This window comes from Hippocampus guttulatus, chromosome 12 (assembly GCF_054856545.1).
Source record: "Hippocampus guttulatus isolate MCC_2025c chromosome 12, RoL_Hgut_1.0, whole genome shotgun sequence".
NCBI lineage: Eukaryota > Metazoa > Chordata > Actinopteri > Syngnathiformes > Syngnathidae > Hippocampus > Hippocampus guttulatus.
In genome coordinates, this window is record NC_141272.1 from 10,852,780 (window position 1) to 11,092,804 (window position 240,025).

The 240,025-nt window shown below is 41.7% G+C and overlaps 15 protein-coding genes, 4 long non-coding RNA genes and 11 other non-coding genes across 50 annotated transcripts; 13 read left to right on the forward strand and 17 right to left on the reverse strand.

Moving 5' to 3' along the window:
• The first annotated feature begins 3,628 nt into the window (after nt 1–3,628).
• Nucleotides 3,629–7,760, forward strand: ap2s1 (adaptor related protein complex 2 subunit sigma 1). Its single transcript, XM_086125627.1, has 5 exons — nt 3,629–3,791; nt 4,151–4,300; nt 5,113–5,226; nt 5,933–5,992; nt 6,796–7,760. Exons 1-5 carry the CDS (start codon nt 3,789–3,791, stop codon nt 6,895–6,897), a joined length of 429 nt encoding a protein of 142 aa, XP_085981753.1. The 5' UTR covers nt 3,629–3,788; the 3' UTR covers nt 6,898–7,760.
• Nucleotides 7,761–8,680: 920 nt separating this feature from the next.
• On the reverse strand, nt 8,681–17,671 carry rab4b (RAB4B, member RAS oncogene family). 2 transcript variants are annotated; one of them, XM_086125626.1, is made up of 9 exons: nt 17,567–17,671; nt 17,255–17,468; nt 14,021–14,101; nt 13,772–13,886; nt 13,624–13,686; nt 12,848–13,002; nt 12,686–12,781; nt 11,792–11,952; nt 8,681–11,706 (listed from the first exon to the last, which is right to left on the reverse strand). In XM_086125626.1, the coding sequence occupies exons 2-8, from the start codon at nt 17,268–17,270 to the stop codon at nt 11,837–11,839; spliced, it is 642 nt and encodes a 213-aa protein (XP_085981752.1). In that variant the 5' UTR covers nt 17,271–17,468; nt 17,567–17,671; the 3' UTR covers nt 8,681–11,706; nt 11,792–11,836. The 2 variants fall into 2 exon arrangements, with proteins under 2 accessions (XP_085981752.1, XP_085981751.1); XM_086125625.1 differs by having other exon boundaries at nt 8,681–11,952.
• Nucleotides 17,672–22,569: 4,898 nt separating this feature from the next.
• On the reverse strand, nt 22,570–22,651 carry trnas-gcu (transfer RNA serine (anticodon GCU)). The gene has a single exon. It is a non-coding gene; the product is annotated as a tRNA-Ser (tRNA).
• A 188-nt stretch (nt 22,652–22,839) lies between these two features.
• Nucleotides 22,840–22,921, reverse strand: trnas-gcu (transfer RNA serine (anticodon GCU)). Its single transcript has one exon. It is a non-coding gene; the product is annotated as a tRNA-Ser (tRNA).
• Nucleotides 22,922–23,105: 184 nt separating this feature from the next.
• On the reverse strand, nt 23,106–23,187 carry trnas-gcu (transfer RNA serine (anticodon GCU)). The gene has a single exon. It is a non-coding gene; the product is annotated as a tRNA-Ser (tRNA).
• A 447-nt stretch (nt 23,188–23,634) lies between these two features.
• Nucleotides 23,635–23,716, reverse strand: trnas-gcu (transfer RNA serine (anticodon GCU)). The gene has a single exon. It is a non-coding gene; the product is annotated as a tRNA-Ser (tRNA).
• A 188-nt stretch (nt 23,717–23,904) lies between these two features.
• On the reverse strand, nt 23,905–23,986 carry trnas-gcu (transfer RNA serine (anticodon GCU)). The gene has a single exon. It is a non-coding gene; the product is annotated as a tRNA-Ser (tRNA).
• A 179-nt stretch (nt 23,987–24,165) lies between these two features.
• trnas-gcu (transfer RNA serine (anticodon GCU)) lies at nt 24,166–24,248 on the reverse strand. Its single transcript has one exon. It is a non-coding gene; the product is annotated as a tRNA-Ser (tRNA).
• A 185-nt stretch (nt 24,249–24,433) lies between these two features.
• Nucleotides 24,434–24,515, reverse strand: trnas-gcu (transfer RNA serine (anticodon GCU)). The gene has a single exon. It is a non-coding gene; the product is annotated as a tRNA-Ser (tRNA).
• A 19,879-nt stretch (nt 24,516–44,394) lies between these two features.
• On the reverse strand, nt 44,395–44,466 carry trnag-ucc (transfer RNA glycine (anticodon UCC)). The gene has a single exon. It is a non-coding gene; the product is annotated as a tRNA-Gly (tRNA).
• Nucleotides 44,467–45,396: 930 nt separating this feature from the next.
• trnar-ucu (transfer RNA arginine (anticodon UCU)) lies at nt 45,397–45,489 on the forward strand. The gene is made up of 2 exons: nt 45,397–45,433; nt 45,454–45,489. It is a non-coding gene; the product is annotated as a tRNA-Arg (tRNA).
• Nucleotides 45,490–46,239: 750 nt separating this feature from the next.
• trnar-ucu (transfer RNA arginine (anticodon UCU)) lies at nt 46,240–46,332 on the forward strand. The gene is made up of 2 exons: nt 46,240–46,276; nt 46,297–46,332. It is a non-coding gene; the product is annotated as a tRNA-Arg (tRNA).
• Nucleotides 46,333–59,090: 12,758 nt separating this feature from the next.
• rhoub (ras homolog family member Ub) lies at nt 59,091–70,703 on the reverse strand. Its single transcript, XM_086124980.1, has 3 exons — nt 70,321–70,703; nt 64,430–64,488; nt 59,091–61,452 (listed from the first exon to the last, which is right to left on the reverse strand). The coding sequence occupies exons 1-3, from the start codon at nt 70,538–70,540 to the stop codon at nt 60,997–60,999; spliced, it is 735 nt and encodes a 244-aa protein (XP_085981106.1). The 5' UTR covers nt 70,541–70,703; the 3' UTR covers nt 59,091–60,996.
• On the forward strand, nt 68,189–68,976 carry LOC147197365 (uncharacterized). The gene is made up of 3 exons (XR_015102420.1): nt 68,189–68,405; nt 68,478–68,573; nt 68,649–68,976. It is a non-coding gene; the product is annotated as an uncharacterized LOC147197365 (long non-coding RNA).
• A 1,550-nt stretch (nt 70,704–72,253) lies between the features above and the next one.
• Nucleotides 72,254–83,280, reverse strand: rtn2a (reticulon 2a). Of its 12 annotated transcripts, none has more exons than XR_015102457.1 (10): nt 83,054–83,278; nt 82,615–82,668; nt 81,379–81,885; nt 80,439–80,633; nt 76,204–76,411; nt 75,187–75,325; nt 73,525–73,594; nt 73,387–73,433; nt 73,203–73,317; nt 72,254–73,136 (listed from the first exon to the last, which is right to left on the reverse strand). XR_015102457.1 is itself a non-coding variant. In XM_086125429.1 (10 exons), exons 1-10 carry the CDS (start codon nt 83,082–83,084, stop codon nt 73,061–73,063), a joined length of 1,383 nt encoding a protein of 460 aa, XP_085981555.1. In that variant the 5' UTR covers nt 83,085–83,278; the 3' UTR covers nt 72,254–73,060. The 12 variants fall into 12 exon arrangements, 10 of the variants coding, with proteins under 10 accessions (XP_085981555.1, XP_085981554.1, XP_085981550.1 ...); XM_086125429.1 differs by having other exon boundaries at nt 73,259–73,317; nt 80,439–80,630; XM_086125428.1 differs by having other exon boundaries at nt 73,259–73,317.
• Nucleotides 83,281–83,310: 30 nt separating this feature from the next.
• LOC147197367 (uncharacterized) lies at nt 83,311–86,069 on the reverse strand. Its single transcript, XR_015102458.1, has 3 exons — nt 86,005–86,069; nt 85,701–85,890; nt 83,311–83,450 (listed from the first exon to the last, which is right to left on the reverse strand). It is a non-coding gene; the product is annotated as an uncharacterized LOC147197367 (long non-coding RNA).
• ppm1na (protein phosphatase, Mg2+/Mn2+ dependent, 1Na (putative)) lies at nt 85,616–90,340 on the forward strand. Its single transcript, XM_086125433.1, has 6 exons — nt 85,616–86,242; nt 86,998–87,569; nt 89,295–89,412; nt 89,499–89,613; nt 89,705–89,765; nt 90,028–90,340. Exons 1-6 carry the CDS (start codon nt 85,837–85,839, stop codon nt 90,058–90,060), a joined length of 1,305 nt encoding a protein of 434 aa, XP_085981559.1. The 5' UTR covers nt 85,616–85,836; the 3' UTR covers nt 90,061–90,340.
• LOC147197369 (uncharacterized) lies at nt 89,539–93,921 on the reverse strand. The gene is made up of 3 exons (XR_015102459.1): nt 93,869–93,921; nt 93,644–93,751; nt 89,539–89,620 (listed from the first exon to the last, which is right to left on the reverse strand). It is a non-coding gene; the product is annotated as an uncharacterized LOC147197369 (long non-coding RNA).
• LOC147197370 (amino acid transporter heavy chain SLC3A2) lies at nt 90,427–99,188 on the forward strand. Of its 2 annotated transcripts, none has more exons than XM_086125431.1 (10): nt 90,427–92,268; nt 93,650–94,046; nt 95,800–95,952; nt 96,170–96,258; nt 96,334–96,411; nt 96,485–96,540; nt 97,316–97,526; nt 98,111–98,215; nt 98,303–98,335; nt 98,736–99,188. In XM_086125431.1, the coding sequence occupies exons 2-10, from the start codon at nt 93,659–93,661 to the stop codon at nt 99,120–99,122; spliced, it is 1,500 nt and encodes a 499-aa protein (XP_085981557.1). In that variant the 5' UTR covers nt 90,427–92,268; nt 93,650–93,658; the 3' UTR covers nt 99,123–99,188. The 2 variants fall into 2 exon arrangements, with proteins under 2 accessions (XP_085981557.1, XP_085981558.1); XM_086125432.1 differs by having other exon boundaries at nt 97,316–97,511.
• A 1,026-nt stretch (nt 99,189–100,214) lies between these two features.
• On the reverse strand, nt 100,215–125,026 carry ptgir (prostaglandin I2 receptor). The gene is made up of 3 exons (XM_086126092.1): nt 124,465–125,026; nt 121,793–122,749; nt 100,215–101,259 (listed from the first exon to the last, which is right to left on the reverse strand). Exons 2-3 carry the CDS (start codon nt 122,624–122,626, stop codon nt 100,957–100,959), a joined length of 1,137 nt encoding a protein of 378 aa, XP_085982218.1. The 5' UTR covers nt 122,627–122,749; nt 124,465–125,026; the 3' UTR covers nt 100,215–100,956.
• A 6,324-nt stretch (nt 125,027–131,350) lies between these two features.
• On the reverse strand, nt 131,351–141,989 carry calm3a (calmodulin 3a (phosphorylase kinase, delta)). The gene is made up of 6 exons (XM_086125235.1): nt 141,762–141,989; nt 136,225–136,255; nt 135,689–135,832; nt 134,765–134,871; nt 133,628–133,763; nt 131,351–133,001 (listed from the first exon to the last, which is right to left on the reverse strand). The coding sequence occupies exons 1-6, from the start codon at nt 141,762–141,764 to the stop codon at nt 132,973–132,975; spliced, it is 450 nt and encodes a 149-aa protein (XP_085981361.1). The 5' UTR covers nt 141,765–141,989; the 3' UTR covers nt 131,351–132,972.
• A 924-nt stretch (nt 141,990–142,913) lies between these two features.
• On the reverse strand, nt 142,914–143,765 carry kcnk20 (potassium channel, subfamily K, member 20; the record flags this gene model as incomplete). The annotated part of the gene is given in 2 exon segments (XM_086126378.1): nt 142,914–143,469; nt 143,472–143,765. Coding segments are annotated over 2 exon segments (738 nt in total), but the record flags the coding sequence as incomplete, so codon positions are not given.
• Nucleotides 143,766–144,513: 748 nt separating this feature from the next.
• On the forward strand, nt 144,514–145,704 carry gemin7 (gem (nuclear organelle) associated protein 7). Its single transcript, XM_086126377.1, has 2 exons — nt 144,514–144,640; nt 144,831–145,704. Exon 2 carries the CDS (start codon nt 144,845–144,847, stop codon nt 145,229–145,231), a length of 387 nt encoding a protein of 128 aa, XP_085982503.1. The 5' UTR covers nt 144,514–144,640; nt 144,831–144,844; the 3' UTR covers nt 145,232–145,704.
• Nucleotides 145,705–159,036: 13,332 nt separating this feature from the next.
• bmp16 (bone morphogenetic protein 16) lies at nt 159,037–172,462 on the forward strand. Its single transcript, XM_086126017.1, has 3 exons — nt 159,037–159,370; nt 166,667–167,040; nt 167,722–172,462. The coding sequence occupies exons 2-3, from the start codon at nt 166,674–166,676 to the stop codon at nt 168,672–168,674; spliced, it is 1,320 nt and encodes a 439-aa protein (XP_085982143.1). The 5' UTR covers nt 159,037–159,370; nt 166,667–166,673; the 3' UTR covers nt 168,675–172,462.
• A 14,189-nt stretch (nt 172,463–186,651) lies between these two features.
• LOC147197376 (histone H2A-like) lies at nt 186,652–187,068 on the forward strand. The gene has a single exon (XM_086125287.1). The coding sequence runs from the start codon at nt 186,652–186,654 to the stop codon at nt 187,066–187,068; it is 417 nt and encodes a 138-aa protein (XP_085981413.1).
• A 1,708-nt stretch (nt 187,069–188,776) lies between these two features.
• ppp1r37 (protein phosphatase 1, regulatory subunit 37) lies at nt 188,777–217,819 on the forward strand. Of its 7 annotated transcripts, none has more exons than XM_086125349.1 (13): nt 188,777–190,315; nt 203,063–203,160; nt 205,484–205,529; nt 206,581–206,681; nt 209,140–209,259; nt 209,858–210,008; nt 210,087–210,242; nt 211,182–211,294; nt 212,854–212,995; nt 213,086–213,252; nt 214,180–215,443; nt 215,529–215,619; nt 216,635–217,819. In XM_086125349.1, the coding sequence occupies exons 1-12, from the start codon at nt 189,658–189,660 to the stop codon at nt 215,603–215,605; spliced, it is 3,093 nt and encodes a 1,030-aa protein (XP_085981475.1). In that variant the 5' UTR covers nt 188,777–189,657; the 3' UTR covers nt 215,606–215,619; nt 216,635–217,819. The 7 variants fall into 7 exon arrangements, 6 of the variants coding, with proteins under 6 accessions (XP_085981475.1, XP_085981476.1, XP_085981477.1 ...); XM_086125350.1 differs by having other exon boundaries at nt 216,913–217,819; XM_086125351.1 differs by having other exon boundaries at nt 215,529–215,610; nt 216,913–217,819.
• A 2,093-nt stretch (nt 217,820–219,912) lies between these two features.
• LOC147197378 (proton-coupled zinc antiporter SLC30A1) lies at nt 219,913–225,052 on the forward strand. The gene is made up of 5 exons (XM_086126272.1): nt 219,913–220,317; nt 221,950–222,450; nt 222,803–223,215; nt 223,695–223,882; nt 224,177–225,052. Exons 2-5 carry the CDS (start codon nt 221,952–221,954, stop codon nt 224,418–224,420), a joined length of 1,344 nt encoding a protein of 447 aa, XP_085982398.1. The 5' UTR covers nt 219,913–220,317; nt 221,950–221,951; the 3' UTR covers nt 224,421–225,052.
• LOC147197379 (uncharacterized) lies at nt 223,571–224,310 on the reverse strand. The gene is made up of 2 exons (XR_015102549.1): nt 224,169–224,310; nt 223,571–223,935 (listed from the first exon to the last, which is right to left on the reverse strand). It is a non-coding gene; the product is annotated as an uncharacterized LOC147197379 (long non-coding RNA).
• Nucleotides 225,053–225,439: 387 nt separating the features above from the next.
• Nucleotides 225,440–225,526, forward strand: trnastop-uca (transfer RNA opal suppressor (anticodon UCA)). Its single transcript has one exon. It is a non-coding gene; the product is annotated as a tRNA-Sec (tRNA).
• A 773-nt stretch (nt 225,527–226,299) lies between these two features.
• mrpl28 (mitochondrial ribosomal protein L28) lies at nt 226,300–228,891 on the forward strand. 2 transcript variants are annotated; one of them, XM_086126371.1, is made up of 7 exons: nt 226,306–226,402; nt 226,486–226,515; nt 226,856–227,147; nt 227,218–227,370; nt 228,178–228,312; nt 228,394–228,480; nt 228,610–228,891. In XM_086126371.1, the coding sequence occupies exons 1-7, from the start codon at nt 226,359–226,361 to the stop codon at nt 228,703–228,705; spliced, it is 837 nt and encodes a 278-aa protein (XP_085982497.1). In that variant the 5' UTR covers nt 226,306–226,358; the 3' UTR covers nt 228,706–228,891. The 2 variants fall into 2 exon arrangements, with proteins under 2 accessions (XP_085982498.1, XP_085982497.1); XM_086126372.1 differs by lacking the exon at nt 226,486–226,515 and having other exon boundaries at nt 226,300–226,402.
• Nucleotides 228,892–240,025: the final 11,134 nt, after the last annotated feature.

Genomic DNA, 240,025 nt, shown 5'->3' on the forward strand with positions numbered 1-240,025 from the left:
TGCATGTTCTGCGTGGGTTTTCTCCGGGTACTCCGGTTTCCTCCCACGTTCCAAAAACATGCATGGCAGGCTGATTGAACACGCTAAATTGTCCCTAGGTGTGAGTGTGAGTGCGCATGGTTGTTCGTCTCTGTGTGCCCTGCGATTGGCTGGCAACCGGTTCAGGGTGTCCCCCGCCTACTGCCCGAAGACGGCTGGGATAGGCTCCAGCACCCCCCGCGACCCTAGTGAGGATCAAGCGGTTCGGAAAATGGATGGATGTGTGTGTGTATGTATATATATATATATATATATATATATATACACACACACAGTATATGGAACTGAATTTCTTACAAATATTACAGTGTATAAAAATACAATAACTGTCATCATCATCATTATTACTATTATTATTATTTATTTATTATTTACCACAACGTGCTTCAAAACAGGAACAGATAGATTCATAGTTACCGGTAACCGATTTTTATTATAGATAATAATGAAAGACAAATTGGGAGACAGAAATAAAATGTAAAATGAAAGAACAAAAATAACAATTATGATGTGAAAATAATCATATAATTATATTAAAAAGAAGAAAAGAGGAATAATAGTTGAATAAAGCCAATGAAATAATATTAATAAAAACAATAGTCATACTACAGTAAGAGAATAAAATAACAATAATAATAATAATAATAACAGTAAAAATAAAACAATATTATAATATAAATGACAAATTTAATGTAACTCACTGTACAGATTAAACTGCAGAAAAACAATATTAATAAAATATCATATAACAGGCATTTTATATATATATATATATATATATATATATATATATATACACACACACACACACACACACACACACACACACACACACACACACACACACACACACACTGTATATATATGGCACACATAGACAAACACAATCACACCTAGGGACAATTTAGAGCAGGGATGCCCATTAGGTAGATCCTGATCTACCGGTAGATCTAAGACAGGTCCCAAGTAGATCCGAGGAGTGTCGAGAAGAAAAAAAACAAACAACCATTTGTGTGTCTTTGTACATGTTAGTAATATATTTTTTGTGTTAATATACACTGCACCCTAATCATCTTATCAGTCTCATTTTCACTAAAAAAAATATTTAAAAAATAAAATAAAGCAGGTAAATCTTGTGTGTGCGCGCGCGTGTGTGTGTGTGCGCATGCGCGCGCCGGTAAGGGTAGATCCCGGGAGGTTAGTTGATCGAAAAGTAGATCTTCGATCCAAAAAGTTTGGGCACCCCTGATTTAGAGTGTTCCATTAACCTGCCACGCATTCATTCATTCATTTTCCGTACCGCTTGATCCTCACGAGGGTCGCGGGGAGTGCTGGAGCCTATCCCAGCTGTCTTCGGGCAGTAGGCGGGGGACACCCTGAATCGGATGCCAGCCAATCGCAGGGCACACAGAGACGAACAACCATCCGCGCTCACACTCACACTGAGGGACAATTTAGAGTGTTCAAACAGCCTGCCACGCATGTTTTCGGAATGTGGGAGGAAACCGGAGCACCCGGGGAAAACCCACGCAGGCCCGGGGAGAACATGTACACTCCACACAGGAAGGACGGAGCCGGAATCTCACCCTGCTCCTCCGCACTGTGCGGTCGATGCGCTAACCAGTCGAACAGATCAACTCAATCAAGAGAGAGAAGTGTATTTTTTCTGTCCATCTTATTCAGTGTCATGATCGTAGATGAGGTGCTTCCTAAATGAGTGACAGCAAAAGTCGCAACACACCCTGAACACATCACCTGTCAATCAACCTGACACTATTGAATCCAAGTCTTCAGTGCATTTAACATACTCCTTGTTTTTTGAAAGTTGGAGGAATCCAATGTAGGAGCTCAATAGTTTACTATGTACTCATTTTTGTTATCTATAAACAGCCAGTTTGTGTTCAAAGTGCACTGACCTTTGCTTGAATAAACACACAAGCTCATGTCCAATCACATTGGACACCGTGTCACTCTCTAGCAATATTTGCACGACCCCAGTCACAAGAAGCAAGATTAACAGGGGTCGAAGTTTCTGCAAAAATAATCTGCTGCTGTTTTGAATCCATTTTGTTTTTCTTTTTGCCTTGGCCTAAACACTGGTCAACTAAGAGTTTGAATTAGAAAAGCAAATGCTATTTCAACAAAGACGCTCTAAAAACCTTAGTTAGAAAGTTAGCTTTCCTTGGCCTTGCATTTTTTTTCTTATCCATTTCACCCCATCCCTTTCTCTGGACTTGCAGCTGAAATAGTTTTTGGTCTCTAGGGCCAACACATTCCTCCATTCAAACGTTGTGCAATCTCTGACAGTCCCAAGTTCCTCCACCCCATTTAATTCCCACAAATGCTCAGGCCGGAGACACCACCTCTCGCCCAACTGAGATAGGGTCAAACTCACCCATGACCCAAATAAGAACAAGCACTATTGAAAAAGGATCTGATGATTGACTTAAAGTGAGTAGTGCCTTTACCACTTACAGTTATGGCTCATTCCTGGCTATTTGTGGCTTTTCCATCCCAATGAAGACTGTTTACATTTTATCAAAAATTAATACATTAATAATTATAATACCATTTGATCATAGATTGTGGTCTTCCTTCTGTCATTAACACAAAATAAGGCCTATAAAAAGGAGAAAAGTGAGTGAACATAAACTGTTTGTCTGCCCTTTTTTTGTGTGTGTAAGTTTTCGAATCTTCCCCTTTTTTTTGCCATACTTCAGTTTGAAATGTGATTTTTAATTTTTTTCATGTATTTTTTTATTTCCATGTATTGTTCATCCATGTCTGTGTTTATTTTCTTTGTTACATTGTAATAAACACTTGATAAACTGTTTTTGCTCTATAAATACACCTGGATTGGACTGGTACTGTACGTTCTACTCTTAAATTTCTACCATGCAGGCTAAATTATGATGAAAGTAAACTAAAATAATTTTTTTCTACAAATCACAAACCTATTTGTTCTTCATAATTAGTTTTTTCCCCTTTTTATAACAGATAAGTTGCTAAAATTAATTTACTCATAGCCGTGGCTAATTTGAATGAAATGAAGTGGAGTGTGGAGCAATCCAACCTACCTGTTCGGTCCTCGGTTACGTTTTGTTATTTTATCGGTTTTTGGGGTGCTTGTGCCCTATCAATTCATGTTCCTGAAGGTTTAACATGTCATCTGTCTGATAAAATATTAAAAATCTTCAGATGTACTATTTTTTCCAATAAATGTATTCCTCTGAAAAACCAAGGAAACACACACCCTGTACACTGTAAATTTTACAGCTTTCCTATTTATGGGTCTGCTTGTAAAATTGGTGCTCAGCAGTTTACATAGTGCTCTGTCGAGCTAATCAGTTCATCTAGATATTACTCATCTTTATTGAGTATTTTTTTAATGTTTTTGTTTTTGGTAAAATCATTATATTTGTGGATGAATGCACCACGCACCGTTTAAATAAGATTTAAAAAACTGACTGGTTTTGAATCATGTGATCTCGGCACAAGAAAAGTCATTACTAAAGGATGCGGGTTCTTGGAGTTTTAAATCACTCGCCGATAGCGCCAAACGCGTTTATGAAAACTACTCCCCCCAGCATGCAATGCAACATTACTATTTCCCCTACTTCTGGTTAGCTTGGAAGAGATAGCGGTCGAGCGGTCTGAAGAATTACTTATGAATTGGAATAAACGCGCTGCATAGTATTCCACGAACGTGCCTTGCTGGAGTTTAGAAGGTCGTAAATTAGGAAACGAACATGGTAAATACGTCGCTGATTAATATAACAAAATGTTTATAGTTTTGTTGCCGATCACCGCTAGCGTGCTTAACATTTAGCAACGCAGGTCACTTGGCTGAAGCGCTAAAGGCACATAATATACTATTCAAACAAGGCAATGTAACTATTATCTTAGAAGCAATGTGATATCAACTTGTGAAAATAAGTGCCCCGGTTCGTTTCGTCATCGCTTCCACTTTGCTCTTGCAAACAGAAAGTGTACCTTAAAATGAAATCGGTCTTCTATGCTCCACTTGACGTCACAGCAGTGATGTTTGATGGCATTGCACTGTGATATACTGCTGTATTTCCCCCGTCTGATATAATTTTGTCCATTTTAGATCCGCTTCATTCTGATCCAGAACCGAGCCGGCAAGACACGACTCGCCAAATGGTACATGCAATTTGACGACGACGAGAAGCAGAAGTTGATCGAGGAGGTGCACGCAGTGGTGACTGTCAGAGATGCCAAGCACACCAACTTTGTGGAGGCGAGTTCATTCCTGATCGGGACTGGAATCATCATGCGGGCAGCGATTTAAAGTCTCAATCCCTTTACCCAGTGACAAAATTTCGAAAACAACAAATACACACGTTCTTCCGTGTGACAATCTTAGAGAAATGGGTTGCCTTCTTATTTTTGCCCACCAGTTATCTTACTTTCCTTATTTTATTACGTTTTGGAGTCGGTGACTCATAGCTATTCACATTTTAAAATACAACTCTTTATAGTTGGACATTTTCTGTACCTCTTATTGAGCAACTAGCTTCCATCACTACCAATAGGGATCACAAACTTTCTCTGCGTCGTCTTGAGGAGTTTACCAACCTCCCTGTTGGACCTGTGCTGGAATCTTATGTCAGATGGCTGTTAGGTGTCAAGGCGGTCGGCCATCAGCTGGTGGCCAACGCTAGCTACTCCTCAGCCCTCTGCAAACTGCCAATCACAAACTCACCCACATAAACGTTTCCAAAGAATATATTTTAAAAAAATTTGCTGAGCAAAACAGACGTATTGGCACCCGTTTTTTCTTCATTCAACGAAACTCCCAAAGATGTGGAGAAACTAATTATTGTCATATGGACGAGTCTTAGCCAAGTTGGAGGGAATTATGAAAATTTCCAAATAACAACCAGTGTTGTCACAGTAATATATCTTTTTTTTATGCTGTTACTAGTCCTGAGACTAAATGGCATTTGAAAGGGTGTAGACTTTTTTATCTACTGTATTCTTGTCAACTTGCAGTTCCTTAAAAGCACTTTATGGCCAAATAATTAAGGCTGACAAGTATTGTTTCCACAGTTCCGAAACTTCAAAATCATCTACCGACGCTATGCTGGACTCTACTTCTGCATTTGTGTCGACGTGACTGATAATAACCTGGCATATCTCGAGGGAATCCACAACTTTGTAGAGGTAAGAAACATATGCACTCAGCGTGATGTTAGCTACACTAGAGCTGCTCAGTAAGTCAACTTTGATGATTTAGTTCTTATGCTCTGATTGTGTTCTGGAATGTTTGTTAATGATCATCCTTACTGTTCTCTTGCTTCCTGCACCTCATCACATTTTTGTGGGGAGTACCTTGTTGATAGGTGCTTACGAAATTCCTCAATATAATTAGGTATTATTTTCCTCGTAAAGAGGTCACTAAAGTGAATCAATGTTGGTTATAAATATCAAATTCACAGAATACAGAAGGAGCAAGTGAACATTTAAAGCAAAGAGCTTATGTTTCCATTTAAAATGCCTTAAGGCGGAAGATAAACAATGCAATCCTGTGTGTCTTTGTCTATTTCGTGGAGTCCAGCCGTCTCCTCTCCTGCTATCCATCACTCAGAAGACATGTGATAAATGTCATCATTCATTCTCTTGAGTTATCCTGTGCTGATTTTTATTTTTTTTAACATACAGTCGTCTTTGATCCAAGTGATAAACATCTAATGACTTGTTTGTCGGTGACTGGGTGAAACATTGTAATTTAGACAGTCCTGGGAGTCACGGGGCATAACACTAGGGATCCGTGTGACTTTGAATATTTGGTCACTACACTATGGAAGGATATTTCATAATCATTTGAGTGTGAACTCATAAGACTTGAATGTATGTCTCTCCCCCCAAGGTGCTCAATGAGTACTTTCACAACGTGTGTGAACTGGACCTCGTCTTCAACTTCTACAAGGTAAGTGCCTTGACAGAATGGCGACCCAAACACAAAAGACAATGAGCCTCCTCTTTGTAATTAACACCTATGCGGTAGTTGTTACTTGCAAGGTCAAGGCGAGAATGCTTAGCAACAAATAACTCCCCAGTCGCTCTTGCCGGCCTTTCTAATTACTTAAGGCTTAAAATTATCTTGCGGACACATATTAAACATAACGCTTGCTTTTTTTTTTTTTTTTAACCCAAGTGCATAAGTGTCCAGAAGACAATTAGTTTTTTTTTTCTTTTGTTCATACACCACCACAAGAAAATGATGTCCGGCCATGGGCTCCAGACTTCAGGCAGTTATTGAGGATTTTCATTCAGATTTGTTTATCTCAGTTAATATACTTTTTTGAGACCACTGCATATTGACTTCCAGTATCTCCAGATAGCGGGTATTAATTATATCGTTTTGTAAAACTTCTTTTGATGAATGTCTACACTTGGAGCTCAAGTTTTACTTCAACTTGACTGTGCTGCCGCACAGCGAAGAAATCATAAAGGCTGTCACTATCCAAATATTTGAGGCCTTAAAGTCTGTGTTTGGTCATTTGATGCTTATTTTAAAATATGAGGACTTGACAAGTTGTCATTTGGTGAGGCAACATTCCAGGAACTTCGTCTTTATACGAGTAAGGCAGGAGATAATGTCATGTCTACTTTCACTCCGTGGTTTGTGGTCATCATTGAGTATTTTTATCCTGCAGTTCCCCTCGCTGCTGATCAACTGTATGTCGGAACGCCATCTGCCTTACTTAACCAAGCCGTGTCTCTCTCCAGGTGTACACGGTGGTGGATGAGATGTTCCTCGCCGGCGAGATCAGGGAGACCAGTCAGACTAAGGTCCTCAAGCAGCTCCTCATGCTCCAGTCACTGGAATAGACAACAAACATGTTCCTGGCGTCCCTCCTGTTGATAAAGGGGAGTTCCTAAACCTTTGAAATTGTTAAGTGATATTTTGGCTGTGTCGCACTGCTCAATATGAAAGTTACATTTGGGAAGTCAAGTGAGTTGTCACTTGGCAACAGTGTGTTCACATCCAGCCCCTCCAATTAACCCTCATCTCAGAGCACTACTGTCATGAACAAGCACCATCATAATCAGTGCATCCGGCACTTAGGTGATTTTTAAAACCTGCCACTGATGTCAAAAACTCATCATGGGCATTTTACATGTGGCTCACCATTAAGTTTAATTCGGAGGCCCTTCAGAGCGGCTTGAATAAGCGTACTGCGGGCAAGTGTGCGATGACAACCTGTTGTATCACAAGATGGCCGCCTCATTGCAATGGCATTTCAAATGTAGTCTAATACTCTTCATGACGCGGTGCTTGTTTGACACACTTTATAAAGCAGTACTGTGACATGTGCTTATATGGTTCGTGCATATTGTATACTTGTATCCTAAAATAATTATATCGACTATAAAATGAAAAAAAAATCATTCCAGAGCACGCTACATGTGCGCCTCAAATAGTATGTAGTCGTTTCATAAATGTGAGTCACATATTGGCTTCATGAAACCAACAACAAAAGCTAATTTTCTTGTGAAACCACCTCCCATAGCCCTAACATTGACCATATTCCATGGTGGTTTCCTATGTTTTGTATTTTTTTTCCCCAATCGTTTTAGTGTGTACTGCTTCCCTTTAGTTTCCACCCAAGCGTGTTGATGGAAGTCTTTATTTGCAGTATTGTCTCCCAGTTCAAATACATTCTGTGTAAATAAAATGATGTATGAGAACATTTTTGGACTCCAATTATCTCGTTTCCTATGACGTAGCATTTTTAAAAATCTATAAACTGTTGACAACATAAATTTCAAAGCATCAGAAAATCGACCCCCCCCCACCCACACACAAAAAACTCCGGTTTTCATTTGATCTATTACCCCCCAAAGTTGTACTGCATTACCACAGAACAATGTTCCTTTACCATGCATTGTAATTTATAGCGATGTTTCAGAAAAAAATGCAACCGTTACTGAAACTATCCTTGATTCATAAATACTACTAAATATATTATATTATGAAAACCTGACATGCTCGAGAAAAACGAGGCCAGATTTGGAATCGGCACAAAAAATTGCTTAAGGTTTGTTTAAATCTTAAATTCAAATATTGATTAAACTTTTGTGGACCAGTGTAATATACTTGACATCAACTGATAGCGTTGATGCAAAATGTCCAGGTCCAAATAAAGTGTGGAAATGTTGGATTTGTCCACAGTGCTGACCAAAGGATTATTAATTACTTCATCTAGTAAGAAACCTGGTGACGTAACACCACCTAGTGGCAGACTGTCAGTATCACAATTTCCTCGTGCAATAGAATTATGAGATCACCCCAACAGCATGGCCAAGATCAATAAATCCGTCGATACATCCACTCAGGCTACATAAAACCGCTCAGGTTGTAACTGAACCAAACCTGGGGCATAAATCAACACGATTGGGGCACCGTGGCAGCCATTTACTGTTCATCACGTGAGCCTAGTGATATCATAACCTCGCTCCGTTGCTTCGTAAACACTAAGTGCTCCACAGTGGAAGGTGATGTGAAGCCATTGTTACATTTCACGGCGTTCCGAAGCCAACTGAAATTTATTTGAGGGATTTTACGAAGGAAACTCAGAATGTGATAGGAGACATTGAATGACAAAGGTGCTGGCTTTTCACTGGAAAAAGACAAGCATATTTACTGGGGATTGCATAATCCTTACAATCAATGAGCGACACTCGCCCTCTAAAGACAATTCTTATGTACAATGAACATCTACAGTCCTATTTTAGACAATGTAGCATTTGTTACCAAGCAGCAACTGAGTGCATCAACGTAGACTGGATGACATCAGAAAATACCGGCTGCACGTTGAACACAAACTCTTCCTAGAAAAAAACAAATTATCACACGCAGTTGCTCCTTTGTAAGAAATGCCGACACCTCCAGTTAAAACATTTATGACAGTTTCAAGTCAAACGAAAATGTACAATTCCATAGTTACAGCATATAAACAAGAAAAGTAAAAGTGCACTTATAGAAGGAAAGAGTTGAGGCCACACTGAAAAGAAAGAGTACTGACAGTGGGAGAAAAGAGTAGAACTTTATGGGGGCGGGGGGTAATTTTATGAGAATTAAGTGCATTGGACCCCCACATACTCATGGTTCAGCACCCGCGGATTCCCATATTTGCAATCCCCCCCAAAATCCTTTCAATATTTTGCAAGGTTATTTTTCTTTTTGGTTAACCTCTCACCCTTTTTACGCATACAAAATCTTTAGCAGTGTTTCTTGAAGAACGTTTTGGGTTCCATTTCAGCCCCCAGTGCATTTCGGCAGGTGCTACGATTGTGGATTTTCGATTTCGATTTTCAATTTGCATGATGGCCCAGTTCCAACACAGACTCACAGGAAACACAGTGGCGCCTTCAGATAGGAGTGACCAGGCGTAAAAGTTAGTCGAGGAATGAATCGGGGGGTGGGGGTTGTTTTTTTGCTTTGACTTGCCAGGAAAAAATCTGAGCGCCGTACAGTGGCAGTGTACGCAACTCAACATAAAACAAGAATTATACATTGTGATTTAAAACAACCACACAACCTTTGCATTGCCTAATTGTGTTGATGTTCTTTTAGTGGTCCCCGCCACCTTCTAACCACCGCCGGTAATGCATCAAAAGTATTTGTCAACCCTCCAAAAGAAAGTTGAAGACGAAATGGAGGAAGAACAAAAACAACAAGTCATGGCAACAAATGTGTGACGCATCATGATTTCAGCATACTGCTCCCTTACACAGACAAAGAGGATTTACAGCAGTAAACGGCGCAACAACTGATCAGAATTCTACCTTTGGCCACATTTGCGATGCAACATTCATGTTTAAGTAAGCCACTTTAAGAAGAAAACAAAACGTTTTGTGTAGTTCAAAGCAGAAATCTTATCCAACTGGAACTCATTTTCCGCCATCAACAACACAGGACGCTTTCCGAAATTCACTCTGAGGCCCTAACGCCACTCGGAGCATGTGTGTATTCGGAGAGGCAAAGTGCGCTCCTCTCCCAAGTAATCAGCAATCTCTGCTTGACCGGTTTCCATCTGCATTGCCCAACGCACTGGGCTCCGGCACTCCTTTTTTGGGGGCACTCTGAATAACCCAACAGAACAATGTGAACAACGCTAAAAGTTTCCGAACGCTCCCATGATTAGGGAAGAGGGCTTTTCAGGGAGAGTCCGAGCTTTACTGTTCTTTGTCTCGTTTTGTGTAGAATAAATTTTCCTCAAAAAATTTAATTCCTGAGCAACTTATGTTTATGGGGGTTTTTTTTGTTTTGTTTTGTTTTTGGTGCACCTGATGCTTTGAAGCAACTTATCGTCGGAAACATATAATTCTTTATATTCTACTTAATGATGTTATTAATTTATTTATTTTACGAATGACAATATTGATAGAATGCTATTGTCCTCATTAAAAACTACATTTGATGCATCTTTGAGGAGGTTGGAAAGCAGCACTGTCGTACCATCCATCCACTTTCTGTTGCTGGAGCAAATCGCAGCTGAATTCTCAGTCACATTTTTTTCACATAACATTATCACTGCAATCTAAGAATTTGTTTTTCTTTTCAGTGTGACCCTAATACTCCTTCATACGGAAGAAAACGATCACAGAAAAAATGAAGACAATTTCTTGATATACTGTACATTTAAAGATGTATAGATAGATATATTATCTCCCATTTGCATGATTCACGTTTTCTTTGCTCCAAGTGTGCTTACGTGCTCACTTGAGATGATAAAGTGTGTATGTGTGAGAACACACACATAAGAGATGACATTAAAAACGTATCTTGTTAGTTTTGGGTCACTCTAACCTTGAGTGGCGGCTTTTTCTTTTCTCATCCTCGCGGCCTCCGCAGCCCCACAAAGTTCGCTGGCTGCGGTGCGGAGAAGCAAATTCCCCGTTGCTCTCTCAATAACATGTGGGAGAGCCCCGAGCTGCTCATGTGCTTGGCGAGGGAAAGTGAAAAACTACTCCGGAGGTTCAAAACACGCTTGCTCACATATGACCGCTCTGAGGGAACTGTGGCTTCCTGTGACGTCTGTCGACGGCATGTGTGACTTGGGAGGTCCGCTAGTACAACTTCAACTTGGTCCAGCTGGAGCATGAGCTCTGCCTTTGTGCTTTTTCAGCAAATAATGGGCAACATATAGATTCCAAACAACACTAAACTAATCTGGACGGAAACGAGGACAATACTCCCATGTAATAAAAGTGCAATTTGATGCCAACATTTTTCAGCTTTTAAATTGTGGATAAGCTTCGCAATGGCGTCGTAAATCTCTCCTATTTAAATACAGTAGTTCCATTTACAAAAACAGTCAACGAATGTTCAAGTGCTGAAGAGAGTACACCCAGCAATTCGTCGATCAACGATAATTTATAAACCAAAGATGTGCAAATTTTGGTTGTGTGTGTGTGTGTGAAACAGAATGAGGAAAAATAAATAAAAATACAATAGTCCGTACAAACAACCCTTGACTTGTCCATATCTGGTAAGGACTGAAGACCATCAGAGCATGTCTTCACGCATAAATAGGCCTTACCAGAGGCCAAGGCTCAGGAGTTGCAGTGGTCGCCGCGAGCACTCATCCAGGTGCCATGAGGCGTGTGTGAGACACCCCAAAACACCTGGAGCTGACACACACACACACACAGACGAGAAGGAGACTTAAAAACATATCCACTGGCTCCAACACAAGCGTTAGAAGCCGTCACGGACCTGTACGAGACGTTCTGTGCACTGGATGAGGAGGAGTGCAGAGACCTAGCAACTACACTGCTGCTTGTTCTGCGAGGTGCTGCCTCGCGGCTGTCGCAGCTGCCTCAGCGAAGCGTCTCCGTACTGGATGCCCGAGCCCATCCTCTCTGGATCCAGCTCGCCTGGGGAGCGAAATGCAAACAGTGACCAGCACTGACAGATCAACAAAAGGGGAGGCGGGGGGTGGGTGTTATTATTTCCCCCCCTGAGTTTGTAAAAGTACTCACTTGTAAAGAAATTGGATAACATATAAGGTGGTGATGAATGAAGGCACCACCTGCCACCAAGCCTATTCTTGAACACTGTTTTGCTTTTGGTCACGTAAAAAAATTACCTTGTAAGTATGTGAAATTCAAGCCTCTTGCATTTTCATTCTTTATTCTGAAGCATTACCCATACCTCTATCATGTTTATTTGATGCTCTTATTCTCACAAGTTTTAGCACTTACTGTGCTAACCTGGGATATCTATGACTGTGAAGCCAGTCTCCAAGAGCAAACACACATCTCAGTGATCAGCCCGTAGAGGTCTGTTTGCAGTTCCTTACAAACGTACTTTGAGCGTAGTACTTAAGCAAATCAGTGTCCTCTTCCGTCATGTCGAGGAATATCAGTGCGCCTCTCGCATGTGCCATTTAAAGGGAATGAGAGGAGCCGCTTCGATTGGCAGCGAAACAAGTCGCTGCAACAGCTCGCACGGGTCTTCCAAAAATACCGAAATAAATTTTGGTATACCTGCCCACCCCGAAGAAGATTTACACCGCACCTTGCACCAGATGTCCACTGGGCACAAAAAATTGGGCCCTGAGCGAGCAAACTAAGATTCAGCAGAGAATGGAATACAACTGCTGAGTACCTGAGTCGATCTTGTTGAGGATGGTGCGAGCGCACTTAAGGAAGCCCTCTTCCACGTTCTCTCCTGTCAGAGCACTGGTCTCCAAGAACATCAGTTCTGTGCAAACCGAGCCGGAAGCAAGATGAAGGAGGTGGTAAAACAGAACAAGAGTGTTTGAATTACCGTTCTCCTGAGCGAAGCGCGACGCCTCCAGGAAGGTGACCTCTCGCTCGGCCTCAAGGTCTTTCTTGTTGCCGCACAGGATGATGACAATGTTGGGGCTCGCTAGTGTGCGTGCATCTGTCAGCCAGTTGGTCAGAGCGTTGTATGTCTCTCGGCTGGAGGACAGGACACAGGGACAAATGGATAACAGAAATAGCTGCCACTGACACCACGCCCCACTGGAGTTGTGATGAGGATTGTAGTTGTTGTTTTTAATCAAACATACTTTGGAATTATGTCCAAATGTTGACAATATTAGATTTCCCTACATGTCTTTGGGATCGGCTGCTATGGTCTGGCTTGTTTATTTATTTTTTAATCACAAAACCTGGCAACATTAAAGACTACGTTGACTTTTTGTATACACCCAGCCAATCATCAATCATTATTTGTACATTTGTTTCTGATTGCAGACAAACATACATAACAGACAAGTCAATATTTATCATCAGGAATCCATTTGTTATCAACATCCCTGAGTGCTATACAATTATGTTCACTTGACTAATAGGAACATGGCTGCCAAGATAACCAGAGTGAGTGTTTGAGGCTATTTTTAACAGCTGTATTCAATGCCGCGCCCTGACTGAAATCTGTACTGAAGTCGAAACGCGCGTAGTCTGTCACGAACCTACCCTCATAATTTAAGTAAATATTTGTATGAAAAACAGAAACTACAAAAGTAATTTGCTGTGCCTTCTTGGGCCCTGTGACCCTCAAAAGCAAAAGCATTTTACCTGGTAATATCATAGACAAGAAGTGCTCCGGCTGCTCCTCGATAATAACTGCGTGTCACAGAACTGTGAAAGCCAGATAGCAACATTCAATTCTCAAATGTTCTTCAACTGCAAAAACAGTTTCAAAATTGAATCTGTGACAAGTTACCGGAAGCGCTCCTGGCCGGCTGTGTCCCATATCTGCAGTTTGACCGTCTTCCCAGCAACATTGACCACTCTGGAACCAAACTCTACACCGATGGTGTGGTTGGAGTCCTGTTTGACTGCAATTGCACAGGTATTAATTTAACACAATGCTTGAAAATGATGGCTGTTTCAGATCTTTTTTTTTGTCTGAAGTCACCGAATCACCTTTAATAACACAATGTGGAATTGTGCATTAAAAACAAAAAATTACATTTGTTCTCAATGAACTGATGGAGGAGACAGGATTTCCCCGTCCCGGCGCTGCCAATCACCAAGAACTTAAAGAGGAAGTCTGAAAGCAGAGAAGAGCGGAGATCAATGCTAAACAAATGTCAGGAGACAACGCGAACCGGCTGCATTTGGCACTTGCAGCCTCAGAGACAAGCCTTTTAATCTCATCAAGCTCCTACTCTCACAGCTCCTGGCAGGCCCTAATTTCACCTCATAGTCACTGAGTGCACACAAAACACGGTCCGTGTGCACTCGCCGCGTGGCTAAGTGAAGCAGCACAACTTTACATATTTGGCATGAGAGCTGTTAAACATGGCTTTGGGTGACTGCGCCATAGCCATTACCAGCTGCTTGTACAGATGTTGTTGTTGCGGAGGAGGACAAGCCGGATGGATGGCTCTGACGACACAAGGCTTGCCCAGGATGCATGCTGATGACATTCAAGAAGCTCTTGTGTGCTGTGACTCTTGAACAGACTGAAATATCCAATTATTTATTTATTTTTAAATGACACGTTTAAAAGTAGAAAAAAAAAAACATGGAAGTTGAACCGTTACCATGCGTGATCTCAGCATGTCATGTCGGAGTGCAAAGATTAATCGAATAACTCGGGGCTCCAGACTTGTTTAGCCCCTAACCTGAAATTTTAGATGTGCTGGTGAATCAGATACGGGCTCACACTCTACTTTCTACCTATTCTACTTTCTAGGGGTGTGTGTGTACCTGGCTGGAAAAGAATAACCTGTAATCACTGTGAACTCCACATCTGTTAATATTCAAGCCTTCCGTGGTGAAGCTTCTTGCTTGAGTCTGGAATTGAAAGCAGTGTCACATGCTAACTGAATCCAGCCACCGATTTTCTATTGCAATTGTTTTAATCAGGGTCGCGGGGAACTGGAGCTTATACCAGCTGACCTTGATCAAGAGGTGGGGTGCAATCTGAACTGGTTGTCGGACAACCACTGGGCACATTCACACACACATACACACACATTCATACCAATGACCTATGGACAATTGAAGAGTATTTATTGTGTGGACAAAACGTATTATTATCATGGGAAGAACAATGAAATTCCCCACTTCCAACTCGGATTCAATCCCAGATCTCTTTTTAATATGGCGGACATGCTAACTACAAATCCACAGTGTGTCCTACCAAGCCAATGGTCAACAGTGATTATGCAATAGATGAGACGGTCTACTGGAGCGTAAAACTTTCCCATAAGCCACCTTATTTGGCAAACACATGCCAAAAGGTGCAGAGGGGTATTCCTGCAAGCAGGTTCTGTGAATACTTTGAGGTAGTTTACCCTGAGATGAGGGAAAACTAAATTCATTGCAAAGGGCAGGATAAAGTTCAACTCAGTCATTTAAAATGGGAGAGTTATTGTTTTAGTCGAGAAAAAACGTTTCACATTTATTCATTTAAAAAATGTTTTGATTCATTCAGCTGTTTAAGTCAATTATTTTTGTCAATAAAATAAAACATGTCAAAAAAGAAATTAATAGTTTTATCCTCAGGATGATTTTTTGATACACATGAATTATTATGACATGATTTACAAATAACCTGGTCCATCTGTCCTTTAAATAATGTTAGCCCTTGAGCTGAAAAGTGTTGACTCAGTAAAATTCAAATGTTCATCTTTTATATGATTTTTTTTTTCAGTTTTCAAGTTCACAGGAAGTCAATTCAGAACTCGAAAAATTAAGAGTACCTTTAACCTACTTGCTCGAACACTACGCAGGTGTTGTTTTGTTTCTAGGATAGACTAGCGGCAGACTGCAGCAGAATGAAGGCACAGACGTGCATTCACTTTGTTTTTCTTCTGCCATGACAACACAGCTGACAGAATCAAAACGCTTTTGTTTCTAAAATCTTGCCTCAGCTTTTTAGTGTTTTCCCATAAGTCCCCGTAGTCCCTTGTATGACAATCAGGCTGTCAGTGTGGGAAAAAAACCCCCATCAATGCTACCATTTTAACAGCAGCCCACCAGGAAGTTGTGGGTGTTGGATCACAAAATGACATTAACGGCAGTGCGAAACAAGGGAGAAGTTGACTAATATGACTTGAATTAATCTAACAAAGCACAATAAATGAAATCAATATGTTACGCTGACCGTATTTTAACTAGTTATGAGAATAATGCACAATGGCTTCTTCTTACAGGGTACATTAGGTATCCTTGCATCACCTTCAACGGTGCAATGGATTTTTTTCCTCTATATGTGAACAATTCTGTGCTTTAAATGTGCTGCCACAACATGCAGCAGCAATTCATATTTTGAACTGCCCCAAAAAACAGTGACTCAGCACTTATGAAATGTGACACATTACAAGTGTGAATTGTGCAGGATTGTACAGTTCAGTTGACCCTGACCCCATCACTCGGCGCGTCTGTTGTAATGGAAAAGCAATACAAGCTGTGTGGTCATGTTTGGGGCGAATAGAAATTGAGGTACCACTGTACATAGTTGGATATACCCGAAAGTATTTTACTACACAAGGAGGAGCCACCTAATCAATTGAACTAATGCATGAATTCATGATGCACAAACTGTTTAGTTCTTTGCATTGCATTTAAAAATGTTATCAACGTGTTTTTTCATATGTAACAACTGTGAAGTAATATTTTTATTTGAAAAATGATTTTTTAGGTGGCTGACAGGAATTAATGGCATTTCCATTCATTTCAGTGGGTAAACATAATTTGAAGCTGTAAGTAAAGGCACCACTATCAGGCATTGCTGCGCAGGTCGAAGAAAAAAAAACGAAGCAGCTGGCGAACTGGATGCAGGAAGTCGTGTGGCCACTAAGGTTAGCTTCAAGTGATCAACAATTATACTGCTGTGAGTGAGCGCATTTCTAGTCAAATTGCATTCTTTTTAAGGAGCTCTGTGTCTGTCCACTCATCATTCATGTAGGGACATGTCAGCGCGCCTCAAGTTTGACAAACTTTCACCCGCCAAATGCAGCGCCACCAGTGATACGGAAGCTGGGTGTGTAGGTGGGTGGAAGGATAGAAACACCAACAAAGGGGTCTTTAAATAAAAGCTCAGTGGCGTCCAGACGTGTGTGAGCGCCAGCTAATGTGTAAGCTAGCTAGTCAACCGCGTAGCTAAGCGCCTGTCACATCACAGCTGAGCTATATAACGTTAATATTCGCGACTTCCGCAACCAATTAACAAACAAAAGCCGAATGGACATACCGTACGTCTCGGACATGTTGGGCCGCCTCGAGTCACTCGGACCGTTTTCACAGTTGACTCAGAAAGTCAGTCGGGTTTTTTTGTTTGTTTGTTTTTTAAAAATGCTGTCTGATTCTGTCTGAGCTGCTTCGCTTCGGCCACCGCCAACAGAGCCAAGCCAGACCTCGGAGCTACGTGATGACGTCACTGGTCGCCTAAACTGTTGACTTCAAGTCTGTAGGAATTCAAAATATTTCAATGTACCTTCATTGATAGATATTACCTGGAAGTAAATCAACTTTTATGAGCAAATGATCATCTCTTTGCTTTTACCTGCTTCCCTCCGGAGCACCCAACGGACTAAGTAACCGAACTGTCAAATTCTTGTTGAGGTGAAACACGGGCAGTATAATGCAGAAGAACAAAGTAGCTGCATATTTATGGGACGACCAGGGATGGCGCTTCTTCCGAGCAATTGTGGAAGGGGGCGGGCAATCCTTTTTGAAATTCGGTATACAGTCGTCCCTCTTAAAATCCTCCAGCATTTTATTTTATATATCTCAAACATAGATCGCGATACAAATTACAACATCCAGCAATATGAATTAACATTAGTTTCTTGCAGCGGAAAGACAAAATTAATGGATGGCAGTGATACACCATTTTAGGGACACTTGATTGTATGTTAAATGATGTCAGCACTAAAATTATACACAATACTACCACTACTACTACTACTAATAAACTCAGTAGTAATTTAATGCGTTTGAATGACTACTTTTGTCACATCCTAAAGACGCCCATTTTTTTCTGGACGTGGCCTGCTTTTGTTCCTCTCAGCCTAGTACGTCAGCGAAGAAAGGAGGCAAACGTTGTAAAAAAAAAAAAAAAAAAGTGCCAGTACTGTGCTTAGTTGGTGCTTAACCAACCGAGGCATATTTTTCAGAATAGGATTGCTGACTTTACATTTAATAGCATTTCTGCATGTACAACAAAAAGCCACAAGGTGGCAGGCAAAGATAGCGTTATAAGTGGACGTTATTCTATTGTCACTGAAAAACTACGTGTACGACTCAGTGCATCAGTAAACGCTGCTTCATGGCGAAGGTTCAGCCGCAACTCGGGTGGTTGCACGTGAAGACATAGCCCGTCGTGAAAGGATCGCAAGTGACTCTGCAGGTTGAAGGTGGTGATGAAGGAGCGGTCGCAGTTGTCGCGCGGGTACCGGAATACCAGCCGTGTGTCGGCATGCTCCAGGAACCAGGAGTTCCTAAAAGCCTTGCCGCATTCCTAATATAACACATGGTTTGGTGCAACTCCTTGCGCTGCCTCACGAACTCGGTCCAGGTGGAACGGCTAAAGATGCAGCCGGAGTGGTTGCAGGGGGTAGCCTTGGTGAACCTTGAGGTGTCGCTTGAGGTGGCTCAGGAAGTGGAAGTGCATGCTTTCTTCACATCTTTGGGCAATGAAAATGATAGTGCATGCTTTTTGGGTAAATATAAATATAAGAGTTGACTCTTTCCCCTTTTCCCACCTTTAATGCGTGTTATCGCTTGTTCTTTGCATATCTACTAATAAAGACATACTTGCACAAAGCCCAGGGGTGAGAGGTATACGTAAGGCCGCCCAAAGGTAACAGGTGATAAAAGAGCCTTCCTCTACTAATATCCCTTGAAGTTCCTCCCACCTTTTGTTGCACTTTGGCAGGTCCCTTCATCGTTAAAAGCTCTTTTCACTGAGATTAAAGCTGGGGAGGAAACAAGGCTGAGCGTCGTGTGAGGCAAGGATGTTTTCCTAAGGTGGGCTATACAAGAAAGGGTGGGCTCAAAGGTGTGCAGCTGGCTGGGGGGAAAAAAAGACCGTGCTTCTGTTAGTCACTTGCTTACCTTTGTGGGGGTTTGATCACTCCTTGTCTCCCCTCTCTCTTTCCTGTTCTGTTGGGCCGATGCAGGTTTCATCATCATGATGGATGTCTGTGCCGCAGGCCAAACATGTGCTTCTGTGTGTTGGCGTCGACCTTGGACGTTTCAACATGACCAGCTCAGATGGACGGTTTCATGTGTACCTCTAGATGTAGGCACGTGAGGAGGGCAATTGCAATGAATGCAAGCAGGAGGGAATTTACGCTAAAAATCAATAACAAACGTGTTCACAGTGATTATAGAGGGGAAACCCCCCGTTTAATGCCAGCCAACCCTAAGCAATGTTTACTACAAACAATGACTCATTTTCACAGGGTACATGGAATGAGCCACTTCCAATGGAGAAGAGTGGTTACCTGGAATCTACCGAAACCTATTTGTGGAAAGTTAGTACATGTTTGTCATCATTAAAAGCGGACATACTATGGGAAATTGACTTTATAATTGCTTGAAAATATACTGGAATAAAAAACTATAAATGCAACACAGTTTTTGCTGCTATCTTTCATGGGGTAGTGTATATATTTAATAATAATAATAATAATACATTTTATTTATAAGCGCCTTTCAAGACACCCAAGGACACTTTACAATCAGGAACAAAAACAATAAAACACAGGACGGGTTGAGCAGCGGCAGCCAGACACGCCAGCGTTCACTCAACCTCGAAAATCGGAAGAAACCACAGGGGAGGGAGAGGGAGAGAAAAAAAACCCCACGCTCGAACTATCCTCATTTTGAGGATAGTTTGAGTTAGGCAAAAAAACTCCTGCACAAGCATATGACAATTACAACAGGTCACAAGACATGAACAATGAAGGCGGTGATACAAGGGAGCGTAAGCGTGTGTGATCGTCTACATGTGGTCTGGATAGTGGTGTCTTGAGATAATTCTTTAATTCAGTCTGTGACTATGCGCAGAACTCAAATCATCTTTTGCCATTGAAATGCCTGGAAACGCCATTAATACATTCATGCCTCCCACTAAAAATCCAATAAAAAATTGCCAGGACCTATCGATAATATAATCTTGCACTTTGTAAAAACATACAACCACATAATTAGATATAATGTAGTTATAAAAACATTAAATATTTTTGCCCATTAAAAGCGAAAATGTTGTTACTCAGATTAAAAATCAGCTGCGTAGTACTTCAAATGCAACAACAGATGAGTGTGAGTCATGTACCCACCCCACCAGCCAACCAACAACACCATGTCAGAGATGTGCATTTTAGCAAACAACTAGTGTGTACATGAACCAATGATAATAGTGCACATCTATTTTGGGAACACAGTGTACACCTATGCTCAGTCCTAGGAAAGTTATAGTACAAGGTTTCAACAACACATTTACCTTTGACTTTTGCACCTATTGTACTTTGTACTATGATGAGAACAATCACATCAAACTAAAGAGAGATGTCAATCAGGTCAAGGATCAATGTAAACAAAGCAAATTAACAATGTTTGTATTAAATCACCTTGATATTACTGCAGGATAGATTAATGCTTTTGAATATCTATTAGAGAACAGTGTTTGCTAATACATGCATTTAGTATTGACTGCAAAATTTTGACTTCTTCAAAATTTTCCTCGAAATCTCACACACACACACACACACACACACACACACACACACACACACACACACACACACACACACACACACACACACACAATGCTAAAATCTAACAGAAATACAATTAAAATAGTAAAATATCATCATCAATATGATGCCGAATTTCCTCAAATAGTGCCGCAGCATTCTGGCTGAGTGCATGGTCCACTAGAAGTCCCTGTAAAATGAATTCAGAGATTTGTTTCTGACCACATTATACGTGTTTGAAGTTAATTACTGAAAACATGCAAGTACTTATATATTATATACTGTACTTATATATTCCACCTCAATTCTTTATTTCTCTGCTTTTCCTCCCAAAATAGTCCACTTTTTTAAGCTCCACTTTCACATGAGATAAATTGTTACACACTGGTAATACCATTTAATGATGCAAACCAAAGATTCAATTAAATTTCCAAAACTGTGACCACAAACCTGCACTCATCTGTCTTATCTCACCTGAACTGAAAGAATCAATCATATATTTGCATCACATATTGACACGGAAAATCCTCAGCGTTTCCTGAGCTGCCGGATGCAACTTGTTGAGGAATCGCTCCATGATGTCACCCAGAATGATTGGAATTGATAGTAGGTAGTTAATGTTGAGAAGATCAAATTGCAGGGTAAAGCGGTGCCACATCCCCTCTCGCCACCCGTCTTTTGTCGTGTGTCCACCCCCCCATCTCCGCCCAACCAGCCACAGCAAATAAAGCACGTTAAGATTTCCTCACATGGGGGAGTGTTCCATCAGTGTGACTGACAGTTCATCTTTCAACACTCACTTAAATGAAAAGATCCCTCTGGAGAACATCAAGTCTTTGAGGACACATGCCAGACTGCACGTACACAAAGACTTGTTGACAACAGAAAACTAATTCCTCTACATTGCACATACAGAGAAACAAATACGTCAATGCTAAATTTGTATTTTGCCGAACAAAAGAATCAGACTTTATATTTGTTCTTTTGGAAGACACTCCCATCTCTGAGTTCATCTCTCAGCTTCCCAAAGTCACAGCAGGCTTATTTACCTTCCCTCCAGGTACAAATAAATTCCCCAGACCTCTCTTAATTTCTTTTCTCTCTCACCTGTCACAAACCCTCAGCATTGATCCTCAGGAAGATAATCCAGAAGTCCTTCAATATCCCACACTCTAATGAGGAAGGAAAGATTTCACCATCAAATTCTCTCAATTTCTTCTGTTGTCAAAGTGGGTCCCTTGAACTGAATGTTACCTCTGGATCGAGCATATCGGATAGGGTGTGTCGACTTTGATGTTACTGAGTTCAAATGGAAAAGGTTCAAATGGAAAATAACCAATCCGAAATTGTAGTGTTTTGTAAGTTCAGAGAGGTTGAATGAGTGTAAACTTGATTTTGTTGGACAAGGACTATGTTTAGATAACCGATTTCGCAATTCAAACATTGATTCAAAACAGAGCACACTTTAGAATATCGCTCCACATCCCTGTAGGAGAATGGTCGAAAGTGTTACCCAGTGAATAACACCATTAAAGGTTTACAGAAATGATGAGCTTCAAACCCATGCATGTAGAACACAACTGATTAGAAGTCCATCACCTGAATCACTCGGCCACCTCATCTGCTCTTCACTGAGGCTCCAGTGGACTCAAAACTGCCACTGGATCTGGTTAGGAGTACCATAAATGATCGACAAGGTAAAAGGTCTATTTTGTGGGGGAAGAGTTTTTCCCGGTCCACATGCCTGTGGGAGACTGGTCAAGACCGTTACTCAGTGAATCTCATCATTAAAAGTCCACGGAAACAATGAGGATGGGATTTGAACCCATGCGTGTAGAATACAATGGATTAGCAGTCCATTGCCTTAACCACTCGAACACCTCATTTGCTTCTCATGGATCAAGGAGGCTACAGCACACTCAAATCTGCCACTGGATCCAGTTGGAAGGACCATAAATGATGGGCGAGGTGAAAGTTCTAATTTGTGGGGAAGAGTTTTTCCCAGTCCACAAGCCTGTGGGAGACTGGTCGAAAGTGTTACCCAGTGTGTGACAGCATTAAAAGTTCACAGAAACGATGAGGATGGGATTCGAACCCATGCATGTAGAACACAATGGATTAGCAGTCCATCGCCTTAACCACTCGGCCACCTCATCTACTTTTCACTGTTCAAAGAGGCTCTAGTGGCCTCAAAACTGCCACTGAATCTGCGAGTACCATAAATGACAGACAAGGTGAAAGGTCTATTTTGTGGGGAAGAGTTTTTCCCAGTCCAGATGCCTGTGGGAGACGAGTCGAGACTGTTACCCAGGGAATATCATCATTAAAAGTCCACAGAAACGATGAGGATGGGATTCGAAACCATGCGTGCAGAACACAATGGATTAGCAGTACATCGTCTTAACCACTCGGCCACCTCATCTGCTTCTCACTAATCAAGGAGGCTCCAGCACACTTAAAACTGCCACTGGATCCAGGGGAGGACCATAAATGATGGACGAGGTGAAAGGTCTACTTTGTGGGGAAGAGTTTTTCCCAGTGCACATGCCTGTGGGAGACTGGTCGAAAATGTTACCCAGTGTATGACAGGATTAAAAGTTTACAGAAACGATGGGATTCGAACCCATGCATGCAGAACACAATGGATTAGCAGCCCTTTGCCTTAACCAGTCGGCCACCTCATCTGCTGTTCACTGTTCAAAGAGGCTCCAGTGGAATCGAAACTGCCACTGAATCGAGGCGTACCATAAATGATCGACGAGGTGAAAGGTCTATTTTGTGGGTCAAGAATTTTTCCCGGTCCACATGCGTGTGGGAGACGAGTCAAGACTGTTACCCAGTGAATATCATCATTAAAAGTCCACAGAAACGATGAGGATGGGATTCGAACCCATGCGTGCAGAACACAATGGATTAGCAGTCCATCGCCTTAACCACTCGGCCACCTCATCTGCTTCTCACTAATCAAGGAGGCTCCAGCACACTTAAAACTGCTACTGGATCCAGTTGGGAGGGCCATAAATGATGGACGGGATGAAAGGTCTACTTTGTGGGGAAGAGTTTTTCCCAGTCCACATGCCTGTGGGAGACTGGTCGAAAATGTTACCCAGTGTATGACAGGATTAAAAGTTTACAGAAACGATGAGGATGGGATTCGAACCCATGCATGTAGAACACAATGGATTAGCAGTCCATCGCCTTAACCACTCGAACACCTCATCTGCTTTTCACTGTTCAAAGAGGCTCCAGTGGACTCAAAACTGCCACTGAATCGGGGAGTACCATAAATGATCGACGAGGTGAAAGGTCTATTTTGTGGGGGAAGAGTTTTTCCCAGTCCACATGCCTGTGGGAGACGAGTCGAAAATGTTACCCAGTGTGTGACAGCATTAAAACTTCACAGAAACGATGAGATTCGAACCCATGCGTGTAGAACACAATGGATCAGCAGTCCATCGCCTTAACCACTCGGCCACCTCATCTGCTTCTCACTGATCAAGGAGGCTCCAGCACACTTAAAACTGCCACTGGATCCAGTTGGGAGGAGCAATGATGGACAAGGTGAAAGATCTACTTTGTGGGTCAATAATTTTTCCCGGTCCACATGCCTGTGGGAGACGAGTCAAGACTGTTACCCAGTGAATATCATCATTAAAAGTCCACAGAAAAGATGAGTATGGGATTCGAACCGATGCGTGCAGAACACAATGGATTAGCAGTCCATCGCCTTAACCACTCGGCCACCTCATCTGCTTCTCACTAATCAAGGAGGCTACAGCACACTTAAAATTGCTACTGGATCCAGTTGGGTGGGCCATAAATGATGGACGAGGTGAAAGGTCTACTTTGTGGGGAAGAGTTTTTCCCAGTCCACATGCCTGTGGGAGACTGGTCGAAATGTTACCAGTGTATGACAGGATTAAAAGTTTACAGAAAAGATGAGATTCGAACCAATGCATGTAGAACACAATGGATTAGCAGTCCATCGCCTTAACCACTCGGCCACCTCATCTGCTTTTCACTGTTCAAAGAGGCTCCAGTGGACTCAAAACTGCCACTGAATCGGGGAGTACCATAAATGATCGACGAGTCGAAAGGTCTATTTTGTGGGGGAGGAGTTTTTCCCGGTCCACATGCCGATGAGAGACTGGGCGAAAGTGTTACCCAGTGTATAACAGCATTAAAAGTCCACAGAAACTATGAGGACGGGATTTGAACCCATGCATGGAGAACACAATAGATTAGCAGTCCATCCCCTTAACCACTTGGTCACTGCATCACAGCCAATTGTAGTGCACACAGACAAACATGATTCACGCTCACAATCCCACCCTGGAACAATTTAGTGTGTTCCATTCATAGCCTGCCATGCATGTTTTTGGAACGCAGGAGTAAAGTGGAGTACCAGCACGGGGAGAACATGCAAATTCTACACAGGAAGGTAGGAGCTAGAATTGAACGGAAATAATAATAATAATAATAATAATAATAATAATGATAATTTAAAATAAAAGAGAGAAAGAAACAGCCGATGTCATTGTAACTAAATTGATAAAATGAAAGATGGTTACCATGTGTCCCATGTCACATTAAGTTAAAGTAACTGAACGTATGTCCAGCATACCTATAATAAATGCCAAAATGATCAATTTGACTAAAGTAGGTGTAACTCGTAAAGAAATCCAAATGGGTGCTTTCCTCCAAGGCCTTTGCGAGTTGTGTCCTGTCCTCAGCTGCCCGTGTGCTACGACGTGTCAGTGAGATAAGACAGTCGGCCCTCAAGGATGATGTCAGCACCGATTAATGGCAGTCGCGACCTCCACACCAGACAGACGCAATTCAATCGTCACATCCTTGCTGTCTCAGTCAATTAGCACTCTATTAATATTTTTCATTACCGTCATTTCCAGACTATAAACCGCTATGTCACACGCTTTCAACCGTGTGGCTTATTTTATGAGGTGTTCTGTGTCAAGATTTTTTCCAACAGCCGCCAGGGAGCGCTCGAGCAGAAAAGTTAGCAGTGAGAAGCTATCGTGTCACAGTGAAAACAAAAATCGACAACAGTAGTGGCTTGTGAGCACTTTTCAGCATGTTGTATGTGCCCGAAACACGTGGAAAACAACTAATCTCCCCTGCTTCACGGCTGTTGACACGACCCACCATGCGACACCGTTCAAACTCCCAAACGACGAGATTTTACTCTTAATATCCGGCGGGTTACAATTCCGATTGCAGATCCATCAGGTCTGAATAAGCACAGCTCAGCGTTATTCTCACTTCACTTCCTGGTCCAAGTCTCACGAGATTTCCCACAAGATTATCCAACGCTCCTTTTAAAGTGACAGTGCTCCATTTATTAAACGAGGGAGCATTCACTACCACAGTCATAGTATTGTTCACCTGGTTACATATGCCAAAAGAAAACCTCCCGAAAGACATTGTCGAGAAAGTTTACACGAAAGCGTGGATGGTAGTATGTATGCACTTTTCGTTTTTCTGTAATTTTGTTTCAAAAAATTCTGGATTTTATCTGTATATTTGGGTCACATTTTTGCTTCATGTGTTTGCATTTTTTAACCAATATTCTTTACTTTATTTTTCACATTATATTTCGCTGTTTCTCGAACATCTATCCATCATCTCTGAATCTGCAAGTATATTAATTCCGCTTCTTTAAATGTGTGTGTGTGTGTGTGTGCGTGTGTGTGAGGGGAGAGGGTCGTTGACCCCCCCCACCCTCAGTTAGGTGGGTGAATTTGAGGCTAAAGGTGACATGCAAAAGACCAGGTGTGCAACACCTGTGCTCAGCCCCATGCAGGTGAACGTGACTCATCGTGTTGCCTGTCTCCCCTTCCTAACCCTTCTTTGAGCAGCTCTAATTGTGATCTCATCCTTTCGAAAAGCCCCCCCAAAAGTTCTTCACGTTCTTACCCTCACTTATCTTACGCTGGAATGTCTTGCTGTTAAATGACATCGCCACGAGAGGACTTATTGCCGAGTTTCTTGAATCTAGTGGCTAAAAACTACACTCCACCGTCGGATCAACAGTATAGTAGGCCTTAGTGTTAATCCAAAAACAAGGCATTTATTTAAAACTTAATCTTAATATCATAGAATGCCACTTTGCCCTTATGGTTAATTTGAACAATTAACACGGTGCAGTTCTTATAGATTACATGCAAATGTATTGTACTTAAAAGTTAAAGACAACTGAACTGAAATTGCTCAGTGATTGTTTCGTGTACCACTCGAGGGAGCCCGCTTCAACAATTGGTACCACACTATGAGAATCACTGACCTTACTGTGGATAATGTGTATGATGTCTGGAACACAGTCGTCGTACATCAGAGACACTGCACTGAAATGATAAGAACAAATACATTCATTGATTTTGTATGAAGGATTTAAAAAAAACTATTAAAAATTGTAAAATAAACAAACATATGTACATTTAAAACCAATTTTCTTTTCATTTATTCATTCCTCAAATGTGTATTTTTAACACATTCAGTGCCACCCATTTTCAAAGCAGACTTCCACATACTGCACACTCTTTTAAAGTATTGATCTTTCAAGACCCACAAATTTATTGCGGTCTGACGCAATATAAGCACTCAATAAACCGAAAGTAGACTCTCTCTTTGCACCAGAAAATAATGTTTGTTCCTTGTTCTGTTCTTTACTAATCAATCTGCAGCACACCCTCGTGAGGATAAGCGGCTTGGATAATGGAGGGATAATAGAACATGGTTGGTTTCACCAAAAACACTGGATTCTGAACAAAAAGCAGAGCGCGTTCTGTGGGGGATAAAAAGTGTCAATCAGCAAATTGACTTTGATGCTAATATTTGTTTTGCTTTTTATGACCCAAGAAAGGGATTTTATTCCTATATATATATACAGTATATATATATATATATATATATATATATATATATATATATACATACACACGCACACACACACACACACACACGCACGCACGCACGCACGCACGCACACACACACACACACACACACACACACACACACACACACACACACACACACACACACACACACACACACACACACACACACACCATGTACAAACCATCTACCGCCATGGATCCAGACGTTTCAGTCCCATCAAAACATGTTATTGTGGTGATGACCCGTTTAAAGTGTTTGAACTGGCATGAGTCCATCCTTGACCTAACATCCTCTCACTTGCATCCAATAAGAGAGCACGCGCAAACAACAGTGTGCGTCATGGCTGGAGTGCGCCTCTCTTGTGTTATCTGACCCTTTCACGCTCCCTCTGAAAGCACACCGAAGGCAAACTTTTTCCAAACTGAGATGATTTCATAAGGACCTTAGTCAAGGCTGACTCGTCCACCTCAAATGAGGCAGCGGTTAATAAAGTTCAAGCCTGGCTCATTGGTAGGTCCTTACAATCCTAGCTTTTACATGACGTTCCCAGCGTCTCGCCCGCGGGGGCCTGAACGCTGGAGTGTGCGGGACACAATGGGGAGGCCGGATTAGCCTTTGTGGGAAGTGACAAGTTGTGGGAAGATCAGGAGGGTTTTACTTTGGGGCTCACCTGGGGAAAGTAGCAATTTAGCCAAACCCTGCTTTTGTTTCCATGGCGACATTGCCTCACACCTTTTGTCTGTGTGCAAACGAGCCTGAACATGTTATAAGCCACTCAATCCTGATGACTTCACTGCCACTGTAATTGTTATCATGTCTAAGAATTCACAGAGAGTTTTTGTGTGCAGGAGATAAGTCACAATTTTTACGCATTTCTATTTTTAACCTCCAAAGACGACGTCACGTAGTGGAAAGTACCGATACGTGGTTTAAAATGGAGGTAAAATGTTGTCAGAAAAATAAACACAAAAGTAAAGTAATTATACTTAAAGGGGAAGTCAAGTCAAAAATGCTCTTAACAATATGTTCTCTGCACTCAACACTAGTCTAAGCATTCTGATTATTACTGCCTGAGTGAGAATGCAAGTGAGGAGATGAGTATCCAATACAGCCTATCTGTAGTTCTGTCTTACACTGACCCCATTTGGCCAAGGTGTGCACACTAGATTCATATGGACCACTTCATTTTGTGATGACATGACATCTTACTTTTTTTTTTTTTTTTTGACTGAAGTACATGAGTTTACACAAGGATTTGACCTTCCACTTTTGCTCCCTTTGCCCAGTGGCGGTTCTTCTTGCAAGGCAGGTGTTGATGACAGAGCCTTTTGTTCATTCTTACTGTTCAGGGTTCATATGGACGACATGTGGCAACATCGGCTCGTAAGGTGGTTCACATGGAAGCTTTCAACGTGAGGCCCGCTGGCTTTGTTGTGTAAATACGGTCTTGAGTTGATGCCAGCACAAGCGTTGTCCTCCTGATACCGCGACTGAAAACCCCCCCGAGCTTTGATCAACACGTGTATACGACACACAAGTAGGGTTATGATTTGTTTTTCATTCATTTACGTTTAAATTTCAAAAAATTGCTATATATGGGGGGAAAAAGAGCCGATACTCCCCTAATTCGAGCGTTGCCATGGATGGATTCCTGAGACGAATTACAAAAGGAGTAAAAATCATGAAATAGTCGGCAAAAAGTTTCGAAAAAGAGTATTAGGAAACACTGCAAAATGTTGCTCAAATATTTGACAAATATTTTACATAAAAATTTTGGTAGATTTTTTAGAATGTACTACAAATTGTTTGACAAAAAATAATCCATGAATACAAAATATTTGACAAAAATATTAGAAGTCGGCGCAAGTCAAGTCAGCTTTATTGTCAAATATGTTCTATGTGCAACATACAACACAAATTCCTCCCTATCAAAATCAGTGCTGGCACATGCGTGCTGCCGAGAAGGTGCAACCAACAAGCACAGATTCTTTTCATTCGACGAATGTCATGGCCAAACGTTGAAAACAGTCCAGATCGGGTCTACGCAAAAGACAACAAAACAAAAAGACAAAAAAAAAAAAAAAGCAGAGTTATTTAAGAGTTCTTTCAGACGGCTGCCACCTAAGGCACCATTTTTTTGGGGGGGGGGGGGCACAATTACAATACATTACTGCATGATCTAGAATCTTCATATAAACATACACCATACTGATGAAGTCAATAAGATGAGATGCACTGTGCTAATTGTTCGAGACGGGGGGGATGTGACGCTTGATTTGCGGCCATCTGGTGTGGAGGTCACTAATGCCATTCATCAGTCCTGACTTCATCCTCGAGGGCCGATTGTCTTATTTCACTGACATGTCATCGCACGGAGGTGAGGACAGGACACAACTCGCAAAGGCCTTGGAGGGAAGTTGCCCCTTTGGATTTCTTTACGAGTTACACCCACATTAGTCAAATGTGTCATTTCGCCATTCAATATAGGCCTAATGGACATACCTTCAGTTACTGTAGCTGAGATTTATTTTTGTGAAGGTTACATAAGACACTGTAACCATCATGCATTTCATCATTTTACTTATAACTAGCGGTACTGATGGATACTTATAACTACTGTAGAGCTGTGGACACAGGCTGTTTCTCTCTTGTATTTTTATTATCCATCCATTTTCTGATCCACTTATCCTCACACGGGGCGCGCTGGAGCTAATCCCAGCTGTCTTCGGGCAGTAGGTTGCCAGCCAATCCTGAACCGGTTGCCAGCCAATCGCAGGGCACACATAGACAAACAACCATCCGCGCTCACACTCACATCTAGGGACAATTTAGAGTGCTCCGTAAACCTGCCACGCATGTTTATGGAATGTGGGAAACTGGAGTACCCGGAGAAAACCCACGCAGCCACGGGAAGCACATGTAAACTCCACGCAGGAAGGCCGGAGCAGGAATCGAACCCTGCACCTCTGCACTGTGAGGCCGACGTGCTAACCAGTCGACCACTGGGCCGCCCTATTATTATTATTATTATTATTATTATCATTATTATCATCATTCTTATTCTTATCATCATTCTTATTCTTATTATTATTATTGTTGTTTACAAATGACATATATGATGAGTCTTTGACGACAAAGTTTTCTCAAAGCATTTGCCTATAGTCAAAACCCTTGATTTAAGGCCCAAATGCCAAACTCCAGTCCTTGGGGGACACTGTCCTGCATGTTTTCTTGATAACGATCTCGAGCATTTGAACCAGGTGTCTTGGAAGAGGGAACCAAAATCTGAATATTGACCAGTGAATGTTTAATCTCCTGATGAATAGTTTGTCTCATCAACATTCAGTGGATCTGGAGACACTCTGATTGAAAATGATAAACCTGGGCCAGACATTCCAGGAAAGCTCGGACTTTAATTGTGGATGACTCAATGAAATAAATGCCTGAGAAGGATACAGCTCACTGGAAGTCTGGATGTTTGAGTGGTTGAGTGAATGGAAGTGGACGAGGCTGTTTGCCTATAGGCAAGCTCTTTGCGTTACTGGTCAGGACCAGCAACCCCAATGACCTAACTGCCTTCACCTTACACACACACTCACTCTCACACACACACACACACACACACACACACACACACACACACACACACACACACACGCACGCACACACATGCACGCACACACACACTCACACACACACACACGCACACACACACACGCGCACACACACACACACACACACACACACGCACACAATGGAAATTTGCGTCAAGCTCTTTCATTTCCCTGCTAATAATCTCTTAATCATGAAAGCCACCTGGGGGCTGCCGCCTGTTTGCCCAAAAATTACATTTCCATGAGGTCACTTCGCCCGTCTATGAACTTTCCTGACAAAGTCTGACCACTTGCTAAAGCCAACAATGACGATAGGGAAACACATGATAGTGTTTGTGTGAGTCTCACGTAACGCTGCACACAGAGCAATGCAAACAAAGCCACTGGCAAAAGAAAAATTCCAAAATAAAAAAAGATTTTGTTTGAAGATTTTTTTATGTACAGATGGATGACCATTTCATCCACTGATTCTTGAATCACAGAATTTAGAAATCCGACTATTTACACAGACTATTTACCAGAAACCTGTGCAAAACTTGAACAACAGTATATATAAAAAAATACTTTCAACTTTTTCCAATAGAACAATACTAAAAATTTTGTGCAGTTTTTTAAAAAAAAATAAAAAAGACATAGCACACTATAATACTGTACTTTATCAAGTCATACGGTAATTAAGTAATTAAAATGAATATAGAAAAATAAAACACTTCATCAAATTTTTTGCTTTATTCATGAACATTGTGCTACTCTTTCTGATGTGCATGCCTTGGCCATCTGGGGGCAGTATAACAGACATAATGATCAATTGTACTGGAGACTTAGCTCATCTCTGTCATTCTCTGCAGAGGATAAAGAATATATGCTTAAAATTACTTTTTATTGTATTTTATTGCATTGTTTGTCTACATGCAGTAAGTTTAAGGTTAAATGTTGAAAATGTGCTATGTTCCAATATAGATAGATAGATGGATAGATGGATAGATGGATAGATAGATAGATATAGATAGACATCAACATCTTTTCTACTTTTTGCAATGTAAATATTTTGGTCAATTCATCAAAACGTTCAATCTTTTATGTATATTATGTCTAGATGAAAAATCTCATTTCATCTTTGATTTATTGACATCATCGTTAATCATGAAACCACCAAAAACAAAACATGTCCCTGCAACAAACGAAGACTGTCTAATGAGAAACACCCCATTAAACATAATGGCACTGCCATCTCTGTATCCTACAGAGTGTTTCATGTTGACAGCTGTTTTGCTTTACCAGTTCACCTCCTTCTTTGGCCTGGTATCAAAAACCTGGATAATTTTATGTTTTGGAAAACGATGAGACTATTTGGAGATGTAGCATCACAAAGCCTTGTTGTTAACGCAATGTGTTTGTAGTCACTCACATGCTGGGAACGGAGGCGTGACCATGATGTGACACACAAATCTCTCAGCACATAGGCGGCATTGTGAATGAGGGCATGTTTAGTCATAACAGCAAGTATGTTTACTGCAGACTTTCATGTGTGTAATTGTATGCGCACTGTGAACTGTGCATGCTAACGCTGGGATGCTTCTTAAACTCAGAGCAGCTGCTTATCTTTTCATATTTGCTCAAGTTGATTTTTTTATTCTTTTTTAAGCCTCTCAAAAAGAGTCGGAATGAATTAATAGATTAAAAGTTAAAGACAGAGCTGCGTAAGGCTTTAATTTTAATCAGAACAATATGTTCCAGTGTTTTTCACCTCGTAACTGTCATTGACAAAAAAAATGACGTTGAGAATGCTGCCTGTGACGTTCATTCAACCACAAACGATGGTTTTGAGTCAACTCGTCAATATCGCCCCGGGGACAATTAGAACACAGTGTGCTGCAAATTGATTTTTGGTTTTATGGTGGGTATGTTAAAAGAAAAATTCTGTTTCCACTTCAAAAAATAAATATCTGTGCTGTGAGGAGAACATTTTAAAAATAACAAATATTCGACAAAGGGTGGTGGTGGGTTACCACATTACAGTACAGAGTTTCAGTTACAGTTCGTTTCTGGGCTGCGGTCTTCCTTTGTGTAGTTAACATGTTTCTCCAAGGCCTATGTGGGTTTTCTCCGGGTACTCTGATTTTGTCACACATTTTGACTCCCATGCCGCCCTGTGAACAATTGTTTCAAAATGAGAACCAATCATATGTTCAACTACACAAGCTTCACTTCACGTATTTCCAAACAGAACACTCATTCAGGCATCTCTGCTGGTTCCCCTCAGTTAAGTCAGCGTATCGCACCTCTGCGTCATCCAAACAAAGGCCCATTTGGAGAAGAAATTGGGCCAATAAATCAAAAGTCCAAGCGACACCGTGCAGCAACACGCCTGTGTTTTTCTGTCCTGTTGACCCTGCAGCCCCTCTAAGGAGCTGCGGCGCTGCACTGACTAGGAAGCGACGCAGCGCTCTCCCCACCCCCAAGCTTCTTCCTTCTACTCCTTTGCTCCGCGCACTGCACTGCACCTTTCCCACACACTGCCGGGGGTTCACATCTGACTCCTGACCCTAATGAAGGAGGGGAAGGGTAGTTTGCAAGGAAGAGGGGTGGGGACCACCCAGCCAGGCTCTTATGCCCCCCACCCCCACTCTTGAGGAGAAGACGGGAGAGGGATGTGGTGCTACATAGGTCTTGAGGGAATAGCATTTGGTCAGGTTGGGGAAGGGGAAAAAGATCAAAGCGGGGAGTGAAATGGAAAGAGGGGTTGTTCGGGGTCATTTTGGGCTAAAGCAGGGATTTCAAACTCAAGGTGCGGAGCTGTATCTGGCCTGCCTTATCATGTTATGTGGCCCACGAAAACATATTAACTGTGTCTCCTTGGTTTCGTGCTAAATGCGTTTTCAGTTTGAAAAATGGTGAACTTCAAAAAGAGGCTTCAAACGGTTTACTGCCAAATCAAATATAAAACAAAGAGAATTACACGTTAGCATTTTAAAACAAACATTGATTTGCCTTTGAAAAGTTTGTTTAGCTCAATGCTAACACACAAACATCACAGAGAGGCTCCGAAATAGCATCAGCTTTGCGGTGTTTTTGCACTTTAGGCAAAAGGTCCCTTGAACAAAAATGGTGCAGCAACTCACATAAACAGACACTAACAACAATCAGAGGCATATTTTATTTTCTGCGAAAAATTACGACAGCAGCTTGTCCAATGTCCCAAGTCACAACAAGTCACAACCGGCGGCTGAGGGTAACCATAACTACCATGTGGCTCCTGACAAAAATACATTTGACACTCTTGGGCGCAATAAATAATAGTGAGACAAAACAATCTAATGTACATTTTTATTTGTCTTACCCCCTTGCTGAAACATGAAGACACTGTCGTTGAGCTTTGCTGGGGGGGCTTAGCGATAGCATGAGAGGGGAGTGACAGATTCTCTCCCTCGGTTGTAAATCTCTTTCTTTATCACCTCCTCCCTTTATTCGGCAGGCAGGAAGCCTGCAAGCTCAAATAAAGCTGCAAGAGTGAACTGACACTTTTATGAGTGACTGTGGCACTTGCTGTCTACTTATCCCCCCCCCCCCCCCCCCCCCCCCCACTGAACCTCCCGCTTGGACACCATCGCCTGTCTGAGATTTGAGAGCCACTAAAACTTTAAAGACTTGGCTTCACTTTTGTGTGACCAATCATTCTCAAATGCAGTGTCTCAAAAGTGTGTGTCACTGACTGGACTCCAATAATATTATGGAGTCAACATTGCTGCATATTGAAAAGTGATTACTGGAATTTGGCTGATTGAGTTACAGATGAGTGTAAAATAGATTTTCATGCCTCCAGCAGTATGAATGGAAGCGTTTAACGACTAATAAAGCTGTCTTGTGTGTCTGTGACATGTGGTTCAGTTCCTAGATGCACAAAGTGGGCAACGTGCATCACATGAGAGGTAATTACGTCACTGGGGGCCCCTCCTATTTTGCAGCCCACCGAATTCTGAATTTGCATCGAAAACTAAATCATGTTTTCTTCTGCCTGTATTTTCGCTGTTGTCATGAATAAACAAACGACAGTTTAACCTACCTTTAGACTTCAAATTAGAGCTATCTACAAAAGCCGTGTTACGTGCCCTGAGTGGGGGTCAGGCTGAGGTGCGGAGTGCGCAAGTTAACAGATAACACGTCGGTAGGGGAAAGAGCAACAAGATAACATAAAGAGCGACACAATGGAAAGAGTGCCACAAAAGAAGCGCTAACACAAAGACATTTTGACATGGCTGGGCAGGAATGTGCCGGCAGGTATTGCACAGGGGCCCAGGAAGCAACAATACAATAGCGGCGTGTGTGTGCGCGCGTGCGCTCACAGGGAATGGGGGGTGTATTGGTTTACCTGCTATCGCTTACCTGCTCAGCACGACACTCATGCTGGGAGGCGGCCTCCAAGAGAGCCACATCAATGGCGGCCATTCACAAAACGCACTGGTATGTGTGCGTGTGTCTACGTGTATGTCTGTGTACACGTGTATATGTGCATGTGTGTGTGCATGTGTGTGTGTGTGTGTGTGTGTGTGTGTGTGTGTGTGTGTGTGTGTGTGTGTGCATGTGGGTGTGTGTGTGTGTGTGTGTGTGTGTGTGTGTGTGTGTGTGTGTGTGTGTCCATGATCAATTGCTATGACATTTTCTTTCTTTCATTTTCTTATACTTTGGACATTTCTCAAACTTTTTTTGAGATGGTACTATTTTGAGTACCACCTCAAAAAATACTTAGCTCTCCAAGTATATCCACATGACCAATATTAAAAGGCAGTAGTGTCTTTTTCAGGCTATTGCAAGCCAACATCACACTGCGATAAAATACAGCAGTGCCTTTTTGCCTATTGAACCGGTAAGGGACGTGGTTACTTCCGTACTTTCCTAATTGTCCAATGTGTCTGTTTCACACAACCGTGAACAGTGAATTCAACAATAATGAACAAAATAAAAGACAGGAAAAATTAAAGGCAGGACTTTTGCGCTGCCGCTGCCTGTCGTAATCGTTGCCTAGGACTGCGCTCAATGGTTTTAAAAATATCGACTAAATGTGGACTCTCCACTTTGAGCAGTCTTGTTCAGAGTTTCACAGCACTGCTTTGAAAGACAAAGAGCCACTACTCAGTGCTGTCAGGGGTCAGTGCTGTTGGAAGAAGTAGCACAGTAAGGAAGAGAGGGAAAGCCGTAGCATCATGGCAGATGTTTGAGTGTAACCAAACACGAGTCTCGCAAGTGACATAAGTCGGGGGTCACTGGGACCAAACCATGTGGCCCTGCACTGGAGTTGGGGGGCATGTCGTGTGTGTGCATGTGTGTGAGCGAGTGTGATTTTTTTTGGTACATTGTGTGCGTGTATTGCCAGCATGTGTCACTTGATAGCGGAGTGGACATATTTGGGGGCACAGAGATAACGCTTGTGAGATGATTCCCACGCTGAATGATGCAAGGTGATATGATGAGGGAGCTCTCGTATCAGATGCCATCTTTTCATCTTGTAAATCATCACACACCAGCAGTTGTTGGCACTTAGCATGAGGATAAGTCACTTTAAACCATGCGATTTAGACACAGAGCCGCACTTCAACTGACGCGCATCGCTTGCGTGTCTTCTATCATGGAATTAGATATAGCCTAGAATTTGATACCCAAGTATTTGGACAATGACAATGATTTTTACTTTATACACAACCACATTGGATCTGAAAACAAAACAAAACAAAAAAATCAACACGTGATCGAAGTACATTTTCAGGTTTTATTCAGGATAGTAGTCATAGTAGTCATATTTTGCTACTGGACAAAAGGCAAGTGTACATTTTAAAGACAAAGTTAACATTGCAGAACAGTTTTTTAAAAATATAATAAAAGTCACAATATTCTTTGAAAAAGCCATAACGGAATGAAAATCATTGGCTGACACACACACACGCTGACTTTGTATATACAGTGTATATATATATATATACATACATATATATACTGTGTATATATATATATATATATATATATATACATACATATATATACTGTGTATATATATATATATATATATATATATATATATATACACTGTATATGTATAAAGTCAATATTACCAATACCAAAGTCATATTTTTAAAATGAACAACTTCATAAAGTCACAAAAATAAGAAAAAAAAGTTAGTTGACAGGCATAAAACTGAGACGATACTGTAATCCAAACGATACAGGAATAAAGTAGAGAAGTTACTGGAGACGCCTCCCACACGAATATCTCCTAGTCAGTGGCTTATCTCGAGCACGGCATCACTAAAACACGCTTGTGTGCACTGACATTGATCACACACAAACACACACACAGTCAAAGTGCACTCGCATCACACTTTGCATCACAACACAACACAGCTGTGGTCACTCGGCTGTGTTGTGTTGTGCGAGTGGGTTTAAAGTCTGCTTTCATTAGCTCTTATCTGTGTGTGTGTGTGTGTGTGTGTGTGTGTGTGTGTGTGTGTGTGTGTGTGTGTGTGTGTGTGTGTGTGTGTTCCTGTAAAAACCCCTGCTTTCTTGATAAACTGAGGCCAAACTAATCCCTTTAAATCTCTTTCGAAAACGTACCATGATTACTTATGAGTGACTCATGCACTGAACTCAAGTCTATTTTATTAGAAATAGATCACACATTACTGCAGCCAGGTGGCACTTGGGATAAATGTATGACTTTTTCCACTATTTTTTTTTTTTACCATATCAGTTTATTTTGCCTCATCTGACCTGCTTTCCTCCTACCATTTTCTCCCTTCTCATCTGTCATGGAAAGTTACAAGAGTTCCAACAAAAGTTGTAGTGTAAGAGAAAGAGAAAGCATTCCTATTTTAGAATGATTAAGTCATCATTTGACAATAAAGTTAAAAAAAATTATAAGCGGGAATATTCATGTCACTTTTTTCATGTAAAAATAAATCACAATTTTAACAAATCCTCTCCAAATGTGCTGAGAAGCAGTTTTGAGGTATCCAGAAGAAGAAGAAAAGGAAATCTGGTTTGTTTTAGATTGGATTCAGCAGCAATTAGATGTCGGGGATAGTTTGTATTGCCTCTCGTGAATGTATGATGTCATATCAATTTATTTTGCTTCCTCCAGCCTGCTTTCCTCTCCCCCATATTCTCCACTATCTCATCTCTTTTAACGCTCTGTCCTGTCTTTCCCTCCTCCAAGATAGGAGTGCCAGTTATGTTCCTCCACTACACGCCTCCTCACTATCCTCTTTATGTCACTCTCTCTGTCTGCAGGCCCTCTGGGGGGCTCCCACCGATCAGAGGGTCATAAAACAGCACTCATAGTTTCCATCAGCTCATCGTCACACAACTTGTTACGATATGGTTTGACTGGTGTCCTTGTAGGGCACCTTCTCTTTTCGTCTTGCTCTTAACTCTGCTGCATCTCTTCCATTAGTGCTGCCTGAGTGTTGTTGCGGCACAACGTGGTAGTACACTGAAGGTGTGCAACTCGAACTTCGGATTTGCCTGTACACCAGGGTTGGGCATACTTTTGTGCTCAGGAGCCATAATTGTTAACATTAACGGACAAGCCTGATCTTCCAGAATCCGAATCCAAATCATCTTTTTTGGCCAAGTATAAGATAAGATAAGATAAGAAAACCTTTATTAGTCTCGCAATGGAGAAATTCCCGATTCACAGCAGCAAAGTTATGAAAGGAAGAAGTAGAACAACAAAATACAGGAGCTGCTGGAAAGGCAGCCACTCACGCGGCGCCATTTTGAAGTCAAAATAACAAACATAACACAACACAACACATAGGACACAGACAGTCGTGCAATCTTCACCACTTTTCTGCATACACTTTGTTCTCTGAAGCAGTTATAGATGAAAGAGGAGAGGATCCAAGTGTCCTTTCACCAGTGGATCAGAGACGTCATGCTGAAAATGTGCACACGTCTGCTACAAGCTAAGTTTTGAAAGCAAACACGAAGCTGTAGCGTCCATTGACGAAAAGAGATTGGCTCACATCTCCTGTCCCATGTAAATCCACTTCAATTCCAAGCCGCGACTCCCAGTTCCACATCCGCATCGGCGCTCCGCGCTAACGCTCCTTTCTTCTCATCGTCGGCTCCTTAAGCCTTACATCCATCCAGCCGCAGACCGTTCAACAGCACCGATCTCTCCGCTGAACAAAGTGGGGCTGTGAAAAATGCTGCCCATTACAGGCGCAAGACACAAGCGCCCCGGGACTGTCCAGCAACGACAGTCAAATGGCGCCGACATTCCTCCCAGGCAAAAACAGTGCTGGTATACCCATGCTGCCGAGAAGGCGCAACCACCAAGCACAGAGTTTCCTCCTTGATGAATGTCGTGGCCAAAAAATGCTGAAAAAAGTCCACATCAGGTCCACACGACGTAACAACAAACACAAAGTGACAAAACAAACCAAAAAAACAACAAAAAAGCAAGGCTCATGAGAGCACTTGCCGACGGCTGCCTACTCGGGCGCCATCTTGACTTCAAAGCAAGTATGTAGAACACACAAGGAATTTGTCTCTGGTAGTAGACACTGCACTAGTATCATCATAAACAGATACGAGGCCGAAGGAAAATGCGTTTGTGAAATAGTTTACTTAAGCATACAATTTATGCACACGAACAATGAACCGCAAAATAGTAGGGGGAGCAGTTTATAAATAACACAGCTGCTCAGGTACTGTGTTTATACCTTTATTCGAGTGTAGTCTGATCCACTCTGCATATGTTCAAGTGGCGGTGGCCTGTTCAATGCATCAAGACTATAAAATTGTCACCTTTGCTCTAAATGATGTTGCCGTCGTGTTAATTGCATGAAGGGCAAATTCTGTCATACAGTGCTTGACTTGACTGGAGGGGGTGGGTGGGATCGTGTGTGTGTGTGTGTGTGTGTGTGTGTGTGTGTGTGTGTGTGTGTGTGTGTGTGCGTGCGTGTGTGTTTTTGGAGAAATTATGTAACTGATGGAAGAACCGAGTCATACAAAAGTGCTGGCAAGTGAACAATAAAAAAAAGTGCCTCTTTCATGCTCAGACTTGCCGACACACAGGAAAGCCGCCTCGTTTTCATCTGCATTGGAAGCATTAAAGACACAGCGGCTCACATGACCCAAATCAAATCAACATATGTTTAAAAACCTGCAACACATATTTGATATTTTAATAACAAACCATATTTTCCCCATAGAATAGACTAGAAATAGAAACATTTTCATTCCAGGGAAATGCATCACAGTTGCAGCGTGCAGTAAACGAGCTAGCTATGTCTATGCCCTGAAAATACATCTCCCCTTCAGATAGGGGCCGTTTTAGAGCAATGACAAATGTTATTCAAATGTAAACACATTTCTATGTATGAAAAAATAAGCCACACTGATAGAAATAAAGCAACATGTCTCCAAGCCACAGCCAGTCAGAGTTAAATTCCATCATGTTACAAAAGAGTTGGGTGTTTAAAAAAGAAGGGGGCAGGGGGTTGCATTGTTTCCTGTGCAGACCCTTGAGTGTCAGACTGAAACTGTGATGACAACACTTCTTCAACACATCACTTTTCTTTCACTCACACGAGCCTCATTTGACTTCGACTCAGCCACCGGAACAGCAAGACCATGCTATCAACAACATTCCACTCTCAATTAAATATGACAGCATCTATTCCAAATATTAGAATGCAGACTATCAAGTGACATTCTGCCAAGCTGACGGTGTACGCGTATCTTGCCTGCGTAATCTCAGATGGATGGAGCTGTGTTCAGCATGGAGTTTGGTGTATCAACAGGTTGGGCCACTTCAGTCCAAGTTCTAATCCAAGCACAAAATACAGGATCATGCTCTTGTGTAAATTATAGTTGTCCTGAGATAAAAATCTAAGTGTAGCTAATGTAAAAGTGATTCAAAAAACAGAATGAGTCCTGCCAGAAGTGTACCATTAGGAACTTTCTGCTAAATTCAATAGTTGTACAGGTCATCCATCCATCCATTTTCTACAGCTTATCTATCGGGTCGCGGGAGCAGCTGCTTTAGCAGGGAAACTCAGACTTCCCTCTCCCCAGCCACTTCTTCCAGCTCTTCCCGGGGGATCCCGAGGCGTTCCCAGGCCAGCTGGGTGAGATAGTCTTTCCAGCGTGTCCTGGGTCGTCCCCGGAGCCCCTTACCAGGGAGGCGTTCAGGGGGCATCCTAAGCAGATGCCCGAGCCACCTCATCTGGCTCCTCTCGACGTGGAGGAGAAGCGGCTCGACTCTGAGCGCCTCCCGGATGACCGAGCTTCTCGCCTCATCTCTAAGGGAGAGCCCGGACACCCTGCAGAGTATACAGGTCAGTCTTGTTTTTTCTTCCACATCCAATGTCTTTGTTCATCTATCTATGCCAGTGACATAAAGTGACACGGAAAACAAATAAGTGCTCTTCAACTATATGGTACAAGGTTCCATTGCATGATCCAAGTTTTGGTTGGCACCTTTAGTCCACCCGGCTGCTTTTATATACTCAACATTAAGCCCAAAGTGCAATCTTTTGAATGAGAATAAATTTAACAGACACATAAATGCGTTGGCCAAGAATCCAACCCGGGTCATCTGCTTGGAAGGCAGCTATGCGAACCACTCCACCACCAACGCTCAAAGATACCAATTGGCGGTTGTAGTACTTCACAGCTTGTGTGTTCAAATTGCACCAGCGCAGTCAATCATCTTTATAGGATATATATGACACTTGAGAACTGTAATATAAATTCTCAACAAACACGCTTCGGGTACCAGTTCTCTTCCACCATCTAACTCAAATTTCACTCACAAGTCGAAGCATAATATTGGCTGAGCAGACAATAACTCAAGCAAATCTGTGGCTTCGTCACTTCAACCCTTTCACCCTGTAACCTGATAACAAGATAAGCTGTCCACTGTAGTAACCGCTGTCCCTGAAAGGGTTAACTTTTGTGGACTGCACGTTGGCACTGAACTGATAGGAACACACTATACACAAATAAATAAAATATACATGCAGTATATTCAATAGCTACAGGATATCAATTTAAATGTGATTAATTGTTCATTCCTGAACTACATTCTATGATTTGATGTATTTCAGAGATGATGTCTACAAAGGAATGACACAGTCAGTCACTGTTGTGGACAGTTTGGAAGATGAAGTAGCCTGAGGGTCTTTCCTGCACTCTTGCAAATAGCACGTAAACAGCAACACTGTCACAGCTGCTGAGTGTAACCTTGTGCTGATATCTGATTGGTGCACAGAGGAGAGAGGAGTCATGCAATTGAATACTAACACTAAGCACTCATGTGTGGAGTGTTACACTAAATGGATGGGCCCGTGTTTATCTGTAAAAATGATTGATAGGCCCTACTGCTGCTTGTCTAATCCGGTCTTCAGTCCCTCACCGAACGTTGACATAGATCCGATGCGTGGTGCGGCAGACAGACGTCAGCGGGATCACCGCTAACTCCCCCAAACGGAGGCGTGTCGATACACAATCGCACCAATGGGCCCGCCGCACATGGCTCGTTGACGCGCATACGAAAAACACACTCGTCCGCACAGAGAGACGGCTTGTTCGTCGAGCGCCAACCCCAAGACGCCGTGCTTCTACATTTCAAAGGCCAAGGTCAGACGGGTGCGCATTGACCAGGAAGTTACGCAGTAATGAGGCCAATTAGGAGGCTGCGGCAAAGAGGGTATTCCGTTTCTCTCATTCTTCGCCTACTTTGTGAGGATAAAGCCTTACTTTGTCCTCGTAAAACCATCCACAAAAATGTTAAGAGCAATAAACAGGCATTCTCTTTGGATTTTTTTTTGTTGCTGAAACCGTCGTACTCACCACATGTGGGAAAGGTCTGTTTAGACCAGAGGTGGGCAAACTACGGCCCGTTGGTCTTTTTAATCCGGCCCGCCGAAGGTTGGTCCACAATTAAGGTTCGATGTGAATGATTGCATTCATTTCAATTGGACTTGTAATGACAGGCATTTCACCGCCAGGTGGCGCATTGACTTGAAGTTGCAGAACGGGGGGGGGGGGGGGGGGGGTCTTTTCGACCACCGAGGACCTCTGTATCGCTCTACTTCTACTCGTCTGATCACAACCCATCTGCAGCAATGCACAGGCTAAAATAGGTCATCAACAACACTGTTGTCATTTTTAAAAAGTATATTAATACCGTACTTTCATGCTTTTGTTCTTTTGGTGTTTGATATGGACTGTCAACAAATGCAGTTGTTTTTTTTTAATGTACCATAGCTCGTGCTGACCTGGCCCTTCTGTCAAATTTTAAAAGTCAATGCGGCCCCCGAGCCAAAAAGTTTGCCCACCCCTGGTTTAGACCAATGGGGTGCAATGCATATGGTACCAGGTATTTTTTTGGATATACATGTGCCAAAATAAAGCTGTCAAAACCAACCCATCACATCAACATTACAGAAAATGTCCATTTAGTACAAGTGTGTCACATACATGAAATGGAAACCATCCATCCATCCATTTTCTAATCCGCATATCCTCATGAGGCTCGCGGATGTGCTGGAGCCCCTTCCAGTTGTTTTCAGGCACACCCTGAACTGGTTGCCAGCCAATTGCAGAGCACACATAGAAGAACAACCATTCGCGTTGACAATCGCACCTAAGGACAATTTAGAGTGTTCCATTAACCTGCCATAGATGTTTTTAGAATGTGGGAGGAAACCGGAGTACCCGGAGAAAACACACACAGGCACGGACGGGGGGAACATGCAAACTCCACACAGGAAGACTGGAACCAGAATTGAACCCTGCACCTCTGCCGACTAGTGTTGTCAAAAAGTGGACTTTACAACCAGACTTTCATTGCATTGCATTCTTCTAAATGAGACCCTCCATTTGTCTCTCCATAAATCTCAAACTGACATCAAAACATTTGACCCAAAAGCAAAAGAAAACAATGCTGCTTTCTTCTGTTAATTGAGGGTTACATAAGTACAGTCACATACATGGCTTTGAAGGGAAGAGTAAAATGATCAGAAAGCATACGAGCACTTCTCCCAGCAGCAAAGCAAATTGAAATGTATGAGTTACACCAGTCCCACAAAAACACTGCATTGGCTGGGAATCGAACCCAGGTCAACTGCTTGGAAGGCAGCTATGCTAACCACTATACCACCAACGCTATGTTCCCAAAAGAATCAGAATCACAGGAGGCGACTGATGATGAAGCCCTAGTTACTGCTGACTGGATGAACCCCTCAACGTCATCAACTAATAGTTTCTTTTGAAAGTGCACAGCAGGGTTATTATAATTTTGGAGTTTTCATTGTAGTTAGTTTTTATTACGTTGGGAGTTTTTTTTCTTTTTTATGGACTTAGTGTTGAAGTGTTTTCAGAGTGAGTCTGTTCATTTTTATCCATTTTAGTTTTCTTGAAAATGTGTCGTTTTAATATTAGTTTTCATGTTAAAAAATGTGTATTACTTTTGTGTGAGATGAAAAAACACCATGGTAAGTTTGTGTAGAAAAGCTCAACAAAATCTTCAAAAAAACAACAAAAAAAACATCCACTCACAAATCAAATACAGATATTTTACAACAGTCAACAGACTTTGCATAACCCTGCTTCTCAACTAGACATCTCACAACCCTGGTGAAATAAAAGTAGAATGCCTTGTTTGTCAAGTTGCCAACTTCTCAAGTGGATTTTCCGCTTGAATACATTTTTTAAAATTACATTACATTTTACATTTTTCCGCAATATTTGCAAGGCACTTTTTCAAGTTGCAACAGATTCATCATATTGACGAAAGACATCTGTTGAACAAAGGTTAATGGACTATGGAGCGGTTTTCAATTAGAGAGCCCACAAGATGCATCAAAGCACTGCAATGCCTGGGAACCCAAACTAGGTCAACTGCTTGCGACTTGCACTTATGCTAACCACTTGGGCCAACAGTGTGAGGCCACGCCAAGGTAACAAAGTCGTTCAAAAGGAACTACTAGTTATACCGTAAGATTTCTCACGAATGTGAAATTTTGTTTGCCAAATCAGCAGAACGTTATCCTAATGTAACTCTGTTATGAGATCTGATGAGCACCCTTGCACACGTGACTCTGTGGCGCAATGGACAGCGCGTTGGACTTCTAGAGACAGTTCAGGTGAAGTAATTCAAAGGTTGTGGGTTCGAGTCCCACCAGAGTTGTCTTATATTTATGTGTTCGACGAAATGTAACAAAAATTATATGAAAAACAAGAAACGTTAAAGCAATTGATTGGCTGAACATTGGATGCAGTAAAGTAATAAACATTGTAATTCCTTGCAGCAGAGTGTTCAATCAGGCTGCCATGCATGTTTTTGAAATGTGTGAGGAAACTGAAGTACCCGAAGAAAACCCACACAGGTACTGGGAGAACATGCAAACTCCACACTGCGAGGCCGGAGCTGGAATCAAACCCGGTACCTCAGCACTGTGAGGTCAACGCGCTTACCACTCGATCACCAGGCCGCCAACTTCCAAGTTGTATTGCATCAAATCGCAGATGTTTTCGTGGAGTGATTTCAGAGTGCTAACAGCAATAGACTAACGAGCGGGAAAAGTATCCATGTGAGTTCCTGCTAGGCAGTGAAGGAGAAATTTTCCAAATATGATGAAGATTTCACTGGAGTGCCAACAGTGAACATCAAGTAAACAAAGTGCAGTGTAAGAAGGTGCTGATAAAATTGCAGTTAAGAGAGCCCAGGAAGAAGCAATGCATTGGCCGGGAATCGAACCCAGGTCAACTGCAGTTATGCTAACCACTTGGGCCAACAGTGTGAGGCTACACCAAGGTAACAAACTCATTCAAAAGTAACTAATAGTTATGCAATGAGATTTCCAACCTGAAATTTAGTATGCCCTTCACAGTGACCTAATGCACCTCTATGATATCCGATGAGCAACCTTGATTGTGCGGCTCTGTGGCGCAACGGATAGCGCGTTGGACTTCTAGAATGGGCTCAGTTGAAGTAATTCAAAGGTTGTGGGTTCGAGTCCCACCAGAGTCATCTTATGTTCATGTGTCTGACAAAATGTAAGCGATATTATACGAAGAACAAGAAAGATTAAAGCAAATGATTGGCTGAACGATGGATTCAGTAACGTGACAAAGATTGCAGTTCCTTGGACTAGCGTCAAATTATTGTGAACTTATCAATCAGAATTTTTTTATTCCGAATGAGCTTTGATTTCATTTCACTGTTCATGGTTCTGACAACATGATGTGGTCAAATTTTTGAGGAGCATCTTTGAGGAGCACTTATACAAAGTCAAAGAAATGTCTAATCACGTTCTTGCAGGTGAAATGTGATTTGTAGCGCTTCTCCTAGAGTTTTTGGTACAACCGTACGTCACACAATGTGGCATTTTTGTCATGGAGAAAGAAAATAACGTGTAAACGCTGCGGAGAAATCAATGTACAGGTATTCAAGTTGGGCGCGCTTAGCGAGTGTCAATGCGAGATGGCCACCAGTGGCTTCATTTCTTGCTAGAGCGAGTGAGCAGCATTCAATAATAAAATTGAAGTGAATAAAAGATTGCCTCTTTGCCATGCCTTGAGTTAAATCAAAATGAGTTTCTTAGCAGCATTTCGTCCAACTTCTTCGACATACGATGAAAATGGTAGGGCCCAAAAATTGAACCTGTGAATGTCTCCCACTGTTTCGATGAGTCAAACACTCCATCCATAGCGTGCACCATTGAGCCAGAACACTCTTTCTGCAAATAATATGATGACTGGTGGGATTCCAGCCAACAACCTTTGGAGCACTTGAGTTGTTTTACTTCACTACAAAACCATTGCCCTACGCATTGCGCCACACCTCCTCATGTAGAAAGGTTTTCTTGGTACCGTCTTCTGCATTGAATGTGATTATAATTGTGCAAGTACAAATGTAATCGTTACATAACACTCTCGGCCCCAGCAGTTTAAAAGGTTTCTGGCAGTAAGTACATTAAGTACATTTGTGTGGACAATAGATGCATGTCAGCTCTATTGCCATCAGAGTGCTAACATCTATTGTTTTGGTTTGTTCTGGCGTTATGGCAACGAGATAATCACACAGTGACCAGCATGTGTCTGTGAATAAACACTCATGGAAGGATGAAAACTTCCATTCCAACAAGAGCGGCTATAATGCTGGAATAACAGAAAGTAATTAAGCGTTCCATTGTTTGGGCTTGTTGAACACTAACACGTATTTAATGAGGACATTTTATGCCGCGAACATCGTAATGCTGTTTTTGTTTTGTTGCTGATGACAAAAACACAAATTGTGTGGTTTAATTAGGTATTAAAAGTTTGTGCAACAGCTCTTTGTTCTCATTCTAGCAGAGGTGAAAAGCAGCTTTGGAACTGACTCATAGCAGACGTCATGACCTCGTTCTCAACGTGTCCCACCCACCTGGCGTTCTTTTTTTTGCATTCTTCACAACACGGCTTTGTGGACGTTCTGTTGGCGGATGTCCTGACGATTCTTTACAACACAGCTTTGCTGACTGTCTCTTGGTGGATATCCTGAAAACCCGCAAAAGAAAGAGGCGTTAACAGTGAAAGCTCATCAAAAGCACCAAAGACATTTTGGGAACCCCACCAGAGAATACTGGTAACAGCAAATGAAAGACATTTGCTTGTAAACTTCACTGGGAGTGACTGCACACATTCAGAATGTCAAAACAAAGACTGTGGGATGAGAACAAGTGAAAAGCAATGTTCATTATTGTGGTTGCAGTTTGCAGCAGTGTAGAACTTCTCTGCATCATAGCATGACCTAATGTTGCATGATAAGGCGGGCAAACGACAGAGACATATAACCGAGACCCTTAGAACAAGACTGGCATAACTCATTTTTAACTAAGTGCAGACATGAATACAGAAACCGGCACATCTTCCAGATGAATATTGCTCTAAATCAAAACGAACAGGAAGGCGGGACTTAAACAGACACCCAAGTCACAGAGAGGTGGAGTAAAACATGTCAACTCAATGCCTGGAATTGCCGATGATTCCAAAATGCTAGCAGGATACATTTTATTGGTCAGAAAAAAATGGACATCCGTAGGAAAGCTAATGTCTGGAAAGTGGAAACCCAAATCACAGAGAGAGGAGTAGTACAAGACGTGCCGAGTGAGTGCACTGAGTTGCCAAAGATTCAAAGATGCCATTGTGAAGCATTTTCGAGGTAGCAAAAGGTGTGCACATCCAAAGAAATGACTCCCATCACTGTGTGAAACCCCCACCGCTGTTTTTGATTGAGAATATCTGACTGTTTTGAACTGAGTCCTCATACATCTCGTTATCAGGTCTTGATGTCAGCCCGGCAGGCCTCGGTGGGTCCAGACACGTAGTCTGGACAGTGTCTGGGGTCAAGGCCCTCCTACAGAGCACTCCTCGTAGGTCACATCCTGTCCGAAACGGGGGAAGAAACAAGGACGGGGTGGGCTTCTTCTTGCCATGAGAGGTGGGAGGCAGAATGCCAAAGGTCAGAACTGCTTTCTCAGGTTTCAAAGCTTGCTCATGAGGGGGTTGAGGTGATGAGGTCACTGTGAATAGTTTAGCTCTAGTTAGGGCCACTCTGTTGCTGCACATCATGGTAATGGCTTCCGCAATTAAACACTAAAAATGGAAGCAGTTATATCCTCTGGTTAATAGCGGAGGGTTGGGCTGCGGGGGATGATGGAGACCCCCTTTAGGCCTCTTACCTGCTGTGCACTGCGGCCATTGCTCAAAGGGAGATTGTAGTCGGTGTTGCTGTCTTTCTGTGGGATTAGTCTGCAATCAAGCATTGAGGGCGGCTCAGCTTTTTCGGCCTGAGTGGACAAACACAACCCCAGTGTGAGCTCGGTTAGCAATAAAAGATCTGTGGCTCCAGTGGACTCGGGCGTTAGAGTGTGTGGAAGTGCAACTGTCTGTGCAAGATGGATTGGAGAGTGCAAAAGGCATTTGGACTTTAGAAGCACCTCACAGGAGACTATCGGGAATTGTGCATTTACAGTACATTGAAGGGACAATTCCATATTAGATGGATTTACATCGCAAGTGACACCATTTTGATTTGGGGTGTGTGTCATGGCAAAGTGAAAAGAAAAAAACGTATGCGTGGAATTGGATATCTTCAGATTTGAATCATGCCTCTTCCAAATGAGGCTAAAAGTACGTGTCTGACTATGTGCCAATGCGAATGTTGGGTAAACACACAATCAAGCATCACATCAATGTGAGGTCACGGTCATTGAAATACTATTATTGGACACAATCAAACTTTTTATGTGAGCATCAATTACTAATAAGTTATTTCAGTTTTAGTTTTTAGGTTTGACATATAAGGACTTGTCCAGTCACACTTTGTTTAGCTTGAGTGCTATTGAATCTGCAGATAAGGAATGCAATAGATCATCTTTCATGAAATATTTATAAATAGATATCCTGCTGTATTGATTGCAATTTCACCCTTAGTGATGCATGAAAGTCACTAGCTTTTTTTTTTCCACTGGCATTTTTTTTCTCCTCCCATTTACCAGCTTGCTGTCCTGTGTGTGTAAAGTACCAACGCAGAAGGGTGGCGGTTGGAATTGGGTTGGGGAGGGAGGAGGTGCTTGGGGCCGTTGAAGTCAATCTTGCAAGTTAGAAAGAGAGAGAGGGAGAGGGAGAGGGAGAGGGAGAGGGAGAGTAGAATACAAGCAGAAATAGATACTGGAGCAGAAAGAGAAGAAGCGAGATGTCATTCTTCTGGCTCTGGGCCGGAAGAATAAGTCATTGTTTTGGTGGGGTCTCAATGAGAAAGTGAATGCACATATTCAGACGGGGGAGAAAGGGTAGTAGGGGAGAGCGAGAAGAAAGGGTGTTTTGCGTGAGTGTGCGCCACACAAAAGGGGAGAAGAGGAGACTGCCAAGAGTGAAGAAACACAAGTTACAGAACATCCTGTAGAGAATTAAGTAGAACAGCCACTGCAGAGTGGTAATGGTGACATGTTTACTTGTCATATAGTACAATGTGTATATACGATCGATAGATAGATAGATAGATAGATAGATAGATAGATAGATAGATAGATAGATAGATAGATAGATAGATAGATAGATAGATAGATAGATAGATAGATAGATAGATAGATAGATAGATAGATAGACAGGGAAAAACAAAAGAAAAAACAAATTATACTAAAAATATTGAACATTTTTTAAGTAGTAATTTTGTTTCAACAAATCCACCAACTGCAACTGTGAGTATGCAAAGATCCACTGCCACTGTAAAAACAATTTAAGCATAGCACAAAAAGTTATAACAATTTTGTTTGGTAGATTCTTTCTGTATTTTATCAACACTTCGAGGCAATAAATCTTAGACTGTTGGAAAGCCTGTTTCTGACTGTTTTAAATGGTAATATATTTGTATGGAATGTGCATTTGTGGGATGAGCAGCAAGGCTTGGTATGTGGGTTGCGGTCATGAAAGATTTTCTCTGTAATAATCTAAAAACCAAATACAAATTTCCTTCCTTTTTGTGATATGTTATAATTGCCTGGCAGATCATAACCTACACCGATGAGTTTTAGAGTGTTAAATTCATGGTGAAAAATACCCCTTCCATTTTTCTGTTTGCGCCCATTTGGAAAAAAAGAGTTTGGACAACCCTGAATGAGAAAGATCCAACTTGTTGTTTTGAGAAGCAGTTGAGCAGGTGTGATCTCACATTAGCGATAAAGAACTTTGCGCACAGCATGGCGTGACGCAAGGGAAGGAGACCGACTGGTTCGGGCTTACATAAGTGTCTCCAAACACACACATACACACACACACACACACACACACACACACGCACACGCACACGCACACAGAGCGTGGGGTACGGCTCCAGATGTCGCGTGTCTGACGGTGAACTCTTGACAGACACACACGGACATGACCACCTCTGTTTCCCATTCCCGTGAATCCACTCAACATGTGTTCTGGTCAGTGGCCAACAACTCAAGCTGATCCACTTAGTCAGAGCAAACAGTCGGAATCAAACAAGCCGTGATGGAATTGAACACTTCAGACCGCAGCCGCTCATTAACATTCATCAGCTTGAGTCTTGAATGCGTCATCGTGAGATAAAGGGTCAAAGATGTGAAAACAGGCAATTTAGTAGCAAATCATTTTTTTTTTAAATTATCTGTACTATCAGTCAGTGGGTGGTGTGGGTGTGGGTGGGGGTGGGGTGGGGGGGTAATGATCTAAATACAAATCACCCAAAAGTCCAAATAAACATGTTGAATCAGGCAAGCATGAAAACAGGCAATGTAGTAGCAAATTATTATAAAAAATTAAAAAATCAGTCAGTGGTCATCAGTCGTCTTTCTTCCGCACAGAAACACATTTACTCTCTAAATGAACACAGATGTTTGTTGACAACGCCTCTTGACGAGGGGAGTCCCTCACACTATCTGACGTGTCCAAAGATGGAACAACGTGGAGTACTCTGAGGTGTCTGAGGTGTGTGCCAGAGTACAAACACACATGTAGAAAGCCTCCTTTGTCAGGCTTATCTACACCGTATGAGAGATGAAAGCATTGCAGGCTGCCTGCAATCACACAGAACGAGGGGACAAAAATGAACTGATAAAAATGAGAAAGGAAGAAAGAAAAAGCAGAGGAAGAAATAAGGCAAATATGTCCCAGATTGAAAAGATTGGATTTCAGCGCAGGCAAATGACACATGATATACTTCAAACTAGCTGAAGAAAGCAGACCAAAAAAAATTTGGGAAAAAAAGGAATTCTTATATAATATTATTAGAAATAGGAATTGGTTAATGTAACACAGCACATCACAACAGTGTCCCAGAGGCCGCTTTTTATGAGAACTTTAATTTTGAAAATATATGAATTTGAATAGAAAAAAAATAGGACTTTTATCTTGAAAACGACTTTTCCTTTAAAAAAAACATTGGTCTTTTTATCTTACAAATTACTTTTTCTTCTTCAAACTTTATGGTCATAAAATTTGAGGTCTTGAAAGTATGTAATGTTTCCTCATATAAATACACAATCTTTTATCTTGAAAAAGAGCAATTCTCACAGGGATGAAAATATGCAACCCCGCCGCACACCCCCACCAAAAAACCAAGAATATGCATTTTTATTTTCGCAAAGATATAGGAATTTGTTCTCTTATAAATACTTTGAGCTCGCTAGTATACTGTATATCTTTTTTTTTCATTGGAAACTATTCTTTTAAAATGTTTTGTCAAAGCCAAGTTGAGTCTTTCATATGTTTTGGCCAGTCAAATCGCAGTGTTGGCAACTCGAGTCTGACTCCAGTCAAGGCGTGTGATTCAACTCCCTAACCCCCAAATCAAAGCCATATTATCAGACATTTACTAAATATTGTGATGTCAAACAGAGCCACACTTTACATTTTGAAGAAAATTAGTTCTAAATAAAAAATTGGGATCCAATATTTTCCCATTAATCTTTTTTTTTTTTCATGTTCCTGAACAGAGTTTGGCTCATAAGACCGAAACCAATTAACATACAGTCAGGGACAATGTGAGCTTTGCAAACTTTCCTTATCAAAAAGTGCAGCGCATGTGGTTAATGTCCACCAGGACCTTCAAAACGACAAGGCCCGATTGTGACATAAGTCAAGTTATGCATTAACACCGACCTCAATGGACAAGCGTTCCGACAATACGTCATAGCTGGAGATAAGATCTTCGAAAAGAGCTTCAAGAATGGAAATGACACAGGCCTCCACTGTGCTAGGATGAGGTACAAGTGAAAACATGTGACATGAATGGCGCAATAAAAGCTGTGAAGGTGTTTTGGAAACTCCTTCAAGTCACCGCTGATACCAGTCAACGGCATAACTATGGAAATATTTTCTTATCGGTTTCCTCAAGAATAAACCTCTTCGTATCAGGCAACACATTTATAAATAGAAATTACTGCAGTTCATTGTCAAATAACCTTTTCTTCCACAATAAACATTTATAACGCACATCAGGTCACGTTCTATTTTAAGCGAACAACGGATGAAATAAAACAATCTTGATCTTGCGTGATCAAGATTGTTCAGACGTTCTGAACGCATTGTTCTGCTTGAAGTCATACAGTGTCAACAATTCGAGTTAAATCGTAATACCAGTAACGTTTCCTCCATCTAAAGTTAGACATGTGGTCATAATGTGTTTGTTATTAATTTAAAGCAATCACAAAATATTAAAATCGAATGAAGTTCAGCTAACGATGTTGCTAATTAGCACCGAACAGTCACTTTGGCAAACAATTAGCTTAACTTTTACCCCGCCATAAAATGGCATGTAAAGTTTCACGTGATTTTTCTAATTAATAATTATGATATGATGATTAATGAATCAGAAAATGTGTGAATGGGAAAATAAGGCAACATTGCTTTGAACGGATACAGAAGTCACACGGGCGGTACAGACGGTTAAATTGTATCTTGTCACGGATACAACCTCCTACCTTTCATAACATCCATGTTTCTTTCCTTTCGTCCCTTCCTTCCAGATCACCATACATCGTTAAAATCCATCCTTACCTTTCAAACGTCCTCCTTCCTTCACAGCCTCCTTCATTTCGTACCTACCTTTCTCCTCCCTTGTTTCGATCCTTTCGTATGTCCTTGTTGCTTTCCTTTCCTTCCTTTCTTTCATACTTCCACCCTTACTCCTGTCCACCCTTTCTTCATTCCTTCCTTAAAAAAGTCAGTTTAAAATGTGTACACTGTGCCTACTTCTGGCTCACCCTGCACTAAATAATCAAGCTAAGCTAATTAGCACTGACTAGCATAATTTATCACAATTATTTGAAAGTTTAAATGTCTTTGAAAATATTACCATATTGGATCAAGATACCAATCATATACTAAGGAAACGGACGCCTATGAAGAATGCACAACTGATAAGGCATAGAAAAGATTTGGACAGATGTGATGTTGTCTAGGGGTAAAAAAAAAAAAAAAAAAGCTCAAAGAGGCCCAGCTGACTTGATTTCCCCTCCCCATAATGAGACTGCACTGTGGGGGTGTTTGCATGAGCTTATTCCAACATAATCCTGCTAGCTGCACCATAAAGTAGCTTGACCACATGTTTGCCCCCCCCCCCCCCCCCCCAGATAGGAAGACAGTAAATGTGATATGTACAAGTTTTACCAATAATAACTACCAACTATTTTTGGAAAAGAGACTTTCCATAGATTGAGGAACTAGCTAGTTAGCAAGACCAAGGGCTAATCATTGTACTCAGTTTATTAGATTAATGGTTGAAAGATATTTTAATCAGGTACAAGTGTCAATTGTTCACGCGCTACATTTCTTTCCCACCATCTCACGCATCTTTGAGCACCAACTGAGTTGCTCTGGTCAAATCACATTGTTGCTCCGCTCAAAACTCTTCTGCCTATCTAACGCTGCTCTCTCACTTCTATGATCAGGTCACTATTGTTGCTTTTGCCTCCGGATTACAGTAAATGCTATGGTCTTTCCTCAAATGCTCTGCTAGCAATCGCCTTTCTCCTCGTGTTGTCCTTCTCCTCTTTCCTTAGTCTATTTAAATCCTGAGAACACATTATAGGAGCTTCCCCTACTTCCTATACTTTGTCTTGAGAGTGTTGCAAAATTGCCTTTATTCATTTATTTTTAATTTGGTTTACTTCAAGAATAAGAAATTCACAGCATAAACCTCGGTGTAGGTGTCTCTTAATCATGGCCCAGACATATTGCATCGCATTACAAGGGCTTGAGTAACAGTTAATCTCAAAGACAATGCACAAAGTGGAGCACAGGCTATGTGTCGAATCCCTTCCCACCCAATGGAGCTGACTAGCATCGTTAATGTCCCTCTGAAATCCCAACCAGCAAGCAGCGCCGCAATCATCATGCTGGCAATTATCCGAGGGGGAGTTGCAGGAATCGCTCAGCGACTCTTAATCGTCGAAACTGATTACGAGGCCGCTCCATCGCTACATCAAGGAACCGTCATCCTTGAAACAGTTCTCCGAAGTTACGTAAAGACATGAGCATGGGGGGTGGGGCAAAGGAATTCAACAACATTTTGGAGAATTACAGTGAAAAGAGGTTACAGCGGACTTATGCCGTTTTATTAAGGAAAAAAACATTCTACAATCCACAAGTAATAGCTAGCCACCTTTGACGATTATGAGGTCAATCTCTGTAAACTGAAAATAAATGTCCTCTAAATTTGATATACCACAGAAAAGACTTCACCATTGTTCACCATCTGGCAAGTAGGCCTATATAATTTGTAGTTTTAAAATGGTGGAAAATCAAGTGGTTCCCTTGTCTCTCGAATGCTGGAATTGTGTCCATTGAATCCACTTAACCCCTGAACTTTCTTATGCCTACACATACTGTACCTACATGTTTGAGCTGCCAAAAAAAAAAAAAAATGGCCGCTTCAAATTTTCAGTATAAAAAAGGCTTCTCGATCTTTGTGTGTTTTCATGAATTATCTTCAAACGTGTAATGTATTTGAAAACAAATGAATTTGAATTCAGTCTATAGGGTATTTAATATTTGATTGCTTTGGGGAGTTACTTGGTTCAGTTTCTTCTTTATCAGATAAAATGCATGTCATACAGGGTTAAAGTCTGTAGAAGGACTTGGCCAGTTAAAAAAAATCCACTTCTTTCCGCTGATTAACTCTTTTTTTTTTTTGGAGTTGGCAGTGTGTAGGATCATTATCTCCTTTTTCTCCATTATCTCGCTTTTGTGCTTCAGCAAAAATAAAGGACTTAACCTTACTGTTCCAATAAAATTGGAGAGGTTGTGCATTTTGGCTACAGTTGAGAGTAAAAAAAAATAACAACAATACATTGAGTTACCAAAGCAGTTTTACTAAATGCTGACGACAAATTATACTAACCAATGACTGCCAAAGCATGAACCTCAAACACCGGTTTAGCCCATTATCTTGTCATAAAATGGCAACCAAATGTTTTATAGGGAATATGCTCACCATTTTTGGAGGGTTGGTGGATTAAGTTTGAAATGTTTTGCTGGGAGTCGATTTGCACACCGTATATCCAAGCGAATTTGACAAGGTTGAGCAGTTTGAAGGAAGATGAAGACAATGAGGGACAACAATGTTTTGTTCCTGAAATATTGTTGGAAAATGGAGCCTAGCTGACTGTACGGATTAGGCCACTTAACACCCCCACCCCCACTACCACCCCACCCCACCACACACACACACACACACACACACACACACACACACACACACACACACACACACACACTGAGGCTGGACAACATAATCGTTGTATCATCTGTCAGACAGCAGGCACTGTCTTTCAGCTACATCCCCAATCATTGTGTCAACAAGGACAAGACACTATTTTCTCTGGGTCTATTGTTATAAATATTGGCCACAGCTATGAATAGCAAAACAAAATGTCTTTTGTAAGCCATTAATCATCTGATCGTGCATAACTACAAGTCTTGGTGCCAGCAGAACCTCTGCGGTCAAATCTTTGAATGCTGCGTTAACTGTTTCACTGCTTTCACTCTGTGGGTATGGCTCATTCATTTCACAGTCAAAAGTCCATTTTTGACCCCCTAAGTACTAATCTGCACTTAATTAATGGATTCCAATGTGTGGTAGTTTGTACCTTTTCCATGACCAAACCTGAGTTACCCTTCTGTAAAAGCGCCGCACCGCAGTCCCTTCAAGTTTCAAAACCCGAGAAGTACTCATTAAATTTTCTGATTAAACTCCCAAATGGTTTAATCTTTTTTTTTTGCATGAAATCTTTTCAGGAAGGTATGGTTTTGACTCCAGTAAGAGAAGGTCAACTTGTCTCAAAACTAATTTGTATTCTTTGGCATTTGACTCAGCATGACTCAGACTTGGTCTTAGTTTTACTGTTTTGTGCTTTCTACTGTCTTCATTATTAATGTATTGTTTTGTTGTTGTGTATATAATATTTGCTCCATGCACAGCACTTTGTATACAGCTGTATTAAAGCTCTCTATAAATACAGTTGAGTTGAAAGTGGAGTCATAATAGTTGGAAACGATCGATAGTCATGTATCAGCGGTCCGCAACCTTTTTTGCCCCACGGACCGGTTAAATGTCAGAAAATATTTTCAGGGACCGGCCTTTAAGGCCGAATAAAACATAACAACATAATACGAGATGACCTGCATGAAAACTGTGGTATTTTCTAAACATAATAAACACGAATCATGACACGAGGGACTTCCTATCGGGACGCGACACTCTCTGGTCGCTTTGATAACGTTTAAACGTGCCTTCTAAATAATATATACAGATAAATACAAAACAAGATATAATAATATGTACAAATATTACATATTTCACAGTGCATGAAAAATACGACTCACCATCGCCGCATATTATGCTGAGTGGGTTTGGTGCGTGGGGATCGCCCGTTGCGATAAAATCGTATTTTAAGTAGGATTCCTGATACTGTCTATTAAATCTAGCCTTCTTTTTCTTGGAAGTCGTAGGCTCCTCTTCTGTCTGCTGACTGGGCCTTTCCCCCTTCCCAAAGAAACTTAATAAAGACGTTTGTTGTTGTTTTTTACTCATTTTGCTAGCTACTGGGTTTCATTTTAGCGGTAACCTAGCACCTGGCCGATACGCGCGCCTTGACCTGCGTAAGCAGTGAAACACTGTCGACGGGTCTAACAGAGAATTCGGTAATCTTTCAAAATAAAACATCTGTCAGTTTCCAAAATGAATAAAACGGAAGTAATGTTAAGTTATTTTTTCTTTCTGTGGGCCCGGTACCAAATGACCCATGGAACGGTACCGGTCGGCTGTTCGGGTGTTGGGGACCACTGATATACCACAGTATAGCAGTACTGCTAGAGATATTCAACAACATTCTGCCTCTGTAATTTAATCCAAGAAATGTAGTGTGCAACATTAATAATTTTGAAAGCGCCTTAGCATGATAGATAGGTAGGAGTGCAACAGACACGTAACTAATGCATTGGCCAGGAATTGAACCCAGGTCAACTGCTTGGAAGGCAGCTACTAAACTGGAAGATACTAAACACTATCCCACCAACACTGAACAAAAGTGAACGGTGAATATGCGTTGAAGTGATTCAGAAGTTAAAAGCAAGTTTTAAAAAAAAACGAGTGCATTTGTGCAAATTCGACTTTCTTTTGGAGTGGCAGAAACTGACCCAGGCTTTGAAACCAGAGTGTGAGTATTTCAATTACAACCGGTTGTCGGTGACACGATTTGAGCCAGGCGTTCTTCCCTGGAATTCATTCGGTTCAACAGATACAACAAGACATTATTTGGCTCTTGGGTTTGCAGTTTAATGTATCTATTACAATGATTCTGACAATGTTGTTTTTTTTTTTTTGTGAAGAGCCAAAACCAGAACTTTACTTTGGGATGGCAAAAACAGATTCTGGGTTTGAAACTTGAGGGCCACAGTTCAAGTTGCAAGTAGTTGTGGTCTGCTTCCTGATCGCTTAATGGCACACTTCCATGGAATTCATTTGATTGCAGTTGTGTAACCTTCAATTGTCTTCATCCTCGTTGGAGTTTTTGGTCCAATGTTTTGTTGAACCATTATAAGGATTGTGATTATCAATTTAAACTTTGGTCTGTAGAAATACCAAATCGTAATCTTACTGTATGTGTATTTGTTTTAAATCTTGTGTTCATACTGAAGCATTGAAACCTAGAGTTAGTTGGAAACTATTATTCATACGATATAGGTGAATAATAATTTAGAATGAAGTGTCAACAGTGATGGATTCAAATGTTTCACATTTTATTTTATTCCATTCAAACAGCAAAATCGCTCCGTTCTGTACCGCTTGACATTATGGTGACATTACAAACATCAAAATCAAAGGACATATTTATAGACTATGTAACATACATAAAAGAATATGGCACGTTCATGCATCTGCTTTGTTCATGATCGGTTGGAGGCCCAGAGGGAGCAGATACGAAGAAACAGACAGAGCGTAAATGAATGAATGTCAGGCAGGCTTCTGAAAAATAAGAAGCAAACAGTAAAATTCTAGAATGAGTCTCTTTGGTGGTCAATAGAGGAGTGAAAATGTCCTAGAAGACAGCTGAGGATCTTTACTGGGCCATTGGCACTTCACATATGACTGTTTGCGGCACCCTCTCGAGTTGGAAGTAAGCAGTCATTGTATAACTGACACTTGAGTCTTAACACCATTTGGTCCAAAATCTGCACGGCACGCTGTCATTTACTTAAGTCACAGTTGGAACTGCGTGTGGTGAGGTAATTGACAGTGGCGCCACCCAACTTTAGTTAGCCATTAAAAGGATAAGGCAGGCTTTCGCCAACAGTATACAGTCTAAGCAATTGATCATCAGTTTAGATGAACACATTAAAGGGTGAGTTTGCAAATCCTCCCGACAAAAAAAAAAAAAAAAAAGAAAGAAAGACAAACATTTTCATTTGTGTGAAAACTGTCAGCAGAAAAATGACAGTAGTCCAATTAGTAAAATGAGCCGTGAAGAAAAAACAAATCAATCAGCCCTCTCTGGCCCCATTTACCTGTAATTAGATTTTTATATTTGTTAGCCCAACAAGTGAAAATACAGCATTGTCATTGTTTTGGTTAAAATGTAGGATGCTTATAACTTTTTTAAAACGATAAAACCTTTTTTCCGCACTCTTATTTTTTACCCATTTGAAACGAACACAAATTTAAAAAATGTGATTAAAGAGTTCGATTCCCATGCAATTAAACATTTTTGGAGAAAAAAAAATCTGTGAAAGGCCTATTTGGGGAAACAAATGTGCAAAATTTAAAAAAAGCCCCACAAAGTTTGTATGTATTTTTACATGTGAGATCAAATAGCATAAAAGCAAAATATCACAACGTTTGGGAGAACACTTTTCGTGATTTTTTTTTTGGGGGGGGGGCACTTAAAGGGAGTGTCAATTGTTCGCGGATTTATGTTAGTGACGGTGGGGCTCGGTCCCGATCTCTTGTGATCAGTGGGGGTCCGTTGTACTGGACTGTACTGAAAACTGTTTCAAACATTTGATCTGAAAAAGACACATCAGTTGGTGGGGATGACTGAAAATAACTAAAGGTGCAGGCAGTACCGGCTTTCATGTACAGTACACGACCAAGAAGCTCATTTGGATATTCATGAGTGAAGAACTGTGAAAGTAGTAAAGCATTTAGGATGGTTGAACAAATCATTAGTCTAAAAGCACAATTGCCAAAGTCACTTTGAACTAAGGGTCACAATAACAATTAAAAAACCAAAATAAAACCACAAAAAAATTCTTATCCCTCTTTGTCGAGGTACTCAAGAAAGACTGACTCAAGGCCACTGGACTTTTCTCATTTGCCGATTTAGGCAATTATGCTGGTAGGCTAACAAAATCCATCTTCATCTTGTCAACGCAAAATGAAACAAAGTTGAATTAACGTGTGCAGCCCATAGAGATGACATGACATAGTTTGCATATTCAGTCATTGTTCTCAGTTCATATGCTGACCATCTGACTCAAGTTCACATTTGCATATGCAGTCAATGTGCGCTGAAAGCTGCGTCGAGCGGGCGGTTGAGTTGGGCGCTGCTCTCAAGTCACGCGGTTGGCCTTTCAGCCCCAAGTCACCGGGCTGCGCTCCACCGAGTGACTCCAAGTGTTCCGTGTTCTACTGGACGCACACGTACTTCTTCCACCACGACTTTGAGAGCATCTTCATCTTATCGGCCGTGCTGCGCACCTTCCTCTCCCGCCGCAGCCTCCGCTCGCAATTGCGCAGCCCCACGGCGATGGCGACGTCAAACACCTCCTTCAGGTTCTTTTGCGTGAGCGCCGAGCACTCCACGTAGGTAACGGCGCCGATCTTGTCGGCCAGCGCGCGGGCGTCCTCCTCGGCCACGGGCCTCTCCTTCCGCCGGGCCAGCTCGATGAGCACCTTGACGTCCTGCCGCAGGTCACATTGGGTGCCCACCAGGATGACGGGCGTGAGGGGGCAGCGCCGGCCGATCTCCGGGACCCATTTCTCCCAGACGTTCTGGAAGGACGCCGGGCTGACCACACTGAAGCACAGCAGCAAGGCGTCGGTGCGACTGTAGCAGAAGTGACGCAGCTTGTCGAACTCGTCCTGGCGGAGACGCAAACGTGTTAGGATCTTAAGAAGTCGGATGATGACAGAGTGGCAAGGTTCAGTCAAAAGCACTCGCGATGATGTTTATTACATTTGGAGTGGTTTGTAACAACGCAAGACTGTCGAACAGAGGTGTCAAACTCATGTTTGTCGCATGCCACATTGTAATTATGGTTTCCCTTGGAGGGCCGTAATGAATTTTGGGAAATCATATAAATGTTCAATCCCCTCCACATATTGCATACACAGTGGACATACACAATGAATAACTATTTTTAAAATAAGAAGGCAAGAATAATGACTGCTATTGTGGATTACATATGACAATTTGAAATTTTGGTTCAGACTTTATCGAGCATTATGCAAGTTGATTTGCTTTCGCGGGCCACATAAAATTATGTGGCGGGCCAGATATGGCCCCCGGGCCTTGACTTTGACATCAGTGCTGTAGAATAATCACAAAGCATCAACACCATGCATCTAGCACGTACACGCATTGATGTCAGAAGCCGCATCCAAAAAAAGTTGGGGTGGTAGAGTGACTTCAAGAGCGCGAATAGCAAAAAAGGTGCGGGAAAAGCCTCCCTGCTACTTCCTGGTTAGCTGCTATGCCAACACTTACAAATAGCTTGCCCTGGAACGCCGCCGTCCTTGCAGTGCAATGTGAAAAGGCAGACGCAGTCACATGTTAAAAACAATTCGAAAAGGCAGCAAAAACCTAAACTTCCTTGATGAACTTCAAAAGTTTCTCTGACTCAACGAGCGCCTCACACCCCCTTAAACACATTCAAGTTGTCAGAAATTTAACACAAACCAATCCTCCTCCTCATCTCTTTTCCAGAGCCGGGTGACTGATGGCGCTTTTCCTAAATCTATCCATCCCGTGTCTTTGCCGCGCCTTAACGACTCGCTCGCATGGTGTCAGTCAGTCCATCAGCAGAGCGCACAGACACCCACAACCATTTCTGGCACGCGGAATTACATAAGCGTCAGCTTTAATCTGCTCATATTTGCCCTTACACGCCAACGTGTGTGTGAGTCGTCGCTGCAGCTCACGACAAGTTGTGAGCTCGGTATTCGGAGAGGCTCAATAAAAGAGCTGGCAATGGCCGGCAGGCTTTATGCATATCAAATGTGCTGCTCCCAGAGTTCATCAGAGTGTGCTTATGAAACAGCAAGGCTTCATTGGCTCCACATGACGTAACAACGCTCCGTTTCACAACGGCAGCTATTATGCCGACTTTTTAGCCCCGCGAGTTTGAAGAAATGTGGAATTCATTTAGAGGTGTCTAAACGTATTGATTAATCCAAAACGAACTCATTATCCCATTAATTGACAACTAACAAACAAATCATCGAGGAATCATTCAGAGCCCTGGCTTCACTTAAAATCGTCCAAATCCTCTGAATGGTTTTGTAATACACTTTAAGGTCAAATAAAATTGACAATGGATTATTCAATCGTGACAGCCCTAAATTCATTCATGGAGTCAACAGGGGCAAAAGAGTGAGTGCACCGCCATCCGAGCAGAAATCATTTAATGCTGTAGGGCGACAATTCATGTACTGTATTTCATATACGCAAGTAGAACAACACATCACAAGGTGGATGGACATCGTGATTTGTTTGTATTCCTTTTGTACAATGCACTTTGAAACAAAAAGTGATCATTTATACATTTGTTCACTATTTTTTACAAATGGTCCACCAAATCACACAAATATTTTTTGGAATCAAGTGGTCTGCCCACTACCTCGTCGATGAATCAAGTAATCAAAAATGCATAATTAAAATGGATTTTGCTGGCGATTATGAGCCAATTGGGAGTGCCATTCACAAGTTCGACTGGAATTTTTGTGACAGAGTGGATATGGCTTTAAAAGGCGGGACCTGAACTGGTGAGTGACGTGGGCGACAGCTAATGAGAATGCCTCAGTCTGAGTTTTGAGTGGCCTTTTCAGTCAAGTTGTCCTGATCTGAACCACTGCTGCGGTCGACTTGCAGCCAAATAAAATGGTATTGTGTTGGGATACTGTTGTCCAAATTTTTAAAAAGTCCGACAATTGACAGTTTGAACGTGTATTCTTTCCTCTTAATGCGCATGTGTCAAACTCAAGGCCCAGGGGCCAGATCCGGCCCGCCACGTCATTTTATGTGGCCCACGGAAGCAAATCAAGCCTGTCAACTTGCATGATGCTTGCTAAAATCTTGACCAAAATTTAAAATTCTCATATGTAATAAATAACAGACATGTTGTAAGCAATTTCTTGTAACCAAACCCCTCATTACAGTAACTTAAACAATAGTGAATAAACCATTATTGACTTTTTAAATTTGGTTTCTGTCATAACGGCCCTCCAAGGGAAATGCTAACTAAAATGTGACCCATGACAAAAATGAGAGTGACACCATTGTCTTAATGCATTGTCGAGGTATCAAATCAGGTATCTGCAAATAGTCAACATCAAGTGACTCCGTCTCAAACTTGGGTGCCCTTCTTTTTAGTGACATATGTAGTCCACCATAAAAAAGAAATCCCTATATATGTCTAACAAACGGAAAAATATAACCTTTTACTCACATATGTCTATATATAGATAGGTACATAGCAAGATAGATCACTAATTATATAGTTTTCCCGACTATTTATGTTCATTTCTTAATTGATTCCATAATTGTGATCGGACTTTTAACATGGAATTTCTTTTGTGTATGAAATGGGCTATGAATCATGCACTGCACTGATGATACATGACACCATCATGCACCAAGAATCCTCATATGTCATAACTCGACCAGTCGGGGCAAATGGCCACCCCTCCCAGCTTCTTCCCGAAATGAAACTAGACCTGCTTCTTTTCAAAAGAGATTCCTTTTATTTAGCATCAAAGCACTACGCCCAGTCACTTTTAAGCAGGTCGAAAAGCACCTGTTGGGTCATGGGATGTATGCAAATTTGTGTTTTGAACTCACCTGTCCTGCCGTGTCGCACAACTGCAGTCGAACTGGGCTTCCGTCCACTTGAACCACAGCTGTGGGAATACAAAAAACAGATCAATTGGATTCAGAGACGCAAACATATGCGCCATCGGGACAGTTTGTCCTCATCGGCTGTGTTTTTGACACAATCCCAAGAGTGCGAGCAGATTTTGTTTGTTCAATGTGACTCTTCCACTGGGCCTCATTTTTGAAAAGCGTGTGAGTCATCCGCGTTTCAATGACGGGGGTCATTCGTTTTTACAATACAAAGCAATGGGCACATGGAAACATTTACAACATGCCCAATAGGGGTTTATGTGTGTGCGTGCGTGTGTGTGCGCGTGTGTGTGTGAATGTGTATGAGCGCGCAGACGCGTGTGGTCGCTTGTGTCCACCTGATCAAAGGCTTGGCTGAAATCCGCCTACTTCATCATCCAAAAAGTACAAAAACAAAACATTATATTGAACACTAGGTGGGTATATATTAGGGCCCGACAAATTAATTTTTAGCTTTTTTTGTTTCTTTGTTGTTTTTTTTTAAATATATTAACACATTATAACATAAGACAAAGATATTAACATTCGAGCATACCCCCCACCCACCCCATAGTCTGTCGTAGTTCTGTATTTCAGTTGTAATCATTTATTTCATTGTGTTACCATCGGACATATGATACTTCTGAGCTAATCTGCTACAAACTTCTCCTTATTATCCCCATTGCGCTCTTCAACACAACACTCCCCCAGTCACCTGCAACGTTGTGTAATCTCTCTCTCTCTCTCTCTCTCTCATATTGAAGGGGGGGGGGACTGAAAGAAATGACATCATCCCCGAGCGATGACCACCCCCCCCCCCCCCCCCGAACCCCTCTTCCTTGCTTCCAGCACACACACCAAGTGCACAATCATTCAATGTCAAGACAATCTGTGCCTGTGAGCCTCTGTGACAGATGTGGAGGAGAGCGCCCAAAGGTCAAGGCTGGGCACGACAACAACGGGTCCACTTGTGCAATCCAAAACCTGACAGTGAGCCCCTCAGTGGGTCTTTGTGATTTCTCTTCCCACACATGAGTGTTTTTTAATGAGGTTTTGTGGCATGCCATGTTGGGTTTGAAACCTCACTTAGTGCAGAGGCCGAAATGTACAGCTGCAGTTATCGACCACCTAGCCCAACCACTAACTTAATACTGTAATCGGATACAGTTAATTTTGCACTATTAAAAAACACTATTATCTAACTTGAGATGGTAGGCTACACTGATGTGTTTGCAATTGTTGGACTGGTGTGCTACATTTATCTTTTTTTTCCTTGTAAGTACACAATGAACCCAAACTGAGGACATTCTGTCTTTTACTGATCCTTTCCACTTGGCTCACACCTATCATTCCAATTTCTTTCTTTCAGTATGTATGACTGGTGGGAAGAAACAATCGCCTTAATTAGTCGAGTCACTTGATAAATCGCTGGCACCCTCATTTTCCTTTGTTTTTGTGGCAGAGGATACAAGTTAATTCTGGGCTGAAAAATAGTGTTGCAAAACTTGCGTGGTATCAGGATAAATTTATTTTTATGCTCAAATGATATGTAACAATGTTCAAATGTTACTTTAAAACATGCCTGCCCTGTACTGTTGGTTTGATGGTAAAGACAGTTTGACTCAAGAAGGCATTATTTTTATTTCCATCATTTCCTATGGAAATAATTGCTTTCGAATCCAAACAAACTTGAAAAAGCCAAGCCGGAGGACACGCCGGCTGGATGTAATTATGACTGAAAATCACTTTAATGCACGGGTCAACTCTCATTGGGTTGCTAATGTTTCAGCCAACAAAAGCTTGCAGGCACACGTTTGGGAAAAGTGGCAACATGGCACCTACATCAAGGAGATGTCAAACAACGAGATGAAACACACACATGCCAGAAAAGTTAAAACAAACACACCTTATTATCCATCCATCCATTTTCCGATCTGCTTATAAGATAAGATAAGAAAACCTTTATTAGTCTCGCAATGGAGAAATTCCCAATTCACAGCAGCAAAGTTATGAAAGGAAGAAGTAGAACAACAAAATATAGGAGCTGATAGAAAGGCAGCCACTCTCGCGGCGCCATTTTGAAGTCAAAATAACAAAAATAACACAACACAACAGATAGGACACAGACAGTCGTGCAATCTTCACCACTTTTCTGCATACACTTTGTTGTCTGAAGCAGTTATAGATGAAAGAGGAGAGGATCAAAGTGTCCTTTCACCAGTGGATCAGAGACGTCATGCTGAAAAATGTGCACACGTCTGCTACAAGCTAAGTTTTGAAAGCAAACAACAAAGCTGTAGCGTCCATTGACGAAAAGAGATTAGTTCACTTCTCCTGTCCCACGTAATCCGCTTCAAACTCCAAGCCGCGACTCCCATTTCCAAATCCGCATCGGCGCTCCGCGCTAACGCTCCTTTCTTCTCATCGTCGGCTCCTCAAGACTTACATCCATCCAGTCGCAGACTGTTCAACAGCACCGATCTCTCCGCTGAACAAAGCGAGGCTGTGAAAAATGCTGCCCATTACAGGCGCAAGACACAAGCGCCGCGGGACTGTCCAGCAACGACAGTCAAATGGCGCCGACATTCCTCCCAGTCAAAAACAGTGCTGGTATACCCATGCTGCCGAGATGGCGCACCGAGTCTCCTCCTTGATGAATGTCGTGGCCAAAAAATGCTGAAAAAAGTCCACATCAGGTCCACAAGACATAACAACGAACACAGTGACAAAGTGACAAAACAAACACAAAAAAAAAAAAATCCTCACAAGGGTCGAAGGGGGTGCTGGAGCCTATCCCAGCTGTCTTCAGGGAGTAGGCAAGGGACACCCTGAACTGGTTGCCAGCCAATCGCAGGGCACACAGAGATGAACAACCATCCACGCTCACACTCACACCTAGGGACAATTTAGAGTGTTCAATCAGCCTGCCATGCAAGTTTTTGGAATGTGGGAGGAAACCGGAGTACCCGGAGAAAACCCACACAGGCCCGGGGAGAACATGCAAACACAGGGAGGCCGGAGTTGGAATTGAACCCAGTACCTCTGCACTGTGAGGTCGACGCACTAACTACTGGAACACCGGGCGAACACCGGGCCACCCTCTCCTTATTATTATTATTATTAATAATAATAATATGGGACATGGAACAACTTTGGGTGGGTGCTGCTCTCATTCGCATCAGACAGGTAAGATGGTAATATATTACCATCTTAAATCTCATTAAAAAATGCTTGTGTAACATTTAGGGGTACAACATCATGTCACAGGGGTGGTCACCCTTAAGCAGGGGTGGGCAACATATGGCTCATGGACCATAGAGTAAAGCCCTGTGAGATTGCCAAGCACAAATTCCACTCCTACATAACAGTGGCAGTTCACTCAGACGTTTTCAGAAATGGGCAGATAAAAGATATTGTTTTTTAGGTTCTCTAAATTCAACGGACTCACTTTTTTTTTACAGGAAGCGTTCCAATAAGAATAGGACTATTATCATGTTCAAGCATTCGTTTATTAAAACTTGCATCGGAGAATGATGGACTCATAGCTTGTGTGGTGGGGCCTGGAGACACAGGTTATTTTGAAGCAGCCTTTAAGTGCTCTGTGGTCCACGTCCACCTGTTCTGCAATAGCACACTCCAGCGTCCTCCAGTAAAAATAAATCAATACAGTAAGTATTCCCATCCACGGAATTCTATGGAATGAAATATCCTTCACCCGGAATAAAAACCTATGCATTAACATTTTGACTACGATATTACATGTTACCGGACGTTGCGTAAGCGGAAATTCCACTACCCGTAACCCGGATGGAGGTGTAATGCCGCGGGAGCTTAAATACACGCAACGCCCACCCGATGCGACGGAAAAGACAACGCTGAAACAAGTTTTCACTTCGCGTTTTTCGATCATCAGATTCTAAACGACGACGTGCAAGTGAGTTTTTATTGCCGTGCGTTTTACTGTAGTTGTGAATGATTTTAACTTTATTCACTTACGTCCTTGTAGAACGCGGCACTAGCTTAAAAGCAGCACCCACTCGACACGACCGAAGAAACGTGTTCGCTTCGCCGTTTTCATTCATCAGATTCGAAACGAAGACGTGTAAGCGACTTTTTATTGGCGTGCGTTTTACTGTAAGTGCAAAAGATTTTAACTTTATTCGCTTACGTCGTGTAGATCATCGCATCGAAACGTAGAAGAACTGTAACGACTGGAGCGGCGCGAGTGAAATGCATCCGTTTGAGCGAGGCTGGACACAAAGTTAAAAAGATCCAGCAGACACTTGGAGTCGGAAAGACGCAAATCTACGAAACTTTAAACAACAAGGCATCGATTTAACTCCTGATGACAAGCCACCATCCAGCAAGGAAGCAATGCAAATGGCAACAAAAATCCTTCAGTATGCGCAAGAATTACCAGACATCGGTGATCAACGGGACAGTTACTTGCAACTAGCAAGAAAACTGTATGACACGCAGGCAAACATTGTCATTGTCAACCAAAGAATGCATCCAACAAAACAATCCAAAATACATATTTTTTTTCCAAGACAGAAAAAAAAATATTAAAATACTGTACGTATTTTACTGTTGTGATTTTTTTTTTGGATACACCTGTATTGCAGTTTTTGTTATATAAACAGTTTTTGGACAGTATATTTTTGTATTTTATTGATTGTGTTGTTACACGTGCATTTTGTCAACATACTTGCAGGTTCATAAAGGACATGTACCATGCCCATTTCCCAAATGAGGAATTTCTGTTATCAGGACAAATTGGACAGCGCAAACACAAGTCCGTACTAGAGAATATTTACTGTAATTTAATGAATGAATACATGTTTCTTAAACTATCTATCCAAACTATATTATTTTAGTTTTTGCAACTTTATTAGTCGAGTGTTTTGAGGCACTTGCATCTTTAACATACTACTCCTCTACTGCTGCTTTGTGAATGCCCATCACCTCATGTCTTCTTAATGTGTCCAGCCTGTTGTTGGTTGATGGCTGCCTCACAAGGGAGGTAGCAATTGCCTGCTGTGTTGGGTCACGGTGCTTTTGGCATAAATAACAGCGCATGTTTTTAAGACAATATAGAAAGAGGAATAAAAAATAAATCACGTACAGGTTGACTTTGCATTGCTAAGCTCCTCATTGGAAATTGATTGATGTAGCCTCGCCAACTCGTCCTGCATTCCGACCTTCGCTATCATCAGTGTTTCAGACCAAATTTCCACATGAATTATTACATTTTAATTGCCTGTTGTGTTAAATTCTCTGCTCCGTTTCACCTGGACTCGTGGTCGCTTACATATATTTTGATTTTTTTTTCCATTAAAAATATTAAATAAATATACTTTTAAAAGGCAGATTTTTTTTTCTGTCATATCTTCAACACTGACACGAAGAAAACTTATCAAACTTATATAAACGAATAAACACAACACACTTGGATGCGGAAAAAACAGGCAATATTTACCTGTTTGTACCATTCAAAAAATTAGGACGCAGACAGCACAGCAGAGTGGGGCAAAAAAACTGAATTCAATAAGTTTCTTTTTTGGTAGTTGCTTCAGGATTTTCCTGTGCACTGCTGTTGATATAGCGCCTCTAGAGTGGCGAAATACTGCAACTGCAGTTAATATGAAGCTGCCGCAGCGGGACATCAATCCCTCAATCAGCATAGCTGTAGCTTTACGATTTGTGGAGTGATATCAATCGGTCTGGCTGGGGGCGGCAGAGGGAAACCCTGCATCCATCCATTAATGCCCAGTCGACTTTGAGGGTGGCTGGCGGGCGATAGGTAGGTAGGTAGGTAGGTAGATAGATTGATAGATAGATAGACTTACCGGAAAAGTTGTCAAAGGCGGTGGGCACATATTTGGTGGGGTATCCGTTGGTAGTGTAGCTAACCACCAGGCTGGTCTTGCCTACCGCTCCGTCACCGAGCAGGACGCACTTGAGCAGCCGCTCGTGAGGCTGCCCCGGCCGGCCACATTGGACTTTGTGCGGCGGCACCGGCGGAGCCATGGTCGGAGGATATTCCATGGAGGTAGAATGAGGGCACATTCAACGAATTCAGTCGGCGGGTTTCCACATGAGGATCGTGGAGTTCCACGTTTATAAGAAAAAGATAAGCGAGTCGTTTCAATGAAAAAAAAACCCCGTCGTATTTCAAGGGACTTCGGTCATTGTCACGACGAATTGTCGGGGTGGACGAACGCTCACCCAATTCGCATTACAATGAGCTGCTGCTTGCGAACCTTGGCCTTTGTATACTCGGTGTATTTGCATAACTCCGCCCACTTCACGTGGCGCGCGTCACGTTTTGAACCTTGCTGAGGCTCATTTGTCGTCAACTCCCACAAGGGAATAAGTGAAAGAACTTTTAGTGGGAGTAAAAGTATCGTTTATGACTTTTGACATCAGCTTCTGTGCCAATGAAATATCAAATTGACATGCAGGCCTTGTTGAACATCTCAAATGTCAATTTTAATTAGATTTTTTACAGCTACTCTTATACCCACTGACCTACTTTAATAGCTGACTTTATATAGAACATTTACACTGGTACATTCACAGCACTAATGCATTCTATACTTAATACTATAACATCAAACTTTGTACAAGTACCACCTTGTAAAACTACTTGCTGTTCAAGTGCCAGCATATTTACCAATAATAAGGTTGCATAGTAATGTTCATCAAAAACAAGAGAAAGGTTAACAACTATAAAGTACATTTAATATTATTACTGTGAACCTCTGTAACTTTATGCAGTTTGAACATACTACACTTATTGAGTGGGTGAGGGGGTTACTTAAATAATCCAATTAAAATATTGTTTTGTGTTTTTTGTTATTGTAAAGTGTCCTTGGGTGTCTTGAAAGGCGCTTATAAATAAAATCTATTATTATTATTATTATTATTAAAATGTATTGCGCACAAAGGTGAAATACCACTTGTACCTAAAAGTTTTAAAATAAAATAAAAAATTTCTTAACATATTCTTGTGTTAACAACTATAAAGTACATTTAATATTATTACTGTGAACCTCTGTAACTTTATGCAGTTTGAACATACTACACTTATTGAGTGGGTGAGGGGGTTACTTAAATAATCCAATTAAAATGTATTGCGCACAAAGGTGAAATACAACTTGTACCTAAAAGTTTTAAAATAAAATAAAAATTGTCTTAACATATTCTTCATTTAATCTGTAAACCGTTGCAAATTTAAACATGTTTATCCAATTGTCCAGTGGCTTGTTGTTGTATTTATGGCGCAAACTCGTGAGGCATGTTGAGCCCTGGACTTTTGTCACCCTCTTGTGGCTAAGAATAATAGCAGCAAGTAAATGACAACATCAACATTGAAGGTGAAATCAACCCCCAAATTTTCTTTAAAAATATGTTCTATGAAACAGTAAAATCCACTTATTTTTGTCCATCTCAGAGGGTGGCAATTTTGCTGTCAACTGAAAATGACAACACAGCTGCTCACGGTTCAGGTAACAACCAACCATGTCTCAGCTTCAGAAAACAGGTGTGCCATGATTGGTCGTTACCTGAGCAACCATGATGTCATTTTCAATCGACAGAATGAGGCAAAATGGCTGCCTCCTCAGATGGGTAATAACGTGTAGATTACACTGCTTAACCCATATTCCACAAACGCAAGATTAATCAGAATGTCGTGTTTGGACTAGTGGAGGTGCAGAGAACATATTAAGACAAATTTGAGGGTTGACTTCCCCTTTAAAGGATTTCAAGCCAAGAGACTGTAAATGTTGGAGATCATCCTAACCAATTTTATTTTTTCTAAAAGTGATTTTACTTACCACAAAGGCATCATACAGGTACAAAAGTTCATCCTTTGTAGGGCAAGATGCAGGTAAACAAGGGATGTGATTGTTTGTGTGGAGAAGCAAAAAATAATTCCTGACTAAACTTGATCCTGCAGTTAGAAAGGCACCTACACTTCCGCATCCTTTCCATCACAGCGATGCCCCACCCAATAGTGAACTTGGCCGACAATTGACAGTCAAACTGCAATAATGCACAATGTGATGAGCCGATTTTGAGGAAAGGCTGAAGGCAGGAGGGGAAAAAAGGAAATGTTAGGTCTGAAAAAGGACAAAAAGTGACTTTAATTGCTTGTTTGAGTGACTTCCTTACTCACAGGCACACAGGTATGCACATTCACACATGAAACAGTCGTTCCAATGCATTTGCATTCACAAAATATCATGCACACAAACTGTCAATGAGATGCTGCTGCGAATGATGATGTCAGGTCAATATTAAGTTTCCATAAGGGGTGCCAGGAGCCTCATTTGGACGACAGCTTTCAACAGACACTTATGGGGAAAAAAACCCAAACAAACAAAAACACAGTTTCTTTTTTCAACCATCCTGATTAAGAATTACCCCTTAAAAACCCAATAACTTAGACACAGTTCCAATAGTAAACGTCCCATCTTCCTTCCGGAATGCAGCAGCTCAGTCATGTGGAGCTGAGACTGCTTGCTGGGTAAGAAATCGGCGTGACGGCCCGCAGATCCTAGTGATCCTGTCATCCATCAGTCTTTATTGAAATTTAGGTTTGGCACCACCCGGGGTCAGGTCAGGCGGGAGGGCACCGCCGTGGGCCAGTCTTCGGAAGCTGTGCGAGAGATACATGATGGTGGATTTGAAATGTGGAGAAAAAAAAGGGTCTCGTTTGACCCACCTATTCAGGTATCTAGACATATATCCATCATTGCCACAAGGTGGCAATGTACTCACAAGTCCTTCACATTGCCAATGAGGGCCTGGATCTTTGCAATGAAAGCATCCACTTGCTCCTGAGACACATGAACAAACGTGTTCTGGTCAAATATGCAAATGATGGGAAGGGACATGACAGGGTTTACCTGACGCCGTCGGTAGAAAAGCGGCAAAGAAAAGAGAGCGATCACGCCTGCGCAGAGGGAGAGAAAAAAGCCACAAAAGAAGTGCATAAAAAAGGCAAAGCAAGAGTTTGGTAAATATTTCCAGAAGTGACGTGATACCGATGATGAGGAGCGTGAGGCCATTGCACAGATCTCCCAGATAAGTAAGAAGATATATCAGGACCAGCAACTACAAAGCAAGGTGAAAAAACACATCATTGCGCCAAAAAGTTATCCCTTTGAAAGTGATTTTACTCGCAGTAATATATGCTCCACAAGTGTCTAAGGGGGGGAATTCAACGTTTACTGCCAAAAAGACTTATGGGAAAAAAATTGTGGCCTTCATTCGTAGAAATAGTTCTGAATAATAACTTTTTTTGTTATATTGTTTCATTTTTTTGGTTTTCCTATTCAATACGGCCCTTATAGCTTACACCTTTTATGGGGAGTTTCTCACTGATGGGTGTACTCACTTGTGTTGCCGGTGGTTTAGACATTAATGGCTGTGTATTTTGAGGGGACTGTTCCAAGTTTCGAGCCACCATATCATCAGTTGAACCATGAAGAAAAGAAAATGTTACCGTTTGTTTTGTTTTTTCAGGAATGTGCCCGATCAATAAAAATCTATCAGAGGGTCCAGTCTACCTCAAAAAGAGTAGCGGCATCAATAGTGTCAGTGTTTCCCAATATGGGACATGATGGTCTTGGACGGGGGAGGGCCTCCATCTTATCCCGCACCATCTAATATTAAGAATAATTAAATGATGTGGAAAACAACTGTAAATAGCACTGCGATTTATCCATTTTGTATTTCTATTGCACTTAATTGAACGGTGTTTGTTTGTTTTTTCTTCTTCTTTCTGCCTACATTCTTGCTGCTGGAGGCTGTAAATTTCCCCAGTGTGGGACAAATAAAGGATATCTTATCTTATCTACGTATACTGTACCCTCCTCCTCCAGCTGCTACGTGTAATGTCACATTCCAGCCAGGTCAGGGTTGACATTGGAAGGTCCCCAGGTTAGGGCTCGCTTAGCTCACACTCTGTCAACATGTACTGCTAATGTCCTGCAGCCTTCTCTATGTATAAATGTACGCTGTTAATAGCCCAAGTGGTCAGTATTTAAAAAAAAAAAGAAAAAAAGAAGAAGCAGCAGATGAGTTAACGGGAGATTCACTACTTAGAACTGGAAATACATGGCCGCAAATAAAAGTGTTTGCAGGATCCAGGGAAGTGTCACGAGATGGCAGCACACTTATTTATTGTGAGAAGAAAAATTTAAAACGGAGGTTTAGGACATCTTAGTTTTTCTTGAAAATGATTGAATGTTGACACCCAGCTTTAGGAAAGATTGTTTTGACTCATAAAATTTGTACGATTCATTTGGACTTAATATAGTAGCCGTATTACGTCACACAAAGCCTTGACGTTATAATCTATATTTTAAAATATTTTTGCTTTAAATCCTAAAATAGAGACCACCAAGACAAATATACTGGTGCCACATGATTACTGCCAATATGTAGATGTGGCATGACAGTCGCCGGCAGTGGCATTGGCCAAATTTGGCAGCTTGACACCAGGCCTGGAGCGAGCATAATGAGAACGCCACTGCTGTTACAACCAGGGATGTGGAGGGAGTTAGGATGGATGGCATTCAAAGTGAGAGAATGAAAGAGACACAGTAAAAATGAATGATAGGGAGGAGAGGTCTTGGAAGGACAAGGACATCAAACAGGGACATACGGAATGGCTGGCCATTCGATCGGCCGTCCTTTCTCACCTTAAGGGATTCAAAGAGGTTGCCGACAAAGAAGAGTCTTTTCAGACAGTCCACAGCACACAGAGTCATGACAATGACTTTCTGCATGTGCAACTCAGTCTCCTCTCCACTAAAACTGATGTCCATGTCCAAGTATGACCTGTCACACGCATTCAAAAGATAACAGATATTACAAACTGACATCTTTCCCCAAAACAGTTGGGTCAAAAATAACCCCAATTATGGGTCAAAAAGGGACCAACCCCACTTGGGTGAATTTGACCCAACTTTTTGGGTTATTCATTGAACATAAAAAGTTGGGTCAAATTGACCCAAGTGGGTTCAGTCCCTTCAACCCAACTATTTTTCAGAGTACATTTTCTATTTAATGATTTGCACAGGCTAAAAAATGCCACTAATCGCTGTTCAATAACTGTTTTACGATGGCATAAATTTGAGTGTGAGTAAATTGATTCTCTTTACATTATTTCCTTTCGTTGGGAATTTTACAGAACACAAAATGTTTAAAAAATACATTGGTGCCTCAACCTATTAGTCTAATTTCTTCTGTGACCACGTTCACAACTGAAAACATCTTTCCCATTGAAGTGAATGGAAATGCCATCAATTTGCTCTCGCCCCACAACACACAAATAAAAAAATGATATTTTTCGATAAGAAAAACAGCACAGTGTAGTTTTGTACTTTATATTAACATACTGTAATAACATAATTAAATAAATTGTCATGGATTAAAGAGTTTGTGCATCGATATTTCATGCTTCAATCGACATTGACATTGTGCACCGTTTATGTTCAAATAGCTCTTGCTTAAAGGGGTATAGTGAGAGTAAGTTACATATCTGCAAGTCACCAGTTGCAACCGTTGTCACTTAGATACCAAGTCACAAGTCAAGTCATTCCCAAATTTTTGGCAAGCAAGTCCTAAAAATAACAACTCGACCAAACACATTTTTCGCATACGGTATTTATCGCCCATCCCAATGAGTAACACAACACTGAAAGAAAAGCACTTACTTGAACGGATGTTCTCCATCGCCCCAGTTGAGGGCATGGAGGATTTTGTAGTAGATGCGCACTGACATGGTGACGCACACGATGGCGAGAGACACCGTGGAGACCACAGTGATGATGCTGAGCTGGAACAGGCATAGGAGACCCACCACGATGCCCGTCAGGACCAATCCCGTTCGCTCCGTGTCCTTCCAGTAGATCAGGTCCATGACTGGAAGATACGGTGGACAGAGGAGTCAGAATAGAAACTAGAGAAAACAATGCCTGTTCATGCTGTGAAAATTAAGAGGGAGATAGTAAAGTTTTGCATATGGCGAGTAGGGCTGTAACGTCACGATACAATCACGAATCTCATGATATGATAATTATCATCGATATATTGGGGAGGTTGACACTGTATAAACACTCACATAATTGTAAAAAAAAAAAGTTTGAATATTCAAAAAAATGCCACGGATAGCCCGGTGGGCCAGTGGTTAGTGCATCAACCTCACAGTGCAGAGTTCAATTCCTTTGTGCAGTTCAATTCCAGCTCTGGCCTCCCTGTGTGGAGTTTGCATGTTCTCCCCGGGCCTGTGTGGGTTTTCTCCGGGTACTCCAGATTTCCTTCCACATTCCAAAAACATGCATGGCAGGCTGATTGAACACTCTAAATTGTCCCTAGGTGTGAGTGTGAGCGTGGGTGGTTGTTCGTCTCTGTGTGCCCTGCGATTGGCTGGCAACCGGTTCCGGGTGTCCCCAGCCTACTGCCCGAAGACAGCTGGGATAGGCTCCAGACCCCCGCGACCCTTGTGAGGATAAGCAGATCAGAAAATGAATGAATGAATGAATGAAAAAAAATGCCAGCAGTACGCGGCCACCCTCTAGTGGTACATGAAAGAATTGTACTTCACTTAAATTACAATTGCATTTAATCTGTTAGAATTTGTTCCTTTTAAACATTAAGGTAAAAGGTTAAAAAAAACGTCTTAGTATTTATATACCTAACTATCTACCTACACTTCCTAGAAATAAAACATCTGTGTCAATTTTGATGAGGCCTACGAGACTATTGCATTTTAATGTTGGTCCTGATGGCGCTATGAGGAGAGCTCACATTTTTGTAGGCGGCATTTGGTGTAAAAACCACTGGGGTATCAGAAGTACTTTAAATTTTGAGCATGGCAAAAGATCAATGTGTTCCAAGATGCCGAGGAGGGGCATGAAGGCTACAGTAAAAGTAGGGGGGGTGGGGTGACCCAAGGATGAAGAGTGCGTTCCAGCCGCCAACATGAGACACCAGAGCGGCGAATAGGACACATACGGATTCAGCTTGGGCTAAATTTACCCCTCAGATGACAGAGGAAAGCAAGCGGTTGAGGGGAATTTGAATCGGGCCTTTCGCGGCACCTGCTGCCAGGCGTCAGCACCATTTTCTACAACCACTTGGTTTCCCCTCGCTTGGTCAACCAGCAACAGCTGAGACTGAACCGGGTGGAGTCATAGAATTATGAAATACACTATGTAATTCTGTCAACCTCATTTTTTATCTTCCCAATATCTTTATTCAACCCTCACCATCCACATCATTTCACAAGGATCGTGGATGCTTTTATTCAAAATTTTTGGTACGAAATTTTAGAAGAGACTTGATTAAGGGATAATATTCAAATACAGAACAAGAGCCAGCAAAGTAGTGATTTTGGAAGGATTCCGCCCGACAGCGACGATATATAAATGTCTATAGAATGCTTATGCTTATCCGTCAATCCGGAAACTGACACTTTACACTGGAACAAATACATACTTCCTGGTATTAGGTTATCAGCAGTGAAAGGAAAAAAAAAGCACACTCTGCATAGGATTCGTATGTGTGTGTGTGTGTGTGTGTGTCTGTCTGTTGTGTCAGCATTCAGTTTGCAGCAAGTGACAACCACTGGGAACAGAATAAAAAACACTGATGGCATTGAAGATTTTTACAGTGAAGTGACGTTGAAAAGTGTAGTGTGAAGGCTCGAGTAAACCTCTGGTTCTACTCTCCACTCTCACTGTGGTTCCAGAGTTGTCATGACTACCTGGCAACTAGAATACATGACTGGTTAAGTGTGCCAATGAATTACATCATCAAGTTATAAAAGGGCATAGAGAACCACAATGTTACTTGGAAACGGTAAATTACACAAAAGCCAAAAAACAAAAGTGCCTGTGCTTTACACGTAATGGAAATGATGAAATTGAAAGCGGAACTCTGTTTCTCTTCAATTGCTTCAAGACAAGACAATTCAGGAAAAACTACCACCTACTTCAAGTTCAGTCGAAACACAAATTTTCCTGGTCGTGTTGACATTTTAAAAATCAATCACAATACTAACAAGTGGTGTGTGAGTACCTCGTCCATCAATTCCTTTTCTACATTGCTTATCATTTTTCAGGATCATGCAGAGCGCTGGAGCCTTTCCCAGCTGACCCAAGCGAAGAGCAAGGCAGCTTTATTTAGATGCTGCAGCACATTTCATACACAAGGAAACACAATGTGCTTCGCATAATTAAAATTACAATATTTGCTTCAGATAATAAATACCACAACATAATGGTGCATTCTATTTCCATGACATTTGCATCGCAATTCCCAAATATTTCTCAGGTTGAGGAACCAGCTAACTTCTGGGTTATGCTCACAGAATTCTTCGCACATTCATTTCCCCAACTGGATAGCCACTCAATCAAACTCTACAATGAGAAGCAGTTTACCATACTAAAAGAAGCTGGGGACCGGTCCTACTTCTGCAATAACCACATGGCTAGAAAACATCAATACATTGTAAAGATACAATTAGTTGACAACTCCCTCCACTTTTTTCCCCCAATTTTCAGCCAAGTTCTCTCACCTTTGCTGGCCATTTTGGCTGCTGTTCCGCCTCGCTAGCCTCTCTGTCCCGCCGTGTTCCCCTCGACCCCCCTGAGCTGTTTTTGGCTGGGCCCTGCTCACTCAGCAGCCCAAAATAATCTTTCCTGCTGCACCGCCCACCCCCTCTACTGAAATGATTATTTTATTTTTTTATTTTTTAACTCAGAAAGACTTCAGTCATGACCAGTACGACAAATTGTTTGTACAAACGCACAGCTGCTACTTCAAATCTAGACTACGTACATTAAAAAATATTTCAAGTGGGTCATAAAGCATAGAGCCATTTGGCAGCTGCAACAAGAGAATCAGGTCTAATTGGGTGATTAGCTGACCAATGCTAACTCATTTCTTGAGTGAATCACAACAAAAAACAAACAAAAAAGAAAAACCACAGTTAGCCACATAACAAAAGAAACAAGCAAAAGGAAATAAGCAAGGTTGGGAGTTTTAGTGAGATAAAATGAATAGTTTTGAGAAGCTAAAGAGAAGGTGAAACAAAAAGGATTAAGGATTACCAGTACAATGCTATACCTACCACAGGTTTGAAGCAGAATATTTCTTAACATCCCTTTGGCTCATGGTTGTAAAGAGTGGAGAGAGCCTTTCGACAAATGAAAAAAGAGAAGAGGGTAGTTTGTTGATGTGGCGCTTGTGGTAAAGCTATCGCTAGCTCTTGGCTTAAAACCAAGGCAACAAAGACACGTTTAGAGTTAGAAAATGATGGCACTTAATAACCCACAAACATTTGATAAGCAAAATGCCAAACGTTTTGAGTGTGATTAGCCTGTTACGAAACTGAAGCTAACCGAAGAACAGTCTTGGGAATAATACAGTGTATGGTCAATTTAGCCAATTCTACTGTCGGCAGTATAAAACCTATCGTTGGTTTGATGTGCAGTAACAGACCCAAGCGTCAGAAACGCAAAGCTCCAAAAGATTAATGTGTGCTATTTATTCGTGACACTCTAAACTCTGTCAGCAGCTTTACTGCACATTCATTCAAAGTCCCATGGTTCACTGCTACCCCCAACACAGAGACACCCACACCACTAAAATAAGCCAAGCTCTGTTTCGAGTGACAGTCCACTTCAAATGCCACTGAGCAGGAAGAAAGGATGTTATCTCACACCGCAAAAAGCCAACACAAAGCTGCAAATACTAAAACCAAATCATTCCTGAATTCCAGAGAGATGGTTGCCGTGGAGACACAGGGAAGAGGGAGGACTTCTCAAGGGTGAGAGCATCTTAGCTTACTCTTGAACGATCAATGTGAAATCTGATCTGTGGAAGTGCCTCTCCCATTAAAGACAGGGGGACATTTAGGATGTGGCAAAATGATAAGGACATGTACCTGCTATATGTGGGCACACTGTGGCGCTGTCTAAGGGGTTAAGGGCTGAGTACCACCGCTGGTTCAGCAGCTTTTCCTGAGTATCTGGAGCAATGGAATCCGGTGACATGGAGTTGGGCTCAGTCAGTTGCAGGGGCTCCTCTAAAATGACGGGTGACTCAGGCTCTGGGGTCGGTGACGATGCTGCTGCTGCTGCTGGAAAAAAGGGGATGACATCACACATGATATCACATCATTACATGACCATCACCATTGCATCCTTGTGAGCACTTGCATTTACCCGCTGGATGAATCAGTTTATACAATTGGCTTCACGAATAGAGTAAGCCCCCACTGTTCATGGCACTGAGCCGTAACAGCAAACAATCTCAGTTGAAGTTCAGTCGTAAAGATAAAATCGGAAACGCTATGATCCCAAAAAAGCCTAATATAATTTCAATTTCATTTTACATTACTCGAAAAAAAAAAAAAAAAAAGACTTACAGGTGATTTGATTATGAAAAAAAAATGTATCTGAAGTACGCATGTACAAGCAGCAAACGCTCTCTGTAAAGGCCATAAACAACCCAGACTAAATTTAGCTAATCCATCCAGAGATCATTGTCTCTGATTTGAAATGTAGCACGTTACTTCCTAGACCATAAATGCAGTTTCCTCATATCACTTGAAAGGGGTTAGGGCCCAAGCACTGCCAGGAGAAGCGACAATCCATGATTTAGTATTGAAATGTTTTTTTTTTTAAAAGCTACCCATCATGTTACCAAATGTCAGCAAAAAAAACAAAAACATTTTGTCCCTCAACTCACTTTGATACCAATACTTTGAAAGCTTTGGGATGAGCACAAAAACAAAGCAAAACGCTTCCCTGCCAAACATTGATTACAATTTTCATATGAATTGTTCCAAAACGTTCTGTCTGATTGTGTGGAATTGATCATACCAGGAAGTATTGGTGGTTGAGAAAAAGTTTGGATAAAGCTGCTCTCCTCACTTATGATCACCGCATCGCCTTCCTGAGTCTCAATGTCCGCAGTTTGGGCCGATGGCTGCCTTGTTACAGTCTCATTTTGCCTGCTCCTTCTTGGGCTTGTGGTCCTCACGTCCACTTGGCCCTCTTCCTCATCGGCCCGACTCAGGAAGCCTTGCGGGCCCCAGTCGACGTCGGGCGAGTCCAGCGGCGTCTCTGGGGTGTCCGTACGCACCAGGGAGGTGCGACTTCCCCTCGAGCCACCCCTGCGCCTCTCCCGGTGGGTGCGTGAAGCCCCCACGGCCTCGGGCTCGGCAATGGCGATGTAGGAGAAGGTCAGCTCGAGGGAGTTCTGACGCGGCGTGCCCCAGATTGACGGGGAGGAGGCCAGTGTGTCGTCATCATCATAGACAACCTCTTCATCTTCGGAGCAGTCCCTCGCTGTTTGCAGCTCGTACAGCTCCGACTCTTCATTACCACCTGGAAGAAATAGAATGATTAGATTATTTTAAAAAACAAAAACAAAAAAACCCCAAAAAAGATGATATTCCACTCCAAATGTTGAATATTTTTTGTAGTGGTGTCAAAATCCATTTTAACACACAATCGTTTTGAGCCATTAGTTAACTTCAAATTGTCCCAATCCTCTGAAATCACCGTCTCAGTAATTATTCTCTGATTTCATGAAAGCAGACTGATTATCTTTTGTGTTTAATCAAAATAAGGCATTTGCAAACATATACTTTTGAAAACAATTAAACAAAATATGCATGCATTGTTGCTTTAATTTCTTTTTTTTTTTTGGGTAAGTGCATTATTCAAGTTTTTCAATTCATCGTTCCAGTCAAGCCCACACAATCTCACACTGCAAATGTGGGCTATTGTGGGTACAATATCTATTCTGTGGGGGAGCTGTAAAGGGACACAAACTCCATATTGTCATCCGTTTCTACTTCCTGCAGTTGTAATATCCACGTGCCTCAATCTCAGTGTGTCTCTCTTGTTCCAACAAAAAACTCCTCAGCAGTGTCTTAGGTTTGATGTCCAAAAACAGAGCTAAAAGCGTCTTTGAGTTGGAAGCATGCAATCACTTGTGGCTCTTAAGTTAAGATATTTTGAAGAGAGGAAGCTGGTTGGCACTCTTACTTTCCCAAAAAGAAGAAACTCCAATGAGTCATATGTCAGAGTGTCAATGTGTTGCATTCATACCGTCGGTGCACGGGGGTGTCGAATCAGGAGTGGAGGCCACTGAGCCATATTCCTCTGCAAGAAAACAAAGGATAGGAACAACTCATTTAGATTACCTCATATTTTTTCAAATCAAAAGCTATGTTCTGATTCAAATCTTTTTTTTTTTTTACACCCCCCAGCAACTAGCCACGGTCACAAAAAATAAATAAAGATTAAGCAGTTTAATAGGTTTCCTCTATCCAATGTATGAGAACATGCAAGTAGAACTAAGTGCAAGCACAACATTGCTCCGTTCAGCCATGTGTTTACCAAAGAGCAGGGATGAAGACGAGGCTAGATGAAGAGGAGGGCCAACATACGATATCATTGGCGATAGAAAGATGCTGAGCTACGGCGATGAGAAGCAGGAAAATGCTCTCGCATCAGTCCGAAAGCTAGCAAAGAAGAGCAGACTTACGGCAGTGGGAGAATCCTAAAACCTGGCCCATACTCCATCAAGGCATCGCTGAGCCTTCCCAGCCTGGAAGACACCCCCCCACCCGGGCCCCCTTCCACTCTCATGTATTGCCAGGGAATCGTGCGGGAAAACCCTCAGGTCCTTCTCTCCAGGCTGCCTCTGTAGTCCTCTGTGATGTGCGTGAGCAGCTTCCTGCCTCAGACACTTAGCTGCCCCGCCCTGCCTCACACCAGCATCCCCCTCATACACCCTCCTCCTCCTCTTCCTCCTCCACTCTCTGCCTGCTCTCACATCAGCGCCACTCCTGCAGCTCGCAGCAGTGCAGCTACAGTAAGCAGCGAGGCACATGAGAAAATGGTATGGATGTCTGGTCGTCACGGACAAGTCATATGAGCATCTAATGGGGGGAAGAGAGGAGACGTCAATAATGAATAAGATGAGAGCATGTAGCACGTGGACTCAAAAGACCATGTATAATTGGGAGGGGGGGCAGTGTAATTCACAAAAAATATATCACATTCTGTAGTTACCGAACTGTGATTATGTGGAGGTCAACTCTATACTACCTCAGAGGTGTCCAAACTACGGCCTGGGGGCATTTGCCGTCTGTTAGCAATTTTTTATTTGTTTCTCTGTGTTGCAGTGATTGTGAATTATCGATCTGGGCCAACAAGTGGTGCTCCAATTGATCGGTCACTGATCGTGATGGGGTGATTTCTGTGAAAAATTATGTGATTGGCAGATGTCGATCAATGCCTTTCATTGCTGATCACAAATGAACAATCACCCACAGCTCATACTTTGCAGCCCGCAACCAACTAAAGACCAGCCTGTGGGCAGTTTAGCGTGCCCTCCCTCTTTCCTTCACACTGCACACGCAACACAGCAGACCAACCAAACGTGGTGCCATGTGAAGGTTTTATGTGATTTGAGTGTGCAGCTAATACATGTGATATTTAATGTTACAGGCAAACTGGAGTCAAAACAAAAATTTCATATTCTTATTTACTCAGCGATCATGTCAAATGTACAGGTACACAAAAACATCAGTGTACGGTTAAAGTGCTACTAGTGGGTAGGATTGAGAATAGTACATGCGGTCACTAGACACCTGTTGTATATAACTGAATGAGATTCAATGCAAGAGTTATTTTCAAAACGGTTCCTTTATACAGATGATAAAAAAAATTCATTATATTTTACTATATTGTGTTCCCTTATTAGGCTGCTTTCGGAAGGAAAGGTATCATTTACACAATAATTCAAATAAATATATTGTTTCATTAATATTGTAATGGCAGCCCGGTAGTCCAGTGATTAGCACGTAGACTTCACAGTTCAGAGGTACCGGGTTCAATTCCAGCTCCAGCCTCCCTGTGTGGAGTTTGAATGTTCTCCCCAGGCCTGCGTGGGTTTTCTCCGGGTGCTCCGGTTTCCTCCCACATTCCAAAAACATGCTTGGCAGGCCGATTGAACACTCTGAATTGTCCCTAGGTGTGAGTGTGGGCGTGGATGGTTGTTTGTCTCTGTGTGCCCTGCGATTGGCTGGCGACTGATTCAGGGTGTACCCCGCCTACTGCCCGAAGACGGCTGCAACCCTAGTGAGGATGAAGCGGTTCGGAAGATGAATGAATGAATAATATTGTAATTGGGCCTTATTCTTGTCGAGATTCTTGTCTTGGATTTCATTCAAATGCATACGAAATGAGTCCAGAGATTACAGATAATGCTGTTATTGGATCAAACAATTAAGAACGTCAAATGGATCCAGTTTGCCGTTCTGGACTGTGGGTAAAAAGGCAAACAGCCATGCTTAAATTAACTTGTCACACCGCCAGTGGCCAACGGTCATTAAAGGTTTACCGGTACTTCTGTTTATAGACGCATAGGAACGAAGAATCAAATGCGTAGTTCAATTGTTGTTTTTCGAAGTACACTGAGTCACGAACCCATTTGTTTTAAAAAGGAAGTGAAGAAAATGTTGACCACAAACAAGAAGACGAGGCCCAGAGGGGGGAGTGAAATGAGGCAACCTTCAAATCTTGCTAGCCGCTTCAAGACAGCAAATTCTGCCTTTAAGTACACTGTGTGAGTCTTCTAAAAATAAAAAAATAAAAAAGTACATCAAGGGTAATTTTCCCAGAGTAAATCTTTTGAGTTTTGTTCACCACCAATAGCCACCGTTGACACTTATATACTGGAGATCGACTAACTCAATCGTCATTGTAAAGAATTTGGCTTAATTCTATTAAGTCACACACAATAAAACAACAACACATGTAAAATGCCTTCATGCACTTTGAGTAAATGACAAAATGGAAAACAAAAGTCACGGCTGTGAGGGTTCTACATCTCCCTGCGCATTCGATCTAATGACCGCATGTGAACAGGCAAGTCATCTAAGTGATTAACCCGGCAGGATTCCACAGACGGTGGGAGGGAGGAAGGTGAAAGGGAAGCGGGATAATGACGTTGAAATAAGACAGGCCAATAGAGAAAAAGAGCCAAAGAAGGGAGGGGTAAAGTCCACACAGACGCAAAGCGTTGTGGTCAAATTCACGGAGTGACACAATACAACACCTTGGTGAAGGATGCAAGAGCCCGTATGACCTCAGTGTTTTATATTAAGTGGATCTTTTTGACTTACATTTGGGTTGACCTGCTCATCAGTTGCCCTGGACCTGCTGAGGAAGTCCCGCTGCCGGCGCAGGGTCAACAGCAGGAGGAGGAGACGCGCGGCGGTCAGGTCGGGCAAGAAACTCGAGAAGCATCTCAGAAGCGTGATGAGGACGGCGCGCAGGGCCAGCAATGTGGAGGTGCCTTCCTTCCTCCGCCAGCTGGTTAAAGAAACAGAGAAGATGGTAACCTTCTTTTTCAAAGGCGGCTCAAGAGAAAAGGGGCCCGAGGAGCAGGAGAACTTCGACGAAGATGATGACATGCCCAGCCCGTACCTGGAGAGGCCTATTCTGGAAAAACACGTGTCCGAGGGGGGGTCTCAATTGGGGGTAAATTACGCGGTGGCGAGCATGCAGGGCTGGAGGGCTCAGATGGAGGACGCGCACACTTGCATGCCTCACATGAGAGGGGAGCTGAGCGAGTGGGCCTACTTCGCCGTGTTTGATGGCCATGCAGGGAACACCGTGGCCCAGTACTGCTCCAGGAACCTGCTGGACCACATCCTCGCCACAGGTACTGGAACATAAAATGAGACAGATTTATTTTGGGCTCTAAAGGATATTAGATGTGTCAATAGCACAACAATATGTCACAGTGCGGGTATGATGGACAATTCTCTCTAAAGCACCTTTTTTTAGAAAGGAAAAGTGACAGGAAGTGGATCAATTAATACAACTGTGTGGATAAACATGCATCACAATTCATTTTTTGTTGCTCCTTCTGGTGTGTGTGACGTGGCCACCAGGGAGCAGTACGATACAGTCACGAAGACAAAAAAGACTTGGTTTAAGTGACTCGGTAAACTACAGTAATTTGTGCCAGTTTTTGCAGAGGACAAAGAATATATGCATGTGACTGTTGCATCATCTGTCTACATGTGTTTCAATATCCGTTGCTTTAGGTGCTATAACAGCGCGTGAGATGCGATTTGTAAGCCCGTGTTCGGCATTGTGAGTTAGCATTCAGCTAGCGGAAGGCAAAGTTGTGTGGTTGTTGTAAATACAAACTTCTGCTCCACACTTCAGACCATTTATCAATAATGTAGTGAAAATGAGTCGGATGAATATTGACTTTGCAAGTCAATTTATAGTGCGTGCCCCAAAATATTTTACTTGCACACCTAATATTTCAGGTTAGGGGCGACTGCACTACGAACAAAGTTAGGCCGGAGTTGTGTTTGAAGTAAACTCCAATTCTCAGACAATTGTTTGACCTTTGTCATTTTGGACGGCCATATAGTAATGTCGAAATAAATACATTTGACACAGGTGGGGTAAAAGCAAGCGAAGACCCAGAGCAGGTGAAGGAGGGCATCCGTGAGGGATTCCTTGAAATTGATCGACACATGCACAAACTGGCCCACGAGGACAACTGGGACCGCAGCGGCACCACGGCGGCGGCAGTCATGATCTCCCCGCAATACGTGTACTTCATCAACTGCGGGGATTCGCGCACTCTCCTCTGTAAGGACGGCCAGCTGGTCTTCTACACCGAGGACCACAAGCCTTTCAACCCCAGGGAGAAGGAGCGTATACAGAACGCTGGCGGCTCTGTCACGCTACAGCGCATCAACGGCTCTCTGGCCGTATCCAGAGCCTTGGGCGACTTCGATTTCAAGGAAGTGGACTGGAGGCCGCAGACGGAGCAGCTGGTGTCGCCCGAGCCTGAAGTGTATGAAGTGGAGCGGGCGGCCCGGGACGAGTTCATCGTGCTGGCGTGCGACGGCGTTTGGGACGCCATCGGCAACGAGGAACTCTGCGCTTTCGTGCACAGCCGCCTGCAGGTGTGCAACGACCTGCGAGAGATTTGCACACAAGTCATCGACCTCTGCCTCTATAAGGTGAGACGATATGAAAATATGTTAAGTGGGCCGGGCCAATACGGCCTTGAAATTTGATCTCGCAGTGTGTGTGTGTGTGTGCGCGTGTGTTTGTGTGTATGTGTATGAAGTGCCTGAACAAACTGTCCATTTACAAACCTGAAAAACTGAGTAAATGTCCATTTCCCTTTCATCAAGTAATAAAGTGATCTGTTAAATAAAACAACTATTCTTCGATCCCTATACCGCTTTAATATGCCTTACAACTATACAAAAATCTGACTTTCATTCGAGAAAATGTTGTCTTGCAATTAAAAAAAAAAGTCAAATACCCAAAAAGGGAGCATATCGAGAAAACCTAATGAGATGTTTGGTTTCTACATTTGAAACTGCACTAGAAAATTTTGTTGGCTACTTTTTTTTAAACAGTAATGTAATAAACAATAGCAGATTAATTGTACAAAGGTAAATGTTTTGGTTTTATCGGTTAAGATTATTATAAAGTAAAGCCAAATGAACCATGATTAATTCAAACAACTCTTCATTTATCTACTTCAATTGGAGCTGTTGACTTGCTCAACACTTTCACTTGCAGTCAATACAACAACTTCACAAAACTACCAAACGTCAGTCAGTAAATCATGAATCAGATTACAACAAGAATGCAAACACATTTTTGGCTTTATCACTTCAACTTTTCATGCTTCATGAAACAATATTTAAACTAGACACAGACACAATATAAAAAAAACACACACACAAAAAATAAAGCTGACTGGCCGACCAAAAATATTTTTTTTTATTGCATTCTACTAGAATGCGGTGTTGATTTGAATTTGATTAATTTTTCAGCCTTAATTCGCACTTTTTCATGTAGGTAAATGTGGCAACCAAACATCTCTATTAGAAACAGCGCTCAGTTTTCACCACTGCACACGACAAGCACAACAATAAAACACATATATATGTTTGTGACAGGACTATGTAAGGCGGATTTTTGTTGTCATACACATATACACACAAAAACATTCCAGGTGTCCCAAAAGTGATGAAAGTAAAGTGCGGTAATAGTGAAAACTTCTATGGTTACTTAACACAGGTACACAGGTGTTTTGATGAATGGAGCGCTTTGCATTGAAGGGAGATGTGGGCATGACAAAGAGGTATTACACTGACGTCGATTTGTAAGTAGATTTGTCCTCCCTCCCGCTCAAGAGCATCAACCTGACGCTATAAATAGGCATGTGCGGTATTATTGCACGTTGGAAGACAGCACGACACATGGCTGGGATTAGCAGTGAATGTGACGTAGCACTATTGCTCAATATATACCAGCTAAGGGGCATTATCCAACCCTTACATGGCTTTCTATTTATGATACCTGAAAAGCTTAAAGTCTACCAACACTCATTCATGAGCTTTGCTCCTCCTCGGTTGTTTGATGACATCATCGAGGATGTGTATGATGTCAGCAGCATCAAAGTGCCTCAGAATATCCTGGACAAGCAGTACAAAAAGAGAATTATAATAAATATAAAGTAAATAAATATAAAGTGCCCTACAGGGCTACTTTGCTTTGGCAATGTCTTCAAAATTATATATTATCTTCATGGCATGTTACTTCAGTACTAATTTATTATAATTCCTTTTTAATAGACACTCTTCGCTTTCTTTCTTTCTGAAAAGACTTCGTAGCAGTCATCAAACTTCATAACTTTGTTTTTTGCTTTCTTCCGCCCCCGACAGGGCAGTTTGGATAACATCAGCATCATCATAGTGTGCCTCCCGGGCGCCCCCCAGGTGTCTCAAGAGGCACTGCAACGGGAGGCGGCGCTGGAGCAACACATTGACATGAAAGTAGAAGGTGCTTCTCGAACCTCTCAAAAACACAACTTTGGGTTTTGTTGTTTATTTTCTAGTTTTCTCTTTCGAATCTATTTTCATTTTCAGAAATCATCAAGATGATGCGGTCCAAAGATGAGGATCCTGACCTTTTGGATGTGATCAAGTTCCTGAGGGAGGAGGAAATACCGGGACTTCCTCCAGGGGGCGGCATCACCAGCAAGTAAGCACTATCATGAAACACACACAAGGACTCACAATGAGGATGCAACACTTGGAAAAATGTTGTCCATTTGACATTTGTCACCATGCAGGCGAGATTGCATCATCGCTTCATATCAGAAACACATCGCAGTTCTCAGGACCGAGCCAATGGTAAAATCGAACACAAACACACTAGATCGTTTAATTTGATCTTTTATTGTTCTCATTTTTATTGTGGCAAATGACTTGGGATGCATGATACACAGTCAAAATTTCCCTCTTTGAGCCATCTGATAACTAGGACTTTGCTGACTTTGATTTGAAAGGGAGAAAACATGCCCAATAAGGCCTTACTGTCAGCATGCGTTTACATAAATAGGTTCATTTTTTTACAACATACAGAACATAATGCGGCTGTTTTATGACCTTTTAGGATATGGGCGGATCAGAAGAGGACTCCAACTAAAAGCATCAGCATGGAAACACTGTGATCAGCATCCTTCCCAAAGCCCTTCCACATTTCAGAGGAGCTCACAGACTTTTTACATGACATATTTATTTATTTAAGCCAAGTTGTGGGCAGTTTTGAAAATTTTAAATTATTTAACCCGATCAATATGCATCATGTGCTGGAAAGCTTCTGTATAAGGCGGGTGAACATTTCCAGTAAAATACAGCACAAGTTCTTCATGTTTGTTTAAAAAAAAACTATATCACTTAAATACTACAAATATACTGTAAATGTGTGTGTTTGTAAGTGTTATGGAATTTCTAATAATGTGGTTTATTTACTTAAGTGAAATTGTAAATATCTGATCAAATAATATTACTATTTAATAAGATAAGATAAGATATCCTTTATTAGTCCCACACTGGGGAAATTTACAGCCTCCAGCAGCAAGAATGTAGGCAGAAAGAAGAAGAAAAAACAAACAAATAGGTAATGGTATGAATCATAATAGGTATGAATCTAAAGTATTTTAACAAAATAAAACTAAAACAATCTCAGTATGAAATTACACACCGTTGCATAAAAACCACACAATCAAAATAGAGCATTATTATCACTGTAAATGCCAAATTTTGGATAGAGCGCTTGTCATGAAATTGGCCCATGTGCGTATATTACGGACACTATACTGTATTGTACACACGACAAGAAACACTGTGCTCGCTGCACGTGCCGCATGTTATCGTGAAGACATACAGCAGAGAAATGACTCTTAAAGAAGTTGACATGATGCTGCTATGGTTCAAAAGGTGAACAGGAACCCAAGACAGCATAAAAGAATGCACAAGCAAACGAGAGAGAGAGAGAGAGAGAGAGAGAGAGAGAGAGAGAGAGAGATACACCGAATTAGCACAAATGACTGACAGGAACATTGAGAGACTGTGTGAGGAGTGACGTCACACCTTATGTAACCGTTTTTCACGGCATACAAATGACATGCAAGATGAGCTGAGCCCTGCCGCGATTAACGAAAAACTAAAATTTGATGCCACCCAAAAAAGGATTTGTAATTGCTCTAGATGTCTCCAAAAAGGCACATAAAATACTGTGAGGATCATGAGGCACCAACACTATGTATCTAGCATGTACAGGATCATAAACCCACGTTACATACAACACTGCCCTGCTGCAAATAATGATGATCATTTTTCATAAATTGGAACCAAATAATTGGATGAAAATTTCCACTCTTTTTAAATCGGTAGTGCACAAACATTAATTATGATTCAATCACTTGATGAGGCTGAAATTCTGAGCATTTGGAAATGTCAAATTCAAAAGATAGCTAAATGATTTATCAATGATCAAAAATTTGCAATAAGATAATCAATTATGTGTCGATTAATTGTTGAACCGCTACAAGGCTGTATTCAGTCGTTAAATTAAAAAGCCATCTTCACACGAGGCTCGTTCAAAGCTAGGACACTAGCCTAAAAAGCATGCTCGCACAAACTGAAAGTGTCACTCCACATGGCTAAAAATGCACACTTGTATTTTATACATATGGTTAAGGGTCATTAAACTCCCTCTTTCACATTAATCATTTGCCACTCCAATTTGAAGTTTACTGCAAAACTAAACAAGACAAAGACAATTATATGTTGGCTATTCAATCACATTTGCCTCATGAAATGTTGCTAGTTTAATGCTAACACTGTAGCGCAAATTCCCATGAATTATCAAGATGGAAAAACTCTGAATCTTTCTTTCCACTTAATCATGTTATTAGATGTCTTTTTAAAGGTAGAATACCAAAGAATGTTTTTTTTTTTAAATACAATCATTTATATTTTTGGGGATTTTTTTGTGGCAGAGGAACAAATTAATAGCATTTGGTATTTCCATTCAATTCAATGAGGAAAGAAAACAAATAGTCTCCATTTCAATCACTCTTTTGAATCATAAAAGCTCCATCCAAATACTTCTGTGTCTGACAGACATACAAATGAGAGGTTGAAAGCACACACGAAGGTCTTTGTCATGTGTCTTCGGAATGTGTTGTAAGGGTGCGTGGTGAGGATCGGCACCTGTGTATTAAGTGACTCAGCAGAACCTTTATTGGACAGAAGTTCCTTCTCATGTCCTCACTCCACAAAAGTCAAGACGGGAGACCTCACGCACACAAAAATTCTACGACAGGACGACCGAAAGAACAGAGAAAAGGTGAGTAGTAATTCAATATGTTGGGTTGGTTGTAAATTCAGATTAGGTAGAGCATGTGCTTGGGAGGGCCTGAATTTTAAAGAAACTAATTAGGTCTACAGATTTTATTGGCCACGTTGGTGTTTGAATCATGTCTAAATTGACAAGACGTTCAAACTAGAACAAAACAAATCCATTCAAAAGTGCAAAGGAATTATGTAAATGTGATGTACTGTATATGTAAATCAACATGTAGCGACTGTAAGAGGAGAAATAATTCACTGTTCATTGAATTATTCAAATATTCTACAGGGTGTCCCATAAGGTTCCATTTTTTTCTTTTTGTAACTTATTTTTAAAAAATGTGATTGTAATGTATTTCATATGCACAAAGAATACATTGCTGGATGCCGGCGAGTGCATCACAAATGACTGACACTTCCTCAGTTATGTCATAGGTCGTGATTTTTTGGGGGGAGGGGGGGGGGTTCTTGGTTGTGTTTTCTCAAAACTCAAATTAGAGGCACAAGAATGGGCCAAAGAGGGCCCATTAAAAAAAAAAAAAGATTATTTAAGTAACGAACTACAACCAGGTCAGACTGACAGTATTAATAAACATGATGGCAAGGTGTCAACTGAAAAAGACATCACAGTTGCTCAGGGATCAGGAAACGACCCATCATGGCTCAGCTTGCACATGTCACATGACTAAACCCAGAAAACTATCAAGCTATGATTGGTCGTTACCTGAGAAACTGTTAGCAGACAGCAAGCGGCAAAATGGTCACCCCTTGGGATGGAGAAAAACGTGGATTTTGCTGCTTAATTCATATTCCACAAACACAATATTTAATCGGAATGTCATGTTTAGATGAATGGGACACATTGAACATATTATTATAAAGATAGTTTTTGACTTGACTTCCCCTTTTAGTACATGTTATTGCCCCCCTATATTTAAAAATAGTGTTAAAAGTTAAAACTGTGCATGTTATAGGGCCGTAAAACACTTTTTAGGAATGAAACCTCAGTCTAATTTTTGAATGATTGGGCCTACTACTCTATGATATTTTAAAGTTATTGGTGATAATGGACAGCAACATTTTAAGTTAACCAGTTCAGGGTGTGCCGAAGTCAGGTGGGATAGGCTCCAGCACACCCACGACCCTCATTAGGATCTGGGTTTTAATTCAATACAGTATGCCAAATTGTTGCTGTTTAGCGTGAAGGTAAATGAATTGCCAAACGTATTAGGAGCTTCCACAAGTTGAATTGGGTCTCATCATAAAACACGTGTCATGAGGGACATGAAATGTTAGTAACGAGGCATCGAACTGGGTAAAGAGACACGTTTCCACCAGGAAGTGCGAGCCGGTCCACGAGTGTCCCCTCTCACCTGCAGCCCAGCGCCATGCCCCTGAACGTCGGAGACACCGGCTACGGCAGTGTGGCCGACCCGGGCCTCTCGGCCAGCGGGGCCGCCGGCTCCTCGGAGACGGCCGCTCTGCTCGTCCCAGAGTTCGGAGAGGAGGGACAGCAGGAGCAGGAGTGGCGGCCTATGAGCAAGGAGGAGCTGGAGGAGTCGGCGGGCGGGCCCGGCTGGAGGAGAGTCCGCTGCTACCTGGTGGTGCTCTTCTGGCTGGCGTGGCTGGCCATGCTGGCTATCTCCGTGGCCATCATCGTCACCAGCCCGCGGCCCGTCGCGACCCCGCTAACTTGGTGGCAGAAGTCGGTCTTTTTACACCTGCAGTCCGACCTCTTCACTGGGACGCCTTCCGAGAGCTCAGGGGCCGTCGAGGGTGAGACAATTAATTTAAGCGAAATGTATCAATATTTAATTTGTATTTTGCTATTTTTTGAAGCGAATTACCAACTGCCAGTGTGGGGTACACGTTTTTAAAGGGCTTCGTCCTTTGAACGAGTGGCAAAATACTGAAAACATTTCCTACCGCGGGAGATTCACATACGCATGCGCAATTGTGCATTACAGAAACTTGGATATGGACCGGACGAAGCTCACCGCCAGTCTAAATTAAGCACATATTGTATATAGAAAATGCTATATATTGATCTTTTTCTGCACCATTAACTTGTTACCGTCAAGAGTTAAGGCAATGTTTTTTCCGTCTATATTTTGGCTTTATCACCCTTCCATGCAATACCCCGTACAGTTTACCAACACGGTCGAACGACATTCCTACTCATTCGTTAGAACGACATAGCCCAGTCCAAAATGTTTACCCCGTCTCATAAATTAGAACAGTCATATGGTGGCCGGTGATTTGAGCGAATGAGATGGCTGATATACTGCTTCTATGGAAAGCAGAATTATTTTTCGGTTTTTTTGGGTTGTTTTACTGCTATCTAAAGTTACAGATAGGAATGACACACTAATCCAGATCTTGTGTCACTTAATGTTAAGAACGATACAAGTAAAATAATGCATTTATTACACACAGTATAATGTTAATAAGGATTTTTAAAGACATTTAATTTACTAAATGTATTTAACAAAATTATTACATTGAAAATTAGACTAATTAAAGTGAGGACAGTTTGATTGACACTGTCCTACTTTCATTAGTTATTTAATGATGTTTATTTTTCTCATATCGTAGCAAGCAGTGATGGACAACTGCACAGCATGATGTTGGAAAGTTATGAACTGATAATTTGAATATATAAATACAGTAAACAATAAGAGGAAACAATCATGATATTTAAATAACTAAACAATGCAATTATTATAAAGGATTTTACTTAATTTATGTGTGTGTACGCACCAATACAGTGAGAAACTTTCATTCTCAATTGCAGAACGCACCGAAAACGCACTACAATCTTTACAGATGAACTTAAGTGTGTTGCTCAGTTCATGGATCAAAAACCTGTTAAAAAAGTGGAGATTTGTTTTGCCCTGCGATTGGCTGGCCACAAGTCCAGGGTGAGCTAGCATGGGAATAAACCGACTGAAAATGAATCGATACCATGTTGAAACCCACACTGAATGCAAAGAGTTTACTGTTGACTTGGGGAAAAAACACGAGCACCCACTCTCAACCACATTAGATGCAGCAAGGGCCTCCATGCCTTGAGAGGCAATGCAAAATGTTAGATGTTTTCTTTGCTTAAGTAATGATGCTCAGTAATCAATATGTTTTATGTTGAGAGGGAAGAAATTTCATCTGTGCTGTATGTTACATGTTACATAGACAGTACATTTGACAATAAAGTTTTATCCAATCCAATATAGCCGCAAAAACAAACATGCTGTTAAAGAGAAGGAATCCAAATTCAGCATTACTCTATTGTCCAGATAAAAACCTGACAGCTTTATCTTTATCTTTATTTTATTAGCAGGTGTACCTAATGTTTTGGCTGGTTAATGCACAGCACGGATAATTCGATACAGTATACGTACATTCTTTAAAGCGCAAACCCAAACCGTAGTTTAAAAGCCTACATTGAAACATCAGCCCTCTTTTAAAACGCTGCTTTGAAACCCTAAACCCAAGTTTAAAATTCTATTTTTTTCTTCTTCTTTTAATAAAGTCCTGTGCGATCAGCTTCCCTACCTCAAGTCTTTGGGAATCAGTGCTCTCATCCTGAAGGGGTTGTTTGACTCGTCAAACGTCACTGAGAGCGGGGAGCGCTCGGGAACGTTGCCGCAGGTTCAGCGTCTGCTTGGCGCGAGTGAAAATGCAGGTGAGTAAGCCATAGGTTTTAGACTAGGGCTGAACGATTTAGAAAAATACGCTAATTGAGATTTCTTACTGAATTCCACCAAAAAGTGTGGCATTAAAATAAATTGGTAAATCACACATCAGATTACAACAAAAATTAAAACCAATCTGGCTTTATCATGTCAGATTTTCGTGTTTGAAGATTTGATGCTTGCGTTTGCTTATGGATCGACTCGCAGGCCTCAAAGTGGGACTGGACGTATGCGATGTCCAGCTTTTTGGGGCTCGTGAAGACTTGGAGAGTCAAGAAGCTTGGAATGCCACGCAGGTCTGACATGATCCCATCGAAAAACTTTGGTTTAGCAATGCTGCATTTGCTGAAATGCGAATGACATTTCCATAGCGTGCGCTTCGTTTCTGGTTGGGTCGAGGTGTGGTGGGATTCTTCATGTGTGACACAGATGCATCGTATACAGAAAAGGTAAATACTTTCAGAGCTTTTAAGAAAATATATATTATCAACGTTTTATAAAAAAGAGATATTGATATTGCAGTCTCTGATGCTGTGGAAAGGTGTCTTGGAGGAGTTCAGTGAAAAAGATGAAGAAAGGTATTGTCAATTGTTTATTGGTGTATAGATTTTAGACATGATGGTGTGAAGTTGACATTTCCCTAATGACTCAGCGTAATTATTTCTGTATCTAAATTGGTGCCTTTATTCATTCGCTCCATGACCAGGGTTGTAACTAAAAGTAATCTTATTTTAAATTATGTTTCCAAATTAAAATGAATAAAAATCACATTAATCTGTTCCAACCCTCGTGCTCACTAAGCTGCAGTACAATTTGTCATTTTTTCCCCCAGAGGTTAAAGAATGTATACCTGTGAGTAGTGTTACACTGTCTTGTGTGTCTAAATCCGCACCACTTGTGTTTACATTAAATGGGTTTTTAATACCGTAAACTCTATGCTAATTGTTAGCCTGTAAATGGCGTACTGCATTGTGTGTTAGCATTAAGCTAGCAGACGTCCCTTAGGCAAAAGCCGCAAAACACAATGTGTAATTCTCTTTGTTTGATGTTTCATTTGATGGCAGACTTCAACTGGAAATGTTCATAAACAGCTTGAATATTCTTTTTTGAAGAATTTTTACTTATTATTACAAACGATCGCTTGTCGTGAGTGAGTTAGTTGTGTTTGTTCCCACCACCTAGCGCTAAAATCACTTGGGCCACTTGTAAATCATGGAACCACTTTGCTACATTGAAATATTCATAAAATAACTTCCCTTGGCTAAATGTTGTTGTTGGGGTTTTTTTTGCATTTTGTTTTATATACATTCAAACAGAGTATGTGTGTGGGTTTTTTTTGGGGGGGGGGGGCAGAATTGTTGTGGTCAGCCAGACACAAGAGCACCTTCCATTCCTGGTAGTCTCCGGCCAGCAGCTCAACGTCTCCTTGGTGGATGTGGTCCTGAGGTCCGTGCTACCCGACTCGCCCCGCCTGCTGTCGGCCCGCCAGGTGGCTGATGCCATCGAGAATCACCTGCAGACGCCTAAAGACACGTGGCTCGGTTGGATGGTGAGAACATCAAACGTGTGTGACATGTTAATCAGTTTGAGTCGGCGCATTATTATGTTGACGCATGCATTATGATATTGACTCTATATTCCCTGAGAACAGTGCTGCTACCTTGTGTTTCCCTATGACTTTTTTTTTGATTTACCGCTAGATTCACCAAAGAAGCACCAAAACTAGAGACTTTCAGTTCAAGGTTGTTGCTGTAGCGCTGTAAATTGAGTGTGAAGGTTTTCTCCCTCTCTCTGTCTCCTCTTTTGAGTGACAGAGAGCTGTCGTCGGCATGCCATCTCTTTTAACGGTGTGCTCTGAGATGAAATACATGTCTGGTTTTTGAGATGCAGCAAACATGAATAGTGGTAATAGTGCTTTTTGTACATCTATTGACGTTGCTTCACGGTTTGTGTTCAAATGTCCATCGCTGAAAGGGTTTCAAAACGACAGCACCACTGCTATTCGTCAGCCTGTCTATGGCATTTCTTATTTTGTGTTAGCATTAAGGTAGCTGACTTAAACCACTTTAACTTTTTGATTTCACACTTCTAAATACGGCAAATGAAAATGTACATATGGCATCATGGTCTGAACTCGTCTCTTGTTAGGTTGGAGGCAAAGCACCTTATGATTTGAGGAGACTGCTGTTGGTGTTGCTCATGACGCTGCCAGGAACACCTGTGGTCCAGTATGACCAATTGTACCCCTCACAGGTTAAGTTTAAGATCCGCATTTAAACATTATTTGGAAAGTACTCAATTAAATTCAAATTCAATTTTTTGTGTTCCTCCACAATGCAGGGAGAAAATGGCAGCGAATCCTCAGACTTCACCGTGAGTAATATCTGTATTTTTCACAAAGCTATTGTGCTGATACTCTTGACTCTTTTATCGCGTTTTTTTTTTTTTGGTCTCGGAACGTACAGTATAATTCACTGAGTCCAAAGATTAGTTCAAATGTGGAGGTATAGCATTCGTGTTTTCCTAAAGGTATATGTAACACGTATGTACTGTAATATTATGGACAGTTCGAACATCAACACGTTGCATAAATGTACGAAAATAAAAAGCTGTACTTAATAATGGTACGATTAAAGGTAAAAATAATTTACCGGTCAATACAACTGAACTAACTGTACAGTACTTAACGATTTATGCAGTTTGGACATTTAATTCAGTCATTTACATACCACAAGAGGGAGCTCTTATACCACACTTTCTTCTTCTTCTTTAGGATAAGTCCAAGTTGAGGCATTCCACTGTGGCCCTGTTCAGCTCGCTGAGTCACATCCGAGCTCGAGAAGAAGCTCTCCTCTTTGGAAGCTTCACTTTCCTCCCGTTCAATGCTTCCTCTAATGCCACTCTGTCTTCTCACTCCTCCTCGCCGCCTCTCCTGGCCTTCCTGCGCTCGTGGGGCTGTGTCCACTTCCTGGTCCTACTCAACGTTGGGTCCGAGCCCCTCGGCCTGGATCCCACCTGGGCTCCAAGCCTGCCTGAGGCCGGCGTTTTCGTAGCCAGCACGGCATTGGCCCGCCTGGGCGCGGTCAACCTCGACACGCTGGTGCTGCAGCCCTGTGAAGCCGTGGTGGTCAAACTGTTTGAACCTGGAAGCTACTCATAATACACATGTGAATTTAATTTAAAAAAAATGTTTTTGTCAATGTGATGGGTGCTATTGAGTCTGTAAAATAAAAGGATCACATCTTTAGGCGGCTTGTTTTTCTATCCTAAAATTGTTGCAATCAAGTGGTTGGTCTTAGTAGAAGTAGAACCTGCTACGGCGATTGCAATTGTTCATACAACCAACCACAAACCTCAATTGTCTGGGTTTTATTTTCCTCCACTGAGCCCTATTGACAGTCAAACATTATCCTAGATGGCCATAGATGTAAAAAATGGCTACTTACAGTCGTCCTCAAATACTTCACACAAAGTACCACCTCAATTTCACTTATTTGTATATTTATGTGATTTCCACATTCATCAAAAAGAAGCATAACACTTTTTGGGAAAAGTCTGTGACTAAATCATCTCATCTGAAAAACGTTATTGAAATGTTGAGCCACAGCAAAAGAGGACTGGATTGGATTTACAAAAGACATTTCTTTGGGAAGAATACTCATTTTGGTACAGTAGCAGCTCTACATTCAAATCAAATTGTATTTGTTTTTCTTAAGTAAACTATCCCCTATAGAGAATACTAAAACAAAACAAAAAATGACCTTGGACTTATTTTGCAGCACTTTAATATGAAATGTGGGGCACGGTGTTCGACTGCTTAGCACATCTGCCTCAAAGTGCAGAAGAGCAGGGTTCGATTCCGGTTCTTGTTTGTGGAAAATGTTTCTCAATGGAGTTTGCATGTTCTCCCCGTGCCTACGTGGGTTTTCTCCAGGTGCTCCGGTTTCCTCCCACATTCCAAAAACATGCGTGGCAGTATAATAGAACACCCTAAATTGTCCTTTGGTATGAGTGTGAGCACAAATGGTTGTTTGTCAATGTGTAATCTGCGATTGGCTGGCAACCAGGGTGTACGACATGCCGACTGCCGCAAGGCATGTGGCATAGGCTCCAGCACGCCCGCGACCCTCGTGAAGATGAGCAGATCATGGATGAATGGATGGCTTTACAATACATGTAGCAAAAAGGGCATCAATCATCATGAATCAAAAATCTTTCGCCAGTTTGTTGCCTCTTTTCGAGGTACAACATACACAGTCAACAAATAAAACTTTATTTGGACGATAGGTTATTGGGGAATAGTACATAAAACAGTTTTTCATTTCATTGTGCTTCCAAATGCACTTATACACTGGTTCTACATCCATACTTACAAATGTACACATTCACATCAAAATCTGTAGCAATTACACATATAATGTGTACTTGCATTGCAATACTCGTTTTGTGTTTTTTATTATTATATATTTTTTGGTAACATTTAGAGTTCTACTGAATGTACTGTCCATTACCATTTACAACTCAAATCTTACATTCATTCTCAATACAGGTCGTAACAGGTACTTGGCTGGTGGGGCGTTGTGCACGGATGAACCTCAAAAGTGGAAGCGATTGTGCAAACCACACAACACAGGGAAAACAGCAGAGGCATGAATACGCATTTGAAAGCCTCACTCACAACAAACCACAATGTGTAGCTGCAGAAGTTACAGAGGGAGGACTACAGAACCTTTTTCGATCCACATGCCCATGTAGTGATAAAGACATAATTGCAGACTTTACATCTCAACAGTGTACCCATTTCACCACTTAAAAATTCTTTCCCAATCATTCATACAGAAGTGTGTACTGTCACATCAATGGTCATGTTGAGACTCAATCAGAATAAAAGTCTCACTCACACACACACACACACACACACACACACACACACACACACACACACACACACACACGCAGACACACACACACGCAGACACGCAAAATCGAGTCCATCACGTACTGGGTGACGAGGGTACACCTGAATAGAAGCTGCACTGCATCATGTCCGGAGGTTTGCGTTGGATCACGTGGTCCTCCCGGGGCAAGGGTATGGCGGGGCAGTGGGCCTGGGTCTTGACGCCAGCCCCCCAGCCAAAGCGGCAGCTCAGCAACGAACGCAGGTGCCGGAGGACCGACTTGCGGCAGATGATGAACACCCAAGGGTCCGCGATGGGGTTGAAGGCGTAGAAGCGGAAGGCGGTCAGGTTCTCGTGGTCGCCGCAAAAAGGGTGGATGGCGTTGATGAAGCCGGCGATCTGAAAAGACGGGAGTAATTGAGAGCCAGTTATTTTTTTGGGTTCATCAGTGGAGGGGGGGGGGGGTTATAGGGCTGAATAATTTATCGAATTTTAGATGTGTGTTTCTTTCATTGATTTATTTGTCCATTTACTAGATAAGTTCCATGCTTAAGATGTGCGACATGTCGACATGTTTATATGTTAGTTGAATGGAAAATGAAAAGATGAAGTGATTTGTTTGCATTTTTGTTGTATTCTGACTTATGATTGATCTACTTAGAATTACGCCTCACTTGTTAGGTAGAATTGTGTGAAGTTGGCTTCGTGAATGCTTAAAAGACGACTGGTCAAAGTGCTTATTTTGTAAGTTAACAACACGCACTGATAAACTGTAAAATGTTGACCTCTGTTTTGTACTGCCTTGTACAAGTTTTTGTGGTATACCTAGTACTTAAAGTGCAGGCTGATGGACAAAACCACAAACTTTGGTCAAGCAGAAGCCATGCAGCCAGACAGCTGCAGCTGGAATTTCAAAAGCCCACAACAGCTGGCCCCTGAAGAAGTTTCCCACCTCATTCTTCTGCTTCATCAACAAATCCCCATAACCTTTGCAGAAAAAAATAAGTAACCTGCAGTCTTCAATGATAATTTTTTTTTCCTAGTACTGGCGTAAATGTTAGCTGTTGCTAGGGCCTCACTGCACCATGAATTAGTCGATGACAGAGAAGAGACAGAGGGAGCCAGTCCAGCCCTGAGTCCACATCTAGACTCACACGGATGTGGTCACCCTTGACGAGCGGGGGGCGTTGGGTGGGAACATCGCTATTGAAGCTCTGTGTACACAAGTGGAGAAACCATGGAAGAGAGTTGTCATCTTCTATGTGTCACACAGCAAAAAAAAAATGGAAGCAAAACAACGCCGATGTGTGTTTAATGTTTTAAGGAAGTTGTTGTGTTGACTTGAGGTTGTGTTGAACTTCTGGAGTTTCTCAAGCAACAGCGATCCGCTGTCACAATAGTGTTGCAAATTGCTGCTTTGGTCCACGAGTATACAGCCAGAGTTGGCCAAAGTACTCAGAGCCTGGGTTACAAATACACAATTTTTAAAATATTTTGCACTGTAAACTAATGTACTGCGTAAAAACACACAGAAAAATTAACTACCATTTTTTTAATGAGTTCTGGTTGGATTCAAAACTTGCACTTTTAACTAATGCAAAGGTTTTTCTTTTTAGTTTAAAATGGCTTACCTGAATTAGAATTCCACATCGCATTGTGGCCAAAGGTAGAATGCTGGTCAGTTATTGCGCCTTTTGGTGCTACAAATAGTAAACATTTATTGTGGCGTATGCTAAAGAAGGTCATGATAATGCTAATGGACCAAAAGTATTTGCCAACTTCCAAAAGAAAGTAGAAAGTGGAAGTAGTCATGGCAACTCATGTGTGACGTACGCTAAGTTTTCATTTGCTAAATTAACAAGGATTGACTATTTAGAGCACTAAAAGGCGCAATAACCGACCCGGATTCTACCATACTACAATGGAGGGGGATTTTGGGTGCCAGTCCGGGTTTTAATTTTAATTTCTACAAGTCACACTTCAGTATAAGTCGCCGAACCAGCCAAACCGAATAAAAGCGTGACTTAATAGAAAAATAGCGCAGCCTTGACTAAAGGCACATTTCATTCATGTTTTTCGATAATTTCAATCTTTAGCTCAGTCATCGACTTCTTTTGTCAGCATTCACTCTCTTCAGGATGCATTTTGAGAACAATTTAACGCAATTTTGCAAAATACTGTCACCCAAAAAACCCTGAAAATGTGACACAAAGAACAACAGACTGTGATTTCACTGCGAGGAAATAATATGATGGCATGGTGACCAGATGTGAAGTTTGTTGCGCTATCTAATGCCGAAGAGTTTGAAATAAGGGATAGGACGGATTAGTCGTGACACATCAAGTTAAATGTGACTAATCATTGGATTTGTTTACTGTAAACCGCCGTTATACTGTGTGTACACATTTTTGTGGTATTCCAGTGCCTTGAGCTACTGTATGTATTGAAATGTATTTGCGTGATTGTGAACATGCGTTGAAAGACCTTCAAAAAAAGTATGGAAAATACTATACAATCATGCATAAAGAGTATTTCAACAGGGTTTTTTCCAATATCATGGATCTCACTTATTACACGGGTGGTCTGGAACGTAAGGCGCACCGATGACTGTATAGTTGAATGCTTAGCTGCCACCACTGCCAAGAGCAATTTGTTTTCTTAAAAATGCGTGTCATCGTCCATCATGAAGTGTTGCCAGAAAGCTCCTCATGAGCTGTGCCACCTTAAACTTTTGCCTCTGCACATTCAGGCCACCCGGCCTCTTATGGTCCTCTAGGCGGTGCAGGGTAGGACACAAATCTCAGCTGCCCAAGGCGTTGGGGTGTCACATGGTCTTTAAACACCGGAAAATGAATGTGTTAGGCCTGAGGCTTAAGTTTACGAGGCAGACATCATCTGGACAGACATACTGGAGAGCATACCAATTGGAAAGTACTTTGTTTGTTTTGGGCACACACGCATGCTCATTTATCATCCTGACATACACCGCATCCACAAACTATTACTGCATGTCCGACATGTTTTCACTTATACTCCCTCAATCAAGCAGCCAATTTAAGCCTGACTTGTTCTGATGGGATAGCATTCCAAAAACATTGGGGCTCTTGCTTTGACATACTGCCTACAGGATGGGTAAAAGTTAAAAAAAAAAAAAAAGAAGTAAAACAATGAAATAAGAATAATGAGTAAGGAAAATACTGATAGAGTTCAAAAACAGTAAGTCAACAGAAAGGTTCACTACATCCATCCATTTTCCAATCCGCTTTATCCTCACAAGGGTCGCTGGGGGTGCTGGAGCCTATCCCAGCCGTCTTCGGGCAGTGGGCGGGGGACACCCCGAACCTGTTGCCAGGTAAACGCGGGGCACACACAGACCAACAACCATTCACGCTCACACTCACACCTAGGTACAATTTCGAGTGTTCAATCAGCCTGCCATGCATATATTTTGGAAATGTGGGAGGAAACCGGAGTACCCAGAGAAAACCCACGCAGGCCCGGGGAGAACATGCAAACTCCACACAGGGAGGCCGGAGCCAGGATCGAACCCACGACCTCTGCACTGTGAGGTCGACGCGCAAACCACTGGACCACCAGGCCACCTCAGCTTCACTACAACTACACTTAAAAATAAATACCGGTAATAAAAATGTAAAACTATTTGAAGTTAATACATAAACGGCAAGCTATCTAAGCCAAAGAGAAAAATAATACTTAAAATGTGTTAAAACTAAAGTAAGTTAAAAAAAAAAAAAGGTTAGACAATGGCTAAATTGAAGACATTAAATTGTGAATGTGAAAATTAAAAAATTCAAAGCTCTTGTGAAAATACACAAAGATAAAGCAAAAGAATCATACATTACTTTGTGAAAAAGCTGTCCAAATTATGAGCGTAACTAAAGATAGAAAGGGTAAAGTGGAAATAAGATAAATCACTTAATAAATTACTAAAAGTTGGCCACGAGTGTTGACAAAAACAGTTGAAGCCTATCGAATCAAATCGTAACCCAACTGATTGAAACCAACTCCAATGTATATGGTATTATGTACCGAAATACGGACCAAATCGCCTTTTATTGGTGCGATGCGCACCCTTAATAAATATGTTCTAAAGAGGAAATCTTTTAAAAATTCATATTCTAAATGGAAAAAAACAACAACTACGAATCAATCTGTCGGCTAAAAAAAACATTCGTAATTAAACAGAAAATGGGAGCTAATGTTCTTCCCCTCTCATGCAGGTGATTAGTGTACCTAATGAAGCGCCCTGTGAGTGTATCTTAACTCATTTACACCCTTCAATTTGCGCATAGCCGTTCCCTCCCAATGACGTATTAATACGTCAATCACGTGTTTTCATGGGGGAGGGTGCAAGAGAGTCCGATGCAACTTCTCACCACAGGATTAGGCTTGACGGCAATGTTAAATAGCAAAAAAATGGCCATCGGGTGGCAGTGGTGCAAAAATCAACCAGGATCACGCAGCAGAAGTAGTAGAAAGGGCGTACAGTGAAGGAGGGGCATATGTGGATAGTGGATTGGAACATTAGCAACTAGCAACGATGGAGAAAAGGAAATAACTAACTAAAAATGATTTTTTTTCGGTATAAAAGCGTCCTCGAAACAAAACAACAAAGGAGATGGTGTTTGTGTGGAAGAGAAAATGACGCTTCGGTCACTAATCGAAAGCGGCACCCGTCAAACGAACGTCGGCCTGCACAAACATGGCGTGCTACACGCAGCCCGCATAGCTCACGCCGAGTTTCGAGTTCATCTGATGAAGATGAACTTGCTCCACGTCAGCGATCATCGCTTGGCAGAGCATTTTGTGAGAGGCTGCATTGCTTAGCATGGCCGACGCCGGGCACACGTCAGCGATTCGTTGGAATCGTCTCGTAAAGACGACGGCGAAAACGATGAATTGGAGAGCGATTTGGATCCCGATGTCGGACGAATATGTGCCTTCGGACATAACGGAAAGACGCTGAGAGTCCTCGTCAGAGCCGCTGGAACGAGGAGGTAACTGCTGACTAGCTTGCAAGTTCCCATTCAAAACTTCATCACTTCTTATGCCTCCTCAGTCACTTTTATGCACCGCTACATTCCCGCTATACTATGAAGTTGCCAGTAACACTCATCATTTATGTACGGTTGATGCGTCTCGTAGATGCGGATGAAAATATGCGCCGTAAATGCGCTGACTTGCATGTCGCCATAGGTTTTCAAAAAACAAACAAACAAAAAAAACAGGACACATTTGGTCCGCTCAGCTCTGCTAAAACCACTAGTGTTAAATTCATATTGCATTTCATTTCAAATTGGATGCTGAGCAACGTGGAATGAATGGTGTAAATAGCAGTGTGCGAGCATGTATGTGTGTGTGTGAGAGATGCTGAAATGTAAGTGGAAAGCAACAATAAAAAAAAATAGAAAAATAAAAGTGTGGTAATTGTACATACTTCTATACATTACAGATTGTCCACCCAGAAGCCAAAAGATGACGACTCCTCGCTTTGGTGGTGGAAAGAAAGGTAAATAAAATGATTGTACCTCACTCTGCAGCAAGATATATTTGCAACTTTTTATGTTTCTATAATTTATAGGTCGTGCATCTGGACGTGGTGGGATGAATCGATGTGGTGACAAACTGGATGGAAGCCAAAAACCATCTTCTCCACAGCTGCACTTTTGTTCATAGTTCAATAGTTTTGTTGTGTGCAAATAAATTATTTTGTGACGAAAACATTATTTGTAATGTTCTTTTGTAGGAGGAACACATTATTGAGGTATTTTAGCTACCACAAAAGCAAAAAATAGTGTAAAACTTGAAATGATGCTTGAAATGCATGCTTTTACAAAAAGCTCATTTTCTCTAGATTTCTGCACAAAATCGGCATTTTCCATCAAACTTAGCAGTTTTCTAATGCTGATTGCCAACGAACGGAGAAAGCTAGAAACAAACTTTTTTTTCCTGCTGAAAGAAGAGAGTCTCACCTTTCTTTTGACAGGTTGCTGTATATATAGCCATAGGACAGAAAATTCTGTGGGCCTTGCAAATCAGTCGAAATTCAGTAAAATGTGAGGGATTGAGGGGGTTGCTCCAGTGAAAAGGGGTGGTATTCAATGAGTTAATGTCATTGTACACAGCAACCGCGCAGTACACTGTGACGCTGTCCAATTTGCAAACACGTTAATCAATGTTTTCGTCTAACTGCTTCTGCCGTGAGTCATCACAGTCATTGCTTTGATTGTACTCACACCTCAAACAACATCTGTGCACACTTCATGTTCGGCAAGTTTGTTGTGTTCCTGCGCGTGCATGTCATGCAAGCTGGTGAGGATGGCCGAAGCTTCCAAGAAATGGAGCACGCTAATGGACGTCTGCAACATCTGAACTTGATTTGGGTTGTTTTAATTTTACACCGCCAATTCTATGAGGGTGTGCACACTTACGCAATGTAATTCTCTGAGTTGGTTGGTTTAAGGTTCTTTATCCTGGTAATTTTTTTCACAAAAAAATTGTATTTGACCAATGGTGTGTAGACTTTTTATAGCATCTGTACCGATTGTATCATATCGTCTGTTTGCCAAAACATGTCTAAAAAGTCTACTAGAACATCAGAACTTTATTTGGGTTCAATCAGAGACACCTGTCTATCTGTTAAAACAGATGTCATACACATTTAGTGTATTTTGTAGTGCTCGGAACATGGTGAAAGGCAACCCAGATGAAGGAGATCAATTTTCCATTGCATTGACAGCTATTTGCTTTCTTCTCATATTTTTGTTTTCTTTCCCCCAAAATATTTTTACAGTCTTAAAAAAAAACTCAAAATATTATAAATTTTTCCCAATGTTTCTTAAATTTTCCAGATTTTTTCCCACAAATAATGTATTAAACATAAAACATAATATTTTGAGCATATTGCTTTCATTAAAATGTCATGAAAAAGCTACTAAAGCCGTTTATTTGGGTTTAATCAGTGGCACTTGAAACGGTGGCAGTGGCCAATTTAATTTGTACATTTTTTCCATTGTCCTATAATCATGTGTAGTTACAAGGTTGACTTTCAAATAATGTTTAGACACAAGCGCATTTCAATAAATGCTAAGTGTCAGTGCTAGTGAATCATTATGTCGTAAGTACATCGTTTCTGGCTATTTATTGATCAGTGGCGTTTACATTGAGTTTGCTCACTTGGCGTTGAAAGCCGCATCAATCAAATCATGTGTGCGTGTGTGCGTGTGCTCAGACGCTGCCATCGTAAGTGTGTCTGAGCATCCATTAGTGGCTTTTTCCTTCTTTGCACAGCTGCAGTTAAGTACCTAGACTCATCATTCTTCGGCCAAAATGGCAAAGAGACACTCATTTAATTTTTTTCTTTTTTTTTTAAAATTGTGATTAAGATGGCCTGTGATCCTTGAGAGGATAAGCGGATGAGAAAATGGATGGATGGATCGATGTGAAAAATAAGAATAAGAGAAATTCACATCTGAACGCATACACACACTCAGAAACGCAGAAAACAGGAAGTGAAAGGACAGCATGGAGAGTGAAAACGCCCCTAGTGCTGAAACTGGGTTAAGTGAAAGGAGAAGGGGGAAGCGAGGTTTGACTGTGTCTGGAAAAGAAAAAATGTGTGCATTATGTACCGGTAATCAACAGCAAACTTTTCCTTTGACCAGAAGTTGCACTATTTGGCCTCCATTGTATAACGCAATACCGTAGTTCCATTGAGACATGTGGACATATAATGTTAACGTTCAAGGGGGCCGATATGGTCTTCTTTTTTTTAAAAGTCATTTTCCCTTTTGTTTATACTGTATGTCTATATATGTTTTATGCCAAGTCGAGTAAAAATCTAGACAACCAAAAAAAGATTCAATTCTCGCCTTGCAAGAAACACATTTTTTTTATAATTTATTTCTGATCAAGTGAATGTGATTTTGTTACCAGATGTGGCAACGCTACTGCAAATTGCCAACCTCTTTCCATACGCAGATTGGCATGGCTTTTTTAAAGTTCTGATTGGGCTGGTATCATAATATTTAATCTTTTTTTTTTGTCTTTTTTTGCATTAAGCAGAATCAACATGCCCTTCAATCCCAAGAGTCTGTTTGTATCCAGGGAATTTGTGTATTTAACTATGCAGGTAGTTCGGTCTAAATGAGCGACCTCGAATTGCCATGACAAGTCATGCGAGGAGAATTCAAAAGACTATGAAAGCAGCTTTCTGAGGCAGCGTAACTGTTTTTTTGATAACTTGTCTGTAATCTGAACCTGTTGTGAATGTTCTGTCTTGGCCTGTTGGAATGTTATTTACTCGTGTTGTTAATCTTTTTTTTTTTTTTAAGAATTGTTCATTATGTGCCAAACTGCTGTTTGTCGTGAAATGAGTTGACTTCACTGCTAGCATACAGTGCTCGCAAGTCAAAGAACAAAAAAATAAAATAAAATAGCAGAGCAACAACAAACTCTTAAATGGGGTGACTCGTATTTCAATTGCCACCGATATTATCATTCACCCATAGCCAGGCTTGGGCAGCAACGGAATAAATGTAACTTTGTTACATAGTCAAGATCCAAAACAAAATGTAACAGTATTCCATTAGAGTTAGAGAAAAAAAACACGTAATTAGATTACTGGCACATTTATGAAAAATGTGGATTTTTTTTCTTCTCTCAGATTACATTCTTAATGCGGGCAGAGAGATGGTGCAGTCGAGTCCTCGATTACATGCTCTTAACTTGTTGGCCAATATCTATCTACCTATCTATCTATCTATCTATCTATCTATCTATTCATCTATCCATGTGAAGTGTTGCCTTCAGGGACAGTTCGAAAATAGCCTTTTTTTCAGGCGTTAAAAGTCATTTCTACCATTCATGTTCTTGTAGCTGGTAAACATTAGCTTTGGTTTACTGAGCCTATAATCTCAAAACCACAAAACATTCCACAGTGCCTGGTTGTAATTATCCGAGTTTTTGTTTTTACTTCTTTATTGTCTGAATGACTAAATTGACCTTTTCAGGGGGGTGACACGGTGGTGAACTGGTTTAGCATGTCCGCCTCACAGTACAGCGGTCATTGGTTTGGATTCCAAGCCTGTGTGGATTTTCCATGTTCTCCCCCTGCCTGTGTGGGTTTTCTCTGGGTATTCCAGTTTCCTCCCACATTCCAAAAACATGCGTGGTAGGTTGATTGAACGCTCTAAATTGTCTCTTGCTGTGATTGTGACCGCAAATGGTTGTTTGTTGTATGTTTATGTGTGCTGTGAAATTAGCTGGCAACCAGTTCAGGGTGTCCCGAAGACAGCTGTTGTAAACTCCAGTATGCCTTTGACTCTCATGAGAAAAAAGCCACTCATATGATGGAAGGACTTTTTTTCGGGCAAAAACAAAAGTAATGCAAAACAGACTTAATCATACTGACACTCCCCTCATTTAATTGTTGGAGCACTGAGAACAATTCCCTTTTTAATGTAGACATCAAAAGACTGGGAATTATGAGACAATTAGATCAATAGTTCCACTTTTACAAAAACAATTCCAATGCAGTTGGGACATTGCGTAAAACATAACAAAAACAGAATACAATGATTTGCAAATCATGTTCAACATATATTTAATTGAATATCGAGCAAGCAAAAATTCCAGCGTTGTATGGTCGCAGAGCAAAAAATAATTCACTCGGTTTAAGGTCAGTGATCCATCCATCCATTCATTTTCTAATCCGCCTATCCTCACGAAGGAATTTTTAAGGAAAGAGGAATTTATGACAAGACTTTTAAAAAGGAACAAACAACAAGGTTCTCTGAAAGTTCTAATATGAAGAACAGTTCTGCATCCAACTTATATTTGCACTGAAATGACAATGACAAAGTATTATTTTCAAATGTCACTTGCACTGGAGTAAACATGAGTGCACCTCAGGCAACTGCATATGTGCCACACCAACAACACATGATGGACATTTTTATGCTTCTCATATGTTTTTATTTGACATGAGGGTGTTGTATTTCAGCGTGATATGTCGCTGCCAGCTTTTTATTGGCTCAATTTCATACAACTAATAATACAGGCCCGATGGACACAAAACTGTTCTTGCTCTCATTACAAAATCCAATTGCTAAGAATTGTCCTCTGGGTTTCAATTTTAATCAACAGAAAAATAACAGGAAATGCTATCAGCGGGAAAAACAACAAAGGTGTTCTTTTTTTAATTGCTTCCAGCTTAGTCATGTTGCTTTTCTTTTTTGTGTTCCATGGAAAATTGACCAAATGGTTGAGCGCTATGATTCATCAAATTAATTATTTGCTTACCTGCACTCTACTGATTGGTGGAGGAGGTAGTTAAAGCGTTAACTAAACTGCTATGTTTACTACTGACGTGATAACCACGGACACTCGGTAGCCCCCAAGGACCACACGGGGTAGCCCCTCCCAGCCTCAGACGCTCACAACCATAAAGCCTGGGTTCTGTTTGAAAATAGGTGACCGCTGGTGAGACATTGTGATTTCTTAGGAAGATGTATACTTTCCACTATGTATCTAAAGTCCACCTTAAGTCCAATGGGATTTTGTCAGCGTCATTTGACTCAAGATGACTCTGGCTTCATCTCCTGCAGAGGCCCCAAAACCAACACATTCAATGATGTTTAATTTGTTGGGCAATGTAATTCAATTCTATTTGCAGATGAGGTGGGGATAAATCTTTTAAATAGAGGCATAGAAGTTGACTATTTACCTTTTTGTCAGGCATGAATCAAGTCACAGACAAAGTGGGATTGAAGTGAATATAAGGACCTTATAAAACAAAAAGTCAAGTAGTTTAATTTTAAAATAAACAATGACATATTTAGGAATAGTGAATGCTTCCTTTTGGGGGGCAGGGGTGGGGGGTATCCTTTGACATTGACATATCGCAATCATTTCATCAGAAAGCAACACCCAGATCGTGTGGAGATAAACGGCCTACATCCTGTCCATGTTGGGCTTGAAATTTAAAAGAAAAATGACTCAACTTCTGTTGACTCATTTTGAATGCAGAAATGTCAAGTCGGAGTCAAAATAGTTTCTGACCCACATTATATTTTAAGGCATTTATTACATACAGTACCTGCCTTGGAATATGTGAATGGCATGCAAAGCTGGATTCACTCAAACAAACTCGTACAAGAAGCATGCGAACTGGACATTGAATCCAAATGAATGTCGATATTCTTGTGTGCAACTATTACAAGTTTGACGTGCAGGGTTGACACAGGGAGACTTCAGTGGGGGAAGAAGGCAAGCAAGAGCATGAGCCACATTGAAAAATGATGTCAACGATAAGGATCTGAATAGACTGAACATAAAACACACTGTTGAGGCACAGCTGGGTAACACACATTGTGCCAACAAAATGACTGGCAGCAGAGGGAAAATGGACGCTTCATATCAAAGAACACAAGATAATTTGAAGTTTTGCATGATGCCAGTAAATAGTGAGCTCATGTGGCCCTTTCAACACAGACTTTGATTGACGTCGCTGACGTAATTGGGAGTCTTTCCAGTCACACATTGTGTGTTTAACTTTTTTTATTTGGTGGCAGTTATTTTAGTTATTTAGCTCTCAGTAGGTTGCCGAACAAGTCAAGTCAAGTCAACTGTATTTACAGAGCACTTTCAAACAGCCATCGCTGCATACAAAGTGCCGTACATGGAGCAATTTAACATATACAATAAACAGTAAAACAAATCGGTGATAAAGACGGTAGAAAGCACCAAACAGTAAAACCAAGAACAAATCTAAGTCATGCTGAGTCGAATGCCAAAGAATACAAGTGAGTTTTGAGAAGGGTTTTGAAGATGGGCAGCGAGGAGGCTTGCCGAATGTTCAGTGGGAGGTCATTCCAGAGAGAGGGACCAGCAACAGAAAAGGCACGATCCCCTCTGAGCCTCCGCTGGGTACCCCTAATAGTGTCTGGTCCACAGACCTGAGGCGCCGGGCAGGTGTGTAGGGGCGGATGAGCTCAGAGAGGTAAGGTGGCGCGAGATTATTTAGAGATTTGAAAACAAATAAGAGGATCTTGAAAATAACTCTAAAATGTATCGGGAGCCAGTGAAGGGATGCCAGAGTAGGAGTTATGTGCTCCCTCTTACGAGTACCAGTCAAGAGGTGAGCAGCGGCATTCTGGACCAGCTGAAGGCGCTTAATGGAGAACTGTCTGACTCCAAAGTAATTATTTTGGCCAGCTGTCTAAGGTGAAGTCATGGACAATCCAGAGCATCCACTGCACAGCACCAGGGGAGAGGAGCAGCTGTCTGTCCGTCTATATAGATCGAGCTACTGTATCTATCGATCTAGCAAGCGAGCTAGTTTGTTAGCTAGCTAGCAAGCTAATTGAGCAAAAAGCACAAACAGTGTAACATTTAGCTCTAGTTTACACTTTCTTATATTCTATTCTTCTACTACTATTCAATAATGAAAACATGCATATTGTTGTGGTCTACAGTGGTGTGCAATCCCCCTGCCTTATAATGAGAGATAATGACCCTGCACATTATCTCTCCACAAAGTCTATTGATACTTTTCTATCCATCCATCCATACATACATTCATACATACTGCAAATCCTGCCTCACCCCACTGGCATTTGGGGCTGTTTAACTGCTGAGCCTGGAACGGATTAAATCCTATCCATCTATTACTATGGGGAAAGATGAATTGTACTGGTATATTTTCATCTCAAGGCACCACTGTAGTAAGTGACCCAGGTCACCAATGGCAACAACAAAGATTCAACTGAATTTACCACAAGCGAGTTTACCAGGCACATTGTTTAAAAGATGGTTTCTGGAGGTCACATTTGCTTCAACAAAGCAAAACCACAGCACACACGCTCAGTGTGCTTTCTAGATTGCCGTCTTTGCTCTTCACTCATCATCAAAAATGTCCTGCACAGCCTTTCATCACCATTTAATGGAAGCCCGGGTGCCTCCTAACCTCATTAAACTAACCATTTGTTCTTGAAGTGAATACGGTAAATGGACAAATTGTAGGTAAGCGTATCTGCAGGTCAATGTTTGCAGCCATCTTCATGCTCTTGGCAAACATGAGATGTGTGCATGTTGAATGGAAGCTTAAATGTCTTTCCACAAAGAAGAGGCATTCCTAATCGTTTAGAACACGTTAGGAGAATCAGCTTTTCTACCATGGAAGCCTTTGTGTTTTGTGTGTGTGTGTGTGTGTGTGCGTGTTAAATAGGTAGGCAGCAGCTGCAGGACAACAAAAGTGTGGGAAACAAAGGTAACCTTTTATAGCATAACCTAAGTCATGCCCAAGCCCTTGCAAATGCCATAAATCTATTTCGCCCCCCCCCCCCCCAATAAAACAACAAAAATGTTGAATTGAATTGAATTGATGAGAAAAATAACACAATATTATATTTACAAATAGTCAACACTTCTTGTGAAAACCACCAGAAAAAGGTTTACTGTTGTACTTTAAAGCCACACTTCGGCTCCAAGGATGCATTGCGGCATGCAAAGCTGAACTTTTTCCATCATAAGGGAGCTGATCAATATCGTCTACGTGTGTTTATGTTACCCGTAGTTTGTTGAATACGGGTCTGTCTTCATTAGTAGTCATGTTAAATTTAAGTTGCATGTTGTCAACATGAAACTATGGCTGTTACTTGTGTGAAACAAACAGGAACATCCCGGTGACTCATTCGTCTCTTGGTGAAAGAGTTTCCATTAACTCGAAAAAATGCACACAATCAATCATGGCTGACACCATCTCTATTCTTGAATGAAGAATAAATGAACGAATTCTTTATTTCAAATGTATGCGAATGACTTTGTCTCTAATGGAGATGAATTGGTGGAATTAATAATCCTGAGATTGGGTGGCACCCAGTATAGGGTGTATATTCCGCCTACTGATTGAAGACAGCTGGGATAGGCTCCAGCGCACCCGTGACCCTCATGAAGGTAAGCGGTCCGGATGACGGATGGATGGGTAGTACTAGTAATCTAGACCAGGGATGGCACCTTGATGCACTTCAAACGAACTGTCAATGGTTCTTGTGAAAACAAAACAAATCACTGTCGTTTGTGCTTTCTTTGCCTTTTCGGCCTTTCTTCAGTTCCCAGGATGCATTGCGGCATGGAATGCTGAACGTTTGAAATCATGATCTCAGTTTATTTATGTTACCCGTAGTTTGTTGAATGTGTGTCTCAACTGTCACATTAATTTGAAATTGATTATGTCAACATGAAACTGGGACTGGTACCTGCGATTCCACACAGTCCGTTATGGCTGACAACATTTTCGTGTGGGAGAGATAATTTGAGGGCCCCTCAAACCACAGAGGGATGCCTTTTTTTTTTTTAAATATTTGTTCTTCCAACCAATTTTTTTCTTTGCAGTATGCACACATGCTTCTGTTTATGTACGTCGTCTTCGTGCTTAGCCTGTCAAGTCGTTCGTATTTATGAGGTGCAACTGTCTCGAAGAAGCCTCCTCTTGCACAATCGCATCATGCCAAGAGCTCTTCAGCCCACGCAAGTATCATTTCCCCATATTCGTCACAAAAAAAGTTCTTCTTTTTCGTGTTGTTTATATTCTGAAATGATTTGGCAACTGAGCAAAAAGAAGGATGATGTATATCGTGCAGGTAGGTTGTGTTGCCTTTGGTGTAACAGGAGAACCAGCAGCAACCACTATGTAAATACGACATTATTTAATTTGGACTTGCTAAACAAATGACTGAATTGTGGATTATACTCTTTCTGGTATGAAGAAGAGGAGCAGTGAGAGTCATTTCCCCTCATTTGTTCAGTACATTTTGTTCCCTGATATTTCACATAAAAAAAAAAAAATTAAAACGTGGAAAGCATACTCGCGGTAATTTAGAATATATTTACAGACACACTGACGTAATTTGTGAGATTCCACTCACTCACTGTAAAGTTAGTGGTTTTCTTGGCTTTTGTCTTATTAAATTACTTTGACAGCACAGCGTACAACTGGAGCGGGTCTCAAAGTGGAGTATGCGGTAACCCTCTTGTCAGATTGGGGGAAATGCTACAGTTGCTTACACGTTTTGTTTAGTTTTTTTTTTTAATCCAGTGCAGTGTGTTTGTTGTGTACAGTTCAGCTCTATTTAACTTTGGAGTAGAATACTTCGGCGGTTATGATTTTAGATTTTTTTTCCCTCTTTACTCATTTGGGTACAATTTTTTTTATGTACATTACATAAAGTATAGCATCCCCATATTTTAGTGTGTTGCTGTTTAAATTATACATATTGTTAAGGCAGCTTGCTTTTTTTTTTTTTTTTTTTAAATCCACCGCAGTTCATCTGGAAGTCTACTGGTCGCCGATGGTGTAGTGGCACACGTTAAAACGTGAAACTTATCACATTATAGAGTGAAGTTTACGGCATAAAACCATTCAATTTATCACATTTTATCGTTATGATGCATTTTAGCATAATATGCAATACAATATGAAATTCAGCACGTTAAAATGTGAACTTTATCATGTTATTATCAGTTGAGTATCACGTTACAATGTGAAATTGATCACATTACGGCATGATGATGAATGTCCTTTTTTCCGGTGTAGCAGCAATGCGCTTCTGTTGTTGAGTCGAGTTCAGTTGTATTTAACTTTTAAGACAAGATATTTGCATTGAATCAGATTTATTTGACATTTATATGGAATACATTTGCTATGTAGCACTATTTGTTCTTTTTTCACCTCAACCGTCTTTCCATAAGAGCCCAATTCATCTTGAATGGCTACTATTTATGTGACACTTTCACTTCAACCCCGCGCAGGACAATTTTGTTTCATCCCACTCTAATGAAGTCAATATTGGCATGCTGACTAAGACACCCACAGAGCAGCAGCACTAATGAAAACCTTTCAGGGTGACACAAAAAAAAACAAACACTGAGTGACTTTCCATTCCATCTTAATGATTCACAATAGCTCAAAGTGTGACTCGTGAGGCTTTTCCTCAAGCAAATCTTGAATAAAGATGGGTGAGGCGTTATAAATATAATTGGATCCAGACGCTTCAAATAACACTTTATTGAGCTGAATATTGACGGGGGGTTGTCATGGGAGCAATACTGATGGTGCGAGTCGGTGCTGGGTGCTTAATTAGTCTGTACCTGTCCCCAACATAATGACTGTGGTGAGGGGGAAAACACATTCAAGATAAATGGCACAGAGTAATCATCACCAATATGCCAGAGAGAGCTATTTGGTTTCATTATTGTTTTATCTGTTGATTGTTATTCTAGTTCTTAAAAGCTGACGCGAGTCCCTTCTGGTTAGTTTTGAAAGCCCATAAATACACAATTACATCAACGAGGAGGATTCATGATGAGGCGTGTGAACAAAATATTTCATTCGGCAATTAACTGCTATTATTAGCTTCGGATTCGTATCTATTGAGTCCACTGGGCGCACCTCAGTTTGATTGTGAAAAGTTGTCAGTGGAACACTACAAAGTTTTATTCCCTGTAACCTGATCGCCATCACAGGTTTTAAAAGGCTTCCAAAGCCACAATTGAAGGCACGGAATATAAAACGTTGCGCGTGAACGACACTCCTGTTTCGCAAACAATTCAAATCTTCTCTCATAGGCCATTGGCAACGATAACGTTAAGCAGCCATTGGTCAAAGCTGTCTTATCTCTTAAATGCTGTCTAATGTAATCACACTGCGAGTGTCATTAGTTTCGACTGCAAGAAATCGGGCGTGGGTGATATTTTACATTCCAGCTGTTAACATGACAAGCCTGAGAAAAATAAGAGTCCCAAAAGGAGAACTCCTGGAATAGACATCACAAGAAAGCATCGCTTCCCCAACTCTGCTCCCACGCTGGGTGGAAGGCAGATGGAACCGCACAGAACATCAGCACAACATCATAAACTGTGGTGCCTGGAGATTAGGCCTGAGCAATTCTGGAGAAAAAAATAATAATCAGAAGAAATATGATGATCGTGATTAATAAAGTTCTTTTCTGAAATATTTATTTTGTGCAATGAAGCACTTTGGGGGGCAGGGGGACCAATTTTGCTGGTGTAAACTGCAAATTTCCCCAGTGTGGGACAAATAAAGGTTATCTTATCTTAATATTGAAATCACAAAAATATTAATCATTGATTAATTGACACTTGTTTACACTTAGTAAACAAGTGTCAAACTCAAGGCCCAGATTCGGCCCGCCACAGCATTGTATGTGGCCCGCGGAAGCAAATCAAGCATGTCAACTTGCATGGTGCTTGCTAAAATCTCGACCAAAATTCTCATTTGTAATACCATAATTTCCGAACTATAAGACACTACTTTTGTCACACACTTTAATGATGCGGCCTGTTTAAAGATTGTTAAACCAGCCGTGTGTGTGCTGCTTTACTACCATCTTGCTGCCTCGTGACATGCAAAGAAAAGTTAAGGTATGTTATTAAACGTTGAAACCTCTTTCTGTGTACCATCTTTCTTTGCAAATATCTCATGTTACAATATGGGGACCTGCGGCTTATAGACAGCTGCGGCTTGTGTGTGTACAAAATGTTTTTTTTCCTTGAAAAATGTAGTCCGTGTGGCTTATCATCAGGTGTGCTCTATAGTCTGGAAATTACGGTAAATAAGAGACATATCGTAAGTATTTTTTCATAGTTCAGAATCAGCTGTTTGCAAAGTCGAACCAAAAATTGCCTGCCGTGCTGAGATTGAGGAAACCGGTATGTCATGCCGGGACAGAGCTTCGAGCAAGGACAAAATGATGCTGAACTGTCCACACAGAGAATGTTGATGTATCCAAGTTAAAAATGTATTATATAGTTTTTTTTAAACACCTCAGCATTCGCCCTGCAGTCACATCATCAGTAAATGCAAGAGAACCAGTTCCGCTGTTAAAAAAAAAAAAAAGAAATCCTGTGGTCATGCGCTCACTTGTGCTTTTGTTTTTATTGGTGCAGGTCGACCAAACTTTCTGGACAGCTCTTGCGTATTTCTGTAACACATCCAATGCGCTCTCATGGGATGCAAAATATCGTGGATTTCATCCCGAAAATAACATTACTCATTTCTGGCAGGAAACTATTTGAGTAATGTGCTCCAGTTCAGATACATGAAAAACCATTGCGGTCCCTGCTTGCAGAATCATGCATCAAGTGCAATCAGCCGTTTTCTCACACATCTGTTTGCAATAGTGTGAACCTATTTAGTGTTGGTTATGAGGTTGCAGCTGGCGTTGACACGCTTCCTCGCCGCCATCTACGTGAGTAGTACAGTGTACAAAACAAGTCTCGGAAGTCAGGATCAGGCTCATGCCGTGAAGCAAGTCAGGCAAACGGAATCACTTTGGAACATCACAGGCCCATGTCCACGGTGATGTCACAAAGTTTCCCTCAAATTGGCCTCTCAGTGACTTGATATATATGATCTCATGCTCGGTAGTCGGCCTCAGTCTTTACCACAAGCAGAACATGAGACTTTGGGCGAGCAACGAGGAGCAAGTTTGAGCACTTGTAACGATTCCCGTATAAGACCTGACGATAAACCTCAGCAATCACAGCCTTGAATGACATTTGGCTTAACCAAATGGACTTTTCCTGTGCTAGTTATGTGCTGGCTTGCGTTTTGCGGCAAGGACGAGATGGTGATAAACCTGATTGACTTGTCCTCCCTGGGTTTACTTTTTAATGGCACTCTCTCATCAAATGGATACACACACACACACACACACACACACACACACACACACACACACACACACACACACACACATATATATATATAACGTGCCAGTGTGGTGAACGCGGCAACATTCTTCAGGCACGCCTTTTTGCCCTTCTTTGTCAAACTGTGCAACTCCAACCACCTACAACTAAACACCACCAAGACCAGGGAAATCGTGGTGGAACTCACGAGGCCCAGACCTCACCCTGAACCCGATGGCATAAATGTTGTCAGTGTGGAGATTGCACAGATTGACCTGGGTTTGCATCTGGATGAAAGGCTGGACTGGGACTACCAACACTGACGTCCTTTGCAGGAAAAGACAGAGTTACTTGTATTTCCCCGGACAACTGGCTTTTTTTTTTTTTTAACATTTGCAAAAAGATGCTCTATCAGTCGATGTTGGCGAGTGCCCTTGTGGATGCAGTTGTGTGCCATGGCGACCGCTCTGTCTTGAGCACAGATTTGGACACCTGAGCGTGTTGTTGTCCACGATGGCCAATTCAGAGCTTCGGCTGCACCGCACCGCCTCCAGGCAGAGGAGCGGCATTTGACAGGCTGAGGTCACTGCTTTGCTCTACTGACAGACTGAGGTTATCTGTCATGCCTTACAGCCTTTCAATTCCACCCTCATCTTACAGGGTGCATGAAAGAGTTAATATTAGTAATTTGGCACAACTGCTTTGCCTTGGGTTGTTTGAGTTGCAGAGGGAATTAATCTGTCTATCTGAGCAAAAGCACTCCCATTGTAAAGTCCCGCAGTAATTCTCACTTTCTACCCTCAGCAGACACAAAATGTATTGAAGTACTGTATTTATTTAACAATGTGTATTATTCGATATAACACTTGAGAGCTGTTTCGAATGTACAGCCACAAAGCCCATTTACAGTACATTGTTAAAAAATTTTTTTGAAAAAGCTATTGATGAGCAGCCGTCAATCGGATTTGTTCTAGGTGTGGTGATCGGCGTTGTAATCTCATGGTATTTGTGTATTGCAGGTACCCTGTTGGTGAAGAGGGTTCTGGTAAAATCATCCCCGAAAAGATTCTTCTCAAGAAATGCACAATAAGTTCTTCTACTACTCATCATCTCTTGGCTGGTGTCACTGAAAACGGAGCCTTTTCAGCTATCAAAGGAGACGGTTATAAGGTGGAAAAACCGGGCTTTCACATGGCAGCAGTGACATGGAGGAACGTGAACGCGGGATCACGTTGACGATGATGCAACAGACGCAGAGACGCAAGATTCCCAGTGAATGAGTCATTTGTCGAAACACCAGCAGCTACTGGCATTTACAAAAAATGTACAACTAAATTTGACGAGGCATATACAGGTAAGGTCAATTTTTTTCCCATCCATTTTTTTTTCAAGAAGTGTATGTAATTGACAGTAAAATTCATATTCTGTACTATTTACCCGAGTCCATTTCAAGCTGTACAGGTTTTATTGGGTGGTGTAAAAGCTGTGCCAAACAAATGAGAGGAGTGACTGATTGTAGCTAACCCACCAAAAGTCACGACAACTTAGTGTTTGTATCTTTTTATCCATCCATCCATTTCCTGATCCGCTTTATTCTCACAAGGGGGGTGCTGCAGCTTATCCCAGCTGTCTTCGGGCAGTAGACGGGGGACACCCTGAACCGGTTGCCAGCCAATGGCAGGGCACACAAAGACCAACAACCATCCGCGCTCACACTCAAACCTCGGGACAATTTTGAGTGTTCAGTCAGCCTGCCATGCATGTTTTTGGAATGTGGGAGCAAACCGGAGTACCTGGAGGAAACCCACACAGGCATGGGGAGAACATGCAAACTCCACACAGGAAGTCCGGAGCTGGAATCGAACCCTGCACCTCTGCACTGTGAGGTCGACGCGCTCACCACTCAAACACCGGGCCGCCCTCCACCTTTTTACTTTTGACTGAAATAAAGGAGTTGGACCCAAGTCTTTTTGACATTTTTTTTCCACTGAACCTGTACTTCTACTTTCTGTGTTTTCAACTGGTGTTGACACAAAGCAGCACATTCATCGAAAACCTCTTTCTTGAATTCCCTTTGACCAATTTAAACCAACTCTTGCTTTCTGTTGAAAATGTGGTCAACACTCACGCACTGGCAAGTGCCCGCACACGCGCGCACACACACACTTACACGCACATAGAAAATAGATTATGTACTCACTGTGAGCGGCAGCGAGCAGATGGCGAAGATGACCGTGATGAGTGCCAGTAGCACCAGGTGATCCATCTCCTCCTCGCCCCATCCGAACAAGGCCAGGCTCAGCTTCCTCTTCCTGCCCGTGGAGCCGGCCGAGCCTCGCCGCATCAACTGGCTGCGGTGCATCTGGCAGAGGCTGGCGATCACCGAGCCGTTGCACGCGAACACGGCCAGGATGATCAGCGCCATGAGAGAGGAGTACGTCAGCGAGAAGGCCTGCACCCTCTCGCCGTTGGCGTCCCCCGTTGCATCCATGTCGATGAAGCACCACGTCCCCGGGCAGTACTGCCTAAACTTGCCGATGCCGCCGAATGGCAGGAGGCAGAAGGCCAGGGAAAAGAGATAAATGACGACGAGCGCCACCTTGGCGAAGCTTCGATGGATGTGCCCCGAGTAAAAGTATGGGTGGCTGATAGCCAGGCAGCGCTCCACGGCCATGGTGCACAGGATGAGGGTGGGCGCCAGGCCGAAGAAGCTCATGGCAAAGCCGAAGAGCTGGCACAGGCTCTCGTCGCCCAGTCCGACGAGAGACACGTTGCGTGCGTAGCAGATGAAGACGGGGGGGCTGAGGAGACAGGTGCCCAGCAGGTCAGTGAGGACGAGCCCGGTCACCAGGATGGAGAAGACGGACGACGTGGAGCGGTGCTCCTTGCGGTGTACGCCCAAAATGAAGAGCGCCAGGAGGTTTCCCCCCACGCCAGCCATGAACATGATGATGCTCGTCGCCGGCTTGCTGTCGCCCTCCACTGTGAGGCTCCCGCTGCATGTGATGTTGGGACACAGCCCATCACATGCCATGCTTGTTCGTGGATGAGTCACTGGGGAGAATCTAAACGGCTCCCAGATGTTCAAAGAGGCAACAGTGCAGTCTTGGTTTCATTTGGAAGCGAGGGGTGGTCAGAATGTTCTCACCACAGCATTCTGGAGGCGGGAGCAACAAAATTTCCTTATCACACATATTTACTACTCACAAAGACGACAAGACGTTCGGATTTCGGACGACATTTCAAGACGGACGTCAAATGCACTATAAGCTTTACAGGTGAATTGAATTTGACAACATTTTTAAATGCAAGTCCGAGTGGTCAATGTCTTTCTTCTGTTCTCTAACAAGAAGCTGAACGGCAGAATTCAAAACAGGTGACTCTCCACTTCTGTGACCTTCAGTCATTTCTGTAGTCGATGACACCCTGAGACACTCTAACCTCAGTGCCGACTTCCCCCCTGAGAACTTCCTGTCTGACACCTTGCAATGGCAAGGTATCGTTAGGCGTCATATGTCATGATTCAAAATAGAAGCGGCATGATGAAGAAGACCATTTAAATACCACTTCAAATTGATCCAGCAAATGTATTGGCCGAACCATCCTGAAATTTCATCGGAAAAATTCCTTACTTTCTCTGAACAGTGCTCAAACGCTTGCACACTTCAATCTTAAATAATTTGGCGTTGATTGCAACTGTGACAGATGTGCGGCGGGAAATTATCCAAGTTCCTGCAACATGAACAGAGACCGTATAATAATACATACATGGATTTGACAGTGTTGCCCTCCTTCAACACACATTGGACAGATTGTAAAGTAATCTAGACACAGAGAAACAAATATTGTAGCTATTGTATCTGCAAGAACAATAAAAATCATCACTATATGTCGCAGAGTAACGGGGCCGCAGTAGGAGACCTATCTTTGTTCATCTATTTATGTCAGCGACCTATAGTGACAAACAGAACGATTAAATGACCGTAAACTTGGTGGAAGGTATACTCAGCCATTCCTACAACGGCAATAGCTTTGCGTACAATTAAACAGGCCCGGATGTCATACTGAGTGAGTACATTGGTGAGTAGACAAGATCGTCATTATTTCTGTAGGCATACGTTTTGTGACGCTTTGTGAGATTTTTCTCATGTTAAACGTGGCACAATGAAGGCTGACAAAGACTGCTCTAAAGCACATCGCTCGAGTTATAGTACATCCGTGTTGACCACTGACTGCGATGGCAGAACTGCTCAGGTCAGCATTATGCTGTTCAAAACAGGGCATGGAAAAAGGAGTTCAGCACATTATTCTGAAAGCAAATCCTCCATCAAGAATGATGAAAAATGTTACTCACAGTAGAACAAAGAATTGTAATCAAATGCCCATCCATATCCGGAAAACTACAATCCTCTCAATTATTGTATTCTATACTTTAACATATATCATGCATATTTTTAATGAATTTGTAATTACAACTTTTTTCTACAAAAGACATACGTATTACATAAATTGCACAAACACCACGAACAAATGCAGAACCATAAATGTTAATAAAAATATCTTACTCTTGCCTCTTGTTACGAGACCGAGTTCACGAGGTTCAGTCATAATTCTGCCCGTAGTTCCTTTTTTTATGTTTTTATTTTTTTCAACAAACACACACTTGGCTTTTTGAATGCCAAGCTTGGAGCTGACAGCGCGAACGTAAGCCTATTGTAAGGACATTTCTTTGTGCACTTGACACTCTGCTCTGTATCGAGTGTAAAACCCATGTTAGAAAGACAAGAGAGGAAATGGCACGATTCCTATTAATAATGCAGAAACTAACTCTTAGAATTCAATGGGGAAAAAAAGAGAAAAATGAAAACTTACCTCCCCATGATCATGTTCTCCGGTGGTCCACATGTGAGCCACATTGAAAGGAAGATTGAAGTTTGAAAGCAGCGCTCAGCAACACCACTGTTGGACTGCTCTCTCTCTCTCTCACCCTCTCCCTCACTTACATGCTCTCTCACCCCGCCTGCTCTCAGAACACCACACCTACTATTTGCAACACTGTTGCACCAAAGGAGAAATAAAACAGATCACAACCATGAACAGGAAGAGAAGCGTGTGAAATGCAAGCGTAAAAATAGTTTGATTTCATCGGATTGCCTTGGCTAAATCTTTCTGATTTTATAAGGCAGGAGGGAAATGTTTCCAAAGCGCCCTTCAAAATTCTCAATCATCACGACCATGTGCATTCCTAAATGCCATCGGAATGAAACTGGCTATCCTCCAAAGGAAAAAAAATGAAAAGGACTTGAAGAACAAAGACATATCTTGGCAGGATAAAAAGTTGACATCTTACAACAATAAAGTGTAAATGCTTTTAAATCCAGATTAAAAACTGCTCCCTCCTACCCCAAACCGATGATTAAGGTTTTTAAAAGCACTTTTAAATTCAAATTTTCCAAAATCTTGTTCTTGCGCTGTACATTATTTTTTGCAATTTTAGTAAGCTACTATTCATTTTTTTACTTTGAGGTTACCGGTAAATGTCTTACTCTTTTGTTTGTAACCAAACATTCAATTATGTGAAGCACATCGAGTTACCTCATGTATGCACTTTACAAATAAAGCTGCTTTGCCTTCCCTTATGTTTAAAATACATGTATATATATATATATATATATATATATATATTCGTGCACTGATGTCAGATTCATGCGATGATACATCACAATCATATCAGAGCTTTTAATTGGCCTGAAACTACAATAGGAAGGAGTGAGGGGGATTTTTTCAATGCCAAGGGAGAATTTATTGCGAATAACCCCCAAGGGAAATTCAGTTTAAGATTCGCTGTTCTAGCTTACCGTGACAAGGAAGCATCCAAACTTTTTTGTTTCCAGAAGCTAACTCGCTAGCAATTAGCTTGTGATTGGTACACACACAAAAAACGAAACCAAAAAAAAAAGAATAATCCTTGAAGGTTTGACTGAAACCAGCCCACATGGAAAACCTCTCTTTAACTCATTGTTTGTCATACCATCCAGAGTCCGGGTTTCCAGAAATGGAGTGCACTCATATCCAGAACCTTAATTTACTACATCATGCCATTTTATTTGCCGTTGATCGGTTCGGTTTGCTGTCAGTACTATAAATGGTGGCCACGGGTTTTTTGTTGTTTTTTTTGATAAGGAAGATAACACATGGTAATAACATAATTAAATAGAATGTAAAGAATTAAACAGCGTGTGCATCATGATCACTTAATTTCAACTCCAGCTGGTGTGTGACTTGGCCACAGGGGGACGTATTAGAAAAGACAAAAGAAGAGACTTTTGACAACTACTCTAAGTGGCTCAGTAAACTGCAGTCATAGTCATTTTTCATAGCGAATTAATAATATATGCATGCATTGTTGTATTGTCTGTCTACATTTGTTGCTCCACATTTGTGCTCCAATATCCACGACCAAGTGTTGTAATGCCGCAAAATAGGTATTTGTTAGCCTGCCTATGGCATTTTACTTCATGTATTAACACAAAGCGACAATACTTCAATGCAAAATTGTACAATTGTTTTCAATAATCACTGTTTAATTGGCTTTGGAAATTTCAATCATTTTGGTTGCAAATGAAAGCGAAAAAAAATTCCTCCAGTTTACGACTCATGAATAACGGGTCATTCGTATCTGAAGGTACTGTGTTTTAATTCATCATAAAAAGAAATGACAGGGTGTAAATTCAACACGTGGCATTTATTTAGAATGTAAAGCAAAAGATTGCATTCCTATGAAGCTTGTCCATTCACGTGCTCCCTTTATTGTTTGCTTTTTACGACAAGCAAATACAAGCGCAGGGGGAGAGAGAACTCGTCAGGAAAAAAATAAAATAAATAAAACATATGAATAGAAATGATTGGAACTAATCGCATTTTGCCTCATTTCCCGTTGCCGTCTGTGTTTGCGTAATTGGCCAAAAACACAATTAGAACAGGACAGTGCCAATGTTTGCTTAATCAGGATCAGGTTACTTCCTAAACTGCAGACGCCGCATGAACATTCAAGTCTTGCAGTACAACGAGGATATTGGTGGGATGTGTGGGTTGAAAAATGTTCGTATTACCATGTGGATTTTCCCAGGTTGTGGATGAGAGGCTGGCTCAGTCTGTACACGCATGTCGAGACACATTCTCAAAACACATACGACATCTTTGCATCTAAAGTGGGTCTAAGTTCCCATTCCTGTCTTACAATGGCAGATGGTAAACTTTATACACACAAGCAGACACTAAAAGGATGCGGTTAAGAGGTAAAGTGTCCACTTTCACCGACAGGAAACGGATTTAACAAATCTAATGCCTTGGCCTAAATGGCATATTTGAAAGACCGATCGAACAGAAGCCGGTGCAGTAAATCCCGAGGAGAGAGGGAAAGTGTGTCTCGACGGACTTCGAACCAGGAAGTCAACGACTTTTGAACCCCCTCGTATGAATTTTACTGGAAGGCCAGTGTTGTTTACCACAGAACAAAATCTAAGCAAGTGGCAGCCGGGAATTGCGGCTCCTTGTCATTGCCCCAGGACAGCGTGCGGGCTTTGTTACGACATAAAAACATCAGCTTCTAATCACAGGCTGAAACATAAAAGATAAGTATTGTTCGCGTTTTTATTTTATTATAAAAACAACAACATATCATTTCATGGGGAGAAGTCATAAAAGGGGGAAACCAATTAACATTGGTCAGGGGATTGAAAGCAGTGCTTGCAAAGAGTTATAAATCAAATAAAAGAATTCTTTTTAAGTAGTCTTGAAAATTGCGCCACTGTCGTATTGTCCCGCTCGACATTTTGCATCCCCATGGAAACCTCCAGCTGCTGGTCATTGAGAAACTTGAATTTGCTTTTGAACTTTCTTAGTTCATGGAAATTCATATTTTGGGTTCACCGATGACTGCCTGAAATTCCGAACACTGGCAAAATCCTTTGCTCAACTAGAACATATCACTTTGCGGTATTTGTGTTAGGCTTATGGTAAAAGTTCGACAAGTACTGATCTTTGCACTACAGTTGGCAGTTTCTTAGTACACTTGATTTTTATATTTGCAAGCACGGTGGTAAGCATATTCGCAGTTCTTAGATTCACGAATCTCAAGTCTGGCCTTCCGGCGTGGAATTTTCATGTTCTGTTCCATGGTAACAATCATTTTAGATTGTTTATTATATTTACCATTAATTTAGTTTTGACTTTTTTCTTCGGATAGTTTTAATTATTTTTGGGGAGCAAACTGTTTGACCTCTTGACCTTCTTTCCTCCGTAGCTGTGGATGCACGGCAGGACCAAAATAAATACATTGAAAAAGAACCCGAGAGCTCATGTATGAAATCAATTAAGGATATTTTCACAGCGATTGTAGTTAGTTTTATAAACTTAAGATGCAGTTTCAGTGAGTTTTATTATTATTCTCAATTTTTTTGAGAATTTTCATTTTTATTCCATTCTGTTTACATGCTCGTGTGTGTTTTCTCTAGGTGCTCCTGCCTCTGACCACATTCTGACATGTTGAATAATAGGCCCGCGGCACATCGACCCTGTGGCCAATCGAACTGTTAACCCTTTCATACACCCTGTAACCTGATAACATGGGTAGCTGTCCACTGGAGTAAACGCTGTCCCTGAAAGGGTTAATCAGCGTGCAGGGTCCTGCATCTAGTTTTCGTGGTTGACCACATGTCAACATCCGAATCGCAAGTGAGTGGCGTCGCAGCGTTGCAGATGTGAAGGCAAATCAAGAGTGCTATGTTGTATCATGTGAGTTTTCAAAAGGAAAAAAAAAATACATTTTCATCAATAAAGCAAGATACAATCGACCGCCACCGAGCCATAGATGCAGTACATATAATGTATTTCACAAAATTCGCAGTGGCCACCCTTGACAGGGGAAAGTTGCCATGTGAGAATGTTGGCTTTATTTTTAACCACAGCAATACTGATAATCTGGTAACCCATTCCTTTTGTAGCTTTAACTCATCAGAATGGGTCAAAATCTTGGCCCAGTGTGCTGAGTCAAATCATCAACCCAATGCACTGGATAGAATAACCCAGCATTGGTTTTGTCCCTATTGGACCCAACGATGAGTTCGCCATTTCACCCAATTGGGTTACTTTTAACCCAGTAGTGTTAAAAGTGTCAAGTATGTTGAGCTTGCACTTTATTGTTATTGTATATTGTTAAACAACAAATTGAATTTGAAATCAGAAGAAAAAACTTGACAATTCAATGTAAATATTGTTCAGTTTGTTATAATAATAATAATAATAATAATAGATTTTATTTATAAGCGCCTTTCAAGACACCCAAGGACACTTTACAATAACAAAAAACACAAAACAATACGGGTTGAGCAGCGGCAGCCAAAACACGCCAGCGTTCACTCAACCCGAAAGTCAGAAAGAAACAAGGGAGGGAGAGGGGGAGAAAAAAAAACCACGCTCGAACTACCCTCATTTGAGGATAATGGGCTTTGGTGGGGGGGGGGGGGGGGACAGAACGCTTGTAATAACAGTAAAAAAATTGAAGAAAATGTTGAATCTTGGTACAGAGTTTCCGCCACATTAAAAAAACTAACAAAAAAACAAAACGGTGTAGCAAGAGGCATGAAGTACACAAAATTCATTTGCTTTAGCGGGCCACATAAAACAATGCAGCTGGCCACAAAAGCAGTGTAGAAAATTGGCGGATGGAAAATTTGACAATGGCATTTTGTTTTAGTGTTCAAAGATCTTGGATCAGTGTTGACTGACATATGACCTCAACATGGTTGGCGTGGAAAATGTTTTGATGAGCACAACCCACACACTGCCAGAGTGGTAGTGTGGAAATTACCCAGAGACAGCCAGGACTTCCCCCTTGCTGCAGACAATTTACGGACTAAAACTATACAAATGGAATTAACCAGTGCTGATTCCATTTGAAGTTATTCAACCCTAATGGAATCTGAAGATGCGCTTGGCTGAAAAGGGTCCATATTACTGACACAACTCCTTAAAGGAGGATAAATTGTGCCAAAAAGGACCGATTTTTATTAACCCCTAAAGTGGTACAATTTAGTTTAATAGGAAAATGTGCATTTAAAAAAGAATCACCATTTGGGAGAAGGTGTGTGATTCTTCTTTTCTTTCCGTTCATTTCAAACAAAGTGAACTGAGAGTTGGGGAAATGTGTGTTTTTTGTGTTTCTCGAAGGTGTCTTGTTTCATTCTGATTGACTGCACTCATGCCAGAATGTGGTCAGCGTAGGCGATCAACCTTCATGTGACAGTGGATTAATTAAAGTGCATTCTTCATGAATCATGAAGATCAGTCGTGTGTTGAGAAACAGGAACAGTTTGGCAAAGACAAAAAAAACATGAGTATACCATCGGACCTAATAGAAACCTAATCTTATCGGGACCTCTGTAAACATTAAATAAGCCACACTGCCATATACTGAACTAAATGTTCAATACATTTACATTAGTGAGACAAATTCACTTGTTAGGTTAGTCTTGAAAGGTGGGTGCTATTAGGAGTCAAAGTTTTAACTGCTAAATGTATGTGTGTGTGAGTGTATATATGTAAATGTTTGTGTGTGTGTGTGTGTGTGTGTGTGTGTGTGTGTGTGAGAAAATCAATATCCAAAGCAAGAGATACTGTAGTGTGTGCATCTGTATGCATAGTTAACATTTATGGACGGCATATAAGCGGTTCAATTGAAAAATTGAAATTGCATATTGTAAAATAAACACTACACGTTGTAAAATATTTCATGAGGTTTTTTTTTCTTTTATAATTGCATAACTTGCAGCGAAGGAATCCTGTCAGGGGAAACAGCTATTATGTTGCACTGTAAACTTGACTTGCTAGTCCCCCCCCCCCCCCCCCCCGCATTGTTTCGAGAAGCAAAATCGAGCAGGCCAGTTGATGTTAACGACGCCCCCTAGTGTAGAAGCTAAGATGCAATCACTGGTATGACGGTGTTTGACCTGCTAGTTCCCCGTTCCTCCAGAAATTGCATATATTCTTCAAACGTGTTCATTTAAGATATGTAGTTGTCATGTGGACAACCAGAGGAAAATCATCCCACCTGTGACGTTGCATTTATTTTCCTGCTGAGCATGCACCTCATCTCTCTGCTGAACGACAATGGACACAAATAGCATTGGGGCACACATCCAATCACTTCTACTCACCTCTGAGGTTGCCTCGTCCCACTGGCTCTGGATCCCACCAGTCAGAGGGAGGCCGTAGGGGTCGTGCACTCTCTCTGTCGCATCTGAAGCTCGTCGGGGGCCAGGGGTCGTGAGCCTGGGATGACCTGGATTCACACACATGGCTCCGACAGCAAGCTCATGAGCCACGAAATATAATGCCAGGCTGCATGAGCGCTTTCTCCAGTCAAGGGCTTGGGTGACTCACCCTGACCCGGTTTGTGGTGGACCGACCCTCAACAGAAAATGTTATCAACTGGCAGGGAAGGGATAGTTAGAAAAGTAAATCAGAGACAAAGCAACTGAGAACACATCACTGTGGACTAACAATGAGTACCGGTACTCACATATGGACAATCGGGACAAATGTGAGCATTTTGCCTCCTTTGAGATCAACGTCAGGAAAAGGCAGATTAGCGGGTATCGGGAAGATGGCTCCAAGTGATTATCCTGTGGGGTGGGGTGTGTTATAAGTGAAGAAAAAAAAAAGTCCGCCCCCAAACACAACATGGGGGAAAATCAGGTGAAGTAAAGCTCATTCAGTTTATTGATTTTTGTAAAATATATCACATCTTTACATCTTTTGAGACACCATCAAAAGCTAACAGTCCATTACCGTTTACTTCCTCAAATCAAAATCAAACATCGATGACTGAAATGCCTCGGAGTGGGATCAAGTTTCAATCCCCTCCAAGGATGAGTCACCGCAACTCTTATAAACGCTGAAACCAGTCCAATTAATTGCTACAACTCCTTCTCATGTTTTATTAGAACAAGCCGACTACATTAGGTATTTGTATACAGTACAGTATATGTATTATGTTGAGTAAAACAAGCAAGCAGGTTGGAGGTGAAATCACTGGACTACAAACTCAAGAAGGAAGCGCCCACAATGGTGAGAAAGGAGGGAAATACGAGTTGTCATCGCACCAGTCAAATTTCATTTTCCTTTTGCAATATCTACGTGATTAATACCAAGTGCAAACGGTTCTGTCTTCTTGTGTCAGATTTCCATAGACGTCTATGATTTTCTCAAAATCTTGCGAGGCATTTGAGAAGCATTATGGCACATTTGAAAACCAAAGAGGGCCATTTACTACAACACCAACAACAACAACAGGCAATGCAAACTTTACGACACACCAATATACCGTATATATAGATTGAAATTTTGTGACCAAAGTTTGTCATCAATACATCATATTTGAGAACACATGTAGAAAGCATTACATCAATATTGTTTTGTCTGTATATCCGTTTGCATAACAAATGAATTAACAGCAGTCCTCCGGAGCGCCTTCACAACTATCAGCCTCAAGCAACACGTCACACTAGCGTCGCCGCTCGGTTGCCACAGCAACATATAAAGCCATCCGCTTCAAACAACAAAGAATACCCCGCTGGGGATCAAATAGTCTCTTGTTCTTAGCCAAACTTTTGAAATGCTCATTTCCAACCAAGCACCAATGAACACCACAGACTGCAACTAGTTGCTCTTGAAATAACCAATAGTGACACATATTTTTTTAGACAGATATATAGCTATATATGAAAGTATATACCTCCACTGTGTACAATATCTGACCACTACCTCTGACGGGATCAGAACCACCTTGTCGAGACAGGAGACCACCACAGAATGGCTGCATGCAAGAAGAGTTGTCAAATCGGTTTTGAGGGAATCACCACGGGTGCTAGTAGATAGGCGAGGTTCTTTGCAGAAGCGGAAAGATTTTAAATAACCGACTCCTCTAAAGTGATCGTGGCATTGGTTCCTATCCCACCCTCCACCCCCCACTTGCAGTGGCAGCGCTGCTCTTTCGTCTAAATTATTCATGAGCTGGGTGACTCGGCAGAAATCTTGGTCGGAAGTAAAAGGCCGTTGGCCCTTTTAAAGCTTGGTCCATTAACTTCTTCAGGGATTAGTCTGTAGGCGTATGCTTAACAGATACCTCCAAAGTACTGGGATGTATTAAGCAGAAATGGCCAAATTCTACATGAAATGCCTGGTTTTGTTTTGTTAAGAGGAGGTAAAAAGGGGAGGGGGTGGGGGGTCATCAGCTGATAATTGTAATTGTTCCTTTTTGTTCTTAAAGACATTGATCTTCAGAGGACAAGCAACGTTAAAAGAGAACACTCATCCTCTTCACTTGGCAGTCATCATCTGCACAAATTCTGAAAGACACAAACACACAACAGTTAAAAGTGTCAAGTGAATTCATTACTCATGTTTGACGAGAATTGCTGAAAATGTACAAACACAGAACTATGTGATCCTCAATTGTGGAGATAAAGCCGGAAACTGTTTTTCACTATCCCTGTTATTTTGGCCATGGTTGAAATGGTGCCTTTTTAAAAAAAATGTTTGGCCCCAAACACGAGTTCCCTTTCACCCACTGTGTAAGAACGCAGGCACCTTCATTCGTGTGACGTGCATTTACCCAGCTACACCAACACACTGAAAATACACCATTGATGGCCATGAGTGTGTGTACATGTCACAAAGAGAAACACGAACGAGCGAGCAGGGGGGGAAATGATTTTTAAAAAATTCAGTTTTAGACTGGGGCTTCAAACTGGTTGCTTTCGAAATGGTTGCTTTAGAGCGCCTTGTTGCGGTATAGAAAAGCCCAAATGACGACCCGTTGAGTAGGGTTGTTAATAACACTATTATCTGTGGTGTGACATTTATTTTCAAAATAATATAAATATCAGACCATTATGACAGGTCTATGCACAATACAAAAAGCCTGCTGTTTTGATTAGGGTATCATTGCCATCACAAAAATGTAACTGCTTACCCTCGTAGTTGACCTGACCATCGCCGTCAATGTCAGCCTCGCGGATCATTTCGTCCACCTCCTCATCAGTGAGCTTCTCCCCCAAGTTGGTCATGACGTGCCGTAGCTCTGCTGCACTAATGTAGCCATTGCCATCCTGCAGAGGCAACATGCAAACACCACTGTCATTGCATCTCAAATTGTGGCGCCGCAAAATTCCAGGAACAAAAATATCTTGTTCTCTTCCCCGCATCACTTTCCCCCCACAAACACCCACTCCTTGCAATGCTCACCAGAATAAACCATTAGTTCTGCAAAGTCCGGTCACATGTGAGGAATAAAAATGCGTGAGATTGGTCTGTGTATTTCCTGTGTATAAACTGACTCCTAGAAAGACCAGAAAGGCTGCCAGATAAGATGCGCTGGTTATATTACACAAGTTTCTCAAAATATCCCAATAGGACTGGATCCATATAAGTAGGCGTCTTGGCACAAAACTGGATCAGAATCCGCCTATTGACGGCATGTGCTTCGGACATTTTACGAAGAGAGCAGTTTAAAATTAGTAGTATTAAATGATTTAAACAGGGATGAAAATGACAGATGAGAAAAAATTTGGAAAAACATACTCGGGGGGGGGGGGGGGGGGGTGTATCCGGCAACCCCCTTGAACCAAAACGTACTCGCCAATGGAGTTGACTAGTTCTAAACCTTTAACTCATTCACTCCCAAAGACGTTTTTTAAACGTCTTTTCAGACTTGGTCCAGAATTGCCTGGTCCTGAATGAGTTAAACAACTAATATTTAGATATATTTATTTGAAATATTTGAAAATATGAAGACAGGTAATACAGCAATAGTCACAGGCATGTATTATTGATGCGCTGCAAAAAAATGACTATTATTGCTACTGAGTTGACACCGTCGGTGTTAATTGAAATCTACATACAATATGTATTATACCGCCCCCTGCTGGTCAATGATTGCATACAAAAAGGAGCAGCACTATTCAAATTGGTAAGAAAGCAAAAAAGGGTTTCATTCTTTACATTGTGTAAAATTATGTTATTCTGAAGTACAATACCAGAGAGTGCCATTTTCATGATTATAAACACATTTTTAAAAAGGTCATAGCTGCTGTTTTACAGTGTTACAGACCTTGTCAAAGACTCGGAATGCTTCTCTGATCTCCTCCTCGCTGTCTGTGTCCTTCATCTTCCTCGCCATCATCGTCAGAAACTCCGGGAAATCAATTGTACCGTTACCTAATGAGCCACACAAAGCAATTGAAATGAAAAAAGGATACTGTACTTTAAACAAGGCAAACGTTTAATCTACAATTGCGTGCCTTGCAATGGCCTTCATCTTTTGGAACTGCTCTTTTTTATCTCACCAGGTAACAAGACAACTGAAAACTAATTCTCATTTATAGTTAATCAAAAAATGCTCTTTTAATCGTTGGAGTCAAGCAGGATCCTCACACTTCCAAAACCAGTATTACTCAGCAGAAAATGAAAAAAAAAATCCCTCTTTACTTAAACCAACACCACATCATTACATTTGTATGATACTTTAGTGCACCAACATCAACACCTCTACATAATCGTGTTCAATCGATAAGAGTAATTCTAAAAAAGAAATGTACAAAGGTGCCATTAGTTATTACAAACAACTAAAATATATATAACCTAGCAATTTCCACTTGTTTTTGTGTTTAAAAAAAAAAAAAAAAAACATCCACCTTTATGGATGTTTCCTGCCAAAGGATGAACTACTGGCTGTTAGGAAACTGCAGTTGTTTGTTTGGTAAAAAAAAAAGTTTAGTCTTATTCCTATATTTATTTATGTTCAATCTTCAATGTAGCACTTTGTGGTTGTGTTGTATTAAATGCTCTGCAAATAAAGGTGATTATAAAACTTTGAGACTTTCAATCCTGAGGCAACAACACGACTAGGCTGCTTAGATGTCAAGCAGAGGTTTAGTTGAACGAAACTTCTCAGACAATTGACAAGTCCGAGGGGGTTATATATAAGCTAGCGTGTCCAGTACATCAAGTCCAAATGTGTTGTTTTCCTTCTCACCGTCCGCATCGACCTCATTGATCATGTCCTGAAGCTCAGCCTCAGTGGGGTTCTGGCCAAGGGAGCGCATGACAGTGCCGAGCTCCTTGGTGGTGATGGTTCCGTCGCCGTCCTTATCAAACAGCGAGAAGGCCTCCTTGAACTCTGCACAGTGACACAATTAAACCGCATGCGACCGAGATATCTTGCAGTAGTAAGGACCCATAAGTTAAGCGGTAAGCATCGTTTGTGTGTGTCTGTGTGTTTATGACTCATTCGGCCCCTTCAAATGCTTGAATTAAATGGATGCCGGAAGGACGCCTGAGTAAAAGCTCTGGTGAATTTATAGCGTCGATTCCAAAATAAATACGTGAGGTTTTTTGCAGAGGAGACTGACTCACAGCCCCGCTGATTTCCGCTTTGGCTAAATGATGTCAAGCGGCTTGTCGAAGAATACCAAGTGATAACCGCAGGCTAAGTGTTTATCCTCCGCAGTCGATCATGTCTGTCACTTCAGAGCTGCCAAAGCTAAAAGCATCGCTGTGCTATGTACTCACCTGCGATCTGTTCCTCGGTCAGCTGGTCTGCCTGTTGACAGAAGAGGACATTGATAAATCACTAGCGGCTCACTTTCACTGAAAAAGGCCTGCTATACGACTGATTCAAATGTCACCTCTACGCTACTATGAGACAAAATTAAGTTTAACAGATTCAAGTTCAAGTTCAAGTCAACTTTATTGTCAAATGTGTTCTATGTGCAACATACAGCACGGATGACATTACTTTCCTCTCAACTACAGGAGAGAGAGAGGAGCCGCTGCGGGTGCCCGCGCCGCCATCAACAGAACAGTTAACATAAAATGACAAAATAATACAACACAACATATGCCTGTGGAAAAATTGTTAGTATTTTACCCTGAAGAAGTAATGTGTTGATTGCATCTGCAAAGTTGTGAAGAGGAACAATATTTGACTTTAATTTACTTGAAACATGAAGCATAAAGTGGACATTGCTGGTGGCGGTAATAATTGAGCCACGCTGACAGTTTATTAAAAGTGCGGCAATAACATGACATCATCCTTAGAATGAGAAGACTGAGAAGCATAGTCTCATTTCCACAAAATATTTCTACCTCACTCCCACCTTGCTCCTCTTGAGCCCCTACACGTGCGGCCTTATTTAGTTCCGGAAACACGGTGCAACATGACGCCGTGTTTTGTGCGCATGCGTGTCACTTTACGGACGGATGTGTTCACATTAGAAGTCACATTTGTTTTCGTAAGGCAAACGATGACACGAAAAGATTTAACATAACGTCCGAAGAGGGCATCAAGCCCTCCAGTGTGAACTGAAATAACACATGCCTAAGGGGGTTATATTTTCTGTCGACACTGTTTATGTTCAGATATCCATTGTTTAAAGCTTTATCGCACCATGACACTTGTTTTTCATCCGACCATCTTTGCCATTTTGTCATTTGTTAGAATAAGTGGACATTTGTTGGGCAAAGATGCGAGGTTGTTTTAAATACAAATGTGTAATTCTTTGTTTAATGTTTAGTTACACAGTAAACCTCAACTGAGAGTCACAATGAACAGCTTGAAGGCTCTTTTTTATGAAAAACTGTTCACTATCTGCCAAATTGCTTGTTATGAAATGAGTTATGGTGACTGCCACCATACAACTTGTATGGCAATTTTTTTTTCACAAGGGAAAATAAATTGTCCGAACGATGACTCATACATTGAAAAATTATAACCACATGATAGAAAAAAAATCATCAAATACAAATCTTCACATCCTTTGAAAATCCCAGACAGACACATAAATGAGGGCGTAGTAAGAAGCTTGCAAAGTGGCATTTCATCGGTATTGCTGGAATTAATAAACACGTGGGGAATTAACAAGTGTTCTCTACGTCAGTATTAGGTCGGTAAAATGTAGCGTTGTCCCGATCGGATCACGCGATCGGTTGTAACTCTCAAGCTCAACAAATATTCAAAGCAAGTCTAGTGCAATAACACACTTAATTCATTTTTAACTTCACCTGACATGTCACGCTGGCACCCGTGTGAGGTATTTAGTAGGCCTTTCCAAGTCAGTCAGCGTGTCCAGTTAAAGCCGCGAAAGTGTTATGAGGGCCGGGTATAAATACACCACGGCCCGATATACACACACGTCTACTATAATTAGTGAGACACGAATAGGGTCGGCTATGTAGCACACCGAAGATCACCGCCACTAAGCACCTTTTTTTAAAATCTTTAATTGAAATCCTGTCGGGTTCACGTTATCAATGTGTAGCCCACCTGTAACCTGTCTCAAGCTCCAGTTTCAATGTCATAACATAACTAAGACATTGTGTAATGTAATGCTCAGTCTTGTACTATAGATGAAGTGTTTTCCGATTGTTCAGCAATAGAGAGGTAGTTAGGATTTGGAAACGGACGAAAGGAGATTGAAACGCATCATGCGACATCTTTGCGAGCACTGTAAGGATGAAATGTATGTTTCATGTGATGCTACCCATCAGTCCTTGCTGCTCAATATAATATGGCTGGAGCAACGTCGCTGACAGAAGAACAGAATGTATATCGTTTTAATGTGAAGAAACTCACCTCCCAGACACATGTTGTTAATCCTACCTCATGTCCCAACCACCCCCAAGACAGCGGTTTACTGTTTGCACATGAAAGACAGTCAAGAGTATGGCTCGGTTTTCAGCACATCCCTGCTGATGTTCACTGCTTCCACTAACAAAACGGCCATAAACAGAGAAGCAAATGTAGTCTGTGTTGCAGTTTGCGAGTTTGGCTGCAACTTTTAGCAAATTTTGCAACCCTCTCGAGCGACTTTCAAAATAGGTGACTCTTACCTGCTTCAGTTATTTTGCGCTAAGACACAAACATTTTCCCATTGTGTTTGTTCAGCATGGTGACAGCTATGTTGGAGGGAATCAGGCTGGCCATTGCCAAAGGCATGGTACCCATTAATAGGTTACAAAAGCAAGGATTTGGCATACCTGAGGTATGTGCTTCACAGCTACAACTATTTTGTTGAGGATGAAGTGCGTCACCCATACAACTCTACATGAGAAAAGGGCCTGAGAGCGCCGATGGGAGTGTGGTGTTACTCTTCACAGACATATGTACACACTTTTCCTCAAATTGAACAGCTTAATAACTATTAAGGACAATGTTTGTACTGTATACATAATTTGACATAAGGAATATTTTCAACACATTACTCTGGCTTCCTCCTGCCTTCCAAAAGCATCTTTCTGAGTTCCATGTTAAGGGTAATTGAAAACTCTAAATTGTCCGTAGGTGTGAACGGTTATTTGTATTTACATGTCCTGTAATTAGCTAGCAACCAGTCCAGGGTGCAGCCTACCTCTTGCCCTAAGAGATAACCACTTGTCCTCCCTGAGAGTGCAGTGTGCAGTTTGGCAGACAGATTTCTTCAGTCAATGTATATTTGGTTCAAACTGTTTGACATTCCCAGTTGAACTTTACAATCAAACACAAAACACGAGAGAATTATTGAGTGTGTGGGTGCTTGAGAGACTACTGACAATCATCTGTGAAGTTACAAAGTTGTTTAGAGTAAAAGTGTTCCTTTTAATTTAATCCCACCTGAAATATGAAGTATAAATTTGACGTTGATGGACAGTAGTAATTCATCCACGCAGGCAGTTCATTTGTTGCATGCGTCAATGCTGTGATGCCATCTCTAGTAGATGTCTCCATTAAATGTTTTGCATTCTCATTTCCCCAAAACATTTCTACCTCCTCCGGCCTTTTTCACTCTGACATGAGCCACTACACATGTGATCATACTTCCGTAAACACTGTGCCATGTGATGTGATTTTTTTGGGCGGGTCACTCGACATCGTGCTTTGTGCACATGCGTGTTCCGTCACATTAAAAGTCACATTTGTTTTTGTAATGTGAACGAGTAAATAAAAAATGGCATTTAACTCATTCACTCCCAAAATGGCATTTTCAGACCCTTTTCAAGTACCGTCAATATAAAATGAGGAGCTGGGATTAAATGTATGGCGTCTGAAAAGACATCTAAATACCTCTTTGGGAGTGAATGAGTTAACAAAGAAAATTCAAACTGGGCATCATGCCCTGCAGAGTGAATGAAGTTTAACCATGTTTGTTTTAAACATTTGATTGTGTGTCTCTGAAATCTTATATTTGAGTCAAGCATGTTATGTTCAAAAAATGTGTTTTGACTAGAGCTGCAACTAATGATTATTTTAATGACTGCTTAATCTAGCAATTGTTCTTTCAATTCATCCATGAACTGTATTAAAAACATTTTAATTTAAATACCATCAATTCACATTTACAGTGCAGAAAATTATGATTCAGCTACTGCTTTGTTGAGCAATATGTCAGAAGTTGACAAAAATGTTCGATTGTTTTTCCAAAGTAAAAGCCGATTTTATGTTTTCAAACGTTTAATTTTGATTGAACAGAGATCATCCCACTGCCTTCATGGAGGACAACAGAAATCTGAGAAAATGTAACGTTTAGCGGCTTACACTCAGAGCATTTGAACAATTTTAAGATAAACAAGGTCTCTAAACAATTGATTATCAAAATAGTTGCTGATTAACTTGATAATTGATTGGTTCTCAATTAATAGACTATCACACCCCGAGTGTTGACCAATATTTTATTCCCATAAACATATTTTCATCAAAATTGCATGCTATAGTGGCATTATCAAGCATTTGTAGCCCTGGTACTGTGCAGTACTCACTCGTATTTCATCTGAAAAAAGTGACATCAAGTGACTCCCTACTCAAAGTGGGTGCAATGCTATCGATTATTCAAGTCAACGTAACCACGGCGTCTGGACAGAGGGTGGTGGGGTTTACTAAGAATGATGCAAGACAATGCAAATGAGGTACTTTCTTTGAAAATTTCAATGAGCTGATCAATTGTAAAGAATTAAGAAGTTGGCTTTATCAGAGCTTAGTTGCGGTAGGGGCTTCGAATGAATTTCTTCCCATTGTGAAGGGTGCACTGCAGATGATGACAGCTTACTGCGCCAAGCATGGCTTGGTTGGAAGCAGGAGGGGAGGAGGTGGGGTGGGATGGGTGGCACAACAGGAGGAAAGGGGTTGGGGGGTGGCATGGAGGCTCATTCAGCAGGATCAGAATGCGGTTCAATGGCATGGCGCAGGAAGCACGCCGTCTTTACGTACATCTAAAGCACACATATAAAAACATCACACGCGTGTAACGACTACCTGTGGGCAGTGCTCTTATGTAATGCAAATTGAGGTGACGAATAAGCTTTTTTAACGCTTGTTGCGCATGCCAAAGTAGATCCACAACCCCCTGTTGATGCGCACCAGCAAGAGCCGCTGGCCACGGCTGCAGGCGGCTTATTGTGCAAGCATTTACTAAGGCGTTAGCGATCATTTTATGCATCGGCCTCCTCGCGAAAGGTTAGAAGCACGAGATGAGTTTCAAGATAACACCGGGGCTGGGGTGGGCTATTCTTAGCAGCCCCTTTTTTCACCACCACGCCCACTCCTCTTTGGTCACATTTAGCTCTGAGGGGGCTGAAAGAAAAAAAAATCACACATACACACACAAAAAAAAAACCGCCTGTGCAGCAAAGGATTAAACTAAACGCCTTTGTAAATCATCGAAATGACATGCGTGCTATTACGCCGCAACGCCATGGATGCTGCGTCCATTTAGTTACACAGCACAACATAGAAGGTGCGCAGTAAAGGCTTCTGCAACACAAATAAAATGTATTCGAATAAAAGGATTGGGTATATTGGAAAATACAATCCGAAATTGATTACACGCAATCCTAAAGGTCCGTTATGTAGCCTACATCGGAATGGCCCGTTATAGTTTGCTAAGCTCTTTTAAATATTTTTTATGAAGCCCCAAAACTGGACTAAACCTTAATTCACACGACCAACTTTAATAGCATTTTCTTAATATTAAAGGAATTTCATCGAAGCAGTCTGAATAGCATTGACTACAAGACCGACTGCCATATCCACGTTCATGTCAGAGCTAGCTAACCACGTCGTTGGCCTTGGTACTCACCATTTTGACTTTTCAAGCTCCGCGAAGATGAAGAAGGGGAAAAACCCGTCAAGTTGTAGCTTTGAGACGTAAGATACCTCAATGACGCGCACTCTCCCGGGAGTACTCGAGTCAAATTCAAGCTTTATTCGCCTATACAGCTTTGAATCCGTTGAGACAGTGCGTCGTTTGCGATAGAGTTGCCCGGAAACCTCAACCTAGAGACGCCGGCCTGTCATGCCCTATTCGGTAGAATGTATCCCTCCGCCCGAACGTTGTTTGACCTCCACGTAATTTGAAAAAACGTCCCACAATTCTCCTCATTATTAATGTGAAGAATTTTTAATTTATTAATAATGACTTGCTCTTCAGTGCAGATGAATTTTAGCTCGTTTTATATCGCCAACAAAGAGGATCTGTGTTGCACTATTAACACCGATATGCGCAACGATACCACCCCAGCACGCCATAAAGAGGATGGAGGTGCATGGAGGATTAAAACTGACAATACTATTAACTGGTAAACACAATCAAGCCACAGAGTCTGTTAACATTTCATTATGTATTTAGATATTTCACACTATACAATAAGAAGGAAAAATATACATAAGCTGACAAAAAAAATATCAAAAGAGGTGTAGAGTTTGTTCCAGGAACACGTGCAAGGTTGACAATGATTATATGAAGCGATAAAATAATACAGTATTTTTTTTTCAATCAACGTTTACGAGACGAGAGCTATACTCGATATAAAATGCATATAAAAAAATATGTTTACAGTGACAACTTTATAGAAAAAAATATGCAATGTTAAGCCATCCATTTTTCGATACTATGCTTGTCTGCCTTTGGTCATTCTTTTTTTCACTTGAGTTGTGTATGTTATGGTTCAGGGTTTTGAAATGATACATTTTTACATCACAATTTGGCTGTAGTTCTTGATGATATTCCATGCTCTGTATATCTACAGTCCATACATTTTCTTAGATTAAATATACACATTTTATTAACTTTAAGCTTGAAATAAACAATTGAATTGAATTACCATCCTTGATGAGTAGCCGGTGGGGTCCAGTTTGAAATGTTATGGTTCTTAGCCGTACAGAGGCCTACGCAATCAAAGCAAGCACGGATATTTAAAAATCATATAAAATAAGTGGCATATGAATCCACTTGTGAGCTAGGCAGATGTAAATAATATAGATTAATTTCAAGATTTCAAATGACTACAGTCGGAAGTGATTTCTTACTTTTGCCTGAATCCTCCTTGCTTTCACAATTTTTGTCAGAGTTTTCTGTGGTAAACTCTTTCCACTTTAGCCTCATCACAACAGCATGCATTACTTGCATGTGGACAGCCTATACAATTAAATGGACAGCTGAGATCCAGAAACCATCTGGAAGCCCTGGCCAGTGTCCTCATTATGCAGCTGAGTCCTTGTGTGATTATCATGGAGACGGTGTTTAAGAGGGAGTATGTGCAGCACACTCCGAGAAGCATCATGATGCAGTTTGCCACCTGCTATGCTCGGATCTCCTCGTGTTGCTTCCTCTGGCCACTCACAAAGTCCCCGAAGCCCACCGTGCTGAAGGCCATGAAGCAGAAGACGAGAGACTCCAAGTAAGTCCAGCCCTCCATGGCCAAGTAAAGCGCGGCCGCACTGCAAGCGACGACCATGACGGCAATGAAAAGCAACAGGGTCACTTGGTAAGTGGGCGGCTTCCACTCGTTTCTGTCACCACCTGGCCGGCTTCGGGACTGAGTCTGCTGTGTCGGATTCTCTTGGAGTGCCACCAGAATAAGATGAAGCTCAACAGCGTGATGACTTTCTCCAGGAAGAGGTTAAAGAAGAGCATGGCGTCCGAACAGCCAAACAAGCTGTAGAACAGGCTGCATGTGGCCCACACTCTCAGCAGCCCCTCAATTAATCCCCCGCCCAAAAATCTTTCCTCTACTAATGTACAGCTGTTGACCCCTGTACACTCACAGCTTTTGGCACCTGTGCAGTCAACTATTTGCACATTTCACCATTTTTTTCTCCAAAATTGCTTTCAGTGGGTTTTTTTTCTTTCTTTGTCTTTGGGGATATTATTTTGTTTAGTTCTTCTTTAGGAGATCCCGTTTTTTTAAAAAATGGAAAACGCATACTAGAGGTATATCAGTGTTTTGGGGAGAATTTGGTGGGTATACAATTTTTTTTTCTCCACGATTTTTCCCCGTGCATTTCAATTTGTGTCAATTATATGCAGATTTTTGCTATTCACGGGTCAGCATGTATTTTGTCCATATTTAAATGTATTTTTTTTGGTCAGATCTGTTTAGGAAGTGCGTGGTCCTATGGTAGCACTGTTGAAAAATTGTGGCCACCGCCATCATTTAAGTTGCCCATCCCTAAGAACCCTATTGACCATCTGTAGAATGGGATGAAACATGCAGTCTGGATATGGCACTCTTAAAACTTAAGACAGCTGGTGCCGTTTTTTTTTGTTTGTGGTAGGGGGTGCGGGGGGTAATCACGGTTCCACTCAAAATGTGTGCAGTGGCCCATCCCGTCCTTTGAGACATGAATGATCTGGCAAAAGACAATTGGGAATCAAATGCAGCCAGAACTCCAGAATTACATCAGCAAGGAAAATAATGACATGGTCCTCCGTTTAGTCACAAGTCATATTTCCTGGGGAGAAAAGCCAATACAGTACTTTCACAACTTTTCCCCGTAATCAAGAACACGACGGTACTTCAGGACGTGTCACGGAGCTGTAGTTTTTTTTCCATCCATAGGGCGGCGATGGTTTACTTCCTCCTCAGCCTACCGCAAATTAAGTAGAAGAGAAGAAGACCAAAGACCGTTGGGGTTGTGTGTTCTGTTTTGTTAACAGATTGCAGTAGGGTAGAGTTGGTAAGTACGAAGCTCACCTTTATGAATTCTGTAATACATTAAATGCTAAATTGTTGCTGAGACTAGGAACTGTATTACGGGTATGTCAACACGTGCCTCCAAAACGTGGCTTTTACTTTGAGTAGTCCGACGGCAGCACATGACTGTTATGGAACCTTAACACGCCCTTATTTTGTGTTTACAAATCAAGTCTCAATTTGAAGAATGGCAACCCCGGTGCCCGTGCTTCGTCTGCCGAAAGGTCCCGACCCTCACAGCCGCGGCTTCGACCCTACATCTCCTCGCTACATCGCTCTGTGCAGCACGTCCATCACTTCTTCATCGTCGTCACACACAGACCCGGAAGAGCTGAAGCGAGAGCAGCGCGCGCGCTCACAATTGCGAGAGCGCTTCCTCAGGTGTCTGATGGCCACGCGCAACAAGAAGGTGAGCTTACGCATGCACGGCGACGTGACCGTGGACGCCACGTTCGGCTGCTGCGACATCGACGTGCTCAACTTGCAGGTGTCCGACCTACACACTCCCATCGGTGTGCAGAAAGAGGCGCTCATCAGATGCCAGGACGTCGTGTCCTACACCTTTCAGTTGTGAAGACTTTTGCCCCCCCCCCCCCCACACACACACACACATCAGACGGACTTGTTCACATCAAGATCAACCTCCGTTTTGTGAGAAGTACACTTCAGCAGGCTAAAAGCACAACCTCCTTTCGGACACAAGATGGCGCCATAGCCTCATGTTTTATCTATAGACGTGAAGCATTTAGATGGCAGAAAGCATTACTTTTTGTCAGTTGAATTCTTGCATAGAGCTTTTGCATTGTACATGTACCTAAACAGGATTTACCCAATCTACACACGTCAGTGTTTGACAGCCATTTTTGAGCCAAGGCACAATACATGAGGATAACTCATGGCACACCGCGAACCAACAATTCCAGAAAAAGTGCCTACATCGATTATTTATGTACCCTCTAATTGACTTGTTCTATGTCACTGTAAATGGCCAGCAATTGAACACAGATCCTGTACGTTATGTGTGTAAATAAATCAATTTCAACAGGATTTTTATTTTCTCTCCTAGAGTTTGAAGGGAGGTAGTTGACCGATATGTGGAGGAGCTGACAAAACAATCGATTTTCATCACTTCACAAGCGTTTTTTTTTCCTCGAATAAAAGCATAATCAATACGCAGCATATTCAACACGTAAGGCGTTGAACTGAATTTGTTCGAAGAATCTAAAGGAAAAAAACAAAATGCATGAAAACTGACGACAGGACAATGGCCTCTCTGAAACAAAAAAAAACACGATACAGGTGCTGCACAAGTAGGTGTTGGATTTGAATGGAATGGCTACTTGTGAATGTCTTTATTATAAATTAATAGTAAATGTTCTAAAATGTTAAATAAAATGCTGTAGGGGCCTTACTGGGGTTACACAGTTGTCTGAAGGGTCTATAGCCCCTCGACCCGGGTATTGGCAGCGCTTTGCCTGATTTTCAGACTATTCGTCCATCCATTACCCCAGCCACTTTTCCTCACAAGGGATAAAATGAAATTTTGAAGAAAAAAAATGCTAGATTTTTTTCCTCCTCACTATCCCGATTGCGATTTAATATGTGATTATTTTTTCCAAGATCATCTTCCCTTTATTTATTTTTTGTATGTGTGTTACATTTTGTTTTGTTTTATTTACAACCAAAAGCAATAAATTGATCTGGGTTGTACAGCCCGGCCAAGAATTTAATTTAAAAACTTCGTTTTGTGTATCTCTTCAAATGGGAACTTTAAACATTTTGTTCATACTATATGGATGTGTCATTCCAATATTTATATCGGTATAATAACTGTACAATATTTAACAAGATAATAGATTTTACACTTTAAGAATTTAGTGTGTCCATTTGTACAGACTAACCTCCTTTTAAATCCACACCAGGTGACCCTTAAACACAAAGAGAATCATGTTTTCCTGTCATGCAGACAAATCAAACATTGACCACATGGGACGGCAACACACATCTTTCATATCTTTACGAGCTGCAAGTTTCTTCATTGTTGTGCCAGTCTGATGAGCAGGGGACATCAATACTATTTCATCTCCCTAAAAGGTGTATTTTGCGAATTCCAATAAGTCATTTTATTTGAGTGCCATTAGGCGGCCGTGCTCCGCCTGCATGCGACTTTTTTTTTGACCACTCAATGGAGACAGTCATCAATGAGGGAGTGACTCATCCCTCCTCTTCGCCCTCCCTAATCTGAAATATGACTTAAATGACGTCATCGGCGCTTGTGTGATTCAATCAGGAAGCCCTCAAGGACGAGGAAGGTTAATTTTATTTACGCAGACATACTTGTGTGGGCAGCAGGCTGAGACACTGTCATTTCTCACCTCTGTGATGAGCGCTCGTCCACCGCGTGATGACTGTCCATTATTATTGCATACCAAGTAGTGCTCTGCACGAGTGATCACACATGATGAATGCGTGATTTCCTTTTGCGTTGCTTTGCATGTTCATCTTTTAGATAGATCGGGGGCGTCCAAACTTTGTTCAAAGAGACACTTAGCTATCCTTCATTTTTATTTTATTTTTTCAATTATACAAACTACCGTTATGTAGTATGTAGTTTCAATATAGATACAAATCTATATATACAGTATATATACATATATAGAGAGAGAGAGAGATGGTCGATTCTGGGCCCAGCCTTCCTGTGTGGAGTTTGCATGTTTTTGGGGGTTTTTTTGCGGGTACTCTGGTTTCTTTCCACATATCAAAAACATGCACGGTAGGTTAATTGATCACTATAAATTGTCCCAAGGCGTGTTTTGAGTGTGAATGGTTGTTGTCTTTCTCTGCGTACCCTACGATTGGCTGGCAACCAGTTCGGGGTGTACCCTCCCTACTGCCCAAAGATGGCTGCGATTGGCTCCAGCACGCTCATGATGCATATGTGTGTGTGTGTGTGTGTGTGTGTGTGTGTGTGTGTGTAGGTTTACATGCTTTGTGCCAGTGACGTACAGGAAATGTGTGTGCTGCCCTGAGTGGACCCCCCAGTTAAATGCTGTGAAGTAGGTAATGCGTGCGAATACCAGTCCGATAAAGTTACCATAATCCATTCAGTGGAAGGAAAATTAATCAATCACACTTATAAAGATTGTACTTTGGTTTAATTTCAGAGGTACATTTCACATGCCAATGTGGTGATCAATGACAAGAGTGAGCTGAATTATAATGGCAGCTTCTATTTGTAACCGTGCAGGGAGACACTGTCCCAATGTTATCTCCTCACACTTTCCTGTCAGTCCCCACTTTCGGGGGCAAAACATCTCTGCCTCGGCACGTGTATGTGTGTGTTGGCATACAGTTGGTCAGCCGTGATGGTCCAAAGAATCTGACCCGTACACGCAGCCGGTCGACAGGAAGCACATTCCGAACTCTTTCCTGTTTGTGGCCCTCTCTCTCATACTTCATGGCTAATGTCTGATAACTTTTAGAATCACTTCATCATCCTTTGCCCAAACCTGGACTGAAATGACTGGGCTGTGACCTCATGCTTAATTTATTTTTAGTATGTGTGTTTTTAACATTTAGCAGACCACAAGACCACTGTTTATCTGATAGAGCCTACCGAAATGGATCAAACAATATACAGTAGATAAATAATAAGCTTCTCCATAAACACAGATGCAATAATACTTTGTAGGAAATATGCTTGGTTCCATTTCCAAAACCCCAATTTGAAAAATCACAAATGTTTCTACACTGCTGAAGGTGAGGCCTAGTTACTATTTGTCGCAAGCTAAGATAACAAGTTAGCCCGCTATTCTTGGTTTCTACAGGCCCATGTTTAACTTTGAATGATTGTAATAGTTAATACAGAACTACTGTAATAAGCTTTATATGAGCAGTGATGCTCCAAAGAAATTGTCCTTGTTCCACCCCAATCCTGTAGGTGTGACTAAATAGTTGGCTGTCTCTGTATGTGCCCTGGGTTCGACAAGCCCATGTTGTGGTCTACCTTTCGCCCTAAATCAGCCTCATGGATGGACGCAGGGGTTTTATTTGATCAGTGTGGTCTTAAAACGTTCCTATATGTCTAAAATGAACAGTATAGTGATTTCTGAAGTTGCTTGTTTAAAAACAGTGACGTGGTTGCCCATTGGATGATGTTTTCAAGGCAGCCAGCCCGGGGGTCACCACAATAGGAATGGCTGAGTCACTGTTAGTCCTCACACTTGTCTGAGTGGCTATCAGCCGGGAATGTTGGAGGAGCTCCAGTGATTGTGAGGGCCAGGAGCTGTGTGGCAGCCTCACTTCCTGACTCCAGCAAGCCCGGGGAGATAAAGAAGTAGCATGGCCACACTGGAACAGTGGCCTTATGTTTATGCACAACCGCAATTTGTAAGTATGGAACTTTTGTTTCAGGGTAGACTGTTTGCACGATTGTGCCAAAGAATTCAAAGTACAGTGTGTCCTCAGTTTACAACGGCACTAACAGAATGGAACGCAATAAACTCCTACTGCACAGCGATATAAGTATGCATGGTCACATGGCAGCCTGTTGATTATTTTAGATTTATGGAGTCTTTGTCACACAAATATTTACTGTTATTATGACATTGCGGCTGCATGCCGTGCACCGGCTTCTGCCTCCGGCCGGTGGTTTTGCTGCAATTCAAAATTTGAATCAACAATCAGCCAATGAAAAATGCGTGAGTTCTCACGCAAAAAATACGTTTCCCAGCGGGGCAGTGGAGGTGCCAAGCAATACCAAGGCCGCATATACAGTATATTTCTATATTTTCTTTTCAGACAACTGAACTGTATTTACAACTTCACAAGTACAAGCAAATCATAGAAAGTCTGTTGCCAAATGCGCGCCAAGAGTAAAAAAATGTGGAGCCGAAAACCCCATACAGGCGCGTGGATATAACATGGTGGTTCAAGCACAACATTCTGCATGAACTCTTGAGAAATAATTACTGGCCTACTTAATTTTTGTGTGTGTGTGGTGCGCAGTGAAGAGGAGTGTCGCATGCGTGTCCGGCTTCATTCTACAGGAAGTCACATAAAGATGAGGGAGGAGAAAGGAAGTGCAAATTAGATGATGATTAAAGTTATCTTAATTTGTCTGTAAGACCCCATCATGGCCCACTCCCTGTCCCACTGGGGTAAACACAGGAAGATGCTGCTAACGAGTGTCCGTGATGCAGTCAAGCTGCTGACGTCCTACCGCCACTTGGGCGATTATGTATGGACCCTGAGAAATATTACTTCCAAGCCGCCGAAGCAGGTTGACTTTGGGATGGAACAGTCATGGTCTGAGAGAATTTTATGGAAAGAGTAACATCATTAAATAAAGCTACACAATGGAATGAAAGTCAGTACAAGAGCTGTATTAAAATTGTGACCCCTACCTCTACAATTATGCCCAGTCATTTAACGATTCCATCGATTCCGAATGGGTCCAAGGATGCCAATATTGTTCTTATACTTTACATATGAGTAGAACTGTGTTACGCATCCTTACCGAGAGCCATTTGTAATACTTTACTTTCAAACACAATCCGTTCCCGTGACACTGGTCGACTCCAAGTCGTTCTTACAGAAACAATGTTTCCCATTGGATAACATGTCAAATGGATTCAATGGCTTATCTCATCCACAACCATTTTATTTTTGTACTCCCAGAAGCATGCGGACTTATGACAAGTCTGTCACCTGCTCGATCGAGCCTTATAGTTCAGCAATGGTCGCAGATGGGCGAGTCGAAAGTCCACTGTAAATTGGCAAATTGCAAGATGGGTTGCCAAAAACACACGAGTAGTTGATTTCCGGCTTTAAACTTGGATGTGGAGTGTTAAAGTCGATTAGTCAACTAAATACTTTCAGTTCCTAATTTTGAATATTTTGACATTCTTAATTGCCATATCCAGCATAAATACTGTATAATTTGACCTCTGTATCATAGAGCTAAAATGAAGTTAAACTATTCACAAATTAAAAATAGCAATAACAAAAGGAGAAACTGGAAGGTGTTTGAAAAGTGGACCTGCCACTCAGCTGTTATAGTTAGTGCTGGAATTCATTTTAGGTGTGTGTGTTGTGCATCGCCATTCAACTTGAGAATGTTTCTTTGTTTTTGCGATTGCATCATTAATAAGTGTATGTTTATTTCAGCACCTGCTTGATAAAATGAATTGTTTTTGTGTGTGTCCTCATTAGGGCCACGGGTGAGCTGGAGTCTATCCCAGCTGACTTTGGGCAAGAGGAAAGACCCTGGACAGGTGACCAGCCCACCACAAGGCACACACTGTATCGACAACCGGTCACACTCATATTCACACCTCATTTTAGTGTCCTTAATGAACCGATATGCAGAACGTTGCAAACTTACACAGATTCCGTACGCAGATTCAAACCCTGATCCTCAGAACTGTGAGGCTGAATGGCCTTACCACTACTTCACCGTGCTGCTCCCAAAAACACCCACGGTACTTGTGGAGTTCATCTTTTCGATACTCAGTTTTCAGCTCAAAGCATAACCATTTTTGGTCCATTTTACTGCATTTTTAGTTACTTTTAGCACCCAAGATAAGCACAAAAACTCACAGCTCACATATGATGTAGTGAAATGTTAACTCCAAGGCAAACTTCTACAAACACAGTTACGTAATTGCCCCTAACAATGATTTGATTGTAACCATTGAAGCAGGTTGCTGCCGTTCAATTAGAGAGAAGTAAAAAGAGGATCAGTGATGTTGGACAAGTGCTTTCCCAGTGGCAGTGGGATCGTATTCTCATTATCAACAGCAACTTTTAACTGCCACCTACAACATGTCTTGAGAGTACTTTTCCATTGTTCCTCCTATTCCATCTTGTGGAGCTCTCACCTGTTTTCCCCGCTGCTCCGCCCACACGCCCCTCACACATCTTAAATCACTTAATCTGCATCCCTTCGCTCCCCTCCCATCTTCGCATCATCAAAACAGCTACGTCGGCTCCGAGTGCCGAGGCTGAATTAATTGCTTCTTATTCCACTTAGACACGCGCTCACGTCCCGAGCCCACGCTTTTTTCTCACCAGACAGCAATCTCTCCATCTTTTATTCTTCTCCCCAAGAGACGTGATTTACTTTTGTCAAGGACAAGGACATCCACCTATTAGGAAGTGCCTCTGACGTAGGCACCCGCGTCCCCTCCTCCTTCTTACCCCCCCCCCCCCCATTTTTTCCTATCTTCCTTCTTCTCCCGCTTCTCCTCCTCCTTGCCTTACTCAAATTGGGGTCGCCAACCTTTTATTGTGCAGACTGGTGAATCATCAGTGAGACTTACGCCACACAGCGAAGCTCGGAGGGACGCTCCCCATACCGCCCGCCCACCAACCTACCCACCCAGGATGCTTCCGTCCTCCTTCCCATATCAGCAGGGTAACCCGACATTGTCTGCTCTCTACTGTCACATCACTCTATCATGCAGAGAGGACAAAGACATGGACGCAATGATGAGACGTCAATGGGAATGGGGGGTGAGGCTTGGGGGGGGGGGGGCTACATTACAATGCTTACATGCTAATAGAAAAGTCTTTAAACAGTCCGAAAACATCTAAGTTCTTTTGGGAAGCCATGAAAAGTCCACTTAACCGCTACCTCAGATTGTCCCCGATGATGAGCCAGATCTTTGAACAAGGTAGATGCTGTAATGAGGTTTCATTCCCAATAGCAAGTTGTTCAAATATTTCAAGTGAAAATAGTGTCGTAGCTCAGTCTGTAATATATTTTGACATACTATATCTTGGAGATATTGGCAGTTGGACCAGAGGGTTCCCGGTCTAGAGACTTAACGAGACTTTTTCCGCCGAGATTTCTTTTATAGGCACTAGTAGGAGCATAGCTTAATCGGAAAGGACTTGGCTTTAGGACTAGAAATTAGAATTTCAAAGACCCCTACTATACTAAATAAAACTCTTTTTTGGAGTTAGCAGAGAGCCTGTTGTTTTCCTGAGTGATGCAATAGTCCTGTTGCGCAAAGGCCTGAATTCCAATTTCTCATTTCTCTTATCCTGCAGTTGGGGCATTGCTCAGTCGGTCATCACATGAAGTATCGCGGTGATGGAAATGTAGACCGGTTAAGTCAAATTTTTCTTCTGGAGTTCTGAAGTTCAAAACACACCTTTGGAGTGAAACCTTTGGAAATCGGGACCGGCTCCTGCACTTGGGGAAAACTTGAGCACCTCTGTGGTGCTCTTAGGAAAGGCACTAAATCCTTGATCCTGTTTCTAACCACCGCTTTTGAAGTTTTAGGAAAATTGAATGGAGGTAGAAGGTTCGAGACCCCTATGGCTCAATAAATATGGACATTTTGACTAGTTACGAGAGACAGTTCTGTCCTGTAGCTCAGACAGGGACAACTCCCCAACGTCTTGGGGCGCAGCTCCATTTTGTGCATCAACTTCACTCTATTCACTTAACATGCTCTTTTTGATATCAAGACCTTGTAATTCCCACCAGCCGTACCAATTCCGAGTGTTTACGACTGGACCAGATGTGGAAAGCAGTGTCTTGACTTAATGCAGCCAGAGATTATTTGCTGATGTTATCTGGTTGATAGTTTCTGCATAAACAGAGATGCAACAAAGCAAGTGGAGCATGTCTCAGCTTTTAAACTGCTTGCAATGCATAAACAACCCCACCGTTCTTACTTTTGGTTGCATTTCTATACAGCACATGAAATGCACAACCAACCAATATTTCGCTCTTTTGGGACTCCTATGTCAATCTTTTTTCACACTCACTATCCTGAGCGCCTATTTTGTTCTTGTGAGCCTTCAAGATACTGTACCTCCTCTCCCTGCTGCAGATATCGATGAGAACAGATGTACAGACAGTTACACCCTGACACACACACACACAAAAACCAGAAATAGAATGCATAGACTCATATGATGACGACCAATGCAGCGTATTAAAATTTACTATTTGCCTCAAGATATGTTGTACCGAGAATGCATTTTCACAGGAACCCACCAAGATGATGGATCACACCACACAGCTGGACCATGGAAGCCTACCTTGTTCTGGGCCGGGGACATCTGCAGCTATAAGACAGACAAGGAGACCTATAAATAAAGAGTACGTTTTGCCGGAAGATGCTCAGAGTAAACACCAGACCTTGAGTTACCTTTGAAGGTGCACCAGGAGTCAGCTGCTCGTGTCCTGCGTGGGTCGTAGCCTGGCGTACTTGTTTAGTTCAAATGACAAATTGGCCGACTAAGATTGTGTCAACATGAAAGGTCAGTTTCCTGTTGTTACTCACAGTACCACTCACACACACAGACACACACACACGCATTTGCGAAGTTGTAATTTACAGGAAAAGGAACATGCAAACACTGATAGAGACAGCGAAGGAAATAAGATGAACAGGCTTAGAATAGAATTTTACATCACAATAAGTAAAAAGGTAACACGTGGTCAGAACAAACAACGTGAATTATACTGTCGTGATACCACTGTAACCATAGCTGAGGATTTCACATGTTCAGTGACGCTGATGATGCCAGAAATTGTCTACTCTGAATGCATCATGGTGCTTAATTTTTAGCATAGTGTGCTAATTGTTAGAATATCTGCCTCACGATTGTGAGGTTCTGGCTTTGAATCTCGGCGATACCTTTGCGTGGGCTTTCTCCAGGTGCTCCAACTACCTCCCACATTCCCACATCATGCATGTTAAGTTCACTGATAATGTCCATAGGTGTGAATATGAGAATGAATGGTTGTTTGTTCCTATATGCATCCTGCGATTGGCTGGTGACCAGTCTAGGTGTACGGAGCTTTTGACTCAAACTCTGCTGGGAAAGGTTCCGGCTCACCCTCAACCCAAATGAGGACAATTAGTAATGAAACTGGATTAATGGATAAATATTGACTCATCAGTCACTTCCGCACATACGCATGCGGCATGTTTGTTTCAGCAAATATACTTATTTGTATCAGTCAGACCTTTCCAGGAGTTTGGCTTCCTAAACAAACAATGAGTCAAGTTGCTATTAAAAACTCTGCTGAGCGAATGATGCATGTGGGCATGATGCATGTTTGCTATTAGCCATTCAGAGATGGGATTGTGTGGCCAGTAGAGATCAATTGCATGTGTGTGTGTGGGAGGGGGGGTACATTTGTAGAATGAATAAATTGCTCTCTTTAATCAGCACATCCGCTATTTGTGAGAGTGATTGTGAGAAGCATTCCTCCTTGTTAAAATGTCCTTGAACATTTTAAGGTATACTGATCACACACACACACACACGCGCACACACACACACACACACACACAAAGACATGCTTACACCAAGATGGGCCTTCATACCATCCTGGAGCAACCGCCTGTTCTGTTCCAGCACCCACCCACTAACTGTGGTCCTTGTTACTGTTCCTTATCCTCTTCCACAAACATTGAGCTCAGGATAATGGAATCACATCTTATCAGTGCAAAAATTCACTCTGGAATTTGTCATTGGTGAATGAAAAAATATCAGCCGTTGTTTGTGTGTGTGTGTGTGTGTGTGTGTGTTTGTACATAATTCTACTGGAGCACATCTCTGTTTGTGAGCATTAATACAATTTTGTCTTTGTCTCCTTCTCTACTTTCAGACATCCATTTGTCCTTCCCGGCCAAAACCCTCACAAATCATCCACTTCAATTATTATTATTATTTTCATTTTGTTTACAAAGTCATTCCAATGCTCTCGGCTTTGATATAATGTCTAAAAGTAGTGGAGAACCACTACGTAATGACGGGAAGTAGCAAAAACACAATAACAACAACAAAAACCCAAAACAAAACAACAACATAAAAAAACCACCCTTCCTCATAGGTGTCAAACACAAAGTCCAGGGGCCAGATCCGGCCCGCAACGTCATATTATGACACCCGCGAAAGCAAATCACAGATGAATTAACTTCCATGCTCCTTGATAAAATCTGTTCCAAAAGTTCACATTGTCATGTATCATAAATAATAATGCTGAGATTTTGCTAGTTGTTTTTGTTCCCCTTCGTGCAGTAGCTAGCACAATACTATTGATTATCCTTGATTTCTGATTTCAGAACTAGCAATCCATCAATTTGTTGTGCATATTTAATTAATAATATGATGAAACAATTAAACATTTCACATTATAACGGCCTCCGGAGTGAAGCCATCACAACAAAGTGTCGCATAACAAAAATTAGTTTGACACCTCTGCCTGACCTCATCATGTCTTCGACATAAAGTTTAGGACTCTCCACTGGCATTGACAACTTTTTGGTGTTGAGGAATCGAGTGCCTCTGTTTGTGTTCTTTGATAAGAAACACTGAGTAAGACTTTAGACTTCTATGTTAGCTTCTCGCGCTACCTGCTTACTAGCTGCTGACGTCCTCGTCACTTAGCACGTAAACAGTAGGCTACAGTGTTTCTTTATTAAAACACTGCATGTTATGTTAATAAATGGAAAAACAAAATTTACAACATCAAATGTCAAAATAATTACACTAAACTGGTCCATCGCCTCTGAATGTACATGTACCTAATAAAGTGTCTGGTGGGTGTTTCGTATCAACTCCACTGAGGTTGATCATGATTTATTTATGCATTTTACACATTTGTGACATAGTCATCCAAAAAGTTCATTTGAGAAAGTATGGCTCGGAGGCACATCACGTTCTTCTCTGAGGAATTAATCATCTTAAGTGTTGCATCATCAATCATTGCTCGTTTTGTGGCTATTGGGATACGTGGCTTTCATGACTCACCCTGCTTTGTGATGCAGTCCTCTGTGGACAATTGGATTTTGGCGAAACACGACAAACGAGCCCGCCGTTAATCTCCAGTGTATCCGTAAATTACGCAAAGGACGGTTTGCATTAAGTCTACATGCATTAGCGTCATGTCTCAGACCTTACTTAGCCAACAAAGTCATGCGCGGGGAGTGAGATGAATTTGAAGTTTTAGAAACAGTCTGTCGGGGACAATGTCTTGGTGGGTGCAGGCTAGCTAAATTGGCTCAGGAAGAGAAAGAAGCTGTGTGTTGCGCAGCAGGAAGAGCAAGGTGCAATGACGACGACCGCTTTAACCTTGCTTTGTGCATATGTCACCAAGCAGTATGTCTTTGTTCACTGATGGCACATGCTCAGTGCAGTGTTTGCAACCGTTTCTCTTCCAAGACAATTACATGTTGTATGTCTAAAACAATAAAAACAACATTGCCTTAAGAACAGCTCACTATCTTAATGCTAGCATATAGTTGAAAATAACATTGACATGCAAACAGTTAGCATTTGTCGTCATGGTTTCACAACCCTTTCAACCAGGGCTCTCCAACCTTTTTTCCGCCATGGACCCGTTAATGGTATACCTGATATTTCATGGACCAGCAACTATCCGTCGATGGGGTACAAGGGGTGCTGAATATTACTGGCCAGGTGATAATGACATTTCAGTTTGGGCCATATATTGTATGTTTAACGACAACCATTACATTGGTCATTACATTGGCAAACATCCGGTGACGTGGGACCTGGGTACATGAAGTGCTGAAGAATATTCCCACCTAGAATCTAATGTACTTTGGTGGCTGTTTGTTTTATTATATCTGTACGAACCAGTTTGTTTACTCGAAGAATGCTTGGGCTTTTGTCACCTGGAAGTATGTGTGACACCACGGTGAAAAGGTCAATTAAAGGTTTTATTTTCCAAAATATGTCCTCTTTAATATTTGATTTGTGATTGATTTTAATTTTCTCCTCTGTTCTACGATGCAGCAACGATGGATGACTTGCAAAAAGGGTGCTGAAAAGTTTCTCTCCACCCCCGTCAGCGGAAGTCAGCGGGACAGTGCAGCAGACGTCTTTTCCAGAGGATGGGAAACCTGGAGGCTGGAATCGCCTCTCATTTGGAAGGAGGAGGAGGCAGCGGTCAGTAATGCCGCAGAGCACATGTGAAAAAATGTCAAGTAGCTATTAATGCCTTTATACATTTGACCCGCATTTTTCAGCTTGTCGCACACTTTGACCATGATCACAATATGGGCCCTATTTTGGTAGGCTGGCGCCTGTGAGCTCAATGTGAAAATGCACGTAACTTCATTTTCATGCCAGGATAATGGTTTGGTTCAGCTTGTTTGTAAATTTGGTAGATGCACTCCACCTCACCGGGCATTCCTGCCACGCCTACCAGCGCATCTGCAAATTGGGTTATAATAAGTAGACTGAATTTTAAATGCACACAAAGCAGGTTTAAATCGAAGCGCAGGTGGTGTAATGTGATTTTGGTGTATTTGATCAAGGCGCAGGCAGACAAATTCAGCACTCTGCGGATGTGTGTGGCGGAGATCATGTCATTCCATTTATAAATATGACATTAGCATGGGACAATAACTGGGTGGGGTGGTCACATGGATGCAAGATCAGGGGTGCAAGGGGGTCTCCAATTGCCCATATCACATGCATGGCCGACCACATGATCGGCAAAAGAAAAAGCTGGCAGTGGCACAGTCACAGTAGTTGAATGTGTGTCAACTGTCACATTTATGTTGCACACTGTTTTTTTTTTGTCGGGGGTGGGGGGGTGGGTGCTGTTAAACAAACTATGACTTTAATGAGAATCTTGTTCAATGTCTGCAACTGCTCCAGATAGTCAGAGTGCATGAAAGGAAGCAAAGCCAGTCAATTAATGGGTTGGGCCCAATTGTGTGTGTGTGTGTGTATGCTGTGATGAATGAAGATGTTTTCGCATGGGTGTGTGAGTGGTAAGATGTGAGACGATGTATCGTAAAGAGACATTTGCTCATGGGCCAACTCCATGAATACAAATTCCAGAAAGGACGGGTACACCTTGCGTCTCCTGCCTAATAGTGAACAAGCGCTGCCCACTTTTTCTTTTTTTTCCTTCTTCCATCCAATCACAAATGCAAACTGCGCTGACTTCATGGGCACTGACTCATCCATTCATACATTTGATTTTATTATTTATTATAAACGAATGCCATTCAGAGTTATGGGGGCCACATATTTATAATGAGGGAGCCATTGTCCCACAGCAATGGCGCTACTGAAACGCAGCAGGTGAGTTTGTCATGGGAGGAAGAGAAAAAAGCTAAATTGTTACTTTGTGTAATGTCATGTGCTGGTTTAGTTGGTTCATCCCCATGTGACATCATCATAGGGGTATAAGTGGCTGGAAAAAAGTTTAACTGATGGTCACTTTTGAAGCAGCAAAGAGAGCAAGTGTATGTGTGTGTGTGTGTGTGTGTGTGTCTGTGTGTGTGAGTGGAAAAGAGAGAGAAAGAGAGAGAGAGAGAAAGGGGGAGGAGACAGCAAAGGAAGGGAGCAGGACAATATAGTAAAAGGGTTGAGGTCCAACAGGGAGTTGATTCATTCACTCACACTCGTGCAGCTTCTTTGCATGCACACACATTAGCACCTGCACAGTGTTTTAAGCAACACGCGCAGGTAGAAAGTGTACATTTGGATACAACATGGAGGGAGTATTACACAACATAGTTGAAGAGTATTTACATGACAGACTTATACTTGCTCTAGTTCAGAAAAGCTAGACAAGAGTCCACACAAGACTTGACACAATCCAATCTGTCCAAAGGAGCAGAAGGGAGAACCAAGGGATCGGAACACTGGAGCTCAAGGATAAGCCATGGACACTGTGTACATCCCAATCCACCTGGAGGTGAGTACAACACACACAGGCATGCATACACGCATTTCAGGGGCAAATATAGAATTTTAACGTCAAGCATTGTCATACAGCACTGCAAAAAGTGGCAGCGATCAGTTTGGTCCCGAAATACAGTTTCATTAATTTGTTGAAATCAGTGAAATTTTATTTTATTTACCGTACTTTTTTTTTTTTTTTTTTAAAGAAAATGAATACTGACATAAAGTAAATTAAATCAAAATAACCTTTATTGGGCAAGTATGTTAAAAACACAAGACATTTCTTTCCAGCAGTTGAAGCCATTCTAATACTACACCAAACATGTTACAAAAAATATATTTATTAAATCAACACATACAATAAATACAGTTTAGCAAATGTGAAATGATGTATCCTTTCATCAAACAACTTTATTCGTCAATTGCACCTCAATACATGACAACAGCCATTGTCAAACATTTTCCACCAAGTACCACCCCGAAAAAAAGTACTCAGGGCTCCAAGCACCACCATAATGACCAACATTAAAATACAGTAGCGTAGTAGGCCTCAATGTTCATAAAAATAATCACTGTATTAAACTTTTGTGAAAAGGCTTATTGTCATAAGTTCAGTTCAAATAGTGAAACTTTTATATTGTAGAAATTCATTAAACACATGGGAAAATACTCTTCAGAGGGCCCATTTCACATAATTTTGCTCGTTCCTCAAGCACTGCTTACTTACGTGAAATACTTCACCGTGTTGCGTGACTGTACACGAGTTTCAATTTTTGAATTGAATAATAGTGCAGAGGTGTAAAAAGTATACATATGTATTGTCTTGTCTAAAAAGCAACTGCATGCTTAACTTTCCAACTAACTTGTACCATTTACAGAACAAATTACCACATTTTTATGTCTACATGAATGACTGCAGCTACGTGACAACACACCAGCCAATGCAGTGCATTGTGGGACCTGGAGTATCAACGCCACAGTTTAGGCATGACACAAACAATCATCCATTTTCTATACTGCTTAAATTGTGATCCAAATATGCAGTAAAAAGATTAATACATTACATTTTAAGGACTACTGTCACCAGTGGTATTTTTAGGTGTTCTTAGATGACATTTAGGGCTGTTCGAGCACTCAAAATATGCCCATTGGTCTGGAAGTGTGCTGCTGAAGACATTAGTCACACTGGGGAAAACACACACACACACACACACACACACATAAGCATACAAACAGCAGTTGCTCAATCCAAACTCAAGTGCTCTTAAAGCTAGCTGAATAGTTTTCCCATTATGAGTTCAAAGAGCAGCAGGTAAATGAGCCAGCGCGTTGTGAAGCTGCCACCACCGCCGCCGCCGAGAGCGTTATTAATGCGAAAAGCAGGCAGTCTTGCGTTTTTTTTGTTGTTTTTTTTTACATAGTGCCGAGCTGTCAGACGTGGTGTGACGCTAGCAGCCACCAGCGAAATATGTCAGTATTTCCACCTAAGCTTGTCGTAAGGGCGGGCTCTCTTCAGTTCACCACAATATAGCATTATATTGTACGTCAGTGGTTTGTAAACTTTATACACAAAGTACCACCTCAAAAAATGCTTATCTATCCAAGTACCACCATCATGACTAATGTCAAAGTACCATAATTGGTCATCAAAAACTTGACAGAGGCCAATGTAACAATCGGTGAAAAAAAAAAAAACATCCAGTGGACAAATAAGTACCACTGAAAATATGTAGTCGTGTAACCACTTTTCAGGTAGTGCAAAGAATTAAAATAAATATGACGCAGTATTTCAAGTAACATTCAAGTATGTCCAGTATTTTTACAGTAAAAGTGAGAATAAATGAACCGGGACGGCAGAACTGAACCAATCTCCGTATTCATCAATGGATGCTACAGCTTATTGTTTACTTTCAAACTTAGCTTGTAGCAGACGTGTGTGACGTCATGCACGCTATGATCATAACGTGTCTGACGCACTGGCGAAAGGAGACTTTGATTCTCTCCTCTTTCGTGTATGACCATTTCTAACAACAAGGCGTATGTAGGAATACCGGTAGTTGTTATGATTGTCGTATTGTATTCTTTTGTATTTATGGTATTTCATGTTAAATGTTGTGTAAAGTAAGACGCTGATGGAGTAGTGGTGCACTCGCCTGACTTGTGTGCAGGCAGCGTGGGATAGGTTACCACTCAGTGACATTGTGGATGTGGGTGTGAATGGATGTTTGTCGCTATATGTGCCCTGTGACTGACTGGTGAGCAGTATTAAAAAAGTAACTTCATAAATGTTCGAAAAACCAAAAGCGAGCAACTTCCTCATGCTTAAAAGTTACACACAACTGAACTCTGCTCAACTGTAAAAGTAATATAGTGGATTGAAAGAAAAAGTTTAAGCCACTGCTGTGCGCATAAAATACTCTGAGGTCTCCTGAGACCAAACCACACAAGCGCAGCATTTCCATCAACCATCACGCTGAGACGTATGTTGTATATTTTGCCCTTCTTGAAAAGTCCCCAAAATACTGCAAACATCTTTCAGGATGATGCAGTGCATTTCTACAATAATTCAAACAACGATCATAACAATTTTTAAAAAAGTCCTTTCCTGGACCTGGAACCAAATTTGGTTCCCAGAAAAGGTTGATTTATGAGCCCACCATGGAAAATGGCATGAAATTGAGCCATCGAGAACTAGAGTGGGGTAAGTGCAATTTGGTTATTTCGCAAGAAAGTAATTTAAAATGTTGTGGCTGCTCTAAAATCTGGGAGATTTATATGAGAATGATGATTGCTTCTTATGGAAATATGTTTGAACAGATATTGTGGTTTTCCTCAGATTTTGGCCTTTCACCAAACATAATAGCTTTGGAATGAGCTCATTTTGAATATTCGTTCTGGATCATATTACTTGCACTTTTATTCACTGCAGAGGTACTGTGATAGGAGAAAGAAGTTTACAGCAATAGTGATCTAAGTCCAAATATAGCCGTCAAATCTATCAATATTTTGTGAAAGATTTACATTCACAACATTCACTGATTAAAGCACATCTTACTTTCCGATCCTGGCTTCATATGCACAGCCATCTTGGAGGTGGGAGTTGGTCCAGTGTTGCACTGAAGAATGAGGAAATGGGCTGAGTACAATAAAGGGCTGTCCTCTAAATATCAAAGTTCAAACTAAATCTAGATCAATGGTCACCTAAAAAAAAAAAAAAAAAGACCAAATTGGAGTTAGCCCACTTTAGTTCTTCGTGGCTCAATTTTAAGCGAGTGGAACTTTTAGCTGTTACGCAGCATGTTCCAAAGCACAACAGCGAGCAAGCTGTAGAGGGGGACTGAGGAGTTGGAAGGAGTGAGAGAGCGAGAGAGAGAAAGAAGATAGAGAGAGAGAGAGAGACATACAGACAGACAGACAGACAGAGAGAGAGACCAAGAGAGAGAAAAGGAGGAATTTGGGAAAAGAAACACGGGAAGAGCAACAGGAAGGGAAAGTTGAGGACCAGGCGTAACATGAAGACAGCGGCGGCGGATAAATCAGCCAGCTGCAGTGACACTCGGGGCCGTCCATGTGCCGCACTCTTCCGCAAAAACACCATTCATATAAGGCTTTGGAAAAATAGAATCTAATGGGGCGGGTGGAGTAGAGGGTGAAATAGAAGCCACTGAGGTAAAATGAGTGAAAGTTTTATGTCATATAAATGCAATATTGGATTATTGATTACTGAATTGTGTCATATGGCCTTATTAGTTGATGTGTGTTTTTCATTTTATATTCTATTGCGATGTTGTGGAAGAGCCCAACTGGTGGGACTGGAGTTGACGTGATATGCATTACCCAAAAAAAAAAAAAAAAAAAAAAAGTTTGGGAAAACTTTTTTTTTTTTTGCCAAACTGCAAATAAACATAAACTGTAGATTTAAGTTGTAATATCACCAATCACCACTAAAAGTCTGAGTTGTTCTTGCACAAGGTCTTATACTGCCCTATACTTCAACATGAGTAGGCGTTGTATTTTTTTCCGGATTTGGAATAATATGCAGGACAAACCTCAATATTAACATTTTGAGTGAATTGATTTCTGTGAAAAATAAATAAAAACACACAAAATTACGTTCAATATAGTTTCAATATTTTGTGCAATAAAAATCAAATTCATTTGAATACTCCTGACACATCTTAACCAGGGGTGCCAATATTTATCCAGGGCATCGTATGTTTGAATGTGTTGTCCCTGTCAAAAAACAAACAAACAAAAAAAAATTTTTTAAAACCTAAAAAAGACAAGCTTGAAGTGAAAGCGGAAAGGGAAAAGGCATGTTGAAATAAACAGATAAAAAGAGAGGATGGGAGTTTATCGCCACACTGTCTGCTGCTAAGTGAGGTCAGGTCACATGCAATGTGTCTTATGGCAGACACAACCTTAAAACCTTCATTTTGCCTGAGCCAGAGAACATTTATCATCTCTCTCTCTCTCTCTCTCTCTCTCTCACACACACTCTTTTTTTTTATCCCAAGGGAATGCTAGCTACAAAAACAAATATCATCTCTGTGCCAAATTTCTTTGCCTGTGCCTCAATCAAATACATCAGAATGGCGTTAGACCACCGGCGCTGCATAATAAATATCCTTTTAGCCCATCTAAAATGTTGTCAACTTTTTGGAACCAAATTTGCAGATGTGCTGGGGTCGAGGCAAACACACCCAGTGAGGCGAAGCGTATCTATCAAATTCACAAACATGCTGAACTCCACCATTGCCTAGGCATAAAAATGACGATGCACTCATTTCTACACAGAGCGCAAACTACTTTCTGTGACAAAATTGTCGGATTATTTACGTCATATTATTTTCTCAGAAAAAAGGATCTACGTTATTTTAAGTTATTTAATTTAGATTTATGTCTCGTAATATCATGACTTCTATTCTTGTAAGTTACAACATTCCAACTTTGTCAGTATTTTTGCCTGTACCTCTCTGTGTGTGCCTTGACTAAGCTGTAAGTACCCTGCCCCTGCCGTGTGAACCTTTGAACCTCTCAGTGTCTTTTAGTAGGTGAGGCAAGTATAGGAGAGATGTCTTCTACTTGTCCTCAATGCGCTTTTAGCCACCACTGACAGGCATCTCCTCTGTAATTGTCCTGTGCTGCCTTTGCCTCAGGTGAAAGGCTTCCTGCTGGGTGGGGCCGACTGTCACACTGTAATGAACAGGCCGCGAAAATCACACGCTGCTTTTCTCGTGCCCTTTGAACTCGTGCCGGCCGGCCCGGTGTACGCAATCCCGTATGCATAAAAGCATAAAGAGATACTGTCAAACCCATAGCCTTTTTCTGACAGTGTGGCCAGATTAGCGGGCCATTACGGCGTCATTATGTGTTTGCTCGGGCCCTAAACAATGCGCTTATCTTGGCGTTAATCAATTCGATGCCTTGTAAAGAGATAAAGGAGGGCAGACCAGGGTTATAAGAGTTTGAGATTTTTCTTTATTGTGAGTTTTTTGGTTTTTAAATACAGTTAGATTCAAGTTGTTTTTTTAAGCAGGTTTGTTAGTTTGTATTATTTTTTATTTTTTTTTAAGTGCTTCGTTTTAGTTCCGTTTTATTAGTTTTATATATATATTAACATACAGAGTTTTTGTCAGGTCACAACGCATGGTGTAATAGTAAGTAAATTCTCATACAACCGTTTGACCTTCCTTCCTGTGTCCGGACATACAGCAATACCAAAATTTCAAATGAACTCTGTAAGCTCATGTATGATATTAATTGACAAAGATGAAAATGAAGGATATTTTCACAATCATTAGTTAGTTTTAGTTATCTTTATAAGCGGAAGATTTCACTTCAGTTAATTTTAGTGTTCTTAAAACCTTTTTTTTTTTTTTCAATTTTAGATTTCTTTTTTTTTTTTGGTTCAATTTTTGTTTACTACATTAACCTTGGCACATACAAGAAAACATATATTTAAGAAATAGCACCTTTTTTTTACCTGTGCATTTGCTCCATCTGATCTGGTCTGACTTCTTTCATTATTATTGCCGGTATTTTTTTATTTTATTATTATTATTTTTTAATAAGCCTCACCTCAATTTTCACCTCAGGAGGGCCATTAGCTCTTTAATGACCGGTTGACTTATTAACATCTGTGTCATGATGCTATGCTGTTAACTGTGGTCGTAATTGTGCGACCTCCCAGTTTGTGGTTACGTTCCCGCGCCGACACACACCCAAAAAATGTTTGAGGAATGGGAGGGGAGAGAAGACCTCATATTGTGTCACCTCTCATTGCAGATCATGAAAGCAATGCTCTTTTATGGCTTGATGCTAATTAGAAGGGAGAGAAGATAATCAATGCCAGAGATAGGCAGACTCCCAATCATTGTCGTTAAAAGCAGTAACAATATGTACTCCTTTTTTTTTTTTTGTCGGACGATGGGTTTAACCTCTAATTGGAACTTTGGTTCACGCACAAATCAGTTTACAAAACTTTTTTTTTTTCCAGACAAAAATTACATAGCTTCACAAGCTATGCTATGACATCCAAGCTTAATGCTCAGTCATGTTTACTTGTGCTTTCTCTTACACTGCACAAACGTCAGTCGGTCCGTGCATCAGGTATTTTAGGGATCGCAGTTTTTTTTTTCTGTTTGAAATCAGTCCTGACTATTGCTCCAAGAAAGAGCCACACGCGGTTGTGCTATTAAGAAGCTCTGGAAAGTATGCATGGCGTACGTTGAGCTGTCACTGGATCAAGGTTATTTTAGATCATGAAAATAAACAAAATAACAAGAAACTATATTTGAAAAAAAACGTTTTCATCAATGAAATGAAATAAAAATGAGTGCTTTATGAAAACGATAACTGAAACTACATCTTATGTTTATGAACATAACATCTAAAAGTAACTGTAATGATAGCAAAAATGTCACTCATTTTCATATTTATCATTTTTTTACATGAGCTTTCAGGGATGATTTTAAGTGTATTTTGTATTCTGTATTACTGTAGAAAAAAAAGCACATTTCAACAGTCATTGCAGGGATTTTACCTTACTTTACTTGATTACAATATTTTTGCCCCTTTTTTTTGTCATGCACTAGACAAATACTCCAGATACAAAAAAAACCAACACTGAAACTAATACAAATGAAACAGAAAAAAAATGAAAAAACTAAAAACCTGCTCTAAAAACAAATTGATATGATATCTATCTATCTATCCATCTATCCATCTATCTATCTTTATCCAAATGTCATTTTGAACAAAATAAAGTATTTTTTTGACTTCAGCACTGTCTCGTTTCCCACGTTAGGTCCACCATGCTCCTTGCTAACCTCCTGCTCCTCATGGTCCTGCCGCTACCTCAAGCCTCGTCCGGTGGCCAGGGTGACACCGGCGAGGTCGACAATGGCAGGCTAGCCGGCGCGTCGCCGGCCACCTCGAATCCCCTGCCGATTGGGTCCCGCCCAGAGCCGGGCCTGGCTCAGACCATCCAGAGTCTCTTGCTGAGCCGCCTGGGCCTGCAGTCACAGCCCAACCCTCGGCCCGGCGCGCCGATCCCTCAGTACCTCATGGATCTGTACCGCTTCCACCAGCAGCAGTACCACCTGCTGGAGGACCCAACATTCAGCTTCCCCAGCCAGCATGTGCAGCAGGCCAACACCATACGCAGCTTTCACCACACCGGTAAGACCATTGCTATGCCGTGACCACACACCATTGTCAAAATGAGAACCAGCAAAGGACCTTTAACTCGCACCATGGAAGCTGTTTGTATGTTGTCTTTTATCAGTGCATGGTGACGTACAGTATAAATCAACTTTATGACAGGTTCAGATATCTTTGACAAGTCTCATTTAACAATCAAAACGTCATATGGCTCAAGCACGCTCACGATAGATTAGATGGGTTGCTGTAGTACATGTATACACACACGTGTTTATGTCTACAGTGAGGGACAAAAAACAGAGGGTTGAAAATAAAAATGATAAACATTGAAAAAAATTGAAAAGAATCTGCAGGTGCTGGCCCATGTGTGTACATGTGTGTGTGGGAATGCGTGTGTGTGTGTGTGCGTGTGTTTTGCTGGCCAATAGCGGTAATGTACTTACAGTATTTACCAACCTCCAAAATACTGTGAGCCCAATTGGGGAATGACGATTTTGGATCCCAGTCTGACCTCTAATTTTAACATGCAAGTCGCAGCTGAGTGTAAGTAGCAGGACCAGCCCAAGTATGAAAAAAAGTGACTCATGGTCTGACAAATATGGTACCTCCCCTGGATAAATAAAGGTTAAATAAATCGTAAACTACAAATCGTAAGTATTTTTAAATAAAAGTTTGTTGTTGTTGTTGTTGTTCACCTAGAGCCCCTCACAGCGGAGGACCACAAAGGGGCCTATATCTCCTTCAACATCTCCTCCATCCCCTTGGATGAGAAGGTGCTCTCGGTTGAGCTGCGCCTACGTACCGCCAGGACCACTTCCCTGGGCCCCGGACCTCACAGACTAAACCTGTACCTCTCTGGGCACCGACAGGACCCTCAACCCACCCTGCTCGAGACCAGACTCCTCACCGCTGAGCCTCAAAGTCATCCAGCCGGCCGCCTTTGGGAAGCCTTCAACCTGAAGGCAGAGCTCTTTGATTTGGCCCTGAACGGAGCCGACCACCTAGGCTTCCTCCTGGAGGTGGTATCAGAGAACAGCACCGGTCGGGGAGATGGGGAACAACATCAGGGGGGCCACCTGAGGGTGTGCAGGTCTGTGGAGCAGGATGAGCACAGCTGGGCCCAGGAGAGGCCCCTCTTGGTGACATATAGTCACGACGGGCGTGGAGAGCCTTTGGTCAAGCACGGCAGGAGGAACGTCAGCGCGGTGCCCAGGAAAAGCTGGAATAAAGACCAAAAGTGGAGCCGGTATAAAACGTACAAAACACCGAGCTGGGGGGGCCAACCTGGAAGAGTGAAACGAAACGGCGGTCGCGCGGCCAAACTCAAGCGCCTCTCCCGCAACCGCTGCCGCCGCCATCCCCTCTACGTGGATTTTAACGACGTGGGCTGGCACAAGTGGATCATCGCGCCCAGCGGCTACGACGCGTTCTTCTGCCTGGGCGAGTGCCGCTTCCCCCTGGCCGACCACATGAATTCCTCCAGCCACGCCATGGTGCAGACACTGGTCAACTCGGTCAACGGCGCCGTGCCACGGGCCTGCTGCGTACCCACATCACTCAGCCCCATTGCCCTGCTCTACCTGGACCCCCAGGACCGTGTGGTGTTGAAGAACTACCAGGACATGGTGGTGGAGGGCTGCGGATGCCGGTAGCGTGCTGAACAGAAACCGTCCTGGGAGGAAGACGATGGTGGGATGACATATAAATGCTCTCCAGTGAGGGAAATCTCAGCCTAAGCATAAACGTCAGAAAAAGTTGTGCTGCTTTTCCATTGCACAGGTACGACAAGTCAGACAACTTTTAACTGAGGGGTCTACAGCAGCCAAAATGGAGGGAGCGAAACAGCTAAAGCAGGGTACACACATATAGTTAATTGGATCATATTTGAACAGTTTGACCCCCGCGGTCAGCAAAAGGCCGATTATCAGATGCCTGTGAAAGATCACCCTGAGCGATTGTCCTGTGGCGAGGGGTGTGTTCAGAGTGATTTTTTTTTTCCGATTAATCGACTACTCAACAAATCAACTTTACCTCTCCACAATGACGTTTGGACTGTGACGTCCACTAGTTGCTAGTAAGGGTCTAACCGATGAGACAACTAGTTGACGTGTCACAAGCTGCTAATAGGGATTGAGTGGATTTGTTGACAAATCGACGATACTGTTTCACACTGACTTTAAATGCCTGAAGTCAACTAATTACTAATCATTCGATTTTGTCATCCCAAACAAATTTGAGCATTTTTACACTCTTACAATTAATGTCAGCAAAGGCCTGGTTATCGGACCCGCTTTGAAAGATTACCCTGAGTCATTATCATTTGGTGAGGGGCATGTTGAGTGTTTTTTTTTTCCTGATTAATGGACTACTCAACAATTTGACTTGACCATTCCACAATGACGTTTAGTGCGCAATGTCAACTAGTCGCTAATAAACATTTCTTACCGATTAGTTGACTTGTAGATTTCACTCCTCCACAAGAATGTTCAAAGCATTACATTGACAAGTCAGAAATTGTTAATAGGGGTTGAATAGATTAGTCGACGAGTTGACTACTACGCGTTGACGTTTAAAGCTTGAAGTCGACTCATCACTAATCATATGAGTTACAGAAATTGATCAGGTGGCTGGGAATTATTCGGAGCGATTATCCTTACGATTGTAAAGGTTAAATCTGTTAACTATTTACAGTGACAATTTCTTCTGTGTGTGTTCAACATTGAATTCATACATCTTGAGTATACTACACACATTGGAAGCAATTAAAAACACATTAGTGATTTTTTTTCCTTATCATTTGCGGAGTATCTCACATTTAAAACATGGGTTAAGCTGTTAAAAAAAATCGGTATGTGTGTACCTTGCTTAAGCGTCTTAAATAGTGTCTGACTAGGACTTGTTCACTAATAAAAGCATCAATCATAAGGAAGTACCGTGCAGTGGGAAAACAGAACTACACTACTCATTTATCTGACATTATTTTGCAACAGCAGTCAACCGCAGCAATCAAAGCATCGTTACGAAAAACTACCAAGAGGAAGGCTGAGGTTGTCCTTGAAAGCACCTACGTGTCACCAGCTATTTAAATACAAAACACATCAACGACGCTGACAAAGAAAATACAATGCTATTGTTCTGAATGTACTCTGTTATTATTTAAAAGAAAACTTTTCTTTGCAGACGTAAAGATGATCGGACACGATTCCATGTAGATGTCCATTCTCTAACTTAAAATGTATTTAAAGGCTGCAGTCTTATGGTGTATTTAATCTTGGTGATAAGCTGCACACTCACATGAAGTAAGTTATGACTTTACCTGTTTGACCGTTATGTTAACTGAGCAACATTCACAATTTAAGTCTTGTGCACTAACAAAGCCGTGTGTATGAATGTGTGTGGGCGTTTGTGACTTAGGGTTTGCATCGACTAGTTGACTTGTCGACTTTACCACTCCACAATGACTTGACGTTGAATAGTCACAGGGAGTTGAATTGATTAGCTGAATGGTTTTCATCTTTACTTTCCCACAATAATTCGAGCATGTCAACTAGTCGTTTATAAGGGCTGAACCGATTAACTGACTAGTTGATGAGTCTACTATGCCAATCAACAGTAATATTCAGAAGAGGACGTTGACTAGTTACTAATGGGGTCTATAGCCATTTTGTTGACTTGTTGACTGCTCCACGAAACGTGTAGAGTGTGAGATGGGTCTGAAAAGTCACTAATAGGGGTTTAAACAATTAGTTGAATAGTCAACAAGTTGTCCTAACTACTCTGCATCAACATTTAAAATTTGAAGTTGACTAATCACTATGTGTTTTTGCCATCTGGCCAATTTGTGTGTCGGTGTGCGTGTTTTTAATATTATATACTTTTCTGTTAGGATGCTTAGGGTGCAGTGTACACTATCAGTTTCACTTTCACCAAAAAAGTATTTAAAAAATAAAATACAATTTTAAAAAGCAGGTGACCTTTAACCGTGGCAAGTGACCTCCATCTCCGGAAGTCGTAGTCAGCAGTCTGCAATTGCATCTTGCGATCAGAGCTCTTGCGATATATATCTTTTTTTTTTTGTTATTATTATACTCATTCAGTTTGTTTTGTCTGCAATTCACCAATGGCGTTGGCAAAGAATGAGAATGTAAAGCGCGAGGAGAAGCATTTTAAAACGGTACACGTGAGCTATGATAGAGATATCCGTGCATTTAACACTGCAAAAGTGCATCCCATGCCTGCGCATCAGGTCTCCCACTAAGATAGGCAGTGATTTCCTTTTCACAGACTCATAAACTGTTTTATCTACTTTATTCTTCGTTAATGTTAGGGGCCATTATGGCTGTTGCTCATCATGGCATGCGTGTGTGCCTGCGTGCACGCATATACACGTGCATGCGCGCATATGTGCGGGAACAGTCGATCGCGGAAGGTTGGTTTGCTTGAAAAGTAGATCTTTGGGCAAAAAGGGTCAGGCACCCCTGATCTCAAGTGTTTCATTAACCCGCTTTTTGGAATGTAGGAGCAAAGCGGAGTACCCGGAGAAAACCCACACCGGCACGGGGAGAACATGCAAACCCCACGCAGGAAGGCTGGAGCCAGAATCAAACCGAGCACCTCTGCAATGTGAGGCGAACATGCAAACCGGTCTCCCCGTGCCACCCTTGTATTTAATATATTTGTTTTTATTTGATTGTTTGCCAGTCCGCCAGAAATATGTCTGAATGAAACGTCATGTACTATGCTGAAAAAAAACATCAATGATTTCAATTTGACTTGGATCACATTGTAGTTCTCTACAAAAAGTATTCAGCGTTCAAACCACTAATCGCTAGTCATGTGATTTTGGCTTGAAGGGGAGGCAGAGCCACTTGTTGCTACGAGTGAGTCCATCACAACGCATAACATTTGATAGTTTTTGTAATCTATTTTTGGGGCCTGGTACAAAAAGGCCAGCGGACCACTGGTTGGGCACCTATGTTAGAACGTACAGTATATGTTCTGTATAATTTTGGGATTCATCACTTGTCAGTGAATATAGATGATTGCAAAGAATTCCTTCTTCTGTAAGTTGTTAAAACCGATATTTTTTGTACCAGTGACATTATCAGCGACAAGTCGACGTCCACTAGACTTATATCACATTAGTGTAGACTAAAAAAAAAGTGAAGTCATGCAATCCCTAGTGCTAGTGTGTGTTTGTGTGTGTGTGTGTGTGTGTGTGTCGTCGTTGCTGCCGAAGTGAAGTCTTGTTCGCTGTGTCTGCATGTACCAACAGCAAAGAAAATCCATGATGACACATTTGTGTGCCTTTCAAATCGTGTTCTCTGCTTATTGTTTTTCCAGTGTCGCATTCTCTTCCCACTGTGTGCAAACATGGACGCAGCAGAAGCAGCTTGTAAAATGTTCAGAATATGACTCCCAATAAAGAAAACAAACAGCTCTTCTCTTTGCTTGTGAGATTTTTTTAGTTCTGTGCACTTCTACGTGTTCTACAGCCTGCAGTTGGAATTCTTATTACATAGACACAGAAGTGAGGCCGCCAGACCCACGTGTTAAAATGAAATGATATATTTAATGCAATAAAGATCCATCCATCCATTTTCTGATCCGCTTAACCTCACAAGGGTTGCGGGGGGTGCTGGAGCCTATCCCAGCTATCTTCGGGCAGTAGGCGGGGACGCCCTTAATCGGTTGCCAGCCAGTCGCAGGGTACGCAGAGACGAACAACCATCCTCGCTCACACTCACACCTAGGGACAATTTAGAGTATTCCATCAACCTGCCAAACATGTTTTTGGAATGTGGGAGGAAACTGGAGTACCTGGAGAAAACCCACGCCGGTACAGGGAGAACATGCAAACTCCACACGGGAAGGCCGAAGCCGGAATCGAACCCTGCACCTCTGCACTGTGAAGCCGACGTGCTAACCAATGCATCACCGCGCCGCCCAACATTATAAGAGAAAAAGTCAAATATTATTGTAAAAGCAAATATATCAACTATGCATTCATGAGATACATGATAATGTACAAAGGTAATTAAAACACAACACTGATTGAAAATAAACTCAATAGCAATATAAATTGCCAACCAAACATAAAACATGTAAATGCAATAGACAATGAAATTAAAACTGCACATCGACAAATGGTGCATTGGTGGCAACTGGCAACGTACAGAACGTTTTCCACGGAATGGCAACTGAGTTCTGTACAATGCGCAATACATCGTGGATGACTGCCAGTACAATTCATGTCATTGGCTGTTACACATCATGGCTCACTTACTGGACCCTTGATGATCTCTGGCCTCCCTCCTCCATTATCTAATCCCCCCACTATCCAAAAACTGTCACACACTTCCTCCTCTTCTAACGACCCAACCCTTGCTCTCTCTCTCTCTCTCTCATCTTGCTTCGATCTCATCCATCAGTAACACCTTACGTAATTATCCATGAACCAGGAAGGAGCATGCTGATTTTTTCCTTTTGCCAACCTGGCACCCCTATGAGCTGGACGTGCGAAGCAGTCGACCACCGTGCCGCTATATGATACAATGACTTGTTTGCTGTCATTTTTAAGGTGGTGAGTTTAAGATCCATTGCAATATCACATGTCAAAACTTTTCTTTCATATGTTGTGGCTTTTGCTAAGCGACAGTGACAACATTCATTGACATGGCTTAGCGCTGGTGGCTAAAGCTTCCCTCTTGGACACTAGACATTGTAACTGTCCCCTGAAGTACACTATATTGCAGTTTGATACGTATGTGTGTCACACCATAAAATGAGAGGGTCCCAGATCGCTGCGGCAGATGTCAATGACTCCACCGGTTGCGTGCTGCCGTCGAGCCCAGTCACATAAAACAAACAGCGACCCATTCTGAAAGCGAACAAGAACAAGCAGACTGAGGCAGGTGTAGCGAGTCAGACCGTCAATCAGGCCCCGGCGTGAGCCCAAAAGCTTCTTTGACGATCCAAGAAACAGGCCATGATTGACTGCGGCACTGAGCTGGACATGAACGCGAGTAGCAGACAAAGATCACGACCAACATTCCTAAAGAAAGCAGCTTTTCCTATCCAGCTTCGCTTCATCCTATTCTTGTAAAAGTTCATGGATGAAAAATGATGTTTTTGCAGGTGTCTCTCAATTTGGTGCATTCCACTTTTTGCTTGCCTGAACAGCTGTATTTTGAGGAGGAAGCTGAGAAGAGAATCTCTGGATGTTGATTCAGTTCTTTTTAGCTGTTGAAAGGTTCATATCAACATTTTGAGGACAACCTGGACTAGAAGAATGAATCAAAATCAATTCCACATTGCAGTGTGGTAGAATGCAATTTTTAAATCGCAAAGGCTGCCATTTGAGAAGCAAAACTGTTTCATTTTACTTAGTCTATTTATTGATATAATGTCTACAGAACTTGAATGCTTAAGAACTGCAGTTCCCAAGTTTACATATCATTTTTTCACAAAACATGAAAAGTTGAAGTGATGGAGCCATAGATTTGTTTGCTTTGTTGTTGTCATCTGATTTATGACTTACTGACTTTTGTTTACGCTACACTTTTGGTTTTGTAGAATTTTGTGAAATTGTTATAGTGAACGTTTACAAGACGGCAAGTCAAAGTGATTTTAGTGAGTTAACAACTCTTACTACATAAATTGTCGAACTGTTTCTCATGTGAATTCATGGTTCATTTGGATTTATTACTTGCGTAAGCCGAATTTACAAGACTAAAACATTTATGAAAAATAATAGTCAGGGGTTTTTCTGGCTCAAATTGAGGCAGAGGTGGTACCATCCTGACCATTCGCCACAACGTACACGCGTTCTGTAAATTCAACGGCCTTACTTTCTTTCACAGGAAACACACTTTAAGTTAAGAGTCCCAAGACGAATATGCCTATTATCATGTTAAAGCCGCCGTTTATTAAAAGTTCCAAATAATGTGCTGTAAATGCTGTAAAAAATTCAGAGGGTGATCTGGAATGTAACCCAATGAGGCCAAAGCAGTGGAGCAGGATTACTGTAATGGAATTTCCATCCAAGTTGTTTTGAGAAATATTTAAGTGAATTAATTTGTTGTTTATATTCTTCTTTTTCAACAAATGTTGAAAAATTGATTGGGCAATTGTACTATTTGGCGAACAAAATGTGCCTTGGCTCAGTAAAGGTTGGACCACGTCATCCCAAAAGGGTGGGATACCTTGGTTCCTCCTTCTACTGGTCAATGGAATTAACTGTTCAAAGCTGTGCGATAGCATCTGTTTTCAGGCTCCCCCAAAATGTCAAACCACGCCCATGTTTGAGGTCGACAATTATAGCAGGGCCCACCCTGTTGGTGGCAACTTCCAGAGTGCTCGGTTGCATAAGGTAATACGTGCTTGGAGACAAATGTTCCGACGTCTTTTCAACATCTGGCAAAAGTTCCGATTGGATTTCAGGGCTCACCTGAGACTTGTTTCTTCCATTTGTAGCTAAAGTAGTCGAGGTGTTGCCATTGATGAGCACAACTTTCCATATTAGGCAATGTTTTTGTCCAAATGTGCGTTTCCGCTCTAAATTCTACAGGCTGTCCATCAGTGGTAGTTGTTAAGTCAATAAGCGAGAAAAAAAACGCAGTGAATGGAACAAAATGACTTCTTCTCCAGATGTTTACCACCATGAGAGTTGGACTCTGCTAAATTAACGGTTTGCAAGCAGTACACAGGTCTCTTCTCATAGGACAGCTTCCATTGGAGAATTTATAGCCGCAGTGTCACATCTAATCAGACAAGAAAGCAAAGTGGCAAAACGAAAAGGAGAAGTTTGACGCGATCGCGACAATTTACAGCTGGAACGTCACTTCTTCCTTGGTCCATGCACTACATCTCCAAAAGGTTTAATCGGAGGACTACTGCTTGCGTAGTACTAGGGTAAGTTCATCGAAGAAATGACTGGGCAAACACCACAGGTACTGCTACAGCAAAGTGGAGACTGTGGAACGAACACACAGAAGGTAAAGTTCTTAAATGGGTGATATCTGATGAAATGAATTACTTTTTGACTTGTGACTGTTAGTGAAGCAACAAACTTTATTCAAAATGAGACTGAGGACAGCAAGCAAATTGGCATGGTGAAGCAAAGTTGAGACTGTGGAGCCCACTCACAGATAAGTTAAACTGGTGGTGTGTGATTAAAAATAAAGAAATAAATGTTAGTGAATTGCACTTCTCCGCATCTGGCTGTTCATAAGGCAACAGTCAGTAAACCGGGACACTGCAGCCAAGTGGAGACTATTGCTCCAGCACACAGATATTGAACATATATTATTTTTAAACAGATGATGTATGGTGAAATGAGTTATTTTCTGGTTGTTGGAAAGATGACACATTGTATTTGGGGTAAGAATGAGGGCAGCAAAACAAAAATGAGACGCTGCAGCAAAGTGGAGACTGCGGCTCCTAACTGCTGCACATACACATACATACAGAATGTATACATATAAATAGGGCCAGAACACCTGCGCAAGTCGCCCATGAGATATATAGACATCTTTCAGCATTTCAAAAACCAAAGGGGAAATAAATATACAAAAAAAGTGGAGGGGTGCGGGGGGAGGGGGGGAGCAACAAGACGAGGGAGAAGGCCTGGCATAAAGATTAGATTTGCACTTGAAACATCTGCAAAGTCGTCCCAGCCCAAGCTAGCGCTTCCCTACAGGTTTGTGTGTCTGAGCTCACTGTTTCCCTTCTTTTTCACCTCTCACTCCCCCTTTTTGCGCTCCATTTCCTCTCTTTTCAACATCAACATTGGAGTGTTGCATCCACAAGAATCTAAGATGACATTTTATCCTGATTTAACCCCTACAAAAATTTCAGCTTTTCTAGAGGGCTTTTGTGGACATTTTTATTGGTCCTTCTAGTAAAAGCCTGAAGGTTTTGTGCTAACACTGACCCCTACTTGGAACTGTTCACAATTCCCTAAATCCCAGATGAATCACTGTCAAACAGCGTAAAATCATGATGCTGCTGCCACCATGTTTCACTGCAGCAAGGTTTGAAGGTTTTTATCGCACTTTTCGAAGGCAAAATAGCATTTCGTGGCTCATTAAAACACACTGAAGAGCAAAACTGAGGTTGCCATCAAAAGACAGAGACTGTTTACAGCTGCTGCTGTCTCTTCATAGATAGATACAATTACAATTGACTAGAACAGGTGAAACACGTGTGGCAATGTGGCCTCCATGTTGGCAGGGGCTACTTTCCCATCAGAACAATTGCCGTTTCTCAATTTGACTTCTTGTCTCTTCTTACATCCTTCTGATCCCGTGAAAAATCAGTGGCACAAAGACTGCATTGTTGAGTTAGCGAGACTGAGACTGTACTCTGTGTTCTTAATATTGAGAAATGGCGAATGGATGAGCAAGGGAGCGAATATAATTGGAGCACAGACATTAGCTTAGCGTCTGCCGTTAGCATGCAGCTAGCTCAAAAGGAGCATGGCATATTGACCTATTTATATCTATGATTTTTGTTTTCAATGGAGCAAGTAGTGTACATGTCTCTAGGCCACGCTATACTTAGTATATTTTATTTTATTTATTTCTTTATTTATTTACAAAGCCCTTATGTATGCTATATGCAGTAATCGTAATTGATGGATTATTCCATCAATGAATCGAACAAAAATATATTTTGCATGATTAAATATATATATTTAATTATCTCAAAATTGCAGTTGTTGTTTTTTTGTCCACATGGCGGTTGCCATCCGTGTCTGTGAGTGTGTATGGCTTTAATAGATGGGGCCTGGCCTGGTGAGTGACGTGGGTGTCAGTAAACGAGAGTGTTGAGTCAAGTGGCGACAGGCTAACCCATTAGCCAGTCTGCATGATGAGTGACTTGGCGTGAGTTGCGGAGCTCAGCTGCTCGTGTATGAATGTGCTTATCATGTGTTTGTTTTCTTACAATTTTGTTTATTTTTTCTCGATGAAGCGCTGAAATATGTGTGCAGTAGCAATTTCTGGTTTGCTGCGCAGGGTGGCATTTGTAACATGAAATGGTTTCTGAATAGTATCATTTTGTATGTAAATCATTTGTTTGTTTAGGGAGTTCGCGTCCACTTGTGGAGTCTCATCATAAACATGGAAAGGAAAGGTCCAAAACCATCAGGTGCAGTTAAAAAAAAAAGACTAGGGGGGGAAACAAGCAAAGGATGACTATGGTATGTTTTATTTTATTTGGGGGAGGTGAGTTCCAAATGTGTGTGTGTGTGTGGGGGGGGGGGGGGGGGTTCTTTTCCACCGGTGTGTATGTGTGTGTCACCATTACCCATTAATGTGCATGTGCGTATTCCCTGCAGCACTATGAAAAATAGACATATAAAATGACTTGTCCTGTCTGAGAATCAACTGATAAGCCGATACTCTTGAGAGATCAAATGCATGCCAATATAATTACCGGTAAACTATAATTCATCACAACTACATCCACCTCCAATATAAAAACAATTTTTTAAAAAAGACACACATGCTTTCGCCATTTCCCCAAATTTGCTCTGAGTCAACATCAGGTGTGCGCGTTTGTGTGTGTAGACTGTAGAGTGCACACACAGATAGGCCTACATGCACGCTAACGACGAAGAGCCCATCTGGGTGCTGACGGCACACAGTCAAACGCTGTTGCGGAAAAAAATGAGCACCTGAGCAGGTGTCCCTTCCAGACTTGTTTTGAAGATGCCTGCTCATAGAACAACAAAATGGAAGCAATGATAGGATGCTTAAATGAACCGGTATTGTGCTTTATTGGGCGAAAAAGACACATGTGGATTGTGTTTCTGGGCAGAAGCACGGGGACAAAAAACAGGTTGTATAAACATTCCGTGCATTTGACTTGCTTGCTTGACTCTCTCAGCATGTTTTCGTGCGTTAGCAATCATATTTCCCGAGACTTTTAAGCAACTGAAAATCAATATTTTATGCAGATTTTGTGCAATGATTCCTCCTCAAAAATGTGAGACTCATTGATTATTTTCTTCTTTTCATTCTGTGAAACTCAGCCAGTTGCAGGGTACATAGAGACAACCACCCATCGGCTGTCACATCCACTTCACTGGGTAATGTATAAAGTCTTCAATGGAGCTAGCATGCGTGTATGTAGATGAAGTTGTACGCTGGAAATGACAGACCTAAGTCCCCTCTCGGGCTGTCCACTGTCGAAGTGTCTTTAGGCAAGACACCAAACCCCAAGTAGCCTCCAGGTTGGAATTGCGCCTGGTTAAACAAAGAATACATAAATAATGCGGTGGGAGAATCTGCGCAGCCCCCCCCCCCCCAAAAAAAAGCGCATGAGACAATAGCCCTAAATGTATAACCCAAAATTAAATTAACTGGAATTCAAAAGTTACATCCGCCTTCCATGTACCAGATGATCCACTGAAAACTGTAGTGGAATACTCTCACTCTCTCCATTTTTGAAGGAGAGTGATTTAAAATGTTATGGCAGCGATAAGACTTTAGGGGGGGTTATGTCTTTTATATGGGAAACATTCCATCCATCTTCTACTTGTTTTACTACAATTTCTCTTAAAACACAATAGCCAGTATCAAGATTTTGAGCAGTTATAATGTCCCTTTTATCCAAAACTGAGATACTATCATCATCAGTTTCGTAAGTTGAAACCCGACCAGTATCAACTTGCTTGACTGAACAAAAAAGGAACAAAATAGAATTAGCGGAGGAAAAGTCTAACTCCAAACATCTGTAAATGTTTCCAATATTTCATGAAAATGATATCTGCTCACTTTTTAAGGCTTGGTACAGCGATGAATTAGTAAAAATGCAGCGTGCAATAATAGGCCTTTTATATGTCAAAATCCATTTCAAAATACAAACGGCTAAAATGACATTGGCTCACTTTGAACAATTTTGAAAATCCTAATCATTGCAATGGGTCGACAATACGACTGTGATTTAATATATGATTTTTTCAAGGTCTTCTTCCAATGTATGTTTTTGAAACAAACAAAAGCAATACGTTAATCTGTATTACAATATGATCAGATTTTTTCTACATGAATGATTTGGTTTTATAGGCTCATGCTAAAAAAAAAGGCAAATGAACTGGAAACTCATATGGAAGATGGTTTATCTACTTCAGTTGGAGTTAACTTGCGAAACACAAAATTCTATCCAACAGGTGTGGCGTCAGCACAAGTCAATAAATCGTAAATCAGACTACATACAATAATCTATGATTTTGTCACGTCAACTCTTCCTGTTGCATGAAACGATGGTTGAAGCACTGAAGTCACCTGGACAGTATAAAACGCAATATGCGGCCATTGCGGTTTGAAAATTGCATTTTACGACCCGATTTGAATTCATTGAATCGTTCAGCCCGACAGATCTCCGTGACTCAAATGCAAATATGTGTTCTCTAAACTATGACATCCAATATCACTTGTCGAGACTGCCGTCGTAGTCCCGTCATCACCTCCTTCTACTCTGGTGTACAAACTTCCCCAACTTCTTGAACCCCTTTCATCCCATAAATGTAGCTAAATGAAGTATTCATTTGGCATAAAGGAATGTTGTTGTTTTTTATGTGTGTCATACGGAACACACGGATCCAACTCACGGATATCATGTCATAACATCCTGAGTGACGGCTCGGGAATTCCTCCTGTTAAAAGACTAGAGATGTCCAGCTGTGAAATCGAGTAATATACGGTGTTTATTAGTGAGCAGGGCGGCTGGGCTTGTGTTACGAGGAGAGCAGGGACTGGAAAACAACAATTCATGAAACATAGTTCAGAATCCAGCTGTCTTTATTATTATTATTTTTTTCTACATGGAGACCCACCTCTGAGGGCGGAGTCCACTTGGGAAGAGACCCATGCCAGGACTGCCACTTCCTCTACATGGCTGTTCTCAAGGAAGCAGGAGGGCTGGGAACGGGAAACTCCCTCAAACACATCACAGACATGTGGGAATTCATACAAAGAGTGTACTGCAGCTATATCACGGTATGATGTGTGCTCATTAAAGACACTGTAAAGTGAATTCAGAGGTTTGTTTCAAGGTACAATGTAGATGTTTGAAATTGCGGAAAACATGTGCAAAGACTAAGAACAATGCCGTACTGAATTTCAGAGAGTTAACAATAAACTGTTTTTTTTGGGCCATGGCTAAAATGGGCTCCAGAGATTCTCTTGGGGTCTGCATGGCCCTCATGAAATCAGAACTTGAGCGCCTTTGTTCACATCAGTAGCTATCCAGCACATTTGCGACATGCTGGCTAGCTAGTATCCCTGTATGCCGAAAATGTACATTGCCTTCAGTCTCCTGGTGTGGTTTCTTTAAAGCGCCTTGTTGTCAGCCATGAGTACATGCATGTCATTGAATGATGCTTTAGAATTTCTCGTTGGTCTGGCTGCTTTTGAGCGCCTCGTTGTTCAAGCACGACAAAGACCCGTTGCAACGTGGGGGGGAGTGTATTCGATAAGTTTCAGATGTGTTGGTAGGCTTTCCCTGGCATTACTTTTGCTCCTTGGTGAAATCCCGATGGTTTTGTGATAACACAAACGACTATTATTCCTTCCCCCTTGTCCAGCTGAACGAAAATAGCCCCTAACCCCTAACCATTGTCAATGATTACGTTTCAGCAGGTGAGGACCTCACCCCATCGCCAACTTCATTTCGGCACACGACGACCCGTTGACAGCAACATTGATTGTGTTGCACCACCTGTGCCACAACTTAGACCTGCTTTTAATTGGTCTAATATCTAGTGTACTTTCTGTCAGTAGGAAATACCCTTGGTCTGTCAAAATGTGTATATATATATATATATACATATATACTTGTCCTGGCAAAAAAAAAAGAAAATTTGCCAGTTTTTATGCCAAGCGCGCATGCACCTGTCGACAAAAATAAAGCCCCAGGTCTTGTTTTTTTTTGTAATGAGCACCAAACATACCTTGGCATTCATTTCACTGGACAAAAACACATGTTCCCATCTTTGTTTTGAAGATTTTGTTGATGTTTCTGGCCACCACGTATCTTCAAATGCTGAGTAGTTTTACGTTGTTCTCGTTTAATTTTGCGAAACCAGTCAAAAATGGACATGATATTAATTCACTTTGCGTTATTTCCTGTGGGGGAACATTTTGAAATTAGAGGTTAATCTAGAGGATTGTTTCCCACTTTTGAGATTCCGCGCTAATGGCTTAAAACCAAGAATGGGAGCAAAGAGGAAGTGGAGAAAAACAGATGGTTTGGCGGCTGGGAGGGGCGGTAGTAGCGTACAGGTGGGATAGAAGGCGGAATGATGGAAAATGTCTTTGTCCTTCATCCTTCTAATGAGGTGATGATGTCCTTCCTCTGGTCAAACCCCACACGCTGATGCTTGGTGCCAAATGCAGTCCCTGCCTTCTACGCCTCCCAAGGTCCATGCTAGTGTTGAAAAGGGGGTACCACCATATGGTAGCCATCACACCAGCGAGGAGGATAAAGGTTTGTAGGCAGAGTGACTACGCTTAAGTGGAAAAAATCTGTCAAACATTTCTTCTATTCTTGACTCATCCGCCATCCAGAATGTCCAGAAATAGTAAGAGCGGGAAGTACTACTTCCGGAAGCAGACGTTTTTTATGACTTTACCTGAGCTGGGGAAGAAAATAATTCCCAAGAATGCGTTAGGTGTTGTCAAGTTAAGGCTTGATGGATATGCCTGAAATAAAATGCTGATCTGAACAAAGCCACTTTTTATTTTATTTATTTATTTTTATATTTTGGAGGGAGGCATTCAGTTGTCTGTTAACATGTAGCCTGTCAGGACATTTTTGAATCAGCACCCAATTCTCTCAAACTTTCATCCGTCCAGTCTGCCACATCGCGATACATGTCCATAAAGCCGAGAACAGACTACAAGTAGCAACACAATCCTCGTAAAAGCTGCCGCTTTTAGATTTATTATCCCTGGGAGGGAAGGCCGAAAGAAGCTTGACGTGTCCACCTTGTGAGACGTACAGACAGAGACCAAATGGCTTCTGGCTTACAAGACCTTTTTTTCTGGAGACTTTGGCATCTGCTTTCACCTTCTGTTTTGAGCTGGACCACATATGATGGGATCGCTAGACAGATCTCATCCGCTGTCCTCGTCATCTCACCTCGTCAGTCAGCAGCGGCAACATTCAGTGTTCATAGCTACTGTTGCTAATAAACACAGAGGACTTTTCTTTACCCTTTAGGTTCAATTATTTTTTTTACACTAAAACACTGTTTTGGTTTCAAATACTGTAAATGTAATTTTCACCTTTTCATCTCATCTTCTCTCATTGAACTGAATGAAATACAAATAATCTGTCCCAGCACTTCCCCAACCCTGTCAAAAAAACATTTTTTGCAATTAGTTTTTAATAGAAGACACGGCACTCTATAATATTGCACGTAAACAAACATACATTCATTTCATAAGTAAATAGAATGTAAACAGTGAAACTGGGTTTTTTTACTCATTTTTTGGCTTCAACTCAATGCTCGTTGTGTTGCTCCTTGTTACCATTTCTTTTATTTTACAATTGTTATCCACATTATAGCTTTCATTGTATTAATAGGAATTACTTTTATACATTTATGTAATACGGTACTTGCCATCCACATGAGGTTCTTAATATTAGTGAACACTAAATATAATTAGAAGAAAATGTTATATCGGCACCAATATTAACCAATATTAGTCTTTGATGCTATGACGTTAAGTGCGAGGTGTGTTAAGCTCTTAAGTAGCATTTTTAACTCAACTCAACTAGTTTGTATTGATGTTTTATTTAAATAACCTATATATCCGTGTTTAAAAAGGAACTATAGAAATAAAAAGGAACCATAGAAATACAATTATTATTAGTACAAATTCAAATTCTGTAAAGTTTACAAGTTGCAAATTATAAAAGCTTAGTTTGTTGCACAATAATAATCATCATCATCGTCATCGTCAAAAAATACATCCAGAAATATATTAACAAAGACGAATTTGAAGGAAAAGTTACACTGATCATATATATATATTTTTTTTACCTCACAAGAAAGACTCACAATCAAGTTGAGCATCTTCCTTCCTCCTGCTACAAAGTAACAATCTGGGTCTGCCATTGCCAATACTGAAGTGAGCCCTCCCTTTGCCCTCCGCCCACTGAGCACGACAATGAGACATGGAGAACACACCGAGACATTTGGACTGCGTGTATCAATTTAAAAAGATGGCAAAGGGCCAATCACAGAGTAGCCAGAAGACAAATTAAGCGAGGACCTTCCCAAGTAGAACGTCCTTGGACAGATTAGATGCAAGAAAGCAAGGATGAGCCACAGAAACTGTCACAACACTCCTCTATTCTTTGGCGTCTTTCAATATTTCACTTTTATTTCATTACACAAAAATGCGAATCAGAATTCCGTGTTTAACCCTTGTGCTGTAGGTCGACAACTTATGGAACATATTAATATAAAGACATTTTTTTCTTTGACTTTCCCTTTAAGAAATACATTTTGAGGGTGGGGAAAAAAACCCTAATTGTCAAAATCAACAATTGCTTGTGTTAATCCGACCCAAAAACGTACACAGAACAGGTTATGCTGAATGTATCATGACGCTACTTTACTGTGAATTGCATTTATTTTTATCTGATGTTGTTATTTATACCTATTTACTTATTATTATTATTATTATTATTATTACTTATTTTTACTTTTTATTTTCATTACTTATTATTATTACGGGCGGCCCGGTAGTCCAGTGGTTAGCACGTCGGCTTCACAGTGCAGAGGTACCGGGTTCAATTCCAGCTCCGGCCTCCCTGTGTGGAGTTTGCATGTTCTCCCCGGGCCTGCGTGGGTTTTCTCCGGGTGCTCCGGTTTCCTCCCACATTCCAAAAACATGCATGGCAGGCTGATTGGACGCTCTAAATTGTCCCTAGGTGTGAGTGTGGGCGTGAATGGTTGTTCGTCTCTGTGTGCCCTGCGATTGGCTGGCAACTGATTCAGGGTGTCCCCGCCTACTGCCCGAAGACGGCTGGGATAGGCTACAGCACCCCCCGCGACCCTAGTGAGGATCAAGCGGTTCGGAAAATGGATGGATGGATGGATGGATATTATTATTACTTACTGTATATCAGTTTTGTTCTTCTATTTCTCCCTTTCATGATGTTTGCTGCTGTGAATTGGGAATTTGTCCGTTGTGAGACGAATAATGGTTTTCTTATCTTTTCTTATCTTGATAGACATGCATTTACATTGCCGCACATTTTAAAAGTGTACGTTTATCCACCTGCTGCTTTCACTCATTAAACACAAACAAGTGCTGTATCAAGTACGGTATCTATCTTCAATCACTACATCACACCGCCACATTACAAAATGTAACCCACTACCAAACACACATTCTCAATTTCAATGAAAATAAAAATGAAAAATCAAGCGCGTTTTGGCATATGAAAATACATAAACATATACTTGTTTGGATGAAATTTTTAACTCATAGAAGAAATGCAAATGAGTTCCGAGGCGGTCGTCTTGAGTGACAATGAGCAAGAGCCAGGTGTCATCAATCAACACCTGACTGATGCGCTGGAATAAAAGCAGCTTGCTGAAACCCCACTTCAGGTGCCCCCCTCCCCCCAGCTTGAGCCTCCTGGCAAGGTATGTAGCACTGCAACCTGGACAAGCAATTGTGATGACTTAAGGTTTGTGTGTGTTATTTGGTGACTTTAGTTTGTGGACTATTTGCGTTAGGGTTTTTTTTAAACCCCACTGCACCCCCCTCCCCAAGAGGCCCAAGTAATGGAAGAATAAAAAATATATTTTACATTTAATGTTGTGGGTGAAATGGTCCCAGTTCCTTCAAATGATTCTTTTAAGTCTGATGTGTCAAACTTGAAGGCCTTGTGTCATTTTATGGCTGAAAGCGGGCTACTCCCCCCCCCCCCCAAAAAAAATGTACAATGTACCCCACACTGAACATTTTAGGAATGGAACCTCATGCACAGACACTGTGCAGCTCAGCTTCTTGCTAAGAAAAAAAGTGTAAATGCAACTTCCAGAATGACCTGCCCTGGGCTCTTACAATGCCAAATGCTATTTGGTTTTTATAATATTCACCCAGTTGTAGCTGTTGCCCAAGTAAAATAAAAGTGAACTTTGACTATCTTGAAACTTGTTAATGCCCCAACTGTGCAGTGTTTCAATAATTTTTGCAAAATATGCAATTTATGCCTTTCTGTGACTCTTCCAGTATCTGTTGCAACCTGCTAATTACCCTTGACGATCAGTTGATGCTTCTCTCTGAAAACTTGCATTGGTACTGGCTCAGCTATTGTAAGGTGTGGTCATTGGCTGATATTAAAATGTGTATCTGACCATTTTTATCTATCCTAATTGAAGCAGGAAATGTATTTGATTCCTGATCGCTTGTGGAAGAACAGAAAGTGCTGCAACACTGCACCGTTGGGCAGTTTTAAAGTTTACCTGTCAAGGCTGTATTAAGTTCTTTCAAAAGGCAAATATTCCCAGGTTTTGTGAGGAGTATATGGTCTTCAAACCCCTCCAAGAAGTAATTTCACTCTGCATTTTGGACAGAAACACCACAGTGCCTGAAGATGTCTGGCCGTGGAAAGAAGGCTGCTGCAAAGCCCAAATCTGCGGTTTCCGGATCTGTGCGGGCCGGCCTCACCTTCCCAGTCGGTCGCATCCACAGGTTGCTAAAGACGGGCAACTACGCTGAGCGTGTGGGCAACGGTGCGGCGGTCTACCTCGCCGCCATCTTGGAGTACCTATGCGCCGAGATCCTGGAGCTGGCGGGCAATGCCTGTCGCGACAACAAGAAGCAGCGCATCGCCCCTCGTCATATTCTGCTGGCGGTGAAGGGCGATGAGGAACTCAACAAGATGTTTGCCGGTGTAACCATTTCAGATGGCGGTGTGGTCCCCAATATCCATGCGGCGCTCATTCCCAAAAGGTCCAAGCCCATCAGAGAGGAGATTACTGCTCAAGATACTCAGTCACAAGACTTTTAATTGATATTTGCAAAGATTATTTTTAATACTGTACAATAAATATGTATTTTTTCCAAATAACTCCTTCTACAATGCTTGAGTTTCTCAACCAAATATAAACCATACAAAATGTTCTGAATGCAAATTGATTGCTGTACTTCACACTGTGAATATTGCAGGGATATTCACTGCAAACTGTTAAAGGTGAGCATCAGAACACTGTCGAAGGATAAAAAAAAAAAGTAACAAAACTGAAGTCTGTACTACCACCTGCTGGTTGTGGGGGTTTTTTTCTCAACAGCGGCAGAAACACAGGCTAGTAGAGTTAATATTTTTACGTGCTAATTCAGAGTACCTTCTAAATGCTTTTGGTAGTTTCAGCGAATCTCCTGAAGCCCCAGGGTAACGGGTCTGTCTAAGGCTAGAAGGTTGTGCCGGCTACATATGTGACCTTGAGTGCACAAGAAATCACTGATGCCTCATTGCAGCCTCTCTTTCTGACATGGTTGCCCCCTGACATTGCGGTTTCTTGCAAATCAAATTCGAGGCATACAAGGTTATAATTAACAAAAACTAGCTAACACTAAAAACAAAAACTTTCCATTAATGATATAGGAGCCATTAAAAGGCTGTATTTAGAGAATAGCCCTTATTTTTGACTACTCGGTGGCGGGCTTAAAAGCACAACATTGGGTGCATTTATGGGTGACAAACTACAATATTTCTGGTATGTTCAAAGTACAATTCTGCTCAACAATCCAAACAAATTGTTCAATAAATGCATTCACCTAAACTGAAATCATGATTGGACCTGCATTATTGTGGGAGGAAACTGTTACGCGGGATCACTCGAGGCCCGTAAAGGAACGAGCCAAGGAAATTGGAAAAGTGGAAATTATCCATCATGAAAATGCTTTCATAAAAGCTTACTGTTTATTGTGCATGTTAAATTGCTCCATGTACAGCACTTTGTATGCAGCAATGGCTGTTTGAAAGTGCTCTATAAATACTGTTGACTTGATAAAAGTAATTGAAATTCCATCTTCCATTTATAAAACGAGATCCAGTATATTTATAGCATAATGGCCTTCATTTTTGTTTTTTCAATATGTATGAGCTTTCAGGGTCGATTCTAAATGTAATTGGTATTGCTGTAGATTTGTATTTACAAAAGAACCAACCCCATATTAAAAAAAAATAACGAAACGTTTCAAAAGATTTTTTCTCTAAAACCTAATTAAAACTATTTAAAAAATAAAGGTCAAAACGAAATAAAAACGAACATTTCGAGTAGAATGAAAACTCCAGAATTAGAATCTGCCACAAGATGAAGCCAGAGGACACATTTTCCCCACAGCTCACAAGTCAAATCACATTGACAGTTCAAATAATGACAATGTTTTGTTTTTAATAGTAGACTGTGAGCTTTACCAAACCTTTTTTGTTATTGGCTGTTTTTAACAGCATCCCATGCACTTAATTCATTGTATGAAGCGCAATGGAAAATCTCAGAAGTCACCCTGTATTGATATATACTGTATTTGGGAGTAAAAAAAACTAGATCAATAAAAATAAAAACGAAAGTTTTAACTTTGACAAGAGTGGTGAGCGTGAGTACTTCAGACACATGCCTCTACATGCTTCTGTGGAGCTCGTTTGATATTTTTTTTTGCAACACTTTTAGCAACAGTGATGCTGTTGAATGCAGCCCGTGTGGTACGACACGCTGACGTCAGATGTGTGAACAACAAACGCTTGTTGGACTTTACGAGCTAGCCTGCCGCCTACCTGCGAATGATCGCGTTAGACAAAAACACGTCCAACTTACTGTACTTTCCGCGGACTTGTCCGCCTACTGGATACATAGCTCTTAAAAAAAAAACGAATGCTAGTCCGGACCGATAGTAGGTGTCTGCTCTCGAGCCCCTCGGAGACATGCTGAAGAGGTCTCGGTCGGTGTATGTCGGTGTGACGCCTGTTTGTTTTCCAGCCGCCAGTGCTGTTCGACGAGCTGGGATGTGAGCCGATTGTTGCGGCGCGACACCCGAAGTGAGACGACCACGACGATTACTTTCAATGCGTCCTAAATAATGCACTTCGAGGTCCTACGTGACACGGCAGGTATGCGAGGATGCCTGGGCCTAGGTGTCATTGCGGGGCATCGACTGTAGCACGCTAGCTAACAGCAGGTCAACACGCCTAGTTCCAAATGAATAAGTCACTGTAAAAAAAAGAAAAAGATCACCCTGCTAATGTACCGGAGACGCCCAGACTGACTGGCTGGCTGGTAGTCCTTTATTAACTGCTGTCAACCTCCATCCATTGTCATTTAGTGGCATAAAGTTGCCTCCGAACTGCGATTGCAATTTCGCATGTCACACAGGCATCTTCTGGTGTGTTATTGATGATCTCTACACTCGCACTCTAATTCAAAAAACAGTCATCAAAGTGTCCACTTGAGAATTTTGCAGCCTGTTAACTATATCCCTGTCAATTTGCCGGTCGAGGCTGTTTGCTAAGAGTGAAAGACTTTTGCGTTGGACTGGACATGAAAACGTGAATATCAGAGAGCAGCGTCTCGATCTGTGCAATATCAAGACCAAAACGAGCATGGACGATGGTCATCGTAACACTAGCTTCTGCACGGACGGAGTCTGCATCTCTGAGCTGATCGGTGATACCGATAGGCAAACAGTGCTCCCCGTTGAAACCATGCCTCAGCTCACTGACAACCTTCTGGTGGCCAAGGGGGACAACCACCAGGTTAAGGACACACTGGAAATTGATGAGGTCAATGGGAATAGACAGAGCAGTGGCCACACTCGGTCACCGAACCCGACTGACTCATTCTTCCCAAGCAATGGGGACCACAAAGACAACGGTGCCATTGATAAAATGAAGGACCCAAAGGACGCCGAACCCCTTAATTTAAATGACCCGGTAGAAGAAGACGATGGCGGGGAGATGGACATGGGTGTGGACCTGAGCTTGGACGAGAGCGGCGTGCTGGAAGCCGAGACAACTGTCCCGTTGCAGTCAGGTGGTATTTCAGACCCCTCGAGGCAAGTTGTCCTGGCTGACAGCGAGGCAGATAGCCAGTCAAACGCACGCCATACAGGCGAGCCAACTGGCACGGACCATGCTGTGCTGTATCCCACAGTGGAGGAAGAGGATGATAAACACAAGCTAAGTGGCAAGAGGGTGACGTTTCCTTCAGATGACGACATTGTTTCTGGAGCAGTGGAACCGAAGGACCCCTGGAGACATGGTAATACACTCCCAGTGTGTGTACGTGCCTGTGTGTGTTTGTCTTTCTATTAATGTGTGAAGCTTCTTGTTATCATTTATTGAACCTGTTCAGTGTGCCTGCACGAACATGCCTCTGAGCACACCTGCATATTTGTCTCAACGGTGTTTGTCGGTCACACGTGAAATGGATTGAATCTCAACATACTCCACTTTTGGCCCCTTAGTACTCCTTGTATAGTACTCCTTGTACTTAGGAGTATTAGGGCCACACTTAAAATACAAACGAAAGTAAAATCATGTGGTAAAAAAAATGGTCAAAAGCTACAATGCTGGCTAAAGGTTTCACAACTCAAATCACCATTTATGCCCACGCTAAAAGTCCCCCTGATACGTTTTGTTTGCTTAATGATCATTTATCATATGTGCCTCTGTGTTTGCTGTATGCCACAGTGTGTCCTCGCTACGGAATAATATCTGGAAACACAAATATGCCGAGTCCTCGCCCCTTTTACAAACGCCAGTTGGAGTCTTTCATGAAAATACAAACAACTGCGCGACAAAACGGTTTCTCTTTACTTCCAAAGCCGCAAAGTACACTCTTATGCCTAAAAAGACTAATTCGGTGTGTAACCTGCACGTATTTTCTGAAGCTTTACATCAGTCATCCCGGCAGCGTAGTGACATTCAATACAAGTAAGGCTTGGTGAAATGAACATGTATCAATTGATTGATGCAGAGAAACTGAAAGGTGGTAAAAGAGATAAACATGGTTAGTGTATTGTGGGTAGATTCCACTGTCGTAAATTGTATTTACACTTGTCCAGGAAGTTGATGCCGGACATGGCACTGCCTTAATTGCGCTGCATGTCTGCTGGCTCACAGCTGTTTATCCCATTGAGGTGTGTTTAGCACTTCAGCAGCTCTGTCAAGCAAAATGTTAAAAAACAAATTCATTTTTGTCTTACACCGCGTTAGGGCATGACCAGTTGTTGTTTTTTTTAAACCATAGCGCCACCAAATCAAAGTATGATTTCGATACAAATTGTTCACTGGTTCTGAATCAGTCTGCATCACTGATCATTAGTTCCAAACATTTAGCCAAAATTTTACTGTTCTTTTACTTACCCACCCAGAACATTCATTCATTCTATTCATGTTAGCATTGCTTTGGTCCAACATTGCGCTGAGCAGGCAGACCCTTTTGTTTGTCATCGTAAGTTACATTATCTAATGGCTCTAACCATAATTCTGATGCGTGCCATTAGAGTTTGCATTCCCACAAACCTTTTGTCACTGCAGGGTTTGTTAATGCATTCAGTATCCATTTGTTTCGTCTACTAGTCTGGCAAGTTCTCTCATTTTACTTTCTCCTCTTTAAAGAAAAAAAAAACGAATTGGGCCTGAGATCAAAATGCCAGGAGCTTTTTTCCCCCTCATCGACAAAATGAGTCACAGTTCAGAACAGAGCTGAATAAATGGCGACTGTAAATGTTCATGGAGCAACTCTAGATTGCTGTGGCAATGAATGAATGGAAGGTAACATGACTTGCTGCCTGAACCTTGAGTCAGGAGGAACAATAGTCAGCCTGCTAGGATGGTGTTTCCGTTTCGCCCTTGGGGCTCTTCTATTGGCAGGTGTGAGGCTCCAATTTGCTGCAAAATAGTCGCTCGGTGGTGAAATATCATCCTCCACAAATTCAAAGGAATGGACCGAAATGCGATCACATAACACACATTCCTGCACAGCGTACGCTCTGGTTGGCCACAATTTGGTCCGCTGGTCCGCTTTAAAAATGAAAATTCCGATTGGGATCAATTACATTTGAAATCATGTTTTTTTTTTTCTGGATTCAAACTGTATAGGCATTGTTTTAAATCACATTTTAACCGAATTAGCAAAATCAGCCTTTCCGGTAAGACAGTCTCACAAATGAGCAGGGTAAAAATAACATGCTACCTTAACTGTTGCAAGAATATAAAATGAAATTAACCACTGATGTAATATAAGATGTTAAAACAACAAGCACAACACTTTTAATCAGAAATGATATGCTATGATATATATATATATATATATATATATGGAAGCTAGCCAGTTGGCAGCTAATACCACGAATGTAAACATTTAAACTTCTTGTCAAACGGCACAAATAGATGGACACAACTACACCACACCGGTCATAGATGATCCGAATCCAAGTCCTTGACTTAAATAAGGTACCCGGTACTCAACAGAGTCTTCCACCTGTGAGTCCAAACCAGTTGATTGTGTTTAGAGACTCGTACCCTAAATCCCGAGTCGCTATTTGTGTTGACATTAACGAATGACTTCCGAATGGACTTGAATTGGTCATTCATAGTTCTGCAAACATTAGGTTGAGTGCACTTCATCTACACCATACAGTGCCCAAAGCCCTTTATAAAGCCTCACTCTCACTTATTTGAAAATTATTTGTTGACCTGGAGAGTACACTGGCGCGTTGTGGCAGCCCCTTCTACCGCCAGAATGTTTTTTTTCTCTTTAGTTTAAAATGGCCGACTATAACTATCGTTAAACAAATCCTAGAAAAGGATCCTATAGGATCTCTCGAAGAATTCAGGTTGAATTTTGCAACTGTCATTGCTGGAAATCTATCCTTGTTACCTCGTCGGACCAGGTCCATCTTAGCTGTAGCTAAGCTAGCTGAAGAAATGTCTCTTTGGGACCCGAGTTGGCAAACTCCCTTTCTTGCTATGACTGAGTGCGAGCCGAGATGGGCTTTATTGACTGAATTCCTAACAGTTCAATTTAATGATCACTAGCTGGCTAACTATGCCCACACATGTACACACACTTCCAATTGTCTCGCTCAAAGAAGCCCTGCCTGCCTCCGCACAGTGCATACGCACTCCCCACTGTGATGTCGACGCGCTAACCACTGGACCACCGGGCCGCTTCTGACTGACATATACACAACAAAATCCAAAGATTCGTTCTGATTTGTGTCCAAAAATTCTGATTTGCTCATCGCTTTTCCACACCCGCCCTAAAGCCAATGTGAGTCCCCACCGATTCGTACACAGCCTTAATGGTAATTGAGGAGCGGGGGAATAGAAATAATACCCTACAACCAAGATTAAACTAGTAACAGCCCTAAAAATCTGCAAATATTGAACTGGGGAAAATGGATTTTACTTGTTTGTTGAAGATTCTCGACCTTTAATCCCAAAAGCTTCTTCAGGGTGTGGCGTCTCCCTATGCACTGTATGCTTCTTGTGACTCTCACACCTAAACTTTAGAAATGAAGAAGCTTTTCGGATTAAAGGTCTTCAACAAACAAGAGAAGCTCAGTTGCCTCAATTCACCCTTTGTGGATTAGCATGACGTGAGTGACTGAAAATCTACGCTGATGGATCTAACAGTTGTTTAACAGAGGCGACACTTGTGCTCTGCAATCCACATGATTACACGGGGTGGGATGATACGGATAACATTTTTGGGTCACAGTTCATTGTATTTTCAGTTGGTGTTTTGTGTATAAAGATGGGACTTGGACATTTGTACTGGCGTGGTCGGGCATAAGGACATATTGTCTCGTGCGGAGCGTACCTCAAATCGAGTCCCGTCGCTTTAAAGTCTCAAGATACGTCTGTACTTGGGAACAAATTTGCAATACCTCACTTCTCGCTCTGTGTGTGGCAGATTCAGCACGACTACATCAATGAATCGTGTACTTAATGAGAGCGCAGGATCGCATCGCAGATGTGTGTTGTCATTTGTCAATCAGAGGTTTCCGTCACCATAAGTGTTATTGAACCACAAGGGACTTATTTGCTACGTCATGAAGTAGACTTTCCCAGCGTGATTACTCGTCTACTTCAGTGTGAGGTACACTATTACGTTTACGAACATGAAACAATGCAACGCTGTGGCCTCCGTTCAGCTCCTCGTCGTGTCTTCGAAACTTCTTGGCACCGAGTTATTAGCGACTGGCGACATGTTATTTGTCCTTGTTGGCAACCGAGTGAGTCACTGTTACTGGTCTACAGGTTGTTGCAGCTCATTCTGCAACGAGCGTGTTTTTATTGTGACCAACCGCGCTTAAAACAATGTGCTTTCATGTGCTTTTGAGTGTTCCATTGGCCTAGTTTGTGTGATCAAAGAAACTGAGAATTATTCTTCAAAACACTTTTCCCCTAGAAACAAATTCCCTAAAGGATTGTGTGATAGAGCACGCAAAAGTAGGAGCAAAAAGAAATATTTGTATATATTTTTTAAAGGGTGTAGCAGTGATTTTATTTTATTTTTTTCCTTTTGGTCCATACTCATGTCTGTGTAGGCCTTTCTGCTCGCTCGTCAAACAGGAATTCCTTGCGCTCCCACTGATGGGTACGCCGACAAACACTTCACACTTGCGCGCTGTGAATCGGCCACTAAATACCCCCTTCATTTAAAAATAGAACCCTTGTACCCTCCATTGTACCATCTGTACCCACTCAGTACTTGTGTGAGAGATTTTGTGTGTTTGTTTTGTTTGTTTTTTGAGGACTGATAATGTGAAATCTTTTGTGGATTTTGTGGGGTGCCAGGTGGTACTTATTTGTAGATTTGTTCATTTGAATGTGATAAATGAGGATAAGCATTTGGATAAATTTTGTTCATTATCTATGGGGGAAAATGAATAGTTTTAAGTTGTTGGTTTTTAAAAATGTTTTGGGGAATGAAATCGAGGATTCTCTCTGGATGTTCTGATCTCCTGTTTCCACACAGAATGTTGCTTGCTGAGGGGTGTTGCCATCGTGGGTATTGTTCTTGTTTCGCCCGCAAACTCAATGAGCGCGCCATTTAGCCTCAGCGACTTTAAGACATGATTAATCAGCAAATAATTTCGCGCAAATGCTGGAATTCCAAAGTGCAAAGTGTCAGTTATCACGCCACGCGTGTAGAAATAATCTGTTTTGCATTGATTTGGGTTCTCAGTGGTATCCATATATGTTGTGCTAGCTTTAGAATCCCACTCTTTTTGGGATGTGCCCCTATATTCATTTTAACACCTCACTTTCATCAGCGTTTTGTCCAGGCAAGATTTGAGTTCCCAGCATTAGAGCCACAGTCCTTCTCCTCCCGCTTACCTCTGTGGAACCAGCCAGCTGTCAAGTGTGAATGACGTTGCTCTGGTGTCCCGGGAGCGGTGGTGCTGACTGGGAGCGGGGCGTCTATTTTGAAAACTGGCACGGGCATGTTGAGCCGGAGCTGATTTCAGTCGTCTCTTCACGGCAGTTTTCAACTTTGAGCTGCTGTATTTCAAAGGTGCATAAATGGTTGTTCTTGCTCGCTGAAGTTATCTGTGCCTGTTTGCTTTGTATCGGAAAGATATTCCTGTGATGCTGTTCCTACAATTTGATGTCATCGCTAGCGTTAAATGTTCAGTGACCTTTTAAGGCTGATTGGCCTAACAACGGTGTTTGACAAAGGCTCAGCTTTCCCCCGTACACACAAAATGTCAGCTGGGTCTTCACACATAAAAAAAAAAGTGTTTGTTTAGCGCATCATCCAACAGTTACACAAAAGACTGTCATAAATTCACCAGGCACCTTGTCAAAAATTCATAGATACTACTCAGTTTGGATGGATCAAAAAAAGTTTAATGAAAGTACTTTTCAGATGGTAGTGATTACATGTGAAGTCCGTGGGTCAGTACATAAATGATAAGCTAAGATATCCTTTATTTGCCCCACACTGGGGAAATGTACAGTCTACAGCAGCAAAATTGGGGGGTAGAAGAAGAAAAACAAAGTGTTTACATGCACAAAAATAAATGATTTAGAGAGAGCTGTACACAGTTCAATTAAGTGCAATATAAATATGGATATAGATAAGGTGGCTGTGCTATTTACCATTGTTACTGGTTTTTCACGTATTTTATTTTTTATTCAGCAGCCTGACAGCAGTCGGTAGGAACGGGTGGCGCTATCTCTCCTTGCAGCGCAGGTGTAACAGTCTCTGGCTGAAGGAGCTACCCAGTGCTGTCAGGGTGGGCTGGAGGGGGTGGTAGGGACTGTCCATCATAGCTTTTATCTTAGCTAGCATCCTCCTGTTGCCCACCTCCTCCAGAGTGTCCAGGGAGCAGACCAGGACATGAGCACCAGGCAACAATCTCTGGCCCTCATTTGATAACCAATCCAAAATTCTATGTGCACCCCTGGTTACTGTGGCAAACTGAACTAAGACGTACCACTCAGTGGAATTGGGGCCTAACGTTATAGCCAGTCAGTTTGCATCTGTGACAAAGTGGATTATTATAAGCTGGTTACGTGCCGGTATCTGTAAGTGTTCCGTTTGCAATCTCTTCCATTGAACGACAAACTGTTTACTGGTTATTGAGTTGTGTATCAGAGAGACTTGAGAACTAATTCATGTTTGATGACTACTTCTTGGAAATTACCTAATTCTTTCCATTGCAGAGAACTAGTTCAAGAGGATTGTTTGATAATTGTGTATTACCCACTGCGGAACCAGAGCCGGGGGAGAGGGGGGGGGGGTCTACAGTGGCTTGACTAATCTATTCTCTAATCAAGAAAATTGACAACATAGTATGCATCCTATGTTGGTAATGAAAATCTTAAATCCACTTAACAGTCCCAGTCGAGCTGGAACATTGGGAGTCTGATGCTGACACACACGCCCACAAATGAGTTAAATGAAGGTACATGATATTGTTTTCATAGGTTGCATGGTCACTTCCCATTACGCTGTCTTGATTGGCAGTTACACTGATGTGTGGCAGCATATGTTCGCGGCATTACTTTTTTTTGAAAGCTCAAAAATCTTGCTGATTTCCAGATGTAAACCAGACCTGCAGCATTTGATCACATGCTTTGGACAAGGATGTCCTTGAGTGGGGGGGCAAGGGTGTCAATTGGTTGGCACATCAACCGCGACCTGCTCTGCTGTGTGAAGGGTTTTATTGTACCTTTTAAAAGTGCAAAGGTCCAAGTACTCTACAAACAGATTAGAAATTTATACTTGATGGTGCGATATTAAAATTCAAACCCAATGTTGAAGTGTGGGGGTGCAGAAGGGGATTTAGCTGAATAATAACTAATAATCATGAATTGCCTTAATGTAAAAAAAAAAAAGAAAAAAGAAAAGAAAAGCTTTATTAGTCTCGCAATGGAGAAATTCCCAATTCACAGCAGCAAAGTTATGAAAGGAAGAAGTAGAACAACAAAATATAGGAGCTGCTGGAAAGGCAGCCACTCTCGCGGCGCCATTTTGAAGTCAAAATAACAAAAATAACACAACACAACACATAGGACACAGACAGTCGTGCAATCTTCACCACTTTTCTGCATACATTTTGTCGTCTGAAGCAGTTATAGATGAAAGAGGAGAGGATCAAAGTGTCCTTTCACCAGTGGCTCAGAGACGTCATGCTGAAAATGTGCACACGTCTGCTACAAGCTAGGTTTTGAAAGCAAACACGAAGCTGCAGCGTCCATTGACGAAAAGAGATTCGTTCACTTCTCCTGTCCCACGTAATCCGCTTCAAACCCCAAGCCGCGACTCCCAGTTCCAAATCCGCATCGACGCTCCGCGCTAACGCTCCTTTCTTCTCATCGTCGGCTCCTCAAGACTTACATCCATCCAGACGCAGACCGTTCAACAGCACCGATCTCTCCGCTGAACAAAGCGGGACTGTGAAAAATGCTGCCCATTCCAGGCGCAAGACACAAGCGCCTCGGGACTGTCCAGCAACGACAGTCAAATGGCGCCAGCATTCCTCCCAGTCAAAAACAGTGCTGGTGTACCCATGCCGCCGAGAAGGCGCAACCTGTATGTAATGTAAACCTGATTGTAGTTTTTTGATGAGATTAGCTATACAACAGAGAAATGCCTAAACCAGGACTACCAGCTCCTCGGTTGTAGCAATAGATTTGTAATTTATGGCAGTTCGAGTTCCCTTGTCGCCAAAAGTTTTTTTATTCACAGTTGTTGACACCAGTCTGGAAATTGTACTGTAGCTCGCATGCAATGGTGGCACTGCTGCAACTGTCTGGAAATGATTTAACTTTCACTCATTCACTCCCAAAGACGTTCTTAAACGTCTTTTCAGACTTGGTCCAGAATTGGCTGGTATTGAATGAGTTTTAATAGCTTTATGTTTAAACACCTTAAGATCCAAACAAAACCTGAGGTGGGAAGTGTCCCAGTGTTTAACAAAATCCAGAGACTTGATAGATCAGTTTGTTGAATCAGGTAGCCTGTGAATGAAAAAAAAAAATCAATCGATGCTGCCTTCCTTTCAGTAGATTTTTCTTTACAGATCTGCGTTGACCTGATCTTAAGCCTCTTAAACTGGGATTGTAGTTTGTCTCGGTTGACACTGTCATCATCTTGACCTTTTTTACACGTCGTGTTTGTGTTTGCCGTCGCCTCTCTGCTTCCTCCCAGCATGGTTTTTCAAAGATGTTTGGATCAGCCGTTTCCCCCTCCTCCCAGTCACCACTCCCTCTCGGCATGTACCAGCAGCACAGAAGGAAGTGATGAAAAACAAAAGAGAAATAACAGCACATAGCTGGCATATGAAAGATCCTTCCAGGCTGCTGCACCTCTCTGCCCGGTTATCACCAAATATTTAACTGTTACGAGCTGATTCAGTGCTACGATCTGGCCTCTAAAAAAAGGTGTCCCAGTACCTGACCCATTCGTAAGGCTTGAACACTCACGAGTTCTCTCTCCCAGTTTACCCGTTACTCTCTTCTGCAATCAATGAGTTGTATGTGTGGAAATGCTGTGTGGTAAGCAAGAGACCACCAGCCGGCAAACCCCACCTTTCCCGCTGGAAGTGTTTGCACACACTTGCGCCACCTCCATTCGGCACAATAACTCTCTTCCACGGGCTGAGTGTTCGCTGGAAGGGACACCTTGTACCATTCAAGCTTGCAAGGCTGCACACTTGAAATACTGTGAGCAAATGCGGTGTGGAATTTGACTTGATTGCATTCTCTATTGAGTGGGCTAACTCCCAATTTAAAAAAAAAAAAAAGTAAAATACTGGCACACTTATGAGATCTTTTTTTTTTTTTTAAATCAAGCCACCAAAATATAACATTTGGCTATCATGATAGGACGTACAACAATAGTATCAATAACCCATACCATAAAAGGACAAAGTCAAAAGCCTGCTGTTTTGACAAAGAGGTTCTAGGGCAGTGGTTCTTAACCTTGTTAGAGGGACCAAACCCAACCGGTCCATATGCAGATTCGTGGAACCCTTCGTGAAAAATAAAAATATGATTTGAGAAGTGTTCCTTCAGTTTTGCCGGCGCGAGACGGGAGTTGCTCAACTTGGCACGACAAATCATGCAGACTGGACAATGAGTCCCATCATGTCCCATGATGCATGTGAATCCATGTTGTACATATTCGTCTGACCACTTTGTTTTGTTTTGTTTTGCCTGGCATAGCGTGTATTATTATATATTTTTTAATCACATGGCGTACAATCACGACAGTCACATGTTGACTACTGAGCAAACTCAGTTTCCTGCAACACTGATTGGACAAGCAATGTCATCTGCAGCCAGTCATTGCCAAGCAGGCTCCGTCGAACCCCTGAGACTGATTCACCGAACCCCTGGGGTTCGGTCAAAAGCAGGTTAAGAACCACTGTTCTAGGGTCATTTTCGCAATTCCCAGTGGTCCTTGAACCCACTATACTCTAAACCCACCTCGATTAACGCAGGGGATAAATTTCAAACTCACCCATGTTAGATGAAAATCTGAGTTTATAGAGAGCTCATACAATACACACTTAAAACTTGTTGTAACAGCTTTGAAAGTCTTCTCCAAGGCCCGTTCTCACACTCATGTTTGCAAAGTTATCCAAATAAGAGGCAAAGTGATTGCTTCAAGCTTTTCCGCACTCCCATTTAAATGTTATTCTCAAACTGGCACATAAAACAACAAGAATTACACGTTGACTATTTCAACACCGAACTATTTAATCAAATGGCAAATAGCGTAGATGTTCCGGTAATTATAAGACTTCAAATAAAATCTACTTGAACACGCACGCAGCAGCAACTACACCCACAGCATACAATACTACTCATGCAAAAATTCTCTCTGCTCCGTAGGCACAACAAATACTAAAATGGGAAAACGTGGCACTGCATTACACTGAAGGGGCGTCCTTTTTCTTCTTGCTTTGAATCTCACTGCAGCATCTTCCAGCAGATTTCAGTGCGACATGTTGCGGCACAATGCGGAGCTACACTGAAAGCACGCAACTTCACCGAATAACACGAAACTAAAAAAAAAGGATATATTCTTCAGCAAAAATGGACGAGTCGTCATAAAACATGAGTCCTTTTGAGTGTGTGCTTGATGAAACTCTCCACAAACTGTGTCCTCTTGAATTGGCCGCTCCATTCATCATTGACTGCAGCTTTAATCGTGTTTGTTATAAGCCTCCTAGGCTTTGCGGTTACATGTTCCCGCTGAAAGTGGTTGAACCTCAGAATGAGTAGAGTGACAGATTGCACTGTCAGGAAACAGTGGAAAGGAGATGGAGCAGACTGATAAGGTGACGCGGACGGTCTCAACTCTGGCGAGACGGTTTAGATTGCCGAGTGCATTTAACTGGCACACAGACAGCAGGCATCTCAACCCCCTAACCTCAGTCAAATAGTACCTTCGCAGTTTTTTAGATTGCAGGACACCTTTCCTACATTTTCGTCTTCTGTTCTTCAGATCAGAATTTTACGCACAGAACTACTGAGCACGAAAAGAAAAGAGGTCGCAAACGGGATGATTTGACAGCATGAGCCGGAGAGCTGTAACATGATGACTACATCTCTGAAGCGATGCATTTAAACTCTTGTCGCTGCCGCCGCCCCTCCATTCCGGTGCGAACATTCATGCCTCAACAGAGCCATACTGACACTCCTCTCAACTATATTTATCAAAATACTCTTATCCATGCTGAGACAGAGTCGGCGGAGGAAAGCTATGAAACACTGTGACACCGAATAAGTTACTAGTCAGTGCTCACTGGACGGCAGATTTATAATGAGATTCAGACGGAGACATCAAAACTTTGTAAAGATAAGAATGCACAGAAGAACCGTTAAATAATTCGATCACGCAAAAAAATAAAATAAATATGAAGGATCATTTTTCCACATGAACTAATGTCACTTCCGTCCCATGCACCGGACCATGTTGCAAGATGTTGACGCAACTCAACACGCTTCCAGCCTGTCAACTACACTCTGGCACCCATGTCACCCACCAAGCCAAGCCCTGCTTTTTAAAGGCATGCAGACTCCCAAGACACAAATACAACAGTACAACGGGAGGATGGCAACACCAAGTGGATGGAAATAATGCCTGCACCTCATATGCAGAGTTATGCCGTTTAAAAATGAACAATCACATTTCAACTGATTAATTGCTGGGATGATCGGTAGACTACTCAGCTGCAGCCCTAGGAAGTGAATTTTTGCTCTTTTCCCCTTGTTTTAGTTCGCTGTGGTGTAGAACTGCCGATGTTTATAATCCGATGATGAAACGGTTACACTTTACCCCTGTAGTGTCGCAGCTTTGTAATGCTCCCAACTACAGCCACAATGATAACTAAAAAGTTAGTTGATGATGACTATGTAATTGTTGGCAGCAAGTGCCTTTAGTCATTTAAAACAGCGGTCCCCAACCTTTTTTGCTCCACGGACCGGTTTAATGTCAGACAATATTTTCAAGGACCGGCCTTTAAGGCGTGACGGATAAATACAGCAAAATAATATGATATGACCCGCATGAAACTTTTCGAAACATAATAAACACAAATCATGATATGAGGAACATCCTATCTGGCCGCAACACTCTCTGGTCGCTATGGTCACATTTAACCATGCCTTCAAAATAAGATACGCCATAAATTCTAAGTGCTTGAAAATTACAACTCACCATCGCCGCATATTATGCTGAGTGGGCTTGCTGCGTGGGAATCTACCGTTGAGATAAATCCGTATTTTATGTAGGACTCCTGATACAGTCGATTAAATTTCACCTTCTTTTTCTTGAACATTGTAGGCTTGTCTTCTGTCTCCTCGCTAGGCTTTTTCCCCTTAGCAAAGAAACTTTCCAAAGACTAATTTTGCGAGCTCCTGGGTTTCGTTTTAGCGGGAACCGATCACGTGACCAAGAAGCGCTTCTTGACCTGTGTCAAGAGTAACACACTCTCAACGGATGTTACAGAGAATCCGTTAACTTTTCAAAATAAAATATCTTTCCGATTTCGAAATAAATAAAACGGAACGTAATGTAAGTCCTTCATTCTTTTGTGCCTCCGACACCAAATGCCCCACAGACCGGTACCGGTCCGCGGCCCAGGGGTTGAGGACCCCTGATTTAAAACAAATGTGAATGAAGCCGCTTTTAGGATGAACTAACTTCGAGATATGCAAAACATATTTATACATGTCTTCAAATAGTTCTTAATGTCTGTAATATTTCCCCAATTACCCATTTTAGGATTAGTCGTGCAGCTTTTGTCTTCAGATAGCATCCTGACCTTTTACGCTATGTGTTTGTGTTTGTTGTTGGACATGTGAAAACAAGATTCAAGGCAAATGTGTGTCTGCAAAAACGGCCCATTGTATATTTGACCATCCTGCGTGTGTATGGAAGAGTGGTTTGGCGTATGTGAAACTACACTTGACACTGCAATGTCAACTAAACGTAAACCGTATTGGTTTTTCTTTTTGTGTGCTTTTCCAGCTCAGAATGTGACAGTGGACGACATCCTGTCTTCGTATAAACAGGCCTGTCACAAGCTCAACTGTAAGCCCATTCCTAAAGTGCTCAAACAGATTCAGGTGAGGCCCATCGATTCCCAACATACACGCGCACACACAAACGCACACACATTCTGTGGATAAAACACATTGCGAAACCACACCGATGAATAGCGACTGGGATTCATGTCACATGCCTCATTAAATGTAATCACACCCCCGGCCGGCTGAACTCCCGCTTTTTTTTTTTTTTTTTTTTTTTGTCCCTCCATGATGCCATTTGCTCTGTAATTTAGTGTACTCAACTGCAATTTACTGCAGTCTATGCTCCCGCTGACTCTGCCGTCCTGAAGCTAGCAACTGCTACTGCTGCTTATCGGTGTGGGCGCGAACACGTTTTAGCTCTGACAGCTCCGGTCTATGTGCAAATGCCTCGATCAGCCATAGGAACCAACCACATAACTGGGCAAAGTTGACCCGATCCCTCCCTCTACCAGAACCATGACAGCATGTTTGGCTTTGAGGCATTTGTAAGGATTCACCATAAAATTTAAAAAAAAACGTTTGTGATTTTAGATAAACTACTAATATCCCCAGCAGAAAGACTAGTGTTTCTAGTTTCTTGTTTTCTTTTGCAGCCTTGTCTTGTGGGTTAGCCAGCAGTCATGTGTCCCATAATCCCTCTGTAGGAGCAGTTCCTCAAATCCAGTGTGGTGAGGATTGCCTGTGTATGTGAATTAGCACATGTGATCGCTGTGTATTTGAATCAATTTTTGCCCTAGTTACACCCCCCCCCCCCCCCCCCCCAATGAAGAAGAGCTCTAAATGGTTACCGGTAGGTCGAGACACTCAACAAAGGAATCCCCCTCACGCCCGGTCAACCGAGAGTTAACGTCACAGTTACTTGAGGAAAAACACATCACACTGCGAAGCTGATGCTCAGGCCTTCACTTTATGATCTGGGTACATTTCCACTGGCCCAGTATCTCGGCCAGAATCACCAGCCCCTCTTCCCTTCTTCCCAGTCATATTCTGAGAAATCATTTCTTCAGTTGGTACCTCTTTGTTTTTTGTTTTTTAACTAAACACCCATCTTTTTTGTTATTTATCATATTTGTGATGCTTAGCACTTCTCCCAACAGCTTTTTTTTTTTTTAATTTATGCTGAGTCATCATTTCAGGAAGCAACCATGTAAACAAGACTGTCAGACAAGAACTGTTGGCCCCTTTTAGGGATTTTGTGAGAAGAGTTCAGTCACCATTCAGACCGTGCCTCTTTCTGTGAATGTGTATTCTGTGTTTGTCATGCATGCGGCCGCTTGCCAAGGGCCTGACATGATATGTGCATTTCAGGCCGGTTGTTTGTGTCGCTCGATGTGTATAAATATGATTGTTTAGCAGCTGCGTGGTGAATATCTTTGCTACTGCAACTGCCACCCGCATCTTCGGACATTGTTACAAAGAACCCCAGGGTTTTGTCCTCGGGCAGCATACCGTATGTATGCTGGACTGTGGAGCTTTTGAGGTTGAACGCAATCCTTCCTGGGATGCTGGTCCACCTCCAGTTTGTACATAGAAAGCAATTCCGTGCAGTGTCAAACTGCCACCTTTTATAGAACCTTAGTAAACTGTATGAGCTGTGTTTTAAATCGCATTTGAAGTTGGAATGGGCATATCAAGACAGTCACTTCCACTGTGCTGGCCTACGTTCACCTATGTTGCCATGTAAACACAGACATCTTGTTTGTTAATTTAATGATTGAGGTGGTACTGTAATATATAAATGACCAAACCCTAACTTTCTGTATTTTATCTTTATTACCCTCTCTTATATATCACAGGATATATGTTTCGTAATGTCAAATGAGCTTATTAAGACCTGTTGAGTCACGCGGGGGCTGGGGGGTGTCAGCACGTCCAGCCGGGCTCAGATAATTACCAGCAGTGTGGCACGGGGGCAGAGGTAATGGAGTTCATGCTGAATGGGATGGAGAGCCAACTATTTGCTGGCACATAGTTTCGAGGGCAGCACTCCCAGTGTTTGCATGGGTGAGTGTATCACCAGGGCAAGAGGCAAAAAATAGTTTTGTTTAAAGTGTGATGCGCTGCCCGACAGCCTTAACTGTCACAGAGTTCATACCGACTGCTAATTAGCGGAATCCGTCACGTTCGCAGTGACATGCGCATCGACACAGAAACACAGAGAACAGGAAAGCACCAGATTTACCAAGCAAAATGTTTATCTCGGATTACGTAAAGGGAAGTTTGTTTAGATTTTTTTTTTCTCTCTCAGTGGTTTGTGTGGTATGGAGATGTTTCAAAATGTGCAGCGCAAGATGTGATTTCACAAGAAAGCGCTTTGTTTCTCACTTGTGCTGTTGTTGTATTTGAATTATTATTACAGGAACTTAAAGACCTGACCCAGCGAAATGAATGCTTGGATCTAAAAGGTAAGCATCAACAACTGCAAATTGGCACAAGTTTATCTGATGAAGTGCTTACATTTGATGACAACCTACACAGTACGGTATAGCGAAGCCTCCAAAGTTGAACCCAAGCCATTCTATGGCACTACTTTCAACAAGTACCGTATTGGCCCGAATATAAGATGGTGTTTTTTGCGTTGAAATAAGACTGAAAAAGTGGCGGTCGTCTTATATTCGGGGTCTAGACATTATACCCATTCACGACACTAGATGGCGCCAGATATCATTGAAGCGAATGCTGAACTTGACTCCCCAGGCCAAAGTGAACCCGTCACGAAGAAGGAAAATAAAAAATAGCGGTAAGAAAGAAAAGAGAAGAAAATAATAGAAGAGATAACAGAAAATGGAGAAACGTAGCGACAATGTGGAGAAAAGTGGGTAGAAGATTGGCCAGGTTAACTGGCAGCTGAGGAGAAGTTTTGATGTAATTTACATTTCAAAAACCAGAGGCCATTCATTTACGACTGTGATTGCACTTTAGTTTACATATTTAAATGTTAAGATATTGAGATTTGAATGAGGCAAAATAACATGCTTTTTCTCTCAAATATATTGTTATAATCATTTGTTTCAGATGTATTGTAATTATTTTCAGTATAAAAATGAATTTGGTGTTCAAAAAGTTTTTTTTCAAACTTGAGTCTTGAAAAAGAGGGGGTCGTCTTATAATCAGGGCCGTCTTATATTCGGGCTAATACGGTAATGTTCAAAATATGTTCTTGACTGTACCTAGGGCTGAAAGAATTAATCCAATAACTGATCATTAAATCCCCCCCAAAAAGTCAGAGCAAAATTTCCGCTTTACGGGTATCAGTTTTCGATACGCACCAGTCGATTGTGATCGACTGGTTGGGCACCCTTGTTCTCCATGATTTGCTGGTTTGAACTCCCCAAATTTATTTGACTTAGTTGTTTAAAATCTACGACTTTTGAACGTGTTTCACGTTGGAGGTCGCACTGTAAATTATTTTGTCCTGCAAATCATAACACACGGGCTGTGTCTGTTTGTGCACAGGTGAAAAATTGGACTACAAGGCTTGCGAGTCCCTGGAAGAAGTTTTAAAGAGAGTCCAGTTTAAAGTGATAGACCTGGAGCAGACCAACTTAGATGAAGATGTAAGAAGAAATTTGTTTTAATTCTCGATACTCCAGACTGGTGTGACCAAGGGGTTGAGTGTGTGTCGTTTTTGATTCTACCACATCCCCTTTGAGGCTGCAGGCAGATAAGAGGCAGGTACTATAATGTAGACCTGAGGGGCGCATCCTGTCACAAGATCGCAAACTGTAAAACACCGTGAGGTTTATTTCCAGTCACAGACACAAGTTGTGCACGCAGTCAGACTGAGGTCGTACCGGCATGGAAAGCTCACTTTAATTACTGCATGCTGTTTCGTCCGCTGCCCTCACAATTCTTGCCCTACAAATACATGCAGACAGCCAAACAAACCCGTCGTTTCCAGATGCACATGCCCCCTCTTCACCCAATGTAGGCCAAAAGCCCCGGGAAGGGAATGAGTCACCAAATAGCATCACCTCAGCCTGAGGTGGATGAGCGCAACTGAAATAAGAACCTGAAAGGGAAGGCGAAGGCAAGACAGCAAATGGATCTATTGAAGGGGATGAGTTCATCACATCCAGATGGTGTGATGAGAATAGATTGACACTTACAAGTGATATACGAGGATCTACAGCATAGATCATTTTCAAAAGCCATCCGTTAAAACCAGATAGGGTGGACTGCTTTTGAATTCGATGTAACTCACTTTCAGCCGCCCCGCAGATATACACACACGCACACACACGTACAGTGTCGTGAAAAGTATTTGTAAATTCAAGAAATTAGGGAAAGAAATGTTTTGAAATATATCAGTCTGGAAAAGCCTACAAAGACATTTCCAAGACTCTGGGGCTGCAGTGAACCACTGTTGGAATCATTAGGGGTGTTCACACGGCAAGATTTGGTCCGGTGCTACGCCGGGGCTGCCCCAGTAGAGCGTTCACACGTGCAAATTAGCTCCGGCGTAGCCCCGGAAAACAGCTTACACCGGACCAAATTTGATCCACCTCAGGGAGGTGGTTTAAAAATTTGCTCCAGAGCAAATGCTTGTTAGCGAAGCAGCACCGATGTAAATTTGCACGTGTGAACGCAACTGGGTTAAATTTGCTCCAGAGCAAATGCTTGTGAAGAGTTTACGTACGGCGAGAATGCGTTGCTTTCGCGCTCTGTCGGACTTCCGTCATGTGTTTGTTTAATAACGACACAAGACTTGGCTGGTAACATCTTTCCTTTTGTAGGAGACTGGACTGTCTCGAAGTTGTTTGTGTAGTTTGTTCCTTTGTTGTGTGTCCACAACCCCCCACCCCCCATATAATTTATTTTGTGATTTCCTCTCTTGATTTTCTGTTTGGCGCATTACGTGTTTGCTTTTCTGAGTGTCATTGAAGTCATTGTTGATTTACGTTTTCGGGGGCGGTCACTCTCCAGCAGAAGGCACGGAGACCGAGAAGGAGAAGGACGTGCCTGTCCAGTAGTCGCTTGAGTTGTGTATACGTTTTAAAAAGAACCAACACGACAGCTCATTTGTTTTCTGTCGTTTTGCTCCGCTGCAGAAACTGCCGTGTGAACGCAAGTGGGGCTGCACCAACGCTGTGCCGGTGCAGACACGCTCAGCGGCTTTGTACGTGTGAACGCTCCACACAATTTGCTGCGGTGCAAAATATATCGCAACAAAATACATCGGTGCAGCGCCGGAGCAAATGTGTGCCGTGTGAACACCCCTATAATCCACAAATAGAGAAAACCTGAACCGTGGCAAACATTCCCAAGAGTCGACCAGCTAAAATTACTCTTGAGTGTGACGGCGACTCATACAGGAGAGGTTGCAAAAGAACCTAGAACAACATCCAAAGAACTCCCGACCTCGTTGGCTTGAGTTCAGGTCAGTGTTCATGACTCTAGCATAAGAAAGACACTGGCCAAAAATGGCATCCGTGGGAGAGTTCCCAGGCGAAAATCACTGCTGTCCAAAAACACAATGATCCGTCTCACATTTGCCAAAAGACATCTTGATGATCCTCAAGACTTGGAAAGAAATTCTGTGGACTGATGAGTCAAAAATGTAACTTTTTGGAAGATGTGTGGCCCGTTACATCTGGCGTTAAAATGGCACAGCATTTGATAAAAAGACAGCAATGTGGCATTGCTGCTTTGCTACCTCAGGACCAGGACAACTTGCTGTGGTTCATAAATAATAAATCGTAATAGATGGGGACATCCCGATCTTTTTTTTTACCCTCACCTGACACTCAGTCACTTGATTTTGATTATCTGCCGATAACGAATCCCGATCTACGACTGGTCGACAAGTGCTTAGTCCACATCTGCTCTTCAGCCTCCGAAAGACGGGAAAAAGTCAGCCCTTGTCATGCAACAGTTACCATGATGACTACAGCGATCCTCGCATCCAGCAAAGGCTTGAACTAACTAACTATATTTGTCTAACATTGTTCAACGTTGGTTACCTGTCGATTGATTGTTGCCTTTTGCTTTTGGTTTTTGTTCTCTGCTTCTCAGGGCGCCTCGGCTCTGTTTGACATGATCGAGTACTACGAGTCAGCCACACACCTCAACATCTCCTTCAACAAGCACATCGGCACGCGGGGATGGCAAGCCGCCGCTCACATGATGAGGAAGGTAAGCCGTAGCCTCCATTGCAGCTTCTGTTGTGCTGTGCATAGAGCTTATTATTATTTGTCTGTAACATGGCTTGAGATTGCAACATGTACCAAAAATTTATCGTATATGAGTTTTACCTCACATGCTGTATATAGTAGCATACAATGATAAATCGTCAATAGGCTATATTGTTTTGGAATAGACAATTTTTCTTTTTCTTTCGGGGGGGGGGGTCTATCCTTGAAATTAGTCATCTGGAGCATTTGTTTCAACATTTTGATATCTCTGACATTGTTCTGTGAAAATACACAATTATCGCTTTTGTCACCACGAAGACCAGTGGGCGGAGCTAGGGCACATACGGATTTTCCCAACCTCTGTGGCAACTATTTGGAGAAAAAAAAAAAGTGATGAACGATTTATTGTGGGGGTGTTTTGAGACTCCCTCCAGATGAGAGATTCACCACTCCCTGTCCAAACTGCAAATGTGAATGCCGCTTGCACAAGGTTATCACTGGCTAATTTAACAGCAAATGAGGAGCTGATAAGGTAATCGTGTGCATCTGTAGAAAACAAATGTTCCTTAGTGGTACATGATTGTATTCTACCACCACAGACAAGCTCTCTGCAGTATCTGGATGCAAGAAACACGCCACTACTGGACCATTCGGCTCCCTTTGTGGCTCGAGCGCTCAGGATCAGCAGCAGCCTGGCGGTCCTGCACCTGGAGAATGCCGGCTTGTCCGGCAGACCGCTCATGTTGCTGGGTAAGTGTGGGACAAACCCCATCAATGACAGTGTTCAATGAATTGAATGAAGGAAATTATTTCATGTCATGTTTTTAGCAACGGCTCTGAAGATGAACATGAACCTGCGGGAGTTGTACCTTGCCGACAACAAGCTCAATGGCCTGCAGGATTCAGCCCAGCTCGGCAACCTGCTCAAGTTCAATTACAACATCCAAATTCTGGACCTGCGCAACAACCACATCCTGGACTCAGGTACTGTTGCAGCCCCTATTAATCCGTTTTTTGGTCATTTAGGTCCGAAACAATTAATTGAATCGCACGAACAATTAAATTACAACAAAAAGTTAAAAGTGTCATTCCTGCCTCGCAGCTTGCAATGATCTTTTTTTTTTGGACTAATGTAACTGTAAAATGGAATGGAATGGATGAACGGATGGAATGAACTATGAAATCAAGAACGATGAGTTCACTGAGCGTCTGCACATGTATGTTTGTATGTCCGTGTGTCCTCTGCACCCTGCAATTTATACATAATTTTTTTGGTGTGGTCCAAAGCAATTGCCCTGATGCAAGGCCACACAACATTTTATACTTCACATTTTACTTTCACTTCGCTTGCCTTTGCGAGGGCAAACCCAGCACCTTTGTGGCGATGTAGCTTTTGTGGTCTGCAGCAAATGTTCAAGTTTGATTGATAATGTTGTTGTATAACCTGAAATATCCATGTTGGCAAAAACACTCCGGCATCTCTTTTGATGCGTTTGAATACTAGAGGGACTCATGAGCTCATCAGCATCCAACTCTCTGGTGCCCACATATTTATTTAATCTCCATTTATGTAACCGATGCACACAGAACACAAAAATATCTCTCAGCTGGAGACTTGAGTCGTGGTTGATGAATATGAATGCGGATGATATAATTTTATCATCGCGGTCTGAACGATTCATCCCGAGTTATTTTTGTTGGGGTGTCCTCTCTTTTTTTTTATCGACTTGTTCCTCATTTTGTACGGCCCCGTTTGCCACAATGTGTTGACGCGTTGCAGAACAATGTCTTCATGCTAATGAATCCGTGCCCACTTGGATGCTGCTGCTAATGATATTTTGCTAGCTTTAGCAGGACACAGATGGACTGACTGACTGACTGTGTTTGGTGTGCGTGTGTGTGTGGGGGGGGTTGTTGTCACAGGTTTGGCCTATGTGTGTGAAGGACTAAAAGAGCAGAGGAAAGGCCTCGTCACATTGGTGCTATGGAACAACCAGCTGACACACAATGGCATGGGCTACCTTGCTGCTGCACTGGTATACACACACTCACACCAGCGCTGTTAAATTGAAAGATGACAGCAAGACAATATAAAAGAATTGGAGCGACGAGTGTCATGAAACAGTATAGGGCAGGGGTCGCCAAACCAAAGTGTTGAAAGAGCCATATAGGACAAAAAAAAACAAAAAAAACCCAAATATGTCTGGAGCTGCAAAAAAATAAAAGCCTTCGATAAAGCTTATGATGAAGGAAACACATGCTATATGTATGTAGGAGACTGGCCTGTCTCAGAATTGTTTAGGTTATTCATTGCTTTGTTGTGCGTTCACGAACGCCCCCATAAAATTTATTTGATTATTTCCTTGCTTGATTTTTTGTTTTGGTGGATAATTTTCGCTGTTCTTAGTGTCAGTGAAGTGATCATGAATTTCCGTTTTTTGGAGGCTGTCTTTGAACGTCTCTCGAGTCGAACGAGAAGAGAGAAGGCACGGAGTCGGACGTAGACGTGTCTGTGTTTGTTGAGACTGTTAAAAGCATTAATAAAGTGGACGTTTTAAAAAACCAACACCACAGCTCTCCTTTTTCGGAACTGCAGCATGTATCTACATCTATTTGAGCTATATTAGCCTACGATCAAAATCTTCTCCCATTTTCAAACATTTTTTTAATTAAGCTCCAGGGACCCACTAGATGTCGCTAAAGAGCCACATGCGGCTCTGGAGCCGCATGTTGCCGACCCTCGGTGTAGGGCAATGAAGTGAACCGCCGGGCCGTAAATGATCAAAAATATTTTTGTCTCATCTATTTGACTTATCTAATTTTGTTTAAAGCTCATCTTGGCAAAAGGGCGGCATCTTTAAAGCTGCACAACACGAGTGTTTGATAGCATAGAGCTGCTGCTACTTGAGGAAATCTGCGGCATTTGCACCGCATTAACCGCCGAAGATGTTCAAAAACTAAATTCAATGGGCTCGTTTGTTTTGAGGAGTCGTCTCATCCTCGTCACATTGGTGCTGGCCGATAAGGAGCTCATTGTTTGTCGTTCCCCATTTAGACGACGCTGAATGCCCGCTTGTCAGAGCAGCGCCAATTTTGTTCTGTTGGTTTTTATCATTTTCATGGTTGGCCGCACATTTGGATTGAAATGCCACACCTAACTCTCCCTGTTCCAGTGCAGTTGTTGTCTTAAATTTGTATTCCGCTGTCGCAAACCCCACATAAATGTTCTTCATTTTTTGTTATTGTAAAGTGTCCTTGGGTGTCTTGAAAGGCGCTTATAAATAAAATCTATTATTATTATTATTATAAAACAAAAACAAGCCAGAGGTTTTATTTCTAAAAACTATATTTCGTAGTCTTGTAAGCCACTGATTCCTGTCCCTTGGTGCGCTTAATTTTTTAAATATTTGTTTTATTTATTAATTTATACGCTGTCGGGAAAAGTTCCGTGCTGAGCAAGTCCGATCCTCATGTTGACATATTGTTTCATGCAATCACAATTAGATTACTTCTCAAAAATGTTCAACACTAACCTATCGTATCTCTCAAATGTCTGATGACTTGTTAAGTGCTTGCTTGTTTTACATTCTCTCAGCCTTGCACCCAAAGTCTGGAGACACTAAACCTGGGTCATAACTCAGTGGGCAATGAAGGCATCCACAAGCTGAAAGATGGACTGATCGCCAATCGCTCTGTGCTTAGACTCGGCCTCGCCTCCACTAAACTGTCCTGTGAAGGTGACAAATAAGCACGTTTCGAGTTTCACAATTTAAACTGTTTGTGCATTTTTCATCCCAACGCTTTTCTTCCCCCGCCTTGTTCGGTAGGGGCGGTAGCGGTGGCCGAATTTATTGCCGAGAGCCCGAGGCTGCTGCGTCTGGATCTGCGAGAAAATGAGATCAAGACAGGTGGACTGATGGCGCTGTCGCTCGCCTTGAAAGTGAACACCTCTCTGCTGCGCCTCGACCTAGACCGGGAGCCCAAGAAAGAAACTGTGAGCTTATGCTAGTCAATAATTAACAGTTTGTGGAAAGATTAGATATTGTGTATTAAAAAGAAGGCTACTGCACTGTGGGGACCCCAAAAATGTGATTCACATTGCTTCTATATTGTTGTAATACTTTGTAGTTTTACTAGTTGAATTCATTTTCCCCCCAGAAATGTACGCCTGAGCAAGTCAAGCTCGTACTGAGGCTCCGATTCCTTTTGGATTTTTATAGGCATTAGAAAGAGGTCTGATTCCAGTCTGAAGATATCCGATTCCATGCAGGTTATTTATGCTGTTAGATGCATGTCACAATTAAGCCACTTTTTAATAATCACTTCAATCATGCTGTGTTAATTCAGCCGTAAAAAACGCTGATTGTTTTTCAATATAAAACTAGAAATCTACACGCACAAAAAAAGCCTCAACTGTGGACTTCATGCTTTGTTTGAATTTGAATAGTTGCGTTCCAGGGTTTGTATTGAATGACCAAAGTCAGACATGAAGCCTTTTTGAGTGGTGGCCCATCAAGTCGAGTTGGGGTTGCCGTGTCAGAACCGGTACTGGCCCTGTTATATTGATAATATGATACGCTAAGTTAGATTGATTATTCAATATTTAGCATCTTTATATGGTACAATTGCATTCATGGCAATAATTGCCGCACTCAAATCAAGTGTGTGCTGGCATATAATTGTGTCCCGCCACCTGGTGGCCCACAGTGGAATTACGCCAAAAATAAATGGGATGCAGAACAAAGTAGAGGTAAAAAGTCTGCAATGTAGCGTGACCGCAAACAAGGATCCCGCAATAAGGGGGGCTACTTTACTTCATTCACCGCAGTGCTAAACAGGTGCAAAATCTTGAAATTCTGACTTTGAGAATGAATCTTTGCATGGTTCTGTTGCACTTTGAAAATGTATTTGTGTCCTACAGGTGAAGAGTTTCATTGAGACCCAGCGTGCCTTGCTGGCCGAAATCCAGAACGGCTGCAAGAGGAACTTCATCCTGGCCAAGGAGAGGGAGGAAACGGAGCAGATGATGAGGCAGTCGGCATCCATGGCCGAAATTGCCACCGAAGACGGAACAAGAGAAGAAGAAGGGGAGGAAAGCAATGACCGGAAACGAGGGGATCAAACAGGAAGCGAAGGACAGCCGAGCAGCGAGGCGAAGGCAAGCACCGAGGTGAGTGTTTCTCCGCTGAACCTGGACTCTGACTCCGACACTGAAGATGAGGAGGAAGTCATCACGAAGGCCTCGTCTGAGTCAAACACGCTTCAAAGTCCGACTCCCCCTCAAATTGAAGTGGTTGCGCCCACGTTGAGTCCCTCACAAGCATCCCCGCCGCCCTCAACGAACATCATTTCAGGAATCACCGTTACCGACAGCCCGGTTTCTCCGGGCACGCCTCCCTCTCCGGGCCGCTGCATATCCGTCTCCAGTCCCGGGCGGGGTCACAAGATCTTCATGGTGACTCGGGTGGAGAGTCCACCAGAGGCTCAGATGGGCGCAGGCCACACCCAGGAGCCATTGAAGGAGACTTCAGAAACCGGCGCAGCCTCTGCCAAGCAAATGCAGCCGACGCACGAAAACTTACACGGCACCACGCCGAAGCACACGCGAGAGCCCAGCCGCGACCACGATGTCATTGGCAGCACTTTAGAGCCGCCACCGACAAGTGAACAATCGCCAGCCTCGAATTTAAGCCCTTCGTCTGCTCAGCCTGCAGCCATCAAACCAGAGAGCCCAGATGAGGAACTGAAAGATGCTCTTCTAGTGGAGGAGAGTAGAGCGGTGCCGGCGGAAGCCACAAGTGGCGACTCCGAAGAGGAAATCCAGACCTCAGCATCCACACAGGACCAACTAACGCAAGGCTCCGAACGTCATGACAACACAAAAGACGTGAACGCCAGCTCCTTAACTGTGACCACAAACGACAGCCACAGTCTAAAACTGGATGGGGAACATCATCAAACTGAGCTAGATGGACAGGAAGTAGCACAGCCCGTCCCCTCCGACCAACCGACATCCGTCACTGCCGTCCAACCTGAAACGGAGGACTGCGCCGATGAGAGCTCCGCCGACGAGGGCGAGCCGAAGGTCGCCAGTTCACTTTTGCCCAACGGCATGAAGCCCGAATTCTCTCTCCACCTCCTCGACACCGACAGCCCCAAACCTGGCAGCTGTGTCATGGAACACGGTGTGTGCGTGTATGAGCCATGACACTTGATACTCGAATGCATGAATGAATATTTAATGTACGTGTTTTGTTTTTGGCTACGTAGTGAGTGTGAGCTGCACACAAGACCTGGAGGAGCTCCTTCTGGAAGCCAGTTTGGACACCGGCAGAGATGCACCATGAAAAAGGTTTGACAGGTGAAACTCAGCATTTAAAGCGGGATACACACACAGTGGTTTCTAGGGGCTGCCGAACACGATTGAACTTGACCATGTTGGAAAAAAAAATTTGATTAACCGGATGGCTGATTTAATTGGCTGAAATTAGCCATTTTAAACTTGGCAAAAATGGGCAGTTTTTTTTTTTTGCACAATAACGTAATACAACAATAATAATGACATTCAAACATTCATTACCCCTCCCCCCGAAAAAAATCACAAATGAAACCACTGCTGAGGAGCATGGAGCAGATACTCACACAGAATTAATTGCATGGTAACTGGCCATTCTGACTGACTCCAACTTCTGACCTCATTCACCAGGCAACACCCCGTAAAGGCACCCCAGTACTGTGGTTGTATAGTAATTAGAAGGGCCTGGATGACATTTAGCTCTTTTTAAAATCAGCAAATATCGGACTATTTTTGCTGGGGGGTTTTTAAATTCAATTAAATTTTATTTTTTTATTCATTAGCAAATTAGAACATAATACAAAGATAATGGCATTCAAACATTCACCCGAGCCCCACCCCTAAAATTCGGATAATTATTGCCGATTTTTCTCTGTTCTAAAGCTGAACATACTGCAGGACAAAATTTTGTAAAACAATGCACTGTTCTGCCTGTAATGTATATCTTTATTGTTGTGAGCTCAAATTGATCAAAAAGTTATTTTATTCATGATATACTTTTTTTTTTAAATTAATCGTCAAAGTTACCGGTTATCCAAATATTATCCAGCCAAATATCGAAATTGGCAGGGGTTTCAAAAAATCCATTTCGCTTTGCTGCATGCCAAACATTTACCGGCACGCTGCTATGGAACAACTGTGATGCCGTCTCAGGTTTTGAGGCTCAATCCAAATGGGATGAAAATGCCCAAGCGCTGCAGTCCTACCAATACAGTATGTCAACATTTCAGGTTCTAATACTACTTTTCACCACAGCTTCCATTCCACAAAGTGTTCTCAGCTAACTTCCTGTCTTCCACAGGTCCTGTGAGGACAGGAGAGAATCCAGAACTAGTTCTCTGACCTTAGCAAATCCAGGCATCTCTTCCAAAGGACGCAAAAGTCAAAAACGCTCAAGTGTTCGCAACGAGTTCTGCTAATTATCGAAGGACACGAACACACACACACACAAATAATAAATGAATAAATAAATAAACGTGACGTCACTACAACCACTGAAGCGTGTGTGCAAGGGGAACAAAGACCAAGTAACCATGCTGTCATCACATTCTTTTTTTCAATTCTTTCCATGGCAACAAGGACGGACGGGAGCAAGAAGAAAAACACTAACCAAAGACCAATCGGGTGTGCATGTGTGCGCGCGTGTGCGGGTGCCATCAGGAAAGCTTTCAGTGCTAGCTTGGGCAGCACACAAATAATAACAATTGTGGACCCTGCTGAGCACACCTCCCGGCTTTAATGTCACAGCACTGCATTCAGTGACCATCAAGGGGTTTTTGTCCTTCTCATCCTTGTTTCGAGTTTCAAGGGACCTGCGCCAAAGTGATCCCGCCTTCCGGTTTTCGTCTTGTCTGGTTGTCACTTTGGCCCCTCAGGAATCAACACAAACCAAACCTGAAGCCACAACCCCCAGTGCTTGCTTTTCAGGTTGCTCTAATCAATAAATCATCTTCTCTTCCTCCTTTTCTTCACCCGTTTTATTATTTTTTTGGGGGGGTGCACCTTTGACAAATCATTTGTATTTATTTGATGAGTTTTGGGAATTATCCAGCCTCCACTCCTTGATTTGTTTTAAAACCCCACCCTGTATTAGATTTATATATTTCAATTAGAGGAAATACTTTTTTGGCGGGGCGAGGGGCATTGGGGGGTGCGGGGGGGGGCAAGTTTGGAGTGCTTGACTTGTTCAGTAGCAGTCGGGGTGCATTCCTGATAAAGCAAATCAAGTAACCCGGAAGCAACATGTCACGTGGTGCCGTTGACGCCAGTTGGCCGCCAGAGGGCACCGCTGTAACGCTGCTGCTCGCCAAGTCACATGACTCCACCAAGCAAGACGCTTCTCGTTTTGCAGCCCCACTGTTTGTAAATGCTTTAATTTTTAGACCTTTTTAATAAATTGTTAACTTAATTCAGAACTGTGCTGGTAATCACAAAGATATGTATGGCGAAATTTGTTCCACTCAAATAAATGCATGTAATGACTCTACCATTGACTTTTAGTTGATTTATTTTTCCGTGATGAGCATCAAGTTAGGAATATTTGGCTGGTAACCTATATGATTTAAGAAATAAACTAACATATGTGCCGTATGATTATCATTGTTTAATTTCCTACGGTTCTTTTTTGTGTAATTTGTTTAACTGCAATACATCAATAAGAAATTAATACATGCATTATAATTAAACAATTGGGGGGGGGGGTCAAAATTGCGACATTAATCCAACAATAATGGATGCATGCTTTCAATGTTATTTAATAACAATGTCCTGTTGAAATGTTCTTGGAATCAAAATATACCATTTCAAATGCATTGAGAATGTTGCACAACTGTGTGAACCGTTTTGAAGCTATGGATGTGGTTGTGTTCAGAAGTAATCAATCAGATTTAAGATCGTGTTAAATGAGAGTCGGCACACATCTGCCATTTAAAGTGCTGCTGATTAACCCCAAATGAGGTTCAGATGTTTTAGTAGGCTTCTCCTGAACCTTTCTCTTTTTCCTTCTTCGGGGAAGCCTGACTGGTATTTTGAAATGTTCATCATTTCTTCCACCAACCACAGTTCTAACTGAGGAACAACAACCCTAAATAATGATGCTGCCACCATCATCATCCTTCACAATAGGTATGACATTTTAGGTTATGAATAGTGTTGGGGATTACAACCAAAACAATTTAATCCAGGTTTTCTTGCGCTATTTCACGTTTTCCCATATGCCGTTTGGAGATTTTTTTTTTTTAATGTTTTTGCAAAATGGAACCAGGCCTTGCCAACCTACCCCATAGCCCAGACATTCGGAGATTGTAGTCACGTGTACTAAACGACTGACCGTTTAGTACATGTACACTTTAGTACACTTGCCAGAAATTCCTGGAGCTCCTTCATTGTTGCTGTTGGCTTCTTTACATGCCATGAATTTTGGAGGGAAGTCCACTTCTTAGTAGTGGGTATTCTACACTTTATAATTACTGTCCTCAAAGTGGTCAATGGTGTATTTAATGCTGTGGAAATTCATTTGTACAAATCAACTGACTTATACTTTTAAAACTGGTAATTATTGAGAGTTAATGTGCAACACCTAAATACTACCACAACACAATGCGATTGGTGTTTTTTCCTGTTGTGTATGAAGGGGAAAAGAGGGTGCAAATGGGCCATCCATGCTTCTCGTCCCGTGCACCATCCTGGGAGGGTGAGCAACGTGGGGAGCGATCAAAAGTGTCCTTGCTGGGTCTCCGGGTGGGCTTAGTTGTACTTCAGGAATGTGACGGCAGACTGGAGAACAGTGGGGATTTATCCACGGTGTCAGACCCCATCTGACCTGTTGACTCGCAGTCCACTGGACGGAAAGGAAAGCTTTCGTTTCATTCCTGGGAACAGCGGAGGAATACTCTACTTGGACATGTACTTTTGTATGCATGGCCAGGGAAACAGAAACGTGACGCTCTTAGTTTAAACATGTCGTGTTCTGATAAAACTCCCTGACCCCGGACCCCGGCACAAGCTTTTTAATACTCACTGACCCCCTTCCCCCCGCTAAGAAAGCAGTTCCCTGCACCTGATGATGTGATTATGTAATCATACAACACAATGAGTTTTTATCAGGACCTTTTTGCATCGCTCCACCAAGGCAATAAAAGACATTAGTCTGCAAAACAAAAATGAACAAAATAATTTGTGCAGATTTTTTTTCTTTATTATTATTATTTTTTAATCAAAACGGAGTCGGGATTCACAGTTACAACCAGCACGTTTTTTGCAGTGCACAGTTTTTACAGCGGCTTATCGGCGTGACTGGGGTGTCATGTCTTTAAGTGGCCCCTTGATTTATTTGGCTCCATGCTGTCCGCTGCCATCATTTTTAGACACAGCATGTGTGACCGGTGGTCTTTCCTCATCTCCACTGCAGTGACAGTGAAGCCAAGCAAAAAAAAAAAAAAACGCCAGGCTTTTCATCCCTGTTCCATTTTTTTTCATGTTGTCTCTTGAGGGTTTGTTTGCTGAACTTCATATCACCTGTTTGGTGCACCCCCCCCCCCCCCCCCAAAAAAAAACTCCACCAGAGATCTCAATACCTGTACTCCCTGCGCATTCTCTGACAATGAGAGCGCCACTGCCAACTGCTGTAGTGGTTGTGCAATTGCACTTTATTCTCGTCCGGCCAAAAAAAGCATGTTCCCCAAAGTACACGCCACCCCGCCGGCATTGCGCAACGGCCCAAGGGGGGCGCGCCCCACTATTTGAGACTGTTTGTAAGGCGATAGACAGACAGAAAGATAGATTGGAGGGAGGACGATTGCGACTGTCTCCCCCCCCCCCTCACATGACAGAGATTAGAAGAGTGAAGAGTGGAAGAGGAAGAGGAGGGAGTAACGGCGTGAAGAGGAGGAGTGTGGAAATGTTGCATACAATGAAAGAAAGATTCTGGATTCGAGCACACACGAGCGTCCACTCACTATCTCTCACAGGTTCTCTTCCTCGCAGGTAATGATGACCTTTTCCATGTTCTAAAGTTAGCACTGCGAATCTCCGAACGCTAGGTCAATTGTTTATCAATGTGGCATTTGTACTTTGTACAAGTAGTACAAATGTACTACTTGTACAAAGTACAAACTCATGCATCCTCAAGCACTAATATATATTGACCTTACCGTGCACGTACGTCTACTGGTGATTCGCAAAGAATTACTGAATCTGCATGATGTTGAATGAATGTTTTTTTTAAAAACAATTAAAATGCATTTGCTTAGCACGTTTCAATTTCATTCAACTTCGAAGTGCCACAAGATGGTAGCAAAGTACTTCAAACGGAGAGGACGGTCAAGCATTAACACTGCATCCAGAATGAGCAGAATCATGAACGCATGACATACAAATTGCATTCAGGGCGTTCTTGTAATGTAACAAAGTGCAAATACTTGGTTACCGTACCCAAGTGTGATTCTTACGTAACATTTTTTACTTTGTTATTTATATTGTTGTATAAATTCAATTTTGCTACGCGATATTTCCTTAATAAAATACATGTGAAGTGCTTATACTCTGATACATTTTGTTTGTCGCTCCTTCAAGCTTGCAGCCAGCAGACGCCAGCGTCACGTGATGACCAGGCTAATTTTACTCATTAGCAGTAGTGAAGATCTGTAACTACACTAAAGTGCTGTAGATAAATCGAATAATATTGTTTTAAATTGCTTCCAAAACTTAGGTATATTAAATATCTGAAAATTACTTTGGACAATCAAAACGCCAATGACATGCTAACGTTCAGCATCAATTGTGGCAGTTTTGGAAACAACAGGTATTTGAACACAGTGTAAGCTTTTGTTAAATTGTTAATTATTATCATTTTATATTTGAGCATTATATTTTTTATGTTACAGTTAACGAAATTACATTCTGTTTAATAATTGCTGAAATATTTTTATGTTGCTTGCACCCGATTGCTGGAAAAGCAGGAAGTATTTTCGTTACCGGAAAAAGGTGTGTTCGTTCGAGAGTTACGGAGCAGACGTTAAAAAAATAAAGAGCTGCGTTCAAACGAAGTCCTTCTCTCCTTTTTGCCCAATGTAGAGCCATCCATCCAAAACCTACGAACCCCTCAACTTACAACAGCAACTGGAGCAACACCTGTGTCGGATAATATAATACAGTAACAGTAATCACAGTCACATATTCTGAATCTTCCACGAATAATGACTAATGTTACAATCATCAAACATGATGGTGGTGCGGGCACCAGCAGCGGCTCCTCTTGTTGTCTGTTGTGTGTTTAAGAGGGCGGAAATTTTATCTGTGCTGTAACATACAGCACAGATGAAATTTCCTCCCTGCCCCCCACATTTGACAATAAAGTTGTACTTGACTTGACTTGACATCCGAGTCTCTTAAAGTAGTGGTAGAAGTACAATTCTTCTTTGTGTCTGCATGAGACCGTTTTATACTGTCTCCCTGTGGCCAAGGCGGGTGCACCAGAAGGAGCAGCACTTTGAATTGGATTGTGGCATTAAATCATGATACACAAGCCGTTTCATTCTTTACATTCTACATTCATTATGTCTGTTTTTTTTTTGTTTTTGTTTTGTTCTTTTTTTGTCTTTTTTTTTTACAATACAGATATGAAGAAGGTGTTGCAGTGGTGCCAGCTGGGCATCACCATCCTTGTGCTGGTTCTGAAACTGATCACCGGTCAGCTGTGCAGGTCCTTCGTCTTGCTGATGGATGGCTTCCACACACTCTTTGTCCTCGGTCACATGGCTCTACCTCATCCTCAGAAGCCAGCAAGCCCCTCTGGTTCAAGCACTCGGCCGTCTTCAGAGACGACCGATCCCGTCAGCCCTCTCGGGTGTGCCGTGTTCCACCCTGTCGGCAGGAGACAGCCGGTGGGGGTCTTTATCTCAGCCCTGCTGCTCACCTCTTTGTGTGTCTCCTGCCTGTTGGAAATGGCCAGCTCGTCTGTGGAGATGCATCCTGTGGAGCGGCCCTGGCTGCTCGTGGCGGTGGGGGTCGTCGGTGTGTTGCACAACGTCGCGGTGTTCGGGATGACACGGAGGCGGCGGGGGGCCCAGGCCTGTGCTGGAGGGGAGCATGAGTGTTACATTGAAGTCAACCACAAAGGTATCGCTTCAAACTTCTTTGGGTCGTATTTGTCCCTTGTTGACTTTTGAAGGCAACAAAAAATATTTCCCTATACTGTATAGTTTCATGACTTTTTCAAAAGTGACCACAAATACACAGAATCGTATCACACCCCATCTATTGATAAGACTTAAATATTTTCTAGAGGGGATGTTAGGTTATTTCTTGAATGGTACTCGATGGTTCCAACAATTTTGTCCATGTGTGTACTTTGAAGTATAGTATAATGTATGTTCAGGTGTGCTCTTATTTTGACGTACAGTGGAGTGTATGTTCAGGTGAGGCTTTTTTTGCTTTGAAGTAGTTGTTTGTTTCTTTTTCTCTCTCACAGCCATGTCTCAGGGGGGCTCCGAAGAGGCGGGTGAGGCCGTGCGAGGCCCGTGTGAAGCCAGTGGAGTTCAGCATGGGACGACTGCGCGCTCTCTCCGTAACGGGGATTTCATCTTCTGCAATCGGGTGATCTCAACAAGAGTCGTGGATGCTGAGAAGACGTCGGAGGAGCTCAAGACAGAGAAAGAACACCCTCAGGGCAACAGGCAGCCGCTGACTATGTGTGCGGCTTCTGTGGTGATGGTGGTGCAGCATCTGTCCACATCAGTGCTGGTCTTGGTCAATGGTTTGGTCATGCTGCTGGTGGGCCCCGACTACCCACATTTCCCGGAGGCCTGCAGCCTCCTGGTGTACCTGGATCCGAGCTTTGCCATTTTGGCTGCAATCATTCTGGTGGCCGCAGCTGTGCCGCAGGTATGACCATGAAAACGAATATAGGCTGACTCCATTTTGTTCGTTTTACAGAAGTGTGATTTAAAATTGAAGTCAAGTCCCAAATTTGATTTACATTATGTTCCCCCCACCAGTGTGAACATGGTACTCTGGTTGATGTTGCGTTCGTGGAATAAGAATTAATTTACACCATTTTCTATTCATCAATGGCATTTTGTCCTGTACTGCCACCTGCTGTTGATTGAAACTGACGGCACAGCTGAGCTCGCGAACGTTTCGACTCACCTGTTTTTTGTGTTTGGTCACTCCCAGTTCAAGTTTACTGTCTGTATTATACTGCTCCATGGTGGACAAAAAAACAACAACACAATGGCCATTCAATTAACGTAATGTGACAAAACCAGTTTATTTTTTTTAATGTTATTTAATCATGTTTTCATTTTAAATATCATGGTATTGCTGTATTTGCGTGTGTGACATTTATGTATAGCCCTCATCAGATGCACAGGTACGGGCTGCTGTTGATGCAGGCTACGCCTCCTCACGTGAGCCTATCGGATGTGAGAGAGCGGATCAGGAGCGTGCCTGGGGTGGAGGAGGTGCACGAGCTCCACATCTGGGAGTTGTACGACTCCTTCGTGGTGGCCTCGGTCCACATCCTCTGTCACAATGCCTTTCCCATACACAGGTACTCCAGCTTCTTCCCACCTTCTAAAAAATGCTTCTCAGGTTCACTGAAAGCTGAAAATTAATTCATAATTTGTAATTCATATAAATATTATAATCACATGTCATCTACTGGAATACTTTTCTGGGTGCAAAATTGTTAGTATTTGAATGACTGAGAGGTACGGCATCGCAATTAACTAGAGCAATCACTCACCATGAATGACAAACTGCAGGAGTGACTCACTAGTTTTTTTTTGGGAGGGGTGCACGTGACATGAATTGTACTAAACATGACTTTCGCTCACATGTTCAGGTGTGCTGATCTAATGTCAGGGGTCACCAAGGTCTTGCAGAGCGTCGGCGTGAGATGCTGCACAGTCCAACCTGAGTTTGCTCCCCCTTCTGCCCTCCCAAAGTGTTCAACATGCCCACCTCCGGTGCCAACCTGCAACTTGGCCTGTGATAAACTCTGTGACACCCACGTGTGCTGCCCTCTGCCACAAGAGCCTGTCATGGAAAAATTGTTAAAACAAGACAGTCCTGTTTCATTTTTGTAACAAGACATGCATGAAAAGCAAACATCTACCCTTTGTAATGTAAGAACGAAAAACCTCTCACTTGAATTGTGCGTGTGATAAAACTGTCTGATGCCCAAGATAGCATAGCATGATCAACACGAAGATAGCAAAGTGAAGAGTTAGGTTTTTGAGTGTAATCAGTGTTGGAAAGTCAAGGTATAGAAAAGCGACTGTTATGATCTGTCAGAAAGCAAAGAGACGAGGGGGGAATGCTTGGCTGAGTGTACTTTTGCTTATCTCTTGGATGGCACGGTGGTCAGCTGGTTAGCACATCGGCCTCACAGTACAGAGGTCAGGAGATTGCATGTTCGCCGCGGGCCTGCGTGGGTTTTCTCCAGTCTACTTTGGATTCCTCACACGTTCCAAACATATGCATGTTAGGTTATTGATTGCCCAAAAGTGTCCGTCAGTGTGATCCTGAGGGCAAATGTATTTTTTTGTCTATGTGTGCCCTGTGATTGGCTGGCAACCAGTGTACCCCGCCTCATGCCCGAACACAGCTGGGATTGTTTCCAGCACGCCTGCGACCCATGTGAGGAAAAGCAGTTCAGATAATGGTTGGATGTTTATCTCTTAGTTGTAAGACAATAAATAAATCTTCTTATCAGATACTTTATTCAAACTGGAATGTTCAACCCCCCCCCCTGTCTATCTATCTATCGGTCTATCTATTACTTAAAAACAACGCGTATGAAACTGGAAACTGGTTACCTGTTATGACGTCATCTGTCTCCGCCTTTCCTCTACAGCACAACCAATCAGCACGCAAGTATTTTGCATAAACCATCGCCTACCTGATGTCGTATATTTTTCAAATGTTTTTTTTAAAGAATTGCGCTTTTGAGTAGGAAGCTCTCGGTCACGTAATTTGTTATAAGCAAAATGATTCACGAACACAAACTAAAATATGTCATTGTTCCGCAGTAGCTGGAAACCGTCACTAAGTGACAGCAGTGCATTTCCACTCTATATATTAGCAACCGATTCCAAACCTTAGTGCCCGGATGAGCCTCGGTGGTCCGGGGTGCAGGCTTCAAACCTGTAGCTGCTTAGCGGCAGAGTGGTTCAATTCCACCTTTCGGGCGTACCACTACGGCAATTCTTAGGCGACTTTGTTTCAATCATTTAATGGAGATTTTAATCGTTCCTGTGATCGCTGCTCATATTGACAAACGAGACTGTTGACATCATCCCGTTTTCAGGGCTTTACTCTCATCCTTCAAAATAAAAGTGCCATAAGAAAGACAACTAAATTTACATAGCGAATTTTAAGGGACGAGGGACGCTATATGGATCTAATTCATGATTATTATTTCCAATATTGTCACTATCAGCAGTGATCAAAGGAACGAAAGCGTCATTTGAACTAAAGGGTTGAAACTACAGTGCAATAGCAGAAAATGCTTTAGATTCCAGCGACACTTTCAAGCTACAAACAAACCGTAATGTGATTAATTTTTGTACAAAGTGTAGTTATGGTATTTCTAAGCCTTAGAAATGCCGTATAATAATAAGATGTATATAATAATATAAATAATAATATTCTTTCACTAATGAAGGGTTCGATGAATGTGCACATGAACAGGTTGGGTTCGGTACCTCCAATAAGGTTAAGAACCACTGTTCTTAGGTGACTTTAAAAAAAGTATACACTGAAAAACAAAACTATTTCAGTTCCACGTCCGGTTTGCCCGGAACAACAATTTTGTGTGCCCTCTCGTCACGGACCATCCCCTTTCGTCTAAACCAATCAACAACGACAATAGTTTGTCCATGCCACCAATGATAAAACTTTCAAATATTAGCCAATCACCAACGACATGAATATTCGCTGCCGCCAATAATAATCATCGTTGTTGTGACCTGACGTCAAGCAATGCGGAAGTTAGCGAAGCTCCACGATGTCCTTGCAGCTTGATGTTTTTCTATCAGGATGTAAAATACCCTTTTGATTTTACTTGGTAAGACTCATGCTTCATAGTTTACCTGATGATGTAAAATAATGTTTCATTATTTCATTAATCATCTTTTCGCCTGGTGGTAGGTTCATCGTGACAGGTACTCCATCAGTAACGTACGTACAAGTCTTTATACTGCGTGCAATCGTGCAGCCTTGCAAGCGTTTTCCCATTAAATATTAAATTGTATCAATATTAATGTAACACTGTCGCACAACACTGCGCTCAAATAAAGAAAACAAAGAAAAAAATGCATGGAAATAATGCTTTGACTAAAATGCACAGCACAAAAAGTGAAAAAGATTAGAGATTACGTGCTACTGTATGGAATTTAAGGGTAAATAGGACTGAACTATATTTGGGGAGAGATTTTTTGCATACCACTAAAGGTAACCTCCTTATCACAGGTCAAGAATCAATTTTATAATGACTTCTCTATTCTCACTTGCCTTTAAGAATAAGTATGCCGCTCCATAAATACTCTTCTAAAATCTGGGATGCCCTCAAGCTGAAAAGTGGCATCTACGCCCGGCTTCCCAAGCATTACCTGAAGTCTCTGGAGCTAAAGGAGCCCACGCCGGTCCACTGGAGGCCTCTGGGGGTCCAGTATCGTCTCAGTCAGAAGACGGGTCAAAAAGAACGAGTGCAGGACGTCTCGATCCCCATCTACTACCCTCCAGAGTCGCAGAACGGCCTTTGGGGTGGCGAGGGCTTCGTTTCGGGCTTCAGATATGCCCACAACGATAAAGTGAGTGTGTACCAGTTTTTTTTCTGTTTTATTCTTTAAATTTACCAAGATGATTCCATCACCTGCATAGATGTCTAATCGCCTGCCAAAAACGTGGAAGCCACAGCTTTTGAAGAAAGAACTTTACAGCGAGATCCTGGACCACAAGTTCACCATCACGGTCACGCCGCGCACCCTGGACCTGATCGACGCTGCCTTTGGATTTGATTTTTACATCCTAAAAGTAAGCGAGAAGACCGTGAATCGAATTTTATACAAATTTTTAAATTTTTTACACTCTCTAGATACTGCAGACAAATGTTCGAAACCTGCGTAGGTGTGGCTTAGGCCGTGCAGCAAGTGCCACTCTTAGATACTGTACGGTCGGACAGAAAAAAACATACTCTAACATGCATGCCAAGTTGGTGGAATTAGGGTAAAATTTAAGGACTGTGACAAGGCTGTGTTCACAGTGATGGTCAATTCAGCTTTAGGTCGTGCTCATTCGACCTATACGTCATCACAAGGCGACAAACGCTACGACTGTTTAAAAAAAAACAGACAGACGTGAAACGCAATGGAGGATAAAAGAGCGGAAAATGGTCAGCGGCGAAAAGATGATGCTTTAGAACGAGGGATGGAGCGAGATCCAAACATTGGATATCACAATATAAACCTAAAAATAAGGTAATTACCCCCGTCATGTTGGGTGGTTGCTGATATTAAAAAGTTCACAATACTGTCAAAAAATTATATTGTAAAAAAATAAAAGCACATGATTGTGTTTTTGTACAGAACAACAGCAATGACGGAGAAATACACTTTGTCATTTTGTTGTCATGTTTTTCTATTGGCTTTTGTTTTTTTTTTGAAAAGACATCCCTATTTCAAACTGATAAATACATGGGCCGACCAGTCAGTTAAAATTGTAATCAGTCAGTACTGAAACACACGTGGGGCCATATTTATTTATGTAACACATCTTGTTTTGTTTATTAACGCCCCCTAGTGGACAGCATTATTTCAATCGGAGTCTGTTGACTTGTGTTAGACGCCAAAGGAAGATCTGAACTCCAAACTGGGCATGGACCTGAAGAGGGCCATGTTACTCCGCCTGGCTCACAAAGACACTCAGCTGTATCCAGACGATGCAGTGACAAGAGACAAGGTGTACAACAAATACAAGGTAACAAGCTTCGCTCGGATGTTCAGCGTTGCAAGTCCAACGAAATAATTCAATTTTGTGTTTGGTCACCGCGCTGAGCAGCAGTTTGAGATCCCCGAGGACGAGGCAGAGTGGGTAGGACTGACTCTGGAAGAAGCTGTGGAGAAACAGAGGCAGCTGGAGCACAAGGTCACATGATCACAATGAAACAAAATACTTTCGTCATACCCAAAACGCTCATCAGAAATGTGCATGTGCTGTTTCTGAAATTGAAAGTTAATGTGTGTGTGTGTGTGTGTGTGTGTTTGTTCCTGCCAGGAGCCCGAGCCGCAGTTCAAGGTGTGTGCGGAAAAGCTGATAGAGGAGCTGCACATCCAAAAACTGTCCGAGCCTCATCTGACTGAAAACAAATGAACAAGAACAAGTGAAATCTCCGTGTGTCAATGTGTGAGAGACACAGAAAACAGGAAGCAACCCTTATTTATCTCATTTCCTCTTCTTTGCTTGGCTGGAAGAACACTCAACACTGGCATAAATACTGTACAGCAGCTGTCCATTCTCTCAGCTTGTACAAAATCTCTTAAAAAAATTTCACATTTATATTTGGTTTTGTGTCTCTTTTAACGGGAAGTGAAAAAATGGCTTTCTATATACTTGGTCGTTTTTTTCGGCAAGTAAAAGCCTGACGATAGATGGTTGTTTTTTGGGGCTAAAAAAGTATTCTATAGATTTTTTTTTTTGGAGGGGGGGCCAAAATAGCTTTCTCTACATGGTCGTTTTTTGGGCTAAAAACGTCTGACTATTCATGGTCGTTTTTGGGGTGAAAAAACACCTTACGATACATGGTCGTTTTTTTTAAAAGGTATTATTAGCACCAAAAACGAAGGCATTTTTGGCCGAAAAAAACCGACCATGTATAGTAAGGCGTTTTTAGCCCAAAAAAACGACCTTGTATAGTAAGGCATTTTTAGCCCAAAAAACGACCATGTATAGTAAGGCGTTTTTAGCCCAGAAAAACTACCATGTATAGTAAGGCGTTTTTAGCCCAAAAAAACGATCATGTATAGTAAGGGGTTTTTAGCCGAAAAAAACCGACCATGTATACGAAGGCGTTTTTAGCCCAAAAAAACGACCTTGTATAGCAAGGAGTTTTAGCCGAAAAAAAACGACCATGTATAGGAAGGCGTTTTTAGCCGAAAAAAACGACCATGTATAGTAAGGCATTTTTGGCCGAAAAAACGACCATGTATAGTAAAGCGTTTTTAGCGGAAAAAAACGACCATGTATAGCACGGCGTTTTTAGCCGAAAAAAACCCGACCATGTATATATAGTAAGGCGTTTTTAGCCCAAAAAAAAGACCATGTATAGGAAGGCGTTTTTAGCCCAAAAAAACGACCTTGTATAGTAAGGCGTTTTTAGCGCAAAAAACGACCATGTATAGAAAGGCGTTTTTAGCCCAAAAAAAAGATCATGTATAGTAAGGGGTTTTTAGCCGAAAAGAACGACCATGTATAGCAAGGAGTTTTTAGCCGAATAAAATGACCATGTATATATAGTAAGGCGTTTTTAGCCGAAAAAAACGACCATGTATAGGAAGGCGTTTTTAGCCGAAAAAAACGACCATGTATAGTAAGGCGTTTTTAGCCGAAAAAAAATGACCATGTATAGTAAGGCGTTTTTAGCCGAAAAAAACGACCATCTATATATAGTAAGGCATTTTTGGCTGAAAAAACCCCACCATGTATAGTAAGGCATTTTTGGCCGAAAAAACGACCATGTATAGTAAGGCGTTTTTAGCCGAAAAAAACGACCATGTATAGCACGGCGTTTTTAGCCGAAAAAAACAACCATGTATAGTAAGGCATTTTTAGCCCCAAAAAAACCACCATGTATAGTAAGGCATTTTTGGCCGAAAAAACCCCACCATGTATAGTAAGGCGTTTTTAGCCCAAAAAAACGACCATGTACAGTAAGGCGTTTTTAGCCGGAAAAAACGACCATGTATAGTAAGACGTTTTTAGCCCCCAAAAAACGACCATATATAGTAAGGAATTTTTAGCATCAAAAACGACCATGTAATATAGTAAGGCATTTTTAGCCCCCAAAAAATGACCATGTATAGTAAGGCATTTTTGGCCGTAAAAAAAGATCATGTACTGTATATTTAGGCATTTTTGGCCGAAAAAACGACCATGTATAGTAAGGCATTTTTAGGCCAAAAAAACAACCATGTATAGTAAGGCGTTTTTAGCCTGAAAAAAACGACATAGTATATAGTAAGGCGTTTTTAGTCCGAAAAAAACGACATAGTATAAAGGCGTTTTTAGCCCAAAAAAACGACCATGTATAGTAAGGTGTTTTTAGCCGAAAAAAACCACATAGTATATATAGTAAGGCGTTTTTAGCCCAAAAAAAAACGACATAGTATAGTAAGGCGTTTTTAGCCCGAAAATAACGACATAGTATAGTAAGGCGTTTTTAGCCCGAAAAAAACGACATAGTATAGAAAGGCGTTTTTAGCTCGAAAAAAATGACCATGTATAGTAAGGCGTTTTTAGCCCGAAAAAAACGACATAGTATAGTAAGGCGTTTTTAGCCGAAAAAAACTACATAGTATTGTAAGGCAGTCACATGTGAAAATAAAATACACCAAACACTGCTTTTTTTTTCTTTTTTTTTTTTGTAACTGTAAACTTTCCCTAGTGAATGCCAAATACGCCAATAGTGCAGGCCAAGTCACAGTCACTGGTGGTATAGGGGTACACATGCAGGTGTTCGGTCCAGACAACCCTGGTTCGAACCCCGCTTGGTGATGTGTGAAAATACAACACCAAAAACTTTTTCTAACTGGCAACCCTCCACAGTGCATGCCAAATACACCTATCGTTCAGGTCAAGTCACAGTCACTGGCAGTGTAGGGGTACACATGCAGGTGTTCGGTCCAGGCAACCCCGGTTCAACTGACCGTTTTTTTCGGGCTAAAAACGCCTTACTATGTCGTTTTTTTCGGGCTAAAACGCCTTACTATACTGTCGTTTTTTTCGGCTAACAACGCCTTACTATACTATGTCGGCGGCCCGGTAGTCCAGTGGTTAGCACGTCGACTTCACAGTGCAGAGGTACCGGGTTCGATTCCAGCTCCGGCCTCCCTGTGTGGAGTTTGCATGTTCTCCCCGGGCCTGCGTGGGTTTTCTCCGGGTACTCCGGTTTCCTCCCACATTCCAAAAACGTGCGTGGCAGGCTGATTGAACGCTCTAAATTGTCCCGAGGTGTGAATGTGAGCGTGGATGGTTGTTCGTCTCTGTGTGCCCTGCGATTGGCTGGCAACCGATTCAGGGTGTCCCCCGCCTACTGCCCGAAGACAGCTGGGATAGGCTCCAGCACCCCCCGCGACCCTAGTGAGGATCAAGCGGTTCGGAAAATGGATGGATGGATGGATATACTATGTCGTTTTTTTCGGCTAAAAACGCCTTACTATCCTGTCGTTTTTTTCGGGCTAAAAACGCCTTACTATATACTATGTTGTGTTTTTCGGGCCAAAAACGCCTTACTATACTATGTCGTTTTTTTTGGGCTAAAAACGCCTTACTATACATGGTCGTTTTTTTGGGCTAAAAACGCCTTACTATACATGGTCATTTTTTCAGCTAAAAACACCTTACTATATACTATGTGTTTTTTTCGGGCGAAAAAACGCCTTACTATACTATGTCGTTTTTTTCCGCTAAAAACGCCTTACTCTACTATGTCGTTTTTTTCGGGCTAAAAACGCCTTACTATATATACTATGTCGTTTTTTTCGGGCCAAAAACGCCTTACTATACTATGTCGTTTTTTTTGGGCTAAAAACGCCTTACTATACATGGTCGTTTTTTTGAGCTAAAAGACCTTACTATACATGGTCATTTTTACAGCTAAAAACGCCTTACTATACTATGTCGTTTTTCTCGGGCCAAAAACGTCTTACTATACTATGTCGTTTTTTTCGGGCCAAAAACGCCTTACTATACTATGTGGGGTTTTTTTTTGGCTAAAAACGCCTTACTATACATGGTCATTTTTACAGCTAAAAACGCCTTACTATACTGTCGTTTTTTTCGGGGCAAAAACGCCTTACTATACTATGTCGTTTTTTTCGGGCGAAAAAACGCCTTACTATACTATGTCGTTTTTTTCGGGCCAAAAACGCCTTACTATACTATGTCGTTTTTTTTTTTGGCTAAAAACGCCTTACTATACATGGTCGTTTTTTTGAGCTAAAAGACCTTACTATACATGGTCATTTTTACAGCTAAAAACGCCTTACTATACTATGTCGTTTTTCTCGGGCCAAAAGCGCCTTACTATACTATGTGGGGGGTTTTTGGGCTAAAAACGCCTTACTATACGTGGTCGTTTTTTTGAGCTAAAAAACCTTACTATACATGGTCATTTTTACAGCTAAAAACGCCTTACTATACTATGTCGTTTTTTTCGGGGCAAAAACGCCTTACTATACTATGTCGTTTTTTTCGGGCTAAAAACGCCTTACTATACTATGGCGTTTTTTTCGGGGAAAAAAAGCCTTACTATACTATGTCGTTTTTTCCGGGCCAAAAACGCCTTACTATGCGTTTTTTTCGGGGCAAAAACGCCTTACTATACTATGTCGTCTTTTTCGGGCCAAAAACGCCTTACTATACTATGTCGTTTTTTTCGGGCTAAAAACGCCTTACTATACTATGTCGTTTTTTTCGGGCTAAAAACGCCTTACTATACTATGTCGTTTTTTTCGGGCCAAAAACGCCTTACTATACTATGGCGTTTTTTTTGGGCCAAAAAAACGCCTTAAAATACTGTCGTTTTTTTCTGGCCAAAAACGCCTTACTATGCTATGTCTTTTTTTTTTCGGGCCAAAAACGCCTTACTATACTGTCGTTTTTTTCGGGGTAAAAACGCCTTACTATATACTATGTCGTTTTTCTCGGGCCAAAAATGCCTTATTATACTATGTCGTTTTTTTCGGGCTAAAAACGCCTTACTATATACTATGTCGTTTTTCTCGGGCCACAAACGCCTTACTATATACTATGTCGTTTTTTTCGGGCTAAAACGCCTTACTATACTATGTCTTTTTTTCCGGGCCAAAAACGCCTTACTCTACTATGTTGTTTTTTTCGGGCTAAAAACACCTTACTATACTATGTCGTTTTTTTCAGCTTAAAACGGCTTACTATACTATGTCGTTTTTTTTCGGGCTAAAACGCCTTACTATACTATGTCGTTTTTTTCAGCTAAAAACGGCTTACTATACTGTCGTTTTTTTTTCGGGCTAAAAAACCTTACTATACGTGGTCGTTTTTTTGAGCTAAAAAACCTTACTATACATGGTCATTTTTACAGCTAAAAACGCCTTACTATACTATGTCGTTTTTTTCGGGCCAAAAACGCCTTACTATACTATGTCGTTTTTTTCGGGCTAAAAACGCCTTACTATACTATGGCGTTTTTTTCGGGGAAAAAAAGCCTTACTATACTATGTCGTTTTTTCCGGGCCAAAAACGCCTTACTATGCGTTTTTTTCGGGGCAAAAACGCCTTACTATACTATGTCGTCTTTTTCGGGCCAAAAACGCCTTACTATACTATGTCGTTTTTTTCGGGCTAAAAACGCCTTACTATACTATGTCGTTTTTTTCGGGCCAAAAACGCCTTACTATACTATGGCGTTTTTTTCGGGCCAAAAAAACGCCTTAAAATACTGTCGTTTTTTTCTGGCCAAAAACGCCTTACTATGCTATGTCTTTTTTTTTTCGGGCCAAAAACGCCTTACTATACTGTCGTTTTTTTCGGGGTAAAAACGCCTTACTATATACTATGTCGTTTTTCTCGGGCCAAAAATGCCTTATTATACTATGTCGTTTTTTTCGGGCTAAAAACGCCTTACTATATACTATGTCGTTTTTCTCGGGCCACAAACGCCTTACTATATACTATGTCGTTTTTTTCGGGCTAAAACGCCTTACTATACTATGTCTTTTTTTCCGGGCCAAAAACGCCTTACTCTACTATGTCGTTTTTTTCGGGCTAAAAACACCTTACTATACTATGTCGTTTTTTTCAGCTTAAAACGGCTTACTATACTATGTCGTTTTTTTTCGGGCTAAAACGCCTTACTATACTATGTCGTTTTTTTCAGCTAAAAACGGCTTACTATACTGTCGTTTTTTTTTCGGGCTAAAACGCCTTCTATGTCGTTTTTTTCCGGGCCAAAAAACGCCTTAAAATACTATGTCGTTTTTTTCTGGCCAAAAACGCCTTACTATGCTATGTCGTTTTTTTCGGGCCAAAAACGCCTTACTATACTATGTCGTTTTTTTGGGCTAAAAACGCCTTACTATACATGGTCATTTTTTCGGCTAAAAACGCCTGACTATACATGGTCATTTTTTCGGCTAAAAACGCCTTACTATACTGTCGTTTTTTTTGGGCTAAAAACGCCTTACTATACTATGTCGTTTTTTTCGGGCTAAAAACGCCTTACTATACTATGGCGTTTTTTTCGGGGCAAAAACGCCTTACTATACTATGTCGTTTTTTTCGGGCTAAAAACGCCTTACTATACTATGGCGTTTTTTTCGGGGCAAAAACGCCTTACTATACTATGTCGTTTTTTTCGGGCCAAAAACGCCTTACTATACTATGTCGTTTTTTTCCGGGCCAAAAACGCCTTACTATGCGTTTTTTTCGGGGCAAAAACGCCTTACTATACTATGTCGTCTTTTTCGGGCCAAAAACGCCTTACTATACTATGTCGTTTTTTTCGGGCTAAAAACGCCTTACTATACTATGTCGTTTTTTTCGGGCCAAAAACGCCTTACTATACTATGGCGTTTTTTTCGGGCCAAAAAAACGCCTTAAAATACTATGTCGTTTTTTTCTGGCCAAAAACGCCTTACTATGCTATGTCTTTTTTTTTTCGGGCCAAAAACGCCTTACTATACTATGTCGTTTTTTTCGGGGCAAAAACGCCTTACTATATACTATGTCGTTTTTTTCGGGGTAAAAACGCCTTACTATATACTATGTCGTTTTTCTCGGGCCAAAAATGCCTTATTATACTATGTCGTTTTTTTCGGGCTAAAAACGCCTTACTATATACTATGTCGTTTTTCTCGGGCCACAAACGCCTTACTATATACTATGTCGTTTTTTTCGGGCTAAAACGCCTTACTATACTATGTCTTTTTTTCCGGGCCAAAAACGCCTTACTCTACTATGTCGTTTTTTTCGGGCTAAAAACACCTTACTATACTATGTCGTTTTTTTCAGCTTAAAACGGCTTACTATACTATGTCGTTTTTTTTCGGGCTAAAACGCCTTACTATACTATGTCGTTTTTTTCAGCTAAAAACGCCTTACTATACTGTCGTTTTTTTTTCGGGCTAAAACGCCTTCTATGTCGTTTTTTTCCGGGCCAAAAAAACGCCTTAAAATACTATGTCGTTTTTTTCTGGCCAAAAACGCCTTACTATGCTATGTCTTTTTTTTTTCGGGCCAAAAACGCCTTACTATACTATGTCGTTTTTTTCGGGGCAAAAACGCCTTACTATATACTATGTCGTTTTTTTCGGGGTAAAAACGCCTTACTATATACTATGTCGTTTTTCTCGGGCCAAAAATGCCTTATTATACTATGTCGTTTTTTTCGGGCTAAAAACGCCTTACTATATACTATGTCGTTTTTCTCGGGCCACAAACGCCTTACTATATACTATGTCGTTTTTTTCGGGCTAAAACGCCTTACTATACTATGTCTTTTTTTCCGGGCCAAAAACGCCTTACTCTACTATGTCGTTTTTTTCGGGCTAAAAACACCTTACTATACTATGTCGTTTTTTTCAGCTTAAAACGGCTTACTATACTATGTCGTTTTTTTTCGGGCTAAAACGCCTTACTATACTATGTCGTTTTTTTCAGCTAAAAACGCCTTACTATACTGTCGTTTTTTTTTTCGGGCTAAAACGCCTTCTATGTCGTTTTTTTCCGGGCCAAAAAACGCCTTAAAATACTATGTCGTTTTTTTCTGGCCAAAAACGCCTTACTATGCTATGTCGTTTTTTTCGGGCCAAAAACGCCTTACTATACTATGTCGTTTTTTTGGGCTAAAAACGCCTTACTATACATGGTCATTTTTTCGGCTAAAAACGCCTGACTATACATGGTCATTTTTTCGGCTAAAAACGCCTTACTATACTGTCGTTTTTTTTGGGGCTAAAAACGCCTTACTATACTATGTCGTTTTTTTCGGGCTAAAAACGCCTTACTATACTGTGTCGTTTTTCTCGGGCCACAAACGCCTTACTATACTATGCCGTTTTTTTCGGGCCAAAAACGCCTTACTATACTATGTCGTTTTTTTCGGGCCAAAAACGCCTTACTAATACTATGTCGTTTTTTTCGGGCCAAAAACGCCTTACTATATATACTATGTCGTTTTTTTCGGGGCAAAAACGCCTTACTATATACTATGTCGTTTTTTTCGGGGTAAAAACGCCTTACTATATACTATGTCGTTTTTCTCGGGCCAAAAATGCCTTATTATACTATGTCGTTTTTTTCGGGCTAAAAACGCCTTACTATACTATGTCGTTTTTCTCGGGCCACAAACGCCTTACTATACTATGTCGTTTTTTTGGGCTAAAAACGCCTTACTATACTATGTCATTTTTTTCGGGCCAAAAATGCCTTACTATATTATGTCGTTTTTTTGGGCTAAAAACGCCTTACTATACATGGTCATTTTTTCGGCTAAAAACGCCTTACTATACTATGTCGTTTTTTTCAGCTTAAAACGGCTTACTATACTATGTCGTTTTTTTCAGCTAAAAACGCCTTACTATACTATGTCGTTTTTTTCGGCTAAAAACGCCTTACTATACTATGTCGTTTTTTTCGGGCCAAAAACGCCTTACTATATACTATGTCGTTTTTTTCGGGCTAAAACGCCTTACTATACTATGTCTTTTTTTCCGGGCCAAAAACGCCTTACTCTACTATGTCGTTTTTTTCGGGCTAAAAACACCTTACTATACTATGTCGTTTTTTTCAGCTTAAAACGGCTTACTATACTATGTCGTTTTTTTCAGCTAAAAACGCCTTACTATACTATGTCGTTTTTTTCGGCTAAAAACGCCTTACTATACTATGTCGTTTTTTTGGGCTAAAAACGCCTTACTAAATAAACATGATCGTTTTTTTTCGGCTAAAAACGCCTTACGATACATGGTCGTTTTTTGGGGCTGAAAATGCCCTGCAATACATGGTTGTTTTTTTGGGTTAAAAATGCCTTACAATACTTGGTCTTTTTTTTTTTTGGGCTAAAAACGCCTTACTAAATAAACATGGTCGTTTTTTTTCGGCCAAAAATGCCTTACTATACATGGTCGTTTTTTTTCGGCCAAAAATGCCTTACTATACATGGTTGTTTTTTTTCGGCCAAAAATGACTTACTATACATGGTCGTTTTTTGGGGGCTTAAAATGCCTTACTATACATGGTCGGGTTTTTTTCGGCTAAAAACGCCTTACTATACATGGTCGGTTTTTACAGCCAAAAATGCCTTACTATACATGGTCGTTTTTTGGGGCAAAAAACGCCTTACTATACATGGTCGTTTTATTCGGGTTAAAACGCCTTTCTATACATGGTTGTTTTTTTGGGCTAAAAACGCCTTACTATACATGGTCTTTTTTTTTCGGATAAAAAAGCCTTACTATACATGGTCGGGTTTTTTTCGGCCAAAAATGCCTTACTATACATGGTCGTTTTTTTGGGCTAAAAACGCCTCACTATACATGGTCGTTTTTTTCGGCCAAAAATGCCTTACTATACATGGTCGTTTTTTTTCGGCCAAAAATGCCTTACTAAATACATGGTCATTTTTTTGGGGCTAAATTTGCCTTACTATACATGGTCGTTTTTTTTCGGCCAAAAACGCCTGACTATACATGGTAGTTTTATTCGGGTTAAAACGCCTTTCTATACATGGTTGTTTTTTTTGGCTAAAACCGCCTAACTACATGGTCTTTTTTTCGGCTAAAAACGCCTTACTATACATGGTCGTTTTTTTCGGCCAAAAATGCCTTACTATATATACATGGTCATTTTTTTGGGGCTAAAATTGCCTTACTATACATGGTCGTTTTTTTTCGGCCAAAAATGCCTGACTATACATGGTAGTTTTATTCGGGTTAAAACGCCTTTCTATACATGGTTGTTTTTTTTGGCTAAAACCGCCTAACTACATGGTCTTTTTTTCGGCTAAAAACGCCTTACTATACATGGTCGTTTTTTTCGGCCAAAAATGCCTTACTATATATACATGGTCATTTTTTTGGGGCTAAAATTGCCTTACTAAACATGGTCGTTTTTTGGGGGCTAAAAATGCCTTACTATACATGGTTGTTTTTTTTTTGGGCTAAAAACGTCGTGCTATACATGGTCGTTTTTTTTCGGCCAAAAATGCCTTATTACACATGGTGGGGGGTTTTCGGCCAAAAATGCCTTACTATACATGGTCGTTTTTGACGCTAAAAATTCCTTACTATAAATGATTTTTTTTTTCGGGTTAAAACGCCTTACTATACATGGTCGTTTTTTTGGGCTAAAACGCCTTTCTATACATGGTCGTTTTTTTGGGGTAAAAACTCCTTACTATACATGGTCGTTTTTTTCGGCTAAAAACGCCTTACTATACATGGCCTTTTTTTTCGCTTGGTCTTAAAAACGCCTTACTTCACATGGTCTGATTTCTTTGGCCAAAAATGCCTTACTATTCATGGTCTGATTTCTTCGGCCAAAAATGCCTTACTTTACATGGTTGTTTTTTTGTTGGGCTAAAAGCGCCTTACTATACATGGTCTGGGGGGGGTTTTTCAGCAAAAAAAAACATGGTCGCATATTTTTTTTGGGGCGAAAAATGCCTTACTATATACGGTTGTTTTTCTGGGGGGGTGAAAAACACCTTACTATACACAGTCGTTTTTTCAGCTAAAAACACCTTTGAATCCGATTGGTTCATTGTGAACACAACCACATCATCACTTTTCAGAGGGTGTACACACTTGTTCAACCTATTGAGTTGTACAGGTCACGTGAATTACAGCGGAACAAGTTTTTTGATTTACATTCGATTGCTCTTCAAAAATCAGCAAAACCCAGAAGTGTCATGTTCTATTTTGCTTTGTCCTCTAGATGACGCTCACACACAGATCCCCACAGAAAGCTCGGCATGGGAAGTTTCATTTTTACAAATTGATGGCGTTCACATCAATATCAATCTGCTTTCTCTTTCGTGTGTGAGTTACTTCAAATGTGACGGGGGATTCTCTGTTTTCAGTGCGGGGACTCCCGTGGGTGTTGGAAAACGAACTAGCGGAAATTAGTGGCCACTATAAATAAACCACAGTGCACCTGCTTTCATTATCGAAACTAGGGAGGGAACATTTCAGTGCTGAAGTGGGCCACAAATGTTACTACTTCATCATATGTCTGAGAAAAATTATTTTTAAAAAAAAAGGCCACCTTGCTGCGTGATGACACATTTACATGAAAATGTACAGTACATCATGTACAATCAGATTTGTGGACAAAATGTAATGGACTGTGGGGAAGAAGGGTTCTTCAAAAGTACCATAATCAAATGAAGTCTCGAGATAGTGAGGAATAACACAGGTAAAATGGCAAATTATCC

Coding starts and splice junctions, on each gene's coding strand:
- ap2s1 (XM_086125627.1), top strand. Junction 5,227..5,932: donor GAATCCACAACTTTGTAGAG/GTAAGAAACATA, acceptor TCTCCCCCCAAG/GTGCTCAATGAGTACTTTCA. Junction 5,993..6,795: donor TCGTCTTCAACTTCTACAAG/GTAAGTGCCTTG, acceptor GTCTCTCTCCAG/GTGTACACGGTGGTGGATGA.
- rab4b (XM_086125626.1), bottom strand. Junction 13,887..14,020: donor TCAGTTCATTGAGAACAAAT/GTAATTTTTTGT, acceptor GTGCAATTGCAG/TCAAACAGGACTCCAACCAC. Junction 13,003..13,623: donor CTTGTCTATGATATTACCAG/GTAAAATGCTTT, acceptor CCTGTCCTCCAG/CCGAGAGACATACAACGCTC.
- rhoub (XM_086124980.1), bottom strand. CDS start 70,540: ATGTGCCCTCATTCTACCTCCATGGAATATCCTCCGACCATGGCTCCG. Junction 64,489..70,320: donor CGCCTTTGACAACTTTTCCG/GTAAGTCTATCT, acceptor GTATTCCCACAG/CTGTGGTTCAAGTGGACGGA. Junction 61,453..64,429: donor TGTGCGACACGGCAGGACAG/GTGAGTTCAAAA, acceptor CGTCTCCGCCAG/GACGAGTTCGACAAGCTGCG.
- rtn2a (XM_086125420.1), bottom strand. CDS start 83,084: ATGGGCCAGGTTTTAGGATTCTCCCACTGCC. Junction 80,634..81,378: donor TCAACCACCAATACTTCCTG/GTATGATCAATT, acceptor CCTTTTTTCCAG/CAGCAGCAGCAGCATCGTCA. Junction 73,318..73,386: donor TTTTCTACCGACGGCGTCAG/GTAAACCCTGTC, acceptor CATGTGTCTCAG/GAGCAAGTGGATGCTTTCAT.
- ppm1na (XM_086125433.1), top strand. CDS start 85,837: ATGAGGACGGCGCGCAGGGCCAGCAATGTGGAGGTGCCTTCCTTCCTC. Junction 86,243..86,997: donor GGACCACATCCTCGCCACAG/GTACTGGAACAT, acceptor CATTTGACACAG/GTGGGGTAAAAGCAAGCGAA. Junction 87,570..89,294: donor TCGACCTCTGCCTCTATAAG/GTGAGACGATAT, acceptor CGCCCCCGACAG/GGCAGTTTGGATAACATCAG.
- LOC147197370 (XM_086125431.1), top strand. CDS start 93,659: ATGCCCCTGAACGTCGGAGACACCGGCTACGGCAGTGTGGCCGACCCG. Junction 94,047..95,799: donor GAGCTCAGGGGCCGTCGAGG/GTGAGACAATTA, acceptor CTTTTAATAAAG/TCCTGTGCGATCAGCTTCCC. Junction 97,527..98,110: donor GGATGGTGAGAACATCAAAC/GTGTGTGACATG, acceptor GTCTCTTGTTAG/GTTGGAGGCAAAGCACCTTA.
- ptgir (XM_086126092.1), bottom strand. CDS start 122,626: ATGGCATGTGATGGGCTGTGTCCCAACATCACATGCAGCGGGAGCCTC. Junction 101,260..121,792: donor TCTGCTCGCTGCCGCTCACA/GTGAGTACATAA, acceptor CCGTCTTTTCAG/ATCGCCGGCTTCATCAACGC.
- calm3a (XM_086125235.1), bottom strand. Junction 135,833..136,224: donor GACCGAGGAACAGATCGCAG/GTGAGTACATAG, acceptor GTCACTGTGCAG/AGTTCAAGGAGGCCTTCTCG. Junction 133,002..133,627: donor TGGTCAGGTCAACTACGAGG/GTAAGCAGTTAC, acceptor TGTGTCTTTCAG/AATTTGTGCAGATGATGACT.
- gemin7 (XM_086126377.1), top strand. CDS start 144,845: ATGGCAACCCCGGTGCCCGTGCTTCGTCTGCCGAAAGGTCCCGACCCT.
- bmp16 (XM_086126017.1), top strand. CDS start 166,674: ATGCTCCTTGCTAACCTCCTGCTCCTCATGGTCCTGCCGCTACCTCAA. Junction 167,041..167,721: donor ACGCAGCTTTCACCACACCG/GTAAGACCATTG, acceptor TTGTTCACCTAG/AGCCCCTCACAGCGGAGGAC.
- LOC147197376 (XM_086125287.1), top strand. CDS start 186,652: ATGTCTGGCCGTGGAAAGAAGGCTGCTGCAAAGCCCAAATCTGCGGTT.
- ppp1r37 (XM_086125349.1), top strand. CDS start 189,658: ATGGACGATGGTCATCGTAACACTAGCTTCTGCACGGACGGAGTCTGC. Junction 190,316..203,062: donor GAAGGACCCCTGGAGACATG/GTAATACACTCC, acceptor GTGCTTTTCCAG/CTCAGAATGTGACAGTGGAC. Junction 206,682..209,139: donor AGACCAACTTAGATGAAGAT/GTAAGAAGAAAT, acceptor TCTGCTTCTCAG/GGCGCCTCGGCTCTGTTTGA.
- LOC147197378 (XM_086126272.1), top strand. CDS start 221,952: ATGAAGAAGGTGTTGCAGTGGTGCCAGCTGGGCATCACCATCCTTGTG. Junction 222,451..222,802: donor CATTGAAGTCAACCACAAAG/GTATCGCTTCAA, acceptor TCTCTCTCACAG/CCATGTCTCAGGGGGGCTCC. Junction 223,216..223,694: donor TGGCCGCAGCTGTGCCGCAG/GTATGACCATGA, acceptor AGCCCTCATCAG/ATGCACAGGTACGGGCTGCT.
- mrpl28 (XM_086126371.1), top strand. CDS start 226,359: ATGTTTTTCTATCAGGATGTAAAATACCCTTTTGATTTTACTTG. Junction 226,403..226,485: donor TACCCTTTTGATTTTACTTG/GTAAGACTCATG, acceptor GCCTGGTGGTAG/GTTCATCGTGACAGGTACTC. Junction 228,313..228,393: donor AGGTGTACAACAAATACAAG/GTAACAAGCTTC, acceptor CGCGCTGAGCAG/CAGTTTGAGATCCCCGAGGA.